Here is a 288,358-nt window from a genome sequence, read left to right as displayed (position 1 = left end):
ACATGTTTTGAGCACAGTGGACACAAACCAGATGGAATAAATTTAAACTGATAAACCTTTAAATATACAGTTCAGTAAACAGGGTGTGGTCTAGCTATGTTTATTAGTCAGGATCAGGTCTGATCATTCCTACACAAAGCTGTATTATTTGGTTTAAATCATGGTAACCGTGCTGTAAAATGTAGCTACACTGTACGAAAAAAAAAAGACAAATAACGGATGTAGTTATTTGGGAAAGAGTTGATGTGACTGCGACACTTTAATGCAAATTGCATTTAGGTTTTCAATTTCTGATTCTTATGAAGTCTTTTAGAAATTCCAAATGTTGATTCCTGTGTTTTCTGTTGAGATCTTTGTTCTGTTTGTGATGTCGTTTCATCTTTTCTTTCTCGTCAACTTGCTTTCCATACACTACACTGCGATTTCTAACAGTGTCTGTTATTTATAATATTGTTATTGATTAATGAATAATAAAAAGGGACAACAGATGCAAAAAGGTTCCCTTTCTCTATATGTCTACAGTAACAGAATCTCATTGTTAGGTTCATCATGTGGCCACTAGATGGAGATAGAGACTAAGCCCTTGATAGAAGAGTGTTACTTAAATTAAAGGAGCATTACGGTAAAATGCACAGTATTATTGACCTTTAGAGATATTGATCCAAGTTAAGTTTATAAGAAATACCGCTGCTCTGCTGAGATTACAAATACCACATATACTATTGTTGAGGGGCCCATAACTGAATATGAAGATTGTTAAATTCCCCATGAAAACAGTTTTTTAATGCAGTAAAATTATTCAATAAATGTACATTATTAAACTTTAGAAACCTTTGTGACTGGAGTTCCCATTGTCATGTTTTTAAGGCAGTTTAATGAGCAATGCATTTGAAAAAATACATTTTGGGTCCTTTTTAGATGGAACATACATTTGTTTGCAACAATTTAAACCCAGCAAAACAAAAGTTATGTATTCAGGTTTAACAAGTATTCTTTACATGCTTTTTACACACATTTATAACTTACATACTGACAGCATTTAACTCAAAATGTGCATTATCTGAGTAATACCTTAAAGTCCCCCTCCACTCAAACATGTTTAGCTTATTGTTCCTTCTCTTGGATGTTTGAGCTTCACTGTGCAGAATGATGCACGTGCAGAGTTTGACCCTGTTTTCACATACACCTACTGGGGGGGGTTCTCAGCTTAAATCTCAGGCTATGTTTAGATGGAAATGATCTGAAGAGAGAACGCAATTTTGTCTGGACAGACGAGGAGGTGGAGTTATTGCTCCAAACAATGCACACACACGGCGCACACACACGCACGCAGCGCACACACACACTCAGTGCGTTTTTACCCTTAAAACGGGAACGCGACGGTGGAGTGTTTTTAACATTTCCACTCTGGAGGGTGGTTTCACTTTTTTGCGTTTTTAAGCCTCAAAAACGCCGTCACCGTCTAAACGAAAAGCACATCTGATAAAAATATTTTATCGTTTTCACCTGCGAGCTTATCGTGTAAACAGGGAACACCTGGATGTATGAGTAGGATTTTATGACATCACAAGTTTAAAGCCAATCGTGGGCCAGTATGTAACTTACACAAGTGTGACAACTTCAAACCTCCAGTGCTGGTAACGTACACTGAGAATGATCTTTTCAGTGAATTCAGACATCTTGTTTCTAGCAGTTATACTTTTGAAATAGACAATATTTTCATAGTAATTCATAGATTCTGGATTTTTTAATTCGGGATAAAAGGTAGATGTAACTTTAAGTTCATTCCTAACAGGGTAATCAAACTTTTTTGTGTGGGGGGGAAAAAACATATTAGATGCAAATGGTTATTCAATTTTGAGTTTTATGTTTGAATGAAGAGTACATGTAATATTTCTTTTTTCTTTTTTTTTTTTTTAGGTATTTCAACCTTTTTATGAAAAAAACAAACATTCGAAACAAAATATTATTCAGCACAGAGTATTTCTATACGTTTTAGAACATGTCTGGAGGGGATCTTTAAGCTTTTGAAATGAAAAAGAGAAGGAGTAAATGTATATGTTATTTTAAATGGGTAATTGAACCTTTTTGTGGGACAAAACATATGGGAAACAAATAATTCAAAGCAGAGTATGTGTCTTAAAACATACATTGTTTAATAATGGAGCCTCACTGTATGTAAAGAGAGTCATAAAAAACAGTTTTTAAACATGTAGTAATTACAGATTGTGCTTTTAAATGCAAACACTGTAGAGGAAGAGTTATACAGTAAAATAAAAAAAGCGATCTGTTTTACTATGTCATTTAAGGCACTAATAGAGCAAACAGACAATGTGTTATCAATTTCTCCCCACAGAGGAGGAAGTACTTTGTGGATAGAAGAGTGACCCAGTGATGAATGTGATGGTCCGCTGGCTTTAACATGTTAAGAAATGTTCTCTTTCATCTCCTTCTTTTTCACTTTGTAGCTGCACATCCACGGGAGGGGAAGAAGTGCTGCGCTATAGGTTGTATTTAACTCTTCCTACAGTATGTGCGTCTATGGAAGATCACTGTGGTGTGTTTTCCAAAGCATCTGCACTTAATGTGCTGCATGAGAAGCTTTGCTGGACCGGATAATGTCCATGTGACTAATGATTTATTGTACTAACAGAGAACAGTTTGTCTTTGGTGGAACAAGCTTCTTTTTGTTTATTAATGTATGGTTTCTTGATGAAACAATGTAACATTGAGATTAGTCCTGGTCTTCTTTTCATGCATATTATGAAATTCTAAGGAGAGAAAAAATGAGATAATTAGAAACAAATCTTTCAAAGTGGTTTATAAAATACATAAAATACTAACCATACTAAAGCCAAGAAGATAAATAAATACAACTCTCATTAAAATAATCTGAAATAACAGACTTAAAAATGTTGAGCTGTTTATGAAGATGATTCCATAATTTAGCACTTAATGGTACTGCTTGACTTCCCCTGGTCATTTAATTAAACCTACGGGAACATCTGGATTAGACTGCAATGCTGTCCTCAAGTTGCTCACATATTCATAGAGTCATAGAGTGCAAAAAGCTAAATATTTATGCATCAGGGAAACTCCAGAGTTGAACAGTTATGTGTGAGTGAGGATGCCAGCGCAGTGTTCACTCGTCCGTACGCCCATCATCACTCCGGTTGCAGCTTTTATGTCTATCTGAAGGCACAACATTTGTTCCCGAGTGAGGCTGGAAAACAGAGAGCTGAAGTATTCTAAGTCATCCATAAATAACTCTTTATATAGAGAAGGAGGAGGACTAAGTGCTCAGTTAGTTTCACATGTCCAAAAGGTGCTCTTGAAGATGAAAAAACTGCTCGCAGCAAAGAAATTGTTCTTCAAATACAGAGAAAACAACTGTCGCAATAATAGAATATTAATAACATAAAAATCTGACCATACAAATCATGACTTAAGTATGATGCCGTTCTAAAAGTTTCAATTAAGAAGGTTATTTATGAAAAGGGTTTATTAGTTAACAGCGTTTCTTCATTTAGAGCCGGATATACTAAGGCATCAAGTTCAAAAATCCATTAAATATTAATATATTTATTTCTGTCCTCAAAAATACGACATTGTAATAAATGACAGGAATTAAGAAGTCTGGTATATTGGACAGATAAGGTTAAATCATTATTTTTAAATAATGATAAAAATATATGTGATAAACGTATAGAGCATCCATCAAAACAAAGTACAAAGTGCTTAAGAAAGAGACAAATGAAATAAAGTAATGTGAATGATAAAATACATGAAGGGCTAAATTAAAAACCAATAAAATGAAAAGATAAAAATCAGGAGATGCTTTCAGATAAAAGTTTTTTTTTTTTTTTAGAAGAGACTCAAAAAAAGACACTGACTCAGACAGCCTTATTTCCTCATGCTGGTCGTTTCAGAGCTTCAGGGCCCTGATTGCAAAAGCTCTGTCCTCTTTTAGTTTTCAGCGTGGACTCCGATGGTAAAACCACGGCCCAAGGATCTCAAAGTATGCAAAGGTTCAGAAGAGATTAAAAGGTCTAAAATATAATCTGGAACCAGGCCATGAAGAGCCTTAAAAGTATAAATAAATGTAAAATAGATATATAAATAAATAGATCTTAAAATCAATCCTAAAACAAAGAGGGAGCCAATGTTTAGTGGTTAAAACAGGTAATATAGAAGATGATATTATATATGTTCTCTTTCACCATAAAAAAGGAAAATGTATGTTTGTATCCCTTAGCTTTAGTTTTAATTGTTAAAATCATTACCAGAGCTCTTATATACTTTATCAGTCACATTTTCTTCTTTCAGTCCCTGCAGCACTTTGGCAGTCAAATGTGTTTACATACATTCAGTGCATACTTTATGTACAACATACACAGATGAGAGCCCAAACCTGAGTCTTTTTTTTTTTTTTTTTTGTAAGAAAGCTGCACGCTCTGATTTAATAGTGTTACGTGCGGAAACACAACAGTGGAGCTCTTACATTGTCAAAATGGAGGTTTATAATCGAGTGCTTCATCTCTTGTACAACAAATTGTCGTCCATAACTTAATGTAAAGCCCTCCAGGATGAGGCGTTTTTGAAAAACACTTTTTCGTATAAACTAGATTATATCCAACCCATAAGTGGGATACAAAACACTTACGCAGCAGAAATTTCAGATGCATGGAACATTTGTAAAAATTAGTGTCTTTTTTTCACATTTTTGCTGCTTTTTTATATGCTGGAGGGAGACCTGCCATTATGATATCTTGTTACTAAGCGGCTAAGTGGCTTCTGTAACCATATTCCATCTGACTGAGGTTGTTATGAAATTCCACAGCACCCTGTTTGAATTAAGAAACAACCAGTAGAGATAAAGTTACTGGTAATGATATTCCCTCACTGGCTTGATGGGGGAAGAAGAGTTGAGTTGTCTTGAGGAAGACTATTCCAGGGGTCCAGTTGAGAAAACATTCAATTATTTATGCACATGCAAAATACATTACAGTTGCAATATCAGCTGCTGTGATTTCCAAAATGCAAACATCGTCTGCATCTTTGTCATAAATGTACTCCAGACGACTTTTCAAACATTTCATCTTTTATGAAGATGAAGTTAAGGGAGTCGGGTGGTGACCGCAAGAGTTTTGAATGTGGAGCAACTATGCAGAAGAAATAAGGCTTTTATTTTTTACTAGTCAACTTATTTTTCTTTTCAACTGACAGTTAAGATACTGTAACTGACTGTTGTCCCTACTTATACCAACTGGCATTTCAACTGCTGTCTTTTGCTCTTGAACTTCAACTGAAATTGCTTTCATTGTTTACTGTTCAAATTTAAATCACAGTTTAACTGCTTTCAGTTCTTACACATCAACTGACACTTCAACTAACTTCTGACACCTTAGCTGACTTTTAGTCAACTGACACTTCGACTATTTCTGGCACTTCAAATACAACTGATATTTTAATTACTTTCACTGTTTGCTGTTCAACTTACATTCCATGTGCTTCCTTTTGTTTTTCTTAACAGTTCAACTGCTTTCAGTGACAATTGTAGTGCTTTCATCTCCTTAAACCTGCCGTGCGGAACTTTTCTTTACCCCTCTGGCAGTGAGGGTAATTAAACAAACACTGTTGACACATGCTTGTGACGTATGCCTGCAGGTGAGCTTGCCGCATCTCTCCTGCCCTCAGGAGCGCTGTCTTCAAGTCTTCCACATAAGGGAAGAGGGAAAGAAAAGGCCAGGTGAATGGCTGCATCTCATAACCCTTAAATTGCCTCCTCGAGTCCTCCACTTCCTTCACTTCCTCACGTCTGAGTCCCTCCCACCGAGGAGGCACGGGAGAGAAATGAGGAAATCATCGGAGGAGAGAGGCAACGAGCAAATGTGTTTTTAGAGGATGAGACGTGCTTTGCTCTGAAGCGTCACACAAATTTGTCAGCTGTATGGGCGTAGTTAGCAACTCCTTCAGCTGTACGGCTTCCGAGAAGTTCTGCTCTCGTGTATCCTCGCCAATAGCTCCTCGATGATCCCTCCTCGGTCCTCGGGGCAGAAATAAGAGCCTCGTTCACCGAGGAGAGACAGAACAACTTCCGGTCAGCCGAGGACCTAGGAGTTGAGGAGCTATCAAACAAGGGTTATAAGATGCAGCCACGGAGTCGTCAGATGAGGTAATTATATCTGCCCTTAGTCCTGTCTCTTCTTTCAACGCTTAACAACGAGGAAAAGCTACACTGTGCTCGCCATTGATAGCTTTCTTTTTTTTTTTTTATTAAATCCTTTCTTTGAATGCCGAGTTTATTTTTTTTTATCCTCAGCATCCACTCCAAAAACTTTTCTTGGATGCTTAGGATTTTCCACCATTGCTTCTACCATACTGCTAGCAGCAGCTCAGTCGCTATGGTGTTTCCCCCCCTTTTTTTTTTTTCTTTTTTTTCCCCCCCCTCTGGCTGGTTGATGTAAAACGCATCTCTTCCGGGGAACCAGCACGGGAAAGTCGCCACAGACACCGCAGCTCTGGTATACTGCGAAATACATAGAGCTTTCCCTGGCTTCAACAGTCTTGATAATTATTGTGTGAGCTTGTTTGGCATAGGCTTTAATGTAACGGATATAGATTTATATGTAAAAGTCCCGCATTCCAGCCTTAATTACATTTAATTTGCTTTCAGTGCTAACTCATCAAGTGACAATTCAGCTGCTTTCAACTCCTACTTTTCAGCTAACTGTTCTCCAGCTTTTACTCTTCAACTACTTTCAGTTCTTACATTAAAAACTGCCTACAGGGTTAAAACTCAATACTACATTTTCAAATGCTTTCAGTAATTAAACAGTTGATTTCAACTGCTTTTGGCTCTTCCACTTTAACAGACACTTTGACACCTTTTCAGTGCTTCAGCTTCAACATCTCCCATACAACATCTCATATTCAAGCAATTAACATTTTAAGATATTCTGAACTATTTCAGCTATCTATGGCACTTCAACTGAAATGTTTAAATGATTTCATTGTGTACTGTTTAACTTTAACTTTGATTTGATTTATTGTACAAATGCTCCAGAAAAAAAAAAAAAAACTTCTGGAAGGCCTACAATAGCACACACACACACACACACACACACACACACACACACACACACACACTATATATATACTATATATATATATATATATATATATATATATATACACAGTCAGGTCCATAAATATTGGGACATCAACACAATTCTAATCTTTTTGGCTCTATACACCACCACAATGGAGTTGAAATGAAACGAACAAGATGTGCTTTAACTGCAGACTTTCAGCTTTAATTTGAGGGTATTTACATCCAAATCAGGTGAACAGTGTAGGAATTACAACAGTTTGTATATGTGCCTCCCACTTTTTAAGGGACCAAAAGTAATGGGACAACTGGCTGCTCAGCTGTTCCATGGCCAGGTGTGTGTTATTCCCTCATTATCCCATTTACAAGGAGCAGATAAAAGGTCCAGAGTTCATTTCAAGTGTGCTATTTGCATTTGGAATCTGTTGCTGTCAACTCTCAATATGAGATCCAAAGAGCTGTCACTATCAGTGAAGCAAGCCATCATTAGGCTGAAAAAATCTAAACAAACCCATCAGAGAGATAGCAAAAAACATTAGGTGTGGCCAAATCAACTGTTTGGAACATTCTTAAAAAGAAAGAACGCACCGGTGAGCTCAGCAACACCAAAAGACCCGGAAGACCACGGAAAACAACTGTGGTGGATGACCGACGAAATAATACTTTCCCTGGTGAAGAAAACACCCTTCACAACAGTTGGCCAGATCAAGAACACTCTCCAGGAGGTAGGTGTATGTGTGTCAAAGTCAACAATCAGAAGACTTCACCAGAGTGAATACAGAGGGTTCACTACAAGATGTAAACCATTGGTGAGCCTCAAAAACAGGAAGGCCAGATTAGAGTTTGCCAAACAACATCTAAAAAAAGCCTTCACATTTCTGGAACAACATCCTATGGACAGATGAGACAAAGATCAACTTGTACCAGAGTGATGGGAAGAGAAGAGTATGGAGAAGGAAAGGAACTGCTCATGATCCAAAGCATACCACCTCATCAGTGAAGTATGGTGGTGGTAGTGTCATGGCGTGGGCATGTATGGCTGCCAATGGAACTGGTTCTCTTGTATTTATTAATGATGTGACTGCTGACAAAAGCAGCAGGATGAATTCTGAAGTGTTTCGGGCAATATTATCTGCTCATATTCAGCCAAATGCTTCAGAACTCATTGGACGGCGCTTCACAGTGCAGATGGACAATGACCCGAAGCATACTGCGAAAGCAACCAAAGAGTCTTTTAAGGGAAAGAAGTGGAATGTTATGCAATGGCCAAGTCAATCACCTGACCTGAATCCGATTGAGCATGCATTTCACTTGCTGAAGACAAAACTGAAGGGAAAATGCCCCAAGAACAAGCAGGAACTGAAGACAGTTGCAGTAGAGGCCTGGCAGAGCATCACCAGGGATGAAACCCAGCGTCTGGTGATGTCTATGCATTCCAGACTTCAGGCTGTAATTGATTGCAAAGGATTTGCAACCAAGTATTAAAAAGTGAAAGTTTGATTTATGATTGTTAATCTGTCCCATTACTTTTGGTCCCTTAAAAAGTGGGAGGCACATATACAAACTGTTGTAATTCCTACACCGTTCACCTGATTTGGATGTAAATACCCTCAAATTAAAGCTGAAAGTCTGCAGTTAAAGCACATCTTGTTCGTTTCATTTCAACTCCATTGTGGTGGTGTATAGAGCCAAAAAGATTAGAATTGTGTCGATGTCCCAATATTTATGGACCTGACTGTATATATATACTAGTTTGATGTCGTATACGACATCTTTTTTTCAGCCAAGGACTCCTTACAAGATAGAGAATGTACTGGGGACCCCCTGAAGTGTGTCCCTTGAAATTATTTCACATAGCACTTTTTTTTTTTACACTTCTATAGTCTTAGTTATGTTATGTGGAAGAACAACACAAGAGAAATGTATTGGAAAGCTATCAGACGTGTAATAACAGTAACTCAGTAATTACACTTCAGCTGCTTTTCACATCAACGGCTTTAAGTGCTTCAACTTCTCAACATCTCACTTGCAAACATTTAACACATATTTTAAATAGTTTACAGTGTTAGCACCTACAGTTTTCTGCGTAAGAGAGCACACTTTCATTTTCTTTTCTAGTTTATTTAATAAAGCGCATTCTTGTTCATACTAATCAACATTACCCCCTCTGAAAATGTTACTAATTATAACATTGTTCCTGTCCCCTTCCTCCTACTGGATGATTGTTTGTGGACCCATGGACTCTAATTTTCTGTAATAATGAGAGTTTATGTACTTTCTGACTTTGCTTTTGTCTTGGCAGAAACATATCATTTGTGCAATCCTTTTGGTTTTTGCACTCTTTTGTATGCATGTAAATTTGTTTTTCTAACCAGAGTAAAGAAATGTGTTCAAAATGCTAAACCCACAGCTATCTTTAAAATGAATGTGCTACAATCAGTTGAAATCAGTTTTTAGACAGGATCATGTAGGTACAAACTTCCTCATGTCAACAGACTGCTTCACAGGCCTACTTCAGTGTGTACCACAGCAACAAACTGGTCTATGGTAACCACACTTCCCTACAGTTACACTAGCTCCATTCAAAGACCTTGGGCATGAGGAGCCTGTGCAGCCATGACCAACAGCTGAGTGATAGTAAAGTGCTGTGCTCCTTGGGTGGCTGTTGACGGCAGCTTTGGGGGCGTCGGGGAGAGAAACTGAACCTCCCTGCCTTCTGCAAACTCTCCCTCGGCTATGAAAACGCCTCCCTCAACTGTAACCAAGCAACGGGCCTTCACAACAGGAAACAGAGCAGGGGATTCCGTCACAGCGGGCGAGAAAAAAGGAGAACATTGATGGGAGACAGGAAGTCTGACTGTTGGAGAGCGGGGATGGCGGTGGTGTGTGGTGTGGTGATGGGGTCACACCACTCCTCTGACTCCGCTGAAAATATCCAACTGACCCCAGGAGAAAAAGAAAAAAGAAAAAAGGTGCAAAAAGAAAGATATTTTCTCCCTAATAGCTCAAACTGAGCAGAATATAAATACAAGGTTGATTAATACCAGTGACTCAATGATTACATCACCAAGTGGTGAGATTTCTGGAAGTCCAAAACTCAACATTTCATTCTCAAGCAGTGACAAAAGCAACATTATTCATGTAGTGTTTTTGCATGGTGATATGTAACACCACACATTTTTCTTTGATCTTTAACTACCTTTCTTTTCATCTCTCGTGTCTTTTCAAATCAGTAGAAGCTGTGCCAAAGACCCTTTGAAGTTTTCGCGAATGTTTTGGTCGCCAATAAAGGTTGCAGATTACTTAATGTCCCCTGAAACCAGTTTTCTGGGCACAGTCTGAGCTCAACTCTTGGTCATAGAGACTATTTATAATGTTTTATTATTCTACATCAAGAAACACTTTATAAAATAGCAGTTATGAGTGCACATATGGTGAGAGGGGTGTGTGAGCAGGCTCAAAAATACAAAGAAGTACAGTAATATCTTTTTTTTTTTTTTTTTCTCTGTTTCCTTCCAATTCATTTTTCCAAAACAAACAGGTGATTCAGCAGTGGGAAAGCCAGCATTATCGGTTGTTTCTCAGTTTATGAATAACTTACAACGCTGTCCAATGTTCCATCGTGTTTTTGTTCAGACACAAATGAAGCCAAGCACTGGATTTTGAGAGTTAGAACTGTGGAAAGAAAGGCAAGTCGAGGTCTTTTCCACCTCGTTGTGGCCAAACCACGTCATACCGAGCAGAGTATTCGCAAAGTTTGGCAGTGGTCACATACAGGATGGCAGACGACAAAAATGTGTGGGTTTGTGACAGTGAGACCACACCCCCAACCCCTGAGCATTTACCCCTCCCACACCCTTAAAATGTTGATACAGCCCGGGAAGACTTTGGGAAACGCAGTTGGGCAAAGCTCCCAGCAGTCGGGATCACCGTGAGACATGGGGTCAAGATGATCTACAGTCTGATTACATGAGCAATGTGATTGTGTCACTCATTAGCCAAAAGGATTGTACCATGAAGGAAGTTGTGTTGTTTTGTGTTTGTGTTGTCCTCACTAAGCTGCACTCTTAGCTCACAGTGAAGGTCACACATTGGCACAGTGTAAAGGTCTCCCTGTAAACAGTTTGAATTCAGGGATTGAAACCTGCTACAGTTATGTGACAGTCTTGTGATGGCAAACACATATTTTCACTTGTCAACCATCTGAAATCTTTTAGTTACATAGATGCACTTAGGCAATAATGAACAGCACAAAAGTGTGCCACAGGGACTTGTTTCATGGTAACATGATGTTCCTGTGGGATTAAAGTGACAACTCTGAGCCAGTCCATTGCTGCCCATCCAAGTTGCCCAACAATTGCCCTGTGTATCACTGCCTTAAACCCTTAATACTGTGTGGGAAAGTCTTTGTATAAAAGAGCAACTTAACAGCAGATGAAAATCTTGTTTGCAATGTCTTCCAATGGTTGTACTTTGCTTCAGTGATGTAGACATGTACTCTAGGGTGTGTCAGTACACTGTGACGTCACAGCCTGATGTGAAGTTCCTCTTTAAGTATATACATTTTTAAGTTGCGTGTTTACACATCCAGCAGACACAGAGCAACATTAGCATTACTTTGGAGTCTTTTTTTCGGGACACTCAATGAATATATGTCTATTATTCACTTTCTTTTAGCTCTGTTTTTGGTCACCATCCCCTAAATTCTCCACAATATTCACCAGCTAACTGCTAACTTTGTCTGTTTGATATTTATTGCTGAGTAGAGAATGGAGACTTGATGTGGACTCAACTGACCTGAGAATTGATTTAGACTTGTCCCATGAAACCTAAAAACAGATTCAGTATTGAACAAATTCAGCGTCTCTTATGTCCCTAGTGCCAGTAGTGAAAAGCAGCTTGTTGATATCAAAGGGAGTCTTCTGTTCACTCTGCGTCTCTACATTATCAACGCAGGACGTTGGCATTGTTTCTCATTATCTACTGTGCTCTTCTTTTAGTTGTGGCTCTGGATCCATCCGGTCTGTAGTGGCCTGTTACCAAGGTGTCCACTAACCAGCACCAGGCCTGCATGTCTGGAAAAACTACGAGTCACAGCACCGCCCTGACGTAGAAGGGTCCTCGAGTCAAATCAGCAGTGAAGCTATTTATTGACTGCAGACGGGTGGAAGTGTTTACTGCAGCACATGTTTCAGTTACACATCACTGTGGAGTGGCAATCCCCCCTTTTGCTCCATTTAGGCCCCCCAGCCCCATGAGAGATTTCCATGAGGTCAAAGAAACGTGTGGGGTTCTTGAAATGATTGGGGAGCCACCGAGCCACGTCCCCATGATGAAACGGACGGGTAGGATTTCACAAGTGCCGTCACTCCCTCAGATTCTCTGTTGGAGAGAGAGCTCGGCCAAAATGAGATCCCAGTGGGTGAGGAGGGAATATTTCTTTGGATGTGGGGCATGCGTGCCATGTTGTTGCACAATGGAGACAAATGTGGATTAAGAGCTGATGTCTGAAAGTTTCTCTACAAGCAGTCACTAAACTCCCAGGAGGAGGAGGGAAAGAGTTATACTTTGAAGACAATGGTGTAGTTGGATACTCAGGCTTTAAGAAGTAGTGTTATGCAGCTGCAGTAAGAGGGTCAAAAACTTGCACACTTTGTTTTCGTTCCGGTTATTTAATCTCGAGGTTTTCAAAGTAAGAGGCGGACCCTGCCCAGGGGGGCTCCGAACTGTTCCAGGGGAGGCTCAGTGAATGGAAGGGAAAAATGATTATTCATTATAAATTTGAATAGCCTAAATTTGTGGAAATGTTACTGTTGTTCCCATTTTCCCAGAGTCAGAAAATTATAATAAATGCCTTAGGAAGGATTTTTTTGCATATTTGACGTAGTCTGAAGTTATGTCAAACGGCAATAGTAGGCTATTTGGCTCAGTTGTTGAGTGCCTAGTCATGATCCCATAAGCATTTGGAATTGAGCTAAATAAGCAAGTAAACTAAGGGGATGAGGTTTTGCCTTTTTCCAAGCTTTGTCTGAGTCTGAGAGGAGGTCCATGGTTGACTCTGAAAACCTCTGATCTAATCTAATAATAACTTCAGCAATGAAGGTGCTAAATCTATGTAGCTGGTCTTCTTGACAAAGAACACATACTCAATACACCAAAATTATAGTTTGAGGTTGCGATTTATTAAATGTCTTGAATGCAAGAACAGACTGCAACATGTTGAGCCTCTCCAAATGCACCTGCATAAATAAATATTGGATGTGCAAGTCGTTTTCCCAATTCACTGAGTCCTGGAAATGACACAGAAGAGAATCCCCAAAAGAAATTTAAAGAGACACACCATAAAATGATCTCACCAGAGGGAAAACACTGCTGCAAATATAAAGTAGTACAAGACAGCGTGGGAGTTATGACCTTTAATTGAAGACTTTAAAGTGCCCATATTATGAAAAAAATATGGGCTTCCACACACATACAAACTATGAAAAAAATCCATCCATGCTGTTTTGAGTGAGATACGGTTTCTGAATGTGTCCTGCCTTCAGTCTCCGGGCAACCATTAGCTCGTAGCGTTAGCATGCTAACACTAACGCTAATGCTAACGCTAGCATGCTACCTCGTTCTCAATAGCAAAGCACTGCTACAACACACACAAGTTCACCATAATCTACAAAAGAACTACTTACATGTGCGCCCTCATTTAGAAGGGCCCAGCTAATCCTGCCGTATAACTGACCGAAGTTGTAGAAACAGCCTTTCTTTTACTGTCTATGGAGCTAGCTGGCTGACATGATCTACATCTGAGCTACTGCGCGTGTGCGAGTGCAATCAAAGATGGTACAGAAGAAGAAAAGAGGTCTCACTCTGTAGCTAAAACAGAGACCAGGTGAAAAGAGGATCTGCAGCAGTGAGAGAGAGCGGTGCAGTAACAAAAATATGGTGTTTTTTGAAAATTAAACCATGTAAACCTATTCTGGTACAACCTTAAAATACAATTATGAACCTGAAAATGAGCATAATATGGGTGCTTTAACACTTGGCTAAGAGTGGAAGCGGCATAACATTTCAGTCCACCTTTAAAGGATCACACCAACTAGGGCCAGCTGATAAGATGCTGTAGTGCAGCAATGTAGCTTCGCACCTCCAGGGATGGACAGACTCTTAGAGAGCCGCCATGTGACTATTGTCATCACAGAAACTCCGAGCCTGTTGCCAGCTGCTGAGAGGTCCAGACCTGCCAAAGATAGCAACAACCCTGCCTGCATGGGACTGAGGAGAGAGAAGCCGTATAAGTATACACCAACCGCAGAGTGCGGCCTATGGAAAACTTTATGAAGATTCTCAGTTCAGCGTGTCAAATGACTGGGTATATGACTTGATTTTTATATAGTAGCCTACTTCTATGGAAGTATGGATAATTATGTGTTTTGTGCCCCGCAGACGTGCAGTCTGTCAGGAAGAAGTGGAAAGCAATTATTTGTCTTTGCAATAACTTCAAAACATCATGAGACGCACAAACAACATCTGAAGGAAGCTTTATGTTTTACGTTTATGTCTTATAAGGTAGCATTTTGAGATTTATGTTCTGGCATGTTTCTGCTCAGTTCACCTGTCCTTTTCTCTGCTGCAGCTTCAGCTGCAATCTGAAAACCCAGCAGCCTTTAACCGAACATCCGTCGGCAGTAACCAGTTGATGAATGGCTCTTTCAGGGTGGAAATTGCAGAATTATTCTGCACATAAATCTTGATTTAGGAGATTCCTCGTTCCATATGTCTGGCAGCAGCACATTGATGGCTTCATTGTGAATGATGCCAATGGAAACAGATAGTTTAGATAAAGTTGGTGAAAACTGCAGATTAATGCTGTCCATGCTCATTAAGTCAGGCATGGATAATGGCGATATAGTTTGAGTTTCTTTTAACAACTGTCACCCAACAAATCATAGTTTTTTTAGGTTTTGCTCTGTCAGTATAACTCCAGTTATTCCAGTGTTTATATTCAGATGGATGTTCACCCTGGCTCATGTTCAGCTGCACCAGCTTTATGGGTGCTGTATGGGATGTTTGTTCCAATCACTGGACGTTTGCATGTGGATCTCCCGTGGCGAGGCTTATTTTACTTATCTCGGAGCCTTCACTGCCAGCTTTGCTAATTGGCCTGTTTTGCCTCTGGAAAGCCCAGTGTGAGAGAGGATCTCCACTGGACCCATCTGGTGGTCGAGCGTGTAGAATGCGTCAGAGAAGAGGGGCGGTGCGCCGCCGCCGAGGTGATCCCCGAGTTTAAAAGCGCAGAAGTCATCTGTGCGCCGGAGCAGTGCGTCACAGCGACCCAGCAGAGCCAGGATCCCCCGACGCAGAGTCAGATCTCAACACAGCGACGAAAATAGCTTTTCTAAGAGAACACGTCTGAATCAGCCATGGTCTTATTCCACATGTTTTAATATTTTGACGCATCTCTTTTAGAGTTTTCCTTTTTGGATGCGACTTTTTCTCTTTTTGAAGTAGCCTTTTTGTTTTTTTACTTTATTTCTAATTATCGTTGTTTGCGGCGATACAGCGAGAGAGGATCCTGAGCAACAGCTGTGGAATATATAAACTCCGCTTTATGGATACAGAATCGCTCCCATCTGCACTCAGAGTTTGATCTTAGACGTGTCTCTCTGCGCAAAGAAGAAAATGAAATCTGCTGAAGAGGGTAAGTTTGACTTTTATTTATTACAGAAGGCTTTCCTTTTTATTATCACAGTGCAGTAAAGCTATTAATGTGACATTTATTTAGCTTCTCATCATTGTTTGACACTTTACACCCGGATGCGATACATTGAGCTGCGATGTTATATTGATTTCGGGTCTCAGCTGCACTTTCTGCCCAGTTGAATGTCTGTATTGAGCCTCAGTGTACTGCAGTTAGTAACAGTATTAACGCAGTGGTGAAGATATGTATGCGCCCCTCCCTATGATTTGGGCAAGGTGGGCGTGGCCACATGATGAAAAAGTGTTTCCAAAATAGCCAGAACTGAACCTGTGCTAATGACTGACAATGGCATTATGGGTAAAAATGTGATTGATTCAGGTGCCAGCCTGTTAGAATGTTAGCTAATTTACAGCAGTCTAATTTTAGAAAACAAACATTTTTCGTGCTACTGTGTCACACACCGCAAGCAGCATTAAATGTAGGCTAAGCATAATTTTCTTTTATTACAAGGAGTCATATTGGGCTGCACTGATGTCATAGTCTTTATGGTGGGGCCCCTAATTATCTTTAATTTACAGCAGACAGGAGCTGTGGTGACTGCATCTGTCTGTCTGCAGCAGACGTCTCCATCCGTATCAATGCGCTCCACTGTGGTCACATTCACCCAGCTTTATGCACCATATAACCACATATCACATCCCCCCTTGCCCCTGGTTGTGACCTTCACCACAGACAGGCAGAGTTTCATATGACCCAGCGGGAGAGTTGGCACGAGACCACGAGCTTCCCCCCGGCTGGGTACAGCATGCACCTTTACAGCATGCAAATAAACCAATCATGTCCCTCCTGTGTTTATTTTTCAATGGCTTTTGGTACATGAAACTAGCCAACAAAAGCATTAGTGTGTGTTTTCATAATGTTACAGTTTATGGGCTGCAGCATGTGCATTAAGTGGCAATGTGAAGTGGAAAAAAACCACCTGGTTATGCCCTCTGTTTATTTTTGGACTGGAGTTATTTTTGGAACCTTTATTTGTGTCTCCCACCTTTGCTTTGTATAATCTGAGCCATTCGGAGATGTTTTGTGTCACTCGCCTTAGTGTGTGTGAGTGTGTGGGATCCTCATTAGATGAGGTGATAAGTTTTCACTTGCATGCATCGTGAAATAGCCAGGGCCAAATCTGTTAAGGAAGCAGTTCTTTAGCCATTATAGGCAAAACCTCTGCAACGGCTCTCAAAAGACTCAACTTGGCAACTGTCTCCCACTCAGTAAGAGAGCCAGTGAATGTGTGTTTGATTATCATGGTAACAAAGTCAATCTGTTTGCTTTCCAGATGCATATGGCTACACGCCAAACGTCAGTCTCTCCCTCCCACTGGGCAACCCTTGTCTTCCCTCTCAGTACCACAGCCTCCACTCCAGCCCCACTATAGCTGTCTCTGTCACTGAGCCTCTCATTTATGACACCCAGGATGACATGAGAGTGGCCGGCTACTATTCAACCTCAAGTGTCCGCCCAAATGGAGCCCCGACCCTGGAGAGCCCTCGCATCGAGATCACAGCCTACGGCCAGTTTCCTGAGGATGAGGTGGAAGAGAACAACCTTCCTGTTGCCAAGCGAGTCAACTCAATAGTGACGCTGACCCTCCCCAGTGCAGATAGTTACCGCGACCCCAGCTGCCTCAGCCCGGCCAGCAGCATCTCATCTCGCAGCTGCCACTCCGACGCCTCCTCCTATGAATCAAGCTTCTCCTACAACTACGACAACTCGCCCCAGAACTCCCCCTGGCAGTCGCCCTCTGTGTCCCCCAAAAGCTCCACCCTCGCCCTGCCAGGTGATGGCTGCACCTCTGGTGGCTCCCCTCGTCACTCCCCCTCCACTTCTCCTCGCACAAGCGTGACAGATGACACCTGGATGGGTCAGCATAGCTCCAGTCCCAACTCCCCTTGTGGCGCAAAGAGGAAGTACAGCTTTAACGGCAGCGGGGCATCACACAAGCACTACCCATACTCGCCCATCCACTCCCCTGGACTGTCCCCGCAGACCTCCCCTCGCCTCAGTATCACAGAGGAGAGCTGGCTGCCAAACACCAACCAGTACACCAACTCAGCCATACTGGCAGCCATCAATGCCCTGACCACAGATGGAGTGGCTGACCTCGGGGAGGGAATCCCCATTAAAGCCCGGAAAACCGGCCTGGAGCACAGCCCCGCAGTCAGCCTGAAGGTGGAGCCTGGAGGTGAGGAGCTGAGTCCAGGGGAGCTCTGTCAGGATGACTCCAACCGCCTGCCATTAAAGAAGGAGGCCTACTGTGGTGGGTTTCTGGATGTGCCACAGCACCCATACTCCTGGTCCAAGCCAAAGCAATATGTCAGGTAAGCAAGCAATGACAGTTTGAGTTACAGATGAAGATTTTGGCCTTGAACAAGATCTGTTCAAACCAATAAAGCCTGAGGGGAATAGCTTTTTGTGTGCTTAAGAGCATACATCTATGACTGGTTCACTATTTTTGGCAACTGAGAAAATATATGAAAAGTTCTCCATATGTGCAATTTATTGTTGTGACTGGTACAGTTGGTGTTCATGTTTTTTTGTAACTGTCAAGACATTTCTTTATTTGTGCAGCTTTTGAATCCAAAACAAATTCCCCTAAGGGGACAATAAAGTATATTGTATTGTATCATGTGCAGACTTGTGAATACTGACAAGAAGTAAGTTTAAACATACTTTTAATTTCAGAACGGGTTTATCACAGGCTTTGCCTATCACATTGTTCACATTCTGCACATTCTACATAGATAAATGCATCTAAAATAAGTCCTCCCCTCTCTTTGCTAAGTTGACATGTTGGACATGTTTTTGCCCCGACAGCCCATCCCTGCCAGCTCTCGACTGGCAGCTGCCGTCCAGCTCGGGACCGTACAGGCTGCAGATCGACGTGCAGCCCAAGTCCCACCACCGAGCCCACTATGAGACGGAGGGCAGTCGGGGAGCAGTGAAGGCCCTGGCAGGAGGACACCCCGTCGTTCAGGTCTGCTAAACCAGTGCTTCGTAACTTTTTTGGCTTGTGATGTCTTTAAACAAAGCAGTATCTATCTGAGAAACCCTATCACATGTTGCAAATGTCTAGATTTTCTCTTTACTTTGTGTCATATGAATGTTTAAAACGACCCAGTACTCTATTTCATAGTAAGAAAAGCAAAAAACCTCTAAAACACAACATAATTATCACATGTATCATCTTGTAGTTCCTCAGATTTATCTCACGACCCCTTCCGTGACCCTGAACCATATGTTGAGAACCTCTGAGCTAGACTGTTTGGTTTCCTGTGATGATTAGACCAACACACGGTGCAGCCATTAGACCCATTTTTTCTTACCTCACACTTCTCGCCTCAACACTTTTTTACCTTGTGTTAAAATAGATTGGGGCGACGTGTGTTTCATGGCCTGGCTGTTATGTTATTCAAAGACATCACATTTCTGAATGGAATACCATAGGTATGCTATTAGACAGACCAGTCCACTCAGTCACTTCCTGTCCAGACAAAGGTGACTCAGACTTTTCCATTACGTTGTCGAGTGCAGTGCAGACAGTTACAAAGCGATGTAGCATGGCCAGTAAGAGCTTAGTCATGAGCTTTAACCACAGTAGCTCTGGTGGTCGAGTCTAAAGAAAAAAATGTGGACAACTGCAGATATGTTTTGGTTTTAAACCCATCTGGTCCCCCCAACCATTACTCCATACCGCTGACCTCAGTCTCTGAATAAATAAAGGGTCTGCAGCACAGAGTCGGACAAAGTGAGTGGTGAGCCAGGCTGTCACTTTAATTAATACCTTTAGACATTTTATTAATATATTACAATAAGTCTACAAGTTAACCAGACATTCGTCACATGTGGGGCAGAGTTTCCTGTGTTTTCCCTTCACTTTTGATAAAATGTCTTTTTAGAGTGAGTTTGAACCACAGAGGAGCAGTTAGCTAATCGTGCCCTTTAGTTTGAATGGGGAATGTTAACATTGCTAATCAGCCATTTTAAGGACAAACCAGCTGTGTCCCAATTCTATACTTCATACGAACTCCAAGCTGATTTTAAGTAAGTTGTGTATTCACACCAGGAAAGTGCAAAATTAAGTATACTCACTTAAATATACTAGTGCTCTACCTGCTGAATGCCAGAAAAATAAAGTTAGCGACTTGCTAGTGAACATAGTGGAGCTTTTAGCAGCTAAAGAGACAGATTTCCCCCTCGGGAGTTAGTGGAAACCAAAACAGAGTGTGATGGAGAGTGAATATTCAACTTCAAATTATGCTAATGTTGCTATTTATTTGCTCAATGTTTAAATAAGCCACTGTGTGTAAGCTTGTTTCGTTTCCCCGAAGTGGGCAAGAATTTAGTTTAGCAAGTTTAAAACCTGAGAGATAATGGATTTCTGAGGCCGATACATATACACACACACACACACACACACACTATATATATATATAAACGTTTATATATGTTTTTTACCATCAACAAACATTTTTGCAAAGGATCCCTTAATCCCTGTCTTGTGACATAGTACTGAGCAGCACATTTTACAGTTGAAGAATAAACTTGTCAGGGCTCTCTGGTGGACAAACTATGTGTTATGGCAACTGTTGTTAATTTACCTCAATAATACTAATACAATGTACAGTATTTGCGATTACCTAAAAATGGCTGATGATATTGACTCCAGGTAGATCTTGGAAAACAATAAAATAAGTATTAATACTTTCCTGTTGCAACAAAATGGTTAAATACTACTATATAAGTATACAGTATAGTACAGACTGTGTATTAGTATGTAGAATGGACAGAGTTTCATCCCACAGAATGATCGTTGTCTCTAACAAGCTATTATTCAAAATGCTTTCAAGTTAAATGTAACAGTGTTGGGATATATTTCCCCCACTGAGAAAACAGAAATATTATATTTGTATGCAGTTGTGGAATAAGACATTTGGAAACCAAATGTATCATCCAGCATGTTGCAACTCCAGCCACACATCTGTAAAGGACGCGTGTATTTGTCCATGAGAAGGTGCTAATGATTTAATGACAGGGGTCTGGGCTCACCCCGGCTGAAAGAGAGAGTGTGTGTTCTCTTTAAACCTAAACCCAAACCTCCCCCTACTTTTCTGCCAGCTACCACCCCAACCACACAGACTTCCCTTTGTTTAGGAAAGTTCCCGTGTGTATGGCTGACATCATTGCGTGCTGCGTCCTGCGGAGGCGGCAGCGACTAAACCACACACGTTTCTGGCAGGCTCTGATGAAGATGTTGGAGGGAGCCTCAGACAAGGCAGCCCCATCTCTGTGACTTCCTGATTACATGGTACACACAGCACTGCAGCCTCTGCTGTGGACGCTGGCTGACGAAGCCTCTGTGGCTTGTCCCGCCGCCCCTCTGACTCAAACCCTGCCCAGACTTTACAGAGTTTATTCTAGAAGGTCTTGTTCTGTACGGTGCACTTTTTTTTCTCCACGTCCAGCATCCAGTACAGCTAAGCCGGCTATTTTTTGTTCTCTTTCAATGCCATCGCTGCTGCCTGCCTCAACCACACCCGCCCTTACGCCAGCAGCAGACTGAAGTATGTCCCTCTGAAGTGCTCTGTGTAGTCCTCGCCACAGTTAATGCTCAGGGTTTCATGCTGTACTTTGGTGGAGAGGAAATACCCCCTAGTCAAGTCTGTGAGGTCTTCTTTTTTTCTCTGTCTGAACACCACTTTCATGACCAGCCCATTGCTGAAAAGCACATCCAAAGAGCTGTTTTGAAATGCATTTTTCTAGATTAATATTTTGGAGTCATGCGCCTTTTCTCGACCTTGATCAAATTTTGATATCTAACCAAAGTATAATTAACAAATGTCATGTGAAGCAAAAAGAGTGACGAGATGAATTGGCGGTCACACTGAGCTATCCTTCTCTCTCTCTCTCTACAAAACTAAAACACAGGAGTTCATATATACTGTATGTGTGTGTGGGATCATCCTTTTAGAGCTGGAAGGGTCTATGAAAGAACTGGAGAGGGAGCCCCAGTTGCCCTCACCCCTCTCTCCTCCTCGTCTCGGCATTCCTCTTGTGGGTGATAATATGAACTAGGGAGGGATCGCTGCATTGCCAGGGTGGAGGAGCAGAGGGTTTACATAAAGTGGTATCACAGTGATTTAATTGTGTCGACAAATCATAACTGTCTGCTGCTTTATAAAACGGATGATTCAGAGTGGAAAGGTTTCTTGATTTCAATATTGCCACTTTGATCATTTTATGTCTTAAAATGATGCATAATAATGCTGATATGAACAAATGTTTCTACAAAAGTATACTTTTAAATCAGAAACAACTCGCATGGTATTATCAAGTTCAATTATTTCTGTTTGCTTAGAATTTCATGCTGATAATAATTCAAAGCAGATAATGAGTAATCTGTTTGTGATTACAGTTTGAAAGTGACCACCTAACCTTGTGAGCGGGCTTCCTCACTTCATCACAATCCTTCCTGCTGCCTAAATAAACAACATTGCTAGGCAGCAACCCATTTCCTTACACAAATATACAGGACTTCTGCAGGCTCTTAACCCTGACAGGGATCCTCCTCCAAATCACATGTTGTTCCTCCCCAGTCTGAGCCTTTCACTCTTGTTGTGGCCACTCCTCCTTGCCTCGAGTGCTTTCAGGTCCTCATTTCCACATTTCCCTGCCGTTCGCTTCAGCTGACAATCTCATCCACAGCGGTGTATAATTAGGTGGGGTTCAGCATCTGCCTCTATAACACATTGACATGGTCTGGGGTTAGTGATGTGTACTATTGTCAATTTTTCTTACCCACTTACGTCAGTTTTGACTCATAAAGTCATATTATTTCAGTTTTAGTTTTATACATGCTATATAGCTAAAGATAAGAATACAAATTTTTATGTTTTGCAAATTAAGTGTAATTTAGTTAAAACTTACTATTACATAAATTTGAACATGAAATCATTCATAGATGGAACCGTAATATTACTTAACCCTGACTGGCCAACAATAGTAGTTCCTCTTATTCAGACCTGATAATTGGTGGCATATTAAGTGCAGCAAAAATTGCTCAATTGTAATAAAAGCATGGAAAGATGTCCACCTGTTTTGTCAGATAAGATTGGCTAAAAAAATTAGGGATTTTGGAAAATGCAATAACGCTGAAATCCAAGTTTATTTATTAATAATATATCATTAATATATTAGTCTCTTATAATGAAAGTGATTCACAAATGCAACAAAACATGCTCCACCATCTTTGCTATGAAAACTATGGATTGCTGCTTTAACCTCTCAAACAACAATAAATATGAACACTTTCTCCATATAATCCAATGCCATATATTTTTTCATGCATTCCTACATTGGGGCCCCTGTAATTTCTTATTATACACATCATGTTTCTTTCAATTGCTTTAATGTCAAAATGCCAAGTATTATGCTCTGATTCCTGTATAGATAACATACATAACTCTCATAGTCTGTCAGTAGTAGCTGCTGTTCTCAGATTTCAGCCTGTGGGTTTGGGCTTCATGCCTACACTCTGCAGTTTGGGTGGTTGAGGTCATCCTGGCAGGAGGCCTCTTGTCAAGCAACACCTATGGAGGTCTGGGAGTACTTTAGAAGCTCTGGGTGGAGCCCACCAGCTACAGCGAGCAGCACTTCTGTGCTGTCTCCAACTCCATCGTGACGGGTTCATTTTACTGATAAAAATCAGAGCAGGGTCACCGCTGAGAGTTTTTCTTGACCCAGATTTGCCGCCGCTCGGTGGGACTGACATGACTTTGACTTTTCTGAAACACTAGCTTAGTTTTGTCACAAATCAAAACGCTGCTCGCTGTAGGTGGTTTTCCTGCTCTCTGGCAGCAGCTGCCCCTGAGGTTCAGCTACTGTAGGATCAACATCTTGGCAGGCCTGACATGAACTGATGGAGGAAGTGTATACAGGCCATTGGTAGTAAATCAAAGTAGATGAAAAGGGTGATTACAAGATCCTAAATGGGTGCTTTGTTTGAAAACCATCACGCTGAGAGCCTGACCTCTGAAAGACCTGCGTTTGTCCTTAACGGCATGCAAGTGGAAGTTTTATTTAGAGAGGACATGGATCTTAACTGCAACCGTGTCTTTCTTTCTCTCCTCTTAGCTCCACGGCTACATGGAGAGCGAGCCTTTAACCCTGCAGCTGTTCATTGGCACAGCTGACGACAGGCTGCTGAGGCCCCACGCTTTCTACCAGGTCCACCGCATCACCGGGAAGACGGTGTCCACCCCGAGCCATGAGGCCCTGCACAACAACACCAAGACCCTGGAGATCCCACTGCTGCCAGAGAACAACATGCGGGCCATGTGAGTATCAGGGCCTTTACCCATCCCAGTGAGGTGACATCAGTAGGTTCAAACTGGGATATATTGGGTGAAAAAGAAACTTTTTAGCATCTTGAGGCTTCTGAGGGCTTTTGTCGATGGCCAATGTTCCTTAGGGAATACAAAGGCCTAAATGAATCAATTGGACATCAAGTCCCGATTTATTCAGGAATTGACTTGGACTTGAATGACTTAAGACCCAAAAGACTTAAAAGTGGTTAAATCTGGTCGAAAAGGCAAACGTTTTAGACATCTAGAGGTATATTCCAGTCTATTAGGGCAAGTCCAAGTCAAGTCTCAAGTCATTTGAAACAAGTCAGGTCTCGAGTCAGTCGAGAAAAGTCCTTAAGACCAAGTCCAAGTCAAGTATAAAGCCTCTATATGTAAACATCTTTCTCTCAAAGCTGTGTTTCAAAGTCCTGACCAAGTCATAACTTAGTTAGCATTGACTTGTCTTATCTCAACTGGCTTGAGACTTGACTTGACCAAAAAGTAAAAAGTAACTCCTGCCATGATGTAGTGAAAATCTGATGTAGTAAACACCAGCCACTCTGCAAACATGTGCATCACTGTTCAAATGGAGTTTACTTTAACTGAGATATCCTTCCGGTCCTCTGCAGGGGGAAATGTTCCAATTGGGCTGATGAAACTCTGTTGAAACATGTTAGATCACTTCCTATTATCAAAAACTATAAAAATCTGGAGATATTAAAGTGCTCATATTATGCTCATTTTCAGGTTCATAATTGTATTTTGTACCAGAATAGGTTTATGTGGTTTAATTTTCAGAAAACACCATATATTTGTTGTACTGCACATTGCTGCAGCTCCTCTTTTCACCCTGTGTGTTGAGCTCTCTGTTTTAGCTACAGAGTGAGGCATCTCACTTCTGTACCATCTTTGTTGGGAGTCGCACATGCACAGTACCTAAGTGAGCACTGCTAGCTAATCAGAAGCAGAGTATGAGGGCGTGCCACGCTAGGAGCTAGGCGAGCATTATGTGTGTTACAAAGTGACGCACGTTTGTCACAGAAATAAAGGCTCGACTACAATAGCGCTGTTTGGAGCAGTTTGTGAACAGTGTTTTCTCTGGAAGATTGTAAGTCCCTTTGGGGTGGACTTTGGGCTTTTTCACTTTGTAAACCTATAACATGCACAAACAGATATATAACACAATAAAGGAAAGGGGAAAAGCCAAAAAGCATAATATGCTCCTGATGTTTAGTATCCTGTGTGTGTCCAGCACGAGCCTGTGTGCTTTTTGTGTGTTTGGGTTGTGAAAGTGTTGCCCTCTGTACACAGACGGGTGGCTTTTCCATTTATATAAGCCTCAGAGATCAGATTACTGGGGAAGCTCTGGGCTGCTAACAGGGGCCTGGGGTTTCTGTCTGAGCTGTGTTCAGTAGCAGCCTGCTAGCATCAGCACTTTCTCTGTGTTTGAATGGATGTAACACATAAGCTCCCCATATACAACGACTTCATCTCAGGATATGGTTTCTCTTTTCTCACGGGGGATATGCCTCAGAGTACTTAAAGTGTAGGTGGCGGATTTGTGGGAGATTTATTCATTTGACATGAACTCCAGTGTGACATAGATATGTTTTACGATGTGGTATAGAAACGGGCTTTATTGTATTGATTCAGGGGGACGTGTGTTAAATTAAATCATTAATCAGTTAGCTAATATGAAGCCACAAATGGCATTGTTTAACTTGGTATGACTCCAATTAACTCCTAACAAATTACATGATAGCATTAAATACTGCCCCTCTTTTTGGTATTGTGCTTTCTTTTTAAAACTTTGTCTCAAGCACTGAACGGACACTTCAGTATGTGGTCTTGCACTCAGCTTGCATGATGCGTAGGCGGAAGGAACAGCTGGGTCCTTAGCATCAACACCTGATTGCTTCGCCAGTGGAGCAGCAGACCCTGGTGTCTGGCGAGAAGAATGTTAGGGAGTGTTCAAATGTGTGTAAAAGTTGACATTAACTAGGCTTTGAGGAATGCAGCATCAAGTAGCATGGCGATGGAAAAGCCAGAAACCGTTTGGAGAGGCTCGAGGTATTTAAGTATGAAAAAGTAAGATGAGTGCAGAGAGGAGACAGGAGGAGGTTTTTTTTTTTACTAAGTATGTGAAGAAGAGTTTGATGCTGTAAAAGATATCATTACAGCCAATTCTTGGTTGTAAGATTTGTGGAAGGGGAACAGTATTTTAGTAACCATCTCTTGCAGGTCAAAGATGTTCCTGATGTGATGAACGTTCCCAGACATTTGTTTCTATAGAGTTTGAATTTCACCCAAGAGTGGATCCACTGAGGTGTAAACACATTGTTGGGGTTGGTGGTGTTAATCTTCTGTTGACATGACTGCAGCCTCTGTCAGGACAGTGATTAGGGTGAACCACTATTGATTTGGCTGCAATACTGCATAAATCACAGCCTGATTAACTGTGAGAGTATATATATATATATATATCATGTATACATGTGATAATTTGCCTTGTGGACAGACAGACTTTGGCAAACTCTTCTTCTTTTGTCTTCACAAACACAGAATCGACTGCGCAGGGATCTTGAAGCTGCGTAATTCGGACATTGAGCTGAGAAAGGGGGAGACTGACATTGGACGCAAGAACACACGTGTGCGGATGGTTTTCAGAGTTCACATCAACCAGGCCACGGGGAGAACGGTGTCATTGCAGGCTTCATCCAACCCCATTGAGTGCTGTAAGTACTTCTCATATTTGTTTTTCATTCACCTAAACTCCACAGTCCTTTAATGCCTTTTAAATTGGGCTCAAATTGTTACTGTAGATTAGTTGACTGTTTGACTACCAATATGGTGGTCGGGACCCCTCTGAGGGGTTTCAAGATGATCAGTTCTGCTACACAAAACTACATTTATTTTTTTCAGAATCTTTGTTAGCTGTTCTATTGGATGTTTTTTTAATGAAATTCAGTACAGACATTCATGTTCCCCTCAGGATGAACTGTAATCACTTTGGTGATCTCCTGGCTTTTCATCCAGCACCATCATCAAGTAAAAATGTTGGTTTATGACCAAATAACTGCAAAACTGATCACATTCCCATTCGCCTCAGATGTGCTTTGGTGTTAATTAGCAAATACAAGCACACTAAAATAAGATGTTAAACATGTTAAAAATTATACCATCTTAACATCAGCCTGTCAGCATTGTCATGTTAAGCATGTTAGCATGCTGAAGTTAGCAATTAGCTTGAAGCATCACTGTGTCTAAGTGCAGCCTCACAGAGTAGACTCTTAATTTGTCATTGTCAGACAGACAGACAGACAACATCCCTTTGTGAAAATACTCAGAACTCATATGACACATGTGACAAGGGGGTCAAGTAGAAGTTGCTCAATTTAAAAAAGATCACAAGACAACAATTCTGGGAACCACTGGATTAATCAATTAGTCAATAAGCAAAAACTTTGATAATCAACTCATTCAAGTTATTCATCAAGCAAAAATGTCATGAGATATTGTTGGGTTTTGGGCTGTTTCACGAACTAAACACATCACATTGGACTGTGGGAAATTGTGATGGACTATTTCCACTAATTTTTCAAATGTTCTTGGCTAAACGATTAAGATAAGCATTAGATTAAAGCTACAGTGCGTAGTTTCTGTCACCCCCATGAGCAATTCAAAGTAATGACAACAAAACTGTCGACGCGTCCACATGATACAGCCTTCCGTGATCGCGCACGTGCCCCCACCCCTCCTCCACACAGTTGCTAGTAGCCAAGGAGGACACGGAGGATTAAAAAAACACGAAGGACTCTTCAGGAAGAGGTAATTATCTTCACTCGAGCTTCTGTGTGGGAAAGTCATTGGACGACCCAATCTTCTGAACATAGCCATACTGAGAAATGTAACGGACGTTTTTTAATATCAAAAAGTTTCACACTAAAGCTTTAACCGATAAAAACAGGAATTATTGGATGCAGCACTTTAACTTCTGGTGCATGTGATTGTGAGCTCCATTTGAACTCGATAGTATTTATCTTTTGTGTAAAGAGCGACATAGGCCTTGCTTGATAAACTATATCGACTCTCTGCACTGAACTGGTGTTAACCTTACACTGGACCGGGATAAACTCAAGCAGATCAACAACTTCATGTGGTTCTGGCAGTGAGAGCTGCCATAGAGATTAAGTCTTAGGAGGTAAATGAAAGACAGTAGTTAAACCATGATCTCAGTCCCTTGAAATAGACCATTGTTAGTTTCTGAACGACTGCCACTGAGCAATTGTTTTTGACCAAAATTCACTTTGTGTGTGAGCGAGGCAGAACGACAGACAGAAACAGAGATGTGGGAAAGATTGATGGTTTCCAAAAACAGAGAATTAGAGTTTTATCAAAATCAGAAAGCAGGAGCATCGAATTACTAAAAGATTATCCTCATATGTTAAAAAATATTCAGGTTTTATTGAACCTCTATTTATGTATCCTGGTCAATCATGATGAAATTACAACTATATATCACAAGAGAGACCTGGATAGACATCATCATTACAGCTAGACGGAAAAGGTTGGCAAATATTTAATGGCATGTAAAAGATAATTTCAGAAAAAAAGCCAAAAGGTAAGAGAAAGGAATAAAAAAGACGAGGAGAGAAAAAGACAACTCTTTAACCAAATATGTAAGACAGAACATCCACCATAATTTGAGGAAAACACAAATAAACACAACATGGAGCCTGTCTTTACTTATTGGCAAAGAGGCAGCTTAATTCAAACGCAAAGAGCTGGAGGTTTACAGCTGTACCGACTGCGCTGTGAGAGCTGTCTAGGTAGTGATTCAACCTCTGTCTGGATGCTCAGGTCTGCATGGGGAGTGGGTGTGTATTAGCTGAACGATGAGGCCGGTTTCTTTCTCCCTCCCACAGCCCAGAGATCGGCCCAGGAGCTGCCGCTGGTGGATAAGCGGAGCTTGGAGACATGTCCTGCCCCAGGGGGAGAAAAGATGCTCATCGATGGACACAACTTCCAGCACGACTCCAAGGTGGTGTTCGTGGAAAAGGCTCAAGGTAAAATAGGAGTTCTGGATTCTTAGTACAGCTTTGTGTGTGTGTGTGTGTGTGTGTGTGTGTGTGTGTCTCTCCCCCTCCGTTGTTGGAGAAACCCCAGGACTGTCTCCTCCCTCTCTCCTCTCCCCCCTATCCCCCCGCCGTCAAAATATCCTCCGTCCTGCCAGAGTGCTACATGTGGTGCACATTAATGCGCTGTATTTTTAACCCAGCAGATTTACATTTGCAGAAGTTTCCATTGCCTGTTCAGCAGAGGAATGGATCACAAATGCAGTGTGTGTGTGTGTGTGTGTGAGTGAGTGGGTGGGTGGGTGGGTGGTTGGCTGCGCACGTGGTGTGGAAGCATGCCCTTTTGTGTGTGCCATGCCTCAGTATTTGTTTCTCTTTTTCTTACTTTAAGCCATTTTGGTTTGGAGGGAGAGGGGACTGCTCCCAGATGTTGATACGAGGTTTACAAACAGCAATTTCCTTGATTAGCTTCGGCAAAGCAACGTGAGGTACGGTTTGGGCCAAGGCTGAGCAATGTAAACACGTGTGATCCTATCGGCCCGGTGACTCATTCAAAAAAGAGGGAAGCCTTTTCATTGTTTCACCTGTAAAAGGAAGATTTCAAGGCTGCCCGGGAACACAGGCGGCCCCCCTCCAGGCACGTCCAGCACTATGTAATGGAGTAGTGAGATTGTTTATCAAAACAAGAAGTGATTGAATGAGCAGAGGCCTTGTTCCCCTCTTCCCAACTTATATGATTAACCCTGATCTCTTCCTGAGAGGAGTGTTTAAGTCGTGTTACGTTTCTCAAAGGCAGAGCTGCTCTGGAGTCAACAGTAATATCACTGGTTGTTAGCCAGCTAGCAAAGATGGAACTCTGGTTAAAGTACATAAATAAAATTACTTCTGTTTTTATGAATACTTGTTGGCTAGCTCATTTGCTTTAACTCCCTAGCCCCATGCTTATCAGAGAAGTTTCAACTTTGACTTTATGCTATGCTAAGTAATCTTGTTAATCAAGAATAATTTTGTGGCTTTTTCAGTTGGATTGTTATTTCTTATAATAATGTAAAGTTGGCTACTATTTGGTAACTTAACTGAGCATTAAAAACATCTTCAGGTCATGGGGTAAATCAAAGTATAAGGTTAATACATTGCATCACTCTGCTACTCAGCTACAGAATATGAGCAAAATACAACAGTTCTTAAAATCTGTACAAAGAAATTGAGACATTTTAAAATATTCAAAATACATGATTGAACATCCTTCCATTAGTAATCTCCAGTAAATAGTAGGAAGTAAGTGTAAGTAATCTCAACAAAATAAATGTCATATTATTCCCTCTTCATTTGACATGCACTCATTTCAAAAGTTCTGAAAAATGAATCTTGCAATAATAATTTAAATCATATAATAATAATTTAAATCCTAATAATATAAGATCATTAGATGCTATGGAAGCTTCAGACAAAGCTTTAAGGAAACATTTAAAGTGCTCATATATGCTCATTTTCAGGTTCATAATTGTATTTAGAGGTTGTACCAGGATAGGTATACATGTTTTAATTTAAAAAAAAAAAAAAATCTTTTTTGTTGTACTGCACATTGCTGCAGCTCCTCTTTTCACCTTGTGTGTTGAGCTCTCTGTTTTAGCTACAGAGTGAGACATCTCACTTCTATTCCATTTTTGTTGAGAGTCGCACATGTGCAGTACCTAGGTAAGGACTACTAACCAGTCAGAAGCAGAGTATGAGGGAGTGCCACGCTAGCAGCTAGGCGGGCATTATAACGTATGTCACAAAGTGACGCACTTTCGTCAGAGAAGTAAAGGCTGGACTACAATAGAGCTGTTTGTGAACAGTGTTTTCTGTTGGAGATTAGTTAGTTAGTTAGTTAGTGCCTTTGGGTGGACTTTGGGCTTTTTCACTTTGTAAACCTATAACATGCACAAAAAGATATATAACACAATAAAGGAAAGGGGAAAAGCCAAAAAAGCATAATATGAGCACTTTAACTAAAACGCAAAAATCAATTGGACAATTAGTTTTATAGCAACAAAGAGAAATAAATGACCAGTCTTGTGTGGGTCAGTAGCTGCTCTGAATCTGACTGTCTTTGGGGCCATGTGCATGCTCCGGACTGGTGTTGATGGGTGTGCTCCCTTGTTTTTGATGAGGGTTTCCCCGCGTCTGGCACCAGCATCAGATTCCTGGGCAATCCTACCATGGAAACACCCTTAAGCCAGGCTTCCACAACACTGCCCCCCCCCTTCTGCTTCCCTCCATCCTTCCATCCTTCCATCTCTCTGTCCAAGCTGCCTCTGTGCCACCAGTTCATTAACTCTGCGAGCAGTGGGCTCCCTACGGATCACACTGGGTCTTCTTTACAGCTGCTCTCTGTATAAATAGATAGGTAAATAGATACAGTAGACAAGTAGAGGCATCATTAATCTCTGGGGTGAAATGGCATCATTGGTGTAATGAGATATATGGCAAGATGCAAAACAACCAATTTACATCTCAGCTTCCCCATCCTCGTGTAGAACTGAATTTGGAATTGCCAAATGCTTTTATTGTTATTGTACTTAAAGCAGAGCTCTGATAAACAGTTTAACGATCAAACTCATAAATCCAGAGTGCGGGATGTTGTTGCCATAAAGAGCTTAAGTATTTAATTTTACCGATGTACAATTTTCCTGCAAATTTTCCAATAAAGCACTCTCGCAAAAGAACGTTAACAAAGCTGTGGTAACCGTACATGTGGGCATTGACATATTGGGTGTTTGCATGCGTCCCGTACTAACAAGCGTGTGTGTGTGTGTGTGTGTGTGTGTGTGTGTGTGTGTGTGTGTGTGTCAGAGTTTCCCCTGTCATTATAGGCAGCAGGATGGGTCACTCTGCCTTAAAAGGCTGCCAACAAACTAAAAATGTAATTTGTTTTGGTTTCTGTTTTAGTGTCTGATGGTCTAAATGATGTTTCCACTTGCTGGCAAACGGCACATGGTGTGTGTGTGTGTGTGTGTGTGTGTGTGTGTGTGTGTGTGAGAGGAAGTGACAGTGAAGGCTCATATGTCTTTGTGTGTATGCACAGTTTCATATTCATGTTTTTCAATGAGTACATTTACATGCACATTAATATTCCATTATTCTTCCGAATATGCCAATATTCCAAATTTGATACGGGTCTTGTAAACAGCATATTCCTTTTTGGTATTTCGAATAAGGCCTTTTTCCGAATAGCATTTTCCAATTAAGACATGTGGGATATGCCGGTATGATTTGGGTTTTAGAAGCATTTTTTGGACATGTATACAGCACATTCGGAAAATACGTCCCAATCAGAGTTTTTACCGCAGTTTGCAAAAGTTTGCGGCCTCTTGCCGGTTTATGGTCTGCTCTGTGCATTGCTGCTGTTGTTGTACACAAACCATGAATTTATTAGACACAAACTAACTAGCCAACAGTTTGCACGACTGCATGTAAACGGGAATATTAGTGGAATATTAATTTTCATTAGCCATGTAAACAGCTTAGACGGAATAATGTCTCTTTCGGAATAAGAGCAAAAAGCAGACTAATATGTGCATGTATACAGTATGTAGTCAGTGTTTTGTTGTTGCTAGCTATGGCTCAGTGTAGAAGGAAATCCCTGTTTCCCCCCATAGAGACACACACTGTCACCTGTTCCTCAGTCAGAGCACAACATCTGAAAACAGTAACTGCATGTCAGCTTCGCTCTACCAGCCCTCCTGAGCTTCCTGTCTCCTGCTTCAATGCCACCCCCATAGAAATAACCGAGATAGCATCAGTGCAGTTGTCACTCCTGGTTAGAGCCAATCAGTCATAAGAGATTACTGTAAGGCCTCAGCGCTGCAGACATCAGCCTGTAATCTAAACCTGACTCAATCTCACCTTGCTTTCATTTGCCCTGGCCTGCCCAGAAGATATTGTCTCTGATAAGTCACACTCACTCCATTTGGGAAATTAGGTCCTTCTGTCCTTTATTCACCTCTGTTTTTTTGTGGTTTAGTGTTCTGGGTTCTGCTGGAGGAGTTCTTAGTTGTAATTTATTGTATGAAAGTAAAGGCTAAAGATGCCAAAATCCAAATAGAAATGAAAGCCAGAGTGAGAACATTAAAATACAAGTAAACTTATGAAACTTAAAAAGTCAGCAGCAGTAGTGTGACACGTGCATGTATTTTCCAAATATCAACTTTCAATAAGTTAAGAAAAACAGCCCTGTTTTCATCTTTGTGACTGTGCATTTATCAGCTAATCTGATGTGTGTTTTTACTGAAGAAATCAGAGAATTTTCTGTTTATATGAAAACGTCTAAATCACCGAATTTGGACATACAGGGTTTTCATTGGACAATGACGATGTAACTATTTTACAATAATAAAGGTAGACTTTGTAACTTTTCCCTCATCGGTCCCCCTACAGGATGTCTCATTGGAACTACAGCTCGCGTGGCCCAAGTAAAACATCTGTATCCTAGTAACAGCTGAAAGTTCAAATATGAGTGCTAGTTTAGGACAGCAATGGTGCTTCTGTTTCAGAACCATGCAGTTTTCAGAAAATAATGCACACCCCGATACTTTATAACACGGCCATTGTATTGTTATATGTGTATAGTGTATAGATACGTTTGTATACTTGTGTGAACTACCTCGTACTACTTTCTTTTTTATTTTCTTCCAGTCTTTTTAATAAAGTGTGGTTTTCTGCTGTGTTTCCCCACAATGATTGATAATAGCTTAATTTGAGTGAGAGATCCTGAAGGAAATCCTTGCAGAGGAGAAACCCTCTTTTGAAAAGAGCATTTTAACATCTGGCCTGTTACACTAGACAGCTGCCTGCTCTGCTGCACTCAGTATCACCTTGAATAACCATTTCCCTGATGCATCAACTCCTCAGCTGCAAGGTAGCTGTGTTTTTATTGACTTATCCTCATCACCTGTCCATCTTTTTGTGTGCCGGTGAGTTGGAGCGTCAAACAGGTAGAGACCTTAACAAGCTTTTCACGTCTGCTAGAACACCCCAACAATTCTGTCTAATTGTTGTTGGCTGAAGCGGTAACAAGTAATAGGAACCTAAAAAAATTGAACTGTGAGAGGATTATCGTGCTGCAAGGCTGCCAGATGGTGTCTGGAATTACCTGTAGAAAATTACAGATAACCATCCTCCTTTAGGCCCCATGAGAGCTGCGAGCAAGATGACACCAATGTAACAGTGGAGGGAACGAGGCTGTTTTAACATGTGGTAGTTTAGTTTTGAACAGTGGTTTTGTTTGGAGGGAAGGGCGGTCAACAGACTTCGATTTCATTGCATTCATAGAACAATGACTTCCACTTGAAGCCGTTCAGTGGTTTGGCTGCCTCTGACACGTCTGAGAACAATGGTTGTTTTCATAAACAAATCAATTACAACCACATAAACAGCGGGGATTATGTTTTTATAAATTACAGTGCGTGATTCATAAAAATTGCAGACCCGTTTGAGAAACTCCAGAGATTGATTTCTTGATGAAAGTGCTGCCTTGCATCCAGATGACGTTGTGCAGTGACAGGCGCCACTGTAGCTGCAAGTGGTGCAGGGTGGATGTCATTATCTTGTCCTCGACCGCTGCCATTTATCAACTCGGAGCTCGGCTCAGTCGCCACCTCTTCCACAACGCTGCAGCTTGCATGCAACTTCTAAAATCCACGTGTTTTCAGGGCGGGCGGGAGGAAGGAAGAAGTTTCGGCCATCAGTCAGAGGACAAGGGAACTCTTTCAGCATGCCACATGGGCCTGGGTAGAGCATGTGTTTATATTTACTGTACGTTATGAGGGCTTGGGCACACGCCACCCTGCTGTTTCGCTCTGGGCACCAGCGTTTTACTCCACCCAGCCCCAATTAAGGAGCACAAGGAGCTGTTTGATTCCCTTAATAAACCCAACATGACAAATAACTGTGTTGTATATTGTTTGATCCCCCTCGGCTGCCATGACTCTGTACAGCACAGCACTGCTGTACCATTGACTGCTCTGTGTTATGTCTGTTCTGAGAAAGTAATGATTTGTATAGACCATTGCTAACGAAATGTGAATTGTAAGACTTCTGTGAGGCTGGAACGCAGCCAAGGCAAGTGGAGCTTGGGCGTTGTGAGAGTTGGAGAGGGGTACTGGGTTTATATGGTCGGGGTGGTTTTGGGGGAGAGGTTTTAGGCTGAGTTGTTTAACTTAGATAATATTGGATATTATCCAGCACAGTGGGCCAGGGAGTTAGAAACCATATTGAGCTCGCTGAAAATTGGTAGGAGTGGATCTGGAGAGAAACTGCTGCTGAAGTTTTTCATTGGATCAGTGCAGGCGTTGTGCAGATGTTGCCCTATAACTCTGGAACATTCTGTGGTTATCAATTATCCGGTACACTCTTTTCAAACAACGGCATCCCACGCATTTAAAGCTCTCTTTTTTTTCGGCTCTTGAGCAGTTTCCTGGCAATACGTAGCCGGGCACAGAAAAAAAAGTGCTAAATTAGATTTTTCTATCTCTGAATTGATGTGAAAAATGATGTGAGTGTGACTCAGAGAGAGAGAAAAGCAGACACAGAGAAACCGAGAGAGACGAGAGATTTGAAAAACATGTTTACCTCCTGTGGAGCGACATCGGCTGCAAAGGCTTCCCTTCTGGAGAGGTTCCCAAAGTGAAGACTGAAGAGAGGCAGCAAGAGACAAGTAGGAGAGAGAGAAAAAAAACAGACAGCGACTGAAGGTTGAAGTTTTAGTCAAACAAACATTTTTTAGAGACAGAACTGCTCTCAAATAGGAAGAAATAATCTAATAGGTTGAGTTAAGATGCAGAAGTCAAAGTTTTCTGCTCTGAACTCTTAAGACTAGATTTTTGAGCCATAAATTATATAATATATTATTAAAATGTAATCAAAAAGTCAAAAGAGCCATTTTTGCCTTGTTGACGTGTTGCACATAGAATAAAGATAAACAACATAAAGATATATGTCCAATAATATCCATTGGACACTGCATGCCCCTATAGTAGAGCCTTTCTGACGAGAATCCTGTACTGTAACTTGTATGACAACCTGTTTTCCTTTTCATTTCTATTGTTTACACATTGGCTTCCTTGCAACATGGTTTGCAAATGTTATGCTTGATTCATCGTACCACACATGGTGTGTTTTCTTGCACGCCAGATGTCTGCACCTTGCCGTGCACCAGTCCTGATTGTGCCCAGGATATGCTTTACTTTTGTTTCAGCTATTTATTTAAACACTTCTTCTTTTTTATTTCATTAGTGTGAGGTTTAAGGCTGCAGAATTTATTTGGGTTGCCTGTCACAAGGAAACAATGTTTACATGTCTTTGTACGAAGAGGGAAATGTGTTTGTTCTGATGGCTTAGTGGTGGAAGTCAAAAATCTCAACTAGAAGCCTTTTGTCTCTCTTCACTGTTTAGTTACGACAAAAATCCACTAAATATAATTTAGACAAAGAGACTGTGATATAGATCCTACAGTAATACTAACCTATTCTGCTAATCTCTCATCAAATTTCTTTCGAGATGAGTTGCATGTAGTGCCAGAAGTGACATTAGGTTGTGTTTTCACGTACTACTATAGCCCCCGGTTATTATTTGAATCTCTAATTGCAACACAGCTGCCGACCTTTTCTGCAACTTTGTGCAGCTGTTGCAGACCCTTTCATTTAATGGGCAATGACTGTCATGACATGGCCATGCATTACTTGGGTACAATGTGGACACAACTGGCAATGGAAACTGGTTCAGGCACAAGTTATAATAAATAATAACCTGTGTATAAATGATGTTAATCTGAAACACGGTCAAATGATAACTGGCTATATCATATTTTGAAGCCTTTGTCTGTGGGTGCTCATTGAAATACTCAGTCTAGCATATCAGGCTCACAGAGGCCTGCTGAAAATCTTGCCTTAAAGTAGGATACTGAGACCACAGCTGTGTCCCAATTATCAGCAGGTACACTGGAAAAGTGATCAAATTAAATATATTCTAAAAGGAGTCTGTATGCATTTCCCAAAAAGTGATTGTACGTGAGTTTGAAAACATGCCTCCAGAATAAACAGCTCAGTGCCCAGCTCAGCCTCACCTTCTTCAGTTGTCTCTTGTGTTTTTATTGGTTACTGTATCTCAGCCCCAAATTTCAGAGATCTGGCTACACAACTTTATTTGTTTTGCCCTTTGGGGGCATACGGTTCATACTCTTTTAGGTGATAGACGTGATATAACTTCTTCCTGGAAAGCAGCAGCCACAACTCTCCACAACTGACAGACAGTGTGGGAAAATCAAGGAAAGAGAAACAGGTTTCCAGTGTCTTCTCAGACATAATAGAAGCTGTCAGTGCCAAGCTGCACCTCCTCCATCACTGCCACCTCACAACTCTGCGGCACACAAATGAGCGCTCCCCCATCCATCTGCACCGTGCTGTCTGCTCAATTCAAACGCTCCACTTGTCAAACTGCAGACAGCCCGTTGAGCAACACAGCACATATCTCAGTTAATTTTCTTCAAGAAAATTTGGCCACGGCTGACCTTTTTTTCTTTAAACTGCAGTTTCCTTTCCACGTAAAGTCATTTTCACAGTACTTTTTAGGGCCTCGTTAATGAGTCGGGAGTCTTAAGAAATTGCAATGGTTTCCTTCTGTGTCTTATAAATTGGTAACTATAGTTTTACTGACACCTCACTGGGCAGAATGATAAATCAAACTTGCTTTTTTAAGCAGGCCTGTATTTTCCGACAGCTCTCATGATGCCTCATTTTTTTTTTTATTGCCTGATGGGAAGACCTCTTTATTGTGGCAACTTAAAGGAGAAAAAAAAACATTACCAGAAAAAGAGCAAACGCCATTTAACAATAATTATATGGGGATAACAAATTCCTATGGGAACACGAGAAATGAGAAGTTTGAAAGATGAGGCGAGTTGTCTGTTTCCAGTCGTTGTGTAATAATGAGCCCACCAGCTGCTGGAGCATGTTGGGATTCCACACAGCGATGAAGTCAAGGTTTCTCTCATCCACCAAAGATGTCGCTCATCTCTTTGGTATGACTGTTTTTTTTAGGATTGCATCCGATTTCTCTCTCTTTCTGTCTGTGTCTCTCCGAGAATGTCGTCTTTCTCTGTCTCAGGTTTGTTGGACTATGAGCTCATGAGTGGCGAGTCAGACGGTATGACCTGTAGCTGTTTTATATGTCACTTATGTAACAGATAATAACAATGCTCATACCATTTCTTCATTTCTGTTGGGAGCCAAGTAGATGGATTATTTTCCCATTTGTCATTACAAAACTCTTTTTCTTTCTTTTTCAGATGGTCACCACCTCTGGGAGACTGAGGCCAAGGTTGATAGAGACACCTCCAAGCCTGTAAGTGATACATGTGACGCTGTTATCATGACCAATCCGCTCTCCTTCAAGCAGCTGTTCTCAATCTTTTAACCGAACTAAGTGGCAAAACATTTTCAATCTTACCATAATAAAAACTAGATGGTGTCTGAATCAAGTGAGCTGCACTGTGAGTGAGTTCACTCTTAATGCCCCAACAAAAATATTTCAAATATTACCTCAAGTGCTTACTATTTACCATTCAGATTTTGTTACTTTTGGACAGAGCCAGGCTAGCTGGTTCCCCCTGTTTTCAGTCTTTATGCTAAGCTAAGCTAATCGGTTGGCTGGCTGTTCTACATATTTACCATACAGACATGAGAGTGGTATCTATATTCTCATCTAACTCTCGGCAAGAAAGCACATAAGCATATTTTCCCGTGCATTACTAACACAGCTTTAATAATATGAGCAAGGGACATACACACAGTGGTCTACACATGTATATTAAGGACAGACACACACACACACACACACACACACACACACACACACACACACATATATATATGTATATATATATATATATATATATATATATATATATATATATATATATATATATATATATATATATGTATATATATACACACACACACACACACACACACACACACACACACACACACACACACACAAAGTGTAACTGGACTGTAGATTTTCTCGGCCCGGGGTAGAAGCCCTAAGGGGGAACAGCAGTTTTATGTTTGAAACGTGTGGAAAAGGTTTTCAAAAGTTCAACCTTTATCCTGTGGGAGTTTTTGCTCGGCAGTGTGTCCTGTCTTGGCCTGGGGGGGGAAGAGAGCGAGAGAGAGAGAGAGAGAGAGAGAGAGAGAGAGTGTTTTGGGAGTCTGGGAGATAGACGAGGGGATTAGAGGGTGTCTATATGTGAGGCAGTGCACCTGCTCTCCGTGTCTTCCCATTGCAAAACACATACACACACACACACACACACACACACACACACACTGCTGGGACACATCTGTCTGCTTGAATAGACAAAGGGCCTCCCTCCTTCCCCTCTCAGCCCAGTCTGCTGGATTGGTCCCATTTTAAACACTGACGCTGCCTTGGCCAGGTTTAACCTCGGCTGCTCCAGCTCAACACAGACCAAACCACAAATTCAGAATACCTCACTGCCTCCGTCACCTGCACAGACTGACCTCCCCAAGAGGGAGGTAAATTTGGGAGGGATGATTCAGTTTTAATTTTAAGAATTATTTTCAATTAGATGCATCAGATTATTCGTATAAACTGGCCAAGAAGCGCTCACTCGTGGAGTCCAAGAATGCTCCTTCATGCTCCATTTTGTCACATTTTATCTTCCTCCCTCCACATGAGAGAAATTACTTTTGTCAGGTAAAAGCATCTCAGTGCTTGCTTTGGTGATTTTCATGCTTTTTACACAAATTGAAGTTCCATTCTGTTCCCGGCGGGTTTTTATGCATATGTGTCTAAATTACCGTATTGGACAGCAGCAAATGCTGCAAATATTCCAAATAAACCTGGACACAATTACAGTTTACGCAGTGCAAATGGTGAACCATTTCCAGAGTTTTTATCAGCTAATTCTCTGAAGGACAGATGGATTGCATTGAATTAGAGAAGTTGAAAAGCCTCGTCTGGCTTCACTTGACTTTACGACTGTAGTGATTAAATATACAGTGTGTCAGCTCTCACCTGTATAGTCAGGGCCAGCTGTCCTCTGAAGCAGTTTTGTAGACAGATGATTTCCTCCTTTGCTCCTGAGCAGCACCTCCAACACACTTAGACACATACGTGTATATATATATATATATATACACACACACACACACACACACACACACACACACACACACACATACATACAGGGTGCGATTTGTGAAAAAAGCAGAGTGGGGGCGGGGGGTGTTTTTTGATCATGCACAACATAACAAAACAAAACATGCAAGAATTATATCCCCCTTGCAATACCATGGATAAAGTGCCACTCGGCCAGGCATTTAACACTTAAATATGCACTGGAGAGCGGAGTTCACTATGCGGCGAAAACTAAATATTTTCACCCAGGAAACGCTTGTTCGTTCCTCGGGAATGACTTATTCCAAACCACGATCTTTTTCCTAAACTTAACTAGTCGTTTTGTTGCCTAAACTTAACTGTCATCGCAACTGTCATATACATATATTCACAAAGAGCAGAAACACACACATATGTTGCTGATGAACATTGGCGCTCCTGACCTTCGCTCTCTCCTTAGACAGCCGGAAACTCTGCTGGTGAAATAAGTGATCTGGACAATCCCGAGTTCAATTTATCCACTGTGCAAACAACCACGGCTCCTCATAACTTTACTTCATGGTCTCTTTGTGGCTCCTTTGTTTGGGATTAGATTTTAATTTTATCAGATTTTATGCACCACCCTCAACAGACAACTTCAGGCTATGGATGAAAAGTAAAGAAGGACAGCACGGACTTCACATCCACTTTGCTGACCTGCACTGTTTCTCCCAAACAAAGGCAGAAACAATACAAAAAATACTAATGGGTAGTAATATTGCATTGCTTGAGGAAGTTATGCTTAACAGCAAATAGCCAACTGTGTCAAGACAAGAATTGGAAAAAGAAATATAAATGAACAAAAAATAAAACGATAAATATATAATGTTTCTCTATCGTAAATGACCAAAATCTCCTGTGCAGTGCACCAAGTTATGAATTCATTTATGTATATAAAAAAGTGTGGTATCTTTATGTATGAAAGTACCTTTTCAATCCAAAGTGACCAACACAAATTGCCTTGTGCAATTTGGCTTGTTGCAAATGTCATTGACATTTTTTGTATTTAAGATAAGATCAATTCCCTCAGACGGCAAATTAAGTGTTACAGCAGCACAAGACAGACCATAAAGATACACAAAGGGTCAAATAAAACAAAGAGAATTAGATCAGATTAAGTTAAAGCTAAAAACAGATACAAAGTAAGTTGAGGAAAGCATACAGTAAGTAAAAACATGACTATACCATGAATAAAAAAAGAAAGCTTTATACAATGCAATAACTTAGGACTTATCTCTGTTTGTGTATATATATCTAAGAATGCATTTCTTGACATACATTTTCTTTGTTGTAGAATTCACTACTTGTTGAAATCCCTCCCTATCGGAACCAAAGACTCTCCACGCCGGTCCATGTGAACTTCTACGTCTGCAATGGCAAGAGGAAAAGAAGCCAGTACCAGCGCTTCACCTACGTCCCTGCCAGTGGTAAAGCTCTCCTCCTCTTACACATGTACTACTTCTTAACCAGAAATAATTGTATAGTCTTGGAGTGAATTCTTCAGTTTGTTCCCCTGTCTGCTTGACTAACTTTTTGATGAAATTGCACAATTCAAACCAGACATTTTGAACTGCCCCTCATTGTGATGTCACAACTGGGATAAAGAATTGTTCAATTCAATCCTTAACTTTACTAATTCAGGATCCTGATCAAGTTAGAAATAGTCTTTAGATTTGAGATAGGGGTTGAGAGGGTTGTGGTGTCAGCAATATTGCCCGCCAATCACTGCAGTGGATCATGAATGATGTACCACACAACCTCTTGCAGTAGAGCTTGGTGTTGGGCTGACATTTGGTGAATAAAACCAGAGTCACCAGAGAGCTTCATTTGTCACCAAAATAAGAGAATATCCCTTCATTACCTCTACACCTCTGTTTTTTTTTTTTACTTTCCTATCATCACCGCAACACTTCACCACTCTCAGTCTACCCTCTGCCTTTCATATTCCAGTCTAATTAGAAACATTTTTGCCAGCATTTCACATCTGAAGACGAGAACAAACAGTTTGTATTCCCCCTTGTCTGGTGGTTTGCTAGGGAGGAACAAAGCAAAGCTATTATTCCTTCATTGTAAAAAGGGAATCTATAAAATCTGTTCTTTCCATACCTGTACACTGCAGCAGCAGGGAAAGGGGCATGGGAAACGTATGGTATTTGAATAGAGAACCTATTGCCAACCTGAATATAAACACTGACCCACCAACTGAAATGTAAAAACCATTGCTAATTGCGCTCCGGGCTTGGAGCGAAAATCCAGTGGGTGGTTCAAAGCTGTGATTCAAGTGAACTGGCCCAGCCCTTTACGTGGGCGACGGAGTGTCTTGCTGTGAAAGTGGAGCATTGTCCTCAGGATGCAGAGAGTGTAAGGGAGGGTAGAGACCGCGCGACGGCTTGTCTGGTCAGTGGCAAACTCAAGGGTGAGTGTGTAAAGGAAACGGGCCAGCCGGGTTAATAAGATCTGCCAGACTTCAAGAAAAGGAGAAAGTGAAGAAAAGTTCAAATCAAATGGGCAGAGTGAAAACGCAGCTAGAAAGAAATATGAAAGTCTACATTTTTTTTGTAATAATGTGATGTAAAATAATTCCAGTTTTTTACATCACGTCACTTCAACTTTTTTTTGCAGTAGCAGGTGTTGCAACAGCCCGCACAAAAACAACAGATTTATTTTGGGACATACAGTACACACGGCTGATTTTCACACTCCGGAAACCCAGGGGCACGCTCCCTTTTTGTGGCACACAAACTTTTGCACTTCTTCTGCCTATCCTCTACATGCAGACAGACCCACTTCCTCCAAACAAGCCCGAAATAGGGGTGCATGTGCTATTTTAGTGCTGCGGTTGGTTTAACCATCTCATCGCAGTTCCTCTTTTACAGTTGTTGACAGTGGAAGCTTAGGTTAGGCAAGACACGTCTTAGTTTTAATTAGCCACTTATTTATCCTGGCACGCTGTTGTAAGTTTAAAAATATAATTTTTAAGATATTTCCAGGAGCAAACAAAAAGATGCAGATGAACATTTAACAATGAACTTCAGAAAAATACAAGAATAACAATCGCAGATGAAAGAATGAAGTACAGGTTTTACTGCTTCAGCTACGGTTTCAAGCACATGCTTCATATTATAATCTAAACCAGCTTCACCACAAAAGAAAAGATGAAATCAATCCAGTTTAGTGATGCAGTGATGAAGCTCAGGGTCAGGGCCGTGCTGTCATTTCCTTGTAACCAGACTGAAATGCTTGTTATAAAAGATTGATGTCGTGTCAGGAGCTGCAGAAGATTGACGGCCCACATTTAAAAACTTGGTGTCCAACATGTTTTGTACTGGAATCTGGACCGGATGCCGGCGTCTGAGCATTTGAGCTCTGGTCCTCACTTTGATGCTAACTATCTAGCTTCGATAACCATCATTTGGGCTTTTTTCAGCTACATCTTGTGTTTAAAAAAAAAAGTAGCTTTCAAGTTCAGTTAAACTTTTTCTCTTTGTCTCAATGAGCGAGCAGTAATCTATTTTAAATTGCTGAACCCTGCTGATTATGAAGCTGCTGTTACAGCAACATATAAGGGTATTAGCACCAGAGTAGCATCCAAAGAAAATAGGCATTTTATTATAGAAGCAGCTGGAAGTTTCTCGTGTTGATGAGTCATCCCTTTTTTTCCTGCTTTTTTTCTACTTTTGTGAATATTTTCAGCAGGGTGGGAGAGCTCCGGTCCAGACACAGAGTCTCATTGATGAGAGGGTTTGTTTGGCAGCGGGTATCCTAGCCACAAACCCACTCACTCACTCACACTTGCAGGAAGGTTGGAATTTGTCTTTACTCATTTAGCTTTTCCTTCTTCTGTTCTCCCCTCTCTCCTCTCAGTCCCGACAATAAAGACTGAGCCACACGACGACTACGACGCCCCTCTGGTGTGCAGCCAGCATGGCCCCGGCCTGTCCTTGCACCCAAAGCCATACTTCCCCCCTCAGGTCATGACCCCGATGATGCCCTCTGACCTCAGGACGTGCGTGGTGGGCGGGGCTTACTCCGTCAGCCAGCAGAGATTGGCAGCCGAGCCCTCCTCGCTGCCCACCTCGTCCTCTCCGAGCACCAGCCCCAAACTGCACGACCTGTCGCCGCCACCCTTCTCCAAGTGCCTGTCTACCAGCCCAGCAGTCCAACACCCAGGCCAACAGTCCCCAGTCCCACACGTTTCCATCATCCAGGAGACTGCGGGGTGCTACCAGCTGCCCAGCCTGTACCCGCCCAGCAGCTCCTCCTCCTCCTCTTCGACCTCTCAGCCCTCCACCCCGACCGACGGCCCTTTCTCCCCGGTCCTCTGCATGACGCCAGCCCAGCCGGGCAGCGGCAGCACCAGTCCAGGAGCTCAGCAGCACCCAAAGGTGCCAGAGAGAGGGCGGGGCTCTCTTCAGGACAACAGCAGCCCTCCGTCACTGGCTGTCAGCATCAAACAAGAACCACAGGAGCTGGACCAGATGTACCTTGATGATGGTGAGTGAAAGGTTTTTTATTATTATACAAAATTATGCTAAACCTTCTAAACCAGTGCATGGACACAATTATACAGGGAACAACCCACCCAACCCCCTCATTAACTAATCAAAAAGGTTTTTATTACCATCCAGCACAAAATTATCATAATATATCTGCAGGTGCTGATAGGATTTCTGACCAATATCATACAGTATGACTCACCGATCACTTAGCCAGGAGCTGAAACAAAGCTTTTGTTTTTGATTAAAATCTCCTCAGGCATTTAGCCTGACTAGCCAGACCCACATCAAGATGTTGGGTCTGGGAACTCACCAATCACGCAGGGCTCAATCCGAGGGGCGGGATTAACGGTTGTCTTTCAAATTCCCACTGCATGCAATAGGATAGCGCTACAACCAGGCAGAGCAACAAAGAAGGTAGTGAAGCTAGTTGATGGATTAAACTTTTGCCGTATCTGGTCGGCAAAACTCCAAATACATCGTCCTTTTTTAAGAATGACTTCAGTGCCGTTCTTTTCTCAAAGAAAAGCTTAACTCCAAGTCTTCCAGAAGACCGCTGTTCGCCAACAGCAGCAGCCATAAGCCCGCCCACCGACTCTATACACGATGTGATTGGCCCGGCCAGAGTTTGGTTTTTTCAGATGCGTCTAGATTTCTAGACTATCGGGCATTGGCATTTAAAGAAAAAGTTCAACATTTTGAGAAAAACACTTGCTTTCTTGCTAAGTTAAATGAGAACACTGATACCACAGCTGATTAGCTTAGCTTAGCATAAAGACTGGAAACAGGGGGAAACAGCTAGCCTGGCTCTGTCCAAAGGTTAGAAAATCCATCTACCAACACCTCTAAAGCTCACTAATTCACACATTTTATCTCATTTGTTTAATGTGTACGAAATCAAAATGTCAAAACACAGGGTTTTATGGGGGTTTATGTCCCTGACTATTTTAACTCTCAGCAAGAAAGCCTTATTTCCCTAAATGTTAAACTATTTGACAAATAAACATTGCAACACATGTTACCTATATAGGCTAAAAAAAGATCTTAAAAACTAAAACTAAAAATCAAATAACACATGAGTTTTATTGTAACAGACAGACAGATAGCACGCTTATTGTCTATGTGAAACCGGGATATTACCGTTTGTGTCAGTTACAGGCCACTGTGGAGGAGCAGATTGGTGTGAGTGTGGTGTGAGTGATGACTGTGCCGAAAGGTTTTTCCCAGTTGTTGCAAGTCTTACTTTACTTGATTAGACGCTGTCAAAAGTCCTGCATTTTTTTTAAAGTTATTTCACTTTTGTGGTACTTTTTTCCATTCCAGTGAGTTTTCTACGTCATCTTACTTCTAAGGTAATTGGATCAGAGAAACCTGGTGGTCTAGTATTTGATATATTTGGCTGTAAACCCTGAATGAGATAAGCCTGCCAAAAGCTTGCTAATATAATAAATACCGTTTTTGTGAGCCCCTTTTATTTATCTCACAAAGAGCAGATATTTAGGAGCACAAACTTTATGATCTCACTGCTCAGGCCCTCTGCGCTCACCACTGAGGTTCGGGGGCCGTGTCCCTTGCGCTGCAGTAATTTGAAATAAATTGGATAAATTATCTTTCTCGGGGCAAGAAGAAACAGTCCCGGGCTGTGTGTAAGTCCTGTGGAGACAAGGGGAGTGCAGTAGATGAAGCAACACTATCCAGCAGCTATCAGCGGACAGAGCAGCGGGTCTTTGATCCGTCACCAGAGCCCCTGCTGAATCGTCTGGCCGAGCTTCCTGGCGTTGGCGAGTGAGACGCTGTTGTTGGGCTGTAGACTGCAGGACTCAGACTGTTCCTGTGCCACTTCCTCTGAACAGCGTCTGTGTAAATACATTAACACTTGTTAGCCCTGTCTGTGGGGCTATTTGGCTGGCTAGAGCTAAAGATTTGATTTGTAATTATACTCTTCACTGGTGCTCATGGCTCTTGAGGATTTTTTGGTTCTAACCAGGTGTAGTTAAAGTTAAAAAAAACAATAAAGTTTTAAAGTACATGGATATTTCTGAGGAGCTGGACCCCCAATTACACTTGTTTTCATTGGCAAATTGAAGGAAATTATACTAAGCATTCCAAACTTAATGTGGCTTCTCACTTCATTAAAACCTTTGGCAGAGTTTGAGACGACGTTTCGCTTTATGATCTCGCTCAGGTGTGGTGTTACTGTAATTTCATTTAAGCCTTGCTAGTTAAAACTCAAACCACAGAGACACTGAGACACTGACTATCATTGCAAGGATTCAATGAAAATAGGACTGTGTTTATGGGCTGTAATTCAGTATATGATTAATCATTGCTATTCATTTATGTAATGTAGTGCAATTTTATTTTATTTCCGAACAATTTGACGCAAATAATTTAAATGCATGAATGTTTAACCACTTATCGTGTCAAGTAGTCACAGTAAACTTTGTTGTTGCCCTTTTTTCTGTAATGAGAGCTGATATCTTTTTCCTGTTTGTGCAGCCCTCTCGTATTATTCAGGATCCCCTTCTGTTACACATTCTTTCACACCGTTCCCTGAGAGGTTACAAACATGTCTTCTCATGGAAAGTCTGAATCGTGCTGTCTGGCCTCGAGCCGGAGGTATAGGCTGCAGGCTGCACAGTCTGAACTCCACTGAGGCTGAGGGAGATGGAGGCCGGCCACGCTGCCATAAAACTCGCTGACTGGAGAGGTTTGCATGCTTCCCTTTGGCTCAGAGGGAGTCTGGAAGAGGTGGCCAAAGCCATACGTTACACTGCACAGTAGTGTGCTGTAGACTTTTGTCAGCAGCAGTGAGGTAACGTGCATTCTGAAGTCAGATCTGATCCAAATAGCATTACGAAATGCTTTTTTATGGCATGTTGTGGCCTTGTTAGATGTCAGAACACTACAATTGATGAGCAGAGACTTTAGATGATCATAGGAAAAGAATTTGAGAGTAGATTTGTGAGACGTATCTGACTGAAGACTGTTGAATCTGTCTGATTTTACACAGTAAAACAAGCTTGCTTCCTCAAATAATTTGCAGCCACAGCTTGCAAAAGGATGCAGTATTATCAGCTGTTCTTTTTAATAATTAATTTGTGTCACAGTATCTTTGGAGGAAATACATCATTGGTTTATCGCATATTCATCGGCATCCACATCCGGTGTATATTACTTGTTGCCAGTTAGTTATTGATGCATTTCTAAATGCAATAAGTGGCCAGAAAATAATATAAACACCAGTATGATGTAATGCAATGCAACAGGGCTGTAATTAAAAACAGCCTGACTTTAAGAGTTCAGTTTTTGTAAAAAAAAAACAAAAAAAACACTTACTTTCCTAGTTCCTTACTTTTTAGTTATTGTGTTGACTCAATTTGTACGTTTTGGGGCGGGACTTTGTGGTGGTGTTAAATTAAAGGTAATAGAAAGGTGTTTCTAATATTTTGTTCACCTGATTTGAATATATGGAGGAGAATAAATATTAGAAACATTTTACTTTATAATCCAATTCATTACAACAAAAACTACAGCCTCAGCAATGTCCACAGAGTTTTAATTGTATTTGTCTGTTTACTTTTACAGAAACAATACAGATGTTACAAAGGGAGAGGCAATGCAACAGATGTAATGTATAGCTGAAGCTAATTTACACCCTGCTGTGTGTGTGTGCGCGCACGACGTGCGTATGTGTACGCACGCGTGCGTATGTGTGTGCGTTTATTGTTCATGACTGTGTGTGCATTGACATAAAGGTGCCAAAATGTGTATGTATACAGGTTATAGGTGTAGATATCTACAACAATCATTTATTGCAGGAGGGTTTTATTTTTCTGGTTACCTCATGAAAGCATTTTGCCTACTGTGGTAATATTTCGCTGAAGTCTTCTCCCTTTCTATTATTCTATTTTCTTGAAGACTAAAGCTATTGTCCACAGACATGTTCTTTTTAAATACCTGGTTTCAAAAGATTAAAAAAAATTGGCAGCATCTGTGGTGAACTACAGAACCGCACTGTGGGACTGACTTGCAGTAACCCAGTAGGAGCCTCATTGTGTGGGCCAAGAACATCCCGTGGCTTGTGGCCTGGCCTGGACTTGACTTGACGTGGCAGTAAACGGGGGGGTTTGGGGTTTTTTTCTGTCCCGTCCCCCCCCCCCCAAGCCTTTTTCTCTCATTGTCTCAGCTCTGGTCCCTCAGCTGATTTATCCACAGGGATCAGAGAGACTGTTGAATATCTCACCGCCTGATCGGTTCCTCTGCAGTATTGTGTTATTACAGGCCGGATCATGTTGACGCGTTTCGGCCCTTAATGAGGCAAACAGTGCTGTCCTGCTAATTGTTTGGGAGTTCCTCGTTTGTCAGGGGTTTCCTGGTTGGAGAGCCGGGCTGTATCAGTCAGCTCCAGCTGCTGTGGACCTCCATGGGACAGGAAACCAGTTCCTGGATTACTTCATATCAAACTGCACCTTCCTTGGTCTTGAATAACTGCAAAGTGTGAGACAAATTAACTCCCTAACATTGCAGTGCCTTGTGTTAAATTAATAGCAATGCAGTTAGAGGTGTTTGTGGGGACACTATATTACATGCATGATTTAATTATGAGCACAGATTAATACTGTTATATGAATAACCACAAGTATTGTATATATTATATACTGCATATTCATGTTCTTTTTTTCCATTTAGCCTATATTGTTTAATAAGAAACCCTTTCCTATACTTTTTGTTCTCAGCTGTAGTAGTCTGAAGTTCATTCTTGACCTTAGCAATGGCAGTTGAAGAAACAATATAACCACAAGGTCCATTTAGTAGCTGTTCTGGAGCTTTCAATCATATTGCAATCATATCACTAATGAACTCTGAACTTCAACATGAACCAGAAGTCCTTAAAAAAAACATGAAAATTTGAACCTAACAACTAAGCAGACTACATCCTCTGATGAAGCTCATGATAGAAACCTCCAGAACAGCTACTAAATGGACCTTGAATTGAGATTGTTTTTCAACTGTATTAATTATGTTATCTTCAATTTTGACTGATTATTTAAATAATTTTTTTCTTAATTAAAAAATAGAGAACCTTTTCATCATCCCACTCGCGGCGTTTACTGATGTTCGCTTGTTTGAAGCATCTCTATCCCTCGACTGTCTCTTGAGCGAATCGATGTGACCGAGAACACATGACACAGATGTCACACTGGTGCTGAGCCTATTTTTAGGACTTTGTTGCAAACACACTTAGAGATCAATAGATTGACTTTTCTTCAATTAGATCCTCCACATCAAATGTGACGCCGCAATGAAAAGTGGGCCATGGCAACGGACACATAAACAGTAAATGTAGTGGCCTCAGTGGGGCAAAAGATAGAGTTTTACTGCCTGGCCTTCCTTTGTTTTTTATAACGGAACAAATTACTGAATCCTGTCTTTTTATTCTTTCGTTATCATGTGAAAACCGTTCCACCACATATGGCACACGATGATGCGTAAAGGCAAATATCTGAATGCCATAATTCATCCGCGATTTTGATAGCTACTGGACAGGTGACATGATGTGGAGGTCTGACAATGTCTTGATGTCCTAAATTTACAGCCAGCGTCCGGGCTCGATGTGTGGCGCGTTGAGAAGTCGTTGTACTTAACGTCCCCTTGAGGTTTTTGAACTCAAAGATTATATCCTTCCACCTCCAGATGCGCAGAAGGTCAAAGCCAGATCAAATAGAGGAGAGGAGGTCAGTCAGTTCAGTCTGGGCCGGGAAGAGCACACATGGCAGCGGAACGACACGCTGTAGGAGGGTGGAGATGAGGTTAGAGTGTTTATTTCTTCTGGTTCAAGTATGTCTTTTTGGTGATATTGGTCATATTCTCACATTCACATGGCTGGTGGCAGCATGCTGTCCTGATGATGAGCTACATTAGAAAGCATCTTGCATCACTGTATACACAGAAATATTAGCCATTCTAATCCTACTGTTACCACGACAGAGTTACAACTGACCCTGATAAAACTGAACCTAGTCTGGAAAATCTGGAGAGTTTAGGTTTAATTCAGTCAAGTCAAACCTCAGATTTCATTCTCTCCTCTGTACTCTAACAGATGGGTTTACCCATTCATCCATGATGTATATTACACAGCTAAACTAAAGGTCAAAACCAGTGGCTTTGCATGTTTTAGCCCTTTGCCATAAAACACAAATACAACCTTCTGTTTCACTACACAAGCAATATCGGCTTGCACGGCCTGAACTTGTTTTAGATTGTTTATTCATATTATTATTATCAACATTTCACCTCTATTTATTGATAAAAGTTATGTTATTGTTGCATGACAATGCAGCAAACCAGACAAAAAACAAAAGTGGATATTCATTTATTGTTTTTTCTTGTTTTAAGGGAGACATATCATGCTCATTTTCAGGTTCATACTTGTACCGCATTTTGGGTTTCTACTAGAACATATTTACATGCTTCAATGTTCAAAAAACACATTTTATTTCTCATACTGTCTGCCTGAATACCTGTTATCATCACCCACTGTCTGAAATGCACGGTATTAGCGTCTGTCTCTTCAAGCCCCCCTCCTGAAAAGCCAGTCTGCTCTGATTTGCTTGTAAGAAAAATATGCAAAGCTAGTTCTCATCGGGCAGTATATTCTATTGAGCTTGCGTGTGACATAGGAAAGTGAGACACATCTGAATGGCTTGATGCATCTCATGTTTTCTGATCTTGGCGACCCACAAAAACTGATTGGGTAGTCTTATTTTACAGTTTGTGGGTTGGTAGGCACTCCAGATACGCTGTATGTGCACAAGCATGTCCCCTTTAGAAATGGTTTTGTTGGCCAGCCTACTCTAAGATGTATGAGCGTCCTTGAATGCACCATTATTGAGTCTTTAATCCCTGCTCACAACAGCATTCTGACACAATATATAACTTCAACAAAAAAAGCAAAGGTGCAAAAATAGTCAGTCACAGTTGATACTGCATTAGAAATAATGGGAACCAATGGCTGCCTGCAAGGTAGAAAAAGCAATACAGAAATGTGGTACATGATATATAATAGTAGTAGTAAGACAGATAAAACGTGTAAAACCACTGGGATTGGTCCTTTAAAGGGGTACTCCAGTGATTTAGGATTGCACTTCCATAAAGTTAGGGGCCTCACAAGAGAGAGATTTTTAAAACGAGCGGCGTAAATTAAAGCAGCAGAGGCCGAAATAGTAAGTCCCTAGTAGGTGTCAAGCTTCAAAATCACTGGATCCTACATTTCCCATAATGCCACCAATAGTATAATTTTGTTTGACCTCTTTCTAAATTTTTAGTCTTCCAACCCAACACCACGTAATCATTCTGTGAAGATGTTATACATTGTTTCGGTGGAGTTCCTCTTTTCTTTTCTTAAGATAATTTTTTGGGCATTTTAGGCCTTTATTTTTATAGGACAGCTGAAGACTTGAAAGGGGAGAGAGAGGGGGAATGACATGCAGCAAAGGGCCACAGGTCGAAGTTGAACCTGCGGCCGCTGTGTCAAGGCGTAAACCTCTATACATGGGCGCGTGCTCTACCAGGTGAGCTACCCAGGCGCCCGGAGTTCCTCTTTAAGATTAAACTTCTGAACATGGATGATGAGGTTTTGTGGCCCTCTCCTAAATCAAGAGGAAGTGATTTAGAGCACCTGAATAAAAATGTCACTGCCATCTTGACGAGTATCTTCCACGCTGCCAAGTTTTTCACGAAGACACCTTGATGTGAATCTCACCCTGTCTTCATAGCCACGTAATAGGTTCAGTGTGTTTCTGTGACACAGTGATGTGAGATCGCTGCTGGACTTCAGATATCAAACCTCTCAAGAGACCTTCCTGTTGCTGTATTAATAGCTATAGTCAATCATCGAACCAAATACATTAACTTAATGTCTAGACGAGTGTAACATATCGCTCTGGGTGATTTGTTGTTTTGCACCCACACTTTCAGTTTATGTTATTTTAAGTTTTGCTTGACTTGTTTTTTTTACTCCCTTAAGGCATGATAACACATTTGTATTGTTTGTTTTTTTTGTTTTTTTTTACCATGGCAGCCTCCTCCACTACTTGCGAGGCACGTACACCCTGTCATCTTTTTTCGTGATAGGAAGCGAGTGGTATTTCTGGTAGGAAGCGGCTATGCCAGTGCTGGGTCACCAAGGGAAAGGCTGCTCTGCTGTCTGAATGAAAATAAACGTTAAAAAAGTAATTCCATTGTGTGGAAGGGGAATCTCAGGTTTCCAAGGCTGCTTATCCAGCGTCCAGTCAGACAGAGGGAATTCCTCCCATCGGCCTGCTGGCTCGGTTTCTCGGGGGCCGGATCCAACCAGGGGTGTTCCCCTTCCCCTCTCACATTTCTCATCACTGTGAGAGCTGAGAAAAGAAAGAGGGCCTGATCCTGAACCTGGAGGCTGATTAGAAAAAGTGTCAAGCTGATAAGAGAGGGACAAATTGTGGAGAATCTCTTCAAAGTAATAAATGAGTTCACAGATAAGAACGGTTAAAGCTAATGAAAAATGAACCGTCTCAATCCCCTTTAGTGAGGAAAAAAATTTGTGATTTTTCCTTTCCCTTTGTTATCAGTACATAGATATCTATATTATCTTTTTCCTGGTTAAGCTTCAGTCAGCCTGCTCTGTTGCTTTTGGATACCCCCCCACCCCCGGCCCCATCAGCCAAAGAACACAGCTGATAAAAACAGATAAACAAGTGCACCTGGATCCTTTAGAGACAGCAGGAGATCATCTTTCTTGATAAAAAGAAAAAAAGGTCTGGGGATCTCCACTATAAAGTGATTATATTAGGTTAGTTCAGATAATTGTTCACAGTGGTTTAAAATAAAATATTAACGCTGCACTGAAATATCTTTTATGTGGCTGATTGTGTTAGTTTTTACACTTTGGTTCACTCTCACCGCTCTCATCAAAAGTTGTTTTCATGTCAAATCTAGTCCCCTAAAAGTAGTTTTAGATGTTAAGTAAACATTAAATATTCATGACCAAATAAGCAACAATCAAAGTTAAAGTTTTGATGAAAAAAAAACTTCCTCCGCTATTACTAATCAAAAGGTTAACAGTCAAAAACGTGATGAACTTTATCAGTTTTAAGTGACACTGTCCTGGCAACACAAGTTAATAACTCATTAACTGTCGTCAGATTTTGAATCAAATGTTTCTAAATTCTGATTGGTGCATGGAAATATGTGACATCACCTTTTTCCAACAGAGGCACGCCCACTTCAAACCTGTGAGAAGAGCAAAGAGCAAATCAGAAATACAGATACCTCTAATGGGACGTGAGCGAAACGGTTCTAACATCGGCAGAGCATGTTGTGTTCGTGTCAGATCCTATCGCTAGCAAGAAGAAGCTAATTGAGAAACTAGGTTTTCAAGGGCTTTAAAGATATTACATACAGCTTTTTACTGCACGCACACACTCAGCATGGTGACTTTACTTCATGTGGAGGTCACAAATACTGACCGCCTGTTTTTCTCTTTTCCTTTGCAGTCAACGAGATCATCAGGAACGACCTGTCGAGCATCTCCGTCCACAGCCATGCGTAGTTTCCCGTTACCAACTAAACTGACACAGGAAACAAAAAATAAAGGGAAACACCAAACAGAATTTGACATTGTGCTTTTCATGCTTGGACTATAGCGTGCAGGAAGCAGCAAAAGGAAATGCAATGAGAACAAATGTAAATGTATTGTCCAGATGACCAGGGTCCAACGTGTGCCTCGTTTTTCATATATTATGCCTTTACACAGAAATGATCAGAGGAATAAATCACAGGACTGACTTTTTTTTGAAGACGTGTAAATTGAGTATGTAGCAACCAAACCTGCCACCCCCGCAACAAAGTATGCTTCAGAGGACCAAAAGATGCTTTCTATGTCTTTTTTGCTGCGGTTTATAAATTATTCAGTGCCTATGAGTTATGACATTTGTATATACAGCATATGTAGTGCTTCAGTTTGCATATCTGGCTTTACAGAGAGACAATTTAAAAGAGAAGTGCCTTTTTGACTGGAAACAGAAACGTGGCCCGAGTTTGGCTTCACATGTTCATCTTCAAAAGATTAAAGTGAGATAATGTAACAGTATGGGATAATGTTAAATGCTAAAAGACAGTGTCACGTTAGCACAAATAGAGACTTGTCATTAGCCACCCATTAGCCAGACCCAGCGAGGCTTTAGTAACAAAACCCCTGAGTGTAGTGAATTGATGAATGGTGTGTTATATTTCTCATGAGTTTTTATTTGTCAGAGAAGGAATGTGTTGTTTCAACTTTCAAAAGTTGCATAGTTTCACTTTAAATCATATTTGGTTAGCATTTGTTTGGACAAATTAAGTTAAAATTATCGAATACATTTTCTGTATTCACAACCAACATTAAGCACTTAACCACTGAACCTGTGGTATTACTTGTAGTTTATGTCATTGAGGCAACATGTTACTGTCACTTAGTCATAACAACAATAGCAAAACTTTTTAGATGGGAAGTTAACATCTTTACGCAGTACAGAAAACCATGTGTAGTCACAGAATAATGAGTCTTTTTATGTCATTTGTGCATACTGACTTGAAAAGAAGATGAACTGTGGAGTAAACTGTTGGCTGCAGTTGACTTTTAGCAAAAAAGAAATCATCTCAGTTTTGACAAAGCTTGAAGCTATGCAATATGCCGGTCGTCTCTCAAAGAATGCAGTTGAGAAGTTCTCTAATCCAAAGAATACTTAACAACCGTGAACAGCAATATACATATATACATTCTTTTTGTTTTTGTATTTTCATATTTATTCTCTTAGCATGTGCTCTGTTTATTCATGTTCATCATACAGCCTCTTACATGGTTACCTACAGTACATACTGTGGTTTATCTACTCGTATGTTTGTGCTCTTATAGTCAAACTGAATGGGCTTACACACTTTGTTCCCAGTTTTTATTGTATGTATTTATGAGTCTTAATCCTTGTAACTGAAGCCATACTGGAATGTTTACTGACTAGGTTATTGTTAGTCTACAACTCATAATTCTGCTTTATGACCTATTTTGTGTATTTGTCAATAAATAAGCCTTCATCTCTTTCCTCTGAATGATCTGTTTCTTACATCAATATATACTCTGCGTGTCATCACTTTACAACAGAGAGAGAGGAAGATGCCTTTAAATTATATTAATATGGACAACACTATAACGCATCATGAGATTCCTCTGCCTCAAATATACTAACATTTGTTCTCTTGGCACAGCAGTAGCTCAGTCTGTAGGGACTTCTCTTGGGAGCCAGAGTGCGGATTGTGAACTGGTAGCTGGAAAGGTGACGGTTTGGCTTCTGGGTACCTGTCCAACGGCCCTCACTCTGACCTCTCTCCATTAGGTGTTTGAGCCTAATGTGTAAAAAAAACAACAAAAAAAACACAACAGTGTGAAAAATTGTAATTTCCCCATGTGTTATCAATAAAGTATGTCTCTTCTTCACAGTTCTTCTCTGTAGTTACAGCTGCACTGGTCAGGATTTTATGTTAAAGGCCATACCGATGGTTTTGCATGTTACATATCACATACAATGCAAGGCTCAAGAGTCAGCTTATGGATTTTCTTACTGTACAAAAACAAATAGAAACTGAAGGCTGAATAGAGCAGTACTGTAGCCACAATACATCAGGTAACTCTTACACTTGCACGCTTTATGCTGTTTAAGTCGACTGAATACTATTGTTAGTTATTCACACTCTTAAACAGATGTGGATCATGAGTACTGGTACTTGATTTTTTAAGTCCAGCCTTCAGAATTCAAAGCTCTTGTTGCACAGTTAATATCATATATAGAATACATGGCTAAGAAGCAGCTACAGTCTGTAGAGTAAGGCAATAATCTGTAAAATTGTTCAAAACAATTATTAAAGAATATACATGTAGCACAGAAAGTAAATAACTTTCAGCATTTTATTGTTCCAGGCCTACATTGTAAGCAATTGTGGTAAATTTACAACCAATTTTCAACACTAAAATACAGTTTTCATGTTAAATAGTTTAGTGCAATGCATTGTGGGCTGCTTAACTTGGAGCAACAGGACAGATGCCCTAAACAGTATGCTGATATTTTAAATTACAGGACACTACAGTATTTTATTGAAACTTGAGTGTTGACTGGGGAATTTGGAGCACGGTCAGAAGTTTGATACGTTAGTCTTTTAAATTGACGCTACTGCTTTTGGTCAATTTTCTTTAAAAAATACAAAAATAATGTGCCATCAACTCCTGGAGGGACTTCAGGAACCATCATTTGGATAGGAGATTTTCCGCAAGAGGACGCACAATTTAGATGACATGTGCTACATTGCCAAAAATGTTTGATATCAAACTGATGCTCTGGAGCTTATCTAGCTAGAGATTTAAACATGTCATTTATCAGTGAGGATTAGATTTGAATAGCCAAAACAATATTACTTTTGGGTGTTTTTTTGTTTAATTTTGGTAACATTAGCCGAACGGCTGCATCCGAGGAACAATACTTGCTAACCGGTAAGCGAGGCCAATCGGCAGATGGAGGCAGCAGGAAAATAGCATTATACTGTACATTCCTGGTTGTATAGTTTATTTATTATTATAATTATGATTGTTTGTTGTTGTTTGACAGTGGCAACACTGGAATAATGCTGCAGAGAGGAACAGCGGCTACCAAAGTGATGGTCATCTCTCCTGGATCCGCAAGAACTAAGACATAAAAACACAAGCCTACCTCACAGGACTATTTTAAGAGGTAACCTGCAAGTCTAGCTCACAGTGGCACAAGTGCCTACCTTACAGTTTCATCCCTAAATGTTTTTATTGATGCAAAATATTGATGCATATTGTCAAAATGTTCTGCTGTACTATAATAGTTTCAAAATGGCCTTAATGCACATTTTCAAAATGTTCTTAAGTTTGTTTTCCAAATGTGCCAAAGATGTTTGTATGCTGAATGTTCTTACTCATGTGATCAAAAAGGTCGTAATGTTCCTTAAATAGTCTTAATAGTGTAATTTTCCAAATATTGCTAATGATGTGTATTTGTTGCCTTGGTCCTTTTCTTAGACCCATTGTGTTATTCAAGGTAAAGCTTAAGTTACTGGATAAATCACTTATGACAAGAATTTGGTAAGTGTTCAAACTTGTCTTAAATAAAAAAAAAAGTCTAACTATAGGTTATGCCCATCACGTTTGGTAAGGGTTAGGGGCAGTCTCTGATGAGTAATTTAAGAATTTAAGTTTATTGCCATAGTCTAAAGCAGACACTACTAGGCTTTTTCTGTTTGCTACTAGAAATCTCTTCTCAGTGTCGTCCAACAGGGTTTATTTTCTTTTTTTACATTTTTTGAAAGTAGAAGTATTCATGTTGACATTGACATTGCTCTTTGAAATAAAGGTATTTGATTTTGAAGTTTTTATTGCTTATTTTGCATAATATTCACAATAATGCATATCTCAAGCAATTGTCTATAGCCCTGAGAATAATGAAGTTCATTGCAATCAATACTGATTGCAATGAAGACTGATATTTTAGGAAACTGTTAAATTTAGATATTGTATTATCTACTGTCCCTGTCTACAGTAAACTGTGAGAAGTTGAAGTAACAACCTAAACAGAATATTATTGTAATTTTAATAATCACAGAAATGTGCTGCATTTATTTTTTTACTGTATTAGACTGTGAAATCATTTAACAGTGTGAATACAGAAATATTCTGTATTTCTGGTTTACAGACTACTACCGTAAAGTCATTTTACGTATGAATACCGTAAAAATAACGGTATACTGCTGGCGTCCCTGCTGCCAGCTCTTTACTGTTATTTTATAGGAAAATTATTTACAGTGTACTTTAAGCAGCCAAACAACAATCAAGATAGATAACTGATTACTTTTTGCCTGCAAGAAAGTGTGATTGTACTGTAGCTTCAAAGAAGACTTCGTCCATCGCCAGTAGGGCTGCAACTAACAATTATTTTCATAGTCAATTAATTTGTTGATTTTTTTGTTAGGTTAGTTGTTTGGTCTCTAAAATATCAAAAACTGGTGAAAAATGTGGATCAGTGTTTCCCAAAAGCCCAAGATGACGTCCTCAAATGTCTTGTTTTGTCCACAACTCAAAGATGTTCAGTTTACTGTCACAGAGGAGAAAAGAAACTAGAAATATAATATATATATATAAATATTCACATTTAATTTGTCTTAAAACAAATTGACTAATCGATTATCAAAATAGATGGCGATTAATTTGAGAGTTGACAACTAATCGATTAATCGATTCATCTTTGCAGCTCTAATCGGCAGTGTTGTAATGTAACTGTAGCCTACTTAAGTAGAATTTTCACGTATCTGTTCTTTACTTTATTATTTCAATTTCCGGAAACTTTGACTTTTACTCCACTACATTTCCCCTAAGCATCTTAGTTACTACAAAACAAAATCAGAAGAAATTTGTTACACTGGAAAAAAAATCAAGTTTGGCAAATCATTGCTCCTAAATTGCCAAGATAATACACCCTCCATTCCAGATGGTGACCTAATGCCTGTTTGTTGCCAAGTAGCAAAAAAAGAAACAGAGGCCAAAACTAAAGAAGAAGAGGAGGACGCATAATGACTGATAGCGTCATGGAAGCACCTGCTGCAGGCTCTGCAGCCATGGTAACAGACGATGACCACCCCAACGACAGTGGGGATGAAGATAACGTTACACACCTTTGGCCATGAAGTTCATAATCAAAGTTTTTTTTACTTCTAATACTTAAGTACATTTAATATCAGAAAATTACTTTTGATACTTTAATACAGTAAATAGCCTATCAGACACTTTAAGACTTTTACTCAAGTAATATTCTAAAAGGAGACTTTAAGTCATTTTCTGGTAAGATACTTGTATTTTTACTCAAATATTGCTTTCAAGTACTTTATACAAGGCTGTCCATCGCCAACATGCACAGCATCTTACTCCTCCCTGCGTCCATAGAGGTCACTCTCTCACTGGAGATTGTTTCATCATAACAACTAAGGAACATTCATTCCACATTAATCTGCATGATCTACAACTCCAGTCAGAAAACAATTCCACATCAAAAAACCTAATATCTTATATATAAATATATATAAAGCTTTTTCTTATGATGTGATATTACTCTTCAAGGCCTCTCCATGGCGGTGGGTGGATGTTGTGTTACGGTGCACACTGACACCCTGTGGTCTGCAGGATTTCTGCAGGACTTTTACGCATTGAATGACTCTCTGCGCTGGCAAACAGATTATTGGTGTCTGTACTTTTTCATACCTGAATGTGTCACAGCCAGATCTCTTGACACCCTGCTATGAAAATCAGGGCGTGATGGATTCGCAGTTTGTTGGTTTTGCTTGGCTGCCTTGCACCTATCTCACATCTGTTAGGAAAATCAGATGGTATTTTTCCTCAGATAGTTGATTATTCTGCAGGTCATTCTTTGTTAACACCCGAGCAGCAGCTGAATACACCAGGTAAGCTCTGACTTCATGAGTGTTGAATATTAAATTATATATCATTACATCATTATAATTGACGGTTCAAGTTTGTTTTAACACGGTGGAATATGAAACGTTATTTAATTTACTGTGATGCTGGAATATCTAATCACAAATGCAAATGTTGTATCTGCTATACTTCCTTACATAAAATAAACTTCATTTAAGTCCTAAAAATCGTACTTTCTCAAAACAAATATAGAATTTAACCAGTACAGTGATATTATTTTTTAATAATTATTCAAGAATAAAGTGCCATTTTTCTATAATTCACTGCAATGATCTGTTTTTTTCTGTCTAGTTTCAAGATACTATTGTGTATTTTTTAGAATAAGTAAAATTGTATAGAAAATACTGTACTGATAAAACGCTTTTTTGGCAAAATTACAAGGTCAAACACCTTCAGGCATGAAGGAATCAGAGGATGTTTTATGAATTTTACAGAATTTATTTTTGCAAATCTGCAGCTTCCTTTGCTTTTATATTAAAAGGTAAAACTAAGATATGATATGCAGTTTTAAATGTCAATCAGCAGCTTCTCTTTTTCTTTCAGATCTAATCACACCAGTCTGGAAAGATGGAGAATTTATTCAGAAATGTCACACTCAACTCCAGCGAACAAGAGCTCTGTCATCTTGGACTGGAATATGTTGTGGTTCTCTCACTCATCGACATCATTACTTTTCTCGTGGGACAACCAGTGATTGCCAAACTGCTGTGGCTCGCCTTCACATCCAAGAAGACTACAGATATTCTGAATTGTAATTTAGCTCTCTTCCACAATTTGCAGTACTTGATTTCCATCTTGCATTTAATTGCATTGTTTTTGCTGCCACACAGCCACCTACAAATCCAAATGTTTCTGTTGGTGTATGTAGAAATCGGAGGGTCAATGAGTTTGTCTTTTATCTGCCTGGAGAGATATGCAGCTGTGATTCACCCCACATCGTATCCTCTGCTGAAGAAATACAGATGCAGGGAGGTTTGTGCTGCGACAGTCTGGCTCTTTTCTGTGCCCATTGCTTTGGCGAGCGTTATGGCTCCAATCGATCCCCCCAACATTCTCTCCTTTCTTACACAGTTCCCATGTTATGTGATGGTGAGCATGACTGCAATGATGGTGCGGTGCAGCTACAGTATTGTGAAGACACTGAAGAAGTCCGGCCCAGGGAGAGACGAGCTGCATCCTGCCAAGAAGAGAGCCTTTAAAATTGTCTGTGCCACCTCAACCATCACCTTGTTTTGTTACGTTCCCGTTTCTCTTCTCCAAAGGTCTAATGTGGGTGCAAATATAGAGGTATATGACTGTATAATACTACCTGTATGTATAAGCTTACTGTCTGCTGCGAGTGTTGTACATCCACTCATTTATCTATCCACCCAAGGGAAGTTGGCCCCCTGCCTAAAAAAAGCCAGATGATTTTCTTAATCTTCTTCTACTTATATGAATAACAAATAAGTAAACAAATAATATATATATATATATATATATATATATATATATATATATATATATATATATATATATATATAGAGAGAGAGAGAGAGAGAGAGAGAGAGAGAGAGTGAGCAAAAAATATGGAGCAATTATCTGATTGGTTGTGTTTAATCTTAATGGGACGAGCCAGGGCAAGTTTGTACCCTAAATGATTCATCAATTGTGCAGGTTTCTGCATCTCATGCCATTATAGAAATTACAGAATGACTAGAGTATGGAAAAGATAATCAAATGATGATATGATGTGAAAATATTATGTAAAGTAAGAGGACTTCAGATTTTAGAAAAGATTGTGTGTGTTGATTAAGTGTTTCTTTTGCCCTGTGCTGGATGACTGTGATGATGTAAATATGGAAATAATGTTTTATTTGTGTGTTGTATATTACATTGGAAAAAAATAAATAATTTGATTACAGACCGAGCTGTGGGCATGACACCAGACTTTGTCTTTAAGTTTAATATACACCATATGGCCATAACTATGTGGTTACCCCTGTCTTCATAGCTTTGTATACCTTTGGTCTGGGGGCAGTTTTTGACGTTTCGGGCCACTGTAGTTTGTCCTGCCTTTACTGGTGCAACAAAGCTAGTAGAAAAGTGAAGGAAATGTCAATCAAGCATAGTTTGTACACATCCACAGAGTTATTAGATGTATTATTATCAAGTGGGTTTCATTGTCTATCTTTTTTTGCGTTAATTATGGCATTCTACCCTGTTTCCTATGTCCATTATCTATTTTATTGTCTATTTTCACGTGAAGTACTCAATGCATGTAATTTCTGTTATTGTAAAGCACTTTGAGCTGTATTTTCTTGTATGACAGGATCCTATACAAATACAGTTTCTATTACAGTCATCTATCTATCTATCTATCTATCTATGAAATGTATGTTCAAGACATTCTGTTGCCTGATTGTCCAGTTTTGTGTCCAAACTGTGCATAAAGATGCGAATTATGTAAGTAATGTTTGGATTATATCTTTATAGTGTAATATCATATCATACAATAAACAATATCATTAAAGCATGTTCACATGAAAAATCAAAAAGAATAATGTGATTGCAGATGTATTGTTATTACAAATCATAACACAACTTGCATGTGTTTTTTATGACTACTAGCCAGGTGTAGTTAACAGATGTTGTTAGTCTTACCATAATACACTGAACTGTAGGACCAGTCACATATAAACAGAAAGGTATAAAAAGGTTCAACCAAACTCTTGACAAGTAGTACTGTTTAGTATAGTTTACTCAAGTACGGTACTAAAGTACAAATTTGAGGGGTACACTCGAGTATTCCCATTTTATGTAACTTAATACTTTTTCTCCACTATTTGTCTGACATTTAGTTACTTAACAGATGACATTTTTTCATCGCCTTTTGTCCCATATTTATAGTTTGTTGATGTTAAATGTTTGTGATAATCTGAATGATGAAGTGTTCCTTTAGGTGTTGAGCTAATTCTTCTACTTCTTACGTAAGCTAAACAAAGTCTTTAAAAAGTCTGATGACCACTGTCACCAAGTATGATTCCACTATGTTGACCACCTTCAAACTGAGCGTACAGACAGGAGTTCTGGAAAATTCTTGAGTCATGAGTTGCACCTTTCCAACGTGCAACAATGTTGGAGAACTGCATAGTGGGAGTCCACACACTTTGTACATTTATTGAGAACCAGTTTTTACGATTTCTGTACTCTGCAGTAGAGGGACACTTTATTGGAATATGACATCCATCAATGCAGCCAATGACTCCAGGGAAGTTTCCATATTCAAAGCACGCCACCTTGCAGCATCAGGAAACTTGATGTAGTCGTCCTTCAGTTCACATATAGCTTTGCACACTTTGTGGACTATTTTGCACACAGTTGGTTCACTTACGCCACACAAATCGCCTGTTTCACGATGGAAGGTTCCACGTGCCAAAAACCTTAAGGTGATCAGTACTTGTAGCGAAGGAGGGATAGGCATTCCCCTAAAAGAATCAGATGAAAGCCTTGTCTCAAGCAGACTAATTTTGTCTGCTGCAGTTGGTTTGTTCATGCAAAAACGGTTACAAAAGTTGATTTCATCAAAATCATTCAGTGGGTTGCTCCTGTCCATAACCACCCTTCTGTCTGGTCTAAATGGAGCTCTTTCATCTTCATTAATATAGTCCCGGTAATCCATTTTCCTCTATTGCTAAGGTCAACCTGGAGGCCAACATCAATTAATCTGAAGTTAAACCTGCCTCTGGCCAGGTTTAGTTTAAGCCTTAACTTAAATCTAGACTAGTTCTAATCAGACTTCTAGAAATCAAACTTTGTAATTCAGGACTAGGGAAAGTCTGAGACTATTTTAAACCATGTCTGAGAAATTCAATTTCAGTTAGTCCAGCTTAAATCTCCAATTTAGTCTATGATTAGTCTTAATCAGTGTCTGGGAAACCGCCCCATACACTTTGGGATGTCGTCATGTGAGTTTGATGCATTGCTGTAGATTAAACTAACCAACAGTATATAAAGGACTTAAAATGAGCACAACCTTAAACACCTACAGCAGTAAAATGAATACTTTCACTTTTTATACTTTAAGTACATTTAGTTGGCAATACTTACAAACTTTTACTTAAGTGAGGTTTAGAATGCTGGACTTGTACTTGTAGTGGAGTATTTTCACAACATCAGTAAAGTGTTCATCCTGTCTAAACAGCATGGTCAGTAGGCTACAGCTATTATAACTTTATGTACCTCTATCTTTGTGGTTTGCTTTTCTTGTAAAAAGTGGACGTTCTCAAATGACAGGTTCAGATTCAGATGTTGCAAAGTATATAAATCATGATAAAACCTGTCAAGGCTTTACTAAAATCTGCCTCCAGTCTCTTCTGCGTGACTTGTTCATTTAGGGACATTTGGTGTTGCATGGGTCCCCTGATGAAAAGTAGCTGTACACACTGACCACTGGGAACATGGTCACAGCCCCCAGCAGAGAGCCCAGTTGCACCACAGCTCCACACCACACGAGAGCGCTGTGGCCCTCGTCGCGCAGGATCACCCCGATGATCACCTTCACATAGGACAGAGTGAGAACAAACAGGATCCAGGCCAACACCTGTAGAGGGAGAGGCAGCAGGTGAGTTTTGAAACTTAAATATTTGCATTTTTGATGCCTATATGTAGTGTTTCAGTAACATTTATACAAGTTAGGAAGATAATGGAGGTAATTTGAGCAAATGAAGCCTGACAGTGTACTCACAATGATGACACCCCCTGATGTTTCATTAGCAAGGAGTGGACATGGACTCAGCACTGCCATGCCCATTATATAAGCTCCAACACCACTGCCTATCACTGTGAGAACTCCCATCAACAGCAGCGATCTGAGAAATGATGCATTACTTTTTTTAAACAATTTAATCCATTAGCACAAGCTTATAGTCCAAAAAATGTATTTGTCCTACTCCAGACGTGTCTGTAAAGATTCTTAAAATGGGGTTTGAGGCTACCTAAGGTATAGAGATTTGCCACTTCCAGCTTCTTAATTTTAATGTCTTTAAAGTTTAAACTTTTTTTTCTCCTATCCCAGAATGTATGTGTGGTGTAGTCAGACCTTACTCCACAGCAATGTGGAGATAGGTCTGGCAATGCGAGACTAATTGATAATAAAAATACTTGCAGCTCTGCTGTGGTGTTCGGAGAATGATAGAGTTTACACTTTATCTTGATGAGCACATTCTCATATAGGCAATTTAGTTCTTCTTTTAGGTTCATGTAGAAAAAGACTTACATAATTCAATCTACATGATGTATGTGTTCACATACAAGGGATCTGACTTATTGTTTTAAAAACTAGGGGGAAGAAATCTAATGCAGCCTTTTCCTAATATAGAAATCAAGTTTTTCAAACCTTTTAGAGAAATTTTTATTATGTATTTTGCACTTAAACCTATAATAAAATAACACTTTAGAAGAAGTAATAATATAGAAACCTGAACACATCCACATTTTATAACTTACGAAGATTACAAAAAGAAGTTACTTATTTTATATAAACTTTCTTTCTTTTCCTTAGGTTTCTTCCTTCTTTTTTTTGGAGACTTTTTTTCCTAATGCAAACTGATGGTCTAGGATAGAGTTGCAGGCTGTCCAGATCATGATTATTATTAGCTTCAAAGGCAAATTTGTGATTTTGATAGAATAAAATGGACTCATTTAGTCAAAGTGTATTAAGCTGCACACTGACCTAATAGGGAAGAACATGGCGATGAAGCAGGCGAGAGGGTTTGCCACAGCAGCCATGGTGGCTGATAGGTGATAGGCCTTGTTCCCGTACGGTAGGCATGAGTAGGACTGCACCGAGGGAAGCACCACGTTGGTCAGAGCGTTCACCCAGGCCAGGATCACAAAAATATAAAACACCTGCGTCCAGCTGTAAGAGCCGGTACCAAAGCTGCTTCTGCGCTTCTGGATTGCAGATTGGTATGGATCCATCATGGGCTTCTGCTCGGCCCACATCCTGTTTCTGTTGGTGTATTGACCGCTGGGATGCTCCCTGGCCACAGATGGGTGGTAGTTCAGCAGTAGGAACGCCACTAGGCACACCAGCATCATGGCACTGAGGAAGAAGAAAAACACCTCAGCGGAGAAGTTGGCTGGCTGATACTGAGCCTGGAGGTCAAAGGTCACCGAGCTGTCGGAGGAGTTCAGGGTGTGGTTCAGAGACTGGGTGCTGTTCATACAGTGGACCACTCCAACTCCCTGAATCAAAGCCACTAAAGCGGGCAGCAGGCCGCTCACACCCTCCCCAATGTAGTAGGTGATCAGATACTGAGTCTTGAGACGCATCATGAAGGGCAGGAAGGTAACGGAGGAAGTGCAGTCGACAGCAGCGAGGAAGAAAGTTAAGACAAAGAGGGCTACACTACGAGGAACACCCACCACTACGACAGTCTCCTTCCAGAAGAAGCCCAGCAGGAAGCTCGCCACAGTTCCCAGGCTGATGATCACATATATGACGGCTGCTTCATTCAGGGCGCCGGGCCGGAAGCGATGCATCAGGGTGACAAAGAGAGGCCCGATGTTGGCTATCTGGATGAGGACGGAGAGGTACGAGGGCAGGTACCAACCCTCTGGGATCTGGGGGACCATCAGGGGCAGCTCCACCCACAGGCCGTTGATGGAGACCCAGGAGCCCATCCCGAACAGACACGCCAACAGGTGGATGAGAAGGGACATGTTGGAGGTGTGCTTCTGGAAGTAGAAGATGAAGAAGGTCATGAAGCAGAACATTATCTCGTTAGTGTCGTCCCAAAACTGAATTTGAAAACTCAAATCTGAAACTGTCCTCATTTTTGCCATCCATGGCTCTGTGAATGTAGTTTCAGTGAAATATCTTAACTAGAGAATCAAGATAATCTTTTAGTCAGTGCACAGCAGGTCATCGGAACATGCAAAAATGTGAAATTTGTCTACAGGAAAGTATTATAATTTAACATTTACAAAAAATAAAGCTTTCAAAAATAAATAATACATTGATTAAATTAAATTAATTAAATAGAGCCGTTCTTTCAAGGAAAAACCTAAGTTTAAGAGTTAAAACATGGTTCTAGGTTATGGTTAGGGTTAAGATTTTGTTATAGTTAGGATAAGAGTTAGGGTAAGGCTGGTTATAGTTAATGAAATGCAATGTGCTCCTAAGTGAAAAAAACAAATGTGTTTGTTTGGCTGTTTCTTACATTTCTGATTGGAGAAAACTAAATTCATTTTTGGGTTACCTGCATCATTGCAGCAGCAAATTAGAAGTAATTAAAATGAGTAAAACAATAAGTTAAAGGACAAATCCGGCGCAAAATGAACCTAGGGGTTAATAACACACGTGTACCGAGTCGACCTTTCTCTGGGATTTGTTTACATGCTAATCGAATGCGACCAGTTTTAGCGCAAACCGCTAATTAACTTATAACGCTAGTCATCAGGGCAGAGGGTAAAGTAAAAAGAAATTGTTATTTCTATACCACTAACAAGGCTCAAAATAGCACCACACTTCCATGGTAGTATAATGAGGGTCCCTACATGTAAACCGAAGCATTGAGAACTTTGTAAGTGTACAGACAGTTTATTAAAAAGATAGTTTATAAAGACAGTACCGTTCACGTATACAGGCAGGCGCCATCTTGGGAAAACAGGTACTGTCTTTATAAACTATCTTTAGGGCTCTCAAGTGTCACGCATTGAGCGTGACAGTCACTCATTTCGGTCTTTTGTCACGCACTCCCGCCACACATTGTATTTCTCACGCGGAAAAACTATTTATAATATATTTAATATGCCGCAGCGCCCAAAATTTCTTAGTTGAGCCTGCCACTTATCAGCCAATCAAAAAAAAAAAGGGCTACACAATAGCCAATCAGAAAATAGCACTATTGTATCTGGGTAAGATTTAACGCAACAACCAATGAAAAAAAAAAAAGCATAGAGCAGCGTACAGACACTTCCCTAAACGTTCGCTCATTCAGAGACCCAAACGGGGCTCTGTGTCTGTCAGACGGCCTGAGATCTACCGCATCAGCAGAGCAATCACGTAACACACAGCAGACTATGGTGCAGGTAGATTATTTTCTGAAATATAGTGACTATTATAACTTCATTTTTCTCAAAATATCACGACTCCTCCAAATCTCAGAGAACACAGATATATTTTGAATGTGCACAAAGTTTTGAACATGAGCATCTTGCTCAAACTTAACAATATTACAGTCCAGGGGTTTATTAATAAATTAATTAAAATTAATTAATGTATCATTGAGGTGAATAATTGTCATATGCACATTTAAGGAGGTTACTTCCTCAACAAAAGATGCAAAAGAGAAGGGAAGAGTAAATGATGCCTAGGCGACGTGTGTGCTGACTCAGATATAATTAGAAAAGTCGATCTACAGGAGAGTAAATAGATGAAAGCAATACAGAATGCCTGAGAGCCTTATTGCAATATATTCCATTATGTTTTTATATTTGGATTGTAATCTGTTTCCCTTTACATAAAGATATTTCCAGCATAAATTGATTCAGAAAAAGGTAGAAATAAGTGCATACAAATTCACCAGAATGCAGGAAATGAAGTGTTTAATGCTCAAAATGTTATGGGGGAGGACCCCCAGAACCCCAGCATCATGAGTCACCATGCGGATAGAATGTCACTCTTGCCTGTCTTCAAAACTTGAGAGCCCTGTATCTTCTTGTGTATCTATCTGTACATTTACAAAGTTCTCAATGCTTCGGTTAACATGTGTTATTAACCCCTAGGTTCATTTTGCGCCGGATTTGTCCTTGTTAGTCAACAAAAGCTTGACTACACAGAATGTCAATTATAAACTCAACACCACAGATTCATGTGTTACCATGACGGAAGCATCCCTCTGCCAGCACTTGCTGAAGGTGACTTATTCCTACATTTGGTTAATGTTTACTGTTTTCTTAAAGTGCCCATATTATGAGAACACTTTTTCTGGGATTTGGGGTGTTTCTTTTGTGTCTCTGGTGCTTCCACACGCATACAAACTTTGAAAAAAATCCATCCATGCTGTTTAGAGTGAGATACGGTTTCTGAATGTGTCCTGCCTTCAGTCTCTGGGTGAGCTGTTCAAAATCGGCACAGCTTGTGACGTCACAAGCCGAAACGAGCTGTTCTAATATAGCTAATCGCAACCGTTAGCTCGTAGCGTTAGCATGCTAATGCTAATGCTAGCATGCTACCTCATTCTCAATAGCAAAGCACTGCTACAACACACACAAGTTCACCATAATCTACAAAATAACTCCTTACATGTGCACCCTCATTTAGAAGTCTCCCAGCTCATCCTGCCTTGTAACTGACCGACGCTGGAGAAACAGCCTCTCTTTTACTGTCTATGGAGCTAGCTAGCTGACATGATCTACATCTGAGCTATTGCATGTGCGAGTGCAATCAAAGATAGTACAGAAGAAGAAAAGAGGTCTCACTCTGTAGCTAAAACAGAGACCAGGTGAAAAGAGTATCTGCAGCAGTGAGAGAGCGCTGTGCAGTACAACAAAAATAAGGTGTTTTTTGAAAATTAAACCATGTAAACCTATTCTGGTACAACCTTAAAATACAATTATGAACCTGAAAATAAGCATAATATGGGCACTTTAAAGTCTTGTCTTTAACCTGGTCTGCTAGATGTGAAATGAACCCTGTTTCATGTTGTGCAGATTCTCAGTCAGTCACATGAGCTGAAACATGTTAAAGTGTTCGCCTACATGCAATTTCACTGTTATTTTCCTTTGATCATAGGCAGGGTGTGGGTAAAAACCCCTTAAAACACCAAGCATACAGCAAAGGAAACATGACCACTTACTGCACTGGCAACTATTACATAACCTAGGAAAACATCTGAAAAGTTCATTGTTTATTAGGAAAAGAGACTGCATGCAGTGGAGTTTTTGATAGTGTTAGAGGAGCGAGTCCTCAAAGCAAAGTGTTAACTAAAAAATAAGAATTATCTGTTAGATCTGGAACCACAATCGTCATTTTTTAGTTACAATTATATCCAACTTATGAACATTTAATTTATAGAATGATTAAATAAAACTGTTTAAAACATCTACATATTTTGATGTACAGCTCTATAATAGATGCAAAATAGCACAAATCACAAAAATTTCAAATCATTAAAGCATAAATGAGAATGAAATTGATGATATGCTCCCCTGCAGATACTCACATGCTGTTTGGTGGAGAGTTTAAAGTTTTCTGCAGAGAAAAAGAAGCCAAAGTCCTGTGCAGTAAACTGTGTGTGCTCCAAGGGATTAAACCCTGCTTGGGGTGAGTGGGTGTGAGAGAATGTAACCAACCATGACACACGTTTGGTTAACTGATCATTGTCTCAACCCTGAGTACCTTCACTGTCGGGACTTTGAGTATCATCACATGTTATGATTTACAGCCGTGTCATGCAATTTCTCTGCCTTGAGAATTTGTTAATTCTGCTTAAGGGAATCATGGGAGCAGAGGTGAAAGTGAGTGTTTACGCCGTGCAGTTACACAACTACACATTTCCTTAGTTGATTTAAGGTGGACAAGTTATTACAAATCCCCATGCACCGAAAAAAACAACAGTTAATCTGTGTTAATTCACTTGAGCATGTGGAGCATCGTTTGTGAAATATTTAAAGGAATAGTTTCACATTTTCAGAAAAACTCTGATTTGCTTTATTGCTGAAAGTTAGATAAAAAGATTGATACCATTCTCATAAATGTCTGTTAAAAATAAGGCTATTGCCAGTTAGCTTAGCGAAAAAACTGAAAATGTGCAGAAACGGCTAGGCTAGTTGATCAAAAGAAATAGTCTTAGCATGCTACCCTCCTGAAACCACAACTTGTCTTTGTTACACTTTGGTTTTCATAAGAATTAAACAAATGAGATACGTGTTAATTAGTGAGCTTTAGAGGTGCTGCTAGGTGGATTTTCTTTGGACAGAGCCAGGCCACCTGTTTTTAGTGGTATCAATCTCCTAATAGAACGCTTGTATAGAAAATGAAGCGTATTTCCCTAAATGTTTGACCAATACTTTAATATCATATTTTGGAATGTAACTAGCAATGCGCTTAAATATGAAGACAAGACAGTCCATCACATTACAGCAGGGTGTAAGATGCAGGCAGGTACGGCATGTATGGAACGCTATAACCAAGTGGCTGGCATAGTATACAGGAGCATCTGTGCCGACTGCCAAGTATGGGCTGGAAGTCCCATGGTCAAAGTGGGAGGCAACTCCAAAGGTGGCTAAGAATGGCAGTGCTAGGATCCTGTGGGAGTTCCAGATCCAAAATGATAAAATGGTGATGACTAACCAACCGGACATCATCATTGACAAACAGTAGAAGGCAGTTGTGATAGATGCAGCAATCACAAGCGACAGCAATATCAAGAAGAAGGAACACAAGAAGCTTGGAAACTACCAAGGGCTTATAAAGGAGCTAGAGAAGATGTGGAAAGTGAAGGCAACAGTGGTTCCAGTGTTTATCGTAGCACTCGGGACTGTAAACCCCAAACTGGGACAATGGCTCCAGTGAATTCCAAGAACATCATCTGAGAAGAGCACAGTCCTAGGAACAGCTACTGCACAGAACCCTCAGGCCTCTGTTAGAGGACCCGAGCTTGAAAGAAGGAAATAGACTGCTCAGTGGGGAATTTTTATATATATTCTTCAAATTAATAGACACTAGTGTTATAGTCTTCACCAGATAATTACATTTAATTAGAGATACTTTATCTGATGTCAAGTGACTTTAGAAAACTCACCTTCACAGAATAGAACATGTTTTGTTTAGCTGGTTACTAAATTAAACTCACTAAGTATGAGTGGATCAGTGATGAATGAAGCAGCATGTTTTGTATATACCCTAATTAATGTTGCCTAAATCAAGAACGTCAAGCAATAAAGCAAGTCAGTCATCACAGTAAATCTAAACGTCAACACAAAATACTGCAATATACATAATAATGAATCCCTGTTGTGATTTTCCTCTATTATCTAATGATGCATCTATGATCTATTGGTGTAGTTCAGGGTTCCACCTCACTGTACCTTAACACTCTGGATAAGAGCTCATTTCAATGTTTATCCTTTTCTATAATAACCTTTCACAGATCATACTGGGAACAGTCAAAACATCAACACTGCTGTTTAAAGACAAAAAAAGCTTCAGGACCTTTTCAACAAGTCTTTGTTTACTAGTCATTTTGTATCCTTCATAATACACTTAAAAAAAAAAATAATACAACAAGCACCATCAATCATTTAACTATTCAAACAATCAGTTCATTTAAAGTCAGCACATAATTTAACAGATTGTTTTTAATCCTGCTTTAATTTATCAAAGTTAAGGCAACATTAATGTATTCTTCCTCTGTAAACATCTGTAGAGTATAATGAAGTTATTAAATCTGGTTGACTGTAGCGGCATGGTTAATAAAATCCTTACAGGGTATTAGTGTGTATCAAAGATATATTATTATTTCAAAGACTGAAATGACACAATCCCTTGTTTACCAAAACTGTTCACTCATTCCTTTCTAGGCCAGATATTGTTCCCTTAAGGTAACATTACATAACTGTATATTTAGAATTAATACAAAACCGAAATGACTAGTAAATAAACTATTATTTGGTATAAACATGATGAGAAACAGTCATATTTAAAAGGAAACTGAAATTTGTGAAAGCCTTGTTTTAGTACATTTAAAAAAATTTCAGGCACAAAAATAATTTTGGCATGACATCAAGGAATGTCCCTGCATCTATGAACCGTTTCTTTATAGCAACAAATTATACAATTTCCATAATGCTGACTTCAGCACATCTGAATTGTATATCTGACTTTGATGAAATATAATCATATTATACGCAAATCAAAGGGAAGAGGTAGACAAACATTTGAAAATGAGATATAGATTATATATATATATAAAAAATGGGCCTGTAGTTTGCAACTAACAGTCTGAATATTTCTCATGATTTAGATTCAGAAGAAACAAATGTGGAATAATAACTTAATGATTGTCCCTGAGTACATAACTTTTCACATGGTTTATTGTTGTGGGAAAAAGATCAGCTGCTGATTTTGCTAGAGTAAACAACTGAGATTCATTATAAAAAAGCATCCCCTTGTCCAATGTGCAGCAATACAATGTACCCATTATCTGGAAATGTTTTCACAGGTCAGAAGCCTCTGAATCAGGAGAGGATGCCTCATTGGTGGCATGATCCACAACCGGAAAGATGAGGCCAGAAGACAGATGTGGTGCTTCACTTAGGAGCCCCAAAAACTGGGCTAAAACAGTAATTTCCCATGATTCCAAAAAAATAAAAATGAATTGAGAAAAACATGACATATCTCACTCCTGCCTGCTGCAGTTATCCACACATGCTTGAGCCTGTTTAAACACGTCATATACGTTGACCAGAGGGAACATGGTGAGCGCTCCGATAAGGGAGCCGGCCTGGATAGAGATGCCGCACCACAGCAGGGCAGCGTGACCGGCCTCGTAAAGCAAAGTCCCAATCACCACCTTCAGATAGGAGAAGAGGCCGGTGAAAATAATCCCTGAGATGACCTGTAGGGGGCACAAGCAAGTAGCTGGAATCAGTGGTGGACATGGTGAACAGGGAGAAGAAGAAAAAACAGACGGGGTGAAAAACATTTTCCAACACCACGGATAGCCGACTTTAATAACTTAACGAGTTACAAACCATGACAACATCAAGCGTGTCCCGGCCGCATTTATTACTTTTTAGTTTCCCTTGGAAACTGTTTCCATTGTCGTCTGTGCTGCTTGCAGTGCGTTTCTGTATTTGATTTGTGTTTTCTATCTTTGCAGCATTTTTTGCAGTTAAAATGATAAAGATGGTTTCTTCATTTGATTGCGTTTTGTCTTTTTGTATGCGTTTTCTTAAGTGTGGGTTAAGCTCTCAGGGCCACGGTAGCTATCACCTTTTCCAAACTGAGCTCACCACTACAATCAATCAAGAAGAGCAATGTGATGTGAAATAATCAAAATCTTCCTAACTTTGGCTGGATACATTGTGTTCATTTAGGACCCCACTTCTAACAGTAAGAAGCTGATTGAGAAATTAGGTTTCTTGGGGTCTATAATACTTCTTGCATACAGATATTTATTGATTAAATCAAAATTTTGCTACTTTTAGAAAATGTTATTCAGGCAAAGTTCTGACATGTCTGCTTGTGTTTTGACAACTTTGACTTTTATCAACTGAAAAGAAAATTACAATTCTCAAAGTAATTTGGTGCGTTCCATTTACCTCGCAACTCGGAAGCTGAGCTGGGAATGACGCTACAGAGTTAAATGCGTTCCATTATCAAGTTGGATTTTCATTGTGGGGTTAGCTCCAGCCAGGTTAGCCATTGTTAGCAATACCAGTTGTTAACAATGCATTATTCTGTTTTTTGTGCATACAAACAGCATAACACATCCACAGATGGAAGTTGGACAGGACTGTGTGTATGACTGATTAGGTGAGACACAAATAAGACCGATGTGCTAATAAACGTATGTGTAGCTGTTGATGCACGGGGCATCCATGTTGGATCTTGAGCTTGGGGTACTGCAAGGTTGTCCGACTTCCCAACTTGGAAATCAGAGTTCAAGGGGCGTGTTTCTGACTTTGACCTCGGAAAAGTCACACTTCCGAGTACAAATGGAACGTACTATACAATCGGGGTATTGTGTCGATACATTTTAAAATGATACCCAGCTCTAGAAGTAGGTATCACCACTCACCACTAAAGCCCCACCAGCAGGGTTTCCCAGGAGTGGAGGACAGGGGCTGAGTGCTGCTAACATCAGGAGATATGCAGCAAAAACTCCCCCTGCTAAAGACAAGACGCCCAGACCAGTGGAGGACCTGGAAGACAAAAACGAGGCCAATCAAAACACTGTAGCCAGAGTTTTTATAAGAAAAGACGGTCGCAACTATTAAATGTAAGCGTCTTACAAATATTGAAAAAGTAATGTATGCGTTTAATCACTCATATTTTCTAACCTCAGGACAAAAAACATAGCTACGAAGCAGGCCAGGGGATTCGCTACGTTGCCAAGGACCACAGAGAGGTGAAAGGTCATGGTGCCATAGGGCAAACAGGAGAAACTCTGTACAGACGGCAGGACCCCGTTGGTGAGGGCGTTGGAGACTGCGAGCAGAGACAGCAGGTAGATGTTCCGCTGTGTCCAAAATGTCTGTGGCTGTACCTCCACTTGCACCTGATCCTCAGACACCGGTGTCCCTCCGTTGTGTAGCGAGTGTGTTTCCTCTCCATTCTTTTTTGCTGCTAAAGTGTCAGGCTCCTGTGGCGGTGCATTTTCCTGTGACTCTGTCTGCCATCGCATTAAAGCCTGGAAACTCAGCGCTGAGATTGACAGCATGACGCACAAGAACCAGAAGAAGTTCTGTGCAGGAAAGTTCTCTTCTAAATACTTTGGCTGCACTGTGCTATTTACAGTTTTACACTCCAGCTTGCCAACGCCTTGTCCTAAAGCCACAATACAAGGAAACAAGGCGCTGAAGCCCTGGCCAATGAAGAAAGTACGAATGTACTGAGGGGGGTAACTGAACATAAAAGGCAGGAAGGTGACGTTGGACGTACAGCAAACAAAAGACAACACAAAGGTGAAGAGCAGGAACACCAGTGACCTGTCTTTTTCAGCTATTGTGACAGTGTGTGACCAGAAGACAGCCAGGAAACCCGAGGCTACCACGGCCAGCACCTGGATGCAGTGGATGACGAGGCGTTCGTTTAAACGTCCTGGACAGTAGTGTGTGATGGTCACTGCTATTGGACCAATGTTCCCAAACGCTATCAGCACTGAGATATAGGCAGGCAGGTTCCACCCTAAAACAAGAAAAGACAGTTATCAGTTAGGGTAATGAGCTATAGGTAAAACGCACAATATTCACTTTATTTTTTACATCTTAAAATAAAAAAAATTAACAATGTTTTGGGATTGACAACTGGTGCTTTCAGAAAAACGTATAAACGAACTTCTCTTGTACTTAATGTAAATGAGGATTTCCAGAAATTACAATACAAATTCAAATCTATAATCTGCTTGCAAGACATATCAAAGCAGGTGTATTAAGATATTTTTGCTTTACTAATAGTTGCAATACTACATGGCAAGTAAATGTGCTGCATGACAAAATTACAGCAGAAATAAATTTAAAGTAAAAGTACTTATTGTGCAACAGAATGTCCACAAAATATATTATGCAAGTACTTATTAGTAGGGTAATGGATTGCTGTGCCTATACACATAACTATATATGCTGGTGGGTAGTTTAATCAATACATTATTAGTAACGACAAGTAACTACAGCTGTTTAAGAAACGTAGTGGAGTAATGAGTACAATGTTTCCTTCTAAATGTTATGAAGAAGCATGAAGTATCATTCGGAACTTCGTTCAAATTGTACGTTATATACACAATACTGTTGTGCCGGTAACTACGATGCTTTATATTTATTAACATTTATATTCCGTCATTCTGAATTGAGAAACCATCACAATACTACAACGTTAGTATGCAACGTTAGGATAATTTGGTAACGTTATTAGCTAACACCGCCAGTCCCAATGAAGCCACCAAATAATATTAAATAATAAAGCAAAGAGGTCCAAATAATGTTTTAATAAAGTCTTACATCTTAAAGACCAAAGGCCAGACCAGGTGAACATGTCATCTCAACAAGAAGTTGGACCACTGACCTTCGGGCAGCACATTGACAACCACCGGGAGCTCGACCCACAGACTGTTTACGGAAATCCAGGACCCCATACCGAACAGAGCCACCAGCACGTGGGTTACCGCCGCACTGCTCAACCATCTACCAGACATGGTACCATTTACTCCGACCACAAAACAAACTAAAAGCTGGTAACCCGTTTGACTTCGTTTGGGTAAAACGACGAACGCTGCCTTTGTGCACTTACGCAAAGTTCCCGCCCCTTCGGTTGCCTTCAATTACCCTCGTAAATTCCATATTACAGTTGAAACAGTGTACGTATTTAAGTGCCTCTGGTTTATTTATGAATCGCACAAATTGTGCAGCAGTTGAGTGGCCAAATGGTGTTACTACATGTTTTTCTACCTTTAATTCAAACATTTCCCGCATTTCCTGTATCTAGGTAATACAATTGACTATCTTTATTATTGTCCAATGTCTACTGCTTGTAGGACACAAAACCGCGTTGTTTATGCTTGGTCTATTTGGGGTGATCAGTTTTCCAAGGAACTTGAAGGCACCATCGTCAATACGTCAATCCAAAATATCCTCAAAGACCAGCGGTTCGTTTTCTCACCCCCTGACAAGTGATGCGGGCGGCGTCAGAGAGAGCTTGTTCAAAAGTATTTTTCCTCTAAAAAGGTTACACTTAGGGACTTTTATTTGACAATTCGTTGCTGGTTATGATTTATGTACTGAGTTGCTTTAAATATGTTTATACTGTATGTAGTGACATATCGGGTTCTTTACATCTATACAACTAAAGCAAATGCCTATCCATCAAATCAAATGGTTGGTGTCATAAGGCTTGGGACTAGGTGTAATAGTAAGGTTGGTTCCTTTGACAATATATTTGGAAAAAATAAATCCATTAATGCCTTGACATTTGGCACAATGACTCCCATAAGCCTCTCTCATTACTGCCCGGGTTCGTTTTGTAACACTGAACTCTTGTTTAAATGACTAGATATTAGCCTAACTTTTTCTATGTGTTTATATCACATAGATTGACAAAACTAAGTGTAAAAAAAATTTGAACAAAGATGTTTATTTTGTCAGAGGTTCATACAATATATTTTAAGCCAGCAGTGGTTATCAACTGACTTCTGCATGATCACAATGGATACAATATCATATACAAAAATAACTTCTCAGCAAAAAATAAAAAATAAAGGGGGCTAACTTTCTAGAGAAGCCTTGTTACAATGCATCACCATGCAAATTATGCAACCATATCAAAAGTGTATGGGCCGCAAAAACCAAACCTCATCTATTGGCATTGAAAATACAGTAAAGGTGCTGACACACCAAGGAGACTGTCAGCCATCGGTCCAAGTTGCCCTAGGTTTTCCAGCAGATTCAACATGTTGAAACGGTGAGAGGAATACATTTAATTGGCTACTTAGCTTAAGCGAATTAGTGCACGAGAAGAAAAAAAAGGAATGTAGGAAAACAAGCAATTGACATTCAAATGGGCACACACAGAAAGCTCGTCATTTTTCATCTTTATCTCATCTGACATTGTATTTGTGCGGAAATATTGAGGTAATTGTGTGTATTTTTGATTGGTTTGTAAATGAAAAATCATATGACGAAGTCACATTAACATAATCATCCTCTATCTCTCAATATCACACTTTTTAGATGCAGTGAAAGCTCTCATGTGTTGCTGTTTTCACCGTAACCAGTTGCAGCATCTGTTGCGTCTTGGAACACAGGCTTTGCTTTTGTCTTTCTAGGCGCCCAAACAAGAGAGTATCCAGGTTTAACACGAGGAAGTGCGAGCTTAAGCTTTAACACCATTTGTGTGCTGTTGTGGAAATCACAACACAAGTTTGGGTCTGGGTTGTTTAGTATCATTTTATGGTACAAGATCTCACAACGCATCGCTTCCCGTTTTTCAGCTCTGGGTTTTCCATCAAAACGCAGCAGCATTTTGTCGACATCCTGCTGTGACTTGCATGGCCCTCCGTTACTGCTCACTGTAGCGATTATGTAATCCCGATCCATGTTCTCCTCAAGCTCTTCACGTACCTTTGGTGCCTTTTCTTTTTTACTACCGATACCTTTCTTCATCTGAGGACTGTAGGCCTCTTTTTGGCCAGTGTGTGTATTCTTCTTAGCTTGCCAACCGGAAGATCCATCAGAGCCATCATCTTCAGATGAATCAGATTGGTCATCGTCTTCCTGAGAGCTGTCCAAGCTCTTGTAAGAGCGTTTGGAGGACTTTGGAGTTTTTTCCTTCTTGTAAGGGTACACATGGCTGGAGGGATATTCTGCCATCAAGACAGAGAATGTGCAATCTACAAGTTTTAAGCTCAAATCTGGTGAAGGAACTTGAGAAAATGGTCCTCCTGGCAGGAAATCCTTCAGGTGTTCCTCAGTGACAGCAGCAATCACCTTTATTATCCTCTTCAAGCAAGCTCTGATTAGGTCCCTATTTGTGCGCCACTGGCCACAGAAATGAAACACTCCATGAAAGGTTTTCTCCTGCAATGGGAACTGCAGAAAAACATTTGTGGCCCCTTCAGGTTCCAGCAGCGTTGAAGGATCTTTGGACCAATCAAGGTACTTTTGGTAGAGACAGAGTATGTACTGGCTGAAGAGCGAGTACTCTCCTCCGCTTTTCAGAAGCTGCCAGTAAGGGCCGAGGATTTTGCAGTAGACGATGGCAAGAACACATACAAGGCTCTGTATCACAGAATCATTTGCATCAGTGGCAACACACTCCAGAATAATGTTTGGGCATTCGTCGTCGTTCATTGACAGCAAATCAGAGAAGAAAAGAGCCATCTCTTTGTGGTGGTGGATAAGACCCGCTGCAGCTTCAAAGTAGTTGTTGAATCGGTTTGACTGGTTTGCCGTAAGTCTGGATGGATTACCTTTTTCCTCACAAAAAGCTACCCAGTGTTTCCTGTAGTTTTGCGTGTCCCGGGTGCTCGGGCTTAAGATATCACAAGCCATGTGGATGTAGCGTGAAGTGGCACTCTCTGACAAATTCACAAAGTTCTTGAACTTTGGAAGCTTGTCGCGGCCCAGTTTCTCTCCCATCGACAGAATGATCTCCCTTTCAAAGTTCATGATCTGCTTCTCCACGGCATCATGCATGTCAACGAGGAAGTTGGCGTTGCAGTTTAAAAACACCGCAGGATAAACGAGTGAAATGTCTTCACTGTATGTGTCGAGTTTTCTCTCAAATTCCGACATGGCTGGATGCTCCCTGCATGTTAGAGCATACTGATTTTTGAGGAGATCTAAGCAAACTTGCTTGCATGCTTCGTTTTTTCCACCGTACACACTTGACATCTTTTGGACAGACACCATTGCAATGTCAAGTAGGGTCAGAGCCTCTTGTTTGTTATCGGAGGTTTCGTCTTCACTGTTGGACTCGTCTAAATCCTCATCACTTTCATCGCGCATAGAGACATCTTTCAGTCTTTTCATCTCAGACTCATCTTGCATGATTTCATAGCTCTCGTACTCCTGCTTGATTGTAACTTTTTCGTAATGTATTGTGTCGTCTTTTTTAATGCGTTTCTTCGCAATTAATCTTGGCATTTTTTTCCGCACCAGTTCAAATGGACTTTGAAGCACATTTTCCATCGCTGCATTTCTCCTGTGACTCCTTGTTTCATAATTGCGGCAATACTGTTTTAACTTTTTTATCTTGGTTCTAAGGACTTTATATGCCTTTTGAATGTCCCCATTCTTACAAAACTCAGGGTTGAAGTTTATAAGCCAAGTAACTAGAACAACTGGCGCAATTCGCTCCCTGGTGACAAAGTTGCATAACTCGAGAATCAATCCATTTGTGACTTCAATTGACTGTGCTCGCTCTGAAAAATCCCTCATTTCCAAAAGATGTTGTCGTTCAACTCCGATGCTATCACATATTGGGCCAACAAAGTTAAAGTTGACGTCCGATTCCAGGAAAGTCCGCCTCGCAATACTTCCCAGACTCAAGGTTGTCGCGATGCCTCTTTCAATCAAACGACGGAAGTCAGCTGACTGATGACTGGGGAAAGTTTTCTTGAGCCAATCTAAAACGGCAAGCCATGGAAAATTATTTTCCTCTCTCATAAGTCCTACTTGAATCAAGACTCTGTTCTTGCATGGTGCATTTTCCAGCTCCAGTCCTTCTCCCGATTGAGCACCAATGAAGTCTGCAACGAGCTTCCAATAGTACTCATCTCCTAAAAAACAGAAAAGGTGGCAAGTGAGCAGAAAGTAGTGCTTGACAAAGAGGCGAGGTTGCAATTTTTAATGAAAGGATAGGTGGAGGTGGGAATTGCTTAAGGGAAACCTGTGATTGAACTGGATTGTATTTATTTGTGCTTTCTGATAAATGGCAATGTAACCACCAAAGATGCAAAGTATGGGGATTATGCTATAAAAACACAATTAGTTAATTGCTGGAAAACTGTTTAGTAATACATGTATTATATAGAGATTTAGGTCATAGTCATCAGAATAACAGCTTTAGGACATGGCCATTTTACTTACTCAGATTATTTTCAGCTACAGCTGCTTTACCACAAAGGGAGAAATCTTGGCTCTCCTCCATTGAGTGCTGTTTTAAAAAAAGAGACAGTAAAAAAAGTTGCAATCCTCAGCATCTAGAAGAATAACCACTTAAAGAAGAAAGGGGATATCATTGTATACAGTATGATTGTACAGTTTGAGTGCACAGTTGAATTATGACTTGTGTTTCATAATGTCCACCATCACACTATGGCTGTTTTCTATTTATTACAGTTCATTATAGCTATTTTTTTTTTACCCTCATTCAATCCTGACAAGCAGAGTAAACAAATCTGAAGGCTAATACTACAAGTGTATCAATCCATCACAATGGAAAAGATTGTAAAGTTAGGCAAAATTGCATCATGACACTAGCAATAAGTAATAAACATGTACTTATTATTTTCAGTCAGCGTTTCACATAGTGTGTGCCCCTCAATGAGTAAGGAGATGAAACAGAACATAACTGTCATACTTTCAGTGTTGTCCTGTAGAATGCACCCCTGCAGAAAAACGCCTCCCCTGGAATAGCTCTACTAAGATACTGAAGCTCTGTAGGAAAAGTAACTCCTATCCTGAAAAAGACAATGAGATGTAAAAAAAAACATTTTACTCATTCCAATGGTTTAGGTGGTGGTGTTGAATTGTATTATGTTGTACTAATGTGTTTCTAACACTAAGCCTACTCTTATTGACACAGAGTGGACAAAATATCAACAAACGCCTCATAGGACCGACATCATACCACAATACAGTACAACAGCATCACAGACTAGAGCCACCAAAACAGTTTCTACAAAACCTGAACATTATATCCTTGGGGTTTATTGCAGGGACGTTGTATTGGAGTGCATTATTTATGAGAAAGGAAAAACATTCCCTAATCAACTGTAAAATGAGTGTACATCTCTGTTATTTTGTTCAACCTTGTGGGAGTTGGGGGTCCAATCCATGCAGGAAATCGCTCGCCCCATGGAAGAATAAGACTTTTCTTTCTTTACCATACAATTCTGATACATATCAACAACACCAAGACGATGTCTGCGGTTTACGGACTCTAACTGTGAGCAGAGAATACAAGCATTATAGCTGCATCTGCAAACGAGTGCACTAACTTTCCCCTGCATGCTAATGTTAGCTTTGTGAGCAACTTGCTAGTGTTAGCAGAAACTTTGCCTGCAGGAAATAGTTTACTGTACTACAATAATCCGTGAAAAATACCAGATCAGAAGCGCTGTACTGCATGCTGTAGCATTTACAAATAATTTCAAATGTACAAACGGTAGCATTAAAAGCGTACTCTCTTACCCAGTAACTAACGTTACACCACCGTGACTCTTCTTCGTTTCTCAACCTCACAACAAAGCGCGGTGGACTGTAAACAGTGGGCTCTGTTCGGTGATTGGATAGTTTTACAGAAGGCGGGCTGTTGTCGAGGTCTCCACCAATCACAGAGGTTATGTGAAATGCATTGTGGGTCTACTACTAAGGTTGGAGGTTGCCATTCGTTTTGGTGTACTAGCAGCAGGTAACGCGAAATAGCAACGAAATACCTTTTTTATTTCAGAAAATATTTCTGTTAATAATATTATTTGTCAACGCAGAAACAGTTGTTATGCCAGTGTTCTGTGGCGTTATGTTACATGGCGACCCGTTAACTAACTAGCGTTAACGTAAGTTAATTGTATGAGAAAAACGTTAACCTTAGCTAGCTTAGTTAGCTAAGACAATTTGATTAATTTAGCTTGCAAACAAATCTACGTTGCCATTGATGATATGTTGTGCAAATGCTTAGTTTGTATTTAACGCCATAAAAAACGTTGTTCAATAGTTGATGTTAATTATTCGATAGTCTTTTTCTCTCACTTTATACAGTCCATGATGTGACTGTCTGGTCTTCCGTTTACAAACAATTGAGGAGGCGCACGCAGCTTTCAGATAGAAAACACATTTTTTAAAACGATGACTTTTATTGTAGTTACACTATAGTAGAGCAGAGATTCCCAACCAGGGGTACATGGTGGTAATTGTGCCGTTGCCAGGGGGGTACTTGGAAAGATTGAAGAGCAGCTCAACTAATTTGAAGGGGGGAAAAGTAAGAAATGATGTGCAGTGCAGGATTCTGCTGTATTGTACCATCCCCTGTAGCTCAGTCTTCTACACAGTATACTTCAAAACAATCTGTATTTCAGTCACAATGTGACATTAGCATGATATTTAAGTATTAATGTAGATTTTTGGTGTACTGTAAGTAAGACACTAGATATGATTTATCTTACGAGTTATTTTGTTGTATTTACTTTCTCCCCATCCACTCTGCTGCATGACATAATGTGTACCTGATATTATTATCCACAATAAATCACCACAGAGATACAGACTGATTTTTTTGTGATTCTTTTTTCAGCTGCCTTTATGCCATCTCTCAGCCAACTTCAAGACAAGTTAGCAGCACACAATGGATTCCCCTGAAGCAGAGGCTTCAACCCACAGTGAAAGAAGAGAAGACGCTGCACCAAGCACATCAAATACATCAGGTCAAGGAGAAGATGGACCAAAGCCAAAAAAAGCTTCTTTTAAGAGGACCACTGGTAAGCCTGCAAATGCAAAAGCCAAGAAGCATAAAAAGGCCAGAGTCTCCAGGCCTGCCCAGCTTGGCTACACTGTCCATCAAGGGGAAGATATGCTTCTTGTCATATCAAGTTCTACTTCTCAGTATGATGGTTCAACCTGGACTCCCCCGAAGAAGGGAAGCAAAAAGAAGAGGCTAACTAAAGTAAAATTAAAAACTAATCAGATTAAGAAAAAAAAGACAGTCCGTGCCAAGCCTAAACTGACAAATAATCCAGTTGCCAAGGAAAAAGAGGACACCAATTTGTTTATGCTGCAGAGCGCAACAGATCACAGATGGGGTCAAAGTCTTCCTGAGGAGGTGCTAATCAGTATTTTTCAGATGGTGATTGTCCAAGATGGCGCTGTACCATTCCTATGCAGGTAATAATCACATGTGATTGTGTACAGTAGCTTAGTGTATACTTAAATATCCAACATTTATACTATGACCTGATTGAGATATAGCGTATTGGACTCGGAGATCCTTTATTTCAATATTATCGTTCTGACTTTCAGTGGAAACTGTTGTAGCTTTACAAAATGATGTTATCCAAATTAATGATTCTAAAATTGATTTTAAACTCTAAATACATGTATACATGGGAAGAGTTTTGTCTGTTTAAATGCATAATAGTTTGACACCTTTTATTGAATTCAACATCAATTTCATTATTCTAGAAATGATTCTGTGTTCATTTGCTATATCATGATTAAGACTGTCAATAACGATTATTTTCACAGAAGTTTAAACCGCAGACTGTTTTGTTGCCGTTAATCGTTTGGCCATTAAATGCAAGAACATAGCAAAAAATGGCCATCACAATTTCACAGAGCTCAATTTGACGTCTTAAAATTAGCCTGAAGAGGCAATTTTGTCCAAGCATCAGTCCATAACCCTAACCCATTCAAATTACTACCATAGAAGACCAATAAAAACAGCAAATATTCACATTTAATTTTAGTTATTAATGAAAATAATATGTATGATATTAGAAGTATCATAGCATTGTCAATGATATCATCCAGCTGAAGCACTGTGTTATTTGGGAGCCATACATTCCACTCCAAACCAAATTCATTTTTACTTCTGTGTTTCTGGTGTAGGGTGGGCAGAGTTTGTCGTCTGTGGAACGCTGCTGCCTCTAGTCCGGCCCTGTGGCGTAAAGTGACTGTGGGTCACTGCTGGATTGCACCAGGGAAAACCCAGCTACCTAAAACTGAGAAGAAGATTAAGGACACTTTTAACTGGCTGGCACAGAACAGGTCTGTGTTATTAGTTTTATGATGAGGTTTTTACATATACAGTACATTATGCGAACTGTGATTAAATTTGTGCTTAGATGTCTTGAGATTTTTTTATATATATATATATATATATATATATACATCTTGCAAAATAAATAATAAACAGTGCTTGTTCTCTAGATTCTCTCAGCTACGAGACTTCTCTCTCTGTCACTGGACAAAGAATGTTACCTATGCAGTAGAGGTAAGTCATCAAGATTAGATATCTGTTTTTTTAACTATTGTTTTATAAGCTTCTGAACACAAAAACTTAACCAATTAACCATCTGGATGGAAAATTAATTAGGCAACTATTTTGATAATGATTTTATTGTTTTTGTTATTTTTCATCCAAAAATGCCAAATACTTGCTGGTTCTATCTTCTGAAATGTGAGGACTTGATTCTATTATTTGTCATATATGACAATAAAGTTGGGGTGTTTGATAATTTGAATACATTACCATCGCATCAGCAGATGAATCAGTAATGAAAGTAATTGCTAGTTGAGTGCTGATAGGCTGTTTGAAGACTTTTAAACTAGAGTTTTGCTCTAAAATAAGAGAACCATTCTTCTACCTTTTTTTTTGTCTGATAAAGTATAGGTTGCCGTTTTTATCAACCCATTTTACATTTGCCGTGTGTTTTTTCCGGCATATGCTGTGATCAAATTTAGGTTGTGTCGCAGTTCTGCCCTCAGCTTCACTCCCTCAAGCTCTCCTACTGTACAGGCCTGACAGCGACAGCCTTCCACAGCCTTGGTCTGCACAGCCGGTCTCTGCACAGCATGGATCTCCAGTATTCAGAGGTACATTTTCAACCAGATCAGTTATTGTATAGGTTTCACCGTAAAAAAAAAAAATGTTGTTGCTATTGGATGCATCCTAAAATGTATCGATGTATAGAATAGGATCACTAAATTATGGATAGTTATTGTCCAATTTGGTACACCATTCACAGCCAGCGACTCATAACGGGTTCATTTACCACCTGCTTGGTTACATATTGAATAGTAAATTTGTAGAAAACTTGTGTTTGTTGTAGTTTCAGGTTGAGGGACTCCTGGAGTACCTTGAAAATCATGGGATCCAGATCAAGCAAATTTTGTTCACTCATGGACTAAAGAATGACAGACTGCTGACTGCCATCACTGTAAGCACTTTTTTGCATGCATTACACACAGCCCAAGCTATGGAGGACAGATACACTTGGTACACTCAACATATCATATTTGTCTTTTCAGAAGGGAAACTGTCCTGATTTGGAGTTGTTGGAGGTCAACACAAAGCTGGACAGTAAAGGCTGTGAGCTTCCCATTTGCATCCAGGCACTACAGATGGCATGCCCTAAACTGAAGGTAAAAAACTAATATTACTAATATAAACTATTATTTCACTTCTCTATGCCAATGTGACTATTGTGACTATATGTAAATGTGACTGAATGACGATGGTTATTATATTATGTTTAATGTATCGGGCTCTGTAGTTTCCCTGATCACTGCTAAATGAAAAAACTGACCATCATAAATAATACATTTTGAAGCTCTTTTGTACATATGAAGTGTAATGCTTTAAGAGCTGAAACGACTAATCGCTTAGTCGATCCACAGAAAATGAATTGCGACTTGAAATTTATTGGTAATTAGTTTTACTTAGTATTACTTTGTCATATATCACTGTAAACTGAATATCTTTGGGTTTTGGACTGTTGGAGGGACAAAACAAAAGATGTGAAAATGTCTCCTTGAGCTCTGGCAAATATAATGGACATATTTCCCAATTTTCTGACATTTTTATAAGCACATGATTAATTTATTAAATAATGGGCAGCTTAATCGATAAGAACACTCGCTAATTGCAGCCCTAAATTCTATCTTGTCGTATACTGTGTGGGCACCGCGTTTACCCATGAAACTTGGTCATCTATTCTACATCTATTCGACTTCCCATCAGACCTTCCGGATGCTGAATGTCAGACCACTGCATAAGATGATGCGTAATGGTGCAGATTCAACATTAGGCTTCCCGTTATTGGAAGAGCTGTGTATCGCAACCACCTCTTATTCCTACATGACCGACAAAGATTTGTGGGACATCCTCTTTGGCTCGCCCAGGCTGCGGGTGTTGGACCTGCGAGGCTGTTCTCGAATCACACCATTCGGTCTCGCAACACTACCCTGTCTTGGTAGGCCTAACTCATGCAATCTATACTTATGGTCAATTTGGGGTTATTAAGTTACTTAAGTATGACTTATAAAATGGGACCTAATTTGGGGCACATACAGTACTGAAACGCTTAGTATGGTATTTTTATATATAATCCACAATGACCTGAACATTTATTGAGGTCATAGAAATACTTACTTTTGCTCTGCTTTTCATACTGAATACCCTTTGAACTCTTGTACAAATGTATAGTTATTAAAAAATAATGTTCACAATATCAGTGATCTTAATTTGCATTAAAAACCCATTCATTAATTAACGCTACCTTCCTTTGTTGTGATTTGGCAGAGCTTGAATGTCTGTTCTGGGGACAGTATTTCAACAGCAATGTTACGTTGTCATCACCTAAAAAGGGGCTTCACATGGTGACCCAGAAATGGAGTCGAACACTGCAACAGCTTGACATCGCAAATCAGCTCTTCACAGAGGAGGACTTGGAAATAGCGATGAGTCACCTTGCTCAGGCCACAGAGGCAGATACCCTGCGTTCACTAAACCTGAGTGGGACCAGGATCACACCACTTGCCCTCAGGTACTCAATGTATAGTTTTTAATCTTAACTCTACCAGTCAAATCAACTATAAACTTAACCTTTTAAAAGACAATCTGCAGGCTTGCAGAACTGAATTCATTCACATTTGTAAATTCTGAGTACTGCAAGTTTACACTTAGCACTATCTTTTCAAGGATTTCACAACAAATTGGTATGTGTACTTTATTTTGCAGGCCAGTCATTGGCCAGATGACTGCTCTTAGCTACCTCAACCTTTCATCCTGCCGTTATCTTCCAAGGGGAATGAAGAGAATTTACCGTGGCCAAGAAGACATTCGCCTGCTGCTGGACAAATTGGAGTAGTCAATATTCATATTCATGATGGATTATGTTGTTTTAAGTATGTGGATATTTTACTCGCAGGTCTTTTTGTAAATGTTTTATATGAAAACTGTTCACACAAAACAGACAGTTCATGCAAAAGCCCTTCTTATCGTGCTAGAAAGCAAGGGTTTGGAATCCAGTGACAAAGCCTGTTGCATTAATGTCAATTCATAAAAGGTAAGAGCACTGTCTACATGTAGATTTAAGGGGTGACATTGACGTGTTGGATTTGAATACATTTATAGTCACCTCAAATGTTCTCCTATAAGGACATCCAGTTGTGTATACCTGGATTTCTTTGATATATTTGACTCTTTTTTTTTATATTTATACACATTTTGCACCAGGTTACAATCATTCCAGACAAAAAAAAATCAAGAAATATTTGACATTAAAAATAAATGTTAAACATGTCATTAAATGTTTGTTTTATATTTTCTTTCCACTAGAGTGCTGTACACTCAAGCTAAATTTGCAAAATGTGGTCTGCTGCATACAGTTGTCGAGGACATTCATTGTCAAGTGTTTCAAGTGAGAGACTGTGTTTCACACTCTTTGAAATGTTTGCATTTGATTTGCTTTACTGTTTTTGAAGAGGAAGTATTATATGGGTGTTTTACAGTATGTGTTGTACTGAACTAATAATAGTTCCCAAAATGTCAAGATGTTCATACAAAATTGCTAAAAGAAAGACAAGATCTAGTACTTATATTTCACTTCTTTATTAGGCCACACACACAACAGTTTGCACAAAAGGTTTTACAATAGCACAAAAAAACAAGTGTATGGCTGGCCTCCAAGTGAGGTTAAAGCAATGCATAGTTTACTTTGGAAACAAAGGATTTAAGTAAGAAAAGCATCACCTGCATGTTATAAAACATAACTGAATCCTGTTTGTACAGGCCAGGTAAAGATATACTCTTGTTACATCAATGTAAAATCAATCCAATCTTTAGACACCACAAATAACATGAAAAACATTAAAACGGGGATGTATTGCAAAACCAAAGTGCAGTTATTGTACTGCAATGTATGTTAGAGGAGATCAGAATTAGGTAATTATAAAGTGACTGAAAACAAGAAAAAGGCAACACATAGTGTACTTTTCAGAGTTGACTCATATAAGGCCGGCTTGTTTTTTGACAGCAATCTTGAAAAACGTATTATTCCGCACAGTACAGTATACATGTATCTTTCACCCCAGATGTCTTTAAGGACAACCTTAAATGCCTATTAAAAATAACTGGCAGTAAAATGATTTGTTACAAGCAGATGGTACTAACTGCAATTCTGAGTAAACTGAAGGTTAAAAATAAAACTCAAGAATTAATACTTCTAGAAAGGTTTCCTTCACCTGTGCAAGGGGAGTAAGCTAAGGCCTGTAATGGGATCTGTGACACACCTCTCAACCAGCTGAAGATAGGTGAGGTTCTCTTTTGTGTTTGGGTCAAAGAAGCCCTTGGTGTCATCATCAGGGGTCAGACAGAATCTTGTTCATTTCTTCATCAAAGTAACCTCTTGTATATGCTACCTGAACAGGCACTCTGTGACTGTGCACTGGGTCAATTATGCCTCCTGTGGCAATTTGTGCTTCAAGGAGACGAATTCCATGATCTTTCACAATAAGATCTTTTTTCAAGGCTTGGAACAACGAAATTGTGTTTCCAGTGTAGGGATCTTTGTATCCTGTAACAGCCCTTTCTGCTGAAAGCAGTTTATTTTTCCACTCACTGCCAACCACTCTTTGAGCCACAGCTTCCTCTACAGAAAGTCTCTTGTTGTTTACTGGGTCGATAACAAAGCCAGTGGCAGCTTGGGCTTCCAGCAGAACCAGAGAAGTACCAGGAGTTAGCAGGCCTTTGCTTTTGGCTTCATATATACTCAGGGTCTCTTTGGTGGACTGCAGGTACACTCCTGCAATGCTGTTAGTTCCCTTTAAGTACTTACGTACTGAGTCCATTTCACTTACTTCTGTCACTGTGACTTTTCCAGCAGTAAGATTTTTGTAGAGGTCCTCATTGATGATTTTTGATTCAAGCAACTCATTGGCAGTGACATCCTTTCTGATTCCATGGAAGTTTTGAACTTCAGTTGTCTCTGTAACTGTAGTGGTGATGGTAGTTGTGCTGCTATCCACTTTTGTTTCTGGTGGTTGGCACATGACAAGTGATGACGATGAGGTTGTTGTGGTCTGCTGCTGAATGATTGTCAGGATAATTTCCAAGAAGCGTTCAATTGTGATTGATCCAGACTTGTACTGTTGCACAAGCTCTCTCCTCTTCTCCTCAGTGATGTATTTGGAGTAGAGCAGATCCCACAGAGACACTGATGTGCCATGGTATTTCCCTCCTGCTCTGGTTGTCATTGTAGATTTCAAAATGAGTTTTGTTGCCTCATCAACAAAGAAATAAAACTCGCCTTTCTTTGCAATCACCAGTAAGCTAAGGCCTGTGATGGGATCTGTGACACACCTCTCAACCAGCTGAAGATAGGTGAGGTTCTCTTGGGTGTTGGGGTCAAAGAAGCCCTTGGTGTCATCATCGGGGTCAGACAGAATCTTGTTCATTTCTTCATCAAAGTAACCTCTTGTATATGCTACCTGAACAGGCACTCTGTGACTGTGCACTGGGTCAATTATGCCTCCTGTGGCAATTTGTGCTTCAAGGAGACGAATTCCATGATCTTTCACAATAAGATCTTTTTTCAAGGCTTGGAACAACGAAATTGTGTTTCCAGTGTAGGGATCTTTGTATCCTGTAACAGCCCTTTCTGCTGAAAGCAATTTATTTTTCCACTCACTGCCAACCACTCTTTGAGCCACAGCTTCCTCTACAGAAAGTTTCTTGTTGTTTACTGGGTCGATAACAAAGCCAGTGGCAGCTTGGGCTTCCAGCAGAACCAGAGAAGTACCAGGAGTTAGCAGGCCTTTGCTTTTGGCTTCATATATACTCAGGGTCTCTTTGGTGGACTGCAGGTACACTCCTGCAATGCTGTTAGTTCCCTTTAAGTACTTACGTACTGAGTCCATTTCACTTACTTCTGTCACTGTGACTTTTCCAGCAGTAAGATTTTTGTAGAGGTCCTCATTGATGATTTTTGATTCAAGCAACTCATTGGCAGTGACATCCTTTCTGATTCCATGGAAGTTTTGAACTTCAGTTGTCTCTGTAACTGTAGTGGTGATGGTAGTTGTGCTGCTATCCACTTTTGTTTCTGGTGGTTGGCACATGACAAGTGATGACGATGAGGTTGTTGTGGTCTGCTGCTGAATGATTGTCAGGATAATTTCCAAGAAGCGTTCAATTGTGATTGATCCAGACTTGTACTGTTGCACAAGCTCTCTCCTCTTCTCCTCAGTGATGTATTTGGAGTAGAGCAGATCCCACAGAGACACTGATGTGCCATGGTATTTCCCTCCTGCTCTGGTTGTCATTGTAGATTTCAAAATGAGTTTTGTTGCCTCATCAACAAAGAAATAAAACTCGCCTTTCTTTGCAATCACCAGTAAGCTAAGGCCTGTGATGGGATCTGTGACACACCTCTCAACCAGCTGAAGATAGGTGAGGTTCTCTTGGGTGTTGGGGTCAAAGAAGCCCTTGGTGTCATCATCGGGGTCAGACAGAATCTTGTTCATTTCTTCATCAAAGTAACCTCTTGTATATGCTACCTGAACAGGCACTCTGTGACTGTGCACTGGGTCAATTATGCCTCCTGTGGCAATTTGTGCTTCAAGGAGACGAATTCCATGATCTTTCACAATAAGATCTTTTTTCAAGGCTTGGAACAACGAAATTGTGTTTCCAGTGTGGGGATCTCTGTATCCTGTAACAGCCCTTTCTGCTGAAAGCAGTTTATTTTTCCACTCACTGCCAACCACTCTTTGAGCCACAGCTTCCTCTACAGAAAGTCTCTTGTTGTTTACTGGGTCGATAACAAAGCCAGTGGCAGCTTGGGCTTCCAGCAGAACCAGAGAAGTACCAGGAGTTAGCAGGCCTTTGCTTTTGGCTTCATATATACTCAGGGTCTCTTTGGTGGACTGCAGGTACACTCCTGCAATGCTGTTAGTTCCCTTTAAGTACTTACGTACTGAGTCCATTTCACTTACTTCTGTCACTGTGACTTTTCCAGCAGTAAGATTTTTGTAGAGGTCCTCATTGATGATTTTTGATTCAAGCAACTCATTGGCAGTGACATCCTTTCTGATTCCATGGAAGTTTTGAACTTCAGTTGTCTCTGTAACTGTAGTGGTGATGGTAGTTGTGCTGCTATCCACTTTTGTTTCTGGTGGTTGGCACATGACAAGTGATGACGATGAGGTTGTTGTGGTCTGCTGCTGAATGATTGTCAGGATAATTTCCAAGAAGCGTTCAATTGTGATTGATCCAGACTTGTACTGTTGCACAAGCTCTCTCCTCTTCTCCTCAGTGATGTATTTGGAGTAGAGCAGATCCCACAGAGACACTGATGTGCCATGGTATTTCCCTCCTGCTCTGGTTGTCATTGTAGATTTCAAAATTAGTTTTGTTGCCTCATCAACAAAGAAATAAAACTCCCTTTCTTTGCAATCACCAGTAAGCTAAGGCCTGTGATGGGATCTGTGACACATCTCTCAATCAGCTGGAGATAGGTAAGGTTATCTTGAGTGTTGGGATCAAAGAAGCCCTTGGTGTCATCATCAGGGTCAGACAGAATCTCATGCATTTCTTCATCAAAGTAACCTCTTTGGTATGCTATTTGTACAGGCACTCTGTGACTGTGGACTGGGTCAATTATGCCTCCTGTGGCAATTTGTGCTTCAAGGAGACGGATTCCATGATCTTTCACAATAAGATCTTTTTTCAAGGCCTGGAACAAAGAAATTGTGTTTCCAGTGTAGGGATCTTTGTACCCAGTAACAGCCCTTTCTGCTGAAAGCAGTTTCTTTTTCCACTCACTGCCAACCACTCCTTGAGCCACAGCTTCCTCTACAGAAAGTTTTTTGTTGTTCACTGGATCGATGACAAAACCAGTGGCAGCTTGTGCCTCCAGCAGCACAAGAGATGTACCAGGGGTCAGCAGGCTTTTCATTTTGGCTTCGTAGATGCTCATAACTTTCTTTGTAGATTCAACTCTGACACCTGCTATACAGTTTGTAGCTCCAAGGTACTTCTGAATCGATTCCATTTTGTTAACATTCTCTTCAGTTACCTTTCCTTGTATAATCTGTGTGAAAAGTTCCTTTGAGATAATCTTTGACTCATACAACTCACTGGCTGAGACCTGCTTTCTTAGTCCTTTGAACTTTCTTTCTTTGGATGATACCTCAGTAATGATAACAGTGAGTATTTCAATGATCTCCTCTATTGTCATGGTTTTTGTTTTGTATTGTTGTATGAGCTGCTCCCTTTTTTGTTCTGATATGTATTCAGAGACCAGCACTTCCCACAATGTCACCTTTTTGTTTTTAAATTTTCCAGCATCCATTGCGATCGGTTTATTTTTGAAAGCAAGCTCTATTTGCTCATCTGTGTGAAATACATGGGATTCCTCTTGATACAGGGATAGAAGAAGTAGCCCAGTTTCTGGATCCTTCTCGCATCGCTTTATCAGCTGAAGGTAAGTGAGGTTTTCTTTGGTGTTTGGATCAAAGAATCCCTTTGCATCATCAGTCGGGTTCAACAGAATTTTGCTTATTTCTTCATCTAGATATCCCTTTTTAATAGCAACATGAACAGGTAGCCTGTGACTTTGATTTGGGTCAATGATTCCTCCAGTTGCTATCTGTGCCTCGAGAAGACGAATGCCATCACTTCTTGCAATCAGCTGTTCATCCATGGCTTCAAACAGTGATATGGTTGCATCTGTGTATGGATCTTTGTAGCCAGTGACTGCTCGTTCGGCTGAGAGAAGTTGCTCATGTACATCTGGTCCGATTACTTTCTCTCTTGCTGCCTCATCAACAGCATAGAACTTGTTTTTTAAAGGATCGATCACCCATCCTGTTGCAGCCTGCGCTTCAAGCAGTACAAGTGCAGTGCCAGGTGTCAACAGATCTTCCTTCTTTGCTTCATATATGCTCATTACTTTCTGGGATGGATGAACCTTAATTCCAGCAATGCTTCCGGTTCCCTTCAGGTATCCTCTCACAGGCTCACGTTTGATCACTTCTTCAAGAGGGAGTTTTCCGTCTTTCACCTGTTTGAATGTATCTGCATCAATGATATCAGAATCCAGTAGTTGTTGAGCAGAGACAGGTTTTCTCAGGCCCATTATCGTTTTGTGTGTTTCACTCTCCAGTTTTTCAATGGTGGAAATCACTAATGTGATTATGGTTTGTGTGCTTGTCTTCCTTGTTCTGTATTTATCAAAGAATTCAAGCTGCTGATCCTCTGTAAAATACCCAGAGTGGATCAAGTCCCATAGAGAAACAGATTTTCCTGAGTACCGTCCTACCAATATGCTCACAGCTGTCTTTTCAAACTCTTGCTTTATCTCAGTGTTAGTGTACATGTTTGCCTTTGTTTCTGTAGTTTTCGGTTTGTCATTCATTGACAGCAGAAGCAGTCCTGTTTCCTCATCTTTTACACATCTACCCAACATCTCCATGTATGTCAGATTGTGTTGTGTCTTTGGATCAAAAAAGCCCTTTGTGTCATCAGTTGGGTCTGATAGGATCTGATAAAATTCCGCATCAAAATATCCTTTCCTGTATGCAACCTTAAGGGGTAAGTGAAGACACTTCAAAGGATCAATGATTCCACCTGTAGCAAGCTGGGCTTCAAGTAAACGGATGCCATGCTGCTTGATAATTAGATCCTTTTGCAAAGCTTGGAAAAGTGAGATCTTTTGACCAGTGTATGGATCTATGTAACCAGTGACAGCCCTCTCTGCAGACAAAAGCTTGTCATGCATCTCTGGACCAATTACCTTCTCTCTGAGAGCTTGCTCCACTGTCAGTTTTTGGTTTTTCAAAGGATCAACAATGAAACCTGTGGCTGCTTGTGCTTCAAGGAGGCAAAGAGCAGTGCCAGGTGTGAGAATGCCAACTCTCTGTGCCTCATAGATGCTCAGCTTCTGATTTGAGGGTTGTAGTATCACCCCAGCCACACAACTTTTCCCTTGTAGGTAGGCTCTCACACTGTCCATTTTCATCACATCAGTGCTTGTCATCTTTCCCTCGACCAAACTGTTGTATGTTTTTTCATCCACAATTTCAAGCTCCAAAAGATCCACAACAGAGACCTGTCCTCTGAGACCTTTAATGTTCAGTCCTGCTTGCCGTTTTATCTCCTTACTCTCAATGATCTCTAAAATGGTGACAATGAGTTGCTCAACTGTGATTTTCCTTGACTTGAAGAGCTTGAAAAACTCCTGTCTTTTGTCCTCAGTCAGATACTCTGAATTGATAAGATCCCACAGTGTTGTGTGCTTGCCATTAAACCTGCCATACTTAACGGTAACTGTTGTTGTTTTGAACGTTTCCCTTATGTTATCATCTATGGAAATTTTGTTACTTTTGCTTTTGAGTGGCAAGAGGCACAGACCTGTACTGGGATCTCTGACACATCTAGCCATGAGTTGCAAGTATGTCAGGTTCTCAAGGGTGTTGGGATCAAAGAATCCTTTGGTGTCATCACTTGGATCAATCAGGATCTCATTCATTTCCTCATTAAAGTATCCCTTCTTATAGGCCACATGGACAGGAATGCGATGGCTGTTCACTGGGTCAATAATCCCACCGGTCGCAATTTGTGCTTCCAGGAGCCGAATCCCATGGTCTTTTAGGATGAGATCTTTTTGCATGGCTTGGAACAAAGAGATTATTTTGCCATCATATGGATTCTTGTACCCAGTGACCGCTTTCTCTGCTGAGCGCAATTTGTGACACACATCAGGACCCACTATCTTGGCTTTGACAGCATCATCCACTGAAAACTTCCTGTTTCCAATAGGGTCAATTATGAACCCTGTTGCTGCCTGTGCTTCCAGTAGAATCAGAGCAGTTCCTGGCATCAGCTTTCCTTTTTGTTTGGCCTGGTAGATGGTCATGATTTGAGAATCAGGAAGCAGAATGCCTGCGATGCTGTCTTTACCCTGTAGGTACATATTGACATTTTCATCTTTTATCACATCCTTCACTGACACTTTTCCCTTTTTCAGATCCTCCAGAACCTCCTTACTTATGATATCTGCTTCCTCAAGCTGTTTGGCTGTGACGTTTTCTCTGATGCCTTCAAAGATGACATTTGTTGTTTTCACAGAATTTTCTATGATTTCCAGAACCGTTGTGATAATGGTCTTGATATTGAGCTTCCCTTCTCTGTACTTTTGAATGATGTCTCGCCTCTGGTGTTCATCAAAGTATTCTGACATCAGGAGTTCCCACAGAGATACTGTCTTCCCCATGTACTTTCCACATACCACATTTACCTTCTCCTCTTTGAAGGCCATTTTAGTTTGATTGTCAATAAAGTTGAAATTCAGCTTGTCTGACTTACCATGGATAGGAAGGAGGCACAGTCCAGTGATGGGATCAATGACACACCTTTCCATCAGCTGAAGGTAAGTTAGATTATCTTCTGTGTTTGGGTCAAAGAAACCCTTCGTGTCATCCCCTGGATGCTCTAGTATGGCATTCATTTCTTCATTGAAATAACCTCTCTTGAAGGCCACTTCCGTTGGTAGTCTATGACTGTTGATCGGGTCTATTATTCCACCTGTAGCGATTTGCGCCTCAAGTAGGCGTATTCCATGTTCCTGAATGATGAGTTCTTTTTCCATTGCTTGAAACAGAGATATAGTTTCACCTGAGTATGGGTCTTTGTATCCAGTAACTGCTCGCTCAGCAGAACGCAGCTTTGCGTGAAATTCTGGGCCAAAAACTTTGTTTTTGATGGCCTCATCCACAGTGAACGTTTTGTTTTCTATAGGATCAATCATGAATCCAGTCGCAGCTTGTGCCTCCAGTAGAACGAGTGCTGTTCCAGGCATCAGTATGCCTTTCTTCATGGCTTGATAAATGCTCATTCTCTGATTGGACGAGAGTATAGCAATGCCTGCGATACTGCCTTTGCCATTCAGGTACTCTTTAACCGTTTCCATCAACATCACATCCTGTGTAGTGGTCTTTCCCTTCTGTAGGTCATCAAATGTTTCTTTGTCAATGATCTTTGATGCAAGAAGTTCAGTGGAGGAAATACCTCTTCGCAGACCTTTGAAGGTTATGCAAACAGGAAGGAGCAACAAGCCTGTGTCAGGCTCCACCGTGCATTTCTCTAGCAGGTTGTGGTAGTTAAGATTTTCTTGCAAGCTTGGATTGTAGAATACTTTCAGCTCTGACATCTGGTCATTGAGCAAACCTTTTTCATAGTAGCCCTTTTGAATTGCAGATTCAACTGAAATATTTGACTTTTCAACAGGATCAAACAAGCCTTGTGTGGCTATTTGTGCTTCCAGCAGCCTCAATCCATAATCTCTTGAAACTAAATCTTTTTGCATAGCTTGATATACAGATATCATTTGGTTTGTGTAGGGGTCTAAATAGCCCCTGACAGCTTTCTCTGCTGTGAGGAGTTTCTCTTTCATTTCCGGGCCAACTATTCCCTCCTTAACAGCATCTGCAACAGGAAGTATTTGATTGTTAATTGGGTCTACGATACCTACTGTGGCCGCTTGTGCTTCAAGCAGGGCTAATGCTGTTCCTGGCTTAAGCAGACGTTTCTTCATGGCTTGATATATGGTTATCTTCTCCCTTGTTTTTTCCAGGAAGATGCCAGCCACAGGTCCGTGGACTTCTGTGTGGCCATTTTGCTTAGAGTCCATCTTGGCCTATGGAGCTGTATAACACAAAAACAGTTGCTTAAATTTGTTTGGATAATGCATGCATTGTCTGTAAGTACCACAAAAATTTTTTTTGTGTCCACTACAAAATTTTATAGATACAGAGATTCTTATCAAGACACTGGGTTGAAATAAGCTGCACATTTGTTGGTAAATATACTCAGATACCAATTTGGTACTACTTGCTAGTAAGTAATTCAGAGCCATGCTATAAATCTTACCTTCATGATGTTCATACTGTTCGTTTTTGTTAAAACTGTTTTAGAGAGGTGTTGATTTAATTGCATGGTCATTTTGAAAGCTGTAGTTTATGTTGCTGGTTAATTGTGTTGTGTTACACTGAGAGATGCTTATAATTTGTAAGGGTAGGCTATATTCGAAACACCTCTCTTTATAACACAATACAATTCAGTAGCTCTACAGCCTGCACAATGATTACAAAGTTAAATGGACACCACTCTGAACCAGTTTCAACAAAAAACAATATATTACCTTTATGAAGGTGCTTTGCATCTAAATCTAATCAAATATATGCATCATATGCATATTATTCAGCAGTCTCCAAATGTACATGTAAGTTTTGTAAAATGAATTTCTTCGACTTTTAGTGGACAGTATTATTTTTTTATTTTATTGGTTTATTTGATAGGGACCATGCATATTTATGAACATTGTTGTATAAAAACACCATGTAAATATGCCAGAATTAGTAAAAATAACTACTTTCCATCTGCAGTCCCTAGGCAGGTAACATAGGACTAACATAGAGACAGCCAGCAGTCATACAGCACTATGACTGCTGGCATTTACTAAACATTAAAAAGGTACACATAATGGTGACATATACATTGACAAAACAAACAGTAAGGTCCACCTATATATCTTATTGAAATTTTAGGATGTAAGCAGCTGTTGAAATTACTAAATCCCACAGAAACCAAAGTGGGAATTATTTGTAATACTTTTGCATTATCCTGCAGTTGTTTTGCATATCTTAAAATGTATTCTCACTGTTCACTCTGCTAACAAAGATTGCTTGATTCCAAGCTTCTATTGTCAATTATTTATAGTCTTTAGAAAAAGCCAAAGTCAAAATGTATTTTATGTAGTGCTTACTCTATGAAGTAAATGCCTACATTGCTTAAATACCTCGTAAACCCTCCCTAAATGAAGGGAATTGCAGCACACTACAAATTTAAAGCATTTATATTTACACTTATACATATTTACAATTGCAGCATGTATTTTTTTTCTCAAGATAATGCAAATAAACACTTTCAGGGAATGCTAAAGTACTACAAACAAATCTTTCCACTCTTAAGGGAATATGTAATATACTGCAGAAAAATACTTAAGATATGGTATTTGAGTTCAGCAAATAAAGTTTAATAATGATTAACTAAAGCCTTTGAATCACCAGCCTGTGCAAGAAAACACAAAGGTAAAACATGTATTTATCCCATTCAATTTTAATCTGATTTCCTCAAAATATTAGTAGCCTTGAGAAATAAAAAATAAATAAAATATATGTTAATGATAACAGAAGGCAATCATGTTTGTTTTCCTTAAAGTCAAATAAGTGAACTTGATTGTCACCCAAAAGATAAGTTTTACAGTATATGGTCTGTCTTCCAAACCTTTTAGATTCCTTATCAGTCTTTGGGCAGCCTCAGATCTTGGGATCCTCCGGCCGTTCCAAAATCCAGAAAAACGACCAAAGGTATCCTGGCTTTTATGGTCAGAATTGCAGGGCTTTGAAACTCCGTCCCTGTAGAGATAAGGCATGTAAAACACATTTTGTTTATCAGTTCTCTTCCTCATAAGCATGTTTATATCGTTATTGTATAATGTTTTTCAGCGTTTAGTCTAAGGGCCCTAATTTAACGATCTGAAACGCAAGTATCAAACGCCAAACGCAAGTAGCTTTGTGGGCGGATCTCGGGCGCTGTTGCTATTATACCGGCGGGATAAATGACTCTTTCGCGTTATCTCACATTCCCTTTAAAAGCAGGCGCGCTTGTTCCATGGCGGATTGCTATTATAATGGCGGATTTGCTAGGCGCACGCTCTTAATACATCCATGGACGCACGCCAGGAGCGGTTCACAGCCGAGGAGACCGACGTTTGCTATTGATTTTTCTTTTTGACAAAATGTAAATAAAGAAATGTCACAAAAACGTACTTTCCTATGTTTTGGGCTCACTCTCACTGAATCACGAGGTTATGAATGCATGGTGATATTTTTGCAATGTAGTCTAACATTAGACCGAGATCTTCTGTCTCTCCTCTCCCGTGCTGCTGCTGGGGCATTTGGGTTAAGTGGCATCGGCACATGCAGTTCAAATCACATCTCCTTAAGTCCTCTAATATTTCCTCATTTATGTCATCAACACATCCATGATTAATGGAAATGTGTAAGACAAGGTCATATTTTTCCTTGTATTTATGTATGGTTTGCAAAAATGGGAACTGCTGGGTCCGTGAGATGAGAGAAGCAAAGTGTATGGGCGGTGTGCACACTCTACATTACGGCCAAGCATGCGCCCTTAAAATAGCATCTGAATAACGTGCCACTGACTTTTTAGACTAGGTTTTTCCTGGTCTGTGGCGGAATTGTTTTCTGAAACTGCAAAATAGCACTAGGGAACGTTTGCGCCGGAACACGCCTCCTCTTTTTGCTGAACCGCCCCCGGGAGCGCCAGTTCATTCCCTGATTTACCGATGTGAGTCTGTTGAGGGAAAAATCCGCTGTGCGTCGGGTGCAAAATAGGAATGATACATGCGTCGGTGTACAAAGTCAATTGCGCTGGGTGCAAGATAGGGCCCTAAATGTTTTTTGCACCTGTGTATTTAGCTATTTTATTTACTTATTATTTATTTGTTTTAAAGTGATACCATAAAATTCAGTTGACACACAAACTCACACACACCAGATATCAGATTACTTATCAAAGACAAAGCACGATTATAATAAGGGTCATATTGAGTCAATACTGACGTTGTATATGGTACACTCAATCCAATACAAATAGTTTGCCATAAAAGTAAATTACCCAACTAACAAAAAAGAAATTAAATGTTTTTGTGACATGAATAGTATTTCAAGTTTTACAGGACATATTTTTTTTGTAGAGATATGCATATACTTCTCCGGGAACCATCACCTTATCGTGGTGGAGAGGTTTGTGTGTCCCTATGAACCTGAGGGCTGTGTTGTCTGGAGCTTTGTGCTCCTGGTAGGGTCTCCCAAGGCAAAGTGGTCTCAGGTGAGGGGCCAGACAAAGAATGGTTCAAAAATCCTATGAAAAATCGAGGAAGGGATGAAGTGACCCTGCCCGGAGGAAGCCCGGGGCCCCCGTCTGGAGCCAGGCCCAGATGGAGGGCTCGTCAGCGAGCGTCTGGTGGCCGGGTTTGCCACGGAGCCCGGTCGGGCACAGCCCGAAAAAGCTACGTGGCGGACATCCCTCCATCCCATGGGCCCACCACCTGTGGGAGGAACCGCTGGGGTCGGGTGCGCTGCCACATGGGTGGCAGTGAAGGTCAGGGGCCTCGACGGACCAGACCCGGGCAGCAGAGGCTGGCTCTGGGGGACGTGGAATGTCACCTCTCTGTGGGGGAAGGAGCCGGAACTTGTGCGGGAGGTGGAGCGCTACCGGTTAGATCTGGTGGGGCTTACCTCTACGCACAGTCTTGGTTCTGGAACCATACTCCTGGATAGGGGTTGGACTCTTTTCTTCTCCGGAGTTGCCCAGGGTGTGAGGCGCCGGGCGGGTGTGGGGGATACTCACAAGCCCCCGGCTGAGCGCCGCTACGTTGGAGTTTAACCCGGTGGGCGAGAGGGTCGCCTCCCTACGCCTGCGGGTTGTGGGGGGGAAAAACTCTGACTGTTGTTTGTGCATATGCACCAAACAAGAGTTCAGAGTATTCGGCCTTCTTGGAGACCTTGAGTGGAGTCCTGCATGGGGGCTCCAGTCGGGGACTCCATAGTTCTGCTGGGGGGGGACTTCAACGCGCACGTGGGTAATGATGGAGACACATGGAGAGGCGTGATTGGGAGGAACGGCCTCCTGATCTAAACCAGAGTGGTTGTTTGTTGTTGGACTTCTGTGCTAGTCATGGATTGTCTATAACGAACACCATGTTCGAACATAGGGATGCTCATAAGTGTACTTGGTACCAGAGCACCCTAGGCCAAAGGTCAATGATCGATTTTATAATCGTTTCATCTGATCTGAGGCCATATGTTTTGGACACTCGGGTGAAGAGAGGGGCGGAGCTGTCAACCGATCACCATCTGGTGGTGAGTTGGGTCAGGGGGTGGGGGAAGACTCTGGACAGACCTGGTAAGCCCAAAGCGGGTAGTGCGGGTAAATTGGGAACGTCTGGAGGAGGCCCCTGTCCGACAGACTTTCAACTCACACCTCCGGCGGAGCTTTTCGTGCATCCCTGTGGAGGCTGGGGGGCATTGAACCTGAGTGGACAATGTTCAAAGTTTCCATTGCTGAAGCTGCGGTGAGGAGCTGTGGTCTTAGGGTCTTAGGTGCCTCAAGGGGCTGTAACCCACGAACACCGTGGTGGACACCGGTGGTCAGGGAAGCCGTCCGACTGAAGAAGGAGTCTTTCCGGGATATGTTATCCCAGACGACTCCGGAGGCAGTTGCAAGGTACCGAAGGGCCCGAAGGGCTGCAGCCTCTGCTGTGAAAGAGGCAAAGCAGCGTGTGTGGGAGAAGTTCGGAGAAGACATGGAGAAGGACTTTCGGTCGGCACCAAGGTACTTCTGGAAAACCGTTCGCCACCTCAGGAGGGGGAAGCGGGGAACCATCCAAGCTGTGTACAGTAAGGATGGGGACGCTGTTGACCTCAACTGAGGAGGTAATAGGGCGGTGGAAGGAGCACTTTGAGGAACTCCTAAATCCGACTAATACGCCCTCTATGGTAGAGGCAGAGCTGGAGGATGAGGGGGGATTGGCATCAATTTCCCTGGTGGAGGTTGCTGAGGTAGTTAAACAACTCCACAGTGGCAAAGCCCCAGGAATTGATGAGATCCGTCCAGAAATGCTTAAAGCTCTGGGTGTGGAGGGGTTGTCTTGGTTGACACGCCTCTTCAACATTGCGTGGAAGTCTGGGACGGTGCCTAAGGAGTGGCAGACCGGGGTGGTGGGTCCCCCTTTTTTAAAAAGGGGGACCAGAGGGTGTGTGCCAATTACAGGGGTATCACACTTCTCAGCCTCCCGGTAAAGTCTACTCCAAGGTGCTGGAAAGGAGGGTTCGGTCGATAGTCGAATCTCAGGTTGAAGAGGAACAATGCGGATTCCGTCCTGGTCGTGGAACAACGGACCAGATCTTTACTCTCGCAAGGATCCTGGAGGGAGCCTGGGAGTATGCCCAACCAGTCTACATGTGTTTTGTGGATCTGGAGAAGGCGTATGACCGGGTGCCCCGGGAGATACTGTGGGAGGTGCTGCGGGAGTACAGGGTGAGGGGTCCCTTCTCAGGGCCATCCAATCTCTGTACGACCAAAGCGAGAGCTGTGTCCGGGTTCTCGGCAGTAAGTCGGACTCGTTTCAGGTGAGAGTTGGCCTCCGCCAGGGCTGCGCTTTGTCACCAATCCTGTTTGTAGTATTTATGGACAGGATATCGAGGCGTAGTCGGGGTGGAGAGGGGTTGCAGTTCGGTGGGCTGGGGATCTCATCGCTGCTTTTTGCAGATGATGTGGTCCTGATGGCATCATCGGCCTGTGACCTTCAGCACTCACTGGATCGGTTCGCAGCCGAGTGTGAAGCGGCTGGGATGAGGATCAGCACCTCTAAATCGGAGGCCATGGTTCTCAGCAGGAAACCGATGGAGTGCCTTCTCCAGGTAGGGAATGAGTCCTTACCCCAAGTGAAGGAGTTCAAGTACCTTGGGGTCTTGTTCGCGAGTGAGGGGACAATGGAGCGGGAGATTGGTCGGAGAATCGGCACAGCAGGTGCGGTATTACATTCAATTTATCGCACCGTTGTGACGAAAAGAGAGCTGAGCCAGAAGGCAAAGCTCTCAATCTACGGTCATCTATGGTCATGAAGGCTGGGTCATGACCGAAAGAACAAGATCCAGGGTACAAGCGGCCGAAATGGGTTTCCTCAGGAGGGTAGCTGGCGTCTCCCTTAGAGATAGGGTGAGAAGCTCAGTTATCCGTGAGGAGCTCGGAGTAGAGCCGCTGCTCCTTTGCGTCGAAAGGAGCCAGTTGAGGTGGTTCGGGCATCTGGTAAGGATGCCCCCTGGGCGCCTCCCTAGGGAGGTGTTCCAGGCACGTCCAGCTGGGAGGAGGCCTCGGGGGAGACCCAGGACTAGGTGGAGGGATTATATCTCTAACCTGGCCTGGGAACGCCTCGGGATCCCCCAGTCGGAGCTGGTTAATGTGGCCCGGGAAAGGGAAGTTTGGGGTCCCCTGCTGGAGCTGCTACCCCCGCGACCCGACCCCGGATAGGCGGATGAAGATGGATGGATGGATATGCATATAAACATATGAATAAAAATATGAATTTACTTTAAAAAAAAAAATGATGTAATGAAAATGTAATGAAATCTACTTTTAATTAAAGAAAAGAAGAAAGAGGTCTCCCTAGTGAGCACCTCCCAGTAACTGTAACTACATTCAAATCAAGGTCTTTATTACACCTTATTGCAATTTTTTTTTTTTATGTGTAGTCCAACTTTCTTCATATGTAATCCCTGCATTAGTACTTGGTGCACTGCACATAGATAAAAATATTGTAATGGTTAACTTTTTCTTCTCATTTTATCATGTCTTTGCAGGAATTAGAAATGAACACTGCCAGTTGATAAACAGGTTTCACAAGCACCATTTGGCATGACGACACGTAATGCTTCGGAACTGGAACAGTCAGAAATGCCCATTGTTGTTACAACAGGTAAGGAAATACTTAAAACACAAACACTGCACAGTTCTTAACACTTTAAACCTCATCATACAGTTCTCAATATTCACCCTCCTTTTACCTTTGTTTTTGGTCTCCAACAACTCCTGAGGGAAATATCTGGTTCTTTAGCTATGCTCCACTATGTTGACCAGATAGCCTCTAACTGTGTCTGTCTGCTGTTTGTTGATGGGCAGCTAGTGAGTGTACAGTGTTTTTTTGTGCACAAAACACATGCATATTGCAGCTGATACAACATTAATGAGAGTAGCAAAAGTAAACCAGAACAATGAGCTGTAAGATGCTAAAATGCTGCAGAGTTGGGGATATTTAGTTGTGTGTTAGTCACTCACTACGACCACTTCCTTTCACACACAAGTAGTCATGTTTTCCATTGTAAATATAATTATCATATTGATTATAGCCACTTAAGTGAAAAAGGGGGTGGGGATTAAATTACAAATATTTCAGTCATACAACTTGCTGCTGCAATGGCGGTAAACGCATCAGTGAAGTTTGATCTAAATCTAGTTTACTTAAAGAAATGAATTGTGGCTATATCTTTTTGTATTTTCTTTAAAGATGTTTTTTCTTTTATATGAAAAGGTTGAAATCAAAAGTAAATAAGAAAATACAATAATAAAAAAAAGACTAACATTTCAATTACACACAATTCTGTCCTTGGGTTTTGTGGGTTTTAACCTTCAAGTTTGGACATGCCACCACTGTTTTTTTACCGCATACAAATAAGTGGTAAGTAGAAGAAATGGAAGACCAGTTGCTTTTTCCACCCCTTCTGTTGATAGATAAATGGCTGTGTATTTATGATACATGATGTCGTTGCCTCCAGTTGAAAAGAACATTTCCCTCTCAGAAAACAGGGTGTGGTGTGGAACTCTGCCACAAAGTCTCTGCCTCACTGAAAGGGTAAATCTAGACAAGGGTCTTTTCTTTACTTTATTACTTCCATGTGTTACTTATTGTGGAAACTCTTTCAGAAAATCACCTTATTTAGCTTTTCTGCACAAGATGGAAATCACTCAGCTGCCATTTAAGCCTTTGTGCACAATAGCTTGTGATTAGTTCAAAATGGGGTCATTTCTAATCTCTGGACTAAAAGTGTGTACCATTTTTCACTGCATGCAATGAAACACCTGTGAAGTCACTATTCTGCAGTTACGACATCATAGGTATGGCATTACTGACTGAAGCCTTTGCATTGATACAACGGCAGTCATGCAGTGCTGCAATATCTCTGCCTGCAACTACTGAATGTGCTGTTAGTGATCGTCACCCACTTAGTAAATGTTTGAATGTTTTTTAAGGTGCTGAACATTTACTTGACATTTATTACACCGTGTCACTTTGCTTATCATATCATAAAGGCAAATGCATCACCTGCATGAAACTCAATAGTGTTAACATACTGTAGCTTCAGTGTTTACTGTTCACAGTCTGCTTTTAGTACTTCTAGTCAAATTCACTTTCCTGCCCCAGAGGAGGTTCAATTCAACTCCAAACACTATTTTCCCGTGGGGACAATTTACAGAAGCACTTCGACTAGTACCGTAACACAATAGGAAAAAGTACAATACATGAAAAAAATGCAAGACAGTGTCAGTTAAGTACAACAGAACCCATTTTTAAGTACTATAAGTAAACACTTTATCTTAAATTAATCTCTGATATTATATTTTATTATATTGGAATAAAGGGGGGCTTTGCCTTCTGTTGTAGAGAACAACTCTAAGTACCTACAGTAATCTGCGGCCGCTTTATTAGGCACACCTATACAATTGAATGCAATCTAATACAACTGCTCTTTTATACCATCTATCTATACAAAAGTTTGTAATATTATGCTTTTGTTGACATTGTCAGAAATGTGTTAATTCAATTATATGTTTATTTTTGAGGTCCTAGTTAAAGGTGGTACTGCTGTACTGGACTTCATTATATTGAGACGTGTTTCCGATTTATTTTTTTTGGCCCTGTCCTCCTATGAGGGGGGGGGGGCAGAATATTAAGAACGCCTCTAAATATAATGTAATCCAGTACAACACACTAATACTAAAACATATTATTAAATTAACACCTCTATGACGGTGTCAACAAAATAGGCATCCTAAAAGTAGACTTTATGGCAGTGCAGCTGTATTGGATTGCATCAGACTGTACAGGTACAGAAGTATAGATACACCTCATTATCTATTTGGAATCTATTACTAATGAAATTCTAATTAGAGCTCCAGCCAACGATTCATCTTCTGATTATGTTCTGGATTAATCATTTGATCTATAAAACAGTGGAAAAGTGGCCGTGTCTTCTTCAGGTATCTTATTTTTTCCGACCAACAGTCGAAAACCCAATATACATTTAATTTACTATAATGTTAAAGAAGGAAAAGCAGCACATTCTCACAATTAAGAGGCTGGAGCTTGGTGTTTGGCACTTTTGGTAGAAAGATTACTACTAAAAAATTGTTGTCAATTAATTTCCTGTAGATCAATTAATTGTATAATAGGTCATGAAACAGTTAAATGATGCTTTCACTCATTCTCTGGTTGCCTTTAACTTTGACGAGAATCTGTCTGAATGACAAGATTGTATTTTTTCACAACTCAGCGGACCTGCCACCTTTGTGCCTTGAAGCAAAAGAAGTTGTAGACCAATTTTTAGGATTTACACTATGGTGCAAATTGCCTGTTTGTTTCCACCTTTAGATTCCATACAGTATGCATGGCCTGTTGCATCTTATCTATAGGTGCTTTCCGACCAGATAGTATTTGTACTTTTTAGAGGAAAAGTACACTTCTAAGCAGTTCTAAGAACTACTCTCCCCCAAAATCTTTTTTTCGGTTTACATTCCCACTGGCCAAGTGGCCATAGGGACTGGTAGGAGGGGTAAGGGAGTGACGCAAATGATGCTAATACTTGTGCACTTTTCCTATATTAAATGCACGTCCATTCTCGTAGTAATTCACGTAATGTTTTGCTCAACACAGACGGGGCTTTATTATACTCGGAGAGCGGTCTGAGAGACCTCCAGCTTACCGCGAGGTGTCTGAGCATGACTGTCCGAGCGACGAGCTAGAGGCCGGGGCAGGCGCCTGCTGGCTGTCGCCTCACTTGATGGAGCTTCTGAACTCCGAAAACTTTGAAGCAAATTGTCAATTCGGCATCAATTTTCGCAAGACTGCCTATATTCGAAATCTAAACAGTTAATTTCTCGCCTAAAACGTTGTCAGACGTGAATTTAATGATGAATAAGATGGTGAAAATTGTTAAAAATGTCCCGTTGCTCTGTCTGCAAGTTTCCGAGTTGGCAGTGGGCGTGACTTATAAGTTCGACCAATCAAGTACACCTAGGAAAAGGGAAAAGACCCTGCTCTGAAGTAGGAGCTAAAAAAGTACGCTACTGAGGCCAGAGGAACTTAAAAATCCCCAAAATTTTCCTGTCGGAACACGACGAAAAAAGTGTTCTAGGAACGTTTAGTTCTAAGAACTGCAAAAATCCCTTCCGGTCGGAAAGCCCCTTATGACACTTTAGTTTTTATCAATGCATTCTTGACAAATATCTCAGCAATACATGAAACAGGAATGTTGAGGCAATGGAGTATCATTTGTTGTTACTTAACAGTTTCTGTAGCTGTGTAAAATGTAGAATTGTCATCATTACAGTATGTGTGTGTCAACAGCCCAGAGGGTGATTTAGACACTATGTTCAGACTTGTCAAATGCCTTAACAGTGACATACAGGCCTACTTTGTGTAAAACTTGATGTTAACAAATGTGGTCAAAGGTAATCAGTGAGGAATGTTTGCTTTCCCTTTTTATCAGAAGGGTGTTGGCAGCGAGTGCATATTCACTTTGAGCTATTTCGACACTATCTCAGTCCCACTCTAAAGAAACTACAAGCTGCAGATTAAACATGGTTTTACTTTGGATTAAACAACACTTTCATTGAAAGTCTTTAAGAAGACTGACCATTTTCTTTAGGACCTAAAATCAAAAGAAATTATTGCATTTTCAATCACCAATCTTTAAAGAAATCTGCTCGTACCTGATGTTTGTAGAAAGTCCCACTCTGGTTAGCAGTTGGTCTCAGCCAGTGTGAGAGACTTTGGGATTTTGAGGTCCCAACATCTCAGAGCTAGTCCTCTGTGGTCACTGGCCATATATACAGTAGGTCCAGCTGTTAAGTCCCTCCCCTCCTGAGGAACACTCTCCTCCAATCAGACTGTGAGGGAGTAACAGCTGGAGATTTATTTGCACTGAGCTCAGGAATTCCTGCTGACTTCCTCAGAGCATGTCCATTGTGCTGTTAAACAATAACAAGCAGATTGATCCTTTCTTACTGTACTAAAGGTGTGTAGATGTATTAAACTGACATTAATTTAACCAACCCTCAAAGAAAAATGTCTGTAAAATGTAAGTTGTAAAGATTATTCTGGTCAAACACAGAGTGAATTAACCCTCTTTGTCTTTTATTGATGTACAGTAAAATATTTTTTCTTATAGATACTAAAAGTTAACAGCAATGCAGATGCTTATCTTTCATATCTAACCAGCCAGGTTGAGACAAGCAGAGCCGGATGCCCTGTGATTACAGAGAATTTTGTCTTTGTGTGTGACTTTCCCTCAGGTTTGGCAGGTTTTCAACTATGAATAACAGAAACTTAACAACTCAGGTGGAGGGGGGCGGAACTTTGTGTTCTCATTAAAAAATCAATAGCGTCACAGAACAGACTACCTGTAAAGGTATGTCAACTTGACATATGACTAAACCGATACAAAAATGTCAATAACAATCAAGTGATTAAATTACTCTCTGTGAGTAATTTATCTATATTGCACAGCATAATACCCAAGCCAATACATTTTGCTTTCCTCACCTATGTCACAGTCTTTTGCATGTAACCTGCCTTCTCACATTAATCTCCCAGTTTCATCAGACTTAGGGTGCTGCCGGGCGTGATGGCCACAAGCCTCTAGGGAAGGGAGGATTTGATTACATGTAGGAACTTGAGTGGCTTGGAACCAGATTAACAAATTAAGATTTCTTTTGTATACTAAAAGGTGAAATGAGTGGATAAAAATATTTGCTTTGGTAGCTAACATTTAAATACTTGCATATGCTTATAGAGAATAATGAACTGGATGGTTTTAATGATGAACTCATGCATTTTGTGATGTATTGAACAAATGTCAACCAAAATAAGTAAGCACGATTCATAAATTACACAGCATGTTTTACTTTGTTGCCACTTACTTCAAACAACCCCAGTACCTACTGTATGTTGGCAGTGTTGGAATTATTTTGACCACATTTATTCTTGCCAACTTGTAGTTGTATCTTAGACTTGGGGGAAGGCATTCATACGTAATGAAATGTTGCAGCAAAGCTCGCCATGTCAGACTGAGCAACTCTTACTGGGAATTATAGCATGAATATATCCTTTGGCTAGGCTAGCGCCATTGTCAGGTCAAAATGTAATTTCCCCAATACTTTGTGTTTTGTGCTAATTAGGGAATGTTGGCATTCTAACACTCTAAGCTAAAATGGTGACCATGCTAAGCAATTTACTTGCTTAGCATCAGCATGTTAACATAGTCATTCTGAGCATGTTAACATGCTAGCTTTAGCATTTACCTCTAAGCACCACTGTGCCTAAGATCAGCTTCACAGAGCCCCTAACATTGCAGACTCTCAGTCTTGTTCCTTTGTTTAGTTGGATTATAAAGTAACTAACTATAATATGTGGAATATATCTGAGGTGAGGCCATTTGGCACCGACAGTGTTAGAGATTACTCTTGAGTGCTAGTTTCATGCATTGCCGATCATTGCAGGACATGGGTAAAAAGTACAAGCAGCTTCTTCAGTGCAACACTTGTCTTGTTAATCTAAATAAATATTGATCTTTGATCTGCTCAAAAATGAATCCCATCTTATAGTAGCAATACAACAATGTAAAACTACCTGTTACAAGCGAAAGTCTTGCAATTTTAATCAAGTGAAATATAGAAGTGTTGGCAAAATATACTTAAGGCAACGATAATTTATATTTTCTGATATTTTGGGTGGAGACCAAAAAAGAGCTAAAAGCAGAGTGGACTTTAGACTTGAACACAAACAGTACTAAACTGAATCCTATAACATTGCTTTGTGTCTGCTGGCAGCGTAAATAGGCAACTGCTAACAATTTTGTCTATCGTAAGTATTTATTATTTAGAATTGTCTGTTTCAGGATAATATATTACATAATTAATATTGAAGCATTAAGAAATGTATGCAGCTAGCAATGTTGTAGCTCATCAGAGTGGAGCTACATAACTTTATATTTCTATTTTTTATTTGGGCAGTTTAATCTGAAACAACGCATCATAAATTTAAATCTGATCATATGTTTGGGATGTAAAATCTTTATGCAAAGTAACTGTAGCTGTCACATATTAGTAAAAACTGCAATATTGTTCAAATGCCGAGTATAAAGTATAAAATAGCATGAAACCGAAATACTTAAGCAAAGTACAAGTACCTAAAAACTGCACTTGAGTAAATGTGCGTTGTTACATTCCACCACTGGGCACTACTTAACTAAATTTCAAGATGATCTAATGCTTTTTCTGTTTTATTCTCACTTTTAATCCTATGTACTTAAGCTTTTCTTTCATTATATGCTGTATAACATATGCTGTAACAATCATATACCATTTCCACACAAAGAGGAACATGCTGTAGTATTTACTAATTGATTTGAATGCAACCATGAATAAATAAAACTTTAAAGTGCTTAGCCACACTTTATCTAAATGTGTGTGTGTATATTGATTTATGTTACAGCTCCTCCTACAGCTGAACAAACCTGAATAGACCTGTGCCAATGCAGTGGTCCATGCCAGTGAACAATTAGTTTTTTTCACTTTTACTATTTTATTGCCCAATATCCTGCATACACCCAATGAACTCTAAAACACAGGTTTTGTCAGGTTGTTTGTTTCTCAGGCACAATCCACTCCACTTAGCATCACATAAAAAAAAAGAGGAAATATATAGCCAAAGTCATATCCTGTACATACCTTTGTTATCTGCATATTTTTGGACACTAATGTGTCAGCAGACAGTTCCCTATTTACATATTCAGCAGACATGGAGCAACATGAGCAGTTATTGGAGGTTAATGAATGTAAGACCAATATGTGCTCTGTAGTTTTTTTGTCTCCACTAGCTTCAGTTTGTGCCTTTAGTGTATTGAAGTGCTTTTATTATGCTTTTTGGCATTTTCCCTTTACTTTATTGTGTTATATATCATTTTTGTGCATGTAATAGGCTTCCAAAGTGTTTTTTTGAAAATTAAACCACGTAAACCTATTCTGATATAACCTCTAAATACAATTATGAACCTGAAAATGAGCATAATATGAGCACTTTAACATTCCTTTCGAGTAATAGACCTAAGCCTCAATTTCTCTTAAAAACAAATACCTGGTCATTTAACAACCCTTACCTGTTTTCCAAGTTGCAAATCTTCTTCTCTATCCAGGTAGCCAGAAATTAAATGTTTTCCTCCACAAGAAAAATGTAAAAAGAATTTATGAAAATATAAAATAATAGGAAGGTTAACTGTTAATAAAAGGATTCCATTTTGGTTTACGTCATACAAATTGACATACGTAGTTTCTGACCACCACATTTGCTTGGATTAAAAAAAAGAAGTCGCAACATGGGAAAGGAGTTTTTTGTGCAACAAATGCATTTTTTTTTTTTTTTTTTTATCAACATGGTTAGAAGAGCCTTTTTTGTTATTTAGCTGCAAGATGTTCAGTTTTCTTCAACTAGTCACTATATTTGTCTGTGTATTACAGTGGGTTTGAGAGGAGTATATGCAGTCTAGAAAACCAAAAGCTAAAAGAGGCTAAAATCTTCTATAGAGTTAATGGTAACTAAAGGGTTGGGTGTCACTTCTCTGTGGATTCTTCACTGTGAAAGATCCCTTTTACATTACACGTTCACATTACACATGCTAAAATAGAAAATATTGATTGGCTCTTTGCAATTTAGAATAGATTAGAATACAACTTTATTGTCATGACAATGTCGGAAAATCACTGGATATAGATGCATAGATGCAGAACCAGGAGGTAACTCCAAAGTATTTTGGCAGCCAACTGAACCAATTTTGGGGTTTATGGAAGCTGCACCAACCTGATTTTAGAAGCTAATAAGAGCTCTCCAATTTCATAATGAGAGAAACAGCTTTTACTCTAAAACGACAGGGACAGTGTTAAATGCTAAACAAATAAAACTCCCTATTGTGCAAAAGAGAGGCCCAATTCCAACTAAGATAAATATTTTGAAAGCCACTCTTTTCATTTCAGTGTACTCTACACAACCCCCCTTATATGTCTGTTGTTGCCCACTTATCAGCAGAAAATGTTTTTCCTTTAGCTATCCACATTGTTGAAGCTCCTGCAGGATATTGCTCAGTCTGTTTCCAGCGTAAAACACATGCACTGGGTCAGGAATGTTTTTCTATTGTCCATTCTTGCCAGCACCACGCCCAGCTCACTGTGCTCTGGCAGCTCCTGTCTGCCTCACCTCATTAATATCAGTCCACCTTTCTTTAGAAGCATCGAAAAGTAAATTGCCAAGATTATGTACTTTTGTTCTGATTATTTAAATTCCTAAAAAGTCTCTGTTGACAACATACTTTCCTTACCAAGCCCTCCACTGCTTTTATGTAAATCCTATCTATTACCTAATCCTTGTCTCAACTGTCACTTTAATTCTAAACCCAATTCCTTATCTGAAACTCACCCCTTGAAAAAGAACCAGTTGAAATCTGGCTGACAAAACAGCACATACTGTAGCAAATCACAACGACAAATTACACATATTGCACATTAAATAACCAGTAATGAGAACACCATGAAGCTATTGCACAACCCGTGAGCCTCAGGCAACATTACTGAAAATGTTAATTGAGGTAGGCAAAAATTAGTTTTTAACACTTTACACGTTGCCTGGATTAAAGGGTTTCAACAGTTCTGTATTCCAGGACCACACTGGACAGATTTTATCAGTCTGTTATCTCAGGCGCACCCAGCCTTTCTCTTCACATGCATCAACAGTAAACAAAAGTCCTGACAGCTTCCTGCTTAATTAAAAAAAACATGTCAAATGGGCTATGACTGTGATAGAATGAATACAAAACAAATCATCAACATCTACATTTATCTACTTAATCTTTATCCAATAGTCTGCCTTCATCAATGCGACTCCACCCTGATGGAGGCAACATAGCTGAAGACATTAAAGCATGGTGTACTGGAGAACAGTTGTGTGACATATTTAACATACTGATTTAGGTTGTTTAATATACTGTACATGTGAAGCTGTTCCTGTCCCGCAGGTATCCCCAATGAAACCTTCTTATTAATGCTTTGTCATAATAATACAAGCAATTAAAGGGATACTTCACCGATTTAGCATTAAGCTTTGTATCAGCAGAAATACGGTAGTATTTTTGAATGACCGTGCTTCCCTCCCTCATGTCCCCCTGAGAGGGGAGATCTCTGTATTGTGGGTCTGGAAAAATGTATACCGATGATGCAAAAATCGTCGTTTTACGTCATCGGTATACAAGGACTACAGCCAGTACTTCCGCATAGCCCATAGGGGGTTGGACTCCGGGCTTTTTCCGGAGATTGCCGATTGCCGAGGTAAAAACGAGTGTCAGCCATCTTGAATCATCGCTTAGCTTCTCAGCAGAAACGGATGTATTCATCCCGAAGGAAATTTTAGAACAACAATTATGTGCATTCAAACTACCGCACACTTGTACCACCCAGATACATTGGTACAGATCGAAGAATATGCAGGACACTTTATTACAGACGGAATACTCGACACAGCTTCGCCCGCCTGCTATCAAGACCAGCGGTGTTGCTCGATGCCTCAATAACTAACGTTAGCCGGCCACCTGTTCCATCAATCCTGCTTGCAAGTGTCCGCTCATTAGACAACAAACTGGACTACATGCAACTTCAACGAAACTCCCAACGCGAGTTCAGAGACTGCTGTGTTTTTATTGTTGTGGAAACATTGCTGAACAACAGCTATCGCCGGGTAAGACTAGTGGAGGTGGGCTGTGTTAACACGGACTGGTGCTTGTATCCAACTAACTGCTGGTGGAGTTTGTGACTGTTAAATGCCGACCATTCTACATTACATGCAAATTTGTATACTCGGTGATACAGCCCACCAAGCGCTAATGCTAGTAGCTAGCTATGTGTTAGCCGAACTTTACGGAGCATATCATGTGCGTGCACTAAATGTAGCCTGTTTCGTATGTCGTTTTTATATATTTTAATTGTGTAACCAATTGAGCCATGGTGAAACGTTGTTTCGTGTATATGGTTGAAATGACAATAAAACACTAAAGTTGAGTTGACGGTCTCACTGTCTGTCTGTAACAGTAGGCGTGGCTTGGGAGTAGACGCTAAAGCAGCGAAGCAAGTGAATTCTGGGATTTGGTGTCTTTCATCCACATGAGCCAAAAACACATTTTATGGCTTTTCTCGGCCTAGAAGCCACCAATTTCAAAAAAAAATTCACATTTCTACTACATAAGTGACCCAATTTAAAGATATATTCATCTTTCCAACAGTGAAATATCCCTTTAAAACACAATAAAAAAAGACGTAGGATTGGAAAAGGGAATTCTGAGGCTGGTGTGTAGTTGCAACACATTCTCACTCCCATCGCGTAAAATATGGAAGCTTGGTCAGGTGCCTTTGGTGTTGTTATTAACGCTAAAAGTCTCCTTTAGCGTCATATCTAAACGCGCTTTATCTAAATGTGCTTGGTCGGGACTATTGGCGTCACTTTTGACGCAGTTAGGTTAAGGAAAAGGTCGTGGATACGTTTCCATGACACGCAGGACAAGAACGGGACAGTTGGATTTAGGAAAAGAAGAACGGGACAGTTGGGTTTAGGAAAAGAACGGGACAGTTGGGTCTAGGAAAAGAAGAATGGGACAGTTGGGTTTAGGAAACGTGACACGCGGGACATGAACCCCGGTCTCCTGGGTGAAAGTCCTGTGTTGTTTGACCCATCCACCACCCATCCAACCAACCAACCAACCTCTCTATGCAGATTTTCAGGCTTTCATACTACTTGCTACCGTTTCCCCAGTGCGTTCTACACACACACTGAAGGGTGCTTTATATCTGACGCTGACAGCCACTGCCTAAGCATCCATATTTTACGAGTTTGGAGTGAGAACGGGTTGGTAGATATGGGGCTTGAATTTTAAATAAAAAATGTTATTCAACATTTTGGAAAATACTGCAAATACAATACTAATTTATTTCAACATGTTTTTTAATTGCATAATTTTATTGAGTTAAACATTGAAAGGAAAACTTTGGGTATTCATATATATATATATATATATATATATATATATATAAAATTAGGACACCCATGCTAAAGTTGACTAAAAAGAGGAATAAAAACATCATCTTTTGCAAATTGATCTTAATGCCTTAATTAAAAAAATAAAAAATCCAATCTTTAGGACACCTATTTTCTTTGTGAATGAATAATGTATCGTAAATAAATAAATGTTCTTCTTTAAAATACAGGGTGCATAAGTAAGTACACCCCTATGTTAAATTCCCATAGAGGCAGGCAGATTTTTATTTTTAAAGGCCAGTTATTTCATGGATCCAGGATACTATGCATCCTGATAAAGTTCCCTTGGCCTTTGGAATTAAAATAGCCCCACATCATCACATACCCTTCACCATACCTAGAGATTGGCATGGGGTACTTTCCATAAAATCATCTCTCAATGCAAATCAAACCAGCTATTAGGCTAACTGAAATAAAACCATTATTTTATTACCGTTGGATTTTTCCTCATTTTTTTAATTAAGGCATTAAGATCATTTTCCAAAAGATGATTTTTTTTATTCCTTTTTTTAGTCAACTTTAGGGGGTTGACTAATTCCTAATTTTTTCACATGACTGTATATCTGGGAGGAGGCCTCAGGGAAGACCCAGGACTAGGTGGAGGGATTATATCTCCAACCTGGCCCGGGAACGCCTCGGGATCCCCCAGTCGGAGCTGGTTAATGTGGCTCGGGAAAGGGAAGTTTGGGGTCCCCTGCTGGAGCTGCTACCCCCGCGACCCAATACCGGATAAGCGGACGAAGATGGATATATATATATATATATATATACATATATATATAACAGCCTGTATGCAGCATTTTGACCTCTGATATCAATAATGTTATACTCTTGAATGGCTCATTCCATGCCCCAAAGCCATCAGACTGGCAGCATTAAAATGGCCATTGAAATGCAAATTTAAAACCAAAGCATTAGCAAAAAAAGAGATGCATGCATAGATGTTCCATCAGGTTTGTCCTCAGGCAAGACAAGTTGTTCCAAAGAAGAAGAGACACGCCTATCAGGTTCTGTGGAAGCTGCTGCTCGATCGGTTGTAATTTTACGTAAAGTAACTATCACTTTCTTATTCACTGGGAAATTAACATCATATCTGGCTGACTCAAGTAACCTTTAAGCCTCATTGATCTTATCTTCGATGTTTGTTTATGTAGTAATCCAGATCAAACGCAGATTCTGTTTGACAGAAGAGAAATCTAATTTTTAATTAAGTTTTTAGCCAAAACATACAATAACACTGGATTTCACAAGAAACAATACTTGCACAAGTGTTGTCACGGGTTGCACTGATTCAAGAGAGCAGAGACAACCAAACTAGTGTCTGTGGAACAGTATACATGACAATCATTGTTATCTCCACATCAACTGTCACTACAGCAGATTCTTCTACTATTATCTCATGTTGGAAAAGCTGCAGAAAGGAGGGAGGAGAGTCTAAGGAAAAACATCACAGTTTTGAACTTGTAGTTGCATGCTTCTTTTAGATGTGTGAAAGTCATTAGTAAGATGTCAAGCTTCATGCTTGCAGTTTGCATTGCATTATAGGAGGGATCTGACAATGTCTCCTGATGTTTGGCAGTGGTGGAAAGTAACAATACATTTACTCAAGTGCTTTACTAAGTACAAATTTGAGGTACTTAATTTCTGCTCTGTTTTTTTTGGGCGCCTGGTGAGCTCACCTGGTGGAGCGGGCGCCCATATGTAGAGGTTTACTCCTTGGTTCGGCTCCGACCTGTGGCCCTTTGCTGCATGTCATTCCCCCTCTCTCTCCCCTTTTAAGTATAAGCTGTCCTATAGAAATAAAGGCCTAAAATGCCCAATAAATAATCTCTTCTTTTTTTTCACACTTACTAACTAGATTCTCGTTGCCATGTTAATTCCGTTGATTTTTTCATGCTGCTCACATGTTAATGTCTTCACTTTTAAAAATCCAAGACTATAACAATGACAGGGGCCATTTTCTGCACAATGAGTTCTTTTACTTTTGCTACTTTAAGTACTTTTTACTGACAATACTAAAGGAAAGGAAAAACTTTATTGACTTTATGGGTAGACAGGAGTTTGTGAGGACTAAAGCTGTGCCTGGCTCAACCTTTGCAGAAATACATATTGGGAGTATTACAGTAGCTTCAGCCATCTGTAAAATCCAAAAGAGCTCCTCTAAGCTGCTCATGTGTTATTACAGAGTTACATAACTGGCTAACATTGTAGTCTGAAGTTTTCACAGAACTGCTTGCACAAGCCAGACAAGTCTTGAAGACCCCTGTCTTTGCTATTTTTTCACTCACATAACGTATTGCACAAACTACTAAGAGCGATGACAGAGGTCCTCTTACAGTGTTTAGGGCTGAGGCAGGTAAGGCTGGTGTTGATGCTTTTATCACCTGCTTCAAAAAAAGAAGTATAGTTAGCAGTTGTTGACATCTGGAACTTGTTCTGCAGAGGTACATTCATACAAGCACCAGTGTTGACTTGCTGTATGTTGTATTTAGTCTGTGCTGACTGATGGGCGTTCTTTTCTTTGTCCTCCTATTTTTTACTTCTATTATAATCCCCAAAGTTTTGTGGTGAAATATCTTAACACTTCATTGCTGCAAACTCAAGTGGGTAATCACAAGTAGGAACGTGGATAAGACACACCTGCATCAAGTGCAGGTGTGTCTGTGATTTGACATTCATGGTCCCCAGCTGATTTATACCACTGACTGTGGTAAAACCTTGACTTTTACTCTAGTGCCACCATGAGATTGACAGTGGTCGTTTTGAGTGAAATGTCTGCGCAACTATTGGTTGGATTGCCTTCAAAATTCAGTACAGATGTTCATATCCCCTTCATGATAAATTACTCTTGGGATTCCCTGACCTTTCATCTAGCGTCATCATCAAAACTCTTTGTCCAATTCTTTATTCATGACCAAATACCTGCAAAACTAATAACATACCCATTAGCCTCAGCTGTACTTTGTGTTCAGTGTTAATTAGTAGGTCTAATTTATATTACTTATATTTTATTATGTTATATTTTATTCCTTATCTTAATTTTCAAAACTATGTGTTTAGATTGTCATTTTGTTGTTACTTTTTTGCATTTGGAGGGAGCCTAAGACCTAAGGCTTTCATTGCTAGTGACTGCTTCCCTGATTTTTGTGCATATGATAAAAAAATAGTGCCTGAAATGAACGGTGAAATGTTAGCTAACATGCCTAACTAAGACAGTGAGCATAGTAAACATTATACCTGCTAAGTATCAGCATGTTAGCATTGTCACAGTTAGCATGTTCGCATACTGACATACTAGCATTTAGGTCAAATCACCAATGTGCACAGCCTCACAGAGCTGCTACTGTAGCATGGCAGTTCACTCTGGCTTTATGTTTTCTCACACCTGACTGGTGTTTTTCTTGTGGCCCTTCAGACTGATGACGTTTCTGAAAGTGATGACAGCGTCTACTAAAACCAGTAAAGATGTCTCCACTGTGGCTTAACCAGGGATGAAAAGGGATAGAGACAGGGAGAAAAAGACAGAGGGAGAGAGCTGAAGTGATTCATTTGGTTGAAGTATTCCCAGGAATCCAGAAGCCCACAAATAGACGCACAAAAAATGCTCACCTCCTGGCAGCTGCCCTTCAGTGACCTCCTTAAAGTTGCTGATGCCAACATTAATTAGTTTGGTCCAGTGGTGGAATGCAACTAAGTACATTTACTCAAGTACTGTACTTAAGTACAAATTTGAGGTACTTGTTCTTACTTGAGTCTTTTCATGCCACTTTCTACTTCACTACATTTCAGAGACAAATATTGTACGTTTTACTCCACTACATTAATCTGACAGCTTTATTACTTGTTACTTTACAAATTGAGATTTTTGTTTATAAAATACGATGTTTTATTATAATTTAAAACTACCCAACAATATAACAGCCTACAAGTCCAGCTGAAATTTTTAGCTGATTGACAGAACTGTTTACATCATTTCCAATTTCTAAAGTGTGAAGATGTTTCTGCGTTAGTACTTTAATAACATTTTCATGGTGATACTTACTTACTTGTACTTAAGTAACATTTTCAATGCAGAACTTTTACTTCTAACAGAGTATTTTTTTTACAGTGTGGTATTAGTAGGCTACTTTTACTCAAGTAAAGGATCTGAATACTTCTTCCACCACTGGTCTGGGGAAAATCCCACCAGCATGGAGAAGCCAAAGGGGTGCGGTGTCACACTGTTCGCCTCCTTCTGGCATCCTTCCTAAAGCTCCAACACTCCAGTGACAAATATCAGTAATGAACCAGCACAGTGGTACTCTGTAACACCTGCTCTATATACACATTCATGTTATTACCAGGGGTGGAAGAAGTATTAAGATATTTTACTCAAGTAAAAGTACCAATACAACAATGTAAAAGTACTCCACTAGAAGTAAAGGTCTTGCATTCACAATCCTACTTAAGTAAAGTACATAAGTATTATCAGCTAAATGTACTTAAAAGTATTTGTTCTGCAGAAAAGTTGCCCAGTGACTGATATTGTTATCATTAGATTGATGACATTGATGCATTAAGCAGCATTTTACTGTTTTAGCTTTAATTACTTTATATACTATTAGGTAGATTCATCCAGTGGTTGCCAACAAAGGGGTCGGGCGCCCTCCAAAGTAGTTTTTCTTCAATCATGACTTTTTTGGTGAAATACTTAAGAGCTTCAGACATTTATTTAAATTAAACAATTTGAGGAGTTTAGAGGGGAAATGTCTCTTTGGTGGAACTGCTAGCAATGTATGGTCAAAAGCCAAAAAGGTTAGGAACCACTGTGTTAAAGTATAAGCATATCATATCTTGTAAAATATTAAGCTGTAAAGTATCTTTGAACTAAGGTTGTTAATTAACTATAGTTGAGTAAAAAGTATAAAGTAGTAGCATACAATGAAAATACTTAAGTCAATTAACAGAACCCTAAAATTGTCCTTAACTACAATACTTCAGTAAATCTGTTTAGTTACATTGCCCCACTGGTGATTACAGGGTTTGATAAGTTCTTCCCAGTGTTTTAATATCAGTGGGGATTTGATGCTAGACCCCTCTTGATTTTGCATGACAGATCGTAAATGTTTAAAGTAAAAACTACATAAAAAAATACACCAAATTCATACTTTAAGTTAATCTTTCACATGTGGATCAGCCAGTGAAGGTATCTTAAAGGTATTTGGGACAGGAACTCAAAGTGTGCCTCCTCCCACTGGTGGACATTTTACAAAATGCACATACTCAAAATGAGTGAAAGTGTGATGTTGAAAGCATAAAAGAAGACAAGGGGAAATGTACAAAAATGGAGATGGGAAGTCTACTAACTATGAAACCAAATCCCATAATGTATTATCTTAAAATGTCATTAATTTACACATTACAGTTTTTTCCAATTGCTAACACACTAAAATGACACACAGAGAGCAAAATCTCTTCTCAAGTCTCCAAAAGTCTAAAAACATTTTCTGCTTTACACACATTTTGCAATTCAAAATGGCACTTTTTAAATGCACTGAACACAGTTCTCTGCATAAGACACAACAATCTGACATAAAGTCACATGTTTGCCATTTCAAAACACTGCCATTCAAAATGACACTACATGAGCTAATTGGCCAACATATGCGCCACATGGCCAAACACCTCAATGGTTAATTGTTACCACTTCAATCAGGAAGTAAGCAGTATGAAAAGACCACAGGTGAGCACCTTTTTCTTTCTTTTTTTACAACATTTCTGCACATCTTTTCTGCAATTTTCTTTTTCAGTTTACTGTTTTTTGTGAGCATATTTTTGTTCAGTCTAATGTAAATATATCTGCTGTGCATATGTTGCACTGACTTGTTTGGTGAAAACTAAAACAATAAATGTTTCATCTGTGTGTATCTGCAAATATTTATGTGCATGTGAACAATCTTGTGAACAAAATTGAAGAATTTTCTTCAATTTGAAGTATTTTAGTATTATGGCAAAGCATACTAATGCCCAGCAGTGTGTAGTTGGTTAGACAAAAATCTGGTAATATGAATGAAGTGTGTGCCATGTGGTGCAAATGTTTGATTTTGATAATGCTATATGTAGTTTTGGTTGCAGTGCTGCATTTTGCAGGATATATGAGATATTTTGCAGTTTGAGTGTGTGGTTTTGTGAATTGTGTTGAGTATTTTGATAAAACCACACTAGTTTGCAAAATTGTGTTTTAGCAATTGGAAAAAACTGTAATAATGATGTAACTAATGGTTTTTGCCTTGCCTTTGTGATTAAATCCCTGGAATCTTACTGTCTCCATTTGGGTTCTGTTCCTTCTTGCCTTGCATGAACCCTTGTGACAAAAAGCAAAAAGGAGATGGATTTGAAAAAATAAACCAAACTTTTATTAGAAAACTCAATGCCAACTAAAAATGGCCTATCAACTCTTGTGTAAGTACACTGAACAAATGTTGCACTGCAGAGTGCTCATTTATAAACATATTTTTAATAAGCACTGATTCAATAAGGACATTTGCAATTTAATTTATTACAAATTCTAAAACTAGAAATACAAAATCCGCTAGCTTATTTGATCAACAATGCAATGCACTTATCTTTTATCACTATATTAAGAACAACAGTGTGCAGAAACATTCATGCAATCTGAACAGGACGGTTGTGAATCCATGGTAATGTGTTCTTTGGTACAAAACAACAGGGCTTGGCCAGCAGCTTGGCCAACAAACTGCAGAACACCTGGAGGAAATAGCCCAGGTCTTATAATCTAGTCCCCCTATTATCTTGCTCACTGTGCTTTAATCCAGCAAATCTATGACTTGCTCAGTGTGCTTGGACACAGGAGGCTGTGGGTGCTGCCTTGACATCAGCTCCTCCTGGAAAAGTTCTGGGGATGGCTGAAGGGTGAAGAAGACCGGCCTGCAATCCTGACATATTGAACAAATGCATACATTTTTATTAGGTCATCGCAGCAGTTTATTTTACTTTACAGCTGGCCTACAGTATTCAAAGAGGAGCGGCCACTTACAGCAGGAGGTCCAGGCTCTGGTGGAGGCGGGTAATGTGCAGCATGCGACTGAAAGTGGGGGAACATCAGGGGTCCACGGAGGCTGTCGTTGAAAAGCCCAGCAGGCACGGGTGGCAACCATGGCATGTTGAACAGGAGGTTCGGACACGGTGCGTAGCGGAAGTGAAGAACAGGCAGAGGTGCAGTCTGGCCAAATTCACCGAAGTAAGGGGCATCTGGAAAGAAAGGTAAGACATAAGTTTTTATTAATTTTAGATTGGTGGGCGTCTCATTCTTTTAGGTTTCTCCATATCCATTCAAGCAGGGTTCAACATTAAGGTATTTTTTCACTTGCCCGGTTGGAAAGTGAAAAAAATATACTTGCCCAAAGTCAATTTTTACTGGGCCCAATGAGCTGTTTTACCTGCACCGGCCCATCAGGCAACCCTTATGTTGAAGCCTGTATTCAAGCCGTAATTCCTGATCTAAAATTTCAAGAATACACAATAACATTACTAGGGCTGCAACTAATTATTTCATAATTTCATAATTTTCCATTGCTATATCAATTAATCAACTGATTAATATGAACTGCTACCCGACCCCGGATAAGCGGACGAAGATGGATGGATGGATTAATATGAACTGAAAATAATGAGAAAAAATACTTTCAAAGTTTCTCAGAGCTCATGGTGACTCTTCAAATTGCTTGTTTTGCCGACCATAGTCCAAAACTCTAAAATATTTATTTAACTGTCATGTGGAAGAAGTATTTAGATCCTTCACTTAAGTAAAAGAAGCAATACCACAATGTGAAAATACTCCACTACGAGTAAAAGTTTTGCATTTAAAAGTGTGTAAGTATTACCAGCAAAATGTACTTTTAAAGTCTACTTGTGTACTACTTGTACTACTAGTATTTAAAGTAAATTCTGCAAACAAAAAATGGTCCCTGTCAGTGTTTTACTTTTATATATGATGTTTATGGATTAATAATACTTTATAAGTACAAGTACTTGAGTAACTGTTAGTTAGATTCACAATATGACCAAGAAAAGCAGCACATCCTCACATTCCAGAAGTGATAACCAGAGAATGTTGTCTTTTTTGATTGAAAAATGAATGAAACTATAAATTGATTTATCTTACTGTAGCTGCTGATTCATTTTTGGTTGACAGCCTAATTGATTACTTAACTAATTGTTTCAGCTCTAAACACATTTTAATTATATATTGCTTTTTTCAACCTAATTTACTCCTATCTTATGGTAATGATGAATATTATTATTTTTTATCCTGTATTAGTTATAGGCCTATCTGTAATTATTGCACAGAGATAATTATTATCATGTGCCTGCTATAAAGTATTTATATGTAATGATAGTATCTAAATTAATGTGATATACCGGTGGGTATTAATGGTGCTTTTTTCAACAACAACAAAGAAAAAAAAGAAGAGAGTCGCCCTGGTCTTTCGCGCCATATCCCTCCCCCATTGTTTGCCTGGGCAGCTTGCTCCACGCGCGCTGTTCAGTTCGACCGAGCTGCAGGTGTTCCATACTTGGCCGTTGATGACATCAGCCCCATGACCATTCTGTTTTCTTTTAAATAAACTCATCTCATGTTTCATGGACGATCTTCTCTAATTTTCAGCTCACAATTCAAAAAACTTTTCATGAAAAAAAAGAAAATCCCAAATTGTATTGTTTTACTCACATCCCAGCTCATGTAACTATAGGCAAAATAACATTTATGGTATAACTTGCTTGTCAGCCATTTTAATTTTCTAAAATGTTTTTGGTGCTCTAACATTAAGTGGTCATTGTCATTGTTATTTTAGGAAGTTAGCTAGCTAGTTAAGCTATAACAGTTCTGCTTAATGTAAGTAACTAAGGTGAATATCTTACGGTAAAACAAGTGTAACGTTAGCTTTGGCCCACATTGTAAACACATTAACGTACAGTTAGCTAGCTAGCTAACTGATGAGGATAAAATAACTTACTAAAAGGTGTAACGTTACATGGCCTTTCCTCACTGGAAGCGAAGGGCAGCCCCTTTCCGATGTCCAAACCAGTCACATTCTCTCCTCTCGCGGCAGGTCTGATCCTGAGATCGAGAGGGCTCCACACCGTGGCGGCTCGCTCCGGAGCCCCATCCGATGGAAGACACATCACTCCAGACGTGGCCGACGGACGAGCGCTTACGTCCGGGGCCGAGGCGCTACAGGTCCCATCAGCCGCTGGTTTCACCACGCTAACACCGGTGTGGACGCGGGGTCGCTGCTCTTTAATTTCGGGGTTATTTTGTTCGTTCTTCGGATTTCGCTGGAGGGCCGTGATCCGAGTCCGCTGTGTGATGAGATGGCACTTCCAGCATTCACATTTGAGAAAAGGACAGTACTTCATGTGGCCCTTCTTCGGGACGAGGATCCCATGGTGTCGGCACCGGGTGCATTTTGGCTGTCGTGCAAGTGTCTCATGTTCTTTGGAGGACATGTTACCTGCCGGACCGGTTTATGTTAAGTAAAAGAGCCCCAGTTCCCACACTTTTGGGGACTTATGACCCAATCTGAACTTTGTGTAAATGTTTCATTTTTCATGCGTGAGAAACACTATTGGCCGATGGCCAGAGACCTAAAGACCAATGAGAGACCACTAGCCCTTTTACTTTGTTGCTGTGCAGATAGGTCTGACGCCACAGATGCTGGTCAGACCATAGACTGTATATTTTTAACAGTCTATGGTCTGACCAGCATCTGTGGCGTTACAGCATGGTAAAATCAGTTCATATTGGCTCTGTCGTGTTATCTTTAGGCTATTTGTAGTCGACTAAAAAGATAGCTGATTGCATCAAGTGTAGCCTGCTATTTTAACCTTTTATAGATCAACATGTATGAGCACATTATGCCTATATCGACGAACTATAGTTTAAGCACAACGAGAATAGGCTACGAATGAAAGTGTCATGCAAAAAATGCCTGAAAAAAGACAACACAGCCACACAACACACTAGAACTAAATGACATATTAATGGAATACTAGGACTATTATTACTTTTTTTATGGCATCTTTTTGTGACACACTACTGACTTTTTTTGTGATATCTTTTGTGACATACTATGACATTCATTACTTTTTTACGACATATTATACTATGACTTTTTAGTAGTTTTTTTTTTATATATGCTATGACATTCTTATGACTTTTTTATGACGGACTTTACAATTTCATTTTTGTGACATACTAGTATGTCACAAAAATGTAATTAGAAATTGTGTTTACTATACTATTAACATTACGCTGCTATTACTGCTGTTTCACTGCTACTACTGTTTTCTGGTACTGCTTTTGTAAATTGGTTTGTTTTTAACTACAACAAGAAAAGCCATGCAAAATGTTATTGTAGCCTACCTGAGTAAAATAACAATAAAGATCATTCTAAATAAGCAAGGTTTGTTTCATGTCTACCATAATTTCACCCATAGCTATCTCAGCTAAAACCGTACATAGCCTATGCCTCGTCTGAAGTATGAATAGGTCCCACATTCTACCAAAGCATCCCCTGCTTTATTGTCATTTTAATATAAACGGGAACATAATTTACAAAAGGAAATTTGTATTGAAGAAGACATGAAAGTAGCGACTGAGGCCATAAACTGATTATGAAAATGTCTAGTAAGGTAATTAATCAAGTGAGAAGTAAGGTCATTTTCCGATAAACTTTTATAGAAACAGACTTCTTTTTGCAACCAGTGGAGTTGGCTTCACCTTTCAGGCCTCGAAGCATCCATTATTTTAACAGTCTATGGTTCCCATTCCGTCTATCTGAATTGTGTTGCATTTATACAGTGGTCCAAGAAAAAAAAAATGCAGGATGTGATGGATGGACCAGTCAGCAGAAGACACTCCCCAGGCTGAACCCACCACTCCAGTTAGTCAGAGACAGTCAGAGCACACACTCCCACAAAAACACAGCAAAAATCTAGACACATGTCAAAATTCTGCCAGGGCCGTAACAATGCCATAAAAATGTAATACTATATGTAACAAAAATGTCATAGAAAAGAAAAGTCATGAAAAGTTATAGTATAGTATGTAAAAAAAAAGTAATAAAAAAAGTCAGAGTATAGTATGTTTTAAAAAATCAGTATAGTATGTCGAAAAAAGTCTTAAAAAGTCATAGTATAGTAAGTTTAATAAAGTCATAAAAAAGTCATAATATAGTATATTAAAAAAATCATAAAAAGTCATAGTATAGTATGTTAAAAAATCATAAAAAGTCACGGTCTAATATGTTGAAAAAAGTCATACTATAGTATGTCTGGAAAAGTCAAAGTAAAGTAAGTTGAAAAAAGGTATAAAAAAAATCATAGTTAAAAAAACAAAGTCATAGTATAGTCTGTCGAAAAAAGTCATGAAAAGTTATAGTATAGTATGTCGAAAAAAGTACTAAATAAGTCATAGTATAGTATGTTGAAAAAAGTAATATCAAAGTCAGAGTCTGATATGTTAAAAAAAACTTAAAAAGTCATAGTATAGTATGTCAAAAAAAAGTCATGGTACAGTATGTTTAAAACAATCATAAAAAGTCATACTATAGTAAATCATAAAAAGTCATAAAAAAGTCATAGTATAGTATGTCGAAAAGAGTCAAAGTATAGTATGTTGAAAAAAGTAATTTCAAAGTCAGAGTATAGTATGTCAAAAAAAACATAAAAAGTCATAGTATAATATGTCGAAAAAAATCATATAAAGTCATAGTATAGTAAGTCGAATAAAGTAATAAATAAGTCATAGTATAATATGTTGAAAAAAGTCATAGTGTAGAATGTTAAAAAAGTCACAAAAAATCATAGAATAGTAAATCATAAAAAGTCATAAAAAAGTCATAGTACAGTATGTCGAAAAGAATCATAGTATAGTATGTCGAAAAAAGTAATATCAAACTCAGAGTATGGCATGTTAAAAAGAAATCATAAAAAGTCGTAGTATGGTATGTCGAAAGAAGTAAGAGTATAGTATGTCGAAAAAAGTCATGGTACAGTATGTTTAAAAAAAATCATAAAAAGTCATAGTATAGTATGTCGAAAAAAGTCACAAAAAATCATACTATAGTAAATCATAAAAAGTCTTAAAAAAGTCATAGCATAGTATGTCGAAAAAAGTAATAAATAAGTCATAGTATATTATGTCGAAAAAAGTCATAGTATAGTATGTCGAAAAAAGTAATAAAAAGTCATAGTATAGTATGTTGAAAAAAATCATAAAAGTCATAGTATAGTATGTCGAAAAAAAGTCATAGTATAGTACGTTGAAAAAGGTAATACAAAAGTCATAGTATAGTATATGGACAAAAGTATAGCATGCCATAAGAAGTCATAGTATGTCAAAAAAATAATAGTACGTGTACGTATATATATGGGGGTTGGAGTTCGGTTGGAAACTGGAGGGTTGCCGTACTGACCAAAGTATGGAGCATGGATTGGTAGCTGGAGAGGTGCAAGTTCACCTCCTGGGCAATGCCGAGGTGCCCTTGAGCATGGGACCGAACACCCAACTGCTCGGGTCGCTCATCTGAGGAAGAAACACCCTTACTCTAGCATCTCTCCATTAGCATGTATAGCATGTATAGGTCCTGAGCATGTGTGTGTGTATGTCAGGCCTGATGTTTTGTGTGTGCAACTGTACTAATGGAATGAAAAATGTGAGGCATGTCTTCTTCTTCTTTTCTTCTATATAGAAAAAAAGTCATAGTATGCTATGTTGAAAAAAGTCATAGTATAGTATGTCGAAAAAAGTCATGAAAAGTCATAGTATAGTATGTCCCCAACCATACCTGTCTTCTAACAGATTGAGCTATGAAATTAGTCATAGTATAGTACCTTGAACTAAATCTAAAAAAGTAATAAAAAGGTCATAATATAGTATGTTAAAAAAAATCATTAAAAATCATAGTATAGTATGATGATGTTGTATTGTGATGTTTTGTGTGTGCAACTGTACTAATGGAATGAAAAATGTGAATTTCCCCTCGCAGGATAAATAAAGGCATGTCTTCTTCTTCTTTTCTTCTATATAGAAAAAAAGTCATAGTATGCTATGTTGAAAGAAGTCATAGCATAGAATGTTGAAAAAAAAAGTCATGGAAAGTCATTGTATATTATGCCATAAAAAAAGTCATAGCTAAGTCATAGTATAGTATGCTGAAAAAATCATTAAAAGTCATAGTATAGAATGTCAACAAAAGTCATAATAATATGTTGAAAAAAGGCCTACAAAAGTCATAGTATGGTATGTTGAAAAAAGTCATAGATTAGTGAATGATTTTAGCTCCTGATGGGAATAAAACTCCCAAACTTGGACTCCCAAACCTGTCTTCTAACAGATTGAGCTATGAAATTAGTCATAGTATAGTACCTTGAAATAAATCGAAAAAAGTAATAAAGAGGTCATAGTATAGAATATTAAAAAGAAATCATAAAAAGTAATATTATAGTATGTCGAAAGAAGTAATACTATATAGTATGTTGAAAAAAGTTCTAAAAAATTCATAGTATAGTATGTTAAAAAAATCATAAAAAGACATAGTATAGTATGTTACAAAAAATAAAAAGTCATAGTATAGTCTGTAGAAAAAAGTCATGAAAAGTTATAGTATAGTATATCGAAAAAAGTAATAAAAAAGTCAGAGTATAGTATGTTTTAAAAATCATAAAAAGTCATGGTATAGAATGTTGAATAAAGTCATAAAAAAGTCATAGTATAGTATGTTGGAAACATGTAATAAAAAGTCATAGTATAGTATGTTGGAAAATTGTCATAGTGTAGTATGTTAAAAAAAAGTAATAAATAAGTCAGAGTATAGTATGTTTTAAAAATCATAAAAAGTCATGGTATAGTATGTCGAAAAAAGTCTTAAAAAGTCATAGAATAATAAGTCAAATAAAGTCATAAAAAAGTCATAGTATAGTAAGTCGAAAGAAGTCATAAAAAATCATAGTATAGTAAATCATAAAAAGTCATAATATAGAACGTCAAATAAAAGTCTGAAAGTCATAGTATAGTATGTCAAAAAAAAGTCATAAATAAGTGATAGTATAGTATGTTGAAAAAAGTAATAAAAAAAGTAACAGTATAGTCTGTTAAAAAAAATCATAAAGTCATATTATAGTATGTCGAAAGAAGTAATAATATAGTATGTTGAATTTTCTTTTTTTAAAGTGATAGTATAGTATGTTAAAAAAATCACAAAAAGTCATAGTATAGTATATCGGAAAAAGTCATAGTAAGGTTTTTTGAAAAAAAAGTCATAAAAAAGACATAGTATAGCATGTCGAAAAAATTTATAAAAAAAGTCATAGTATAACACGTCAAATAAAGTGATTAAAAAGTAATAGTATAGTATGTAGAATAAAGTCATAAAAAACGTCAGAGTATAGTATGTTGAAAAAAACATAAGTCATAGTATAGTATATTGAAAAAAAGTCATAGTGTAGTATGTCGAAAGAAGTAATAAGTCATAATATAGGATGTTAAAAAAAATCATAAAAGTCATAGTATATCGAAAAGTCAGAGTATCATATGTCGTAAAAAGTCATAAAAAACTCATAGTATAGTATGTTAAAAAAAATCATAAAAGTCATAGTATAGTATGTTAAAAAAGTCATAAAAAAGTCATAGTATAGTTACTATACTATGACTTTTTTATCACTTTTTTTCGACGTGTTATACTATTACTTTTGTAACCACTTTTTTACTACTAGTAGGTCGAAAAAAAGTGATTACAAAAGTAATAGTATCACACGTTAAAAAAAGTGATAAAAAAGTAATAGTATAGCATGTCGAAATAGTGATAAAAAAGTCATAGTATAGTATTGTATGTCATAAATAATTATAAAAAAAGTCATAGTACCGTATGTCGTCATAAAAACGAATGTCATGAAAAATCATAGTATATGATAAAGTTTTTACATTCTGAGGATTTGTATGAGCACTGTGTGACTCAACTTACTGAGTTGGCCAATGAAATCGATCCTGATGACATGTCAGGACCTAGGGGCGGGGAATGTTGTGTTGGAATTTTTCAAATACTATAACAACAACAATAATAATAATAATAATAATAATAATAATAATAATAATAATAATAATAATAAGCACAATAAGTAGTGTTTATCTGTAGCCCTTAAAATGAAACTTGTGCCGCAAACAGTTTAAACCTCTGGTAAAAATGTGGTGGTGGTAATCATGACAAATGATATTCTGCCTAATGAGTACTTTTTAAAAATACTTTGAGTAAATGATACTACAAAATACTTATGCACTTTTACTTGTAATGGAGTATTTTCACAGTGTATTATTAATACCTTTACTTAAGTAACATATCTGAATACTTTCTCTACCACCGTTTACAGACCATCAATGAATGGCTGGAGTTGAACTGTACAGCCACTAGATGGCAGTCTTCTCCTGCCTTTCAAAACCAGCCTTCCCCTGTTACCTGTAACATCATTAAACTGAAGGAAATTCATATTGGCTTTGTGTGTGATGTAATTTGTGCTAACGTGAAAGTAGCATCTTTGTGGACGGTGAAATAATGCATGGAAGCATGGAGCCTCAAAGGTAAAGCTATAGGTAGCTGTTCTAGGAACTTAAACACCCCAAATGTATCCATAGTAATCCGTGTTAATTCAAATGAATCTGCTTTTATCTGATACAAATGTAAGGACCTACTTTTCATCAGACTTAAATCCAACATGAAGTGAGACGAGATAAACCATTTCATTTCCATGTTTATTTACATAGCGTAAGGTGTTACAATAAAATTCCTTGTCACCATTTAATTATAAATACACCCTTTTCAACAAGGCTTGACAACCCTCATTAAAATACATCCTTCAAACCTTTTGAAACATAACAAAAATGCTTTCATGGATACAACTATTTCATTTTTGCACCGTTTTAAATGTTAGTAAAGCATGCGAAGCAGAAATATAGAGTACGAAAATAAAATAATATAGATCATATGTGTTGCTTTACAAAGGAGAATTAAAATCAAAACAAGTTTATGTGGTGGAAAATACAAATACTGGGTCTGGTGGAAAAGCTTAAAGATCTTTCTCAAAGAAATGTCAATTCATGGCTTTTAGCAATAGTGCTCTACATAATCATCGATGTACAGTACATACATTACATTACTTGTCTGTGTAGGGAAAGAAATATTCAAATAGTGTAAATCTTAACTATGAAACATTTAAACCATACCTTTTAGCCCTGTGTGACTACCAGATTTATGACACTTTAACAGTTACTATTTCAAAGTTAGATCGCGACATACTGTAGTAGGCTTACCTGATAACACAATAATCAATAATCCTATTATGGGTAGCATTGCTCTTACAGTCATGCATCAGTCAGTTTACAGAATAACCGCTGTACAGTCTAAGAATACTCATCCCAGTATTTTGCAGGCACTTACAAAGCATTGTTTAGGTCTTTTAAATAAATTCAAGAGTAGATGCAAGTTTCAAAATGGTCCAGTACAATTAAAAGCTTCCGATGAAACGTCGTATGAGCAAGTGTGTTTCTGTACTGTTGCATAAAATCACTGATTACAGTAAAGGTCACAGTCCAAATGAATGCCTCGGGTCTCTGGAAGACATCTGAGCAAAGAGCCGGAGATGAGATGAACCGTGAAGACAAAATCTGAAACAGAAAAATCAAACATTAGAGAGTCCGCAGACACAGACACATAAATACATTGCACTAAATTGAGACATGATTGAATAACATACCTTTTTAAAGTGTTCAGAAAGGCCGGGACTTGTATGTGTTGGTCTTGAGGTTGGATTTGTAAAGCCATGGTGTTCATAGGCTACATGATCCTTCCATTTATGGGAGCTTGCTCTTTAAGGTTCATTTGACAAGGTTAGCATGTTGCTGTAACTCCAGGTTATATGACAGACAACTGGGAATGGAGTAGATATTGGGAGAGTATTTGTGGTTGTGTAGCACAGGAGAGAAAAGTTCTTGAAGCTTGGCATTCTTAAAGCGGACACTTTTATTGTTTATTCATCTTCGGGAGAGACTCCTTATTCTGCCCTGCAGAGTGGCATTTATCTTCCTTTAGCTAACTCTTTTTTCCAATATTCAGAAATATACACACAAGTACAGACATTTTATTTTAAACACCCAATTTGGTTGTCCTTAACAATCAGGCTAATGGTAATAAACAATTTCGGTTAGAGTGTAACGCGCACAATATTGTAAATAGAATCTTATTTGTGGAACAGAAAATGCGTATGATGTTAAACTTTAAAAATCCCAAAAAATATCATGTACACTTGAAACTTTGAGATAGATATTGGAAATAATATACAGCTTTTGCGTATGCTGCTAACAGTACGGTAATCAGAAACGCTAAGATAGCATAAACATAACTAAATGTAAATGTAAATGTAACGCATATAATAAACAAAATTATTCAACTATATGTATAAAATGAAATATTAAAAGTCCTGTAACAGCCACATGCAGAGCAGAATAAAGGTAGTCCTTATTCCACTGAGAAGTAGGCATCTGGTGAGCACTGTGGCATTCATTCCTTAACTTTTGAACTCATCAGTATCGGCGGCCATAGCTTGGTGAACTGTAAGAGGGTGAGGAAGAGAAGGTAGTAGGGAAACTTGATCCTGTGGCATCAAAGCTGCCTCTTCTGGAGCCTGACCTGGAACCAGTTCTTGAGCCAGATCGTGACCCAGAAGCAGAGCCTGACCCGCTGATGCTATAAGGACTGTAAAGGCCTTTGCTTGATTGGGATGATGCTTCAAGTAGTCGCAGACCAGTCCCCTCCTCTATCATGCTCCTTTCCATAGCATCCTTGTAAGAGATCTTAAGCTTGGTTTTAGGGCACGTGAGGTATTTTGAGTATGCACTAACATCTCGTAACTTCTGCGCAGTGCGTGCGTCTAAGGTGCCCTTCTTCACAGCGTCATCTATGGAGACTCTGTTGGTAGCATCTGGTTCAATTAATCCACCAGTGAGATACTGGACCTCAAGGAATCGCTGCCCAGCCTCATAATACAGCCAGCCTTTCTTTAGAGCTTGGGCTGCTGACATTTTGGTTTTGGTTCTGGGATCCTCAAATCCATTGCACGCCTTCTGGGCTAGACTGATGCGGTCCACCATTACTTTATCCACAAGTCCTTTGTTCATTGCATCTGCAACAGCGAATTTCTCTCCAGTATTTGGGTCGATAATACCTCCTGTACAGGCCTGAGCTTCCAGCAACCTTTGACCTGTTATATTGTCCACCAGGTTTCTGTGTATGGCCTCTGTTATGGAAACCTTCTCCAGTGTTTCTGTGTCTAAGATTCCAGCCACAGGCCCAGTTTCCTCTGTTGGGTCATTCCATATGGTTGCTGGTGCTTTTATAACAGGTATTGGGCTCATGGGGTAAGAGGAAGAGGAGCCAAAGGAGGATGAACGTGATCTGACACCGCTCATGTTTCCAGACAGCATGTCTGCGAACTCTGTGATTGACAGAGTTCCTGAACGGTACTGATCCAGAGCTGACTTGTCAATCAGGCCCTTTGAGATAGCATCATCTATGTCATACTGCCGACCAGACCTTCTGTCAGTGATGATGGATTTCACAACTCCATCAGATGAGGTGATGGTAACTTCCTCCCACTCACACTCCTGCTCTGCGAGCTCGAGATAGGTCTGCTGGTCAATGAGCCCCTTTTGGTACGCCTCATACACGGACATCTCTTTGCCCGTCTCTGGGTCGACGATGACGACCCTACGTTTGCGAACAGACGACTTGGATGATGTCTTTCTCTCGCGCTTCTTCTCTTTCAGCAGCAGAAGAGCCAGGCCTGTTTCTGGGTCTGTCATACATCTCTCCATCAGCTGCAGGTAGGTGAGATTCTCCTCAGTGTTGGGATCAAAGAAGCCCTTTGTGTCGTCAGATGGGTCAGTGAGGATTTCATTCATTTCCTCATCAAAGAGGCCACGTTCATATGCTGTTTCAACTGGCAAGCGATGGCTCTCCTGTGGATCAATGATTCCACCAGTAGCAATTTGAGCCTCTAGCAGACGAATGCCATGATCTTTCAGAATGAGGCCTTTTTTCATAGCCTGGAATAGTGAGATGATCTTGCCAGAATAAGGGTCTTTGTAGCCTGTGACTGCTCGTTCAGCTGAGTGGAGTTTATCTTTAAACTCTGGGCCAACAACACCCATCTTAACAGCTTCAGTGACATTTAGTTTCAGGTTCTTAATAGGATCAATTACATATCCTGTGGCTGCTTGAGCCTCAAGGAGTTCAAAGGCAGTCCCTGGTCTGATCATGTTCTTTTTCATTGCTTGGTAAATAGAGAGGCGGTCTTTGCTAGATTCTACATACACACCAGCAATACAGCTTGTGCCCTCCAGGTATTTCTTCACATCTCTGCTGACCTCCTCCACCGTAATGATACCCTCAGTGAGTTCGTTGAATGTCTTTTGGCTGATAATCTGTGAACGAAGCAGCTCGTCCACGGTGATTTGCTTTCTGAGACCCTTGAAGAGAAGACTTCTGTCTGCCAGTGAAAGTAGCCGCAAACCATTTTCTTTATCAACTCTGCATCTTTTCAGTAGCTGGGCATAGGATTGTTTTTCATCTGTCGTTGGATCAGTGTAACCTCGCACATCCTCAGTAGATTCAGATATTCTGTCAAGTGTCTCCTTGTTGATGTATCCACGCTGCATGGCAACATCTGTAGGAAGGCGGAAGTAATATTCAGGATCAATGAATCCACCAGTGGCATTCTGGGCCTCCAAAAGCCTGAAGGCATAATCCTCAGGAACAAGGCCTTTTTTCATTGCCTGGAAGAGAGAAATCACTTTCCCGCTGTACGGATCCTTGTAACCTGTTACTGCTCTTTCAGCAGAGAGAAGTTTGTCATGAAGTTCAGGGCCCACAAGCCCCTTGCGTACAGCTTCATCAACTGTTAGAAGTTCATCTTTCACTGGGTCGATTATGAATCCTGTTGCTGCTTGGGCCTCGAGGAGACTCAAAGCAACTTCAGGCTTAATCTTTCCACTCTTCATGGCCTGGTAAATGCTGATCTTTGGAGGACTGTCTGACATGACTCCAGCAATGCAACCAGTACCAAAGAGGTACTGTTTGACTGATGGCATTTCCATTACCTCACGAATGTTCATCTTCTCTTGTTTCAAGAGGTTGTATGTGTGCAAGTCAATTATTCGAGCACTGTATAGCTCCTCAATAGTAATTCTTCTTCTGATTACATCACATGACATGCTCTGCTCTGACTTTAGAGTCTCCCTCTGTTCAATGATTTCAATGATGATGATTAGCATTCTTTCCTTTGTGATTTGCCCTGAGCGATACTGCTCCATGAGGCGCCGTCTCTCCTCCTCTGGAAGCATATTTGAGTTCATGACTTCCCAAATGGTCAAAGTTTTTCCTGCAAAACTCTTATGAGGGATCTCAATTTGAGTGTTAGCTAGATCTGTTTGGGCTTGCTCCTCTGTGTACTCATAAGATTTATCAACAGGAGCAGGAGCTTCGACCTTTGACAGAGGCAGGTAGCACAGACCAGAGTTGGGATCTCTTACACATTTCTCCACCAACTGCTTGTAAGTAACACTTTCATTGGTGTTGGGGTTGGTGAAGCCTTTAACGTCGCCTGAGGGTTCATTGAAGGACTTGGACATTTGTTTACTGCAAAAGCCACGCTGAATGGCCACATCAATGGGAACACGATGGCTGCTGACTGGATCAATGAGCCCTCCTGAAGCAAACTGAGCCTCCAAGAGAGGAATAGCATGCTCCCTCAGGACAAGCTCTTTCTTCATGGCTTGGAATAGAGAAATCTTATTGCCTGTATATGGATCTTTGTATCCAGTCACTGCTTTTTCAGCTGAGAGAAGTTTCTCATGAAGCTCTGGGCCAACAACTCCATTCTTCACAGCATCATCCACAGAGTATTTCAGACTTTTGACCGGATCGGTTATGAAACCAGTTCCAGCTTGGGCCTCAAGTAGTACAAGCCCAGTGTTTTGCTGCAAAACATTCTTCTTTATTGCTTGATAAATGCTTAACTTCTCATTTGAATCTTCCATAGTGATACCATCAATGCGGTCTGTGCCCTGCAAGTACCTCCGTACCTTATCAGTTTCACTAACTTCTTTAGGTGTCTTTTTACCCTGTTGGATTTGGTCAAATGTAGCCTTATCGATGATGTTGGAATCAAGCAAAGAGTTGGCAGTGACTGGTGCTCTAAGGCCCTCAAAACAGACTTCTTTCTTTGTTTTGTCTTCTTTTTCTTCAACCATGGTTATCACAATCGTTATCAACTTTTCAATGGTCACCTGCCCCATTCTGAACTGGCGAATCAGCTCTATTCTTTGCACCTCAGTGATGTATTCAGAGTGTATGATCTCCCAAATTGTGACTTTCCTTCCTTTGAAAGGGCCATAGTCCAGCTCCATGGTTGAATAGTTCAAAGCCTCTTTTGTCTTAGCCTCTGTAATCTGTTTGTCTTCTTTTGGCTTTGCAGCCTTCTTTGAAAGAGGAAACAATGGGAGTCCAGTTTCTTTGTCCGTGACACATTTATCCATGAGCTGAGCATAGGTTGAATCCTCTTGTGAGTTAGGATCATAAAACACCTTTGTGTCATCAGTGTTTTTGTTCAAGGTCTTGCTGATTTCCTCATCAAAATATCCTCGTTTGCAGGCAACCTCATGTGGGACGCGATAGCTGTTAATAGGGTCGATAATTCCACCTGTTGAGAGTTGTGCCTCAAGCAGACGGATGCCATGGTCTTTCTTTATAAGGCCCTTGTTCATGGCTTCAAACAGAGACACCTTCTTTCCTGTATATGGATCTTTGTAACCGTTGACAGCTCTCTCTGCTGACAAAAGTCGTTCATGAAGTTCTGGGCCCACAAGACCTGATTTAACAGCTTCATCAACAGGGACCCTCTCATTTTTGACAGGATCAATTAAAAACCCAGTTGCCGCTTGAGCTTCAAGAAGGTTTATCACAGTTTCTGGTGACAGTAGGTCTTTCTTCATAGCTTGATAGAAAGGCATTTTCTCCTTGGTTGGTTCATTTAACAGTCCAGCAATGCTCGGTGTTCCTTGTAGTGCCTTCTTCACAGGCTCCATCTCAGAGATCTCTTTCACTGTTATCTTGCCATTACTCAACTTGTTGAACATGTCTTTGTTTATAATCTTAGACTCTAACAGTTCACTGGCAGAGACTGGAGCCCTCAAACCATTAAACACATTTTCCTTCTCCTTCTCCTTGTCTTCCACAACTGTGATGACAATTCTAATAATCTTCTCTACTGTGATCTTGCCTGTCTTGTACTGGCGAATCAATTCTCTTCTTTGCTCTTCAGTGAAATATTCAGAATTTATGACTTCCCAAATGGTGACAGTTCTGCCTTTGAACCTTCCAAAAGGCACAACAATGTTTGATGTACTGAACACTTCTTTAGTCTCTAGATCTGTGTATGTTCTCTCACTCTGAGCAGCTTTCTCAGTTACTGGTAATATCAGCAGTCCTGTCTCTGCATCCTTGGTGCATTTCTCCAGCAACTGTTTGTAAGTGAGTTGCTCTTGAGAGCTGGGGTCAATAAATAATTTGCAATCATCACTGGGATCAGCGAGTGTCTTGTTCATGTCTGCATCAAACTGACCCTGCTTGTAGGCAGTCTGAAGTGGCACTCTATGGCTATTGATAGGGTCAATGATGCCACCAGTTGCAAGCTGTACATCTAGGAATTTGGTGGCCTGCTCCTTTTCAATAAGTCCCTTCTTCATGGCCTCAAAGAGAGAGATTTTGGCCCCAGTATAGGGATCTTTGAAGCCAGTGGCTGCTCGCTCGGCAGAAAGCATCCTTTCATGGAGCTCAGGGCCGATTAACTCATCTTTAACAGCCTCATCTACTGAGAGAAGTTTATTTTTCACTGGATCTACGATGTAGCCAGAAGCTGCTTGAGCCTCAAGGAGCATTGTGGCAGTGTTAGGGGTGATCTTGTTCTCTGTCATAGCCTGATATACACTCATTTTCTCTTTAGATGGAGTCAAGACACCTCCGACACTGCTCTGTCCCTTAAGACACAATTTAACTTTATCAGTCTTTCCGAGGTCTTGCACAGAGACTTTGCCTTTTTTCAATTTGTCGAATTCCTTTTTCGTCAGGACACCAATGTCATGAAGCCTTTCAGCAGGAACTTTCTCTCTAATTCCATCAAACGCAAACGGTGATTCTGCATTTTTCTTCGTTCCGTCCGCTTCAACAGAGCCATTGAAGACTTTCTTTGTTGTTCCCACCATTGTCATTGCAACTAACTGCTCCTCAGGAACCGTACCAGTCTGAACTTCAATTGCCTTTGTCTTGTAGGCAACCTCAAGACTCTGGAGTTTCTCTCTAAGCTTTTTGTTTTCCTCTCCCAGGAGTTTTTCTTGTTCAAGCCTTTTCTTTTCAAGCACCTCCATTTCTTTCTGCTTGTTTTTTATCTCTGCTTCAGCCCCCTTTTGTTTCTCAATAGCTTCATCCATAATGGCCTGAAGTTTCTTCTTCTCCTCTTCCATTAGCTTCCGCTGACGTTCCTGTTCATCTTTGAGAGCTTTGGCTTTTTTCACTTCATCCTCAAACTGTTTCTCAAGCTTCTTTTTCTCATCTTCAACGGCCTTTTCTCTTTTCAACAACAGTTCCTTCTCTGTGAGGAAGGACTGCTGAAGAATGGCCTTCTCTTGCTCAATCTGTTCTTGTTGGGCATTTGCCATCTATTTGGAAAAAAGAAGAAACAAATCAGTAAAATGTCAATCAAATATCACCCAATCATTGCATGTAACTTAAAGCAATATTTGTATATATATATATATATATATATGAATATAAGTTATAGTTCAACAATTTTGGAAATAGGCTTTCTTGCAGAGAGTTCGATAAGAAGATTAATTCTAGTTCTGAAGTCTGTACGCTTTATGAAGCTAAAGACAGCAGCCAGTTAGCTTAGCATCAAATAGGGGGTAATAGCTAGCGTGGCTTTGTCCTAAGGTGACGAAATCCGCCTACGAACAGCTCTAAAGCTCACTAATTAACATGTTATATCTCGTTTGTTTAATCCCTACAAAAAAGTGAACTGAATAAAGCCAGACTAACCGTTTCTACCTGTTTCCAGTCTTAATGCTAAGCTAACGTCTTCTCAAAGTTATGAGAAATTAATATTTTTATCTAACTCTCGGCAAGAAAGTGAATAAGAGTACTTCTCAAAAGGTCTTTCAATGTTTTACTCGTGATTATTTGAACTCTGTAGTATTGTTATTTGAATGACATATGAAGAAAGACATATAAATTGCTAGATGTTACTTTAAGTCTCTGCAATTTACATGTTTTTGTAGTTAGTGTTTTTTACAGAACTATGTTAATTGACCAACAGTGTTAATTCATGTCAAAATACCTCTTTAGATTTTTTATGAAGCTCCTCTGCCTCTTTTTTCAGTTTCTCTCTCTCTTTCTCGAGGTCAGCGATGGCTTCCTTCAAGTCACCAGCCTCTCTGGTGCTCTGCAGCCTCTGTGTCTCCAACTTCTGCATAACAGTTTCTGTAGTTTGTTTTTCTGTCTCTTGAAGACGCAATTTTGCTTCATCTGCTTGCTTCTTGAATTTCTTAGCCTCCTTTTCAGCTTTTGACTGAGCGTCACTGAGCTCTTTCACCCTCAATTTTAGTTGCTCTGCTTCTGCTGAAACATCAAGCTGCCTCTTTCGCTCTTCCTCTAATGATTTTTGGAAGCCCTCTGTCTCCTTATCAAGGCGCTGCTGGATCTGCTCTTTGTCCTCTAGTAGTTTTTTAGCCTTTTCCTGTGCCTGGTTCTTCTGTTTCTGGAGCTCCTGTGCCTCAGCTTTCAGTTTTGTAGCCTCTTGGATGGCCTGCATTTTCTCCTTTAGCATTTTCTCTGCAAGTGCCCTCTGTTCAGCCAAGTCAGACTCGGCGATCTGTCTCTGTCTGGCTGCTTCCTCGGCTTCCACACTAAGTCTGGCAGCCTCCTCCGCCAGGCTCTTCATTTTCACTGCTTCCTCCGCAAGTAATTTCTGTGTATTGTCTTTGTCTTTCTGCATGAGGCGCTGGTTTTCTCCCTCAATCTTAAGCTTAAGTTTCAGGAGCTCATCCATCTGGATCTTTACTTTGGACAGTTCATCCTCCACCTGTGCCTTTTGCTTGACGGCATCATTTACTTCACCTTTAACTCGCTGAAGCTCCTCATCCAACACAGCTTTCTGCTTATCAGTCTCATCCAGCCGCAGTTTAACCATTGTAAGTTCCTTCTCAACCTGAGACTTTTGCTTAAGTGCTTGTTCTGCTTCTTTTTTGTGCTTTGCCATCTCTGCATCAGCCTGCTTTTTCTGCTCTAGAGCTGCCGCCTCAGCTGCCGCTCGCTTAGCGGCCTCCTCCTCCGCCTCTTTCCTCAGTTTCTCTGCGTCTTTTTGAGCTTTGGCCTGTTTTGCAGCTTCATCCTCGGCCGATTTTTTCAGCTTTTCAGCCTCTGCAGCTTTTTGTCTGAGCAGGGCAGCCTCTTTCTCTGCTTTTCCTTTGGCTTCCTCAGCTGCTTGTGCAAGCTTCTTAGCATTTTCAAACTCATCTTTCAGCTTTTCCTGAGCAAGGCTGTCTTTTTTATTCTTGCTGAGAACATCTTGGGCTTTCTGCTCTGCGGAACTGCATTTCTGTGCTGCTTCTTTGGCCAGGACGACCTGCTTCTCTGCCTCTTTCTCAGCCTTGTCTTTCTGTTCATTTGCTTCAGCAGCTTTCTTTTTGAGACGTTCAACTTCCTCCTGAGCGGCTTTGCATTGTCGAGCTGCCTCTTCTTCTGCTGCAGTAATCGTCTTCACCTTCTCCTCAGATTCTTTCCTTTTCTTCTCTTCCTCTGCAGCAAGCTTTTTCATTTTCTCAGCCTCTGCCTCAGCTTTGAGTTTGCTTTTCTGTGTCTCCTCTGCAATTCCCTTCAACTTCTTTAACTCCACCTCCAAATCCGACTTGCCTTTTGATGCTTTCTCAAAGTTGATCTTAATTATGTGAATTTCTTCTTCAACCACCTTCTTTTGCCTCAAAGTTTCTTCCACAATTGTTTTTTGTCTCTCTAACTCAGAATCAGACGAGCTCTTCAGATGCGTGATTTTCTCTTGTATGTCTTGTTTATGCTGAGCAGCTTGATCCTCCAGCAGCTTTCTCTGATAAGCTTCGTCCTCAGCTTTTCTTTTCAATCTTTCATTTTCTGCTTCTTTAGCTTTCAGAGCGATCTCAGCTTCGGTCTTCAGACGAGTTGCCTCGTTTATGGCAGCCAGTTTTTCTTTTAGTATTTTCTCAGCCTCAGCTCTCTGCCGAGCTGCCTCTTCCTCTGCAGTCTGCCTCTGCTTCTTCGCCTCTTCAGCAACCGATCTCAGCCTAGTTGCTTCATCAGCAAGTTGTTTCATTTTCAGTGCTTCAGATTCAAGGAGCTGCTTGCTCTTTTCTGTGTTCGAGAGCGTCTTCTTCTCAGCTTGAATCTTCATCTGCAGAAGAGCATCCATTTCACTTCTGACTTTGGCCAGCTCCTCTTCCAGTTGTTTCCTCTGGTTTTCGGCAGCATTCACCTCGTTTTTTAGACGCTGGAGCTCATTATCCAACAGGCCCCTCTGTTGTTCAGCATGGTCAAAGTCAGCCTTTAGTCGTATGCATTCCTGTTCTGCAGACAGCTTTTGCTGGGCTACTTGTTCTGCAAATTTCCTCTGTTTCTCCAACTCTTTCTCTGCATTCTCTTTCTGTTTAAGAGCAGCATCTTCAGCTTTAGCCCTTTTCTTGGCATCACGCTCTGCCTCGACTTTCTGCCTCTCTGCTTCCTCTTGAGTCTGGCTCTTCTTTTGAGCTTCCTCTTCAGCTTGTAGCCTCAAGCGCAGAGCCTCGTTGGCTTTCTGTCTCCATGTTTCAAGCTCTTTCTCTGCTTGTTCCCTGGCTTTGTTAGCTTCCTCTTGTTGCTTCCTGAGTTTTTCGGCTTCCTCTTGCAACTGAAGGACAGTGCCCTGCTCTTTCTTAAGGGATTCCTCCAGTTTTGTTGTCTTCTCATTGAATGACATGGAATGGGTTTGCAGCTGTGTGGCAGCACTCTTTTGTGCCACCTCCTCTACTACCTTGATCTGCCTCAGTTTCTCTTCCTCAGCCTGTTTCATGCGCCTCTCTGCCTCCTCAGCTTGCATTTTGAATTTCTGCAGTTCATCCATTGCTTTCTGCTTCTGCTTGGCAGCCTCTTTTTCTGCCTCACATTTACGTTTCAGCTCATCTTCTGCATTTTTCTTTTTCTGAGTCTCTTCAGTCACCTGCTTGCGAAGCCTTTCTGCATCCTCCTGAGCAGCTTTCCTGAGCTTCTCAGCCTCAGCAGCCTTCTCTCTGAGCTGCTGTAACTCAACCTCAGCTGTGCTTTTCTGTTTTATTGTTGTCTCTAACTGGATTCTAATTATGCGGATCTCCTCCTCAATTTTGGTACGACTGACTAGCGCCTCTTCCAGCTGCTGACTCTTGGACTTGATCTCCTGCTCAGACAGAGTCTTCAGATGATGCAGCTCATGCTGTATGTTTTGCTTCTGTTTCTCAGCATCCACCGCAACATCTTGCCTCATGCTGGCTTCTTCTTTCATCTTCAACTTCAGTTCCTGGGCTTCTTGTTCTGCTTTGGCCACATATTTAGCATGAGCCTCAGCCAACTGTTTCTGTTTATCTAACTCAGATTGTATCTCTTCCACCCTTTTCCTCTCCTCTTCTTTTAGTTTTTCAGAAGCTTTCTGTATTAGTAGAAGCAAAGAGGGAGTACAAGGAATTGAGAAAATGTTAGAGGTGTTACGACTACAAAATAAAACTTCGATATGAAAGTAGTTATAAAACATGTAGGTACATGAAAATGTAAATACATGAGATTATGTTACAGTTATTATCCACAACAAATACACTTCTTTAGAGGAAAAATACTGAATTGGGAAATGCTTGTCATGTTAATTTAATGTGTGGCAGACAGAATGACACTTTACTTCACAACAGGACAGCACGACACTACACCTTGCTTTCATGCAGTTGAGGTATTTTACTTGATCAATGTTTAATATAAGCTGTAATAAAGCCTTGTCACATATTACATAATCAGTACTGTATATTATGGTCTTGTTACAAAAAATTGAAAATTATGTGTATGTAGTAGTAATGATGACAAACTCAGTATTGTCGAGGTGTGTGTTGCTGTTGCTTCTATCAATATATATATATATATATATATATATATATATATATTTGGGTTTCTAAAGGAACATTCTTGTATAATTCACTCACCATTTGATATTTAGGGTTAGAGTTGTGTCACTCCTCAATCTTTACATTCTCAAAATAAAGCAGCTTTTTGTAAAATGTGTAAAGTAGAAGAAGAAATAGGCAGGGAATAAATAATTAGCAGCATGCAAAAAGTATGAAGCGCAGTGGGAAAGATACCAAGATTTCAACCAGAATAACCCTCACTGTGTAGAACAGCATAGTGATGCAGCAAACATAGCATGATATGATGTAAGTAAACTTGGATTAAAATGTAGACTTAAGACATGAATCCAAGATCAATTTACACTTAACTCTGATGACAGATAGGCAAACATCAAGAGATGAGTTCTACTCTTTAGTAACATGGGCGATGCTTTGTGCAATTGTACAGGTGATTGACACCTAAAAGGAAGGTCCAACACTTTAGAAACCTGTCATATTGAGCGCTAATTAAGCTCAAGTTTAGGACAGTTATTTCTGGTAGATTTTCATCAGCCTTCTATATTTATTTTCTGTAATATTAGACCATTACAATTGTTTAATCTTCATTTTTAAAGCAGAAATAATGAAAAAAATTACAAAACTTTTTTCTGAAATGAGAGGATTTGCTGCTTTTATTTGTTATATATAATTGTAAACTGAATATCTTTGGGATTTTGACTTTTGGTCAAACAAAACAAGACATTTAAAGATGTTACTTTAGCCTCTGCAAAGTTGGGATTAATAAATGTTTGAATCATCATTAGTTGCAGCCCTAAGCAGTATTGTCCATAATCCCAATAGGTCCTTAAAAACTGTAAGTGCTTTTAAGTCACATTATTTTATTATGTAGTATAAGACAATAGAAATACATAAAAAAAAAGCTTACAAATTATTTTAAAAGTTGACATTTACCCTAGCAAAGCATGAACATGCTTACAGGGAGCGATGCAAATTGATCAGAGACACGAGAGTTCTTAACAAACTAATAACGAGCTCAATTATGAAAGGTCTCCCAAAAAGATTCCTGAACCTTCCTTTCACTACAGACAAGGGTCTGATGTAGAGAGGAATGACATGAACTGAGAGGGTCTTTTTTTTTTTTTTTTTTAAATACCTGGTGCTTTGGAGTTAATTCATCTCTTAAGCGTGTGATTAATACTCATCATGACAAAGCACTGGCGAGCAGGTTGAAAGGATCAAACACAATAGAAAGTTAGAAAAGAAGAAAAGGAAGGGGAAAATAAAAAGGTAAGGTAGATTGAAAAATAATATATCTGAGAAGGCAGATAGCCAAACTGAAGCCTTTAAATCACAAGTGTGTGTGATTTCAAGAGGAAATAAAGAAGCAAATATTAAATCGAGCAGTTAAGCAGTTGGGAAATGTGACTGAGGTCAGGGCAGATCGGAGTCATATGTACAGACTATGTGACATGATTTGAGTAAATACACAGTGTAGGGCAAATGACAGACAATACTGTAGTGGGGATGTGATGTGGATGAAACAGTTTGCTTCACCACTGAACGCTGTCCTATCATCACAGACTGAACAGAGTAATTATACGTACTGAGTGCCAACATTTTGGTAGTAGATGACAAATGATTTCCCCATACATAAATCAGTTAACAGGTAAAGTTGGCATTGTTTGTGTTAGTGGTACTTTGCCAAGTGGGTTTTTGACAGAAATCTGCTGCTGCATGTCTTCAGGGCTTGTGTGTAATTACCTTGTCATCCTCCAGGCGGCGCTGCATTTCTATAATGAACTTAATGTACTGGCTGGTGAGAGTCATCAGCTCACTGTAGCGGGTTCTCAGAGTAACATACTGAAAGAAATGCAGTGTATTTACTTGACTTTAAAAACACACATGTATGTATATAATAGCTAAAGGTATTTTAATCACAGTAATGATAAAACAGGTAACAGACAGTCGTACTCAACCAAACTGGATGTATGCGCATGTTTGCTCTTCTCAGGATGGTGTGTGATAAACTTGTACAACTTACCTCTTGAATGATATCATCAGATGCACACTCCATTTTGGGTTTCTTTAAAGGAGATGCTATGGGGTCCTGGAGGGCTTTGTAAGTCAAAATCTGAAACTCGTAATCCTAAAAAAGAAGAAAATAATCTTAAATCAAGCCAGAAAAAAAAACTTCCTTCAGTTGTAAAGCTGGAAAAATCAGTACATACCTTGACTGAATCGATGTAAACCTTTGCATTTTTCTGGCAATTTTCAATCTTGTCCTTGTTTTTCTCAATCTCCTCCAGGAGTTTCTGTAAAAAATAAATGAAAACATTAACACACAGAAAATATTTCACTATTCAAAATGTATTTTCTAACATTTTTTATAGTGTATTACATTTTTTTTAACAAAAAGGAAAAGCCACAGCTACTAGTCTTATTAAAATTACTTCCACAGCCAGTACATAATTCTAAAGTAAAGAAAGTTTTTTAACGAGAATACAGTGCACTAAATGTGTACTATCAGTGTGACCACCAGAGGGCATAATAACTTTACTTCCCTTTACCCCACACAGCTTATCTTTTCTATTACAATACCTTCTCCTCTGCCAGTTGCTCCTTGAGCGCCTTGCTGTCACCGATGGGCACAGCTTGAATTTTCTCTTGCCTCTGCCTCGCTTCTCCGAGCCAGTGGATGAGCCACTCGTAGCTTCCGTTGTAGGACTTCATGTGGCGCCCGAGGAGGCCGAGCTCCCGCTCCCTCAGGTCGATCTGAGCAAACACAGCCTGCCAGCGCTCCAGGAGGCTGCTGACCAGCTGACGGTAATGCTCCAGCTCAGCGTCACGCTCGCTGTGGATCCTCGTCATCTTGTCGTTGATGGTTGTTGCCCTCTTCAACTCGTCCTGCAGGCGGTCCAATACCGCCTGGTCGGCCTCTGCTTCAGCACGCATCGACTGTCAGACGAAAAAACAAAGTCATCCCCTTAATATAAAAATAATGCAGTCCAGTTTAGGGACAAGCACGACACAGGTTAAGAGTTTAAACATAGCTAAATATAAAACAAAATATGTACATTGATTGTAGATATGAAAACAAGCAATACCTTCAGCTGACTACGCTGGTCCTCCACCTCCTTCTCTTCAGATGGTACTTTGCTAACATCACGCAGACGAGTCTCATAACTCTTCACTGTGTCTTCTGCGTCTTTAGTGTTTCGGATCACGACATCAATGGTCTTCAGCCTGAAATCAAGAGGTTTACACTTAATAAAAAGCTCAGCACCAGCTGGAAATTCATCAGAAAGCGCACAGAGAGTCACAAAAGCCTCACTTGTCCAGGTAGACGGAAGAGAGGCCGTAGACATGCTCCATCTTCCTCAGCGTGACGTCCAGTTCGGAGCGAAGCATCGGGGCGGAGCTGGACTGCTGAGGAGACGCCAGAACCTCCTCCGTCTTCTCACTGATGGAGTTCAAGTCTTTCTTTAAGCCCTCCAACTCAGACTGGACTTTCTGTCAAATACAAAATGGTTTAGTGAACTAATATAGCCAATAATATGCAAATATTATTATTATTTTGGCAGTGAAATCCAGTAAAGTTAGTGGGATATAACAGGATACGTACTAAGTTTTAAACACAGCGCAGTACATCTGAATGAAGCACTGCTATGCCAACAACTTTGTGTTTTTGTTTTAAATCTCAGTTTTTCGTCGTTACCATTTGCTCTGCGGTCTTCAGGGCGCAGGCTTTGAGTGGCTCCTTGTCTACAGGCTGGCGGAGGCGCGTAACTGTCCGATTCTCACAACCCTCCAGCTTCAGACGAAGGTCCTTGATCTTCGTCAGGTAAACCTTACACACCGACTCGTCTTGCTCTCCTGGTTCGATGAAAAAGAAAAATGTATATATATATTATTAGTTTACAGAGAAAACAAACTGGACAAATAAGCCAGCTGCTAGACCGAGGAAGATTTTAAAAGCATTAATCAGATCTGTATAAAAACACAGCATTCTCTTAGAGGTACAGTATAAGTTATTTTATTTTATTAATTGTATTATTTAGTTATTTTATTTTAGTCATTTGTATTTTGGTGCAGTGTTTTTGACTGTAGCCCTTGAAATCCCAAACTTCTCTTTAAGTACTTACATACGGGGGCTTCAGCACAATTACTTTGATTTGTGAATGTATTTATGTCACACTGTACACAATAAATGTACTTCTTCATGCTTGATTGGTTCCATGTTGATTATCCGTCAGTTGTTAATTCATCAGTTAATTGATTTAATCATTGAGTGATAAAGATTGGAAATCGGGTGCTGTTAAACCCATGCACAGAGACTGAAGAATGCAACGATTAGTGAAGTTAGGAGGGATATTAAAATCAGTGAGGATGACGAAGAGGATTGAGTTAATAAATTAAATGAAACATGACAACAGCCCTTCGTACACAGACACACACATACGCAGTCCTGTTCAATCAATCAAAAGCTCCTACTGCACATCTGGCACTGTAACTGAAGCACCTTACCTGCTCTGGGTGGCACATAACCTGTAATGCGAATCCAACAGTCAACTTACACACAAATGACCATGAATGAACTTCAACACAAATGTCTGAGAAATGATTCAATGAAAAAAAAATGGTTTTGTCCAACTTGAACTTGAAAATGAAATAAATGTGTCTTACAATCAATATCAGACCCTTTCTGAGCATATTTGGGTGATAAGGAGAACCCAAACAGAAATAACCAAACAGTACACACCTTGCTCTGCAGAGCTGACCATCGTGTTGTAGTGCTGGTTGGCTCTGTTGTAGTTGGACTCGACCTGCATACGGTCCTCTGCCCCGAACATCTGGGAGTCCTGGCTGTCTCTCAAGAAATCTTGGTAGTGCAGCTCCAGGTTCCTCAGTGCTAGACGGTATTCCTCCACCCTCATGGTCTTAAACTACAAGGGTGCAGATAGAGGGGGGCAGGGAAAATGGATATTAAACTCTGTGCTTTTATTTAGAAAAAAATATTTACAGTATATTAACAAGTAGAGTGTAAAATATGTGTTAAGAAAAGTAGTTTCTATTTCTATTTTTGTAGCGAATAATCAGCCAAAATTAAAAAAATATTTTGTCCTTTTTAGTTGATTTATTCAACAGTAATAAGAGAGAGAATACCAGATAAACCAAATAAAGCCACTACCATTGTTTGAAGTCACTTTTCATTTACTATGCACACATACATTTAATTAGTGTAACAAATACATTTCACAATGGACCTTTTTCACCGCAGACATGTTGACTTGTCATAGTAGGAAAAGCACAGCTGAAATTGATAACCTTAACGATGGCTCAATTCCATCAAGTGTCCCAGTGAGCTATTTCAATGAGTCAGCATGCACAATACCAGGGCCTCTCCTAAGTGGAATGCAGCCATCATTAATGGGTTTGAATACACCTGTGGTTTTCCTACTATGACATGTCAACATGTCTGCCGTGAAAAAGGTCTATAGAGGTGAAACAATTGAACTAGCCTTCATCTGAATTTAAGTTAAGTTACTTGAGAGTAACTAAAGGTGAACTAATCTGTTTCCAGATAGTGGTTTAATGTTGCAATTATTAATGCAGCAACTAAAAATAAACAGGAATACAAGTAAAAATAATATTATGATTAGCAGACAATGTCAAACTACCCTTATGCAATTCTCCACGTTTAATCAAAATGTAGAATTTGAATCTCAATATTTTAAAGTAAAAATAGTTAAAAGGCACTGTAAGTGCATTAGTCTTTTTTTTAATACAGAATGTCCTGTGTTGTTACCATGGTGATATTCCAGGTCTGGATGATGTGGATGTCTCTCATCAGGTACTGCCAGGACAGCATGCTCTTCATGTCCACATACATCGTCTGCCACATCGTCTGCAGCCTCTGGAGGTTACCGTCCAGTCTGAGGAAGGTTAGTTGGGTCAAAGTGAGCATTTAACGACACACCGTGTGCATTTAGATTTTAAGTAATCACCCTCGAGCGACTCTCACCCGGCAACACTGTTCACAGCGTCCTTATTGGTGGGTGGAACCAGGAAGCAGATTGACGGTACAGACGCCTCATTGCCTTTATCATTCAGCACCTTCCACTTGTCAGGCTGCGAGTTGTTCAACAGAGCGCACTCTTCTCCTCTGTGGACTGTGATCTGGACAGAGATAAACATAGGCGTCGGACTGAATCTACTACGGAATTTTCTTGTAATTTACTGCCATTTTCTAAGAAATTATTACACTGTATTAAAAGTGAACTGAAAGCTGAACACAGCTTTAGAACTCATTGATATCCCAAATACAACTTTATTTAACAATATTTAAAAACGTAATGATTTCTGTGATTTGTATGCATGTAGCAATTCTTGGTATGTCCAAAAATATTTAACAGAATGAATGCGTTTATAATAATATCTCCATGCAGTTAAGACACGTACCTCCATTTGTTTGAAGTCGCAGACGGCCTGGATGGGCTGTTTGTTCTTTATGGCGCTAGCGGGGTTACGTGGTTTGAGCTGGACAATTGTCTTGGCCCTTCGCTTCAGGCCTTCTAGGTGAGTTTTGAACTCAGTCAGTTGCTCTTTCTCATCCTGTGAAGAACACAAAACTTTGTTTTATGGTGTTTATTAAGCTTCACTAAGAAAGTATCTCCTCACCACAGTGCCAAAGCGCCTCGTGGAGCTTTAAATCAACAGGTATTGTATAATTTCTCAGCACGCAGAACAATTTGTACTCAACAGGATAATAACAGTGTCTTGGTGTGTTTGGTAAGTAAACAAAATAATAGTGAATAAACCCACAGCTGCGTCCTGCAGTAGATCTTCCAGCCGCGTGACTGTGATGGAGCGGTCGCAGGTGTACTTCCTCTTCATTGTGTCTTGCATCTTTTTGATCTTGTCCTCCGCCTCCTTCACATCAGAGAAAAACTAGACGAGGACGAGATAGAAGAAATCAGGTTGCAGCGTTGAGAACTTGCCTACATATAAAGGCAGCAACAGTAGGACAAACAATAAGGGCAACACATTTACTGATGGACAGGTGAGCAAAGAACACAAACTGTGCTTTGATTAAAGCTATAGTGCGTAGTTTCTGTTGCCCCCATGAAGATTTCTAAGTAATGACAACAACACTGTCAGTGCATCCACATGACGCAAGCCTTCGGTGATCTCCCCCCCACCCCTCCTCCAGTCAGTTGCTAGTGTTGCTTCAAAGTTGCTCAAAGAGGACACAGAGGATTAAAAAACATGATGGACTCTTCAGAATAGGTAATGATCTTTTTCTAATTTTTATGTTCTCTTCGCCTCTAAAGCTGAATGCTGCTGTTACAGAGAGAGTTTTGTGGAGCTGAAAGGCTTAATAAGCTTTGTATCAACTCATTTGAAAATGGCTTGAATGTAACGGGGGTATATTAAGATGAAATAGTTATAAAATAAATACTATAGCTTTAAGTTAACTCTTCATGAATAAACTGTTTAACCATTTTAAGGCTGCTTTCACACCTACCTTGTTTGGTCCATTTAAAATGAATACTAGAGCATTTGGTCAGATAGTCCGGTTTGTTTTGGGCTGGTGTGAAAGCGCAACCAAACTCTGGTCCGCTTGAAAACGGGGGTCTCTGTTCGGTTCAAAGTGAACTAGAGTTTGGTTCACTTCAGGTGAGAACACGATCTGACCCAAATACAGGAAGTAAACCAACAACAGAACATTTACTAGCTTGCAATTTCAACCTTGCACACAATTTACGGACTTATATATGATTTAAGGGATGATAACTTTCAGATCCATAAGCTGTTCTGAGATCACATCGCAGGTGGTCTGTGTGACATCATCTCTCTCTCTCTCTCTCTCTCCTTCACTCACTGTCTGTCAGCTGCTCATTGTTCACCTTTTTCTAAAATATTACAAACACTAAAGTAGAATCAGAAAACCTAAGACGTTATAAATTTGGTGTTGCTCCATTATTTCTCAGACCAGAAGTGTCTGTGAGTTTCGGATATTCGGTCCAATAAACAACCGACCATCTCGATCGCGTAACGTGTGTTTACAGTGTTTGGTGTGTTTGACAAAGTGCAGTGTGAAAGCAAACCGAACCAAATAAAAAATGCAACAATGCTGCAACTTCACCGCCGAATCGCACAGGGGTCCACTGAACTATAGGTGTGAAAGCACGCAAAGTAATGAAGTCTAGCGATGCAAGTTAGTAAACATACCTGGTAGTAGGCAGTGTTTTCTTTCAGGTGGGTTTCGACGCAGCAGCACAGCTGGAGGATCCAACTCCACTGAGTCTGCAGGGCTGCCGTGAAGGCCTGAGCAAGGAGGGTAGCGGAGAAGAAAAGGTGCTTTGATGAAGAGGACAAACACACACTCTGATATAAAAATGGATACAGTAAAATGTTTACTTCATATGGTGTTTATAGGCTTTAGTAATCAAGTGAGCACAAAAATCGTACCTCTACAGTCTTCCTTGCTGGGTGTCCGTCCCTCAGCAGTTTGTCTCCTGTGGTCTGGACAGTGTTCATCTTCTTCTCCCTGAGCTCCAGATCTCTCATCAAACCCTGCTCACAAACAACACCAATCAGAATCACATCACTATCATCACTAGCAAACCCTATTAAAACATCACACTCTACCAAGTGGTGTTTGGTGTTTTTAGCCGCCAACGTCGCCTTCCAGGCAGCGCGGCAATGGTTATGTTTAGGGTTTAGGTGAGGGTTAGCTGCCTGGAAGACGACGTTGGGAGGCTTAAAACACCATCAAGCCTACCGAGTAGTTGTCTTTCTTGACTGTCATGTTGGTGTTTCGTTCGCTCCAGTCGTAGTTGACCTCCTCCTCCTCTTTCTCATTCAGCCACATCAGCTCTTTGGTGGCTGCGATGACGAAGGCGTGCAGCTGGTCCAGGTAGCGCAGGCGGGCCTTAGAGGCGTTCTGCAAAAAAGCAGATGACAAAAAAATGCTATGATGCATTTTGAGGGACTGAAAGACTCGTTCAGAACAAATTGGAGGGGAATAGAGGGCTAAAACATGACGTCATGGTACATTTTCACGCTCTTTTGTTTTGACTTCACTGAACCTTTATGAGATTGCTAGAAGATTAGCTTCGCAACAGCTCAGTCTCTACTTGGTGCTTCAGTTGAAAAATACATGTCTTTATCCAGGATTGTTCTTTTATTTTAGTGTCTACTTACTAGGAGAGTGCCGTACTGCAGTTCCAGTTTTCCCAGATACTCGCGATAAGCAGCTTTACTGGCAGGTGAGATCTGACTCTGGAGAAGGAAGATGCAATAAGAAACATTAGAAACAGGTCAGACAAGCAAAAACACTGTTTTGCCTGTTTCAAAGAGATCCCTTTATTCTAATATTGACAAATTCTTTATTTTATTTGAGATATTTAACTAAGTTGATTTGATAAGATCTAAATCTCTGTTTTGGGAGTCCTCTTCAAAATGGCAGCGCAATTACCGAATTATACAATTATGATATCACACAAACCAACACAGAGCATGTGAAACATACTGTAGGATACCACGCTACAGCCAGTTACCCAATGTTCCTTCCCAGACAAAGGAACATTGGTCTCTACCTGAAATACCACCTAATGTTTTGTGTCAGCTGTTTGTACCTCATCGGCCTTTGCCCTCTCGATCTTGGAGCGGAACTCCTCCACAGACAGGTGCAGGCCACGGTGGCTGCCCAGCTGGGATTCGACAGTGGGCAGGTCGGTGCCCCACTCTCCGTCATCAACCCGCTGCTGGTTCTCCTCCACCCAGCCCAGCAGATCTTGGATGTAACGCATGGTGACTTCATCCAGCTCAGGCCGCACCCTCATGGGGGCCTGCTGCAGGACCTGGGCGGAGTGGATCTGAGTCATGGGGATCTGTGTGATGGTCACTCCAGACTTGAGGCGAAGGTTGTACTCGCTGCGGAGGTTCACCAGCCTCTCATGGAGACGATACACTCTAGAGCCAGAATAAGAATGGCAGTTAGTGCTGACACGATAAGTCGATTCATTGATTAGTCAATTGACGGAAAATAACAACAATATTTTATAATCAGGTAATTGTTTAAGTCATCAAGAAAATTTGCCAAATATTCAGTGACTCCAGCTTCTCAACTTTTAGGATGTTTTATGTAATTATGAATGATTATCTTTGGGTTTTAGACTGTTGGCTGGACAAAACAAGAAATTTGATCACTTCAACTTTGGCTCTACATTTTTAAATTTCACTACTGTGACATTTTATTGAATTAACAATAATTCATTAAAAAAAGAGATTAGCAGATTAATTGATAATGAAAATGATATTAGTTAGTCATCTTAAATGTTACAGTTTGATTTTTGCACCTGCGATACATCTGCTCAGCCTGAAGGTGGCGTCCATCTTTGAGCAGCTGAACATCATTGAAGAGAAAGCGGATCATTCCTTCTGCTTTCTCCAGATCTGCCTCCATCTCTGCTGTGTGCTGAGCAGGTCTCCCTGAGCTCAGCATCATCACGTCCTGCAGCACAGAGACAAAGACGTTACAGCCCTTCATGTGGCTGCAATCATTTCTGCTAAAGTAGTATCTGTCACAAAGGTTTGTGTCTCACCGTCTGCAGCAAAGTCTCGACCTGGTTGAGCTGCTCCTCACACACCCCCGACTCCATCTGGACCTTACTGACGACCCTCTGAAGTCGCTCCAGCCTGCAGAGGAAGAGAGGGGAGGTCAAAGTGTCAAATAACTTTAGACAAGGGAGACTACCTCCAGGGTAAGTGCTAGCTTTGTCTGTTAGCTGTGCTAAAGTAAAAATAATCGCTTGACAAAGAAAAACTAAACTAGTTTTTAAAAACTGAAAGCACTCACTCCATCTTCTGTCGAAATAAATACTTCAACTCGTATCCCTGATGCATGAAAGCCATGTTAGAACTCTGTTGCTCCACCAAAGTAGAGATGATGTTTTTTTTAAACTGTCCACAGCACTTTCTGAAGCCCTGGAAGAACCAAAACCCAAAGCTACGCCCTAACAACCTTGTGAGTAAAAGTTTATGAGTGACTATTAAACGGTTATTGCTAGATTGTTGTCATGACGGTGGCACAGTTGTCATGTGTTTGCCCTAATATGATTTTTTCTTCCCATACCACAAAGCCAACTCAGTTTCCTTGTATTGCCAAAGTGGACTTTACTGTATCATTAGGGAATGAGTCATCCTCATGGTCACACAGTAACCAGTTGTCTGATGATTCATTTCTGATCTTTATTTCTTAATATCTTGTGTTTTAAAAAATGAAGTTTGCTTTGGCAACAGAGCATGTGATGAATGGCCCACTTACCTCTCAAATTCTGTCCTGAGGAGACGCTCTCTCTCCAGTATGGCAACGTGCAGACGACCCCATTCCTTCTCCACATCAAAAGGATGGTAACCTGGCGGCACTTTGACATGACCTGCCTGAACTGCATCCTGAAAAATCTGAAGATTAGGGCTGCAACCTACCACCATTCACATTATCAATTCATCTCCTGATTATTTTTTTCATAAATATATTCCACATACATTGTATATTATGTTGGAAAGCCAGAATGTTCTGAAGGCATTGAGACAGTGCTGTATATGTTTAAGGTTTTAATTGTTTACATTCTGCCGTGGATTGTACCTGGATTACTTTTTTTTTTTTTTGTATTACCACAAAATGACTCTAATCTATTGATGTTAACAGTCCGTAAAGGTTTCACAAAGTGCTAGTGTCCCAACTCCCGCAGGCATAACAGTGGGTTGTAAAAAAAGTGAACTGTCAAATGAAAAAACAAAATTTGTCTTGTTTATATTTGTACAAAGACATATTGATTACTTCAACTTTGATGATTTTATGCTGTACAGCACAAAGAATATCTTTGAAAACATTCTCCGGACAACTGACTTTAATGACAGGATGCAGAGTTTTTAAGAGTTGGCGAGGAAATTCACCTCAAAAGACTTGAAGATGTGTTTGGAGCGGTTCTTGTCTGCCTCTTTTGCAGGAAGCTCTGTTTCCTTAAACTTCAGAAACTGACGCCAAAGAACCTGCAGATCAGAAAGGAGATTAATAAATGCACCAGTAGCTTCATTGTCATTTTTAGACTATGCTGTTTTGTTAGTAAAAACACATTCTTTTAGGATCCGCTCACCTCAATCTCCTCGTAGCTGTTGGGGAACTTCTTCTCCTCAAAGACGAGGATGTGGTGTCGGATCCACTGCAACAGCATGGTGACCACCTCATAATACTCCTGCCATCGCAGCTCCAGCTCCTGAAGCACAGATACAGACAGAGGTCCAAGTTAACTAAAGACCTGACATTCTTTTTATCATGCAGAATTTCTAAAGCTGCTGATGCTTTGACACTCACTTACCAGACCATCCTATTTTCTTTGAAAAGGGATTATAAATGGAATGCTATAATTTCTTTATAAAAGGCGTATAGGCTTACTTTCATTTTGACTTCAAATGTGCTTTCTGGGTTCATGGTAATATATTAAGTTAAATAAGTCATTTGTACTCCTTACTTCTCATTGCTTTGATCATCTTGGACCCTTTTTTTTGTGGTAATCATGATGTAAACTGGTCTGAATAAGAACATCTGCTATACTATGACTAATAAGGGTGGGGGGAAAAAATCAAAACTCGTATGTATCGTGATTTTTTTGTGTTGATTTTTAAAATCAATTTTTTTCCTTAGAATCAATATTCTTTATTTATTTTTTTACCAATGATTCGCCTAAATATTTTCTGTTTATATGGTACCGCCGATGGCGACTACATTATATCCGTTTTCTGACCGAAAGCAGAAAATCCATGTTATGTACTTAACACATTAAATAAATGTCAAACTGACTGACAGACATGTGCTGTGCAGTATTTTTAGAAAACAATTAGTTTTTAGTAATGTCTCACGATATATTGTCTCTAGAAGTGAGAAAGAAAGAAGGAAAAGAAAATCCCAAAACTCAATACTATCGAATCGCAATAAATGAAAATCACAGAATCAAATCGGGGCAAAAGCATATCGCCCTAATGACTACTATGCATTTAAAATACTAATATTAGTAAGAACACACCTTGTGATAACCTTGCAAAGGTTACCACCCCTTTTCTCGTCTCTGCTGCAAAATACCATAGTGCTCCAGAGAAAAGATGAAGTGATGAGGAAGAAGAGGACTCACATTGGCTTTGACACCGTCCTGAACGTCTGGTACCCTGGGCATGGCATCGTACAGAGAGGAAACGTATGTGATGATGGATTTCTCATCTGGGTGGAGCACATCCACATCTGTAGAGAGCGATGATGAGATAAAAATGTTACTTTTTTTACTAATTTTGACAGTGCGAAGCTGAATAAAAGCAATGCACAGCTCAAATGTTCCCTGAGTAAAGCGTTCAGGGTGATTCTGAATATGTGACTCCTCTCACCCTCTGGGTCCAACAGTCTGGTGACGCCCAGGTCTCTCTCTGCCACGCTGAAGGCCTGCTCCAGGTTCTCCTGGTTGGACTGTCGGTACACATTACTCATGTCGATCAGAGTGGGCCTGTGGACAGAAACCAGACAGAGAGAACAGTGAGAGGAAGTTATTGCTATCAATCAAGACTTTCCTTAAATCATGTATGACAGCTGCAAATGTCAGAAAGAAACATTCCCATTAATTACATTTCAACATTAGCCCTTACTTTGATGTTTTTGCAATTTCTTTCAATTTTTTACCTGACAGCCACAATTCCACATTGATGGCTCAATTGATGGGTAATTAAAATTTGTTTACATCCTTCATATTTTATGTGCTGTAAGCAGTTTGATCATGAGTGGTGTGTCTTTCATGATACCAGAAGGGGCAAGCAATAACAAAAGTCCTCACAGCCAGAGAAGCTTAAAATTCTCCATTATTTAATTATTATTATTAACTCCATTATTTTAATACCCAAAGAAGACAGACATGTTGCCTTTGAGTGCACTTTGCCAGGAAGATAACCGCAGTCTAATAACATGTAGGCACAAGCTCGGAGCATAACAGATTGAAGTGCATCTCATGTCTACAAATAGCAAAGAGAAAGAGAACTTTGAGGACACAGAATGTAAAGTAAATTCTGCACATTTAAGCTTTTCCTAAACACAACATTTTAACAAGTACTCATACACTTGCGCAACTCTCTGGATGTAATATTCTTTTTGTGCCCGGGGTTGCTCTAGCTCCACATAGCAGGCCTGGCTGTAGGACAGCGCTGATCTTGATTCATGATCCTCACTCTGGGAATCTCGACTGAAGCGAGCTCCGGGGCAGCTGGAGCCTCGGCCGGAGTCAAACGAGTTCTCGGTGGGGATGTCCTCGCACAGCATGACCACCCGGTCCTCCAGGTCACTGACCGAGCCCGCTGTGCTGCTGGAGGCACTGTTCAGACGCCTCTTTGAGCGAAACTTCCTTTTGAGGCTCAACATTGTAGCAACGGTCACGTTCACAGCACTAAAGGTTTCTGAGTGAGGTCAAAATGTTGTTAGGTTATGAAAAACATAGTAAATCTTTGGTAGCTTTTCATCCTTGATTATATCCTTGATCTTTGATTATATCCAATTCTCTTCTTATTGTAAGGTTTTGGTCAGACTTCTGTTTTGGTCGATCATTGCGAAGACTCCTCGCTGCAGCTCTTAAATCTCTGCCCGTCCTGCTCTTCCTCTACCAAGAAAGAATCTATGGTAGAGCTAGAGAGTTAGTGTACCTGTGTGTTGCTACAACCTGCCAAGCCTTCAGTGAACATACCTCCAGGGCAACCTTTTCTCAAATGAGTGTGATACACCCACATCGACAAAGAAAAGGCTCTATCTTTACAAATGATGCCAACTCAGGGTTGTACATGTTATTTTTGTGTCATGTGGTGAGCCACCCTGCGGCGCTTGTTTGTCTGTGCAACCACAAAGACTTAAAGTGGTTCTCCACCCAAAATATATAGTTTGTGTATAAAACGGTCGCCTCCTGCAGGCTTGAAAGGTGGCTGTTAAAGTTTGTAGTTTCTTTATTTAGCAGGACAGCAGCGGTGGTCAGCTCAAATTCATGTAAGGTACAATGGATTGTTGTGACAAACACTTTTTCACATCAGGAAAAGTTAGCAAAGCATCTATAAAAGCTTTTTAAACCATTACTGCTGCAAAATTTTGTGTGTTTTTCTCTGTCTATGTTCAAAACAATTGTCTGTGGTAGTTTGAGTAAAAAATTTACAAAATGTAATGAATGAATGAATTAGCTGGGGAGTTCAAGTCTGAGTTGGTATTTATCTTGATGTTTGATTTACAATAACCAATCCACATTTTGTCCTGACAAGTCAGCTGTACTGCTGTAAAACTCAAATATGAACTTGGTATTCCTGCCACAGAACCAACTGCAATAAATAATAAAAGACAGCAACATGAAATATGAAAAAGGTCAAAGACAAAATCTTTAGACTATGTGTAAAATTCATGTCCTGCGGTGTTATAAGATCCCAAGTCCAGGCAAGCTTTTCTGATTAGAAAAAGGCTTCTCCATGGCATCCTTTCCTAGATAATCTTTTTGTGTCACTAATATTATACAGGTAGGTTTTATTGCATTTTTCAGCTCCTTTTTGCAATTTATTAGTGCTGTCTATTGCATCAGATCTATGTTAAATTCTTAAGTATTTTCCTTCTTGCCTTTTTCCCCTTGAGTTAACACTTTTATCCAAGGAACATTATGTTAAAGTAAAGTAAAACTCTTAAAACTGGTAGTCTCAGGGCCACGCTCTAACCTCCATCTACTGAGGATCCGTGTCTCACCTGTGTTTGTGTATGATGGCGTTAAAGAGCTTGCCATCCCTCCAGCTGGTGGTGAAGTTGTCGCAACGCAGGCCCTGGTATCCCTCCACCATCCTCTGAGACCAGAGCAACAACTTCTCTTTGGCCGTCATGTCGTCCGATTGGCCGTTCACCTGAATGTCTGAGATCTGAAGGGGGAGACGCAAGTAGTCAGAGATACTTCTATTTAATTTCTTTAAGAAAAAAAGCCCTGAGAACTTGCACAATAAATAACAACTATAACTCTTTTTAGCTGCCTTTTGGGGATGGGTTGCACTTACAAGTTGTGATAACATCTAGTTCTTCATCCTTTTGAGTTTGAATGCACTTATTTTAAGTCACTTTGGACAAAAGCATCTTCCAAATGAGTGTAATGTAAGGTTACAAAACAACAACACTTGGACAGCTGCAAATTAAACCACCCACAAACAGCCGAGTTTTTCCTAATCATTATATCTAAAGCTTCCATAGATAGTGCTATATTTATTAAAAGGTTTTCCATCTTGCCGTGCTGGTTGAAGGGCAGAAAAACTTTTTTTTCCCAGTTTACCCGCCCCGTTGATTTTTTCCAGACTTGAGATGAGTCACATTTTAAACCTCAAATAACAACCACTACTTTTACTTTGAGGGCAAATGTAACATTAAACTCACTGTTTTGGAAAGAAACACAAATGCTTTGTGCTTATATGCCAGTAAAACAGAAATCATACGAGGGAAAATGTCCATGAGTCACTGATCTTACAAAGTTATACTGTATGTTCCAAACAAGAATTATCAATAAATCTTGCTGCTGTAAATGAATGTTGCACTGTGTACCAGAACCTCCATAGGCAATTTCCTCTTTTTTAAGAGCTGCAAGGCTCAGCTATGAGTCATTCATATATATATGATTATATGAAATATATATATATATATATACATATATCTATTCGCACACATACAGGGCTTTAAATGAACTTTTTTAATCACCAGCCAACATGGCTAGTACAGTTTTAAAGTTACCAGCCAATCAGATGTTCCACTAGCCAATTTTTTTCCAGGGAAAATAAACCAGATTATGTTTGCCGCTGAATACATTTAAGCATCCATGTTTCTTTAAAAATATCTGTTTGGGTTGATGGTTGGTAGATAAAATAAAGATAAAATTTATTTTACTCTCGAAAAATACCTCGTTTTTTTTTTTTTCCTAACTAACTTTACTACGTCATTTCAGATCCTCTTTTTCAGATCTGTCTCTTGTTTTTTTTTTCCCCAAGCCAACACTCACCAAACCGCCGAAATGTATTTCCGGAAAACAAACTAATCTGTAAACACTGACTTGTCGGATCATTTCCACAGTCGTCCAATTATAAAAGCTTCATTCATTACCGACCAAATTGGCTCGTGACTTTTCAATGTTAAAATAGCCAAAGTTATTTTTATAAAATATAAAATATATATATATATATTGCATGAACAAAGTTTAATTAATCCAGATGTCCTCTAAGGTTAATCCTAGCACTTTTGCAGCCGGTTGACTCGCTGTCTCTACTTTGTATGAATCCATCACCATTAGTTGCTGCCTCTGCCATATCTATAATCAGTCCCTGGTGTTTGTTTTGGTCTGCTTGAGGCACCAGATGGGCGGGCAGGGCTCTCTACAAAACTAGGCACAAGTTGTAAAAAGTTGCAACAATTACAGGAAACCTTTTGAAATTTAACATTGTATGTTTTTTTGACCATTTGACTTGTCTTGGTAGAAAACTCCACTAAGTCAGGGCTCCAATCAGTTCAATACAGTATTTGAGTATTTGGTGTCTGTATATCACTCCTTTGTGATTTTTACCCATATAGAAGACCAGAAAGACATCCATAAGTGAGGTAAATTAGCTGCACATAATGCATTAAGTAAAGGTTGCATTTCCAGTCCTGATAAATAGTCTCTTACTGGAACAAGTGCGGGTTTTTTCCACAATATACTAGTGTTTTTAGGTATACTGATGAGTCATAGCAGAACTTACAATTTCACTTGCAGGCTCTTTTTTTGCAGGAAAGGGTGGAGGAGGGAAAAAAGAAGGCATCTCTTCCTTCTGCTATTTTCCCTTCAGAAGGGAAACCCCAGTGCTACAGTGTTGATGTGGGCATAAAGTGACTCAGAAGCTGAATGAAAACAGGACCTCCGCCCTCGCAGCCTCTTTTTAAAAAGTGTCGAGAGAATTTCAACTCCCTCTCTGTCACGAAGCAGGCCCATTATTCATACCACTCACCTGTGTATTAGAATTAGAGGAAATTGACCATTGTTTCTGCTGACTAGCATGTGCCAAAACAAAGAGGAAAATGGCTTGTTTTGAAGCAGTAATAGCTGCCTGATAACTAAGTGCATCTACATGGAAGTTTTTCATTGTATTAATTGACCAGCATTTATGTTCAGCTGGATATTAGAGCATAGTTAACTTTTATAACAGGGACAATTGTTGGGAGATCATTTCTCTCGTTTCCACTGCAGTTTTTGAGTCCTGAGCTGTAACGCCACGTTTCCTTCCAGCGGAATCACTGAGTCACACAGGACGGGGAAAAGTATCCCACATCGACATCCCAACATAACCATCATACCCATTATAGCATCAAAGAATCTCCATGTACTTCCACTGTTTATTGTTTTCAAAATCTACCAAACTATCTGCTAAATGAATATGCAAACATGCCTCTTCCCAGTCAGAAACACATCTGCCCATTGACGGATGGTTTTCTTCCAATGTGGCCTTTGTTGCCATAGGTGATATAAGCAATTTTATACTGTTTATGTTTGACATCCAGTTTGAATGGAACCCTTATATTTCAATTTAACAGTAAGCTAAAGAGCTGCCACAGAAAAGAGTAAAAAAAAAAAGGCTCTCATATTGACGGACATGTGATCATTCTTTAAAAATGAATGAATAGCTTTTTTCAGTGTTTAGTCTTTGTGCACTCAAGGACAGGGGAAGCCGTGGTAGTTGTATATAAAAGCATAAGTGCTGCCAAATGTCCAATAAAGCCCATTTGGAAATGATTGGCTGTTGGACTCTACTGTACTGTAACTGCTGTGTCAACACCAGGATAAAGTGAGGCTGATGATTGAACCCCAAAGAGGGAACGGCACTCTGATTTTCCTGATTTTCCTTACCGGAAGAGTTTGATCTTGAGAAATTATGTGCCAATGTGCAGTTTAAAAGATAAACACCACGTGCAGTTTAGGTAATGTGAGTCAGCTGTTCCCAACAGGGCTCAGTCAGTTCAATCTGAAGACATGCAAAATGCAATTTAAATAATGACTGATTGAGCTTTTGTGTCCAATAATTGCTGTCCTAGTTAACTTCAATGCCGTAATTACAGCATTTTATAGCAAAACTAGCCCTTAAAAGTGTACACTACCTGGAAGTGAAGGATAATGGTCCATATCAGCCCCAGGGTCAGCTTGGGGTTTCCATCTGCAATGTCATCATTCCTGATGTTGACCAGTTTAACCTGAAAGATGCATGGATACCAATAAAACGTAATGGTTAGTTTTAAGATGTACTTGCAACGTGAAGAGTTAAAACAATGAAACAAAACTCAACAAGGAGAAAAACTGAAAAATAAAAATGCTCCTTTGATGTGAATGTGCAACTAAAATGTCAGTATTTACTGACCTGTCTGTGTTTGAGAAAGTCCAGGGCGATCTGTACATTCTGCAGCTTGTGGAAGCGCATCCGGCCTTTCTCCCGCGGCTGCAAGAGACGAGAGGACACCAAACATCAAGAGGAGAGAAAAAAATTAGGTTTGAATGATCAACAAACAGCAAGGCCCCATGACTGAGGAACAGGTGTTTCAGTGTCCAGCAAGACCTTTTGTGCTTAAAACAAAGATCTATTCTACCGTCTAAAAATCATGACAGTCATGGTCTTAACTTAAAATTCAAATACAGCAAATTTGAAGTGCGATTCAAATTTGAAGTGCGATTCAAATTTGAAGTGCGATTCAAATTCTGCGTGATTGTGATCAAAGCGTTTGGTCAGACCTTCGACCAGATCTGACCCTAAATGACCTGGAAATGCATTACCAAACCAGCCAGGATGTCTGCAGCTGAGAGCATGATAATGAATGATACACGATCTCAATGATTCCCCCGATCATTAGTCACAATATCCTCCTTTTCTCTGAGACCTACAGTCATTTTTTCCTTCTGGAACACCTTTTACATCCTATACTGTCTTAGATTTAAACTGTAGCTCAGTCCAATCGAGCAGAATCCAGAAGCCTCTATGATTTCTAAACCTGCACAGAGTTACCCCAGGAGCGATGGCCATGACATGCCAGTGAGGGAACCCAATAGACCATACCGGTGGTTTGTATGTTTAAGCCCTTAGCCACAAGTTGTGCAGACATTCAGAGCATAAAATATCTAAGGCTTGATTTCATACTTTACACGCACCCATCTGTGTCTATTCCATACCAGTAGAGATCAGTTTGATATTTAACTAGCAGAGGCAAGAAATGTCCTTGAGATAATTCATGAGGCAGAACACTGATCCACTGGTGATACAGCTTCACGTTGAAACTATTTTGTTAAATATTTCCTTGTTGGTGCGTTCAGGCACTATTTACTAATGAAAAGCTTTGGATTCATGAACCCTGTTGTCAGAAAATCCAAACCCAGAAGACAAATCATGTGAATATTGATATTTCTCGGATGAAAAATATTTAGTTTTGCGGCCAATTCTGAAATCTCGGATGAACGGTATGGTCATTTTGGTTCTATTTTTATGAGGTTACGCTCTTCACTTCTTAACGATATTTAAATGGTAACCTTCATTTGAAGGACATGCTCAAATACCTTTGAAATACACAACTGTAGAAATTATTCCTCTAAAAGCTACTTGCACTTCTTATCTCCTTACATGACGCCTGACCTGACTAGCTCACTGACCAAATGGAGGACGATGTCGACACAGAAAGGGGACAATACAGGGAGTGTGACTGTCATCATGCACAACCCAGCAGCCACCTGGGGTGGTGACACATGCCACGCCCGACGCCCACAGTCCAGGCGCCACTCACCAACCGCACGTTCCTCACAACGTCACGTTCCCTCGGCTACCACAGCAAGAGCATCGCAAGAGAGGAAGGCAGAGGGGAAGGGGGAGAGGTTCAGGGCAAAGGTCAGCAGGAATAAGATAAAGGAAAAACCAGGAGTCAAACAAGTCAGTGCAGAAAGGTTACGAGATGGAAGCAAAGGATGAAAATTAGTGTATTAAGGCTACATCACCAGAAGGTGTGTTCCCAAAAAAAAAAAAAAAGGTGCTAAGGTAAGTAAAGTAAAAAGAGTGTGCATAACCTCAGCATGTTCTGAAATGTCCAAAAACCTCGAAAGAATCAAAGTCAACACATGCAAGAGTGGAGACAAGAAACCCAGCATAATCATTTTAAAACTATAAACATTTAGAGCAGTTCACGTTACAACAAGTGGACTGGACAGTAGAACAAATGACAGCAAATTAAGTCAGTAGGACAAGGACGCAGGGACGATAAGACAGGACAGGGGGTTACAGCAGAAGCCAATGTCCCAAAACGTCAAAGTTCACCAAAGCTCACCAGTGTCTCTCCAGAGAGCACCTCCAGCAGGGAGATGAGGTTGTGTCCATCTCTGAGGTCCTCGTATAGGTCAGTGATGTGTCTCTGGGCCTGCGGAGAGAAGAGAGGAGACAAATATTTACCTTTTTCAGTGATATAGTATCCATACATTCAGTCTCCCATCCCATCGTCCCAGCATCAGTGGTGATTCACACATAAAACAAACAGCACTGGAACTGCTGCCCACCTAGACACTAATAGCAGAAAGGGATTCCACACTAGGCACAGACACATTTGACTGAATCCCATAATGTCACCTAAAAATAATTAAAGCAACTTAAAGGGAAGGACCTACACACAACAACTGTCTGCCTTCTGCAGTGGAAACTGGGCCCGCATTTTGGATTCTTTTCATAGTTTTGGCTATCAGGTCATTGGGTAAAATATCGTTTGACACAGTAGGTTAACAATGGCAAGAAACATGAGTGGTTGGATCAGTTGTAAACAAACACCCAGTTTAACCAGATTATTTAAGCTGCTTACTTAATGAAAACTAAAGTAAGAACACTCAAATATTGGTTATAATCCATCATTGTATTGTAAAACTATTGTTATTAAGTATCATAGGTCAAAGTTGAATCATAACATTTTTCTGCAAATTCTAATGGACATTTACAATTGGGTTTGGGTAATAATTTTAATGTTTGCCTTCATATTCTCTTCCAAACAAGTTTAGTAAATGTAAACTGAACAAATCCTTGCTGAACAAGCAAGGATATGTTGCACTGCAGAAAAGGCTCTTACAGCAGTTAGAAAAGAGTCCAAGTTTTAAAATGAAGTGAAAAAAGGCTAGCCTCAAAAAGAGGTTAGCAGCTTAACAGTTAACGTATGGGAATGAGAGAGGGTAAAAGTGTTATAGCCGCTTTCCGACCGGAAAGTTCCTCGAACATAACATTCCTAGAACCCTTTTTTTCTCGTGTTCCGACTGGACCAATTTGGGGATTTTTAAGTCCCTCTGGCTGCAGTTCCTGTAACTCTTTCAGCTCCTACTTCAGGGCAGGGTCTTTTCTCTTTTCCCTTTTCAGCATATGAACCTAGGTCAACTAGGGTCGGGTTTCCGGTACAGACAGACCAACAACGGGACAATTTTCTTATTCATCACTAATTTCACTTATGACAACGTTTTAGGCGAGAAATTAACTGTTTAGATTTCGAATATAGGCAGTCTTGTGAAAATTGATGCCGAATTGACAATCTGCTTCAAAGTTTTTGGAGTTGAGGAGCTCCATGAAGTGAGGCGACAGCCAGCAGGCGCCTGCCCCGGCCGCTAGCTCGTCGCTCGGCCAGTCATGCTCAGAGACCCCGCTGTAAGCTGGAGGTCTCTCAGACCGGTCTCGTAAATAAGAGGCTTTTATTTCACCGCTGACAGTTCGTTTGTTTAAATATCACAACACATGTTCATCATAAGATTAACTGGAACCTGTGGTTAACTGTCTTTTCGGAGTTAAACTCCACAAGCGTGTCCTGCGGCTGGCCGGCCGTCACACACACACACACACACACACACATCCACAGCGCAGCAGGCAGAGGCGAGAGGGAGAGAGAGATACCTGTTTCTCTTCGGGAAACTTGTTTAAATTATGAAAAATATGCTATATACATTAGATTTAGTATTTAGTTCATACTTTTTTGGTGTTTTTGTTTTCTGATTTTAACGCTATAAAGACTGTTGCCGTGCTTGCATCACTCCCTTACCCCTCCGAGTCCTACCAGTCCTTATGGCCATTTGGCCAGTGCAAATGCAATTGGAAAAAAACGGTTTTGGGGGAGAGTAGTTAGTAGATCTGTTTAGAAGTGGACTTTTCCTATAACTACGTTCCTGTAACTACTTGGTCGGAAAGCGGCTATACATGCAGGTAGAAATGCATGTATATATGTCCACTCAGCACTCTGCTCACTGACAGCACCTACCTCTGCCTTCCAGTGCTGATGGGATAGGATGGGAGGACAGGATGAAGGATGGAAAGAAGAAACAGTTTGATGAGAGAAGATATAAAACTGCAGGGACTCGTGAGGGAAACGAAGAACAAAAGACAAACAAACAGACCCTGGTTTGATTTGACAAATACACTTGGTAATTTTCTGTTTTTAATCATTTGATTTGACTGATCCAATCCAAAACTATTTACAACAGTACTGTTTTTATAAATGTAAATCTGCTTCAGCTCTTCTGCTCTGGTCTTAAGTAAACCACAGAATATGTCTGTTTTTAATTTTCCTTAATCGGAAGAGATGTAAGACACGCTACAGTAGATGGCACTTTTGAGACAGATGAGCACGAAAATGGAGTGTTCCTGGCCTCATAGTTTAATAATCCCATGACTTTGTTGTGACCACGAGTCCAAAACGCCTCGAGGGCAGCCAGATCGCCGACCCGCTCAAGTTCTTTTGGACCCAAATCTGAGTGATTTCAAGACAAAGAAACGACTGACAACAAAAGCCTGTGAGCCGTCTCGAACAGACCCCTGTGTCACAGGATGCCGACGGAGGACAGAAAACATTCCTCAGTTTAACCTCAGTTCCTGTGAGAAAACAAAGATTCGTCAACCTGAACGTGTCAGTTGAGCAGCAGCATTTCTCTAATAGAGAGCTGAAAACACTTTAGGTAGAGCTATGCTGTGCTTTAGTTTAACATTTGCTAAAAAACATTCCCTGGAAATATGATGCTATAAATCTAGTTACTAACTAGTAAAACACTGCAATTTTGGTTTCAGATTTTTATTCTGTGATTTAACTACTGTAGTCTGTTGTTACCTGAAACCTGAGATCCCTATTACACACACAAATACGTGGGTGTCATTCAAAGAATGAGCATTATAATTATTTCATCTTGTTGTCATAACATAAAATTACATGAGCTACTTTTGAGTAGTTTGAAGTACAGCGTCTTACAGAAACGTGCTCCCTGAAACGTCACTCCTCTTGTAGGTGACAAAAGATATAAATTGTGACCGAAACCAGAAATGTTTCTAACACTAAAATCCTTTCATTGATGCTTGCGAGAATAATTCGGCTTTTTGCCTGCTTGGAAATATTTAATGAAGACTAGAGCTGCAACGATTACTCGATCAACAGATTATTAGTTGGCATCCAACAGTTCAAAGGCCAAAGATTAAAGAAGAGTTAATTACAAAATATAATCCTCACATTTAAGAAGCTGAAACCAGTGAACGTTTTGCTATTTTTTGCTTGATACTTGTTTTCTGGCCTTTAATTGTTTCAGCACTAATTAAATGATACAAAACATAATTGTTCCTGAAGCTGCAGCCCTTTATTCTGCATCTGACTGCTGAGATCAAGGCCTATTTACACAAGTGCTTTCTTTTTTAAGGGTCATAGACCAGAACACTTTACAACTACTGCCTTACAGTGTCATGGCTGCAAACATATTTAGTAGGAGTAGGAGTTCATTCCTGGAGCTTCCTGTTCCCCTGCAGAGCCCTGCGAAGCCGCCCAGGCAGTCTGGAGTCCAGATGTGAAACATGAGCGAGCCCGGCCCACCATGCCGCTGTTCCTAAAGCGAGGCCAGGTGTCCGTGACTCACTGCCTCACACGCATGCAGTTAACACAAATAGCATGTGGGGGTTTTATTGTGCGGGGGAGCGATTTATTTAATGTTTCACTTTTTTGAAGAGGGATCAAAATTTGAGTTTGCTTTGTTAGATTAGACCGTCCAATATCAACTCAGGAAACATTTTTGTGTAATTTACGTTATTGTAACCAGGTAGGATATTAAAGTAACAGCTGGAATTTGACAAAACAACCTTTAGGGTCATTTAATGACAGCTGAAGTCCTTCTGTTTACCATGAAGAATTCTCATTGAGTTACAAGCTCCAAATGAGCTAAACTGAACATTTGATTAACTTTTTGAAGTTTTATAATCTGCTTCATCTCACAACAAATGTAATGTACATTTGTATAAAATGAAGCGTCGTATTAGTGTATTAGTGTTGCTGAAGTGGGATCTTACCTTCATCAGGTGCTTGTTGACCCATTTTGTGAAGGTCTTTTTCTGAACTCTGTCTCGTTCATCTGGGGAAAGAAAGATAAAATAGAAGCTCAATGCAAGAGTTTTAGCATGTTTTACCCTATTACCCTACCATATTTATTAACTACAAATCATATACACTTAACATTACTGCTGAGCATTTTTCCAAAACATGCTGGTTTTTAAATGTCTAACGTTCCAGCAAACCTATGGCTTCCGATTCATGTCAGCATGATATGAAAATCATCTTACAGAGACTAGATTAATAAGCTTTTTCTGTAAATATGTTGTTATATATTATAATATATATCTTTTTTTTTGTCAAAATTAAATTGCTGTTGCATATTAACTTAATTTTTATCTGATTGATTTGGATCCATTTTTATTGACTGGTGCATCCAATAATGATTTAGAGAGGGCTGCTCAGAAAAACAGTGCATTCAAAAGAGACTATTAATAATCATATTCACAATCATGTGAATTAGTTGCATATGTCGACCAGTTGGAAACAGTTAGCCAAAGGCTTGATTTGTTTATAGATGTATAGGCCTAGGTCAAATTAAGCAGAAATTGGACTAAAATCATAAAACCAAAAAAATCTGCTTTCCCATCCTTGGTCATCCCACAACCACTAAGATGAGTTGGGAACCACTGCTTTGGAAGATGGTTGGCAGCAGTAAACATAATTTTTATTAGCTAAAAAATCCAAAACCACAGCTATGGTCCCACATCTGATGAGACCCTTCAGGGAAACATAACTTGAACGTAAAAAAACAACAAAAGTTTTCCCAGAGTTTCAGACAGTCTGACAAATATTTGTGCTCCCCAAAGCCATAAACCAGAACACTGGCATGACGTCAACAGAGACTGCAGAAGATGCTTCAGGTGACACAGAAAGTGGCTGTACTCCCTCTTATGGTGGTTTAAAATCAGTCCATCAAAACAAGTGTTGTGCTTCTCAGGTGAGACACGAGTAAATTACCTCTGATGTCCCTCAGATTAGCACCTCTCTAACACATGGTTCACCTAGCAAGACCTCTTCACCGTAGTGCTTCAAAAAGGGATGAGGGTGGTTGTCAAACACAGAGGCCCGTATGGTATGATGTAACAAAACAAGTCCATCTTTAAACAAAAGTGATTAGGACACAATGTGACTTACTGTTGCAGTTTTAAATCTGACGAGACAGTGAAACCATTATGTTTGAGTCACACAAGTCACATTATCAGGAGACAAACTGAAATCCAAGCTCATTCAATAGAAGACACGATCATATATATATATAGGGAACAGAGAAACCAAAGAAGACGACATCCCGTGGTGCCAACGCCCATTTCTGTGTGGCATTATGTCGATGAATCACAAACAGTCTAAACAGAGAAGTGAAATAAACCTCAAAAGCAGAGAAATGATACCGTTTCATTTGGTCACGAGCGCATGACTTTGCATCCAGGTTAAATACGTTTTGTAAAAAATAAATCTATTGGCACATTAACTGCAGTTTATTCATGCCATTAAACACAATTTTAGAAAACCAAGGTCAGACAGACACTTAACATTCAAAACTCAAACTAGTGAAATAAATGACACAGCAAGGCAAACTCTACTGATCCCGCTTACAAATAATGTCTTTTCTTGGCTGACATTTGTAGCCTGGAGCAACAGACAGCGCTGTGGATGTTTCCTTTGATCCGCTCAGTCAAAAAATATTTACGATGACGTGACAGATATCAGGTCTCCTGAAAGAGCATTCTTGTTTATCGCACATGATCCGTCTTTCTGTTACTGAATAATACAGCTGTAATGTGGAGTGTCACACAGAAGGAGACAACATGTTTATATTCATTTAGTTTTTAGCACAAGAAAATCAGGTCTGGTTAATGCATCTGATAAGTGCATTAAAAGACATTTGGTAGGGTGTTTTGAACTTCTTCAATTACAAAAAAAAAGAGCTGCAACAGTTCATGATTAAGAAAACAACCAGGTCATTTTTGCAAGTGAAGTTATTTTTCAGGTCTTCTGTCTCTTAGACAGGCAGCCTTTCTTCTGAGCAGAACCACACACACAAGTAACATGAAAGTGAGTCCTGCCAAAAAACTGTTCTGCTTAGCTGCTCTTTTAACTCAAAATGGGTTTCAGCATAGCTAACCAATGAAAAAAGGAAAAGCCATGACACATAAAGGGGCGTGTCCCGTTTGATAAAAGCGAGGCAGAAGACCACCAGAGGCAGAAGTAGATTCGACCTTTCAGACTTTAAACTAATACCATTTCTTCATAACATAGAAAAGCAGATAGAGAATTTCAACCTGTGTGATTCATTCAACATTCAACTTTTACCTGGTCTATTTCTACATCAACGAATTCAATTGCATGGAGAAATACAGAAGACCTCCACACAGGTACTTTTAAAACAATGTAAAGATGACAAACACTACCTTTCCTGTGATCCATGGCCTTGAGCATCCCCTGATAGTAGGAGTCCTCTATGAAGACTCCGTCACTACCCACACTGTCGGAGGAGTAGTTTCTGAATTTCCGCTCCATTGCCATGGTGGCCTTATCTCAGTGATCAAAAACAAAATATAAGCATCTGCAGGTTGAGAGGCGATGTTGTGAACTTTGTGAGTCTTCCTCTTCTTCTTATTGCCTGAAACACTGCTTCACAGTGTGGGATTCTGTAGTTCAAATGGGAGTGTTCAAGCCTCTGATTCAGTTCCTCACACAAGGCTTACTCCCTTTTTTCCTCCCTTGCTGTCTTTGACATTCAGTGCTATTTCGATTTTTTTTCCCACCAGCTCTTGCAAAATGCCTGCCTGCAGGCTACAATGTCAGAAGCTATCATTCACCACACAGTGATCTGTGAAAAGAGTGGGAAGATTCTCCCCCTGACCCAGCCCTTTTTTCCTGATTTCAGCTGTCAAACAACAAAGTTTGGAATGCAACAAACAACCAAATAAACATGATCCTTTTCACTTTTCACATTGTATTTCCTAGCAGCAGTTTCTTGTGAGTGCAATGTTTTTTCTACAGCTGCCCCCAAATCTTGTATTTGAATGCAAGATCATTTTTTAAATGATTCCTGCTTGCAGCTGCTGTGCTATCCCATAATCATGCAAATTTCACCAACTGCATGTTCGCAGCGATCACAGAGATTACCGATCTCAAGCAAGTTTCCAGTCTCTAAAAGCAGTTTTTTTAAAATCATAAGACTGAATTGTCTATTTAACAAATAGTGTGCTTTATTTGGTTGATGTTGTACAGTGATGGCATGTGGCTATGAGTCGCTCATCAGGATCGGGATACCAACTTTCCAGTCTTCTGCCGACTCTGCTAGCCTAGGCTAGCTAGCCAGAGTAAACATCATAAGTAAACATCAGAGTAAACACAGAGGAAAAGGTGTAGATGGCTATCGGGGGGGGGGGGGGTGTGTGGTCGGAGGCGGGAAGGCTGGATATGCCACACAACACCACAGAGTCTCAATGGAAAGCCTGTTCCTGAACACAGAGGAGACCAGGCAGTGGAAACAACGTCCTCAGCCATTTCTCGATATGGTACAATCAGAAGAAAACCCTCGGGCATGAGCACTGTTCCACCATCAGGACACAATTATGGGTAAACTGGCACCGAGGGGTTTGTTTCTGTACATCAGAAAGCAGACGTTTGTTTTGGAGTAGGGGAGTTGTCTACAGGAGAGAATTCAGCAGCAAGAAGAAAATAGAAGCATTTAAAGAGTTCTAATGAGAACAACCTGTGAGACATAACATAGTATTCAAGCATTAGGCTTGGGCTTTTTTTCTCAGATGAATTTCCAATCTTGAATAAAAGCTTTTGTTGAGCTTCCAAAAAACTCTTAAGACAGTAACTACACTGCTGCAGAAAATGATTCCAGACATAGAGCCACCATTGTGGCTCTGCGTGGATTGACTGGACGGTGTGTGTTTATATGCATGAATGATAAAAGAAAAAGAGAATTGTTACTTCTGCATCTTAATCATGCAATAAAACTTCTGTCCATCTGTGCAGCTGCACAAATAATCTCAGAGAAACTCTCTGAACAAGACACAGCATTGCTTTTCTTGGAAGTTAGGGTTTCTAAACTAGCACCTCCACACGACCACATTCATGTCCCATAGCACCTAAATACCTGTAACCCCTTTCAACCTAAAGGGCATCAATTTTGCGTGCACATACTGACATAAGGCTGTAAGGCAGAGATTTTTCGGATACCAACAGCTGGAGGTGGCTTGTCGGAACTTGAGACGTAAAAGCTGCAGACCTCAACATGATACTATAGGGTGGTTAAAGAATGTGTAAAATCATAAGTTGTATTAGGGAGAATTTGTCCAAAAGCTTATGAACTACAAATTTCAAGAATTCACTTACAATTGGTTTTCCTTGCCTACCTGCATTTGAACTATTGTTGTGTTTTGAACTATTGTTTGGGAGTTTGTTGTTGCTCCCAATATATGCAAAAATGTGTGCCGATATCAGCTGACTGAAGCATTGACACAATCAAGACATTGCAGTAATATTACTTTTAGTTTATTTACTTAAAACCCAATTTTGTATAATGTTTAAAAAGTAACAAAGAGGCACAAGCACTTTTAATGTGACGCAAATATGTGACTATAAAAAAAAGTTCCTATCAACAACTTGCTGGTAGGTGCACACAGTGCAGTACTGTGTGTATATTTATCCTTTCCCTGTTACTGATAACATGTGATGATAAACCCGAGCAGTGAGAGCTGATAAGGGTTTTATGATGACAGTTCTGGCGTGAGAAGCATGAAAGTCTATGCATTCCTGAGGGCGCGCCCACCCTCCTCACAGACAGGGGGAGCCGCCCCTCTGCGATAACACCACCCCTCCCCAAAGAACTCTGTCTACCTGTACATCTGTGCAAGTGACAGCATGCAATCTCAGTCCCACCGAGGACAGGAATGTTAACTAACACCATGTATCATCTGGCTAGCAGGTCCTGATGGGGTTTACGATGGAGGGATCATGGTAGGAAAGTTGGACAGTTCAGGGAGAAACTTTGTCAAGGTGAAGAATGAAAGCCCCAGGGCATTATGGGGCAGATCCAACCTGGAGCTGGCAATGAAGAGGGCATGAAAGCATGAACTACCACAGTGGAACAGCTCTGTCTGTAACTGTGAGGAATGTATTCCTTTTTAAAACAAACTCAGGTGCTGATAGGCGGTGCAAAAGAAAAAGCTTTGTGAAATCAGATCAACAATAAACAACAACACAGACATTGAGCAGTTCTCTAACATTGCCAACATTATTTTTTCTCCATAATTACAGAGGACAGATGACTCCAAATCACTTTTGCAGTAGGAGTGTCACTTTCAGGAAATATGCATTCAAAAGCACATATAAATAGCCATATGTGTTTACAATCTTGTGATTATGAGAATATGAGAACTAGATTATTGCTGGATTTATGGTCTTCCGATGTGACTGCCAAGGCCAATGAAAAAGAAGATAAACTTATTTCTCAACACGATTTGTCTCCCTCTTCTGTTGGAAAAGCTGCACTACAAAACATAAGACAAGTCTAAATATGTAATGCTCTACTGTAATCCACTTTAATGTGTAACTAGTAGTTGGCAACCCTCTTTGCTCTAAATTCAGATTAGAGTTCCGACTACTGTTAAGAAAGTCCAAGGCCACTTGGGGCCCTGCAGTGTTGACTCATAGACAGTTATAAATGTGGGAAGAGTGATTTGTGAGAGTGGTTGCTATGACAACACAGCAAAAACACACAGAAGCTGGGAGTCCATCAGCGTACTGGTTAAAGTGCGGTTTTGGCCCCAAAACTCTGGAGACCTTTAGCTTAGGAATGAAAAAAAAAAAACCTTTCTCACAGCACTTAAACGCCATAGTCCGTAAATAATAATACAGACATTTGGACGATTTGATAAATTACAGATTATCTTTGTGACACGTTCAGAGGGTATAATAAAGTAGATAAACATTTATTCAACATTTCCCTCAGATTAAGCCTTTTTTGAACAAAAACTGAATGTTTACGGAGTCATTGTTATTGTATTCAAATGTCACAACCGTGATTGTGCCGAGAGACAGCAGTGACACACATTATCCTTTTAAAACAAAGCTCAGTGCTCACTATACATTTTTAGACTACAGACCCCTGTTAAAGCTTGGAACATTAAAATCATCAAACACCTTCAAATTAAAGTTGACATTACCTATAAGAGCTGCAATTAACTATTTATTAGGGCTGTCAAAATAACGCGTTAATTTCGATTAATTAATCTGAGAAAAAATAACGCGTCAAAAAAATTAACGCAGATTAATCCATTCCATATTGACGTTTGCATACAGACGAAAATCTGGTGCCACTGATTTGTCTGCGCTTCTCTCTGATGCTCTGAAACAGACGTTACAGGAAACACAAACCCCGCTGCACGTGATGCTAGTTAACACAATACTCGACAGCAGCTAACGTTAGCCTACCGCTAGCTAGTAGCTGGATTAAACACGGTTAAAATGCTGACAGCTAACGCTAAACGGTGTAAAGTGTGACTGTGTTTTACTGTAGAGGATTCAACACCGGGATGTAACAATCTGTAGCTGCCGTCGGAGAAACAACACAGACGGCGTTCAATGAAACTGGTAAACTACATCCTCGTGGTGCATTTGAAGTTATTGTAAATGTCCTTTTCCTATCTGGTTGTTGTTTTTGTGTTCAACAGCAATTTACTAGTGAAATAAGTTATTATTATTGTTATACATTATTATTAAATCATTTAATGTTGACCATATGGCCTTAGCAATAAACAATGTCACCAACTGTTGTTTAGTACCCTTTTTTTTTTACTTTCTTAAAAAGTATTGGTTCAGGCACCGTTAATTATGTATGTGATTAATTTCGATTAATTAATCACAGAGTATGTAATTAATTAGATGACATTTTTTAATCGATTGACAGCCCTACTATTTATTATAACTAACAATAATTGATCTGATAATCTGATGATTATTTCTTGTTAAATCCATTAATCATTTGGTTTATTAAACGTCAGAAAAGGTTGCATATTTAAATGGCAACAGTCCAAAGCCCAACGGGTTTTGGCTTATTATCATTACCAGAAAATAGTTGCATTTGAGAAGCTGGAACAAGAATGCTTGCTTAATGAATTACATAAACAATGTATCGTTGTTGCCACTTAATTTTCTGTGTAGTTCAATAATTAATAAAGCATTTCACCTCTACATTACAGTAATCTGCTCTGTGGGAGGGGAGATCGTCAGGATATTGTCATCACTGATAATGCTGATGTTATCTTTGTGTCAACTTTTATAAAAGTGCAATAACAGTTCATGAAACAATAATAAAAAAGAAAGAAAAAAAGAACTACAAAAACAAAGCTGTGCTGCGAAACCTCTCTTCATGTCTTGTGGGTGGAGGCATGGAAAAGGTTAACACATCACCATCAGCACCCCAACAGCCCCTCCCAACCAGAACCTCCTCCTATTACAGTACAAGCGCTGAGAGAAGGAGACGGCGGCTGAGCGCTCGGACCTACCTGCGCAGCACATGCGGCTGTACAGATGAGTCCCCATTTCTCCGCAGCTCATTTCATGGATGTAATTAGTTCGTCGATATAGCATTTGGTGCTCCAGCCCTCCGCACCAAGACGGCATAGCAGCGCGCATCGTATCCTCCACTTCGGCCATCCTGGTGTCTGTTTGTTTCGCGCGTAAACGAACAGCGCGCTGGGCTTTACCGAAAACGCCCCCTGACTCGCGTATTTCTCGTAACGAGCCCTCAAAACTTTTCTCTCTCCTCTATCCGAGCCACAGAAAAAGCAGTGTCGTGTCAGATTGCAGATACTTTGTCACAAGCCCAGCCCACTTTTGTTCTGTTTAGAGATGAACTGGAGAGCTCTCTGCTGCTCCATCCTCCTCTGTTGTCGCCTTCGTGCGTAGCGCGTACAGTAATAATGATTTGTGCCATTGAAGCACGCCTGAGAGAGACATCCCGAAATAAACAGACCGGAGGGTTGTATATGCTGCTGAAGACTACACGCTACGTCCCTATTTTAGCATGTGTGATGTCTGCGCCTCTCCCCAAATTGCATAACCACCCAGGCTCCTAAATGCAAAGCAGAAACTAGAATAACTTTTGGGAAGCCACATTTAATATGATAATTACACAGTGAGAGGTGCTCCTCTTTGTTGTCTCACTATGTGTTAACAAAGGGCAGTGTGCAGGTTTGACTGCGCACATAAGCAACTTTTGCCTACAGGCAGCCTAATAAATGATCACCTTCCCTCCCACATACAACAGCTGTGGGTCATAAATAACTCCAACATAGGAGTCTTGTTTTCTCTCTTTCTTTGCATAACATTAAGAAAGGGATCACATTCACAAGCTTATTTTATTGGCTTATTTTCAAGTTAAGGCAGCACAAACCACCGCGAGAGTAAACACATTTTATGTCATGCTAAAGACAATCTAGCTATAGAACTGTAATTTAAACAAAATAACACCAGTAACTAAAGCTTTGTAGCAACTGAACTTCACTCCACTCAAAGGAACAGTCATCTGTAAATTTCTAGTCGGAACGAGAGTACGTATAGGCTACTTAAAATATTGCAAATATGCATTTTTTTTCTCAGCTGTTGGTTACAAGATATTTGGCTGTTTATTTATAGAATTATTTTTGCAAGAGTAAAGATCTCGGTTGCTACACATAACTGCATACAATATGAACGCAGGCTTTTCTTTTAATGTCTCCATGGTTTGCCTCTAACTATTTGGTAGAAAATAATGAAATGTAATTAGTTTAAGCTATAGCCTTTGATGCAATTTGGAATTCTGCTGTGGATGTTTTTATGAAACAGGTTTGCATCTCTGACAGTGATAATAAAAGTAGGAAATGATAACTAATACATCCATGGGCTTAATTCTCTGGATCACACAACAGCGCTATTGAACAGCATTCAAATGTTGCAGCAAACCACAGCCTGTGTTTAAGAGTAAGATAACTGACTTTAGCATTTGAAAACATCAATAAATAAACTCATAAAAGAATTCAATTAAAGCAAACTATCAAAGACACTAACATTTTACTACTATTGTATCCTTAATCTTAAAATAATTAAAACTTGGATCGATGGAGGATGCATGTGTTCAGATGTCTGCAGGAGGTGGTTAAGGCTAAAAGGAGTGTTTGAGACTACATCACATGTCGAGGAGACACGGTTGCTGGCCCTTCACCCTCTGAAACATAAACACAGATCAGAGCTGAGCTGTTGCCATAACTGGGAGACACGGTGACAGAGTGACACGCCTGACTACTTGCAAGGTTTACCACTAATGTGTTTTATGTATAAAGTTATCTGAATCTGAATGTTACATTTGCTATTGTGAAGGGCGTCCTTCAATAACGGCATGTTTTTTTCATTTTTTAGTTAAAACAGAGCAGGCCATCCTCCCTCCTTAAGGCTGTTATTACTGCCACAGTGAAAGGAGACAGGGAAGTGAGTCACAGCTTCTAACCACCAGCCAAAATCTAAACCCAATCCTACAATGTGGCATGTGGTTTAGCAGACACAGCCGCCAGTCTAGTGGGTCCTCCATGAACACTGGTGCAGATTGGGTGTGGCTTCCAAAACGGATTAGACAAACTGAGTGTTGTGAAGCGAATGGAGCTTTTTAATCTTTTGAGTCTTCAGAGAGCCTCGTACAAAATCGTTAACGGAAATCTTAAGCTAAAAGAAGAGTCAAACACAACAAGGGTCGGCATTACAGAGTGTTGAAGAAGAGGTTTTATGATTTGACCAACAGAGATCTCAGATCCCGAGGATCTTTCCAGCATGCGGCCTTGTGAAGGAAAGCCATAGACCTCCTCCTTCAGTTTGTTGTGACTGTAACCAGGATACAGTCCACTGTCCCCAGTGTCGAATTCCCTACCATTAGCCAGCCGCCATGTGTGGCACTTTGTGAGCTTTTTTTAAACCTGGCTCTGGGTAAAAAACCCTTTTACCTACTTTCCCCTTCCCACTGTGTCAAAGGCACCTTGTTGCTCCTTATAACTTACACAAGTGGACCAGCTGCAGCCTTACCTTCAGCATGTGACGCTGCAGATGTTTGGAAGTGTGGCCATTGTTTACACTACAGGTCCAGTACAAATCAGACAGACAGAAATTGATCGTGAAACCTCCCTCCTCTGTTGAAAATACATCGTTAAAGTGCAGACAAGTGCTGGGAAGAAGTAATATGACCGTTGCTGATGTATAGGGTTTAAACTTATTGTCTGCACTGCGGCAAATACACAGCTGAAAGCAGATCTCTTCAAATGCAAATCGGCTGGATATTGACAGAAGGCAGAGATAGCACAGTTTGGCAATGCAATGTTTGCCAGCAATTTACCAGTCAAACTACTCTTCCTGGAAACCTTTATTTGATCAGTGCTTCAGCTGTACACAGTTTACAGAATATATATACTCATGCAGCACAGATGAGGAGAAGTGGATACATCTGTATTTAATGTGTTTTCACTTTTTGCTTTTGTTCTGATTTGCATATTAAGCCTTAATGGGCATAAGAGAAAGTTTGTGGGTCTATTTCTTCCTCTGATGCCACTGCTCTGAAAAATTATTCTTACTGTCACAACAAACTCAGGTAGGTCACAGGTGAACACTACCCTTATCTACTCAAAGCGTGTCCTCCTTGACTTCCTTTGAACAGGATTGGGCTGTTTACTACTATCTGACCTAGACCGCTGGGAGCGATAAGGGAAAAGTACAGTGCCTGGCTTCAGTTTAGCAAAACAACCAACCGTTTCAGGACAGTGTGCATTGGAGTTAAGATGTGACTTGGGGCTACTTTGTTCTTTTAAGCTGCTTCATTGTCCAAAGTTACTGAATTGTGAGTGTCTGTAGCCAAACCGGTTTCTCACATTACTTTCAGAGGTGGGACAAAAACAACCGCTCTTTATCTACACCTGCAGACTTGGACTGTCAGTCAGACATCCTTTAATTTGCCTGAGGGTGTGTCGCCGGCAGAGGTGTGTTTGACAGCCGCCATTGTGCCAAGCTGAGTCAACAGTAAACTAGGTATGCCTGAGGTGTGGCTGGTGACATTTAAAGCCTGTGAGTAACCTTCAGGCTATATGGTGGGTCAAAGAGTAATTATTTTTCTCTGCAAGCACACGATTCGTATGTGAAAAGGATGTGCTTAACTTTTTACACTGACAGCATTCCAAGAAGAAATCGACTGAAGTCTAATGACAATAGAGGAGAAACCACAAATAAAGATAAGATACTCTAGACTAGTCAAGGGCTTAAACTCACACACAACTCAAGCCACATCTCTACAAAGATAGAATTTGAATGAAATGATGACGCATTTTTAAAAGGACATTATTGAAGTACCAGCAGAGGAGCAAAGCTGATGCTGAGGTGTGCACATCAAAGCTCTGACGAAGCAACAAAAAAAAAAAACAGTCAACCAGAATACTCCAGCTCCGACGTCACCACATTACAGCCGGCATTTACAGGGTTAACTGCAACATCTCCGCACCACAGGAAACCGAGACGTGTGAGGGAAAAAAGAGGGGGGAGTGAGGAAGAGAGAGGAGTGTGCAACAGAAAAACATACAGGACAGGAGAGAGCAGAGACAACGGACGAGAACAGCCGGTGAGAAACTATTTGCACAGAAAACCCTTGATCTACCTTCCTCTTAAGACACCGTCACCTCTCCTGAAGTAAGCCTAATAGCGATGAGATTTCTAGCTTTTCTTACCTTGCTTCTTCCGTACTCTCCACTGCCAGGCAAAGATTAAAGTAACTATGTGACCCACAACCACAAGGGCTGGGAACACATGTCCAGGGGGGCTTGCCGGCATCGGGCCTGGTACAAAGTGGAGAGTCCCAGGCTCTGAAGAAAGAAGGGAGGGCTGGGGGTGAAAGGTGAGGGGAGTGGAGGGGGTGTGCGCCTAGGGGTGTGGTGCCATCCCGGACTTTAAAACAAGCAGTGCAGCCAAGTTGTCCGTGACTTTTACGAGAGAGAGAAGAGCAAAAGAGCACCCCTCCCTCTCCCTCCCTTCCCTGTGACTCAGTCCTCTGGCAGAAGTGGCCAATCTCCCTCCCTCCCCCTTTTTCCCTGTACTTTACACTAACAATTCCTCTTTTTCACACTCTTCTTTGTTATCTTAAGTTGTACAGTTTCAAAATTAGCTGGGATTCTCCCAGCACAAGCAACCTTGCAGCCTTGTAGTAGTTAAATAGAAGTTTTGCCCCCCTCCATGGCTCAAGTGATTCCACTGGTTTTGCCCTACAGGAACTATCTTGCTGCAGCCTATCTGCAGGAGTTAATAATATATGAGGCTGTTTTGTGTGAGACACACACACACATACACACACACACACACACACACACACACACACACACACAAAACACAATCATTCCAGTCAGCCTTGATAAGAAGCAAAACTAAGCGCGAGTGTGATCCACCTTGAGCCAGTGTCAGTTTCCAACTCATTCGCTCCATAGGATTTTATTTTACCCACCAAAGCCCCTTCAGTTATTTTCCATCATGTTTTATGAGTCACATATCATTCAAGGCCAACCCCTTCCTCCTTTTCTAAATGTTTATACTGAAGCCATGCCTCCCCCAGTTTATTTTTCCCCTTCACAGAATAACCCACTCGCAATCAATTCATTCTCATTATGTAACTTCACTGTTTCCCTACTGTAGATGCTAATTGATTTCTTATGCTTAGACAGCACAACCAGAACCTATAAGCTTCCCAGAAACCTTTTTAACCGCATACTGTTTTACCACCAACCCTTTCAAAATACCAACTGCTTTTTTTTAACCCGGAATTTGAACCCGCTTTTCAATTTTCCTCTGGACAGGTCCTGTTATTAAAACACTGAATAACCTTGAGGGAAAATGTCTACTTATACTAGAACGATCCCCTTCTGACAACATCACTTGATTTAGACATTTTCAAACCTGTCAATCATCTGTAACTACAATCTCGCTGTCACTGTTATATCACCAGTAAATTCCTCTCTGAGCACTTCACCTGGGTCTCAGCAACATGCCTTTTGTATTCAGTGTTAACCCAGTGCATAGAGCTACGCAAGGACTGTAAAACCTTAACACTTGATGGATCTTCTCTAATAACACTAACTGTAACAGCAGAAACACCGGCCTGCATCACTTTTGAGACATCAAAATCATCTCGCTGCGGGCAAAACGGAAACTCTGCCAGAGTGTCTGTTGCCAGAATGTTATGCAGAAACCCAACACCAAGACCAGTGTCATGATCACACGTGCTCCATAAAACAAGCAGAAATAGACATTAGACCTCAAGCTGCCTTTGGCATGAGCAGTGTCAAATAGTATGCAGAGGAGAATTCAGAATAGTCCTCTGGTGTACAGGCTTTTGACAGACTGAAAAAACTAGGGTACGCTATGACAGAGTTGAGTAAATACATTTAATAAATAAAGCAGTTGGGAATTGAAGCTAAAGTACACTCGCAACAAATAAGAAAGGGTGATTGTAACTGAGTGATTTTCATCTTAAGTGTTGGCAGATAATTCTCAGTAAAACCCTATATGACCTATTTTCGAAAATGCCAACCAAATCCTCATAGCCTTAGAAGCTGGCAGCTCAAATTGGCAATTAGTTACAGTGAAGACTGAGCAAAGGGAATAAAACCAAGGGAGCAGTACAGATGTCTGGAATTAATTCATTCTACCGCTCCTTCATGGGAGGAGCCAGCCCCCTCCCACTCTCTTCACATGGTATGCATTTGCTCAATCATTCCCATATTGTGATACATGCTTAGCATACCCATACAAAGGCAATAAAGCCAAACTTTAAGTCAATATACAGTCTGTTAAGTAAAAAGGTCTTTTGATTTCAGTTAAAATGCCTCAATTGCTAATGACAAATATTTCCCAAAGAGCACAGGTAGGTAAGCAATGAGAGGAATGTCATTTTTAATTTGCAATCGTCTAAAAAGATACTGATGCTGAGTAGCACTGTTCTCAGATGACATGCATAATGAAAGACATTTAACTCTATAGTTTATTCCTGTTTTAGCATCCCCAAATGCACTGATATAGCATTTAAAATGAAATGTTCCTGTAAAAAGAAAACCTACCGTTTGGCGGTCCTGGACAGAAACAGCAGCATAAGTCCATCTTTGCTCAGCGTCTTCACAACTTTTAGAGAAAATACTGAACTGCCAAGGAGTCAAATCTGACCTCACGACATTGTGTTCTGATGAAAACTCAGGGGGGCGTGCTGAAAAAGCATGGAAAAAAAAGAGAACCGGAGGCACGGCTGGGAAGTGAAAACTAGACAGCTTTGCGAGTTTGAGTTAATTTGTGAGGCTTTCCTTAGTGGAAACAGCATCTCATGCGTGGTGGTTTCTGACGAACCCCACTGGATGGAATCCATGTGTAGGGCTGCAGAAACTCCAAGGGACACATTTTCTTACAGGCTTTAGACAAAGAGCGGAAAACGTGATTTTTTTTTTGCCAGCAAGCTACTATAACAAAGGCTTCTCTGTGTAATCCATTAAAAAGTTGGAGACAGTTAAAATATTCCACCATATCCACAGGATATGGATCATACTGTATGACTACCACAGCAATGGATTTAAAGCTAAAAAAAAAAGTGGGAGCTGAGACTGAAACATTTCACTGATAATAAATAATAAAAAATTAAAAAAAAATAATAATAGAGGATTTGTACTGGTATCTAACATTTTGGCTATATTAGAACACATCTATACAGTAGTACCTTTGTATAAATGTAGACTATATTGTTTCATTTTGGCCACTATTCTTATTGTGGTTAATTGTGTTGAACTGTTAAGAACATTAACTATTAATATTAACATTAAGTGCTATTCCTTGTACTAACCAGGTGCAGTAACTTTTATGATTGAACTGTCAAACATTCCCTGGTTGCAGTTTCTCAAATATGAGATGTGGTTTGCAGGTTAAATGTATTTTTATTTTGGACTGTTAGTTGAACAAAACAAACAAAATGAAGATGTAGCCTAAGGCTCTCATCTCTGGGCTTAATTTCAATTCAATTCAAATCATTAGTTGCAGCCCGACAGATAAATTACAATAACAAGCAAAACTAAAATGCTGCGTCTCTACTCAAGGCAACATACAGTCTGTGTATCTCAACGGCATGTAATCTATGCAGCTGTGCATTATTTCTGAGCCCACCCAGGCCTGGTACTTCACTGTGATCCCTAGTATTCACCCGGAACAATCTTATGCAGGGGGGGCGGGGGACGTGGAGCATCCAGTCAGGGGCCCTCCTGCTGCCCACACCCCCTAGATTTAACACCAGGGAACATGATCCCAGACACTGTCTATCCGCCTGGGTGGTATCTAACTCAAGTTATGAACTATAATCTGTTTCATTCTTATTGTCTAAATAAACACTTGATGTACATCTGGGATCTGAATAAACCAGACACAGAGGGTGCAATTCTGGTAAAAAGCAATCTTAAAAACCCTTAAAACAATGTGCTGTCACTTAATCACAAACACAACCCTGTCCTGGGTTATCTGATACACTGGCAGTGAGAGACACACCCATACCTGCTTCATCCTCTTTGGTCCTCTGCACAAGCTCAGACTCACCATAAAGTATTTATGTGCTGACACCTTTTGGTAAGAAGACAGAACTGTTCCATGAACAAAGACTTCCTACCTTGGCCGTGTTGAATCAGAGCCTCCATGAAGTTTTTAGTATAATTAATTTCCGTCGCAGTTCAAGTGGTTTCTTGTTGATTTCTTTTTTTCACTATATTACATAATAAATGCAACATATAGTACTATGAAACAGCAGGTTAGTGACTCTGTGTGCTGCATGGCTATTCCATTCTAGTACGGTATGGTCTTTTTAAATGTTGGAGTTTACATTCATTGCAGGCTGGGCTAAAACGCTAAAGGGCAGATGAAAGGTGGCAACTGCCACATGTTCTCATCTGGACTGCTTCTGCTGCTTCGCCCTTCTTGAGGAGGCGAGGGCAGGAAAAGCTGAGTGTGGCTTAATTGGACTCACATTTCCCAGGCTCTCTGCTTAGTCATATATCAGCCCTGACAATGGAAAGTTCTGAGGCAGGCTGCATATTAAGGTAAAGCCTGGGACTTAAATATGGGGCTTATGCAGAAGCACTGCTCATCACCAATCTGTGTGAGTCAAAAATATTTATATAGGAACTCTGAGAAACGCTGACTGTTCTGTAAGATGAAGAGAACATGACTGGACGGCCTGTGCATGTAAATAATGTGCAATACAGTAGCAGGATGGTATTTAAAGCAGATCACTTTTCCCCCAGCAGGTGGCAGAATGAACTCCATCAGTCATCAGTCAAACACAACTTAATATCAACAATATCTGCATGTATGTACAGTATAGAAAGTGAAATCTGAAACTTTTAATAGGTTAAAATATCTCCTAATTTATTAATTGATTTAATTCAATACAAGCCATTTGTATCTACAAAATACCTACCAAATTAAATATTAACTAGGCTAACTAGAAGTTGCTTTAGTAGACCCCAATTTCCTTGAACTAAACTGTATGTATATACTGTATGTATGCATATCTACAGTATTTACATGCCTTGATGTGATTGAAGCTGGTCTACAGCACGATAAAGACAAGTTTCCCCATGGATGTGCATCCGTTCATGTGTCAGTATAGACAATATATAAATACTCTAGGGTGACTGCCTAGGGTGTCTTGTATGGACCAATCATGTATCCGCATCACTAAACAGATGATCTGCTACCTCTGTCTAACATGCAAGTCACAGCTTTCTGTTTGATCTCACCCAGAAACATATCACAGGAAGTATTTATAAATATTTGTGAACAGAAAGAAAACAGCACCAAAAAACAGCACAGAAATTAGTTAATTAGTTGATCTGTGATATTTAGTAAATCAAATAAGTGAATAACTGCACTAAATATGCAAATGGAGATGTACTTTGATTTAAAAATCTTGCCTGCACAGATGCCTCTATTTTAACACAAATTGACACTGAAAATTGTGCAAACATCTACATGAAATCAATTATAGGACTTGCATGTGAGAGTAAAACTTAAGACTTCACAACTGGTCATATAAGTAAGCCACAGGTTGGCCCAAGTCTTCATGCATCCAGTAATATGACACCTAATTGGCAGTCTGGTTGTTATTAAGCTGTATGGGAAACGACAAGAGCATTACTTGTATTGTTAGAAGATTAAATTATCCCTCTCTCAACCTACCAAACACATTGCCCATAGCAACACCCAGATAGTCACTACTGCAGACAAAATAAGAGAGGAGGAAACAGATGAAGAGGAGGAGAAGGGTGAAGAACTAAGACAAGCTCAAACCTTCCAGGAAATAAGGCCAGACCCTCTGAACATCCTGCTGATTCTCAGGGTCCTCTGTGAGGAAGCCTTGGTCTCCCTGAAGCAGAGTGGTCTTCAGGGCAATAACTGGACACTCTGAAGGGACTGCAGGGCTGGGACAGCCTGCCTCAGAGGCTGCACAGGTGGAGGTCTCTGAGACATGAAACCCAGAGATGGCTGTCGTAGGAATGGTCTTCTCCATGACTTTCTGGGTGTCCGCTATTTCGGCAATGTCAAAATCCACAACTGTTTTTGTGGCTGTTGATGGAGAGGTCGCTGAGTCATGGTCAGGATCAGACTTAGAGGCCTTAGCCTTGGTCACAGGACCGAAGACATCAACATACAGCTGTTTCATCGTCTCAACATCATATGACAACTTTTCAACAGTTTCTTCAGTCCCCACATCAGCTTCCTCAAGAACACCTTCATCTTTAACGTCTGGTATTTCATCCTTTTCAGTAATCTCTGCCAACAAAAGGATTGTTTGCCGGTCCACCACCACATGTTCACCAGGTTCAACCTCAGGCACTACCTCTCCAGGTACCTCCAAGGCTAGATTTGAGGTTTCTCCTCTTGTTACATCTGGGGTCAATTCTTCTGGGGGCTCCTTAATCGTAGCCTCCTGCATTTCCATACATTCAGACTCTTCCAAAGCTGCAGGTGGGTTTGGAGCAGCCATCTTAACACACTTCTCCAGGACTTCTGTCACTGGGGCACAAGGAGCCATGTGAACAGTTGGCATCTCTTTGGAGAACTTTGGTACAATTGAAGAAGAGGGGACTAAAGAAACTGGTAGCTTGGCCTTTTTCACTGAGTCAGAACATCTGGTGGCTCTGTCCTTAGTGGGGAGACAAGAAGCTCCAAAACTTTTCCTGTTACCCTCATTGGCCCAATGTTTTTCTCCTCTGCAGAAATCATTGTCTCTCTTTAAAAAAGCCTGGGTCTGAACACCAGGCTGGCCAACTGATGCATCACACTGGTAGGAGCCTCTGAAGTGTATTGTAGGTATCTTAGCTTGTTCTCCCTCTTTAACTCTCTTGTGGCGGTAAATGTGCCTGTCCATCAGGGTCTCTCGGCTTTCTGTTACAGGTTTGGGTTTTGGGATGTACGACGTGGGGGCTTTCACTGTTTGCACTTGAGCAGAGGATGCAGGGCGACGAACGTGTTGAAGGGATGCAGGCATGATCTCCGGTGGCAGACGCAGGTATTCTCGCAGGTATGCAATTCCTTTGTTGGTGAGATAGTAATAGGAATGTTTCCAAGCAAAAGTCTCCCTAACACAGCCCTTAGATTTGAGAGAGCCCATGGCGCTGATTACCTTCATGTTGGTAACCCCTGTGACGTCCGGGTGCATGGACTGTGGCCGCTTGTCCTTCTTGGCCACAATCACACCATCTTGAAAGAGATGCCCATAGATTGCCCTCAGATCGGCTAAGGGCATTACCATTCCAGCCACCATTTTAACTTCTAGTTTTCTTTTATCTTTTGGAGGAATTTCTTCTTAAAATATTTCTCACTAGTACCACTTTACTATATTGTGTTTGCATGCAGTAACATCAAACTAATAAGACAAAAATCTTTCCTTTTGCTTCACTGTGATAGAGGATTTATCTACAAAATTATCATCATGAGTCAGCATGGAGAAACAGCGATGCTCACAACCCCTCCTACCTTTCTCAGTCCCCCGTCGAAAGAGAAACTGTGTAGAAGAGAGGCGAGAGGGATGAAAGGAGGAGAATTCAAGGGGGTGTGTGCACAAAGGATGAAAACAGAAACTAAAAGGATCAGAGGGAGCCGAGTAGAGAAGGTCTGTACTCTGTGTGGCTGATGGGCATTACTGCTACAAGCCCACCACCGTCTTTCGCCAGTTTTAAGGATTAAGAAAATAAATAATGTAGTTTTAATTCTCATACTTCCTTATTCTCATAGTTTCCCATCTCTTATACAAATCAACAATTCTTATTAGAAATAAGATGTTAATAGTGTGTCAATCAAATGTATTTTGTTTTGACATATTGACACTTATAACAAAAAATCTGAAAGCGAAATTGTAACTTCATGAACAATTTTGTAAACATTTTAAACATGTAGAAATGTATCTCTCCAATGTTGTCTAGTTTTCTACTTTAAAAAGGGTTTAATACTTGGGACGATGGATAGTTTTTGCAGATGGGATATTCTACTAATTTAAAAACAGTTTAAGAAATACATTCCTTCTATAACATAGAGGTCTGTAACATTATTTTTTAATACACGATGAGATTAAACCACACTCAAAGAGCATGTTATTTTGCAAATGTAAATCGAAGGCTTTGCTCCTCTGTCGGTGTCTCTTGCTCTATTCTAAGTTAGTCATATTGTAGAGCACTCAGTCACGTTACATTCTTTGTCTGGTTTAAAGATTTATAATAGATATAACTTTAAATCACAGTGTATACTGTACTGAGAGAGTTAGTGTACAGCTGATGCTCTAGTTGTAAAACCAAGTCGAGTGTATCCAGCGGAGGAAGCGAGCCGACAGATAAAAAGGTTCATCTGATAGGTGGCAGAGATGACACACAACCCGCTATCAACAACCTTTAAAAGCTGCAGATTGATGGTATTTAACGTGTCACTTTGACAAAAAGCAAGGGTACAAAATGAACAGCATACTTTGTATTTTAAACTGCTGAAGGTGCCCGATATTATATACTGTCAAAGCTCCTTTTCATTTCTAAAGGTTGGGAGTTGTGTCAGAGTTCTTGTATTTCTTTTGGAAATACTAAACCTAAGACTCAACTACTGAAAGAGTAGTTGTGTGTGTGTGTGTGTGTGTGTGTGTGTGTGTGTGTGTGTGTGTGTGTGTGTGTGTGTGTGTGTGTGTGTGTGTGTGTGTCTCCCTGCTGTCCCTACTTTTCCCTCAGCAGTCACAGTAATTTATTTCCCTCAAAAGAAGACAATTGGGCCTGTGTTCAATTCTCTGTTACTCACCCTCTCTGAGACTGATCGACACTGGAAAGCAATATGGAATCCAGGATAACCATGGTTGCCAGTGGGGCTAAAAATACGAAGGAGGAGGTTTGGAAATGTTTGCAGGGGATGGTGATTTTTACCGTTTGCCTTTATGTGGTAGAACTGTGCCCTTCTCTGCCAGCTGCACTGATTCACTGTCATCCTATAATAAATATCAGAATAAAGCACGTTACAGTGCCCTCTGCTGATCCCATTAAGAGTCCCAGACTACGCATAGTACCTAGTACAGCAGAAAGTGATCAGACAACTGTGAAGCTTACAGTTCCGCAAATACAGGAGAACATCTGTTAGCACTGTTTATCATTTACCATTCTAATAGATCTCTCTTGCAACCATTTCATAATCCCCTTAATGAAAATAACTGTCTGTCACCCTGTTTGTCAAAAAATTTAATGTGAAACAGATTCACACTCTAAAGGGAGCAATGTTTCATAACAAATCGCTGGCAGTAACGACATGCATTAGAGGCATCAAGCTTAGTAAGGACTCCAGCAGGTCTGGGTTAAACAGTATTAGTCAATATTTCTTACAGTTCAACACAGGCTGTGTGTAGAGGCCAAATACAATAGGTATAACACAAAATAATACAAAAGTCCTTTTAGTCACACTGAACTCCTCAGATGGAGATGGCCCACCTTTCTGGGCCATGGCAACATTAAAACAATCACTGCAAAATAATTTTTTCGCCAGACAGGGCTCCACTGCAAATCATACCAGGCAAATGATGTGCCAGTTCCCTGGTATTTTGATAGCCAGGAATGATATACTGAAGTGAAGATATCTGGAAGAATGAATCACAAATCATAAAGATGGCTCATAATGGATGGATCATAAATGGAATTGCTGCATGGTTAAAGTCTTGACATATGGCACAGCAGATAAAATAATTTATTGTAGAAGAAAACAGATCTCTCACAGTGCAATAATTCAGTGGTATTTTGATTCATCCAAATCCTTGGGGCCTGTGTTGGTTCATTGGACGCAAAGACTTTATCTCCATGTGCTCTTCATTACCTGTCCTTGGGCTCTAAATCAAACAAAACCTCTGCAACAACAGACTTTTGTTTTGCTACTACCACTAAACTGCAGATGGAGAGAAATTAAACAGTCTGTACCTGCGTCAAACCTCTTCTAGCTTCAGCTCTCAACTACAGCCTTTCTAATACACAGTACACAAAGCATCAGCTACAACACAGTTACACATGTATAAATAAACACTACTGAGTCACAAATTCACTATCAACCAAATGGGAATGAATATATACTATGTGGTAACTTCTTAAAATGAAGACTGATGGGACAATCACTAAAATTCTGAGCAGCTACCCCATGTGAATATGTTTAACCATGAAGCAAACACAGCATGCTCAACCGTTGCCTGGATATAAATAAAGAAGTTGGTTTATTGTGTCCCTCTTGTGTCCTGCCATGATGAAAGCTTATTGCCATGGTGGAAGTGGCAGTGGACGAGAGAATGGAGACAACTCAAGGTGACAGTGGCTGCTTTAAAAACAAACCCATTCAACTCTTCTGGCAGATGAAGTGCTCTCTGCATTCCAGTACAGACTTTACAGCAAGTAATTTAAGCTATTTGGTTGTCTTCCAAGTTGTTAGATGCAACTTTGCATTTTGACATTTGGAAACGAAGCAGTGGGAAAAGTGCTGGGACGAGTATTGCTTAAACAATATATACACACACACACACACACACACACACACACACACACACACACACACACACACACACACACTTCCTCAGTGATCACAATCTAGCATGCACCCAATATGCTGATCAATAAACACCTACAGCCATTCTGCTAGGTAAACTGTCTGAAGTGAAATAAAAGTCAATTTATTATCTGGATATGGAAGTATCAAAGGGTGTCACTTCATCCGTCTTTTTCTATGTTCCATCTGTTCTCTCTGTTGTGGAGTTGGATCTGACATCTGTCCACCTCATGTTCACTGAATTTCAAAAATATTTTACTGATTTGGAGAACATAATTTTCCCAAGGAAGACTGATTATCTGCTAATGTGCCTTATTTAAAATGCCCTGAGGTTGAAAGAACTAAAAACATATTTGAGCAGTAAGGATGCATGTCTATTTACTAGCCATTGTCCAAAGAAAAAAAACTATTATTCAGGCATATATTTAGGCGTTAGCGGTTCTGCTCCCTTTATTTATCCTTCCAACACACAAATAAGCCTTGCGATGTATTTTAAAAGTGAGCAAGAGAAAAAAGGGAAGAACAAGAGAAAGAATGCAAGAGAGAATGGGTGAGCATAGAATGAAACTTAACACTATGTGGTCCATATTTCACTGTGGTTACTTAGTGAATAAAAAATATAAAGATAAAACTCTCAGCAACAATCAGGTAGCAGCCATACACCGATTTCATGTATTGCTGAATGCTAAAATTACATATTGAGAGAAAAGATCTGCAATGGATCGAAAATATAGTAATAATAAAGCTATGAAATATCAAACCTCAACATTTGATACGGATGTGACTCATCCAGATGCAGTTGGGTTCCTCAAAAAGAGCAGGACAGTGATAAGACCCTGTCAGATGTGTATAGGGCCAGGTACCAAATTCAATACTTTTCCGGCAACGCCCAAACTGCCTCCTTAATATAGAGTATCGAAAAATGCCTCGTCATTCAATACCAAATTTCAATCCCTCAGGGTCGGTGAGCCAATAAGATTTGTACCGTAATGTGTAATGTTGTAATTTCTTTCTGTTAAAATGGATTTTATAAGATTGGTATAGAAAAAAGTATCGTTCAGGAACCGGTATCGAAGTTACGATACCCCAGCCCTAAATGTGTATGACGACTTTTTGACTTTAGCCCATGTGGGACTGACACAAACCAGCCATGTCTGTAAATAAGTAGGCAGCTGAGTTAAGGTCTGGATTTAAACCTTTAAGACCAATCCTTGAGCAAGATGCTGAATCTGAATCGCCTGTAGCAGGTTACTGTTCTGTTGCTGACAAGACGATAATAGATAAAAAAGAGAAATGGCTGAAACTGAAGTCTGCAGGATGACAAGTCATAACAGTCAGGTGGTGGTGGTGCAAGGTATTTACCATTGACTTAAAACACAAAGGTGATGAGTATGAAATGTCTGACTAGGCATGCAGCACACTGTGACGTATCTGTTTATCTGCGACACCCATGAGACTTTTTTAATTTGGGTATGAGGAAAGTACACCATAAATGTATTCTTGACAAGGAGATGACAAAGCAAAGCAAAAAGATCCAGCTGGTATTGCACAAACCACTCAGGCTATAAATGTTGATCAGTATAAAAGCATTGAAACATGAGCTGTCTAGAGGGCATTCAAGGTAAAATGGCTGTCAGTATGAGCCGCTAATGGATGCTCACAGCACTGTTTGGCTGAATCACTGAACTTACAGACTTAAGAGGAAAGCCCGTGAGGCATCTCAGGGAGGCATGAAGCAGCTGCGGTGTCGACAGATACGCTATAAAGCATTTAAAGTGAAAACGCAGCTCAGATTGTCTGAAAGATCACTGAGCTAAAATGGCCGACTTGGAAAGTCGCTAATGGATGACTGCACATTGCCGGAGTTTCCAGTTTGCCAAATCAGATCATAAGAGTATCGTGTGATTAAGAGGAACCATACGCCATAGCAACCGAAGAGGAGGAAATATGAGAGTTTCCGTGTGTGTGTGTGTGTGTGTGTGTGTGTGTGTGTGTGTGTGTGTGTGTGTGTGTGTGTGTGTGTGTGTGTGTGTGTGAGACTGGCCACTGTAGTGAGTCACCAAACAAATATGGTAGGGTGTGGTTGACCAGGAATGCCTGTAATCATAGAAACATGATGCACCATAAAAATATGAGTAAATACACGAGGCCAGAACAGTGGTCAGATGAGAAAGCATTGCTACTGGCAACACAAAAAACACTTACACTCTTCCTGGAAGTGAGAGTCGCTCAGTGGTTTATCACCGCGCAACCATAACTGAACATCCAAGTTTCAGATGATAAAAACATTGAAAGATTGACAAACTGGCAGCATGGATACAGGATGAGGTGAGGGCAGACATTATTTTGGAGAATGTTTTTTGTTACCATGCACACACACTTTCATTTCCAGTCTAAAAAACCCAAACCTGAAATAAAACCCTGACCACAGAACGAGAAGTTGAAATATTAAAGAATATTTATGTTTTGAGTATCTTCTCCACTGTTTCCCATGTCTCCACAACATAGCTATTCACACCGCTTCTGCATCACGCTATTGCCTCCTTGTAGCGCAGAAGCTCTGCTGGAAGCAGCATTTTGAGTTATCAATTGGCAAAGCAAGGATTGTTTACAACATACTGAACATACCGATCAACAGTCACCACTGGAATCTATTGTAATTGCTGTGAATCCAAGCTAATTACATTATAAATACTCAAAAGACTCAAAAGTTCACTTCTCTTGACTTTCAGATTCAAAACCAAGCTGATAGGTTGAATTTGACAACAGAACATAAAGGTTGCACAGGAACAGAGGCACTACACTGAACTTTGCAAACATGTGGACAATATCTAGCAAGTGGTCAAATGAGATTAGCTCTACATCTTGAGAAGAGAGTGTACATATATGGGTTAGTTCATGGCTGAAGCCGTTATGTAACCTAGGGATGCTCATGGAGGTGCGAGCTGACTGAAATTGGCCTCTCCAAAATTTACAAAATCTTTAAGACCAGGGAGAAATCTGTGCTGCTCTGAAAAACCTGATTGAAACATGTGTCTAATATAAGCCATGGTGTACTGCAGTTGAAACAGCATAAATGGTTACACTTCAAGTAACGTTTTCTTCATGGCCAGCTCCACGGCTCATTAAAATACCATATTTCTCAGATGCTAATTAACTACCAGATGAAGAAGAAACTTTGTCCACAACTGCAGTCATTGTGAGGATGTCACCCAAGGGTATTTAAGGTAATGGGTAAAATATCCACCGTGGTGCAACAATGGTGTTTTTGATTGCCAGATAAGAAAGAACAAAACTTAAAAGGCACTTTGGCAAAGCCCTGGATGACACTCCCATAGTCACAATCCTCATTGGTCTGGGAAAGACTGAGGCCACTTTGTCAGCATGATATGTGTGGGGTGCCATTAGTGGAGTCCTATATATCAGCTTAACCCTCCTCATAAACCCAACCGTGACAGTGTGAAAGGCTCTACTTTAAAATGAACCCTTTCACTGAGTGCTTCACCTCCCCTCTGTCAAGCTACATTCCCTTCTTCTCTGTCCTTTTCCAGTTCACTCCCAGACTTTGCACGGCCATGAAAAAAATGCATGATAGTTACTACAATTTGCCTGGAGGAGAGTGGCAAAGAAGAGGTCTTATAAGGTGAGAGCAGATTTTTTTTCATATGGTGGGGCGCCTTGCTGGCTGTTGTCGGCTGTTGTCGGCTGTTTTGCCTGCGGTGAGGGTTGGCAAACAAACAGCCCCTGCAGCTTTTATAACTGTGTCTAATGCCAGGCAAGTTCTGGAAATGGCACAAGGACGACAGCTTTATAACTTACAATTACTGACAAACTTAAATGTCAGTAGGAGGGATGCTTGAATATAACCCACTCTGGATAGTTACACAAGCAAAATATAATATATACATCATGTGAAGGTACTTTGAGGTTCAGGCAGGCTTTGTAACCCATTTCCTATAACGTCTACGGAGACATCAAAGTCGATCAACAAGTCTATAACTATCAGTTAAGGCAAAAACAATTAGCAGACTGATCAATTAGTCAACTGACTTTAAATGAATCAACAATAATTTTGAAAATCAACTAGTTGTTTAAGTAATGTATCAAGAAAAAAGCCAAATATGAGGAATTGAATATCTTTAGGTTTTGCAGTGTTGGTCAGACAGAACAAGTAATCTGAAGACATCACCTTGGGCTCTGGGAAGTTGTGATCGTCACTTGTAACCATCTTATGTATAGGTTGATTGTAAAAAAAAAATCCAAAACAAATCAACAGAATACATTAAATGAAAGTAATAATTACTTTCAGTCCTAATATTGCACATAAAGTGGACCCTTAAAGCAGTTACACACCGGGCTGATAATCGCCCATTGGACAGTCTGGCGAGGTCAGTGACTCGAGTCTTTTCGGTGTGTTCCGTGCCGTCGTCCGTTGGAAGAGCTGTCGGCCTTTATTTTCGCCGACCTGACATGCTCAGTCGGAGACACGGAAGTCGGGACTCACCCGGAAATGGCAAGCGGGATGAGCGTGACTAAGCCTCTCAAAATCTGACGAAAATCTTTTAAACTGACCTTTGTCGATCTGAAATGAAGACAGATTCAGCAACTGCATGGCCTATTTCTTGCTTAAAATGTTTTCAGAAACACGTTTCGTTTAACTATTTTAGTACAATATGAGATCATAATCTGAATGAGTCGCTAGTAATGGCCGTTCGAAAAATCCAAAATCCGGAAGCAGCAGCCAGATCCATGTGACGCGTTCGTCCGATAAGCTGCCGGTTTTCATTTTTTGGGCGACAATACAGATTAGCGCCGCCTGCTGTTATGGAGACGTATTATGTCTCGTCGCTTTGGTGTGTTCCGAGGCACCTTTTTCACCAGCTCGGGGAGATTGATCAGTCCAACTGCCTTTTCTGCCAAGGGTCGGCCGTCTGGTTGGTGTGTAACTGCCTTTAGACTGTATAAACTGCCTGCACTGTGATTCGATCCTCTCACCAAGGGGTTAAAGATCACTATTTGAGATACAAAAGTACAGAAAGAAAGACTGGGACACAGACACAGACACAGCCTCGAGCTACAGATCACATACAGTTGATTCACTTGGCATCAGAACAGAGAGTGTCCGACATGATGACGAACATCCTGCAGCCTCTCATGCCACCAACAACCACAGCACATGCTGCCCAGTCACTACCATTATTATATCAAATGAAAAGCTGTATTCATTAGAAAGCTAGGCCAAATACAAAGCTGGTGTGTAGCAAGTGGAAAATGAATTTGAATCAATGGAATGGGGACAAATGGTGACAAAGACAGAGACCTCAATTTTATAAAACTCATTACAATAACATAATATTTTAATCGTAAGCACATACAGGAGGAGCTCACCCTTTCTGTGCCACCTGACAGCCTCCACTGGCCCATAATGTCACTGGGGAGCCACAACTCAAACCCACAAACAGTTTAAAAGGCAAACAGCCACTTACCTAGAAGAAAAAAACACAAGAGAAAGAAGCAAACACAGTTAGCAAAATGTAGTTTGTTCCAAAGTCAAATATCCACTATTTCAAAAACACATTCTTTGAAATTGAACTGCCTGCAAAAATGGGGAAAAAAAAGTATTTTTAAGTGGAGTGGTATTGACACACAAACACCAAGTGTTACTGCAGTTAATGGGTTGAGCCTATTTGAGAAAATGTTTTTAATGGCATAAGATTTGGATTAATAAGCAGACCACAGGACCATTAAGGCAGGATTAAAGAAAATAAAAAAATAAAACCCAATATCGTGGCAATGGCTGTGGAAATAGCAGCTGTCTTTATAGCACTTAACTTTGTGACTGCAATCTCATTAGGGCCTCCACAAATTCTGGCAATTTGTATCAGCCTGCAGTAGCTTCACAAACAGCGCCACCTTCTGGCCACTTCAGGGACAGCTCATAACTCAGAAGCAGCAGTGTTTAAAAACTTGTCTTACAAGTGGTTTAAGAGTCACCTGGTTTCAATACCCCAGTTGATTCCCCTTTCGCCTGACAACACAAAGCATGAAGAGTGTAATCATGTCCCACCGAGAGGAGGATTAGAGGAAGGAGTGTATGATTAGAGAGGATGTGTCAAATTACAGAAGCAGCCCCCCTTTTGAATTACAAGAAACCTGGGGTTAATGAGATCATGTAATCACATCAGCTATGTTAGGAGGCCACTCGCCTATAGGATCATGGCCGGACTTATCAACCAGCATGACTTACAGACTCACTGACAGCTCCAACAGGATTACACTGACTATTACTGAGTAATAAAGAGCCAAAGCAGATCACACATTCAGTACTCACGGACTGAATTGTAGAGTACAAACTCTTTATTATAAAAGGGACTCAATTAGGCAGATTACCGTTTTTTTTATCTCACCTTTTTCTCACAATCATTTCAAGTTCTTTGCTGCGTTGTATACGTACATACATTTTCCTACTTAAACCTGACTTTTGGACCACTTGGGGGCAGCAGAAACAGGCTGTAAACATAATACCACATTATACCTGTTAAGTGGTTAGCAAACACCTGCCCATTCACACATGCAACAGATATGGGTGTGTAAAAGATCAATTTGAGTCCAACACTCACTCTTCTTTTAGCTCTGTTTTGTTCGCTATCAACTGCTGGGAGAAATATCTGGCTCTTTAGCTGCTAAATGTTAGTTGTTAACTTTGCGTTGGTGCTAGGCGGATAGTGTACAGTGGGTTTATCAGCTTTTTTGCTGAAAACGAGGCTGATGAGAGGGGTGAGACTGAACCAAAAGAATGAAGTTGCGGTTGTAAACATTCAGAAGAGTTGAGCGATAATTTATTAATATGAGTGACCCCTTTCACATACAAGTAGTCATGTTATCCATTGTTAATGTAAAAATATTGATTACAACTTAATCAGGGTGGGACAAACTCTTTGATGTATTTTTATGTCTCTGCATGCAGTTTACGTGGCCACAGTTTTCCCATCTGGAGTGAATCATACTCCTGGCTGGACAGAAACAGGTGAGGATTCTAAAAGGCGTCCATCTACCAATTCCTGCAGCTCAAATAGCAGCTGAAGCATCTGAGAGCTACTGAATACTGCTGCTACATAGACTGGGAGGGTGACATATGAGCCCTTCATCTCTGAGCATGAAATACACACAGGATGTATATGCATCAGCAACATTCAACAGGCACGCCTAACCACTTGATACTTTCAAGAATTACAACTATACAGAAATGTGACAATAAACATTTAGATTTCACACACATATTTAGTGCATTTATGAGAACCATATATTTTAAACTATAGCCCCCTCTGCTCTGTCCCAACTACAGCAGCTGCTAATGTATCCCCTGCATTGTCCTCACGGATCATTTTATGCTGGTAAATTCTTGGCAAGCAGAAAGTGCAGCAGCAGAGGAAAAAGAAAATGCTGATCTGATTTTGGACTGGACTGTTATCTGCAGATCAAACAGCACAAACAGAGCACAACTACAGATACACATGTACAGGATATTGTGGGGAAATAAGGAAGCAAATCATAGAAGGATAATTATTCATCCCCAGATTACAGATTAAAATCTAAACCATATACTTTATGGTCGTCAGGGAACCACATAATAACGCCATCATGATGGTAATCATGTTGTTATTTTTACTTTACATATTTGGTTAAGCACATTTGTTGCTTCAGTCAGGCCTGTTAATCAAGGCATCATAAGGAGAGGGAGTTTTACCTCATGATCATTGAGGAGAAAACTCTATTCTGCTTTTGGACAAGGAATATCTGAAGTTAATAATAAACAAATATCACCACAAGTAAATGAATTTATTACAGCTTTGTTGAAAAGTGTGCATGTGCCTTGCTGACACTGCAATCACATGCAATGTCAAAACAATGTCACAGGTGTTAGCGAACAAAAACAGAAAGCACTTCCTGTCTGCCTCTGCTCATGTTAGTAACAATGGTCCACCCTCACGGCTGCGATCGGGGAAGACAGCTGATGACCTAGGATCACCTGCAAGGCTTATTGGCAATCAGGCCGCCAGCTGCTGCCTGTTCAGCACTCTGTATATACAGTACACAACTCGTAATAAACAACAGCCGACCCTGCCTGAGCACCAGTCAATGTTACTGTGAAAAAGTAACGAACTGAAAGAGTCCAACAAGGACTGGTGCCATCAATAAACGCACCTGAACTTAACAAGCAAAACACGTGAAATATTTATTATAGCTTTATTTATTGTATTTATTACATTATTATTGTTTATTGTATATATGTTTGTCTTTTTCCTGAACACAAATATATATATATATATATATATATATATATATATATATATATATATATCACCTGTTGCTATTTTATATGGACTTTAAAGTTTCTTACTTAAACTTTAAAGGCTATTTTTTACATACATAAAATACAGTTGCTTCTTTAAAGTGAAAATATAATAATTTTCCAATTATTCTGTTACTATCTAAATATCTATGGACAATATTGAAGTAGCTCTGCAGAATTGAAGAGTGAATGTCATGAAGCTACTTTGCCTCTTTGCCACGTACGTCTGAAACACTAAACCGCCCTGATGTCAAGTGCAGTGACCCCTGCCCTGAACTTCCTTTTAACTGGATATCCCTGGTTTGAAACCTTCCTTGCCCTTCTTAAAAGTCCTGGCATCTTCCTTTCAACGGCACATAACCTTCAGAATGCATTATTCACAACAGTGTGTTTGTGTAGACATGCTGATAAGAGCTAGACAGAAACCCTGGAGTAGAGGGAGTGTTGAAACACACAGAGCTACAGACATAACTAACGGTAGAGCTCCAACAGGCTGGTATCTCATAGTTTAAAAGCAGAAGGTATTGTTTTCACATTGTTCCTGTTATTGTGTTGGAATGTCTTCTATTCTTTTGATTAAAAACAATTAAAAATACTTGGATGAAAAGGATGAGATGTAGCACTAATTTAACCAGGTAAGCCCATTTGAAGTTGGAAACCTCTTCAGCAAGAGAGACCTGGCCAGGATGGCAGCAAAAACGTTGCACACAAAACAATACAAAATCAGGCAATAGACAAAAGAATACAAAATAAAGAAAAAGAGTAAAGTAAGAAAGTAAAGAAGAAAGAATGGCTTCAATATCTTCCACTTAAGTGGGGGCTTAAATCATTCAGCACATGCAGATCAATGCAACACAATGCAAGTCACAGTTTAGAGATCTGCATAAGCTCAAAATATCTGGGTCAAAACCCAGAGCTGGTTGGTACAGGACAGGAATATCATACTGTTTTAACAGGTGAACTTTACTGTAAATAATAAGTCACCAAGGCCATGTGTCAATAGTGGCCTTGCTTGTCTCAACACACACAGGAGATTATCAACAGGCTCTTGTGTTAAAGAGTTGATTCTGGACCAAGTGCTTGAAAATAGCTGACAAGAAAGCACAATGGGAGCAGTGGTCTTGAGGTGACGACATGCTTACAAATGAACTGAGCTGCACTGAGTAAGCGACAGTGTTCAACATATTAAGTAACTCCATTGGGAGCGCTCAGTGAAGCGAAGGAGCTTTTGTCCCCAGAGCCCTGGGGAAAACATTCTCAGCCCGTCCCAGTGGGTAGGACTCCTTCAGATCTCTCTCCAGGATCATGTAAATGTTCCTGCCATCCCGGGGAGCTGTTCCAAAGTGTTACCACATTTCGCCAGAATACTCCAGACAAACCTCAACGCCACACAGAACAGCTTTTAAAAAGGCTCCTTTTTTGGGCTGAGCCAGTTTCACCAGTCTGATTGGGTTCTGTCTCCTCTAATTGAGGCTTTCTATCCCTATACATGTCAGTCAGTCTGCTGTTAATCCTTTACTTAAGTGAGATGAAGATGGTGCACAATGGTTCAAAGATCAGTGTAAAAGTAGCTCACTCTCCATGGCCTGAATACCTAATAAACTAAGTCTGGAAAACCCCAATCATGCAGACAGTGTTGCCTGCAGGGTATGGGAGACACATGGGAGGAGAAAAGTAGTATTTGAATATATTAAGCTGCCATGGGGACACACATTGCTCAGAATATCCAAACAGCTGGGAGTATGCCAATTAAAAGACTACTAACATAAGAGTTTGTGTTTAAAAGCATTTGCTTTACTTTGCAGGTTGAGTAATTAACAAAAATGGTGAAGTCCTATTGAGTAAATCTATTCAATGTGTTGTCAAAGCAACATTATGTCAAACGAACTTTGACCACAGTTGGTTTGCATCAAACTCAGCTGAGAATAGGGTTGGGTATTATTAGAATATTTCGATACCTGAGTTTCTGTACAGATACCAAGACAATACTTTCTTCAATACCGCACTAAAAATAAAGTGCCTACCCCAGCTTTAATAGAAACTTGTTTTTCAACAAAACCCATTTTGTAAGTTTACAAATAAGCCAAGGGTCTCAAATATTACATATCAGACATACAATAACTTTCCCTAAATAAATGAAATCATTTGATTGGAAATGTGATTAACATCAGGAAATATTTGATCTAGAGCAGACATTATTAGTGGATCAATCAGAAAATGCCTGCTTTTCTCTGTTTTATATCAAAGTAAACTAAATATCTGTCGGTTCTGGACTTGGACAAAACATGATCTGAAGTCACGTTAGAGTCACATTGGAGGTATTGTGATGGGAATTCTTTCACTATTCTTACATTTTATAGACGATATAATCTAGACAATAATTGCCGAATTAATTGACAGTTGAAATAATCATTTGGTGCAGCCCTAATGTGATCAATGAACAGCTAAGATTATGAAACTGACCAGACATCAGTGAGGTACTGGGACACCTGTAAGTGAGGGAGGTGGGAGGAGCAAATGTTGCTGATGTAAGAAACATCTAACCATGGTGCACCCTGACAAGCAGCAGACAAGAACAGGGAAATACATATTTCCTTCACAAGCACAGATGTTCACTTCTCACCAGGCTAAACAGTCCCATCCCTGACTGAGAGGCAGGGCAACGCTTCACTGCTGTTACCGCGGCGATGCAGCAGCAACAGCCGCTCTGCAGTAGCCGCTGTGCTCTGCATCTCCCGGCGCAGACGCATTCAATGTGCCGCATGCAGCAGCAGCAGCCTCCCACAGCTCGTAGAGCACACCATCTCAGCACAATCATTACTTCTGACCCCTGCTCCAACCCCTTTGGTCACGCCTAGACACAAAGGGCAAAAACAGCAAGGGGGAACAGAGGATTAGGAAGCCTCCATTTAACTCAACCTGAAACCCTCACAACTGAACTTTGTGTTCCGCCTGCATCTATACGATGAGGAATTCCTCACAAGAGAGGGATTGTGGGAAAACAAGGCGGTCCTGAAAGCATATGACGGAGATGACAACAGTCTGAGGAAGCAAAAATATATCAAAAAGCTTGAGGAATACCTTTGAGAGAGCTGATCTCATGCTGGATAGACCTTCCAGGATCCATGCTCACAGTCTCCCTGCTGGCAACTGCCTGAGGCTCCAAACAGTCGAGTCGGAGCTCTGCAAGGTCAGCTCAGTACTGAAACACCACGCTGGAGGATGTACACGTCTCTCTGCTAACTACAGGCTGTTTCTATCCCTCTCTCTCCCCCTCTCTGCTCTGCTGCTGCCACAGAAGTTGGCAGCTTAGTGTTTTTGTTCACTCCCTTTCTCTCTCTCCTGCCCGTTCGCACACAATCCCTGTCAGCAGAGAAATTGTGAAAGAAAGGAGCACATCTCCCTCGTTTCCACCTCTCACCCCTCCCTGATGTTGTCCCGTCTCATCCTTGTGGTGTTCAGGGAGGTGCCTCAACCAATAACAGTCATGCTCCACCGTCATATCACAACAGCGCGTATAGCTGACCTAAAGCAGCCGATGCAGATATTGTGAAATTATGACTTTAGAGGTAGGAGGTGATAGGAAAAAATAATGCTGAACGAAATATATAACCCACGTAAAGATATAAATGCCCTGATGAAATACTACTCTAGTAGTCTAGGAGATTAAATAAACCATCTACTTTAAAATATGGTGCTATTAAACTATAAGGTCTGTTCAATTCAAAATATAAAATGAAGGTAAACCTGACAAAAAGCCCTTGAGTGGTTTATTTCTCCTCCATCAGGACAACAGCATCAGTGACTCAGCATTATATCCCCCTAAAATATTTTGGAAATACGTACTCTCTATTTTTCATGAGAAATGCTGCAGAGGGGCCTTGGACCTCAGAGGGCTTCAGATGACAGAGCACTTTTTAGAAAAACTAAACCTTGCAATATGAATTAAATGAAATACTGCAATAGTTTAGTTTACACTACATTCCCTAAACAGCTGAAATCAATAATTAGAGCTGCAGAACATTCTAAATTAAATTGAGGTCTCAGGACTGTGAATTTTGAGTCCGCCAGTTGCTGTATGTACAATTGAATCACATCTATAATAATGAAATGATACATTTTTAAAAGATATTAAAAAAATAATAATCACAATCATAGTCAAAACACCAAGAGTCATAAAGGTTTACATTGTTAGAGCCTTAACAGTATTATTTTAGAAGATGACAGTGAAGGTTATGCTGACTTTGACTCAGCAGTCTCTTCAAGCTGGCGCTCTGTTGTGTCGTGCCTGAAGTCAGCAATACTGAAACTGCTTGTCTGACTAAGTATGAATGTACTGAGAGGGGACATGTGCCTCTACACTTAAAATTTTGACCAGAAGTGGAAAACAGAAAACAACGTTCCCAGATGGCAGCTCCAAATGACGAGTTTTTAAAAGTTTTTTAGATTTGCATACAAATCCATTAATGCATGCCAATTGATTTAAATGTATTCATTACAGCACACCCCCTTATGGTAAAATGAGATTCTACGACAAGATGTTTGCAGATGGGAGAAAAAAAGTCTCTGAGGATTCAGGATCAGCACAATAAAGTGTCCACTCTGACCTGCTCTTGTCTGATATCGACACCATACTTGTGATGATCTGTGTTGCTCCTGTCATAAAGCCAAGCTGAATGCAATGAAGATATTGGAGACTATGAAAAGATAAGGTTATTTTCTTCCCTGAATTAAAGCTCTACTTTTGAAACTCACATGTTAAAACAGGACGACAACAGGAACGACGATTATGAGGAAAGCCAACTACAGGTGAAATACACGTGTCACTGAAACAGAGAGGGTTGTCTAAAGCTCAGAACATTCACTTCATACTGTACTGAGTCAGCATATTTTGGTAAGAGGCTTATACTTTGTTAAATGGAGAAAGGAGAGGTCAAATCAGCCGATTGCATCCAGGATGATGAAGCTGTGGATTTTTAGGCTAACATGTTTGTTTAATTTAAAATGGATGATTGTGCAGATGTATGTGAGTTTGGTTTGTATATGACCTATTCATGTGTAGGTCTGTGTTTTCTTCAGTTGCATCTGTTCTGGGATAAAGAAGATTCCCAAAATATCTACTACTGCTACTTCTATCAATATCACGTGATCTGATTGTTACACAGCTCTATAGGACAGATGGTCATGCGGTCCCATGCATCAGGGCCACAGGTCTGCACTGGTTCAAGTTTCAATGGCGATGCCATTTTCTGCTCAAGATTTTTCTTCTTATTCCTAATGAAGTGTTCAGTGGCCAGACTACTTAAAAAGCATCTAATACAATTTAATGAACATCATGTTCTCAGTACTGCATGTCTAAAATATTCGACTGATCCAAAACAGCATAGCTTTGACAACTGCTTTTTATTATAAAAGACAAATGGGTGAAATATTTTACATTGCCTGCAAACCCACCACAGACACAAAATCATTATAACAGGATTTGGAAATGTCCTAAAATTTTCCATTTGTGAGGGAAAATCAAAAACATGACTTGTCTTAAAATCCAAAATTTGGAAGTCATTTGCCCCATTAGTAGATGTGCAAAGGGCAAACTCAGCTCTTGTATTTCCAACTTTACATGAGCCACCTGGTTAAGGAAAACCTATTTTCTCTTTTAACAGAGTGCCGCTGAATTCAACAGCCTGCCTCTGACCTTGCACTCTCTCACACACTGATCCTTCATCTTGAATTTGAGCCCAAGTGAACTGCCAAATGATTGTGTCAAGTGTGAGAAAACAGAACACCTGTACAGCAAATTGCATTATACACTGCTGACATATTTTCAGCCATGGGTTCGCTACAGTCTTGCGCTATAGTCGAGAAATTATTCCGGAGGGCTGTAATGACCCCTTTTCTAATCAATACACAATCAATAAATGCGTGTCAGGCTGGAGGTATACCACAGCTCCAGTTTCAGCCAGCTACAGCAGCAATGAGGAGATAAACAGAGATAGAGTATACAGTCAGTGGGGGAAAACTGACAGATTAACCCATCAAACGATAGCTGGCAACAGACCCCCAGATTTCCAGGTTTGGAATAGATTCACTTGCTAAATAAAATGGGACATAAGAGTCAAACTCTATTCAATTATCCAAATGCTCCTTTTTAATGCCTACTGCTAAAAAAGGACAAGCACAAACAACACAATTACACAACAAAACATGCCATCTCTTGTTATTGTCATTGTTACAGAATTCCATCAAGTTTAGGCTATCACGCAGAACTTACAAATCCTTACTTCTGAGACTGGCAGTTTCTAAATCCAATAATGGCCCTAACACCAGACTTCAGCTTAATGCACTTTTGGGAGACCTCTTTGGGGGTGGCAAACAAACTGGGAGAAAGCAATGCAGACACGACTCTGTGAAGTCTTTGAACTATTTTGACTTGTAAATGCAGCATATTCATTTAGCAAAACTGAAATTTAAATAAACGCTGGGATACAATGATACAACCAACCTTTCTCACAGCAGATATTTTTGACTTGTGGCAGGGAAGGCCCACGTGTAACTGATAACAGTGATGATGGATCTGCTCCATTTAGTTGAGGCTGTAAGATAGGCCAGTGGGCAAGTGTAATGCAGCCATCATTAATATTATTATGTTACACCTGTTTGACAAGTCAAAATGTCAAAAACAGTGCAACTATCAACAAAACAACTAAGAAGAAGTGAAGCATTCATGAGTGAATGAGTGTGATGAGCAACATTAAAATAATAACATTATATTTAATATGCCAATTTTAGTGGTGAGATGCATATTTAGTCTTATTAGTTTGTAGATAAATACATGAACAAAGTAACAACTTAACATGTGGTAATGAGCAATTAGTAGTCTACCCCACTATTGTTCCACACCACCCACATTTTATTCCAATGCTGGATCACTCCTCCTCTTAGATCAGTGTGTTTATGTATGTAAAGCGCTGCAGTAGAGAGAAGAGCAAGGGGGTTCACACCAAAGAAGCGAGGCCCATGATGACAGCTAACACATGACGCACCAGCTGGCAGGCCACACCTGAAACATCATCTTAATGAAGACATCATACTCTGTAATGAGAAATAACACTACACTATATGTCCATTTCTCTTTTAAGCATCTACCATTTTAACAAATGTGTCCTTAAATATACATATGTTTAAAACATACACATCATATCATAAGGTGGTGCACATTTTTTTGCCAATTGAAGGAACAAACTAGTATTTCACAGATGCATGTTTACCTCAGTATATACATTTTTTAAAAGGAGAAGAGATAGAGGCATACTACATTGATAGGTTCAGAATCCAGATATTGATACCAATAATCAGGGATGAAGCGTGAGATATCTGATACATCTGCAAATAAGTACTTTTTATATCACTGTCTCATCATTCGACACTGCTAAATTACATTTTTGTGCTAATGTTGTTCTTAGATTTGTTTTCAGAAACAAAAGTTTCCAAAAATACCACATGATAAAAGCATTTGTTCATAATGCAATTGAAGTATTTCAGGAAAGAGAAAATTAGGTTTCCTTGCTAAATGTAATTGTGAATCACGATAAGCCACCTGACTCCACCCGGGTGAGTGAGTTGATGTTTTTGTTTCCTTGCAGCTGTTCAGTACGGTGTCAAAACTCGGTCTGAAACATAGCCCAAAGTCTCATCATATCCTGCTTAATCAGAGGTGGAAGAACTGATACACTCCCTCCACCCTCTCAGGGATGTGGTTCTTCCCACCATGAAGTTCAGCCATAAGAAGTTGGAGCTGGACCAGTACACTCTGTGGTGAGGGTGTGTAGTGGATCAGCTAAAGAGCTAAACCAATCTCAGGCATGACATACTGTACACCATCGGGGGGGCCTGGGGAGGAGGTGATACTGTGGGTGCCATCCTGTGCTGTCCCGATTCATTAAAGCGATATCAAACTCCAAGTGCAGTTGTTGCGGCCCATCTACACAGACATATACAAACCAGTCAGGGAGTCAACTGTCAGCAGCTAAAAATAAAGTTTACCATGGCCACGCCTTCACACACACCTGCCAGCCAATCAGGAACAAGCAATTTCCATGAATACACATATTATAAAACCTAATGCTGCATTCACACAATGTTGGCAGAATGGGAAAAGTAGACTTACCACTGCTAGCCTTGTAGTCTTATCATTTAAATAGCCTAAGGCTATGTTTAGACAGAAACGATCTGAAGAGAAAATGCAGAGAGAAAAGACGAGGTAGTGGAGTTGCATGTTTGTCTGATGATGACCGACACAGTCGACCGTGATAAGCCACAGCACAGCACCCACGGGACCACTACCAATATCCTGAGCCTCGCAGCCCTTCAGCCGCTGCTTGAGAGCGAGAGGCAGCAGGCAGAGGAGGGTGAAGCAGACCCTCCTCTGCCAGCTGCCACTCGCTCTCTCTCTTTCTCTTCATCCACAACGTTGTAGCCTGCTCTGGCAGCTGGCTCAAATGAATAGCCTACATATGGTCATCGAACTATAACAACCTTATCCACATTGTCGGAAACATTTAAATATTGAGCCATTACAGTGAAAATCTTTAAGATCACAGGAGCCTATAATTTCTGTAGCCTACTCCGTAACAACAGACTACCTGAACGCCTTTTTCTCGTCTCTCTCCACACCGCTGTCTTCAGACTTTTGCGTTTTTACCCTTTAGATGGTAACGCAACGGTGGAAAGTTTTTAAGATTTCCACTCTGGAGGGTGGTTTCACTTTTTTGTGTTTTTAAGCCCCAAAAACGCCGTCGCCGTCTAAACGAAAAGCACATCTGATAAAATATTTTGTCGTTTTCACCCACGAGCGTCATCGTGTAAACAGGGCCTAAATTAGCTACTCTTGCTGTGTAACATATTTCTAGCAGTTTGTTAACAAGTGAAACCAGATAGAAACAAGCTAGCTCCTTTTAAAAGAGCTGAATTGACTGTTAAAGTGTTAATATTGGATTTTATTTAGATGTAACTACTTGCAGCCATCTTGTCACAGGTTTGAAATATTATGGTGTCAAATTCCTGATACTTGGAGGCTGATATTAACTATTCGGCTTGAATGCAGCACAAAAGATGCCGAAGGTGTGAGAAAAAGAGAGCAACTACAGAGTAACATGGTGTGTGTGTGTGTGTGTGTGTGTGTGTGTGTGTGTGTGTGTGTGTGTGTGTGTGTGTGTGTGTGTGTGTGTGTGTGTGTGTGTGTGTGTGTGTATTTGAGGCACTTTCAGACAGAAGATAGAGAGCACTAAGGAAGACACGACAGGAGGAATTCACAGAATGTGTCAAGATGAAAAATGTATTCTGAGGCCTGCTATCCTTCAGATCTACAATTGTGAAAGAGACACATTCAGGTTGTCTTTTTGCTTTTTGTGTAGCACTGACAGAGATCCACTAGAGGCTGTTCTAGGGCCAGCCGGAGGAACAGTTTATCACTAAAGAACCATCTGTGCGGATGGTGTTACTGATAACTGTGACCTTTAAAAGACGTGAATGAAGATGATGATGATACAAAAACATTTTGAAATAGTTAGCTGAACTCTCACAACAACAAGTGGCAGGAAATTCATGAGTGCAGTGTTTTGTGTATGGCAACATTAACAGTGTTGCTGTGGAGTAAAAACCTCATATTTCTGTAAACCTTTTAATCTTTTGATTGAAGTAAAAACATGAGCATTAACAAATTACAACATTTTGAGCAGCTTATTAGAAAGTGAATACTCATGTCAATAATGACCTTATCTCCACTAGTCAATTTCTTTCATTTTCTTCTTGTTATTGTTGAATCACTGCTACAGATCCATTGCTCACAGGGTAAAGCTGGGTGTGGATTCGTGGAAAAGGCAGCAGTGCTTCCCAAACTCAGGCACCCTGCTATAAAATAGAGTACATGCCAGCCAGCTCACTACTGACATTCCGGGCTTAGTCTGGCTTACTGTAGCATGCCAGAACCAGGGTGTAAGCACTATTGTTCAACACCCCAGGACCAACGTGAGGCCAGAATCTCTGTGTACCCTTATACTGTACACAGGTTAGGCTGAGGGAGGAACAGTCAACACATGGTGACAATCAGCCAGGGATGTGTATTCTTCTGAGGTGGCACTTTGTAAAAGACAGATTGATGATTTGTATTGACTGGTTTTATGGTTTATATATTTCGTATGGTATTTAATGATTGTGTAATAGGGTTGCACGATATTGACAAAATGTGATATTGCGATATCGATATTTTTAAAGTGGCCATATTATGCTCATTTTCAGGTTCATAATTGTAATTTGAGATTGTATTAGAATAGGTTTACATGGTACATCGCACATGCACAGTAGCTAGGTAAGGATTACATGAGCTAGCTAGCTGTTTCTCTAACTTCAGCCTGTACAAGGCAGGATTAGCTGGGAGACTTCTTCTAAATGAGGGCGCACTTCCAACTTTATGTGAAATACCTCCCGAACAGCAACATGTAAGTAGTTCTATACAATTCATTTTGTAGATTAGGGTGAATTTGTGTGTGTTGTAGCAGTGTTTTGCCATTGAGAACGAGCTAGCGCTAGCATGCTAAAGGTTAGCCCCCTAGGCCCCTCGTCTCAGCTAGTTACGTAGAAAGTCGTGCAGAGACTGAAGGCAGGACACATTCAGAAACCCGTGGCATGGATGTTTTTTTTTCAAAGTTTGTATGTGTGTGGAAGCACCAGAGACACAACATAACACCCCAAATCCCAGAAAAAGCAATTTTTTCATAATATGGGCACTTTAAACATATGTAAAATTACAAAAGTTACGGGAAAACACATCAAAATAGATTCATAACAAATTAAACAAGTTTTTTTTACAACACAAGGTTTATTTCAACTGACTGTCATATTGGACTGGTCCAACATGAATAAATAAATAAATAACGACCATGTCTACAGAACAGGACATGTTTTACTGGTTGGACAGTATAAAATATATAAATAAAGAGAACAGGACACAACTTTTCTTTCTCTGATTCATTCCATTTTGTTGTCTCTATCTATTTCTTCACTTACACTGTCACTCTGTTGAAATATGCACACACGTCACATGGTACGCTCTATATGGTTTGTCACGTAGTGGACCCGTGCGCTGACGTGCACTAACGTGCAAGTGGCACGGTAACTGGCCAATGAAACATGATCATTATAGCGTTTCAAGCTCTAAATCAAACACAACTAAGCCACACAGCCAACGGACGGGACGCAGCGCTCCACAAAATAACCAAATATTGCATACTCATTGCAACACTTTCGATATATTGCAATAACGATATTGAGTCGATATCTCTTGCAACCCTAGATATAATATTGCGCAACGTGATATTGCGATAATGATATTGAGTCGATATATCTTGCACCCCTATTGTGTAAGTAATTACTCAATACCCAAAATGGACATATGTGGGGATACAGATCTCCTGAATGCAATACTACAGAGTGCAAATCACTATTTGGAATGATATTTGGTCTATTTTCGTATCCACTCACTTTTATAGCTAGACCACACGGAGCACTTGGGCAGGATAAAATGACAGTTTGTATTTGACTGTATCCAGGAAACTGTAGTCTCCCTGGGACCATACAGATTTCTCTGCCCGTGACATCATCCTCACAGGCAGATTAGAAAGACATTCTTTCATAGTGTCACTGCTATCAGTCAATATCTTACCAGACACACGGTGGACTCCGTATGGCATCTGTGTCTCCAAACACTGTGGGAAAGTAAACACTGACATCATACTGTTAAATCACCTGAGGTTAATGGTTGAAAACCTCATTGATTATTTTTTTTCACTTTTGGCAATGAGAGTAACTGTAAAACAGACACAGCAACAGTTAAAGCAGAAGTGCAGTAAGCAAGAAGAGAAGACATCAGTCCACCTGATTATGTGATTGCTATTTTTGTTATGTTGTTATTTTTGTAGTTAATCTAGTGATTGGATCATTTACATGTCTACAATTATGACAATTGAGACAGGTTACCAGAGTCAAACATGTTTTCAGAGGTTGCTAGTTAAGACCATTTAAAAAAAATTTAGCTGTATTTGCATAGGTATATATTGTTGACAAATGTCAAACAATTTACTAATTACATGATAGTTTTTTATTTATTAGTCATCTTAACTTTTCAGAAACAGGCCTCAATTATGGTTTTACATTTTAAAAACTTTGTTAAAAGCAGTAAAATCTTAGATTAAGCATACAAGTTCATTATTGATAGGTTCTTCTGGAGCTTTCAACCACATCTCAGGGAAAGAGGAAGACCATGAGATGGGGTTGAAAGTTTGTCTGATTCGGTTTGAGATTAAAATCACTTGTTAGAATGAATATCTGGCAGTCTGTTTACATAATTAATGTCAGCTGTTGTTGACTCCCTGGGTTTGAGAAGACAGTAATCCTCCACTCTAACACAAATCCCATCTCAATTACAGCAGCTCTACTCCGTCCTCGACTGCCCCCCCCAGCAGACTCTGCCAGGCTGAGTTCACTTTCAGTGGTTCAAGGTTGGGATTTGCATTTCTCTGCAGACTTGAAATTGTTCCACAGAAGAAACCAGAGACACAGTAAAGAAACAAATTACATCTTGATGTCGTTTATCATCAAAGGGGATTCTGACTTACTGCCATACTGCCAGATAAAGTGGCGTGACCAATGGAGACTGTGCTGGCAAACTGGTTTTACTGCAGGATCACTGATGATTGAGGCCCAGTGGCATCAAAACTGAGAGCTGTCACGGTCTTCATATCTCCTCAGATGTAAAAGCTTTCTGCATATGGTACCATAACAGCTAGTTTTTTGTTTTTGTTTTTTTTTGTTAGTGGATTCAGAATGATGTTTATGTCTATTGGACCTCTTACCAATTAGAATCAAGTATTCACTGTGGCCTTTGCTTAATTTTAGAATATTGTCATGGTTATTAGATTCCATTTTGGATAATTTCACAGTGCGTACTGCGTAGTTGCACTTTAAGCATAAAGGTTTATACCCATGTGAATCAGCTCTGAACTAAATAATTCTTACATTTATTTGTGTAAGTCTTTCTGTGGTTCTCTAGCTTTCTCCTTTAGTTGAGGACCAAGAAATGAGTGTTTATCTGTCTCTCGAGCTGTAGTTCCAATGAGACAACCTGTAGGGGGACAGAAGCGGGAAAAGTTCTCTAGTGTTGCTTTAAGGTGACTTATAGGAAATTAATAAAGTAATAATTGTTTATGTCGGTTAACAAGTAACAAACATTTTCTGGTCAAAAATGAATTTTATATTGTTATAATTTGACTGTTCATTGGTTGGTTGGTTGGTTGGTTGAACAAAACCAGCACTTTGTAGACGTTATGTGTGGCTCTGGGAACTTTAATAGACATTTGTTACTAGTTTTTGACGTTGTATAGTGCAAATTATAAATATATTAATTTTAAAAAGCAATGGAAAGATTAATTTATAGTTAGTTAAACTAACAAACTTTGACTTTCTGTTTTTTTTTTGGTTCAAGGAAACATTAGTGGAGATTTCCTCACTAGTTAGGCCTCATATAGTCATGTCCATTTACTCTACATATTTGTATACGCACGCACACACAGACACACACACACACACACACAATGTACTCAACACTCATATGTTTCAGCTGCACATGTGAACAAACAGAGACCAAACTGGTAATCTTACAAACTCATGTGAAGTAGCAGACAGGTGAGAAGATTCTGCTGCAGCAGAGAGTCCTGGGTAATCTACAGTACACTGAGTTGTCCTGTTGGCACGGCACTGTGGGATCGAGTGTAGGCGCAAACATATGTGAAGATAATACATGACAATGTCCACTGTCAATGGAGGCCCTCACACTGAGAGGCCCTAAAACAATATATAAGTGACCTAAAGTGCATTTACAAAGTATATTTCTCCTGTCCGGTGTTTAACACAGCAGACGTGCAGGTTAAGAGGTGCAGATTAAGTTTAGTAATTTCCATGTTTATCGTTAAAGAATTGCTTGCTTATCTGTAGATTAACAAAACTCTGACAGATGATAATCTTGACTGGCAGCAGAAGACACAGAGACACCCTCAGGGAACAAGCTTTTCTCTCTAAAATAACACTCTGTTCATGTGTCGGTTCATGCATGCAGACTAAATCATACTCCATGACTGAAACTTTCCTCTGGGCCCACCATACACACAGCCTGCCTTCCAGCAGCAGGGCAGAGAGACTGAAGAAGTGATGGATGAAAGAAAAACTGCTGCTTCAAAATCCCACGTCCACATTTTCCACAAATGTGTCCAACAGCTACACTCTGATTTATTTGTCGGATTGGTTTCCAACTGCCATAAACTTTGGATGAATCATTAGTCATTAAATTGCTGTTTCTTGTTATGCGTGTTGACACTAATCACATTATGTCAGCAGATGATTAACAGCTCACAGAAAGCCCACAGCAGGTGAGGAGGGAGGCCTTTTAATTAAAATTAGGAGTCAGTTTACATAAAATGTGAAAATTACAGTGTACAGTGTAAATGAACTAATGACTATTGGACGTACAGTAAAGAAAACCTTGCTGTACTATGATTTTGTTACAGCACACAATGGTACGACCGAATCCCCAACCTTCCTCCAGCCTCAATGTGGATTTTCAAACTAAAATGTGAACTTTTTCATTGTGAAAAGGTTAATGGCTCAAGTGTTTTGATTATGCAGCCTTGCATATGGGTGATTTTCTATGTGCACAACCTACGTGCATCATTTGGACTATTGCTATTTTTGAATTTGAGATCAAGTTGCATGAAACTGATCTGAGGCAAGTACGGCAAGTGTGGAGGGGGCTTCTCTGTGGACGCTCCAGCTTAACAGTGGTGCACAAGACACACTTATCGCAACCCTTTAAGGAGACAGACAGACAGACAGACAGACACACAGACACACACACACACACACACACACACACACACACACACACACACACACACACACACACACACCAGAGTCCAAGTGAAAGAACAGGGTCTGTTGTAGCTGCATGTTTCCCAGTGTGCTGGCTTATTTAAGTTAAGTGTTTGAGAAGGGGGAGTGGGCACTGAATACATTTAAAATACACCTTGCAGGCTGGATTTAACCACAAACCTCCACTTTACAGAGCACACGCAAGGATGAGATCAGCAAAAAAAAAAAAAACTACTGTCACTGTCTTGAAACCTGTCACAGTTTACCTGAAAGCTCGAATGAGCAAAGGGAAAAATGAAAGTTCAAATGATTTTATATTTAAATCTAGAGATTCTTCAGTTTACTGTAAAACATATTTCACAGCTAGTTTTAGATTAGATTAAGTTTACAATGGTGATCTTAGAACCTTATCTGTCTAATAAATAAATCAAGCGTGCGTGCGTGCGTGCGTGCGTGCGTGAGTGAGTGCGTGCGTGAGTGCGTGCGTGCGTGCGTGCGTGCGTGCGTGTGTCTGCACGTGACGTGTGTGTGCGTGTGTGAGGTCTGTCTTTGAAATATCTCATGAACCGTTCATCCAATCTACTTCACACTTGGTTTCCTGGGTACCTAATGAACTTGGGGTTTGGATTTTGGTGCATTTGGAGCTGTTTGGACAGCATTGAATATTGGATATTAAAAAACTGGATAAAACTAAATGGCTGAACGACAAAGGTTGAGGAAAAATAGGCTAGACAGTGGAGTTGCATATTAAGTGGTTTGGGGTCCTTCTGTAAGTAATTTTGGAGTACAATTTGGTTCTGGAGAATGCAGCAATACCACAGGCCAAGCAATCGGCCCGTTCCAAACAGGCACATTTTGAACGGGCACTGTACTGGTTCATCTTAAAAAACAAGAAGTTCAAGGGAAAAGTCTGTTACTTTAAAATACAATTTTTAGATAATTGGCAGCAAAAACCACAACTAACCTCAAAAGAATGCATACTTGAGGCTAAGATCAGTAAGAAGTCCAGGAAATTCCTCTGAGGGTCACCTGAGTCTGAGGCAAGGTCATTGCAGTTGTTAGTAAGTGAAGGTAGTTATACTGCATTTGAGGGAGTCATTACTGAGGTCCCTCCACCCTGTAATGTTCCAGCCTCAGTAACTAAGATTTTCCAAGCACTTATATGGGGAGGATGACCACTGCAGCCAAACATCTATAATGTTCCAACTGATATACAACAATGGTAAAATGTGACTTGTATTTCAAAGATACTGATTGCACAAGAAATTGGTTTTGATGCTGCAATACTAATAACATTTGTAGACCAAAAGACTACTTTTCATTACATAAGTTACTGCAACCTTGCTAAGCAACATCTCATTGAGCTAAATGTCAGAAGTCTTTTTAGTTTGTCTTTCAACCAGAATAACTTGAAGACTGACAGAGTAAACTCCTGGGATATATTTGCGGTGAGTATTTAAAGCAGAGCTGCGTGTTTTACACTAACAGATCTGTTCATAACGCAGAGCTCCAATCAACCACACTTTATCATTCACAAGGGAATTTCACCTGTTGCAATAACTTATCCAAATGGGCCTCACAAGACAGCTTGTACAAGAATAACAACTTGATTAATGTGAGCTTAAGCTATTTCATTTAGGAGAAGAAAAAAAAAATCACATCAACCTCCCAGTGGTACCACATGAGGGATATTTTGAATTGGCATCAACACCAGTGGTAAAAATAGAAGAGAATCCATCACTGTCCACAGAGCAAAGTAATAAGAATTTAAATGATCCAGTAATACTAATAAGTACACCTGCTTACAATGAATGAGGAATATCAGCTGCAGGTTATGAATGGCTGGTTTTAAATTCATGATTGAAACTTCATTTGGAAGTGTGTGTGTCTTTCAACCAAAGAGAAAATGTTCAAGGTGTCAGCCTGTTCCTCTGCTTATTCCAATATGACATGAACACAGCATTAAGTGGGCCAAACTTGAGTTATTCAGTTCACACACATAGACATATAGACATTTATATACACACACACACACACACACACACACACACACACACACACACACACACACACACACACACACACACACACACACAATCAATAGTTTTGGAGAAAGGGCTGAGATCTCATGACAAACCCCAAAACAATAACCCGACTTATAGCTCAAAATCCAGATCAGCGTCACGCCACAAGTAACAGTTGATGAAACAACTTCCACTCTCTTTATATTCCACCCACATATACTTTCCATTTACTCTGGATGTACAAGTATCTAAAACAAATAGCATCAAGTCAAAAACCAACAATAAGAAAGAGTCACAGGAAGTGAGATCTTGGCAGAGGGACTGGAGGTTATGACAGGGGCGTGGAGCATCAGACTGGTGCCAGAGCTACGCAGCAGGAAGGCTACCCACATTGACATGCACAGTAGGCAACCGCATGGGAAGAAAATGACTAGACTGTTGTGACTGGACGGAACAATATTGTTCCCAACATAGACACCAAGACTAGGTTCATTTGTCCTTATTGGTGTACGTGGTGTGGAAATTGTGCCCACAGTTATAATTTCTGCTTTGATTTCTAATCTATTTTTAACCAGAGATTTTGCTGAACACCCATGCTGCCTCTCAGCATCAATGCCTTGCTTTGATACAGTTACACACAGATACACTATAGGGCCTGCACAGTACAAACTACTGGTGGCTCCACAAGAAGAGAGCTGCTTCTTCACGTATGTCCTACTGTATATGGATGGCAAGTGTCCTTGTCTGTCAGCCTATGTCCTAGCACAAACTGTCTCCAGATGTTGCTGTAATTCACCTGCCTTAACTTGCACATTCAGCCTGGGAGTGACCCATACAGCAAGAGGCAGCTAGTCAAAACCTCATATGATACCTGATAATGTTCTCCTGGTCCTCCAATACAAATTTAATTAAATAATGTGAACTAAAATAGGTAGTGTTGGTGCAAAAAGCAACTTAGTCAGGATTTGAAAGCAATAATGTCTAAATTTGCAAACTGGGGGTGGGAATCACCAGAGGCCACACGATACCATATTATCACAATACTTATGTCACGATATGATATTATTGCGATTTTAAACATATTGCGATATTCTGCGATATATTGCAATTCATTACCCTTTTCCAACTTTAAATGACGTCCTCAAACATCAGTTTTACCTAAAAAGAAGTTTCTTCATCTCACCTCAATTTTATTGCTGCAAAATGTTCACGTCAAAAGTTCATGTGCCATTTATATAATAAAAGATCGATACTTTGTGTCCTTGTATCAATACAGTATTGCTACAGAAAATATCGTGATACTATGCTGTATTGATTTTTTCCCCCCCACCCCCAGTGCAAACACAGTTCTGATTTCAAATTCACTTCAAATTAAACAAGAGTGAGCTACAGACTCGCACCAACATGCATATACCATAATTGTACATCATATAAGGCTCTTATTTTTGAACTTGGACATTTAATGACAACTTCTGATCAGGAAAAAAAAGCACCATTTTAACAGTTTAACTATTCAAGCTTTCTTTTGTCAAATTTTACATGACTATTTTGTACATAGGTAAACAGTCGAACCGTGTATAAAACCAGTTTCAACCTGCTGCTTCTTGCAGCACAGAGGTCATGATTCCCTCCTAGGTTTTGCATTGGTCAAATTCAGACTCATGAATCAAGTAAGCAAATGAGCTGCAGGAACATCTTGAGGTTGATCCGGCTTCCTGTGTTCACTTTCTGAAATAAAAAACACTATCAAGTATTGGCAGTGTTTACCCAGACATAATCATGTGAATGTCTAATATGCCGTGCTATTGGCCTATCACTCATGTTGCACTGCTGGACCTGTGCCATTCAACCATAGGGCCAAATGTCTCGCCTCTCTGTGCCCACACTGCCCAATGATTCCCCTGTATGCAAAGGAGGCTGCCAGGTCAGAGAAGAGGACACAGAATAGGACTCCTTTGTGTTTTATTCATATTTAATTGCTCAACCTGAAGGCCACAGCTCAGCCTCCTGCATCTCAGAGAGACAGCTTTCCTTAAAGCTCTCAAAAATCACCACAGAGGAAGCCATAGTTTTAAATTTTAAATGAATGAAGTGTCACTGCAATGAATAACTTGTATCAACGTTTTATTTGCCTGATAACTGATAAAGTTAATGAATTAAAAACTGTGCTACTTTGGCTCTGCTAGAGCTCTGTGTCTGTCCCTCTGCCTCGGTTTCACTCACCACAGAGTCTGACTTAATGTCCCGCCCACAACACTATCTGACTTTCTTTTACTATGTATTATGTTGAAAGTTTCTAATTTATTAAATAATTGCTTAAAGCTTTTAAACAAAGTTTTGTGTTGGAGTTTGTAACATTCCAAAATCTTAATTTGGACTGTGATTTTCATTTTCACTGTAAATGCATATCGGTTCCAAATATCCCTTATCGGTTTCATTAACTACTAATAATCGGTATCGGCCTTGAAAAATGGTTCAATCCCTTGTCTCCAGCTATATTAACAACTAAGATTTGAGGCTGAACATTAGGATGTTTCTCCAGCAACTCTGTGCAAAGGTGTCAGACTACATTTCAATGCCATTTCTACAGTAGAATATATATATGAAACCAATTAATGCTGGTTTACTATACTCACTAGAGCATGCACTCATTCACACCAAACCTCCCATTCATACATGCTGTCAACATCATTTGATTTATGTACAGTGAAAGCCATTAAAGAAGAGAAGAGGGGGGTGTTGTTACCTTTATACTTTTCTCTGACGTTCTCATAGGCTTGCACATAGTCCTGCTCCTCTGACAGCCGCTGACCTGGGTCAAACATGGGCATGGACATGGCCTGGCTGATACTGAGTCGGAGTTAGGGCACCTTCCTCTCTCTTCAAACTTTCTTTTAAACTTCCCACTGGCACTGTTCAACCCTCTTTGACTTTCTGTTCTCTCAGTTCTGATAAAAGCCCTCCTGGCTGTCTGTCCACCTATCTGTGTGTCCCCACCTTCTTTCTCACCCACACTTAGTCACAGTATTCCCTCTAAAGCTGTAGACCACCACCACTCCCCTCCTCAGCTTGAGAAATACCCACACACACACACACACACACACACACACACACACACACACACACACACACACACACACACACACACACACACAAACACACACACATATCAGACCCTCCTCTTAAAGGCACAGAGGCAAACACACACCACAAAGATAGATACCAGTTGAGGCAGACCAGCAGATCCCACATACACACACACACACACACACACACACACACACACACACACACACACACACACACACACACACACACACACACACACACACACCACACAGGCCAACTCCACCCCAGATAGAGAGACACACATGGCTACCTCGATGAAAAAACAAATGACGGAGCTGCGTGGGGTTATTTGAGTTCCTGCTGCTGGAGAAACTAGGGCAAGGCACGTCAAGTGGATCCTGTGCTATTCACAGCTTTAAAAAAAAATAAATCCCAGAACACTTACATGGTTCTCCTCAAAGTCACGTCATATTCCCAAAACTGAATGACGACAGATTTTAAAGTTTTAATGGCAGAGGACCACACCTCTTCAGTACAGGACTAAACACTGGATCAGTGCTGGATCACACAGCTGAAGGATAAACAACTCTGAATATGTGTGGAAATTACAACCACAAAGCAGGCTAAAGCTAAAACTTTAAGACAGAACTTCTAATTCCTTCTAAGTCTTTTGGTTTCCCCAAAAACCAACACTTGTGCCAAAGTAAACTGAAATGTCACATCACATGATGACTTCATAATACTTGCTTCTTATATGCAGTACTCCTCATAAGCCAAAACATAATGAACTTATGTGAACCATGCTGCTGCGGGCAACATGTGGCCCAAAGGTTAGCACTGAGGCCTCGCAGCAAGAAGGTTCTGGGTTTGAAACCAGGTCGTTCCAGGCCTTTCTGTGTGGAGTTTGTATGTTCTCCCTGTGGGTGCTCCGGTTTCCCCCACCATCAAAAAACATGTACTAGGTTCTCCAGTCAGCGCCCTTGATCAAGGCACTGGCTCAGATCTGGAGTTGGTCCCCGGGCGCTGTAAATGGCTGCCCACTGCTCCCTTGAGGGATTGGTTAAATGCAGAGAGTGAATTTCGCTACATGTGTATGTGTCAATAAAAAGTACCTTTAAATCTGACAATATCCATCAACTTTGATAGCCCTGCTTTGATTTAGCTGTGGGAACACAAACTGAATCTGGTTCTTGCAATATACAGTGTAAGACACAGCATGAAGTCCAATTCTTAGGCCCTGTACTTCAAGCAGTGTGAATGTTAAGAAAACAGTACACAGTTCTACTATTAGATTCAGAGAGATCACAGACCCTCTCAGATAAAGCGGTGACAATAGTACATCAGGATGCCAAGAAAAACTACAGCTACACTTGGCTCTTCCTACAAGGAAGTGGCCAGACAGGAACATTTTAGAGGAAAAGAGAAAGGGAAATTTCTTTGGATTCTTTGTAGGATTTTGCAATTAAGTTATTAAATTATCAACAATAACATATTATCACATTATCATGGATGGTAAGGCATATTTGTTGATGGTTAAGCCACATAAGATGTTTAAGTTTCTTAATGAATTCATTTTGTTATTGCTGCTTTGAGATTAATATCTATGTCGGACAAGCCATTTTCACAGCAGACATTCTGCACTATATTTACTAGTAGTGTCTTTAGCATGGACACTACTTGCTTAACACCACACAATGCAATGACTGACCTTTGATATGAAATTACAACTACAGTGATGGTGGAAAATATTGATGACGTGGAAGTATCCAAAATTACAGCTTACTGCTCATTATGGAGTAATCTATTGAGGGTGTATTGTGAGTGAGTGAACAAGGGAGTGATATCAGACTTGCCATAACAGGAAAAGCACAGATGGAACAAATAACATTGATGACTGTGACAGTGTGACAGTGAGCCAGCATGCACAATACCAGGACCATGAGACTGAAGCAGCTGAATTCAGCCTTTATTCAGCCATCATGGCACGTAACAATTTGTGCCATGACAAAGTCTTATTATGCAGCGAGTACTTACCTAACAGTTGGTGCATGAATTTTGTACACACAATTACTCATGCATTAAAAAATGCCAACAGAAATAGACTGGCTTATTTGTTGTTGATAGGTGCAAAGTGTTACAGCATCATGCCAATGTCATCTCATAATGTGTGTTTTTAGGTGTGTTATTTTGTGTGTGCACCTGTTTGAGCGACACAGCTTCTCTTAAAAATCTCTACTCGCTCAACAAATGAATAGGGCCGCAACTAACGATTATTTTCAGTCGATTAATCTCTTGATTATCTTCTCGATTAATTTGATTAATTGTTTGGTCTAACAAAAGACACCCTCAAATGTCTTGTTGTGTCCACAACTGAAATATATTCAGTTTACTGCCATACTGTTATCAAACTAGAAAATATTCACATTTAAGAAGCTGGAATCACAGAATATTTCTCATAAAATATTACTCAAACCGATTAATCAATTATTAAAATAGTTGGCGATTCATTTAATATTTGACAACTAATTGATTAATCGATTAATCTTTGCAGCTCTACAAATTATAACAATGTTTGATAATATATATGCACCATTAAAGTCAGACCAGTCAGAATGGTAACTCTCCCAACAGAATAGTGCAGATATCCTCACAAGCTGAGCACATATGTGTGTGTTATCACTTTCTCATACAGTTGGGAGTTTTTGTTTACTCCGCTATCAGAAAGAATTAGAATTTCATCAGCGTGAAACTGCAAATTGCAAAATGTACATTAATAAATCCTTCATTTCAGGAATGTGAAAAGTATTTCAACAGCCTAAATCTCTTGAATAATCAAGCACAGCGTTGCAACTTTGAGCCAGCCAACTAAGTGCGGCGTTTTTCAACCAGTGAGTTATGACCTAAACGTGACAAGGACTCTCAGCACCTACAGCATGTTCAGTGGAGGTTTTTAAAACTCCATCCATCTCTGATATGCATGCAAATAAACAATGAACATATCTATAAATTGAGACTTTTAACTGAATCTAATAAACAGATCTTTTAGTGTTTTACAGACAATAACATCAATAGCAGGAATACAAGATTATGGCTAAAATGATGAAAATGTTGATATTGTTGATTATGATCATTATTTATGAGGATTATTCACCAATCTTTTGGAAGTTGAACAAACACCTGTTATTGTACTTTTCAAACTGACTTTTATAGACACATATAAAACAGAAGAGCTTGATTTGATTTGACGGAGCAAGCAATCTGATTACAAAGCCCTATAAGTTACGATTATGAATATCATACAGTTCCATGTGCCGCCTAAAGAGTGTAACTCAAATATCGCGTTTCAAATTGGACTAAAGATAGATAGAAGTAACAACAGTGGCTTGTTTTTTAGTAAAAGGCAGAAAACCTTGCAGTTTAAGTGACAGCAACCATGAAAAAGTCAGAGAAAAGAGAGCCACCAGAGAAAGTCAAACTGCATCAACAGAAAATCAAGAAAAATACTGTCACTGACAAAACTGTTTGACAAGTCAACTCTGGGACGGGCAGTGCCACCACATAAACAACAGCTCAGTTCTAAAGATGTCACCAAAGTAAAACAATGAAGGTCTTAGAGATTACCAATTTAAAACTGAGGGCTTCCAATGATTTATTCCATGATTTATTTCTACAGCATACAGAACAAGTTGGCTCTAAAATTGCTTTTTGATGGGCAAAATGTACGAATCTCTGTCTGCCACAGTATGGGTAATAACATCCTACTGTTTTCTCATCACAGGCCAGTGGATAGTGAAAGTCTCACGTTTGTCTCTCTTGGTGTCTGACTTTGGCTCGAGTGACTGACCCCAGTGCCAACCAGTCCTCCCACACATCACCAAACTAAAGACTCTCTGCCCCGGGTGTGCAACTAATTTATGTTCTCTGCTAGAAGAAAAGAAAACAACAACACATTTAAGGAAGGATACGACCGCCCCCACACTATTCATTGACTGTTTCTTTGTGTATTCACTGATTTGTATTTGTAAGACCTCGCCTGGTTCCCTGCTTTCAAGTTGGCAGCCTGAAAACAAATCACAGGTTGAAATATAGTCAGTGTATCGATAATTTGTTCCTGAGTTATTTATTACAGTAATCACATTAGCATTACTGTTCCAACAATGTCAGTAATTAATGTTCCTGTGATGACAGACATCTTTAACCTCTTCAGTGATATAATCCATTAGAGCATTTATTTTGGCTTATGCATGCAGATGTTTTGTTTTATATTTGTAATCTCTAAAAAGAAATATAAAATAAAAAAAAGATTAGAATAGTCAAAAGAATAAATAAATAAATAAAAGTGATGGTGCATGCAGTGCAATAATAAATGCAGAGCAGATGTATACAAGATGTGCAATGTATCAAAGGAACGTAAAACAAGAATTTAAATTCAATGTAGTTCTATAAGACTACATATAGAAAATGTATACAAATGCCCACAATGTGAAATCAAATGAATGGTTCATGAACAAAGATATATATGCTGTGAGCAGCAACACTGGGCAGTGAGTAAAGAGCATGCAGACACTCTCCACTGAACTTTATCTTTAGGTACTGCCCTCTAGTGTCCAGCTTGTATACCGCACAACCCCCTCTGTCCTGGTTCATGAGCATGATCACAGTACTCTAAGGCATGTAACTGTAAGATACTTTTCACCACACTTTAAAATCGGTATGCATTATCTGTTAACACTGGAAGTACAAACGCAGTCTTCATTATTTGGAAACAGCTTAGGGGAAGTGACAGGACAAGCCTCAGGAAAAGAAACAGTCAGTGAGTCCGTAGAAAAAAACACAATTGTATGAAAGACAGACGAAACTAAACTTTGCACTTCCAGCTGCACATGAGTCCCAAAGATATTTTTTACACACTGTTGACGCTAGCAGCCATGGTGAGGACTGTAAAATGTAAAAATCAATAATAGATCCCCAATTCAATATTCTGACAAACACTGCTCAAAGTCCCACATTGAAAGTAGTTATGAATAATTGATCTCAATCTGTTACGAGCAGAGCTATGACGTTTTCTGACTCAGTGTTCCTTGAAAACAGAACAAAGAAGTAAGAAACTACGAAGAAGTAAGAAACTAACCTGTACCAGCCAAACAATTCAAGGACCAACTGACAGACCCCCATCGTCATCCTTAGAATCGTGATGCTAGCATGGCTAATAACAGCTACTGGGAAAGAGTTACCCAGTAAGGTATACACAAATATGAATGAAATACTACTTATTTATACTTTTGGCTGATAATCATGTTGCATTTGTTCAAAATATTTCAATTGGTGTGTTTTTTCCAACTGATTTCAGTTTTCTGGGCCAGTCATTTGTAATAAGAGATGTTTTTATGTTTTTTCTAGATGACCAATGATGAAACACTTCATGGGTCCAGCAAATAACTCACTTACACTTTAGGCCGATCTGCCCCTGGTGATGGTTATGAGCCATGGCTATAACAACACAGGACATGCTAAACCAGGATCATTCACTCCTCTCCTCTTTACAATTCTGCTGACCTGTGTATTCTATAAAAGTTTTTTCTTATTTCTTAAAATTCTTTCACCAGCACTTTGTGTTTTTTTTTTTTTTTATCACTATCACTTTGTACGGATGTCAGCACAGCAACTGTCAAGAGTCACAGTTATGTGATCAATAAAGTAGCATGTTAGAAAGCCACAAAGACCTTAATACAGTCACACTGACATCATATTTAGTATCAGCCAACACTGCCCGCCTCTCAAACAGTCTGCAGCTTGACAACAAATAGTCCTGTCTCCATTTGTTGTCAGATAAAGCTGCAGCTCAGGCCTTGTATACATGTGTCTCACAGGGCTAATGAATTGGGTCAGGGCCATTATGGCAGCAATCCAATGAGACAACATTGGTACAGTCGCCGTTATCTAATATATTTCATTGGACCCTGGCATCCTGCTCACGTATAGGCATTACAGTAAGTCAGTAAAGGACATGAAAGTGAAAAAGTAAAACTTCAGACATAAATCAACCAGATGCCCCACTATCTCCCGAAGCTCGTCAACCACCTCTGCTGGAGAACTTGGAGTCATACAATCCTGCTATTGCTATTGTGTGTGCAGAAACAATAACAACCAGTCACACACCACTACTGCAGTACCCCACCCACCCCACCAAATCAATATCAGAGACGACCAGGGAGGGGGGAGAACAAGTTGGTGTGCCGTTTATGGTCTGAAGAGACGGTATGGACTCAACACCCACCACAGGAAGTGCTGAGACAGCGAGTCACATCTTCTGAGCTCTGCCTCACAGTGTTCAGACACTTAATAGAGGTGAAGGAGCTGCAGAACCCCCCTGTAGTCTGAAACCCCCCATGGGAAATAAATGAGCCTAATTAGAGATGGTAATGATGTTGTTACGCAATATATCTCTTTCAACTGCCTACATGAGTTTCTGAGGTAGTGTTAAGTATGTATTTAAATTTGAAATGAGTAGATCTTGACATTTCAGGTAACATCGTGTCTAGTGAATTCCGATGGATAGATCTAAACCCAACAATTGACATGATAAGCAGCTGCAGCATACACATAGGCAGCAGATAGTTATATGTATATCTGTAGCAAAATTCCCTAATATTCATGGTTTTTGAAGCAGACAATATCTTCTTAAAAAATTTTGTTGTGCCGTAAATTGATATAAGTTTAAGGTTGCCAGTGAGAGTGGCTGAGTGTGGTTTGGGTGTTAACTGCAGAACATGACAGTTTAGATGTACTGTTATTAAGAATAGTAAACAAGCTGTCACATAAACCCATTATTTTGAGTAAATATCTCTCAAATGCTTGGCTGAATACAAAGTATGTAGAGAAAATGTGAATGAAACTACGTCTTTTGTTTGTGACAAAAGCCATGAAGCCAACATTACAGGGGATTAATTATATGAATGGGCTGTGCAAAAGACAACAGTAATGTGTACATCATCCCTAACCCAAACACCCAAAACAACAGCTAGCAGCATTACAGCGTATTATTTTACCAAGAACACAAAAACAAGAATGAATGACAGCATATATGCAACCAATCCTCAGATCGATGAAGTAAAGCAGTGAGTCAGTAGCTGACAGTACTGACAGAAAACTTCAGCTTCCAACTTGAGGTGCACATTTTAGAAAACAGCTATATGGCAGATATGACGAGCAGATGACAATTGCAGTCACAACATGCCAGCAGCCACAGTGAGGACCACAGATCAAACAATTATCGCAAAGCTGCCCCAAAGTGATATGATTGGCTGTTGAGAGGTAAGCTTCCACATAAAATACTACATGCGCATCAGCATTAACAGACGGTGATAGCAGCAGTGTTACAGCAGAATTTGCGTATAAGCATAAAGACAAAAAGTGGGCAGAACTCAAAAAGACTGTCTGTCAACACATAAATCCCCCTCACAGACAATTCTACCTCCATTTTCTTTGTGAATGTGAACATTGTACCTGCGATGCGGATGACCGCCCTCTCTGCTGGGTCCAGCACATCTCCTGAGGCTGACTTTGAGCGCTTCATGCGATGGTGTTTGGGCAGGTTCCAGGGCAGCGTGTCTCCAGGGGATGGAGAGCAACTTATTGAACTCAGATCACTGGAGCTCTCCTCTGACGCAGCCCTGACCAGAGGCCTCCTCTTGGGCTTGTCCTTCACCTCCTCCATGGTCTGGATGGACATAGTGAGAAGAAAAGAATAGGCATGGAGTGTCAAACCTTCTCAAAATAGAACAGAGAGAAAGTCTCTGTACGTAAGTTCTGTAATCTACTCAGTCACGTTACTCACACTATCTCCCCTCAAGTTTTTGTAAGCAGTCAGTTTTAGGACCATAGCCGTGATATAATAACCAGAGTCCTTTAACCAATGTTATTAAATTATTATATCACGGCTATGGTCCTAAAACTGACTGCTTACAAAAACTTGAGGTAAGATAGTGTTTGATATTGATAGTTAGCTAACGTTAACTTTACCCATATGAAACTATGAAATGTACCGGTAGCTAGCGATAACTGTCTTTGAGGACTTAGCTAGCTAACTTACCATCTTCTAGCATGACTTTCTGTGACACATTTCTCGGCCGCCTGACAGACACTTCTATAAAGTCCATTTCTCGGAAACGCCGTTGGGACTCGGCTAGTAGTATTAAATGCCCCTCGTGGCAGCAAAAATTATAACGTTAAAATTAAACGGGCCTAACCTAGAAACTTTTGGGGGCTAAACACCGGTTAACGGTTCGGTATGAAATTGCTAGCTTAACATAAAAAGCAACCCATAATGCAACACTCAGTTAAAGCAACATTAAGTGACCTGTGGTAAACGCAGGTGTCCTCATCCATTAATAAAAAATGTCAGCAGTTGTGAATGCAAAAGTCTAGTCCTCAAATATAATATGACCCCCACTTTTTCCTCAGTAATTTCCAAAATAAAACATCTTATATTGGGGCTGGTATGGTATGTCAGTGATTAAAACAATATTCTGGAGCAGGACTGGGCGATATATTAGATTCATATTTTAGATTAATATTACACAATCATATCATATTACCATTGGCCAGCCATATTTGGAGCATCTATATTTAGACCTAATGTGCAGTAACCAGGACACAAGCTCAGTGTTGCAGCCCAGTGCTCAGACTGCCATCTGAAGGACTATTTTTCACCAAAAGCCTACAGGCCTGACTCATTCAGAGAGCTGCTGGGAGGCGCAGGGCAGGTGCTACTGATGCACTGTACAACGTCACCAGCTTCCAGCTTCCTTTTCAGCTGAGTCACCATCCAGCACCATGAGGATGCTCCCCACAGGGGCGCTGGCTCCACTGCCACAGCCTCTCTGATTGGACAGGAGCAGACAGGACCAAAGTCCCAGGACGGAGTATTGTCTACAGTGCATCAGATACAGTTCACATTCAGGTTATGATTTAGCTAAATGCTATTTCGGGCTGGCTGTTTGTTGTTTGGACTGCAGTAGCAAACTGCAACATTGTTTACTTCTTATATTGTTATTACATCTTTATTTCAGGCAGCCAAATCCAGAGCACATTTATGGCATGGTGTCAGTCTGGCAAAAGAGTGACACTGAACATCTGCACGACACATTATATTACTTAACCTGTATGGAAGTTTTCTTTTCAGGAAAACTTGTCTTTTGCCGGTCAGCTTATCATGACATATCTCAATATATCGTAGACAAACCAATAACAGTGTTTGCCTGTGAAAGTAGAGCAGTAACCCGTTGTACTTTCCTGTGGCAGTTCATTGACTGATTTTAATGGACACACATGCATTTACGTAACCACTATTTGTCAGCTAATACTGGTGCTTGGGTTCAGCTTGGCTTCTAGGATTCAGTCTATCCAATACAAGACACTGTACGAATACTTTAGGAAAATGCAGACTGGGTTGTTTGAATGGCTAGAGCTACAGTAAGGGAGCCATGTTAAAGATTCATAGCTTCTGGGTGCCCAGATAGCTCAGTTGGTAGAGCAGGCGCCCATATATAGAGGTTTACTCCTCGACACAACAGGCCCAGGTTCGACTCTGACCTGTGGCCCTTTGCTGCACGTCATTCCCCCTTTCTCTCCTCTTTTATGTCTTCATGTGTCCTGTCAAAAGTAAAGGCTGAAAATGCCCAAAAAATAATCTTAAAAAGAAAAGAAAAAAAGATTCATAGCTTCTAAAAAAGCCCCTATGCACAGCAGAGGAGATATTTTAAGATTGCATTGAGGCACCACAGAAAGTTATCACATATAGGCTAGCCTTAATAGACATAATCCTTTAGTCAGTCAGGCAGCAAAGTGTGAGCCATTTTCATGTTTAAGGCAATCTGTGAATTAATCATCACTGTACTGCAGAGCCTTGATCTATTCAGTAGCCATGCAATCATCTGCTGCTTTGACTTAATAGTACACCCAATAAACATCTCTAATGACAAGATTACTTCTCACCTCCTGTTTCTAACCCATTACTATTCAGACTGGCTTTGCTTTCTTGTATGGCCTTCACCCAAGCAAGCTGAAAGCCTCAGGGAGATCCATAGTTACCAGGCAACCCTGAGGAGCTGTAAATAGTATGCTCCTGCAACTCTCAGGACAAATGGAAGAAAGTTAAGGGGTGTATGCTGGTATGAACAGACTGACAGTGGTTGAATCACACTGACAGCTGACTGAGGCTCCTCTCTCTCGCTCTCTTTGTTGTTCTTTGATGCACTTCATTAAGACTGGATCTGTTGATCATCACTTGACAGATAAAGCTGTCAAGTCTGGATAGGCTACTTCCCAGAAAGAGCTGCACTGCATCGCAACACCTGAAATATTTGACCTGCAGGCTGCAGTGATACCTGGGAGGTGCACCTGCTGTTTGACAGGTTTGGAATATGCACAAAAAAAACAAAAAAAAACAAAAAAACTCGCATTTTCTTATAGTGGAGATAGGTCGGATTATTTCTAACCTGGAGTTTTTTTTCAGTGCCACTAAATCATGTGATTAACAGCGTCGGCGATGCGGCAAAACATGAATTATGGATAATCTGTATTCCCGGTTTACTCACGCGAAAAATATCCAGGATGACAGCTGTTTTTGGTCCTAGATGAACAATCGCAAAAATCTGTTTATTGTAGTGGTACCGTCGGCGGATTCGTCCCAGTTAGATCCGCTCAAACTTAGAGAAGCATCATCCTCAGCCGCAGCGAGGGTCGCGCCTGCGTCCTGCAGTATCCTGTGCTCTGGGATGTTCAGCCGGTCAGACCTGGACTGATCCGGGCTGCAGGGCGAGCACAGAGGACGAATCTGCTGCCTCCGCCTGCATGCCTTCCTGGTGGTTGAAGTTGTCGCTAAACAGCAGGCACGCATTAGGATGAAGATGAGAAGAGAGATCTGATTGCATGCTCGGTGCGCATGTGAAAACTGAGCTCCGATCAGGTTGATCGCAGCATGCGGAGGCAGGGGCCTCCTTAGTTTTTTTCCTTAGTGCCAATGGTTTAATGTAAAGCTCGTGGAAGAACTATATATCAGCCTATTGTATTTCTTATTGTGCTCATTTTGAGCGAATAAACGATCATAAATCAATTATATTCACACATAGTCTACTCGAGCTTCACACCTTCAGGATGCTGTTGCAAGAGAGGCAATGACAGCACACTACTGCTGAGCTCAGCATCTGTCCTGCATGTGGAAACAGATGGCTGCTATGATCGTAAGCATATGGATTCAATACCCTTACTTACACACAAGTGTCATTTTAACCCGTATGCGTGTGCTCGGGGCAGAACTGGTGTTAGTTTTCCACTCAAGCTTGTCAAAAGTATATTAACAATATATATTATTTAAAAGGGATCTTTTGGGATTAAATGGAGAAAAAAAATAAAGTTGACAATCATTTTGCCAGGTGGTTTTGGACAAATGTATTTAATCCTGACAGAGCCTTGTAATTACAAGTTTGAAGTTGGTTGTCTTAAAGTATAATAACGTGATAATAACCGAAGTGAAGACAACTAAATCATTCTCCATGTAAACTGAGTAACTCCATCCTATGAATCCCAAAAAGGCCATGACATGTGGTTGACAGCTCTAGAAAATACACTGTAATTGGACCTTGTGTTGAGTATTTTTTCATCAAGGTTAAAAATGCTGTCATGACGTACAAACACAAAAAGTTCTCCCAAATAGACTTGGCTCACCAAACTATTCCTAAATGACGTTGGAGATTACATTATTAATATACCTATTAACATTCAAGTATTCATGTGATCCTTAAATGTAGAATTATGTAAAAATGAATATGAGAAACTGCTGTTAGTGGCAGTCCAACAGTCTACTGTATATTCAATGTGTAGTGTCCGCCAGCTGACCTCTGTCTGCACTTTGATGTCATAAAAATGCAAATGAACAGAACTATTAATCAGAAAATCTGTTCCATTTAATCTCCTTTTGCCATGCGAGTTGTTTATTCTGCGTCATGTTTTTCAAGTTTCTTCTTCGCTCCAAATGGGGCCAAGTTGTACTGAGTCAAATTAAAAACTGTCATGCTGAGCCATTATGTAACCACAACACCATGAATGATATATTGCTTGTTTGTTTGCGTGGCCCTACTACATTATTAGTTCTCCCATTTGTAGAATGAAGCAAAGGGCATGGTGGAGTCGGGGGCTGGGGAGGGGGAGGGGGGTGACGTGCTGGCTCAATCTCACTCTGAGCCCATTCTTGTGTTCATAAACGATGCGTGCGTGCCATCAGTTCTGAATCCCAGTGTCTGTGCCAGTTTAGTACCCATTGTGCTGAAGGGTCAACCTGATCAACCAAGTACTTTAAAACCCTTGTGTTGACTTCGGGTCAAATTGAACCGTTTTTCCAATTTTTGTTTTAAATCAGAAAATATGGGACGTAGAAATAAGCGCTGAAAATGTGTGGAAGAAAAATGTAACAATTTAAAACGTTGGAAAAAGCAAAAACAAACTGTGAAAAAAAGGCGTCAGGTTGACAGGAAGACAACACAAGGGTTATAAAGCTCAGAGGAAGGCGAAGGATGCAGTGGTAAATCATTCAGTCATAAACAAGCCATGTGAACAATAAAAGCTATTTCATCATAACTCCAAATACTCTTCGGGTGATTGCCTGAAGTTTGCACGTTTGAATACTTGAGGAGTATGTTGAGTACTCTATGTTATTACTAATGAGCTGATATAATGTGTCCATGGAAAACATTTTTTATGATGCTGAACACGCATTAGTTATTTCTGCACTTTAAGTTTACAACAGCTTAGCCCTCAGAACAGCTCAAATCCAAATAAATTGTATTAAAAGGTCCAAAACGGACTTACTAAACCAAACACAGTGGAGAAAGTAGTCCTGTAATGCCAGGAAACGAGGCCTTTGATGACGCAAAGTGGAGGAACATTCCTCACCTTCTGTGATCTCACTGCAGCCACAGTTACCATGCCGACTTTAAGAGGTCGTCTCTTCCTTTTCCTGACTGCCGGACATGTTGGCTCCTGTCCAAGGGCCACAGACTCCTTCACCACAACTTTCTCTGACTGGACAGAAGCAGCTGGCTTCTCTTTAAGCTTTTTCTTCCTCTGAAATGACAAAGGGCATTTCATTTCTTAACGTTATTATTAACATGATCATCACAGCATAGTTGTACCTACTGTGTTAGCTTTAAGCAGCTGCCTCTCTGACATAAATACTTTTATTCAAAAGGTTTTAGTTCTGAGCTTCAGCTACAACATGATGTTTCAGAAGCTTCCCCATTCTGCCAAAAAACATAGTTTAGGAAGAAAAAACACAAAATCAATGAACATAACATCCGACATGGGACCAAGTTCAGTTTTTTCCAAATTAAGGCTTGTTTCTAATATTTGCCATAAGGAAAGTCCATTCTCCAATTAGAGAAAACAGCAGCTCTCGATATCTGGCATGCACCGACTGAGCCGGACAAAAGCCCCTTATTCAGAGGCCATTGATTATAATTAGAGCTGTCAGGTAAACAAATTAAGTTTTGTTTTTCCTGCTGCTGAAATTCCATGAAGAGGAATTAAAATACATAAAATGAGGTTTTTGCACCCAAGTGAAAAATCATATAGTGTAATTGAATGGGAACTGTGGAACTTTTGAAAGTTAAGTAAGTTTTTACTTGACAATTTAATTACAGAGTGGACATTTTACAATCGTAAATGCCAATGTGCATACAGTATAGTCTATTATGCATCAAATTACAATTATTTCTATATCCTTTGGGAGGAGTCATGAACTGTAGATCATTTTCTTTCTGAATGGATAACTTCTGTCTTACATCTTATCAGCCGTTAAGAGTTTTTAGGCATGCAATATCTTGAAAGGAGTTATTGTCCTTTCTAAGAAAACTCAACGCACTGCATCTTAAGAAAACACAAGGAAATGGAGAAAACAAATTCACCAATTTGTTTTTTGTAGTTGCAGTGCGTTAAGCTCTCAGGGCCACCGTACCTCTCTTTGCTGTGAATTAAAACAGAATGCCATTTCCATTGACAAAAAAATGAACAAGCCTTCTTCTTTCATTCTGTTGTAGAAAATCACATGCAATCATAATGAAATCATTCACGTATCCCACAGCGTGACACATAGAAATGTAAGGCCGCTCAGCTCTGCTGTAACCTCCAACCCCCGGCAGACGCAGATCATGATGGGAATATTCATGGACCCCTCCCACAGCCTCATAGTGTCTTTTGAAGAAATGATTGCACTACAGTGATTGCAGCTTGACCTTTAACACCGCTGCCCATTCTTCTAAAACATGGAAGTGCATGCTTATACAGTATTTAGGTTTGTGTGTATGTGATCGGATTCAAAATAGAGACTGACAGCCTAATAACTTATGCTCACTGTATTACATCAATAGCTTTGTGCAGCTCTGTTCTCCAGACGGAGACCTCACATGTCTCTTTGTCCATACACTGGCTACCGCAGGACCTCTGTTGGGTGTTATGGACAAACAGACAAAGGGCTTCACTCATGGAGCCATTTCAGAGAGCCTCTCAAGCTTATCACACATAATGACTGCACAGTGCTTCTCCACTGTGTAACACTCATAATAACTGTGCCAAAACACACTGAGTGAGGCCAGTACAGTTGCAGATATTTCAGTATAACATGAGCCACTCATAGGATACTTGGTAATAGAATTGCCATGTGATAAAGCTGCAGCTGCTGAGAGGTTATATTACAGTACATAGATTATATAGGAATTATATAAACAACGAGATCCAACAAGAGGGGGTTAGAGCTGAAGAGGGTCCATTAAATAGGTGTATTGCATTCATATTGTATGACTTGTATTCACAAACTGTAGTAGATGCATCAGTGTTGCATGCTGTTCAAATGTCTCTGAAGAACAATGTACTTTGTTTTGTGCTTCAGCAAAAGCCAGTTCCTCTTGTATTTACTGCATGAAGGAACACTGTTGCTCATGCTGGAAACATTAAATGCATTACCTACCCCTATTACTGAGAAAGAACATCAAATGTAAAAACAGGATACACAGGTTGAAACACTGCAGTGCTACACAAGTCAAAAACATTAGGTTCTAAAAGGTTTTAGCCAATTTGGTCAAGAGTGAAATATCTGAACAACTACTGGATGGATTGACACTAAATTCGGTACAGACATTCATTGTTCCAAGATGATTCATCAGCATATCTTTGGTGATCCTCTGACTTTTCTTCTAGGCCACCATGAGGTTAACATCTTTGGTTTTCAGTGAAATGTCTAAAACTATTGGATTGCCATGAAATTAGTTTCAGACCAGGTTCAGACACTTGTGTTCCCCTCAGGATGTATTGTAAGAACTTTGGTTATTCCTTAATTTTTCATTTAGTGCTATCATCAGTTTGTTTTAACTGTTCAACTTTTAACTTTGCCTGCAAAACAGACATTCCCAGCAGTCTCAGCTGTACTTTGCTAATAATAATTAGCAAATGTTAGCATGCTAACACCAACTAAGATGGTGAACATGGTAAACAGTACACTTGCTAAACATCATCATGTTAGCGTTGTCAATGAGACTCTTAGTCTTGTTAACATTTTAAATATGAAAATGTTGTGAATTATTATTTCCTAATTATTAACAGTTTTAAAGAAATAGTTCCACACACCCTTAAAGCTTAACAATGATGTGCAGGCAGTTTACCAATTTAAATGCTGCTGACCTGCTTTAGGAACTCATTCTAAGCTGTGTGTTAGTTAAATAATATGGTTCAGCACACGAAATAAGTATTAATGAACGTGTCAAGCTTGTTGGTCTTGTGTGCTCCTGCAGGCTGGTTATATGAAACTGAGCAAAGTTCAAGTGAACGAGGACCTCTGAAGTATGAAGGAGGCATTACAAGCTGAAATGCAAGATGAATGATCAACGAAAGCAGACTGCACTTTGAGGACTTCATCATGGTAATGCAGAAATGTAATGCATGAGAAGTGTTTCTTAAAACGGACAGAACAAAGTCGCTCGTATGAGAGAAATGATCTCACCTGAGTCGGGGCTTTAGATTTGGAGTGCTTCACCATCACTGTATGAAAAAAATAAAATAAAATAAAATATTACCTTAGACAGAACAATATAGGAACACAAAATGTGAGACAATCATTTTATCAACTATCCACATGATGTGGTAAATGTGATATTGCTTTAAAATATCTATAGTGCAGCAGAGATGACAAGAGTTACGGTTCATTGCAAATGCACATTTCTTGCAGTGACTTGCAGGTTATAATGACTCTGCAAATCAATGTAACTTGTAGGCTTGAGCTAAGCTGATGTTACATCATGTCACATTTGTAACATATCATTAAGCTCACATTCTGTGAGTGTGGTAAAACACTAAAGTGTAGTTTCACATTCTTAGTTAAACAGAAAAGTATGCCTGTGATTGCTCACAGCAACGTCCTAAAAATAAACGTTTTATTGTACTAAAAAGTATAAAAGATCCATTGTATCCTCTCACATGGGCACAAGCACATTTAAACAGTAATCAGAACAACCACAAAGTGAAGGCAGAGCCAACAAGAGCTGGCACTTTGTGGAAAATGTGGATACTGCCGTCTTGGAAAGGAAACACTAACAATTACCGGACTTGGAAAAAAAAAAAAAAATTCCACTGAGTGTTCCTCCTCGTCAAACTAAGCCTGAATTGTTAAAGTTAAAACTTCACAGTAAGCAGCATTAGTCTTGTTGTAAGGCCTCCAAACACCCACAGAGAGGATGAGGGGGTTGAGGGCCCACCTACCTGCCAGATACCTCTCCAGGGAGGGCGAGGATCTCTGGTTCCAACTGTAGCAGCAGAAGAAGAAGAGCCAGACCAGGAGGGTGGCCACTACCAGAACTAGGACCCAGAGGAGCCGGGCCACAGCTGGGTTAGTGACAGCCCATGCTGTCAGGATATCCATACTGAAGCCTGGTGAGCACACTGCTTGTCACCAGTAGAGCCTCACTATCTACAAAGTCTGATTCCCAGAGTGTGATTGCAGCAGAGCTCATGAATGGGTTGCAGTGGGCCGGTTTGTGTCCACTCGGGGCAGCCGCAATGCATACAGCAGCAGGAAGAAGCAGCAGCCAGAGCAACGGCAACCACAGATGGATACCAGCTGTTCCAGAAGGAGCCGTGCACAGACCTTAGCCCACGTCAGCTCTAAGTGTGTGTAGGCATGTGTGTTAGCTTGCATATGTGTCTGTTGTGTTTTACTGAGTCCTGGAAAAGTGTGTGTGTGTGTGTGTATAAGGAAAACAGTTTGGAGGAGTGGCTAGGAGTTACAGCAGCAGGCATAACTGTCAGGCACTCCCAGGCTGAACATCAGAAGGAGTTCTCTCACATGGTCCAAGAGGCTGTAATTCTGAGGGGCGACTCAGGAATGCACCTGGGGCACAGTCCCCTCTTTACCTGAACACCTGCCAGCAGTATTTTGACAGAGGGGTGATTGAGAAACTGCACATACCAGTTTAGATCTCATAGACTAACAGTGTAAGAAAGGGTGACTTAAGAGTGCACTTTGATTGACCATTACAACTCACCCAACAGGTTTTAAATAAGCCCTGTTCCTTACAGCTGCATGTTACTGTGTACTGAAGACTAGTCAAAGTCAAATATTTGTTGAGGATATGCTGAAATCGAGTAGTTTTTGCAGCGTCATTTAATATAATATTCAGAAATAAGGTGTAGTTAAACATTTACTGCACGAGCAGAAACATCCAACAGACAGGAGCCTTGAAAATGAAGTGTGACTGATCTGTCTTGTGAGTTGCCGTTGCAGTGCTTTCTATCCAATTCAACAGTGTTCCTTTTCAATTACCAAATCGTTTGTGCCTCTCGTACATCAACGAGGTCGCAGGAGAGCCAAGTTCAGTGTCTCCTCTCAAAGTGTTTTTCAAATTTTATTTATAGGTCAATTTTGTATCGGTCTGTTCTTAGTTTTACAATAAATTTGAAATTCAAACGCTGTAGTAGGAACTACAGCCTGGCAGAGAGGCTGAAATGCTACAACTGTTTGCAGACAGCAGAAAACAAAAATAAACCAAGTGCACCATCTAGTGGTCAATTATTAATTAAGGGAAGAACAAACAAATCTCTCTGAAGAGGCAAAATAATGTTTAATGTTAATTTAGGACAGTTCTGGTTGGATCATTTGGGTGAATAATTGAAAAATTAACACTTAATTAACACACACCAGATTCCAAATAAGTTATGATGAAGAGAGTGTCCACTTAATAAATAATACCTTCAAGAAGTTAAGCTGCCAGTTAATAAATAACAATAGTTTCTAAACTGATAAATTATTGAATTCAATAATAAAATAAAAAAAAGCCTGAATAAGCCATCTGCATCCTCTTGAAGCCAATTTCCATTTTAATAGAAGCCGGTGTCTTGAGCAGCCCAGTTTGGTGTCTGAGAAAAATAGCACAAAAACAAAACAAACATTAGAACAAATGCTCAAACTACTTTATAAAGAGGCAAAAAGAGATTTGTTCCAAAATTAGATAGGCCTGTTTTTATGTTTTTATTTAATACAGGCTATTTATTTTAGAAATGTTCTCATTTACAGGTTTTGTAGCTAAAACCCTGTCTTTGCATTTGATTTGATCTGTTGATCTGTTTTAGTGCTTTAAGTGCTTGTGACATCTCACATGTGGCTTTGACTTCCAAATGAACATTTAGCCCACTTTGTAGGGAAATACCGATATATATATATATATATATATCTATATATATATCATATATATATATCTCATCTCTATATATATATATATATATATATCTCATATATATATATATATATATATATATATATATATATATAAAACGTGTATCATCATTCAGCCAAAAATACCAAGATATGATTTTTGGTCCATATCGCCCAGCCCTATGCCGAATTAATATCTTCTTCCCCCTAACAGTAAATACTACTAAAGGTTCAAAGTTCACATCCCTACACATTTAGTGCTTTGTCTACCTCATTCCTGTTGCTGTGGGCCATCTTCTTCTCTATGTTCATTGCCAACATCTGGCTACGAAAGGACAGGCTCTTGGTTTTCTCGATCACCTGCTGGTACGGCGACACTGCATTGTTGCCCATCACCACATGAGCCTGAGGAACAAATTCACAAGAATTTATATTTCTGAAGGACTGACTACCACAAAAGTGGTAAGCACACCACCACTTAAATCCTTGGATGCTGCTTTCAGTCTTTTTACAAGAGTAAAATGAATAAATTGCCCTAACTATACTACTACCTACATTAGTAGTATAAACAGAGCTGTTTATGCTAGGCTTGGTGATTTGGAGAACATCTAACTGAAGGTGGATCAGTAAATGCAGAGCCTCACCAGCTTGGAGTCGATCTTGGCATCGAGTCTGGCGTTACGGATGAGGTTGACAATCCACCTCTCCGCCTCCTCCGGCGTCATGTTGAGCTTGTCTGCCAGCATGCTGAGTGGAGAGAGTGAAGGAGGAGGGGGGGCATTTCATTTAAGTAACTATCTTTTGAGGGAATCCAAAGTCCCCAATTTCCCTTTTTACAGTTCACTGTTGAATATACTTGAAAAACTAGGAGGACATGAATAACACGATGAATTACAGTGGCAGCACTGAAAAGTCAAATCACAGAAGAACATCTGGGTAGAGAAGTTGAAAAGATCTTTCAGCGTTTCTTTCTCAGAAACTGTGCTTTCACAAATACAAGGCAGTGCACACACTGTTCCTGACAAGAACGCCTATTACGAAGACGTTTACCTGATGCTGATACACTGATGAATCCGACAAAAGGTCTCAAAGATGAAGAGACGGGCATTCTCAATGAAATCCTCAAGGCAAGCGACCAGGAAGAAGTCATTCACAAGAACCTGAAGGAACAAAGAAAATCACTTTATACACATACAAGGCATTCATGTATAGAAGGTGTATGAAAAATGCAGTTGTAGTTTCTCTGCCATATAATAATATAATATATAATATATATATATACGTGTGTATGTATGTGTGTATGTATATATATATATACATACACACACATACATATATACATACATATATATATACATATATATATACACACACACACACACATACATACATATACACACACACACACACACACACACACACACACACACACACACACACACACACACACACACATATACTGCATATAGGTAGTGTCAGGTCTATTCTCAAACCATATCCATGTTTTACTGGAATGATAGATATACTTTGAGTACACTAGAGTACATAATAGCACCAAGACGTGCTGGAAACTATTTCCTGTGGTCGGGCTGTTTTGCAGCAGAACTTCCAGCTATTGGTTTATCCACCCATACATCAAAATGTCCTGGTCAAAACTATCCAACCTCACAATGCAGAGCATTTATAAGACAGTTTTGTAGTGGGTATCTGGTTTGAATAATGGGGCTATTTTTGTCTTGTCAAACTACTATACTATACATATCATTACAATGCACATATATGCATCAATGTGCTTCCAAATCTCGTCAGGTTATCTGCTGTATAGGAGCGTCCTGTGGTGTGAAGGCTAAATCATGTACTGATGTTGAGATATATTACTGTTCAAAAGACTGTTTAAAGAAAATCACAAGAAAATGTTCTGCTTTTACATAAAACATAAGCCAAAATGATAATCACAGCTATATTTAATGTATACACAAAGCATGTTTTTTGAGGTAATTAATTAACTTTTTTCTCCATCATCGTTGCCAAGCTCTTTTAAGAGAAAACATGGAACCAGCCCGCCACCCAACATGAACCATAAAGCCATCACCAGACATGAGCCCTACAGAGTGTTTTGTAGGAGATTATGTTGTGACTTCTCTATCTGTGGTTTTAAAGCAACGGTCACAGAAACATCAAATGGGATGTTTGGCCACCTCAAATCTCCAGAAGAGCTTAGATTTATGAATATATTAGTGTCTGGGATTTTTCACATCTTGTGATCGAGAAAAACCAGGTCCACTGCAGACATTAACATCTTACATCAATCAAAAAGTTCTGAAACAGAAAACTTTAAGTCTTTAAAAAAGGAACGCAAACAGCAAGAGAAAAACACCATGTGATTTTTATTTATTTCATTAGGATGAGCTGTTGATCTCTAGAGGGGCAATTAACAGAAACATGTACATTTAAATTCCCCTGGTCATTAAAAGCCAGCAGAATCCATGACAACAGAATGACTTAATAAACTATCTTTATTCTTCTGTCATTATGCTCACAGTCCATATCTGACAGCATAGTTGAGGCCTTCGCAATCACTGCATGATTGACGCAAGAGGGGTAAAAGCCAATTGATCAGAGTGCTGAGAAAATGCACAAAGTTGTCCCTTGACACAACTGAAAAAACTGCAGTCAAGGGTTTCTAAAGAGAAGGCAACCAAGCCCCAAATCTGACAGCTGTTCCGCTTTGAAAATCAAAATGAATAAAAGTTAAGAGCCAGCAAATCAGGCCAGACATGGATTTGCTGAGGCTCAATAGCTGCAAAGTTAAATGCGTGGGACTCAGGAGATCAGAGCACCATAGCTAAGGGAAGCTTCATATTACCCCTCAGTCTCAGGAGACAGCTAACTTTTATAGGGCAATTTAGGCCTGTGCACCATGACAAACACACACTGTCAAGCAGGAGAAACTTTAGGAAGCTATCCTTACCGACTCACATTCCCTTAGCTTCTTCTGGGCGCTGTCAAAGTCGAAGTTCACATAAAGACACTCCACAAACTCTGTGATCGGGTCCTTATATGTATAGGACTCCTGCGGAAGTGAGAGAGAAACCACCATTCATATGTTGACCAAATCCCAGAGCCAAATCTGCTTACATTTATTAATCTTACCTGTTGAATGACTTTCACCAAATCCTTGAGCACCTGTCTGCGCTTCCGTACGTCTTTGTTGGTGATGACTGCAGTTGTAAGGTATCGCAGGATGTGCGGACACATTGTCTGGATGGCATTCAGATACCTGAAAAACACAAAGGCAGCACACAGTGTCATCACTATTAGTTGCCATCACACAAAATTGGGTACCATAAGTCATTTTGCTAAACAAAACATGTACACTTTTGTAGCTGCCACATATTGTTGAAAAAAAAAATAATTTAGAAAATAAACTGACATGAACAACAAGGGTGGCCATCAAACTAAAAAAGTATTTTTCAATATAGAATAGGTTTATGTGGTTTAATTTTCAAAAAACACCATATATTTGTTGTACTGCACATTGCTGCAGCTCCTCTTTTCACCCTGTGTGTTGAGCTCTCTGTTTTAGCTACAGAGTGAGACATCTCACTTCTGTTCCATCTTTGTTGGGAGTCGCACATGCGCAGTCCCCAGGTAAGTCAGAGTATGAGGGAGTGCCACGCTAGCAGCTAGGCGAGCATTATAACGTGTTACAAAGTGATGTACGTTTGTCACAGAAGTAAAGGCTGGACTACAATAGAGCTGTTTGGAGCAGTTTGTGAACAGTGTTTTCTGTTGGAGATGGTAAGTCCCTTTGGGGTGGAGTTTTGGATTTTTCACTTTGTAAACCTATAACATGCACAAAAAAAGATATATAACACAATAAAGGAAAGGGAAACAGCCAAAAAGCATAATATGAGCACTTTAAAGTCTGGATGACAGCACTATTAAGCCAGTGTATATGCCTGCCTGTTTTTTGCTATATTGAAAACACTGGGGGGAAATTGTTGGGTCTTTGTAAATTATAGAATGTGGTCTAGACCTACTCTATCTGTAAAGTGTCCTGAGATTACTCCTGCTATGATTTGACACTATAAATAAAATTGAATTAAAAACATCTAGACTCACTGAGGCTGATAGAGGAAGAGCTCGACGATGTTGTCTCTGCCTTTAGGATGGTTGAAGAACACAAAGAGGGACCAGTGGATGAGCCAGGTCCTCTGCTGGAGTGACTGGAGAGGAGAGCTCACAGACTGAAGGGAGAGAGGGGACACAAATGGTAGAGGTTATGAAATGTTGCATCAGACAATGTTTTTAGAACAAGAATACCTATGAATACAATTCAGACCCAAGTTCAATGACGTTCCTGCCAAATGCAGAGTCAAGAAGCAGGTTCACATAGTAACTTCTGAGGTAAATGACCTATAAATAGCAGTAGATCATTCATTTGACTTTCATCTGGGTACACTTTTATTTGATTTCAGTCGGGATACATTGGTACTGATTCTGACATTGCATAAAATGAGCTCCACTCTCAATTCTAATGCAATTTTTTACTTCAGCGTTTACCAGAAACTGCAAATATCATTCCATGTTGCTATGTGCTGCTTGGCTCATCTCATTTTATCTCTATATTGCTAATGTAAACACTAGTAAAACTAGCTAATCTTGATAACATCTGTAAGCATCTGAAAGTATTATTCACTTACATTGTTATCTATAGTCTCCCTTAGTCGAGTGAGATCCTCCATGGCTGCTTCCCAGTTCTGCATCAGGATCTCAGAGGCCAGTTTCCCCCACAGAGAGCTCAAGGCATTCCTGTCTGTTGAGGGAACCTGAGCAGAGAGCAACAAGTTCAGCGTATCATAATCAAAACAGACTGAGCAGTATTTTGGAAATAATTGAAAAAAAAAATAAATAAAAAAATAGATGAACACAACTGAATCTATTGTGGCTTGCAATTAACATTTTCTATTCTTATGTGGTTATTCTTACCAGGACACGGAAGAAGTATAGGTATTCTGCAGCCCCAGAGTAGTTACCGCACTCGTACTGGAATTTGGCGTACCTGTACAGTGTGTCCAGGTATTCTTGGCGAAACTAAGAAATAAATAAACAAGGGAAATATAAATTAAAATCACATTGAACAAGGTTGAAAACTGACCAGCATCCAGTTATATGGAGGTTAAGTATTAATCCCAAGGGGAAATTCAATTTTAAAAAGGTGTGGCACATTATTAAAGCTATAATTAGGCCTCCACGATAAATCGTTATAAAATCGTGATCTCGATTCACCCCTGTTCGCGATTTAATTTTTAAATGACTTCGATGCTTTCTTTCTTTTTTTTCTCCTTCAATTAATTTATTGAAAGCATTTGACATTGACATGTTTTAATTATGTAAAGACATGTGACATAATGACATTCAGATAGAGCCTGTATCAGGGCCATATTTAGTTCAGTGTGTTATAGGTCACTGTTTTTGGTAGCCTACTGTACTGGCCAGTATGTACTTTATTTTCTTTATTCACTGAAGCCTCTATGTTTACAGGCTTGTGGTAATGCGCAATGTGCTATAGGTGCCAAAAATCTATGTTTGGTACTGCCAATTTGTTTTGTCATGGTTCATGTGTGCAATAAACATTACACTTTGTGAGAAAAACACTGTGGCAGAGAATCGTGATATCAATTCTAAGCTAAAAAATCGTGATTCATATTTTCCCCTGAATTGTGCAGGCCTAGCTATAATGAATGTGGCTTTCAACAGTCAATAGCCCTGGAGTACAGTCAACTAATCCACTGTTTTTCAAACTGCTAGCGCCCTAGCTTTATTTTTTCCTCAAAGAAAGCTAATTGTTAGAGGATGCAAGGCTGGCAGATTCTGGCTGATTGGAGAATGTGTGGGCATCTTTCATCTTGCTAGGCAAAACAAAGCCTGTTCTTTTTCACAATGACAACAATCCCTTCTTTGAGGGTAGTGCACATGATGTGGCCAATATTTTTTTATATAACTTATACAAAAAAGGTAAAATAAAGAAACTATTGGCAGAAAAGTTGCAAGTAGTTACTCTGATCATTGAGTGTATAATGAGCACATTGGTGGGTGGTGTTGGATGTTTTAAGATTCTGAGATTTGGAAAACAGTCCTGCTGGCTCACAGTGGCAGCTGGTTGTTATGGAAACAAAAGCACATTGTGCAACCCGCCTTGAAAGATGCAGAGCATTCTTTATATGACAATAGGTGTGTGAATAAATCCTTTTGACATTTTAAAACTTACATTGTGTTTCTCTGAAAGATAGTCAAATAGCATCCTCCCATCTCTGATGAAGAATAAAACAATAGATCAATAGATGAGCCATTTACAGTCCACATACATACTTTCACATGTATTATAATACTGTCAGTTCTATAATATAGAATGAGCAAAGTATTTAAGACAGATGCATTTCTTTGACAAGCTGATCTGACCTTGTGGACTGCATCTGTCGAGTCGTCTCGGGGTCTTCAAACATCTTGACAATTGGCTCCGTCTCTGACTGGAGCTGCTTCAGTTGGGCCACCACAGTACTCCTCTTCTCCTTCAGAGCTGAAACGGAAACAATTCTCACACTAACACAATGTTGTTACATCAGCAGTGGTTAAATTGCTCATATTGTGCTCATTTTCAGGTTCATAATTGTTTTTAGAAATTGTATCAGAATAGGTTTACATGGTCTAATTCACTATAGATTTGTTGTGCTGCACATTGCTAGGGCTGGGCATCGTTCAAAATCTTTCCATCAGGTGCCAATTTCGATACCTCAGTTTTGATGCCAGTTGCTTAACGATACTTTTTTTCGATACCATATGTTTTAAAATCCATTTCAACATCAGTAAAAACACATTAAACACAAAACTTTTATTTTCCACCTTAATTGTGAATCAAAACAGTTATCACAATTAAAAAATTCTGGTAACACTGCTCACTCAGAGTAACATTAATAAAACTGGTTGTGCTTTTGGATAGGGGTGGGCCAGTCAGATACTTAGGATTGGTATCAATCCCAACTTTAAAAATTAACAAAAAAAGAGAAACCTTTTTGCCACAACATTAACATATTATAAATAAACAAATGACATTGTGTACAGGCTGATATTTAACTAACTAAAATGCAAAGGAATGTAAACAACAAAGACTTTTTAGTGCAAACTGCATAATGACACACACCTTTAACAATAAACTTGGTGACTGCCCTGTTGTCAACATTGAACTAATGGAGAACTAACTTAAGTACAAAGGAATGTTACTGAATTGCCTTGTTGCTGAAAGGTGCTGTAGAAGTAAAGTTCCCTTGCCTTACAACCTCAGCCTGTCAGTCAGTCATCAGGGCATAGAAACCACTGTTGGGCCTGCTTGTCTCAGAGGAAATGTAAAATAACAGCACGCGACTGCTTTCGGCTCGCTATTAATATCATATCGCAGCAAACGCTGTCTGCGTGAAGTTTTGAAAAACTGTAACCACACTTGAAACCACTTTATCGGCATCGCCATGACTCACTGTGACTTCAACAAAACTGCAGAGCCGACGTAGTTTACTCCGTCCGCACCTCTGTGCGCGCATGTGTGTGTGTGTGTGTGTGTGTGTGTGTCGGTCGGAGCTCCGCTCTGTGTTAATATGCGAGAGGACAGAAAGCTTGCGCTTAAGCACTCAGACGCTTTTGGAACCGAAATTTTGCACCAAAAGAAATCATTTTTCGATACTCATAGGATCCGGGTATTTTTTTGGGGCCATAAAAGTATCGATGTTTGGTGCCCAGCCCTACACATTGCTGCAGCTCCTCTTTTTACCCTGTGTGTTGAGCTCTCTGTTTTAGCTACAGAGTGAGGCATCTCACTTCTGTACCATCTTTGTTGGGAGTTTCACATGTGCAGTAAGTACTGCTAGCTAGTCAGTTGCAGAGTATGAGGGAGTGCCACGCTAGCAGCTAGGCCAGCATTATAACGTGTGTTACAAAATGACACACGTTCGTCACGGAAGTAAACGCTGGACTATAATAGAGCTGTTTGTGAACAGTGTTTTCTGTTGGAGATGGTAAGTCCCATTGGGTGGACTTTGGGCTTTTTCACTTTGTAAACCAATAATGTGCACAAAAAGATATATAACACAAGGAAAGAGGAAAAGCCAAAAAGCATAATATGAGCACTTTAGGAGGAAAAACAAACAGTTAACCCCAATAATATTTATTCATCTGGTTGGAAAATCAACAGCACAAAACAGTCAGATAAAGGCAAAAACATATTTTCGGACCAGTAACCAAGTACTTCCCAGATTATGGTACCATTATGTTCTGCTCAGGTGGCATGGTCAATGTTGGGACATTACAGGCACAGAGGCTACATGACAAGACGTCAACTGTATTCTTTCCTTTGACTAAGTGGTTCAATACATGACTGATAGTCATATGTATTTGGATTTGTTTTTATTGCTCTTTAATGTGTTGTGTAAAGTAATTGAATTGCCTTGTTGCTAAAATGTGCTATATAAATAAAGTTGCCTTACGTATGGAATCAAAACAAACTATTAATCTGCTGTGTTTCTTACAGTGTGGAATTTCCTTGTCCGGGTACAAGTTTTTGTACACATCCATGGCGAAATCCACCATGTTTGTCTCGCTGAGGAGGTCCAGCTTTCCTTGAAGAAGTTCCTTTTCATTGTATATCTGTTATTAAAAACACAAAATATTTAGTTTCCTGTGGGACACACGCTCAGATTTAGAAACAACTGTACAAAATAGAAAAGGGAAACGACAGGACATGTGTGCCACTGCCAGTGCTACTCATGCCATTCATCCGATTGTAACCAACGTTAATCCGCTAACGTTAAGCTGAAACCATGGCTGAAACGTTAGGCTAACACGCTAGGTAACGACAATAAGAAGCTTGTTAGCCAAAGCTCTAAAAAACAACCTCAGTTTTGCGGAGTCGCAGCAATTGACTGCTACTATCACTAACAGTACAGCAACACTCCGGTATAAAAAACAAAAAACAAAAAACAAAAATAAATGTGTAGCCGCTAGCTGACTATGTCTGTTTATCTAATGTAATCTAACGTGACAGATAGCCTAGCCTAGCCGGCTGGGGATGAATCGGTGCTCGCTACAACCTTGTTGTTATGTATAAATACCCCTCAATAAACAACCGCATTATATGTTGGCGTTAAGCGATGCAAAATCTGTTCTACCTCTTTCACAGACAGGAATTCCAAAAGAGGAAACACCAAATGCCTGTCCAGAAAATGAGCTATCTTGGTAGTCAAGTCGTAATCCGCCATCTTGCCTGGCTTCAAAACAAACTTTATTGACAAACATAGCGCAGACGGAACCTGGCAAAACTACGTCTTCTCTTTGCATTCCGCAGAAATAAAATATAGAGGTAACAAACAAACTAAAAGAAAACAAAAATATATATACAGGTAACACAAACTTGCAAGCGATACAACGTCAGTAAAACCACAGTGTCCCACAATGTCTTTGCCTCTCTGTTAATATATCCAAATTGACATAATTAAATCAATGATTAAAACGATGAATACATTCGTCTACTCTTTTTTTCACAAATGTGAAAGTTATATTTACCCACCCCAAAAAATGTGATTAACATCAGATTAACAACATATAAAATGGTTTACACGTTTGACATACAGAATCAAATTAGTATACGTGATTAGATTGTGATTATTTCTGGACAGCTTAATATATTATTATCCCCTGGCTGTAGCTATTTCAAAAGCTCCAGACAGCCAGGAATGTGGTGCACAAAATATTTCTGTAAAGGCATACAGTTATAGGCCTAGCATGCAAATAAGTAGGAAATAGCCTACATAGATATCCGGAAACATAAACACATTGTTGGCCGAATTGTTTTTACATGAGTTTTGCAGTTGTTAGAACTGCATCTCACATCCAAGAAAATCTTTTGAAGTTATGACAAGAAAGTATTATGTCTCAAAAGTATTTTAGGTCAAACATTTTGGACAGAAGGAGACTTTGGACTCTGTGTGGCCAACCTAAATGAGACCCTATGCTGTTTTATTGACCTCCTCCTGGTCAGTAGAGGGACCAATCAGACCAATCAGACAGGTAGCAGCTGTAACCACAGCAGGGACTGCGATCAGAGATGTGGGACACTCATCAGTCAATGAGGAGGAAAATGCACTCCTCAGCCTGCTGGTAATGTTATCAGTTCGAACCAGCTCTGATCACAGAGTCAATAGTCACAGAGGCAGTTTGTTTCCTAAGTCAAATATTTTATTGGCAGCTCACGAATGAAACCAGGATATAAGATCTTGGAGCTCTTTCAAGATCCAAGACAAGGTCTGTACAAAATTAGACTCACTTACCCCTCACACAGGAGGAATCACGGATGTTCTGTCATTGGCCAGCAGTACAAGACATAATCACATAATTTCTCGGTGTGTCTGTGCAGAATGTGTTTAAGAGTTAAATAGAAGCAGTAACTCATAAAAAAAAAAACTTTAAAAACTGCTCACTCATCACTTTTCTCTGTTTTCTCAAGGGCTGCAGTCGAGAGCAGACGTTTTCATCAGTTTACGAAAAGCTAGGCAATGAATTCTCACATGAAATCTCCATGGAAGAGCTTACTCATGCCTTACTATCACACAAAGAAAACCTCGACTTGAGTAAATGTAATGTCGTTCTTGCTGGCACATTCCTCCACTTTCCCTCTCTCTCCTTGTCCATCCTCGAGGCCAGGACATATCCTGAACTCAATCTCAGAGGCTGGCGGCCTTCCATTTCTTTTTATGAGAACAAGAGCCAGCTGGATGTGAAGCGCTTTAGAGTAGAAGCCAAGAATTTAATAAAGACACAAGAGCAAGAGACACAAATTTAACTGATTAATTACAAAGAGTAGCATACAGAGCAGTAGCATTCTATAAAAAACCATCAAATACTGGATGTAATAACCTCCCTTGGATGATAATTCAAATTAAGTGCCTTCTTGTGAGATTGCTATGCTTTCTACCAGGTGGTATATTGTAACAGCTCTCTAGAGCCACCAAGGATCACAAGTGTCAAAGCAAATGACTTTCCACACTCTGACAGTAAAGCAAAGGAAATAAAACAACAGGAAGAACAGCCTGTCTCGGGGACTCCTACCCCTCCCTGAACGTCAACTACAACTCACAGTGTCCCCACTAACAAAGTCTGCTGGCTGATGTTTACTCGTGTGCATTGGTTAAAAAAAAAAAAATACAGTGATGGTTTGTAGCTAATTAGGTGTGCTGGCAGTGCTGCAGTCACCAGGCAACAGTGGCTAGACACTTCCTCACTGTCCAGCCTTGTGAATAAAATTGACACTAAAGATAAAATGGCGAATGTTGTTGGATTGCTATCATCGAAGACGCTGCTACTCCCTTTTTAAGCAAGTTAACCAGCTCAATATTTGTCTTGTCTGACCATACTACATTCTCCCTGTAATCCTTAGGCTTCTTCAAATGGGGTCAGCCCTATATGTTCCCACAGCCCAATGCTCCCACAGCCCTGTTCCCACATTTCTAAGTTTCTTTTCTAAAAATTAGGGCTTATCTATTTAGGGTTAGGGTTAGGGTTACTTTCCATCTGTAGTCCATTGCTACTGGATAATAGGTTGGATGTAATTGGCTACCAAATTATATAAATAAAATCTGATGCAAATTTTACGAAAAAGGAAATGTGGGAACATCGGGCCTAATTTTGGAAAAAAAAATCTTAGAAATGTGGGAACATAGGGCTGTGGGAACATAGGCACGCTCCCCTTCAAATGTTGTGTGGCAAACTTCATAAGCCTTTCCGCAACAATACGACATGCCATGTTTGGAGGAGAAATAGCTATGAGCCTAAAAATACCAGTGCAGTTCAGAGGTGGAAGCATCATGGTACGGGGCTGTTTTTCTTATCATGGTACCAGCAGCAGAATGCAAATTATCAAAGGGAAGATGAATGAAGCCATGCACCAGGACATTCCTGAAAAGAATCTGTTGCCATCCACCAGGACGATGAGAATGAGACACAACTAGACACAGTTAGAACGATCCAAAACATACTGCAAAAGCGGCTGTCTATTGCTTGCAGAGAAAGAAAATAAAGGTGTTGGCGTGCCAGTCAATCACGTGACTTAAAGCCAATAACATTTGTTGAAGGAATGGAACATCAAGCTTCACCAGTGGGCCCCCAAGAATCTATACGATTTAAAGACTGTTTGTGTGAAAGAAAATCAATCCTGAGCAACGTGAGACATACAGGAAGCATCTTGAAGCTGGCATCGCAAACAAAGGCTTCTCCACCAAGTATTAAACACATGCGAGTTAGCATGTTCGATTCTTTTCTCCTGTGTTATTCCACTTCATTTCACATAACTTTTATTATTGTTCGGCATGTAAGGATTTTCTTTATTTGCACAGTTTTATTGAGTTAAATGTCTGGTCTACATTTGATGTGAATAGCTGCATTGGAAATATGTTTAATGTTAAATGTATTGAATACTTATTTCCCCCACTGTGTAATATACTTTCATTATCATATGTAGATCGATGTACATCGAGGCAGACTGTATTATGTACTGTACATAATATTCCATCAATATAGGCACTTAAAACCCTTTCTGTATATAGAGTACATTTTATCCATATTCAGTTGTTTTCCAGCATTCTTTGCCATCAACAACCCTGCAGCAATCTGACCTGTTATATACTGTTTGTTGTCCAGCTTTTGTCTGTATGTATCTTGCTATCTCTTTTAGCTGTCTGTATTTGTATGTATACTGAAGATGACTGTACTGTGCATACTGTTACTATAGGGAGAGCTAAATTCCCTGTATGTGACAAGATACTCTGCCAATAATTCAGATTATTCTGTTTGTATTAGGTAAGGGGTGTATGTGGGGTTATACGTATACATTGTCATATTAATTATGTTACAGATTAGACCGTGGCTGAGGCAGCTGGTAGCAGCAAAGTGCAAACATGTCAGAAAAGTTAAGACCCATTTCCCATAAACCCCATTTTCTCCTTTCACAAAGACGATGTTGCTAGTTGTTGTCGCTTCTTGTCAGCCCCAACAAAAAGCTGCTCCTTTACTGTTGTTTTATTTTATTTTTTTACTGAAGAAGAAAAACACGTTGGAAGCGCATCTTCCTCTGAGAACCTTGTGAACTCTCAGATTCGCAGATTGAAATCGCAGATTTCCTGTAAAGTCTGACCCACATGGACAAAGTAGACTGCAGTGCAGAGGCCATAGAAGGCTGCCAATCTTCTCAATGATGGACTGTCTGTTAATTACACTGATGTGTAAAATCAATACGGTAATGCTAATGCACTATGTAGACATTTGCTGTAGGTCCTCATGGCCATACTTTATGTATAAATATTGCATGTAATTATATATACACATGGAATGAAGGGCATTAAAGCTTTGATGGGTGGAGCACTCACCCACACTCATAAGTTATCACCAGGAGAGTACAGGAGACAGAAAAGGCACACTGAGGATATAGTCTGGGGTGTGGAAGAAAAAAGTGTGAGAGAAAGAGAAATGAAAGCGAAAACATAAATAAAAAAAGGCAGAAGAAGGCAAACACAAATCTCACTTTGGCTCACTGTGTCTGATTGTGTCACAGTTAGAGAAGTATAGCAAAACAAAGACATTCAAATTAATCTCCAAGTTTATTTGTAAGACTTCTCAAATACACAACAATTCAACAAAATATGTACTTGGGCATGTTTGATGTTAAAGGTTAAAAAAATGTGCTTTAATTGTCATTTATAAGCACTTACATACATAGAAAAGAAATGTGTCCTCTGCATTTAACCTATCCTATACAGCAGTGGTTCCCAACCTGGGGTCTGGGTCTTTATCTGGTTTGATGTTGAGGTAAAAAAAAAAAATATATTTGCACATGTTAAACAAATTATAATAATACACTAGAATATATAATGTATACAAAAGTCTGTGTGTATATATATTTTTTTTGTTCTCGCTTAAAATTGTAGGCAGGCTACTTAGTAGGCCAAACCTCCTGGACCTCTTAACCTGTGGCCCTTGCTGTCATCAGGTCAGCTGCTAGCTGCTATCATCCTCGTTTTTCCTGCCGCCACGGCATCACTATTTTATGAATGAAACATGGCAGAGAAACGTAAAAGTGCTGATGACTCCTCTTTTTAAAAAAAAGAAAGTAAGGATCTATCTCGAGAGTTACCTCAACTTCGGTTTCGGGGGGCTCAGCTTTTCTTAGACATGAGTAGGGGGGGGTGCCAAGGAAAAAAGGGTTGGGAACCACTGCTATACAGGATGCAACCGCAGCGCCAACTCTTTTGCCAGTGCCTTTTGGTCAGGGCTAACCTAACATACATGTTAAGCACCTGAAGGAAACCCACGTAAAGACTAGGAGAACATGCTAACTTCCACACAGAAAGGCCCCGGACCAGGGATCAAACTCAGTACTCAGCAGTGCATATACTTGCTGAGGCGATAGCGCTAACCAGTGAGCCACTATGCTGCCTGTGAGCACATTTTAATTAATGTGTGTACATGAAGCTGGAAAAAGAATATGCAAGCAACAACAACAAAAACAGTGACTATCATATCTATATTGGCTTCAGAAGAAATTGATTGATGTATCGACTTAAAACCAACAAACGTGTCTCAAGTTGCAACGCTTTTAGCTTTTATAAGGAAGGCTGACAGGCCATATTCAGCACACGGAAGCTCATGTAGAAAGAAAAACAGAAAGAAGACAAAGCTGACATGTTTTTATTTGCCCTGGGCCAAAACATTTTGCCCTCACATATTCTAAGCTGAAATAAGTAGTTCAGGCACTTTGTCATCTTCTTAGTATTTTATCTGCAAGGTTGAGTGTCCAAACGCACACACACACACACACACACACTCACACACACACACACACACACACACACACACACACACACACACACACACGCACACACACACACACACACACACACACACACACACACACACACACACACACACACACACACACACACACACTCCACTCCAGACTTAATAAAATGTGTGCTGTCGATTTAAAAAAATGTAGAGGTCAGGGTTGTGTTGACCTGAAGGGGTGTGTAAAGGCAATAAAATGTAATTCAGTGTAAACAAAAGTGGGGAAATGCATATTGAACTCTGGGCTTGACTGTGAATGAACAGCAGTCACTGAGAGTAGCAGCTTTACAACATATTGTACTATAACATGGGCATACAGTCTATACAAATGATTTGCATACATGCAAAACCTTGCTCATATTCATTCCTCTCACTATTGTGCACCAATCCCACTACAATTTTCTGCAAGACGTGAACACAGTATAATGTGTAGCGGGAGCCTGAGGGGCAGAGCATTCTGTACTGAACATGAGAATTGAAATTGTTCTGACATTTGGTCAGATTGCAAACAGAAAACTCAGCCTGCAGAATAATCAGACTTTATCTAGTCTTGCCACTAAGTCTGCCTTCAGCTTTTTTCTCTGTGTAAAGTTGTAACATTAAGGTTGCATTGTGCAGACGTGTTTAGATCCAAATGAAAGCACAAATGCTTAATGAAGGTTTGAATGGGGCTATTAATGAATTTGGGCATCGGTCTCTTAAAAAGTAATGTAATTATTTACTCATCACATTTTAAACTCTCATTCTCTCTGTGTGATACCAGTCTTTTGCCAAGATGTTTCTCACAACCCCTCGGAGATCTTTAGAGTAATCTTCCAACATTTAAAACATCTAAACCACACAAACCGTTTTGGACTCATTATTAATAAGTGTGTCTTTTTTTGTCTGTGAGTATAACCTTCAATTCTATTGATTTTATGGAGTGATGTTATTCTGACTCACATGGCATGTGTCACCATCTACAGGGCAGAGTGACTGTGTCAATGACTAGCACAACATAACCTAAAATTAGGTTAATTAATTGTTAAAAATATTGCTTGTTGACATATCTGAAATAAAATAGTAACTCTAATTAGCTAATAATCCTGATAAAGTTGACAGAAATAGAATACTTAATATATGCAGAGGAGATATTCATCTTGACTGGGCTGAAATATGCTGCTGGAGGATGCACATCAGAGTGAAGAGGAGCGCAATGTTGTTATCTGCATTACAAGGGATTTGAGGGCAGGAATCTTTGACTGAATGAGGTCTGTGAAGTTCCCCACTCGGTGTGTAGGCTCATTATTTTTCTGTGTAGAGGAGGAGAAACAAAAGTGTATAGCATTTGTGAACATGGTTATTTTCGCATCCCTTGACTTGTGTTTGTTCATGATACAGATGTGAGTTACCTCAGTTTGAATGACAGGTGACATAATTCACCATGGAGAACAGATGAGAACAAAGAATCGTTGTTCCTGGATTTGCAACCTGAAACGTTTCATCAGGACTGCCACCCCTGTCTGCATGTAGCCAGTACAATTTCTTTTTTTTAAGACTATTTTTTGGGGCTTTTCCCTTTATTAGATACTGACAGTGGATAGACAGGAAAGGGGGAGAGAGATGGGGAATGACACGCAGCAAAGGGCAGCAGGTCGGATTTGAACCCGCGCCGCTGCAAAGGACTCACGGGGCGCATGCTCTTACTGGGTGAGCTAGAGGCCGCCCCAGCCAGCACAAATTTAAATATATATGGTGTACCTTGTGTTCATAGTGATGTGTATTTGCTTTAGGTTAAAACCCAACTGAGTATTGTAGAGTCACCAAAGAGATTTCTATCAAATAAAAGCAATATTGTGTGTTTTATTTTGTGTTGGATATGTTGTCACGACGAGTCACTGAAGCTTGTGAGTCAGTTGACACATCCTAAACTCCACAGAGCTGCACTGCTCAGCAAACATTTGATAGCCTGCGAGGAAAAATAATGCAAATATGAAATAGTATTTGGAATAATTGTTTGTTTAAGATAGGTTCACCCGAATAACAAAACAATATGAAGATAGTTTTGGTTTTATTTGACATGTCTGCCTCCACCCCAAAAGGAATTTCATTAAAAAAATATCAAGTAGCAAAAATTCAAGTAGCAACACTATTGTAAAAATACTCCATTGCAAGTAAAAGCCCTGCATTGATAATGTTACTTAACTATACCTTAAAAATGTTACCAAAATGTACTTAAACTTAACTTAAAGTATAAAAAGTAAATGCTCTCCATGCAGAAAAATGGCCATGTGAGTGTCACAAATTATATCAATGGATTACTATTACTTATACATCAAGGTAGCAATAATTAATTAAGTATTTTCAATACATCTGTATCAATGCATCATATTCTTATAAGATCATCAAAGGTTTAGTGTGTAAAATCTTAATTTGGAATGTAACAAGAAACCGTATACATGTTGTGGAGTAAAAAGTACAATAAAATTGAAATACTCAAGTACCTTAACATTTTACTAAAGTACAGTATTTGAGTAATTTTACTGAATCCACCACTACAGTACCTACATGGCTCAGTAATAGAGGACAAAGTGAGAAACTATGTTTATTTGTAATTTAGGTGAACTAATCCTTTAAAATGAAGTGGGCAGGATGTTAGAAGATTATTTTTGCACATTTCTGTAACAAATTACCTCTTACAGGCATGAAACTAAACCATGAAGCCAGCAATTACAAATACCTTTCTGTAGTTTATTTTAGTTTTAGTTTTGTACATGCATATACCTACATGTAGCTTCCTGGCAGTGCAGGTTTAAAAGCAGACTTCAAAGCACGAGAGTGAAAGTACCCATTTAAACTTCCAGGTAATTGTACAGAGCTGCATCAATGTGATAACAGAAGATTATTTTTACACATTTCTGTAACAGATGAACTCTTACAGGCATGGAACTAAACCATGAAGCCAGCAATTACAAATACCTTTCTGTAGTTTATTTTAGTTTTAGTTTTGTACATATACATGCATATACATACATGTAGCGTCCTGGCAGTGCACTTCAAAGCACGAGAGTGAAAGTACCCTTTTAAACTCCCAGGTAATTGTACAGAGCTGCATCAATGTGATAACAAGAAAAGCCACAGCTCAGACACTGTAGCCTCCTTATTTAGAAATATACAAATATTGATTCTGATAGAGCAGCAAAAAAGAACAGACACAATCAATGTTACATGTGATGCTTGATACCAAAAGATTGCACTCAATTGATTCACTCAGAATAAAGCCATCCAAGGCTTTTGTCTGTGCCCACTTCTGAGAAAACCTCCACTGAGTCAGTCAGCAAGATTTAGATTCAGACGAGCGCCTTAAATGGAATTAGTATTCTGTAGAAACCTTTTATGTTCTTGCTCTGGTACGATTTGGACAGATATGAAAACCTGGCGCGCAGGATAAACTGCAGCATAAATCAGAGACAAGGTGAGCACAACTGTCCTGCTGCGAGATTAATTTACCCTCCTCCTTTCACTTCACCCCCAAAAGTGTTGAAATATCTATTCAGTAGGATTACAGAGAGGCTACATCTTCTTCTTTTTTTCCTGTGAGATGCTTGTAAATGCTCACATGTCATCTTGATGCATCTGTATTTGATGGACCAGTGTTTTTCTAAGTTCAATAGGTCCAGCTCAAACTATGACTCTTGTGAATAACACTTTAAACATTAACATTCTTCTATCAAATTGATTCATAGTTTAAGCCATTATTTACAACAGTATTTTAACCATTTTATACATTTTATTGCACATGCCTCCACACAATTCATCCATGTCAGCAGTAACACTAAGGGTATGGACATTTTATGCTTCTGAGCTTTTTTATGATTCTGCTCTCAGAAATATGCAATTTAAATATTAGAACAGGCCATCACCTTGCCAATTAGTCACAGTTTGCCTATTTACATTTACTGTACAGTATATAGTTTGCAGGAATAATTGGATGGCCTTTCTAAAGTCACCTCTTAGTGTGAAAGTTCATTCTTTACCATAGCAACAGTAGTTTTTCCTCAGCGGATGGAGTGTTGCTCAGTTGTCATGGAAATAAATCAGTTTTCATCAAGTTATAACCAGGGTCCATAATTAAGTGACATCATAACAACTGAGCTTTCTTCGTGACAACTGAGAAAACTGTCTGCAAAGGAAGACTCAAACCCAAAGAATATTTTAAATATTGATATATTCCTTGCCTGAACCCCTAACTCTTAAATTAACCCTAGGATGTGGTTAAAAGCTGCAGAAAAAGCCAGTAAGTACATCTTGAGACAATTTGGACAAAATCTTACTGCCTGTTTTTCTAAATCACTGTGTAGAAGCAGAAATGTGAAATCCAGTTGATTCTAATTATATTCAAAATGTATATTTAGTAAAAAAAAACAAAATTTCATAAGTATTGTTTTAACATATCTTATGTTACTTTCAATTCTTTTCTGACTCTGAATGTCGTATATAGCCCCATTAAAAATATATTTCTCCCAAATTGATATTTCTATTTGAATATAAATTGGCTTTGGTTTGGGGTTGGTTATACGTTAAATTGCTGTATTGTAATTTATGGAATCTTAGATGATTATTGGAAATTAAAATACTTCAGTCCCCTAAATCCTCTTTTGGTTCTAATGGCAAGCCAGGAACTTGTTTACATATAGGAATGTCTGCAGATGATGGACCTCTGGAAAATCATTTGTGATTTGTGATTGCAACAAGGTCAATGAGACGTATTAGTTTTGTTTAATAACTGTTTTCTTGCAGACTTAAAGGAATTCTGCTTTGCATTTTATATTTCTTTCACTTGCAGTTGGCATGTACTGGATTTATAATATGTTTCTGCATGTACTGACTTGTATTCTTGCCCCTTCACTGCATGTTTTTAATTGGAGGTGGACACTATGTATTAGGGAGGATATAGTCCATATTCACGACGTTCCACTTCCGGGATTGCTAGACGCAAATCTAGACGCACCCTAGTGGCAGCAAATGTAATTTGCAGCCAGGGTCAGTCTAGCAAGTCTCCGTTGGCTTACGAGCTGGAAAAACCAAATTCTGGTCAGGCCAATCACGTCGTGTATAGAGGGCGGGCTTAACATAAGGATGGCAGAGTTGCGACGCTTCCGCGTGAATTCCCTGCTACTTGAAAACAAAGAAGATGGCTGCTGATGCTGGCGAACAGCTGTCTTTCGAATTGGCTTTGGCCGCAACTCTGGAAGACTTGGAGTTAAGCACTGAAGTCATTCTTAAAAAAAGGAAGATGTGTTCGGAGTTTTGCCGACCGGATAGACAAAAGTTTAATCTATCAACTAGCATTGCTCTGGTTGACTATGAGTGCAGAGGGAATTTGAAAGACAACTGTTTATCCCGCCCCTCGGATTGAGCCCTGCCAATGGTGAGTTCCCAGACCCAATATCTTGATGTGGGTCTGGCTTGTCAGGCTACGGATTTCCCTCTTTTCAGCCGGATGTCCGGTACCTTCTGCTTTCTTTGTGTTGGCATTCTAAACTGGATTTATGATGACTATAGTTAACTGCTCCTCAGATCTCTGCAGGGTAAATCCAGACAGCTAGCTAGACTATCTGTCCAATCTGAGTTTTCTGTTGCACGACTACAACAACTTTTGAACATACACATTTCACCAAAACAAGTTCCTTCCCGAGACTATTTTGCAGCGGCACCGTGGCTCTGCCCGGTACTTAGCTCTGCCTGCGATGATTGTGATTGGTTTAAAGAGATGCCAATCAACCAGAGCGCGTTTTTCTCCCATCCTGGCTGTGTGGACTAGCCAGACCCTCCTCCGCAGCGCTGTGGAGGAAGGTCTGGCAAAGCGAGACTAGGGAGGATGCATCATTGGTGTGACTATCTACTGTGGGGGACCTAAAGACATTATGCTTTGTTTTAAGATTCTTCTGTTAAGATCTTGATCACAAAAAAGTCTAAGGAATGTTTTCCTTTATTTAATTAAATAAAGAAAACCTTGGCTGATTGGACATGACAAAAGCTCTCCAGCGAGATCAAGCTTCAAATTACATACAGAGCTGTAAATGAGGAACGATTCTGACGGCTGTTGTTGGCTTCATTTCCTTTTTTATTATTATTTTTTATTTAGTTATTTTTAATGCAAACAACCACAAAAACAATGTTAACACAAGATCAGACTTTTTAATTCTACCCTACACCGCAACAACACCCAGAGAGGAGAGTGACACACAACCAAGCCAATAAAATACAAAAAGCACATCAGAGTACAATAAAAATGAAGGATAAGAAGGTGAGTGACTCTCTGTGCAGTTTTCTCCTTCTTAAGAGTGCTGACCCAGGTCGAATACGTCTGTATGTATAAAAAAAAAATGCTGGAAATGCTGTGCTACAGTGAAATGCAGCTGTAAGTCGTCTATTCAGCAATCCAGACTCCGGCTTCATGTTTGATCTAAACAGAGTGCAGGTTTGCAGAGGAAGTATTTCCTGCCTTTTCTTACATTTATGAAGATGTTTGACAGCAGGCAAACGGTGACACCACCTGACACGTCTGCTCAAATGAGGCGTGTAGTTCAAGAAGCCTCTTTTTTTACTGTATATGATCAGAGGGAATGTGTCAGATTCCTCACACTGCCACAGCTGCCATTACAGTGGCAAATCAAAAGAAGAGCATCTTTAACTCCCTTACACTGAGCTACCGTGGCAACAGGCTGACCCCGTTTCTATGGTTATGGTGTCCCTTCTGCATTTCTTCCAGGACAACGATGGCAAAAGCAAAAAAATAAATAAAATGCCACATGGGTATGTGGGCGCAGCTCAAACTACAGCAGGTGGTTCACTTAATCACCACAAACAAAGGAAAGGATGATACTAGCAGATAATAAATGTGAGTCTGGAGTAGGATTCCTGCACCTATACAGGACAGTTCACATCTCCTCTCAGTCTCAGTGGTAAATTGAGTCAAGGGGTTGCAGCAAGTTCAACAAAGATTCAGCTTTTAAACTGAAACTGATCAGTGAGTACCTCCAGGTAGTTGACTTTTCTTCCCCACCCAGAGTGCCAAGTTAAAATGCAGCCTACAGGTATATCCGCCTCAACGGCTTTCAGCTCTGAAAACTGAAAGACAGCTTGAAAGGGGGACGTCAGTTTGTGCAGGATTTTGGGGTTTAAAACCTCTGAGCTGAATGCATAAAGCTGATAAATGATGTGGATGGTGATTTTATTTCCAACTTGTTCCTCTACTTCCCCTCCTTTTATCCCGTCTAGCTGAAGCTCTGCTCGGCAGTCTCTTCTCTCTCTGAGCTGTGACTGAGACTGCCTGCCGTTGCTATGCAACAATCGGAGTAACAAGAAACATTATTGACTAAGTCATTAAACTTAAGGCAATAGGTCAAGAGAGGCATTTCAGACCTGGAGGCATGATCTTACTCCTGATTTATCAAGCCAAGACGGTGTGATGGACGTTTTCTGTGCACTGCAGCTCTCTCTTGCTCAGTGTGATGAGTTATGACAGCTGATGATAAGTGGCTGCCAGACGCTGATGGAAAGCACCGCCGCAAAGGCTTTTCTTCTTCCTGGTCCCCAGTGTCCACAACCACACCCAAGCTCTTGACCCTGAGTGACCCATTCAGCAATCCAATTCCATTTCCTGCTGCCAGCTGCCCTGAATGATTACTCTGACTAACTCCATTCACGGAAGAGGGGTGGGGGAGGGGGAGGTGGGTGCCGCTGGCTATGAGTGTGTGTGTGTGTGTGTGTGTGTGTGTGTGTGTGTGTGTGTGTCAGCTGAGAGAGTGTTTGAGTGTGTGTCTGTCCGTCTTTCAGGGTGTGTTTTTGCAAGAGAAGCACAATTTCTGCAAAAGCCCGAGCGATTCACGGCGTGCTTGTGTGCGTGGGATTCTGTTCGGTTGCTTTGGCAGTGTGTGTGTGTGTGTGTGTGTGTGTGTGTGTGCGTGCGTGCGTGCGTGTGTGTATGTGTTGTTTTTTATTACAGGTTTCATTTTGTGTCTGGGAGGGTCCCCTGGCAGAACAAAAACAGACACCAATTAAAGCTGCTGCTGTGTCCCAGGCCCTTTAGATCACTAATAATGTAATGAAACCCATCTCATCCTCACCTCATCTTTTTCTTCTCAATTAACTACAAGCAATGAGGCCTGACATGAACATCTATCTGTCAAAGTCAGACCCAGAATGGTTGTTTCACATGAGAAAAGGTCTGTATTTGCTTTGAATTTAACAACATAAAAATAAATCTGAATCTGATAACAGCTGTTGGATTAGGGTTAGGGGGTTAGTTAGAAGAGACTTTACACACACATTTAGTGATGGGTTTATGAAAAGCTGGTGCAACAAAGCAGATTAGCTGAGTTTTAAACTACCATTATTTTATAAATAAGGATTTTTGTTCTCATTGTAGCCTTGTTTGTCATTTCAATTAGAAAACTTTTTTGGTTAAGATTAAAACTTGATTATTGAACTTGGAAACAGTAGCTGACAAAATAGTCTAAGCACAAGACCTTAAAGCTACTTTATGTTGTTAAAAAGTCATTATTTTATTTCCAGGGCCATTGTTTTGACTTCCCATTTCCAATTCCCATAAACATGACATGTGATGACAGAATTAAATATTTCCACCATAGTTACAGACAAATCTCCAATTATCTAACTTCTCAGCGGTAAATGTCAAGTGTTGTGTTGTCAATGCATTAGAAAGGAAGAGTAAGACTTGCTCTCTAGACTGATTTTTGAATTTACATGAACTGGGAGAAATCTGAACAATGCTGCATTCATTTGGGGTCGGAATAATCCGAAAAATTGGTTTGACTTGCTTGTTGACCTCATCTTACGCAGAAACATGGCGGACAAAAGTAAATGTTGGGTCGATGGTAAACATTTTTTTTGTTATTTAAGTTATTTATTAGCATCAACCCTAATAACAAGTCAGGTAAAGCAATATTTTAATGGTTTGCGGGAATGTACTGGTGCAGCTCTGAGCAATAAAATACAACACATCACCTTTGTAGTGTCCATTTTGTTTCTACATTACAGAACGACTTCCGACCTCAGGAAACGGGACCATTTGAGGAGTACATGAATGCACCACAAGGGCTGGGAAGACTGGTATCTCCACAGACGGTGCCTCCAGAGTGCATTGCAGGTTGAGTTTTGAGTTAGAAGGCTGACTTTCATGTTAGTCACTCTCATGATTTTACTATGCTGTACCACTCCTCTTCAATCCCACATACTTAATGCAACAAGCTTCCAGCTGGTCTCTCTGATGACTGTCGAAAAAAATCAATCTGGTAGGTGTAAGGAATTACCAAATGAGTCAGATTGAAGAGAAGTGGGTAATTCTCAACACTTGCACAACATAACTTTTCCTTTCATACAAGCAGTGGAAAACACCTGACACCTGTGTTGTTCATGTAAACTGTTATTCCTTGACAGTAAACAAGGACAGATTAGCATTGGATATCAACTTAATATTTCATTAAGAGGTCAGATGATTCTGACTATTTAATTACATTAATGAGGCGAGAGTGAGCGAAGGTGGTGTGGAGGATAATGTGATCCTGCTGGCCTTAAGCACTTCCAATTACAGAGGCTGCACAGCACAGCATCCTGCACACCGTAAGAAGAATCTCCAATTGTTCATTCACAGCATCTTCTGTCAGAGCACGCAATCCATTTACTTCTTCCCCTTGAATGCAATGTAACATTTTACTCCAGTTTTGCAGCTAAAACGGTTTGGTTTTCGATAAGCAAGTTAATCGAGTTTGATTGAGGCAATTGCTAAAATGCTCTCTTTTTTTCACTGATTCACAGGCTTTCCACAAATAATTAAGTATAACACCAATTACCAGGAGAGCTTTCCCCCAGGGGTTTGTTGATTCTCTCTCTGTCTCTCTCTCTCTCTGTATGCTTTTGAACATCTGCAGTCAAAACCCCCAAGTGTATTTGGCGTAAACTGAGCTTCCCCAACATCAGTACTCAACCACAAAATCTAATTACACCTCCTGTGGTATTACTATTTGCATTTCAACAAGCAAACACAAGCATCTCTTCAGCATGTCACAATTATATTAACAGAATTTCTTTGGAGTTCAACACGGATCCATGCAATTGTTATTTTTTGTAAACTACATCTGCACAGCTTTGTTAGTAGCAATTCAGTGAAGTACTGTTTCTGACAAAGGTGGAAAATGAAGGCAGTAGCAATGACATCGCTCCTGATTCAGGTTTGATTCCCCTTGCAGCTACAGACAGGACTTCAAACACAAAAGTCTGCACTGGCATGTGGACACGAATACACTGAAACAACTGCATCATTAAAAGCAGTGATGCAATGGTAAACAAAAAGGTGTGTCAGAGATCATCATAAGTCAAACCATCACCAACCAATGTAAACAAAATGTATATTTCAGAAAAACATATTTCATGTTTTACCTTTAAAAAAAACTTCTAATAATGTTGTACAGCTCACCATCATGTATGGTTTACTTCAAACTTAATGTATAGATTCAAATAGTATATGAAATATATTAATACAATACTAATATGTACTACAAAGAGTTATTGGCTGCTGTAATAGTTTCTCTTGTCCATGCTGACTGTGAGGAGGTCTAGTCCAATGTTGGTGATTGGGGACTAACATCCACAGTCATCTTTCTGTGTAAATAACGTATTTCAAAGTTCATCTAAATGTATTAGGCTTTCATAGTCTGAGTTAGTGAAATCAAGTTGGTATCTTTCAGAATTACAGTCTTTTTAGTACAAAATGCACTCCTTATGTTTTCCCAGATGGTGTCTGTATATAGGCTACTAAAGTTTGTACTAAAAAGACTGAAAGATACCCACTAGATATGACATAGGCTGCATTCAGACCGATTTAAGCCCTGCATGAAAAGAACACGTGCACTTTCAACTGTTACCTCGGGAACGGCACAACAAAAGATAAAATAATGACCGCTCTGATAACTTTCCAGAGTTGTATAATCCTGTCTCAGAGTATTATAAACTTCTCTGCAGGGTTTTGGTATCTGATAAGCCTTCACATTTTTGGATCTGTTACCCAGTCTGGACTTCCTGGATTGTATTTCATTGTCTAACTGGTACCTGAAGCAAATCACCCTCACCAACAAAGCCCCTTGTGTTGATTTATTACAGGTCTGTTTTCGGTCTGAACTCCTGCAAATCCAACTTCTAAACCCTCATGTTAGCTTCAAATGAACTTGAATTAGATTAGGACTGGATCTGTTCAGGGCCACTATGGACAAAAGGATAAATTACAGCAAACAAAAATGATGTCTGTGTACATAAGGGCATGTGAGTATTGTATTAAGACAGACTTGAAAAAAATTAGATTTTTTTTTTTTTTTAAGTGTCCATATCAACCAAAAACGTAGCCTCAGATGTTAGAAACAAAACGGCATTAAACCCCCACTGCATCCCCGATCAAAGGACAGAACTCGTAGGATTTCTTAAGCACTTTTCTGAGTCTTTTCCGCTTGTCCTGTCCATAAAGCTCATTCAGCTCAGCACTTCTAAATCCTCATCAGCCACTGACAAATGTGAGCAGGACTCCCGAGTCGGGCTGGAGCCTGCTCTCAAATTGATCGAGCCGTACAACTTTGCTGCGTGTTTGGAATAAGCAAAGGCTTTCCTCCTCATCATCTCCCCCTTCCACATGGAAATCATGAGCAGGGTGGAGAGCAGCACGCCCCCGAGGGTGAGCAGGCACAGTCCCGCTATGACACACCGGTCCAGATGGGCCCCCACCCTGGCTTTCTCCTTCTCCAGCCGCTCCATCTCCCGGGCGGACACGCTGTCCTGGTCCACCCGGACGTCCCTGGGGACCGTGTAGGATATGGCGACCAAAGAGATGCCAGTCACCAGGCATGTCACGGCGATGATGAAGCCGTAATCCACAGACTTCCCCGAGCCGTCAGAGGAGAGGTCGTCGTCGGACAGCAAGTAAAGTTCCTGGATGTCCTCCTCCTCGTACAGTTCACTTGAGGAGCTCTGGCTCAGTCTGCAGGTTTGTGGACTTGTCCCTATCAGCTGGACATCATCATCATCTCCATCATCACCTTGGTGTTTGCATGTGAAAGATGTTTCCGTTTCCTCCTCCGGCCGCGCAGCTCTCCGGGTCTCTGTCCATGGTGCTGAACCATCTCCTCCGCCGGGCTGAAGTGACTTCCCGCCGCTGTTCTCGTTGACAACACTTTGCTTATTCAAGACCAGGGAGGTGTCTCTCGGATCGGAGTGATCAAAGTAAAACAGTTCGAGATCAGCCATTAGAGCATGGGGCTGTCTTTCCTGTCTTGTCAAGCCCATGCGTCCGTCTCTGTCAGTAGAACATGCAATTTAAAGAAGGAAAATAAACATTTTAAACTACCTGAAATAATTGTGCAAGCTTTATCGCTGCAAGCTACTTTTATATCTGTGCCTGAAGTAATTGCACAAGCAGAACCTACACGCATCCTTTTCCTGGGTGTACCTCAAGCAAGCATTTTAAAGTACATCTAAAATAGTCTTAAATTAATTGCCATGACAATATACAATGCCATAATGCCATTTCCACTGCTCGGTAACACTTTATGTTTCGCCTTTTCTGGCTTTTGCAAGCTCTCAAATCGCTGCTGCAAAACACTTAGTAACCATGCGACACGCTAATGAATCTAACTCCACCTAATGTGATTCATTAATCGGTTATTTAGCAACAAAATGCGGTTGGCTGAGTACCTCTCTCCCCGTCTGTGGCTGCTCGCATCCCCGGCTGCTTCTGCTCCCTGGTCAATTAGAGGGAAAGGTTTGGCAGACCCCTCCCACGGACTGAGCTCCGGCAGCCCGCCTTATAATGCTTATTACCGTGCCAACTTCAGGGTTCCCCGGAACACACACATTAATCAGATGAGAGCTTGTGCAGGCGGCACACTCTGCACTGTGGGCAAATGAGTAGAGATATTTCACATTACTGTAGCTACCACCTCCTCATAAGACACGTAATGCTTTATAGATCAGCTATACGCCATTAATAAGAGCAACTGTTGAGTTGCCGGGAATCTTGCTGGGAAGAAGTCATGATTTCCTCACTTTCTAATAAACAGCTAAACATACAGTTGTGGGCGCCCGGATAGCTCAGTTGGTAGAGCGGGCGCCCATATATAGAGATTTACTCCTTGACGCAGAGGGCCCGGATTCGACTCCGACCTGCGGCCCTTTGCTGCATGTCATTCCCCCTTTCATGTCTTCATACACTTGCAGTTAAATGTAAACAAGCTATAATGATATTAAACCATGCATCTACTCGTGTTAATAAAGGTTTATGAGTTTTTCACTTTCTAATAAACCATGCCAGCAAAAGTACTGTAATATGCAATACGAGTACAGCCATGCTAACAGCTCTGTGAAGCTGTGATTTGAGTTAAATGCTAAAGTAAGCATGCTAACATGCTCAAAATGACAATGCTAACATGCTGATCTTAAGACTATCTTAATTCAGCTTTATAGCATGCTGACATTTGCTAATTAGTGCGTGACACAAAGTAAAGCTGAGGGTGATTGGAATGTCAATAGTTTTGTATTTGATCATGTAACAAAGTGTGAACAAATTAAAATAAAGTTGGCTTTACATGAAAAGGAAAAGGACAGGATTCACCAAAGTTATTTTAATTCACCCTGATGAATGTCTGAACCAAATTCCATGACAATCCATCCAAAAGTTGTTGTGATATTTCACTCAAAACATAAAATGTCAACCTCATGTAGGCGCTAGAGGAAAAGTCAGAGGATCACCAAAGTCATTATGATTCATTGTCTGGGGAACATGAATATCTGTACAAAATATAATGACAATCCATCCAATAAAAGTGTTAGTCCTTGTTACCTGGTGTATTTAGTTCCTGTTCTGTCCTTGTCTCTTGTCGGATCATTGTATTTTGTTGCGTGCTGTTTCTGTATGTCAGATTCTGTGTTTCGTTTGTTTCCTCCCTGGCTACCTTCCGGAGGACATTTTTTGTAAGACTGTTTTTGTTTTAATAAATTACTTCTAAACTGCATTTGGGTCCAAGCCCCGCCACACGCTTGACAGATCGTGACAATACTGAAATCATGGGTCCACGTCCCACTCGATGTACCGTCCCACAACCCTCACCCTTTTCCAAGTTACTTGGATTTTGATAGTTTATTTATTCAAGGTCTAAATGCAGTTTCAAATTCTGGTGAGAAATAATAATAATTTCTTTCTTTCTTACGTTTACGAAAATACACACATGGAGAGTTAGACGAGAAGATTGTAACCACTCTCATGCCTCTACGGTAAATAGGAATCTATAGCCAGCAGCTAGTTAGCTTAGCATAGCACAAACACTGGAAACAGGGGGAGACAGCTAGCCTGGCTCTGTCTAAAGCTCTCAAGTTAACATGTTATATCTCATTTGTTTAATCAATACAAAAACTGATGTTGGCAGGCAGATTTTGTTATCTTTGGTCAGAGGCAGTTTCCTTTGTTTCCAGTCTTTATGCTAGGCTAAGCTCACCAGCTGCTGGCTCCAGCTTCTAATGAACAAACGAAAACAAGAGTGGTATGGCTCTAACTCTCAGCAAGAAAGCAAATACATATTTCCCAAAATGTTGAACTATTCCTTTAAATGTAGTAAGTGTGAAATACAAGAATCACTCTGCCAATAGTTTGCTAAAGCTCTCCAATTTCCCAGAAACACAAAATAGGCTACAGATGATCTTAATGCCCTTAGTGGTAGCTATGTGCTCAACAGCATTTGAGCAAGATGGGATTCTTTAGTCGAAGAACAGTCTCATTAATCACTGAAGCAGCCGTCCCTCTGGGAACATATATAACATAATTATTGGTATAATATGCATTCAAACAATATTATTGCAACAAAGAAACTGATCCAGAAAAGGGGATTATCCTCCTTTGAAATGAGACAATAATATTCTGAATGGTCCATTTTCAGAGAGGCTCCCCACACCCGGAAGAAAACTCTACTTTGATATTCATTTAAAACCATGTCAAATCCTATACAGTCATGGCTGAGTGAAAAGTTCATATCTCCAAACTGGCAGCTTTTCAGGAACTAACAAACAATCAGCTTCACCAACACCATCATCATATTTAAAAGTTTAACACAGGGGGAGCATGTACATCAAGGACTATACATAATTTCTGACCCACAAGACGAGATCTCATCCCTCAACTGAATTTAAATGATTAAAATGAGACAAATAATTTGTGTCACAAGGTATTTCAATGACAGGAATCTGCAGGAATAGGGATGTTATTCCACTTCATGATCCCCTTATTGAAATCATTGAGCTTGCATTGTCTCTGCAGAGCACTGAAGCATATGTAGGCTATAGGTAGCCAAAGGATATGATTACAAAGCGCTTCAATGCTCCACCATTCATGGTAATCTTCTCTGTTTACTAAGATCAACCACCCCGATGCTTGTGGCTACTTGACACATACTGTATGCACGGATCGCTGTACATTTAGCAGTCAGGACATTTTCAGAGGGAGAAGAGTGTGAAGGCGAACCGCTTCAGGGTGGCTTTAACATTTCTGATGGAGAGAATGGAAGGGAGACAAGTTTAAAGCAACACATTTCACAGCATATAGACTTTCAGTCTGCAGAGGGTCTGAGCTGGGAGTGCTCATAAACCTCTGCAGAAGTCCTGAATAACAAAATATCTGATACAGAATTTGGCATCTTTCTATTGGTGATTGACTAAATGATTGATTCAATATCCATTTTTTTGACGGCATTACCAAAATCTGAAACTCTCTGCAGTAAGTCTGCAAAACTACGTGTACTATGTTGTTTGCTTTGAAGTCAGTTTTCTATTCTGAATTACACTTTTTGCAAGACAGACACACACACACACACACACACACACACACACACACACACACACACACACACACACACACACACACACACACACACACACACACACACACAGTTTTCTCTACATTAGACACCACATTCAAAAATGAAATCTCTCTCACCCACCTCTCACATTTGCAAATACTAACGCTTTAATAGCTTTGTAAATTTTGAAAATCAACACTCAAGAACCATGAGTAAGCAATCCACAAAAAAGGAATCTCACTCGCCATTGTAAGTGTCATGACAATGCAGGGAAAATGCACTATATGGACTGAAGTATGTGGACACCCCTATCCATATACTTTTGTGTACTTTTTGTTGTGGGCTTTTATAATTGGCCTAGGCCCCTTTGATCCAGTAAAGGGAAATCTTAACGTTACATACAATAACATTTTGATATAGCAGCGTTTTAATGAATGATTATTAATTAAAGGAATTAGATCACATGTGTGTCATTCAGGTTTCCCACATAGGCAACTTTTGGCCAGTAGTTACGGAAGTTCACAGTTCTTTATCTCCTGACATATTTCCACACTCTCCACTTCGGAATCCTGTTGAAAAGTTCTGTTCAGCCCGACGATGGAAGATGTACAACCATCAGCTCCATACATGCATGCCTTCTCTCTAGGCAGTGGAGGAGACGTGGTCATACTCATGTGGGCAATAACTAAGGTTACATTCACCACGCCACGTAAACACAGCCTACAGTCTATTCATTGTTTTCATTTGTCCTACAGCATTGTGTTTTGTACAGTAGGTGCAGCACTTTAAGATGCACTGTTTGGAAAAATAAATAGTTTTGTAGTTGCCCGGAAGTCTGTGTATTACGATGTGAATCTGTGAAACATGAACCTACAGAAGGTAGTTAGTTAGTTAGATAGGTAGTTAGATAGTTAGATAGTTAGTTATTATTTCATATTATATAGCTTATGTCTGAGCTTCGCAAACATTTAATGTTAAGAGCTTTTAATGTTATGTTTTCATTTAGCAAGAAATCATGTTTTGCATTTTGTGTTTAGAGTTTTAAGAAAATTAGCCTTTCAAATAACACAAATAAACACATAAAAACAAACCATGTATTAATTAGGTGACTGACTCATGAGAAACAATGCATCAGGGTGTGCGTGTCAGAAAATATTAGTGAGCTCAAATCTAATATTTGTTGAGAGTACAATACAGTCAAGATAAAAGCATATATTATCCTAAGAGATACTAAAATCATTATAACCTGTCAATTGTAATATATTGTAATATTCAGCAATACTTTATTTTAGTTCCCACTATTTAGCACTCATAATGTAAGCATTACGTAAACACATCTTTTATAACACACTTTAATGTATTTATAAGCATATATAAGTGTTTATTGTTTTATGTATTTGTCAACAGCTAAACTTTTCCTGTGGACATCCACAGGTAAAGGCTAATGTATAAACACTTGATGAATGACAGTATAGTAGAACTATACTAGTTGTTATGATATAAAAGATGTCTTCACAGAAGAAGTTATAATTGTTGACAATTACTGAATAGTACATTGATAGACATTTAAAAAATGTTGTTTTTTTTGCTTACAACTACAGGTTGTAGTGTAAAATAAATCACGTTTTACAGCGTATGCAAACATTATTAAATAAGGGGATTAAAAGTAAAGTGTTTTCCTGATATTCTTTGTTTGACCTTAATTCTTGAAATACTGACTCATAATGTGATACACGATGCTGCAACATTAATGCCACTACAGTTTCTGCTGCCCTACCTATAGCAGTTTCTAATACATAACCATGATTGTGCCATATCAGAGAGAGTCACGCATACTTTCATAACCTCCCACACACACACACACACACACACACACACACACACACACGCACACACACACACGCACACACACACACACACACACACTACAGCCATTGGGGCCTGAGGGGGCCGTCGCTACACATGGCACAGAACACGGTCCACATGCCGAACTACAGCTGGAGGTTGAAGACGAAATGTCGGTTAATTAGTCCAATGTGTAACCAAATTGTAAAAAAAAAAGTATAAAAGTATACATTTGATTGTACATTAAATCATCATGGATTAAAAACGTAACATGAGCAAATCAATTCTGACCACATAAAAGTGTATACACTGCAGTTAAAAGGAAACAAACTGACAGTGAGAATATAGATGTAGCCCTCTTAACACCTGCACAAACTATATATTGAGCAAAGCCCGCCAACGCTTAGCTATTGCCTCTCTGCGGCTGACAGCACAGTGTTTTGGTAATGATGTGTTCTCCTGGGATGTAAGTGTGTGTAAACCTCCATCCTCCAGGCAGTAAACAGAAAAAGGGAAAATTCATCTATCTAAGTACGACTTTAAGTGCAGCGCTGCAGTGAAATAAAACCCAACCACTGAGAGACATATTGAGATGAGCTCCTGCAAATATTCTGCTCCATCACCGTCTGAGTACCAGACTATTCTCATGCGATATTTTTGCTAGCAATAGTACTGCTCTGTTGTTTATGATCTAAAGTGATTTGTCATTTCCTCCAGAGATGCTACCAACCAGCAGGGCCCATTTTATTAAAGCCATCCGGCGAAGTGTGGCATTTTACACTGACGGATCTGCTCTGAAGCCAGAACACAAGTAAAGCTAAGAATAGCTTATGGGAAGCCAGCAGCAGCAGAGGCAAAGATACAGGTCCAAGGTTAGACCAGGACACAGTGAAGCAGGCATACAGGAAGACACAACTGAGTCAGACAGCCTTTCAGCAGGGGAGGGCGTCTTTGACTGGACAGGGCACTGATACACACACATACCCAGCCATGCGTCTGCTGGATGGTTTGTGTCCTGTGGTCATTAATCATAAGAGCTGAGTCAAACTGTAATGCAAAGCTGAGCTGAGTAGTCTTATTTCTCTCTGTGGTGTCACTCATCACAACTTAAAAGGGTATTTTGGATGAGGTTCAAGCAGGTAAATCAAACAAGCGTTTGCCCCAGCAGCAGAAGTGCAGCTAAACTACAGGCACAAGAGGAGACTAAAGGCCCCTGTTCACTTCTTCACATCCCCACGTCACTAATAATCCATCAAGGACAAATATTTCCAGCACAAACAAACACATGACATGATTTCACCCATCAGTTATTGGACACATTCCCAATTAAAATTCTGGGTTTTTCAAAAACAACATAACTTTCTGCTGCAGTTGCTTGTTCAAAATCTATCGAGGGAGAGACGTTTTGTTTCAGCTTGCACGAGTGAAAGAGGGCCAAGTCGAGTGTTTTTTTTCTTGCGCCAGATTGTCTAAACAGTTGCTGCATCATATTTCTGAGTTGTTTTTTTTGCTTGCAGTTTTGTAGAATTCAGACAAATCCTGTTTTACTGTAAAACCAGGAGAGTTATGATCAGTGTAAAACATACGACAACATGAAAAACGTGTTGTTTTAAGAGGTTATAAATCACTTATTATTTTCTTTACACATCAGCTGTGACATGTGAATAAAGCTGTTAAACTGTAAGTTGTGAAGATATGAGACCAGATTTATTGCTGAAATGTGAAACTTACCACGTTTTGACCTAAAACTACAGAAGGTGGAGGATCTTTCTTAAAGTGACTATATGTAACTTTGAAATGTTTCTGAAACTGTGTACCTTTTCATCTGATGATCATAAATGACCTGTAACAGCAAACAAGACTCAAAGTGAAAAGAACGCTATTTTTATATAGCTTTTATCAAGGCCTTTTCCCGGGTCCGATTTTTCCCGCGAAGTCACAGAATGATTTTCAGCAGGTAGACGGCGCTACAGAGCACACATTCTGACGGGTCACAGATTTCGGCTGAACACTGGAAAAGCCTGTGTTATTGTATATTGTATCCAGCCAGGTAAAAGGTAGCAGGGGATTTTTTTTTACATAGGCCCAATTGTATTTTCATTTTATTTTAGAAGTTATCTGCTGTAGTTATGGCTGATACTGTGGCAGGGCCATCATAGTAAAGGAAATTAAAAGCTAAAAGGGAAAGTGAAAGACAACGGGCGAAAACGGAAAATGGAGACAATTACGGGATTGTAAATGGTTCAAAAATGTCCCCTAAATGGCCCTCAGGTGTGTAATGTCTATTTCATTCATAAAATAACTTCGGATTGCGCGATGTGGTTGTATGTCAGTAGCTGACATTAAATTACGTCCCCCTTCCTTTTGGCACGGACGTTTTATTCCTTTTAGTCAGTGTTTGTGTTGGCTTACTATTTTCTTTTCCCTTGTCCCCCTGTACCTGTGTAAAGCATCCGTCGGTTTCATGAAATGCTCTATATAAGTTATTACTACGTTCGTTGCTACAACAGACTCTTGCTAATGCTTTGGCTCGTGACACAATGACAGTGATAACGGGTTTAGCTCACGATACATCCAAAGTAGGCTAAGTTACCGTATGCAACAATTGAAATGCAACGATGCATCTGTAAAGTACTCTCTTACTATACACAGGAGCGGTTCTAGGATCAGACCTTTGGGGGGGCCCAGCCCCTAATGAGAATGTGACACAGATACAGTGCCCCCCAACCCCTGCTTAATCAGTAATTTAACTGGATAACAATGAATATGTATTTATTATTATAACAGAGGATAAATGCAAAGTATTGAACATATGAAAAAACTACGAAAGTAGGTGTAAACTAAATTGACTGGGTTACAGGTGTATTGTATTGGCGACAGTGACACAGGATATTAAACCTGTAACTGTTTGCCCTCTGTCACTAACAGAAAAGTTCCCAATCTCTCACTCGAAGCACTAAAACAGATTTAAAAATAATAAAAAATAATAATAATTTGTTTTTTATCATTATAATTTTTAGGGGCACTGAGATGAAATTTAGGGGAGCTTGAGCCCCCCTAAAAAGGGTCTAAAATCACCACTGATTGTACATGAATGATTTTCTGTCTGAGCAAAACATTCATCGCGACTATATGACCTCAGATGTAACAAAAAAGACCTTTACTACAGTAGGTGTGGTAAAAACACTACCACTTTTGTTCAAAGCGGCCACTAGAATCAACACAAACTGAAAGTTACATATAGCCACTTTAAGTAAAAATATGCAAGTATTATTAGCTACATTTAAAGTATCTAAAGTAAAAGTATTCATTGTGCAGTCAAATGTTCCCTGTCAGCGTTTGACTTTTATATCTGATCTTTCTGAAATAATATTCCTGCTGCGTCAATGTGTATTTTGCATTTTACTGCTGTAGATGTTTAAGAATGTGTTAATTGTAACTGCTTTATAAACTGTTGATTAGTTTATCTACAGCAATGCATCATATTCTATAAGATCATCATACCTTTGTAGCGTCGCTGTCCTGTGAAAACTTGTCCACTCATCTCTAAAAAGTTAACTTTTCATGGTGTCAGAAAAACAGCCCTGTTTTCAGCTTTGTGACAAAGCATTTTCCAGCTGATTCAAGAGGCTTTTTACATAGTTTATTTAGGTTAAGAAGTAGGAGAATTGTATCAACACATAAAGGAACACTTCATCCTTCAGTTTAAAAGAAACATTTAAAATCAAAATCACCACATTTTGGAGATGCGTGGTTTTCACTGGACAGGTAGGGTATGAAGAATTGTAAGCTGAAAAGTCACTAAATCTGTCAGACAAATGATGAACTCCATTCGTGCTGCTGTGCTGCTGACTGCCACCTGTCTGTTTGTGAGACATAAACCTGTTTTGGTTAAACAGGCTTTAGCTTTAAAAATGAATACTGCATTGTAATTCACACAGTACTTGTTACATTCAAATTAAGTAGATTATATTATTTCTTTGTGGTATTAATGATCTAACTTTATGACATTTCATATTTATTGAGATTCACATGAGCCTATTTTTACAGTGGAGAATGATGAGAGAATTATAAAAAAGAATGTGAAAGTTGTAACCTCTTTTTTTAAGTGTGGAGAGTGCCGAAACATCACAACGATTGTACTGTGCTTCACCATCCCAGAAGAATACAGTAACCACTGGAACAAATATTTCAGCTGATTTGTCTTTTGGCAGCCCTTCAAATGTTACTTCATGGACCACTTGAGTGTTTCAGGGAGAAAATTGGAGAACATCCAGGTTTTAAAAAAAACAAGACGAACACATTTTTTATCCAGTAACAGCAACAACTTGACATCCCTCTCACAGCTCTGAGCATCACATTTCTGCACCAGGGCGCCTCAGCCTGGCAGTGGCTGACAGCTGCAGAGAAAATTCTCTAGTTTTCTCTGCTGATCTTTTTTTTCTCCTTTCTTTCTCCTTTATTTCAATCTGAAGGAAAATAAAATTCCTGATTCAAAATATTTAAGTCAAGCTTTCCACAGTATCTCTGTATCTTCAAAGTGAACTTCTACTGATTAAAGTATAATAATAATAATAATAATAATAATAATAATAATAATACATGACTTTATATAGCACCTTTCAAAACACAGTTACAAAGTGCTTTACAATAAAAACAGAACACATTTAAAACACACAGAGAATAAGACAAAAACTAAACATAATAAAACACAGAGAGGAAAACATACTAAAATGCCATTAAAAAAATAAATGAAATAAACAAAGAGCATTTTTAAGTGGGCTTTTAAAAGAGATTTCAAAGACGAGACGGAGTTTGCAGGCAGGTCATTCCAGAGTGGAGCCCTGACTGCAAAGGCTCTGACACCTTTGTGTATTAATCTGGATCTTGGAACAACAAGAAGCGACGCGTCCAAGGATCTCAGGGTGCGGGAAGGCACATAAGGCAATAAGAGATCTGATAAATAACTTAGGGCGAGGCCTCTCAGGGCTTTGTAGCTTAATCGATAATATCTTGAAATCATTTTTTTTTTTTTTAAAGGAACTGGTAGCCAGATTAAGAAAGCTAAAGTCGGTGAAATGTGATCATGTTTCAAAGCTTGCAAAGCTGCAAGAACAGATTTAAATCCTGAATCTTTGTGAAAGGAATCCCTGCAAGACATATTCTTATTATGTGATACTGCAAACACTGAGCACGAAACAGCAAAACAGTAATGCCATACAGTTAAATCCTAGTTTTAATTGTATTCCTTTCAAACCACAGGTTACATTTTAAGTCCTTTCCATCTTGAAAATATTGGTTTTGAATTTCATGAATTGTGAATGTGATTTTTATTCATAAATGTGCCTTCTCACCCACATACCACTGCACCGCCTCTAAACTACCCTCTACAGACTGAACATCTGTTGTTGTCATGAGCACAATCAGGCTTCCTTGATGTTTTGTGTAGCGACCGTTAGTGTGTATCGATGTACGGGAGCACCCTGCAAGACCGTGAGGAAATAGGTGGTGAAGAAGTGAGTGAGCTGTCTTAGAAGCAGAACGTGATGCTTTCTGTCAGGGGAGGTTATGGACTGGACCCCACAGTGTACTACCATTAATGAAGGGAGGTCAGGCTCGGCAGCTTGTTTATGGCGGACCTTGAGTCATGGCTGTAGTGTGTGTGTGTGTGTGTGTGTCTGTGTGTGTGTGTGTGTGTATGTGTGTGTGTGTGTGTGTGTGTGTGTGTGTGTGTGTGTGTGTGTGTGTGTGTGTGTGTGTGTGTCTGTGTGTCTGTGTGTCTGTGTGTGTGTCTGTGTGTGTGTGTGAGGTTGTCAATTGACTCGGACTGACTTTTTATAATATGGTCTGCCACTGTCTCAGTAAATCAGAGCGACCAAAGGGAATTTCACATTAGTACTGTTGTGTTTTCAGTGAGTTGCTATACATAACAGTAAATGTCTGTAGACACGCAAAAGCAATCTCTTTTTTTTTTTTCAACAAAAAACGTTTTCTGATTTACTGAACAATATAGGTGTAAGCTTAATTGCTGTGCACATTGTGTAACAGCAGTACTGTATAACTCAAATGAACTGACAAATGTTATGGTTTATAGCTCTTTGGGAAGAGATACGCGCACACTGATATATGTTATGGGCATAAATGGTGCACAATATCATCAGGCTCAGTCTATCCATATTCATGAAGTACTTTAAGATGTATGTATGGATGTAGATAGATAGATAGATAGATAGATAGATAGATAGATAGATAGATAGATAGATAGATAGATAGATAGATAGATAGATAGATAGATAGATAGATAGATAGATAGATAGATAGATAGATAGATAGATAGATAGATAGATAGATAGATAGATAGATAGATAGATAGATAGATAGATAGATAGATAGATAGATAGATAGATAGATTTATTTAAGGCTCCATCTGTTTAAATTTGACAATTGGCTTGGACAAAACTGTTTCAATATTTTTCCTGAACCATAAACATTTATCAGAATAGTTAAATATAAAGACTTGTGTCTGATCAAAAATACTGGCTCTGGCCATCATCTTAATTGGAACTGGAAATAAAAAGATGTATAGTGATGATATAGACATTTTGATTGACACTAGTCAGCATTTTCCGGACCTTAGGTTTATCTCAAGAATTCATACATCAGCTATAACTTGGACATGAAGTACCTGCAGAGGATATTATAATCTTTCCCCTGCTGCCATCTTTTATGGTGTTTTTTTGTCAGACCTAAGCATTACTGTTGTTAGTGAACCACAGCAGAAACATGGCAAATGTTCCCCCTGCTGGCTTCAGGTTGAAACCAGGAAGAGCTTAATCTGCAGATTTGTCTATTCTGTTTCTTTCCATCTTTCAAAATGTAATCTGACAGAAACGGAATTATACACCACATCTTTTTACAGAAAGCCGACATTACAAACTTGGGTAGTGCAGTTTGAGAGATCAAACAAGATTCTAGGTTTTGCAGGTTGATTCATACTTCATACTAGAAATCATGCTATACCGCCCTCTGCTGCATCGATTTTGGCCATTCTTGTTTTTAAATGTGTACTCACAAGTCCTCCAGTATTATTGTATGGAAGTGTGACACTAATTTACTTGAGTATCCCTTCAAGATAGTATGTTCGTTGAGAGATTAACAGTAGAAATACAGAGAACAACTAGGAAGAAGAAGTCAGTTACATGTAGTGGGTAAATGCAGCCCAAAACAAACTTTTTCTGAAACTTTTTCAGTATGAAATGTATTATAGTTCATAAGTATACAAATGATTTGCCCTAAAAGAAAAAAAGACAATAAGTCTCAACAAAACAACACAGTAGAAAATAATACAACTCAGTAAAAAGGATTTTCTACAGAACAAAACAGCCATTAGCTAGATGTTTTTTACAAGCCACTGCATTTAATGTCAAAAAGTGATCAAATGTTACTCAATTCTTAAATTTTTTTTTTAACTTGCTAAGTGTGCTATGCATTGTCTGCATGTCTTTCCTAATTTTAATGTAAGAGCAAACAGATGAAAACACACAACAGGTCTGTGGAGCTGCTCTCTTAATGATAAAGTCACATGACAACTGTCCTCAACAACATTATTGGTCTTTATGGGAGTGCGCGTCTTTCAGCATTTTCCCCTCATGTCTCGTCTCCTCTACACTGCTCTCTGTCAAAATAAGAGGCAATGGTTCTTTGGATTCAAGTTTGTGAAATAAATGTTAAAAATATAAACAGAAATGTCTAATTCTTAGGTTCCTCCGAGTCTCATTTTGGGTGTTTGTCAGGTGTGTCCTTTGGGTGGCAGTAAAACTCTTTCACTCATTTCCTTCAGCTTTTTCTTTCTGCCACTGCTGCTATGATTTGAATAATGTAATCAAGCAAATATGTTTAAACCGGATCTGTATATGATAACTGTAATATGTAAAACAATAATAATCAGCCCTGGATAAATTACCATTGATTTCATCGTGAATATGGAAACAGTATTTGCAGAGAGCCTGTTTAATTAACAGACACTTATCACTCTGTTTATTTGTAACCAAGTGATAAAAGGCTGACAGATGGCTGAAGTCTTCATTTGTGCTATTTCACTGTCCACAAGTTCCTACAAAAATGGCTTCTTAAATCCACATTGCTCATCTGTCCACTCTAAAGGTAGGAAAGTAGACTCTTAATTACAATCAATTTAGAAGAAAAACTCATTTAAACATTAAACCTTGCTGCTAGTAAAAACAAATGTGTATGTGTATCGTCTAACTTCACCCAGGACAAAAAAGCAGATTGAACAAAAATGGTTACAATAAGCTGAGCTAAAACGGACGGTTTCTTCATAACTGAGAGATAATGGGAATCATGGGAGAAAATGGGGGGCGTCATTATTATGTAATTCCCTGTCGTCCTAGTCCACCTGTTGGTCGGGATGGACAACTAGCAGCTTCAGTGCTCGCAGAGTGAATAATGTGTGTGTGTGTGTGTGTGTGTGTGTGTGTGTGTGTGTGTGTATGTGTTGGCGTGATCGTCACCACTCTCAGCTGAGTTTGTGGAGAATGTGAACAGTTGGTGTGGAGGAGAGTTTTTCCACCTCCACACTATTGTGCAGAAAAAGAGAACAGGCAACTGCAGATGATTCCCATGTTGTTGGACAGCATGGCAGCTAATAGAGGTCACTGCAGATCTGTCTTTTTGTGCTTTTCATGCTGGCTGCACAAAAGAGTACTGGTTTGTTTTTCAGTTTCAAGCTTTTTCTACCTCACAAAAATATACTGAATCAGCTTCATTGTTCAGTGAAGTAAGTTGGTTTAGTGTGTAGTATAGCAGGCAGTGATAACATATCACTGCAAAAGTGAGCTGCTGAAACCCTAATTAGTACTTTAATTAACCAAAATGTCAGTACAGTGTCTGTATACTCACAGTAAAAGTGTGAAATAATAAAATGCTCAACAAATTTCAGATAAATTTCCCTGAATCTTTCTACCTCGGCTCTAGAAGATAGATAGATAGATAGATAGATAGATAGATAGATAGATAGATAGATAGATAGATTAATATTTTTCCTAAACTATAAACATTTATATAGTTAAATATAAAAGTTTTCTTTTTGGTGTCTGGTCAAAAATACTGGCTATGGCCATCATCTTAATTGGAACTGGAAAGAAAAAGATGTATAGTGATGATAAAGACATTTTGGTTGACACTAGTCAGCATTTTCCGGACCTTATGTTTATGCCAATAATTTGTACATCAGCTGTAACTTGGACACATAGAATAGTAAAAATTCATATTTTATTAAATTAGGTACTTTAGGATTATGTACTGACATTTCTTTTTGCAAATGCAGTCCTGCAAAAGAGCATGTAGACTCCACAATCTTTCAAAAATCATCCACTTTTAAGTTGGATTCCAAATGAAAAACTGTGTGTAACTTCACCTGCAACTATTGATCAGCCCCATCTTCCAGATACTGCAGTTCATTCCATAATGCAGCAGCCTACTTTATTAAAGTGGCAGCCTGTTGAGCTGAGCTGGTTTTCAGAGGGGAGACTGCCCTGTAAAAACGCACAAATCTTAAAAACTGAATTCTTATTTCGGGTGTTGTCTTAAAGATGCAGATCAACAGTCCAGAGACTACATCCATGAACAGAGACAGAATAATAGGTGTTTAAATCATATTTCTAGGCAGCACTAACACTGATTTATGCAGCCTTATGTAAGTAATAAACTAATATTATCAAATAACGGAAATACAAAAATATGGTGTTACATTTTGGCGCAGCTTTGTTGATGGGGCAGGTCTAGTGTCGAAATGTAATGATGGGCTAATCCCCTCGCATGCGTAATGAGAGCTCGTGCGTGCCAAGAGCAAGGCTCAAAACCAAACAGCCATCTGCCCGACTCACACAGTTTGCGCTGACGAACACGGCGACGCGTCGCTTTTTACGCACAACCCGATTGCGGTATTACACCAGAGTCCGCACAGCTCGATCTTTGTCACATTATGATGGTTTCATGTGCAGCACGCGTCCGGGTGCAATTCTGAGCTTTTGGAGATCGATTTACACTTTCCCCGGAGCTGCAGAGTTGATTTATCACTCGCTTTTCTCGTGCGTAAAACTTGTTTGGTGCGTCAAGAGGCAACAAATCCGCTGAAAAGTCTAGTTTTCCCCGGATATTTGAGCCTAAACATTAAGATGGAAAACTTTACAACAGCTCCAGAGCTGAACCACACTTTGGGGGTTTGGACGGACTACAGTATCCAGTACAAAGTGATAAGTAGTTTACTGCTTTTCACGATTTGCGCTTTAGGAATCGTTGGCAACGTTATGGTCATCCTGGTGGTGCTCACTACCAAACACATGAGGACTCCAACCAACTGCTACCTGGTGAGTTTAGCTGTGGCTGATCTGATGGTGCTGACAGCGGCTTGTTTACCAACCATCACGGAAAGCATCTTGGGATCCTGGGTGTTTGGCCACTATGGGTGCCTCTTCATCACCTACTTCCAGTATCTCGGGATCAACGCCTCCTCTTGCTCCATAACAGCGTTCACCATAGAGAGATATATCGCCATCTGTCATCCGATTAAAGCCCAGTTTCTGTGCACCCTGTCCAGAGCAAAAAAGATAATTTTGTTCGTTTGGGCTTTTACTTCTCTGTACTGTATGATGTGGTTCTATCTGTCAGACATCAATGAGCTGGTGTATGACAACATCACTATCATCACCTGCGGCTACAGAGTCCCCAGGAAGTATTATTTACCCATTTACTTCTTTGATTTTGGCGTCTTTTTCGTGTTGCCGCTGCTGCTCTCCGCGGTCTTGTACGGACTCATCGCCAGGATCCTTTTCCTCAACCCGCTGCCCTCCGACCCCAAAGACAAGAAGAAGAACGGACACATCAACAACACCAACAACAAGAGAACCAGCTGCAAAAACTCCCGTCACTCCAGCTCCACCGCGACCTCCCGCAGACAGGTGGGTGGCGTGTGAGCCTGGAGAGGATAACAGCCAGGCTGCCACTTCAGTGCTGCTGATCTTTAAGAAGGGAATACATTCTTCTGAGGATGTGACTGAAAATGTTTTTTACTCAAGTACTGTATTTAAGTACAAATATATGGTACTTGTACTTTTGTTTGGAGTATTTTAATTTTTTGAAGATTGTACACAAAACTTATGATGCAATACAAAAAGATCATTTCAGGACAAATGTAAGCCTATACGAAATACTTAAAATGTGCTCCACTTACACCAATTACAACAGCAAAATCAAAATGCTGATGAATGCATCACCAATAATACGTCACTAAAATAATTCAAGAATGTGATATGAACACTCTAAGGGGCATTTTTAAGGGGCAACATCAAGTATTTTTACTTTTGAAAACGTATATTTTGTTAATAATACTTGCATACCTTTCAGTGCAGTTTCAATGCAGGGCTTTTACTTGTAATGGAGTATTTATACAGTCTGGAATTGCTACATCAATTTAATACTTCCTCCACCACTGTTAATGATAACAAAGAACTTAACTAACATACATATTTTTTTTTTTACATATGACCTTTTTTTTTAAATGCAACAACTGGCATTTTCTCTGCATAAGCTATTTTTCCAACTTAATTAAAAAAACCTGTTTTGAGTCATTATAGGATTGAATGGCTTTAGATCAATATCTGTTGCATTACACTTCATCACAGATTTTCTACATAAACACAGCGTCCTACTGTAACCTCTTTAAGTTCCTCTTAGTACTCAGCGTCCAGGAAAAACATTGTTAGAGGCACATTTTGGCTTTACTCTCTAAGAAAAAACCATTGAAGGGGCGATTCACCCAGATTACAAAAATTAATAAATTGATTATTAAATAAACAAACAAATCAATTAATTAATTAGTACACTAGTGCTGCAACTCCACTTATTTTCATTAATATATTAATCTGGGAATTTTTTCAATTAATCAATTATACGCTTAGTTTTTAAATCCAAGTTTACATGTCTTATTTTGTTCGTCCCAAACCCAAATATATTCAGTTTATAATCACAGAATATCACAATAAAATAGCAAATGTTTATATTTGAGAAGCCACAACCAGCAACCTTTTGGCATTTCTGCTTTAAAAAATTATTTAACGATAACTAACTTTACAATTGATCGATTATGAAAACTGTTGATTAATTTATTTGAGTAATTGACTTATTGTTTCAGCTCTAAAATAAATGAATAATATATATATACAGGTCATATATATATATATATATATATATATATATATATATATACACATATATACATATATATACACATATATATACATATATACATACATATATACATACATACAGGTCATATATACATACAGGTCATATATATATATATATATATATATATATATATATATATATATATATATATGACCTGTAGTGGGTCTATAGCAGTTAGTTTTGTTTACTAAAAGTGCTTTTTGTGAATTGCCTCTTTAAAAACTTTAAAAAAAAAAAGATTTCAAATGGTCAGAACTTCCTTATTCTCAACAACAACAAAAAAGAGAAAGAACTGAATATGTTCACCATGTGTGGCTCCATATCGGTTATTTTTATTTACTTGTTCACAGCTCAACAGTATTGATTTGGCCACTAAAGACTCCTCTGGGAGTTTTATTGCAGCAGCAGTTCTCATATTTCTGCTTGTCACACGCTACAGGTGACCAAGATGCTGGCTGTGGTGGTAATCCTGTTCGCCACGCTCTGGATGCCGTACCGCACTCTGGTGGTGGTCAACTCCTTCCTGGACCGGGCCTACCTGGACAGCTGGTTCCTGCTGTTCTGCAGGATATGCATCTACCTCAACAGCGCCATCAACCCGGTCATCTACAACGCCATGTCTCAGAAGTTTCGCGCCGCTTTCCGCAAGATCTGCTGCTGCGGGAGGAAAGGCTTGGATAAACCCGCCACCTACAGCGTGGCCCTCACGTACAGCGCAGTCAAGGATTCCTCGATGGTGGAGGGCACCGATCACTTCACAACAGAGCTGGAGGAGCTCACCGTCACAGACGACCTGCTGCCTGATCAGAAAATGATGTTCCCAGACCCTTGTGTGTACGGGAAGGTGAATTTCAGCGAAGCCTAAAGTTTGTTTGAGGCCAGATGATTCTGAGTGTCAATCAAGATTTAAAGAGTTTGAAAATGTTGCTTAATGGAATCTGTTAAGTGGGACTATTGTTTCCTGAGTGCCTGCTGACCTTTTCAAAGCCAGGCTGCTTTGGCTAGAGATGTAAACACAGATTACAGCTACTGATGCGTAATGACAGTCTTTGAGGCATAAAGCCGAGAATGATCCCGTACATTGTAAAGCAACAAACCTCGTCAGATAAGCACTCTCTTATTGCATAGGTGTTATCTTATCTTGGACCTACCCACATTATACACCGTGTATGAGTCAACAAAACAAAAACACTATCGGATCATTAAAGGGGACATATCATGAAAAACTCCCTTTTTAGTGCTTGTACACATACATTTGGGTAAATGGGGTGCCGACCAACCTACAGGGTTTTGGGTTGCTTAGATCAGAAAACTGCTTTGTTCAGATTCAACAAGCCATTCAGATTTGGCTCCCCTTCCTAGGGTAAGTCACACGCAGGCTCATTAGAATACACCGCCCTTCATCTGAGAATCACCACCCACAGCTTGAGAACTACCTTTGCAAAGGTGCGCAGTATTTTTCTCGCAAGCCAATCAAAACAGACTAGGATTTTATGTGAGAGGGCTTAAAGAGACAGGCGCTAAAACTGAGCATTTCAGACAGAGGGTGATTACAGGTATATTCAGACAATTAGTATGAGAAACAAAATGTGTTTTTTGAACATTAAAGCATGTTAACATGTTCTAGCAAGAACCCATAATACAAGTATGAATGTATAAACGATCATGATAGGTCTCCTTTAAAGCTGCACAGGGCAGCGCAGCATATGGGTGGCTCCAAATGGCAGCGAGAGGTTACAGTCTGACATAACGTGAACCCAGAAATCCTGCAAACCGACACAGTCATGCTTACCAACACAGCCTGTCAGTGATGCTTTTATCCCAAAGGATACCAAAGAGATAACAGAAGCAAAAAGAATAACAGCATCAAGTACGGCTTGGAATAGTTGAATTCAGTCTTCATGTTCTGAGTCACCCTTGACCGCACTGTACATACTAACATTCAGGACTGACCATTTTCCTCACCTTCAGAAAGACTTAGGCTGATGTTTTCCGAGCAGGCGGCACCATTAAAGAGTGAGTCACACCTGAACCCTCACAGACAAAACCGGCTGTATTTTTATCGTGAAGGACTCATATACAGCCTTGAGCATGATATGAAAACCAAGACAGGCTGTGTTGAGTGTTTTCTGGAGGCCGGCTTCATTCTTTATAAAGATCTCTTAATGGTTTGTTGAGTTTTTCCACTGCAAAGTGTTCACTGACAGAGAGCGAAAACAAAGAATGCCAGAATCTATTCAAAACAAAAATGGCACTGTAGGACGGAAGCAGCAGCTAGGTTGTTGTAAACCAACGTACACATATAATAACTCTATGATAAACAAGACTAACATTAAGTTAATTGAGATTCAACTGTTCCTAGCAACTGCTACCTGTCACTACTGGTTACAGCAAAAATAACCCCTCTTTCCAAACAGAAAATGAAATGAACATAAAACCCTCCGTTGTAAATAGTTTGACAACTTTCCATAGGTAAAAAAGGCTGCAGAGAATCTACACCATAATCCTTTTTATTGACGTGTTAATATTTACAACCTGATTTATTATTGTACGGAAGGAAACCTGTAACCACACCCACCAGTGATATCACAGTGTACTGAAACAGCCTGGAGTACACCTCTACATCAGCACAGACTTTCACTGCTGTTAAGCATAATACATTAACTATTTCTAAAGAAGCAAAGTCACACTTTATTGATGACTTTCCTAATAGTCTCCAGGTATAAATGTTAATAAAGTGTTAATATATTTTAATACAACCTTAGTTACAACATAACAACCCTTTATAAAAACTGCCTTATTAGACAATTACTCGATGATTCTCTCATATATTTTATATTTGAGCAGCAGTGCCTGTAACCCTCAATGCTTTACACTGTAAAAGACTTTATATAGTTACAGAGATTGAAGGCCCTTACACACATGCACTGAAAAAAAATATCCAAACATTGCCCGGCAGAGCTGGAGGTTGGAATGCAAATGTCCGAATCAGTTGGATCAGACATCAAAAGGTCTTTACCCTGCCGGCTCCCGAGTACAAAGTCTTTGTAATGTCCGATTGAGCCCAAAGTGTGAGAATTCACAGAAATCGTATGGGTGTGTTTAGATGTTTCTGTCGACTGGCCAAAACACGGGATGAAAACTAAGACTTTAAGGAAGAAGGGTGATATACACAAAGACGGCAACGAAAATGTCTAACTGGAGAGACAACAA

At 39.9% G+C, this 288,358-nt stretch overlaps 12 protein-coding genes across 27 annotated transcripts in view; 4 read left to right on the top strand and 8 right to left on the bottom strand.

The window, feature by feature from the left end:
* atp9b (ATPase phospholipid transporting 9B) overlaps window positions 1-839 on the top strand; it is a 48,940-nt gene extending 48,101 nt beyond the window's left edge. For both annotated transcript variants that reach the window (XM_078267196.1, XM_078267198.1), the window contains exon 29: window positions 1-839. This exon is cut by the window's left edge and continues 1,431 nt beyond it. The gene's annotated coding sequence lies outside the window, so the exon portion shown is untranslated.
* A 14,583-nt stretch (window positions 840-15,422) lies between these two features.
* Window positions 15,423-56,117, top strand: nfatc1 (nuclear factor of activated T cells 1). 2 transcript variants are annotated; one of them, XM_078268139.1, is made up of 11 exons: window positions 15,423-15,806; window positions 17,140-18,181; window positions 18,678-18,837; window positions 23,994-24,196; window positions 26,768-26,940; window positions 29,131-29,271; window positions 38,609-38,664; window positions 41,798-41,930; window positions 44,368-44,997; window positions 50,697-50,812; window positions 54,536-56,117. In XM_078268139.1, the coding sequence occupies exons 1-10, from the start codon at window positions 15,788-15,790 to the stop codon at window positions 50,795-50,797; spliced, it is 2,658 nt and encodes an 885-aa protein (XP_078124265.1). In that variant the 5' UTR covers window positions 15,423-15,787; the 3' UTR covers window positions 50,798-50,812; window positions 54,536-56,117. The 2 variants fall into 2 exon arrangements, with proteins under 2 accessions (XP_078124265.1, XP_078124266.1); XM_078268140.1 differs by lacking the exon at window positions 50,697-50,812.
* Window positions 56,118-64,600: 8,483 nt separating this feature from the next.
* Window positions 64,601-67,290, bottom strand: slc52a3-2a (solute carrier family 52 member 3-2a). Its single transcript, XM_078268508.1, has 3 exons — window positions 66,287-67,290; window positions 65,300-65,423; window positions 64,601-65,155 (listed from the first exon to the last, which is right to left on the bottom strand). The coding sequence occupies exons 1-3, from the start codon at window positions 67,276-67,278 to the stop codon at window positions 64,946-64,948; spliced, it is 1,326 nt and encodes a 441-aa protein (XP_078124634.1). The 5' UTR covers window positions 67,279-67,290; the 3' UTR covers window positions 64,601-64,945.
* Window positions 67,291-73,673: 6,383 nt separating this feature from the next.
* Window positions 73,674-77,678, bottom strand: LOC144528764 (solute carrier family 52, riboflavin transporter, member 2-like). Of its 2 annotated transcripts, none has more exons than XM_078267565.1 (4): window positions 77,348-77,678; window positions 75,628-76,474; window positions 75,366-75,489; window positions 73,674-74,180 (listed from the first exon to the last, which is right to left on the bottom strand). In XM_078267565.1, the coding sequence occupies exons 1-4, from the start codon at window positions 77,475-77,477 to the stop codon at window positions 73,962-73,964; spliced, it is 1,320 nt and encodes a 439-aa protein (XP_078123691.1). In that variant the 5' UTR covers window positions 77,478-77,678; the 3' UTR covers window positions 73,674-73,961. The 2 variants fall into 2 exon arrangements, with proteins under 2 accessions (XP_078123691.1, XP_078123692.1); XM_078267566.1 differs by having other exon boundaries at window positions 77,284-77,374.
* Window positions 77,679-78,396: 718 nt separating this feature from the next.
* Window positions 78,397-83,258, bottom strand: LOC144528762 (uncharacterized). 3 transcript variants are annotated; one of them, XM_078267562.1, is made up of 4 exons: window positions 83,194-83,258; window positions 82,361-82,460; window positions 81,868-81,934; window positions 78,397-81,557 (listed from the first exon to the last, which is right to left on the bottom strand). In XM_078267562.1, exons 3-4 carry the CDS (start codon window positions 81,926-81,928, stop codon window positions 79,024-79,026), a joined length of 2,595 nt encoding a protein of 864 aa, XP_078123688.1. In that variant the 5' UTR covers window positions 81,929-81,934; window positions 82,361-82,460; window positions 83,194-83,258; the 3' UTR covers window positions 78,397-79,023. The 3 variants fall into 3 exon arrangements, with proteins under 3 accessions (XP_078123688.1, XP_078123689.1, XP_078123690.1); XM_078267563.1 differs by having other exon boundaries at window positions 82,361-82,455; window positions 83,194-83,250; XM_078267564.1 differs by lacking the exon at window positions 82,361-82,460 and having other exon boundaries at window positions 83,194-83,245.
* A 100-nt stretch (window positions 83,259-83,358) lies between these two features.
* On the top strand, window positions 83,359-90,031 carry fbxl6 (F-box and leucine-rich repeat protein 6). Of its 3 annotated transcripts, none has more exons than XM_078267437.1 (10): window positions 83,359-83,413; window positions 84,293-84,879; window positions 85,603-85,761; window positions 85,924-85,987; window positions 86,458-86,589; window positions 86,826-86,933; window positions 87,025-87,138; window positions 87,737-87,968; window positions 88,298-88,541; window positions 88,736-90,031. In XM_078267437.1, exons 2-10 carry the CDS (start codon window positions 84,344-84,346, stop codon window positions 88,863-88,865), a joined length of 1,719 nt encoding a protein of 572 aa, XP_078123563.1. In that variant the 5' UTR covers window positions 83,359-83,413; window positions 84,293-84,343; the 3' UTR covers window positions 88,866-90,031. The 3 variants fall into 3 exon arrangements, with proteins under 3 accessions (XP_078123563.1, XP_078123565.1, XP_078123564.1); XM_078267439.1 differs by lacking the exon at window positions 83,359-83,413 and adding an exon at window positions 83,431-83,558; XM_078267438.1 differs by lacking the exon at window positions 83,359-83,413 and adding an exon at window positions 83,601-83,980.
* On the bottom strand, window positions 89,593-109,761 carry eppk1 (epiplakin 1). Its single transcript, XM_078267443.1, is given in 5 exon segments — window positions 89,593-90,362; window positions 90,364-93,107; window positions 93,437-98,701; window positions 100,343-100,473; window positions 109,691-109,761. Coding segments are annotated over 3 exon segments (8,121 nt in total). The 5' UTR covers window positions 98,688-98,701; window positions 100,343-100,473; window positions 109,691-109,761; the 3' UTR covers window positions 89,593-90,236.
* A 13,786-nt stretch (window positions 109,762-123,547) lies between these two features.
* Window positions 123,548-126,761, bottom strand: LOC144528683 (uncharacterized). Its single transcript, XM_078267442.1, has 3 exons — window positions 126,125-126,761; window positions 124,144-124,358; window positions 123,548-124,042 (listed from the first exon to the last, which is right to left on the bottom strand). Exons 1-3 carry the CDS (start codon window positions 126,615-126,617, stop codon window positions 123,914-123,916), a joined length of 837 nt encoding a protein of 278 aa, XP_078123568.1. The 5' UTR covers window positions 126,618-126,761; the 3' UTR covers window positions 123,548-123,913.
* A 6,135-nt stretch (window positions 126,762-132,896) lies between these two features.
* On the bottom strand, window positions 132,897-238,430 carry pleca (plectin a). 9 transcript variants are annotated; one of them, XM_078267428.1, is made up of 37 exons: window positions 238,256-238,430; window positions 237,501-237,538; window positions 234,404-234,574; window positions 228,959-229,172; window positions 170,842-170,903; window positions 166,832-166,921; window positions 164,890-164,967; window positions 164,633-164,725; window positions 161,225-161,391; window positions 158,860-158,975; window positions 158,613-158,719; window positions 157,581-157,700; window positions 157,381-157,476; window positions 156,749-156,876; window positions 156,027-156,120; window positions 155,781-155,935; window positions 155,058-155,394; window positions 154,624-154,701; window positions 154,202-154,363; window positions 153,889-153,993; window positions 153,649-153,744; window positions 152,239-152,364; window positions 151,876-152,028; window positions 151,439-151,593; window positions 151,223-151,349; window positions 150,176-150,359; window positions 149,941-149,961; window positions 149,132-149,289; window positions 148,748-148,926; window positions 148,521-148,659; window positions 148,015-148,371; window positions 147,645-147,728; window positions 147,458-147,562; window positions 147,178-147,276; window positions 141,609-144,956; window positions 133,917-140,931; window positions 132,897-133,827 (listed from the first exon to the last, which is right to left on the bottom strand). In XM_078267428.1, the coding sequence occupies exons 1-36, from the start codon at window positions 238,413-238,415 to the stop codon at window positions 134,743-134,745; spliced, it is 14,091 nt and encodes a 4,696-aa protein (XP_078123554.1). In that variant the 5' UTR covers window positions 238,416-238,430; the 3' UTR covers window positions 132,897-133,827; window positions 133,917-134,742. The 9 variants fall into 9 exon arrangements, with proteins under 9 accessions (XP_078123554.1, XP_078123555.1, XP_078123561.1 ...); XM_078267429.1 differs by lacking the exon at window positions 149,941-149,961; XM_078267435.1 differs by lacking the exons at window positions 228,959-229,172; window positions 234,404-234,574; window positions 237,501-237,538; window positions 238,256-238,430 and adding an exon at window positions 204,465-204,738.
* A 1,164-nt stretch (window positions 238,431-239,594) lies between these two features.
* On the bottom strand, window positions 239,595-249,546 carry eif3eb (eukaryotic translation initiation factor 3, subunit E, b). Its single transcript, XM_078267440.1, has 13 exons — window positions 249,422-249,546; window positions 248,783-248,900; window positions 246,669-246,786; window positions 246,478-246,520; window positions 245,196-245,300; window positions 244,910-245,035; window positions 244,329-244,453; window positions 243,357-243,483; window positions 243,175-243,276; window positions 241,254-241,363; window positions 240,848-240,950; window positions 240,474-240,608; window positions 239,595-239,908 (listed from the first exon to the last, which is right to left on the bottom strand). Exons 1-13 carry the CDS (start codon window positions 249,509-249,511, stop codon window positions 239,870-239,872), a joined length of 1,341 nt encoding a protein of 446 aa, XP_078123566.1. The 5' UTR covers window positions 249,512-249,546; the 3' UTR covers window positions 239,595-239,869.
* Window positions 249,547-266,669: 17,123 nt separating this feature from the next.
* Window positions 266,670-271,707, bottom strand: LOC144529273 (uncharacterized). The gene is made up of 2 exons (XM_078268270.1): window positions 271,547-271,707; window positions 266,670-267,486 (listed from the first exon to the last, which is right to left on the bottom strand). The coding sequence occupies exons 1-2, from the start codon at window positions 271,705-271,707 to the stop codon at window positions 266,670-266,672; spliced, it is 978 nt and encodes a 325-aa protein (XP_078124396.1).
* Window positions 271,708-283,071: 11,364 nt separating this feature from the next.
* trhrb (thyrotropin-releasing hormone receptor b) lies at window positions 283,072-286,010 on the top strand. Its single transcript, XM_078267882.1, has 2 exons — window positions 283,072-283,857; window positions 285,585-286,010. Exons 1-2 carry the CDS (start codon window positions 283,075-283,077, stop codon window positions 286,008-286,010), a joined length of 1,209 nt encoding a protein of 402 aa, XP_078124008.1. The 5' UTR covers window positions 283,072-283,074.
* The last annotated feature ends 2,348 nt before the right edge of the window (window positions 286,011-288,358 follow it).

This window comes from Sander vitreus, chromosome 14 (assembly GCF_031162955.1).
Source record: "Sander vitreus isolate 19-12246 chromosome 14, sanVit1, whole genome shotgun sequence".
Lineage (NCBI taxonomy): Eukaryota > Metazoa > Chordata > Actinopteri > Perciformes > Percidae > Sander > Sander vitreus.
Note: the sequence above shows the minus strand (reverse complement) of the source record. Positions and strands in the feature narration are given on the sequence as shown.

Coding starts and splice junctions, on each gene's coding strand:
- nfatc1 (XM_078268139.1), top strand. Junction 24,197..26,767: donor GAGAACAACATGCGGGCCAT/GTGAGTATCAGG, acceptor TCACAAACACAG/AATCGACTGCGCAGGGATCT. Junction 44,998..50,696: donor CCAGATGTACCTTGATGATG/GTGAGTGAAAGG, acceptor TTCCACCTCCAG/ATGCGCAGAAGGTCAAAGCC.
- slc52a3-2a (XM_078268508.1), bottom strand. CDS start 67,278: ATGTCCCTTCTCATCCACCTGTTGGCGTGTCTGTTCGGGATGGGCTCC. Junction 65,424..66,286: donor GCCATGTTCTTCCCTATTAG/GTCAGTGTGCAG, acceptor ATCATTTCTCAG/ATCGCTGCTGTTGATGGGAG. Junction 65,156..65,299: donor CATCAGGGGGTGTCATCATT/GTGAGTACACTG, acceptor CTCCCTCTACAG/GTGTTGGCCTGGATCCTGTT.
- LOC144528764 (XM_078267565.1), bottom strand. CDS start 77,477: ATGTCTGGTAGATGGTTGAGCAGTGCGGCGGTAACCCACGTGCTGGTG. Junction 75,490..75,627: donor GCTATGTTTTTTGTCCTGAG/GTTAGAAAATAT, acceptor TTTGTCTTCCAG/GTCCTCCACTGGTCTGGGCG. Junction 74,181..75,365: donor CTGCTGGTGGGGCTTTAGTG/GTGAGTGGTGAT, acceptor TGCCCCCTACAG/GTCATCTCAGGGATTATTTT.
- LOC144528762 (XM_078267562.1), bottom strand. CDS start 81,928: ATGGAGGAGAGCCAAGATTTCTCCCTTTGTGGTAAAGCAGCTGTAGCT. Junction 81,558..81,867: donor TGTAGCTGAAAATAATCTGA/GTAAGTAAAATG, acceptor TCTGTTTTTTAG/GAGATGAGTACTATTGGAAG.
- fbxl6 (XM_078267437.1), top strand. CDS start 84,344: ATGGATTCCCCTGAAGCAGAGGCTTCAACCCACAGTGAAAGAAGAGAA. Junction 87,139..87,736: donor TGGCATGCCCTAAACTGAAG/GTAAAAAACTAA, acceptor ACTTCCCATCAG/ACCTTCCGGATGCTGAATGT. Junction 88,542..88,735: donor ATCACACCACTTGCCCTCAG/GTACTCAATGTA, acceptor TTTATTTTGCAG/GCCAGTCATTGGCCAGATGA.
- LOC144528683 (XM_078267442.1), bottom strand. CDS start 126,617: ATGTCCTCCAAAGAACATGAGACACTTGCACGACAGCCAAAATGCACC. Junction 124,359..126,124: donor ATGTAACGTTACACCTTTTA/GTAAGTTATTTT, acceptor CTTTCTTTCCAG/ATGCCCCTTACTTCGGTGAA. Junction 124,043..124,143: donor CAGAGCCTGGACCTCCTGCT/GTAAGTGGCCGC, acceptor TCAATATGTCAG/GATTGCAGGCCGGTCTTCTT.
- pleca (XM_078267428.1), bottom strand. CDS start 238,415: ATGGATATCCTGACAGCATGGGCTGTCACTAACCCAGCTGTGGCCCGG. Junction 234,575..237,500: donor AATCTAAAGCCCCGACTCAG/GTGAGATCATTT, acceptor TTGTCATTTCAG/AGGAAGAAAAAGCTTAAAGA. Junction 153,745..153,888: donor CAGCAAGGAAGACTGTAGAG/GTACGATTTTTG, acceptor CTCCTTGCTCAG/GCCTTCACGGCAGCCCTGCA.
- eif3eb (XM_078267440.1), bottom strand. CDS start 249,511: ATGGCGGATTACGACTTGACTACCAAGATAGCTCATTTTCTGGACAGG. Junction 245,036..245,195: donor TATACTTCTTCCGTGTCCTG/GTAAGAATAACC, acceptor CTCTCTGCTCAG/GTTCCCTCAACAGACAGGAA. Junction 243,484..244,328: donor CTCTTCCTCTATCAGCCTCA/GTGAGTCTAGAT, acceptor TGTGTTTTTCAG/GTATCTGAATGCCATCCAGA.
- LOC144529273 (XM_078268270.1), bottom strand. CDS start 271,707: ATGAGTATGACCACGTCTCCTCCACTGCCTAGAGAGAAGGCATGCATG. Junction 267,487..271,546: donor ATAAAGAACTGTGAACTTCC/GTAACTACTGGC, acceptor TTCTACTGACAG/AGACGGACGCATGGGCTTGA.
- trhrb (XM_078267882.1), top strand. CDS start 283,075: ATGGAAAACTTTACAACAGCTCCAGAGCTGAACCACACTTTGGGGGTT. Junction 283,858..285,584: donor CCGCGACCTCCCGCAGACAG/GTGGGTGGCGTG, acceptor CACACGCTACAG/GTGACCAAGATGCTGGCTGT.